The sequence below is a fragment of the Esox lucius genome, chromosome 12, assembly GCF_011004845.1.
Source record: "Esox lucius isolate fEsoLuc1 chromosome 12, fEsoLuc1.pri, whole genome shotgun sequence".
Taxonomy (NCBI): domain Eukaryota; kingdom Metazoa; phylum Chordata; class Actinopteri; order Esociformes; family Esocidae; genus Esox; species Esox lucius.
This window is the reverse complement of record NC_047580.1, coordinates 16,005,359-16,264,648: the sequence shown is the minus strand read 5'-3', so window position 1 is coordinate 16,264,648 and position 259,290 is coordinate 16,005,359. Positions and strand designations below refer to the sequence as shown.

Sequence of the window (259,290 nt, the reverse complement as noted above, 5' to 3'; positions counted from 1 at the left end):
CAGTTGAGAGAATGTCCTGTAAAATCGAGAAACTGAGACTGAGGTGTGATTATCTGCTTAATGTGATTTACAGATCAGACCAAAATAATAAAAGGCAAATAGAAATTGCAGACTCACAGCTGGAGCAAGTACAAACATAGACTAACAAGCAGATGCAACAGCGAAAAATAAAGGAAACACCAGCACTGGTGTTCCTAACAGGTTGTTGAGCCACCACAAGCTGCCAGAACAGCTTCAATGTGCTTCTGCATAGATCTATGTTCGAAAGTCTATTCTGTAACAATCTGCCAATTAATAACATAGGTTTCTGTTTTGTTCGAGACAAAAAACACTGTCTACGGGCATGGCCTCAAGATCTCCAATGTGTTTAACACGGTTGAGATCTGGAGACTGAGACGGAAATTGCATAATTCATTCTACCCCTGTGTAGAAGCACCCAGATCACTCCATTTATTAGTTAGGTATCTGTACTACCATTTTCTGCACAATCCTTGCTTATCTATTATTAAAAACAATGCTCTGCTGTTTTTGAGTATTTTCCGTACTTTGATATTTGTAATGAGAAAAAGATTAATCAAATTCATTTTCAAATGAAACCCTTAAAACCCATAAAATTTATTTTCACCATATATTTGAACAGAATTTATGTCACTGATCAACACAAAAATCAAAAAAATGCAAAGTGAAAAATCTAAACCCGCAAATTCTTCCAATTTCTAAAAGTCTTCACTAGGGCTTTCACAATATCAGATTTTTGCTAAAGGATTATCATGGCCAAAATAATTCACGGTAACAATATTATCGTGGTAGCTATAGAAGATTTTGAAGGAAGAAAATTATGTCAGTCAAATGTATCTTCAACTTATGCTTTTCTCTTTTTTGGTAAATTAATAACACTCAAAATACGAGTGTATGGAGGTGGAAAGAGTCAGTAACCATACCAGTACAAAAAGTGTACTAAAAGAACAATTACACTCAGATGGATAGTGAATGGCTGATGAACTGATAAATTGAACTGATAAACAAAAGATCCACAAGGCCTAAAACCGAGAGTTTTTTTTGGAAAAATACAAAAACAATTGACCAGTGAATAGGCTTCGAAAAGGCGTTAACTGAAACACTACTGTATAGGTCCAATGTATACGTCCAATGTATATGGATTTGCTTGAACTTGTAGTTCCTTGCAAATCTACCATTTGTCCATGAATAACCTATGGAAAAGCAAAATAAATTTTGGGAAAATACTTCCTTTTAACCATGTGAATAGGCAAAAAGGATCTCTCCCAGGGGTTCTAGTGGGGCTAACGAGTTGATTTCAACGCCAGTGCATAGGTCCAGTCTCCTTGTTTAAGCACATGCATCATTTGTCTATAGGTGACATGAATTAGGTATTGAAAAACTGAGATGAGTTTTTGGGAAAATACAACTTTTGTTTCACCTAGTGAATACGATATTATCATGTGTATTATTAACATGATATCAATATTTCATTTTTTAAATATCACGGTTATCGTCAATACCGATATATCGCGATACCCCTACATCAGACCATTTAGCCCCTGTAGTCCACACTGAAGGATGCTCACGCTTTCCATTTAGTATTCTCAAAATACATTTCAAATTCTAACTGTTTCTTCTTTTACAAAATGGTTTACTTAAATATTTATTTTGGTGTAATAGAGATACTTGAAATAAGAGTTAAGCCTAGTTCTGGTGAAGTACAACCTTGTTTTAAAAAAAGTTTGGACGGTCCATAAAATGTAAATAAAAACAGAATTCAATGATGTGCAAATCATGTAAAACATAATGTATATTCAATAGAAAATAGTAGAAAGACAACATATCAAATGTTGAAACTGAGACATTTAATTGTTTCTTGAAAAAACCACTTTCAATTTAAAGCCAGCAACACATTTAGGAAAAGCTGGGTCATAGGCAACAAAAAACTGGAAGTGTAATGCTAAAAAATTTTTTAGGTCAACTGGCAACAGGTGAGTAACATGATTGGGTATTAAAAGATCATTCCACAGAGGATGGGTCTGTCAGAAATAAAGATGTGGAGGGGTTCACCACTCCATGAAATACAGCGTGGGCAAATAGTGCAACAATTTAAGAACAACATTTCTCAATGTGAAATTGCAGAGTTTGGGGATCTCATCATCAACGGTACATAATACCTTTAAAAGATTCAGAAAATCTGAAGAAATCTATGTATTTCTGATCTGTAATGTTTTAGTTTTTTTCTTAAAGAGCTCAAGCCATCTAAATCCATCATCTCAGAGTAGGAGTACTGACTTAGGATGTATTGCTTTCTAGATCACCAACAAAAAAAGACTACAAGGACAGGGATGACCCTAGACCCGCACTCCCACTCTGAGACTCTTCCAAGGACAGGGATGACCCTAGACCCGCACTCCCACTCAGAGACTCTTCCAAGGACAGGGATGACCCTAGACCCGCACTCGCACTCTGAGACTCTTCCAAGGACAGGGATGAGCCTAGATCAGCACTCCCACTCTGAGACTCTTCCAAGGACAGGGATGACCCTAGACCCGCACTCCCACTCTGAGACTCATCCAAGGACAGGGATGACCCTAGACCAGAACTCCCACTCTGAGACTCATCCAAGGACAGGGATGACCCTAGACCAGCACTCCCACTCTGAGACTCATCCAAGGACAGGGGTGTCCCTAGACCAGCACTCCCACTCTGAGACTATTCCAAGGACAGGGATGACCCTAGATCAGCACTCCCACTCTGAGACTCATCCAAGGAAAGGGATGACCCTAGATCAGCACTCCCACTCTGAGACTCATCCAAGGAAAGGGATGACCCTAGATCAGCACTCCCACTCTGAGACTCATCCAAGGACAGGGATGTCCCTAGATCAGCACTCCCACTCTGAGACTCTTCCAAGGACAGGGATGTCCCTAGACCAGCACTCCCACTCTGAGACTCATCCAAGGACAGGGATGACCCTAGACCAGCACTCCCACTCTGAGACTCTTCCAAGGACAGGGATGTCCCTAGATCAGCACTCCCACTCTGAGACTCTTCCAAGGACAGGGATGTCCCTAGACCAGCACTCCCACTCTGAGACTCTTCCAAGGACAGGGATGACCCTAGACCAGCACCCCCACTCTGAGACTCATCCAAGGACAGGGATGACCCTAGACCAGCACTCCCACTCTGAGACTCATCCAAGGACAGGGATGACCCTAGACCAGCACTCCCACTCTGAGACTATTCCAAGGACACTGATGATCCTAGACCAGCACTCTCACTCTGAGACTATTCCAAGGACACTGATGATCCTAGACCAGCACTCTCACTCTGAGACTATTCCAAGGACACTGATGATCCTAACCCAGCACTCTCACTCTGATATGCATACATTAATTGGTGCACTGTTACTTAGGAGCAGACAGTAGAGAAAAGGTGCATAAGGTCTGAAGTCAACGAAGAGGAAGCACACAGAAAGATCAATGTACATACCTGTAAAAACAGTGGGTTGTATTGAAAACATGTTTTTTTTTTTACTTAAAGTCTACTTTCAGAGAGTGTAGGATGGGGTTATGATGCTTTTGTGTCTGACTCTTTACTGGTGATATTTTTTGCGAGAAACAAAATTATTTTCCACAGAAAAACGTTAGACATTATAGACAATCAAAAAAAAAATTCTAAATGTTAATCAAATCAAATAGTTTAAAATATAAAATAACGTTGCATCAAACGCTTCTTTAAACACGTGTCAACAAGCAGTGAAATGCATACTTTTCCAAAACAAATTCTAGTTTAAGTAAATTTGAAAAAAGAAATAAAATGGAAATGAAAATTTATTAACTCAATGAATATATACAGTGATACAAGCAACAACAATAAATAATAGATGGAAAATATACTGTAGATATAACAGTAACTGGACTATTTACTATTTACAGGGAATTCCAGTACCAGATAGTTGAGTGGGGTTATAGTTCATTGAGCTCTATGTACTGTATGTAAATACAGGTAGGGGTAGCAGCAGATAGGAAATACATTTTAGCAACAGTGTGCATCAAGTTAATATTTTCATGTTATGTATGAACTACTGCATAGTGTGTGTGTGCATAAAGCTGTCAATAAAGGGAGATAATGCAAAGAGACATCTGATCATCTCCCATTTGGCAACCTTGTTTAACAGTCTTCTTGTGTTGGGGTAGAACCTATACTATTGACTGCCATACATCCCATTTGGTGGTATAGAGAAAAGTCTATAGCTTGGGTGGCTGGGGCCATTGACAGTTTTGACAAACACCTGCTCCAGAGATGTTGGATTAAAGCCTGCTTCAGAGGTCTTTGAACTTGGCCATTTACACCATCCTCTGAAGCACAATGAAATTGAGGGCAGGATAGTTGCCATACCAAGCGGTGATGCAACCTTTCAAGATGCTCTCATGGATGGAGCTGTAGAACATTTGGAGGATTTGAGGGACCATACCAAATCTTGAAAACCATCCTCGTTATTTCATGTCTGGACAGCTAGACCAATGTCACCTTACTCCTCTGCCAAATTCACTTGCTTCCAGTAGAAACGTACACAAGTCCAAGGTGTTTACAAATGGAGCAGCAAGAGTAAATGCCCCTTCAAACCTTCAAGCAATACTCAAAACCTAAATCCCTACCCAAGTTTGTTCTGTCAACTTTACCATCTTGGCCATCTCACATCTACCAGATGTTCTCTGGTTCTCTGGCTGTGCAGCCCTTCCAGGATGGTTGCACAGAAGAAACACCAGCCTGTGAGTTTGCTCTATTAATTTGCACTATAAAACAGATCAGCATAGCAAACCAAAATAAAACCTGAGTCAGTGATTTTGTTGTAGAATGAATTGGACTCATTGGACTAGAATTCTATTGACAGTGGCCCATTAAGTTTTTTCCTACCAGCGAGGTACTGTGATTTGCAAACCAGAGCTATAATCAGAGTTCAGTCAAATGTGTGGTGAAATATACTCCAAATGTCATATTGAAAGTAATTCATTTTTGTGAAGCATCCCGTTGCACAGGTCAGATGCTGTCAAGAGACTCACTCTAAGAGTCTCTGTTAAATAGGGTGAGCTAAGAATTTTTTTTTGGAGGATTCCTCTTGACTTTGAGCAATGTTTGTGTTAGTTATCACCTTGTGTACTCAAAATGCCTGTGCGATAATCTCATATGACAGATAACAATTTAAGGATTACAAATTTAGTGAAAGTACATTTTCTGAGGGGGTGTTGCGCGTTTGTTCTTACTGAAACGTGGCTGGCAAAAAACACACCACACAAGGTTCTTCAACTGGAAATTTTTTCCATCTACTATACCATTGCGACCAAATAGCTGTGTCTGGTAAGAGCCAAGGACGTGGGGTATGCTTCCTAATGTACCAATGTTCAGAACATTGTGAGGAACTGCTCACCAGTTCTGGAGTACCTGACACTAAAATGCTGTCTTCACTATTAAAATGTGTTTACGTTGAGTCTGTTAACTTTCCACCACAATGTCAAGGTGGCATTCAGTGAACTACAAAAAATAATCAGCCAGCACAAATCCTCTCAAGCATATGAAGATTTTATCGTTTTGGCAGATTCCATTAAGCAACCACTGGGAGTAAAATTACCCTGGACCATATGTATAACCAACTTAAGGGACACATACAAAGCCATCCCTAGCCCCCATTCAACCAATCGGATCACGTATCCATGTTGCTCCTCCCTGTCTACAAGCAGCAATTAAAGTGACTTCCACTAAGCCTGTGACGGCTGATGTGTATTCCTCCATGGGGGTGGTGTCCTGGGTGGATGAACCTCTGAACATCCCCGTCAGTATTCTGAAGCGGGTCAAACTACAACACTATACGAATACCTGGAACAAGTTAAGAGATTTATCTACCCAGGATTCAACCAACATTGAGGAATACTCATCAGCAGTCACAACCATCTTGAGGACGTGTGTGGTTGACGTTGCATTTGGATATCAACTATCTCCAAACCAAAAATATTGAATGAACTGAAAAAAAAAAAGATCCTGCTGAAAGTCCATACTGCAGCATTGAAAACGAATGTTGCTGTGTTGTTTGCATTGTGTACTCTATGAATATGACCACTGAAACTTTGAACTTGTTAGACTATCATCACATGCATAGTTCACGCTCAGTTCCTCCACTGAGCTTGAGTGATGAATATCGCAACAGGCTTCCTCTGTTTAACCATTCACTGCCTGAGGGAGAAAATCCCTGCCGACAATTCCTCCCCTACCAGCAATGTTGGCCAGTCTGCAAGGCCTATGGCACCATAAGTGGCACAAGACTTGAACCTAGACTGTGGTGGGTGCCTCTGCACTGCGGTCCCTTAGACTGCTGTGCCACCAGGGAGACAACCGTAATGCTTTGACTTAGTCCTCCTGCTTCTTCTCTCTGCCTCTCTGCTCCTTTCTCTCTATGCAGTTAACAAAGTGGATGAATACAGTGTCAGTCTCTGCAGCTGCAAAGGCCACTGTCTAAAAGGCTTAGTAATCCTTTGGCAAAGACCACGGACTGCGACGCTCACTGTGACGATAGACTGAGGACGAACAATGTGTACTTTGGGTCACCAGACACTGCTATTGCTCTCTTGAATAACACAGAACTGTATTTACAGTATACTCCATTAACAGTACCCTGTGAATGGGTGTAGGCACATATTATATAATTGTATAACTGAGAACTGTGACACAGTTCTCATAGTAAATGCTTTAAGTCTCAAATCGTTGTTATATCTGCCAATGTGTGATGTAGCTCAGTACATTGTATCTGCAGAAGGCATAGTGTTACATTATCAAACAAATATATACAATTTAAATGTGCCATTAGAGGAACAGTTTCATTTCAAATGTGTTGACTGTAGAGAAAGTAACATCAACAGTTAGCTGGCTGAAATATAGACCAAGAGTAATTTTGTATGTGTGAGTGTATGAATGGGTGTTTGTTTGTCTGTGCGTATGATGTTATAAAGATACAATCTTCTTTGAAAGATATGGTCTAGAACAACACAAAATAGCTAATAAAATATGTTATACAACTGTATTTAAAATATAATACATTGATATAGGCCTACAAAATAGTGCTAAGGAACAGTGCTGCTCTATCTATTCGCAGAATACTTGCTGCACACTGATCACTTTGCTCAACAAGCCAACAAACTTACTGAGTAGGATACATTAGGTGTAAATTATACATTTGGTAGTACATCAGCATTTTCAGTTGTTATATCAGACACTCAATTAGCCAATGTCCCCTAACACTTCTGTATGTATGGTTTGAAACAAGCTGGTTTGATATAATTAACAATAGCTTTCACTTAATTTAATATTGGTTTGAATACAGCCAGATAACTTGAATAAATACATCTAATCAATAATCAATCTTTCTGTCTAACCTATTCACCTATAATGATAATCATATTTTTACATCAGTATTTATATAACAGCCTTTGAACTTGTTGCGCTCTGTACAATAGTGGTATTCAGAGCCTAATTAACAGGGCCCCAATACTATTATCATTATTATTATTCCCCACCGCAGGTAGGGAGGGTGGGCCCCAACCAAAGTGTACTTAGCGGCCCCAAGAGCTAAAGCTGGACCTATACAGATAGAATTAGTTATGTCTACAACTACAGCAGCTATTCTATCTAATCTGTAGTTGCCTAAGGTTTGATATATGGACAGAAAAAAATATTATTATTTTTACTGTAATTTAAACAGGCATGTTGATTTAAAAAAAGCAACTGTTATTTTCAGCAACAACTAAGGGGGAACTGTCTTGATCAGGGACAGAATAACATCAGAAAAAAATATTGGAAACATGAACTTTAACAACATTAACTGCAGAAGTCTTGTATTTATGCTAGTAGTAAGCTACAGTAAAAATCTTACGATCTTACATTGCCACTGATATTAAAAGGTAAGTTAACTTAACGGTTATAGCCTATGATTGCTCAAGGTGCACCATATATGTTCCCTGCAATAGTGAATCGATTTTCCATACATAGGCTACAGAAGCGTTGTACGGACTTGTTCTTTGCACTAGGCTATACATCCCGTGGAACGCAGGGTGGTAGATCTGGCCTGTGGTTTGATCTGGTCAGCATGGGTACCTACATGGTGCTGTCAAGCGCAGTGACCGAATCGGGTTAGGGGGTATATGGTCCATAATTAACGTCCAGTATAGGCTAGTATAGTATACCACCCAAAACCCAGGATAATGCAAAACGTAATTGCTGAGATGAACATCATCAATATTCAATGTCAATTTCTGCCTGCTCAACGTAACATTCAATCACATGCTAACCTAGCGACGACAAAAGCGTCTAGACATTTCGCCTAATGGATCATGTACAGCATGCGCTTTCGTCACTGTATACCATCTTTGCGTGCAATCGTATAAAATATGGAACAATGAAGGACGAAATAAAATGCATTTGTGTAAATTATGCTATTCTATATGGCCTACAAATAATTTATAATCTGCACATTTAGGCTATTGCAAAATCATAATCTAGGCTATACGTGCGTAAAAGGCTCCAATATCACCCAGAAAACAGCATCTTTAGAGAGTGCGTCTGTTAGAGGGAAACTGGAGGAAAACGCCAAACGCTAAATGTATTTTCCCTCTTAATAGTGTGAGAATCTCCGTTTTATTTTACATACTGTCAAACTAAAGCATGGTATGCTTATTTTTCCGTTGTTCTCAATTTCTATTTACAGTTGGCTTTAAATGCTTTATTACCAAAACAATGATAAAATACCCAAATAAAACAGCCAGCCTAGACAATAAAAAACGTGTCTTACCTGTGCTGTGCACTAGATCAATGCCGGATTCGGTGAGTAGGTTTGGGTCACTTTGAGATCTGCCTCGTTGCAGAAGACAGCCGTCTATTCCATTTCCATCGGATGTAGCCATGGGGATAGAGCACAGGAATTCTAAATAAAATATTGAAAACCCTACCAGAGACGGGCAAGGTCAGAATTAAGCAGCAGTAGTGCAGATATAATTCGTTCTGACAACAGCCGCTTTGAGCATCTAATGGGGAGCCATGGGTGCTGAGCAGAAATTCCTAGTATGTTGGTGCGCGTGCGTGTGTGTTTGTGCGCGCGCGTGGACGTGGGAGGGGTGTGATACGGATATAGCGGTCTACAGTACATGTCACTGTTGCTTCCAACATTGAAGCCAGGCAGCGACATAAATTTAGGACTCAATCTTAATGTGGGTGCCTTTCATCAAATCAATGTAAACAAGGAATTTCTGATTTCTGGTGCTGGCTTGGCCTGTTCAAATGATACTAATAACCACATAATCTGAGGTCGAATATAGCAGAACATCAAGACGTGGTGTAATGGGTTAATTGAAACATTCTGAATTATTATGCAAGCATTATTTTGAATCATTACAACTTATCCCAATTACCTGTTGTTTCAATGTAATGCAATTATGAATGGCATTGGCAGGATTAAGAGAAAAACCGATGGATAGGCTATGTCTATTATTAGGTGAAGGGAGGTGGCCAATTGACATAATTGTAGAGAGCGGAATAGAAAATGACTATCAATAGTTTAACTGATTTTAAGGCCTTTAGAAGCTTACTGCTCCATGGATTGACTATGCTATGAGAAGCACTGATTATTTTTAGGACAAATATAAATGTCCAATTTAACAAACATTTTTAAATATTGTTGGTACACATATTTTAGATTTTAAAAAAAGTTTTGGGGGGTGAATAGGTATTCAGCTAAACTATTCACAGCAATTTGTCAGTCCATCACACAATTAATGATGTGGTACGCAAACAATGCAAAATGCATTCGACAGCTGATCAGGGTAACTCGACCATTATGCGCATCTGGTGCGCAGTAACGATTGTCTATAATAAACGAAGTCCTTTCATTCTATAGGTCAATTCTTCATATGACGTTAAAATCCGGAAGTAGTCTTTAACACAGCCGTTGGAAAAATGGCAGCTTTCAGGTCCAACATTTTTATGTTGGCGTTCTTTCTTTGTGGATTTTCAGTTTTTGTTACAGGAGATGTACAGACAAATCAGATGAACGTTGCTGAAACCGTATTCATAGATAATGTGCCGACGACAGAAACAGACGCTTCACCACCATCTGTAACCGAACAAAGCCAGACCGCGGAAGAGAAGCGGCTTTGGGAGGGTACCGAAGTCGGAACGAATCTAGCAGATGGTGCAAGTGACAACAAAGTTGACCATGTCCATGACACTATGCAAGCCACTGACGCGCCTCCATCACCCCCCGCAAAAGACCAAACACAAAGGTTCGCCTTCGATGAGAGGATATGGGAGGCTACCAATGTCGAAATAAATCTAGTGGAAGATGCTCCTCCAATTCGGGACAAAGAAGCTGATGAAGCTGACCATGTCCTTGACACCATGCAAACCCAAGACTTTCCTCCACCATCGACTGCAAAAGATCAGTTTCAGGAAGAGTTGGTGATCAAACCATTACATTCCGGGGATATCTACGCCAGCTTCCAGTTCCGCACCCAGTGGGATACAGACTTCTTGTTAGGAAGTAAAGGTAAATATTTGTATTTTAAATGTAGGCTAGTTCAAACTAAATCAAATTATCTTCTCGTCATCTACAGGAGCCGCACAGGTCAAAAGCATTTAGGTGGTTAAGTGAGTTAGTGTACCTTTGCAGTATGTGCTCCGAACGTAAATGTAAACACAGTCTCTAATATATGATTTTTACTTGACTGGGAGTACGGATGGATTGATGGATAGATATCTGTACTGACAGATGTCTTTGAAACATGCTCTCTGTGTGACAAGTCTGGTGAGTATGCAGGCCGTGAAAAATCTGGGACATTTTCAAGTTCCAGGAATTGCGTACAGATCCTTGTGACATGAGCCTGTGAATTATCCTGCTGACATGGCTTAATGCTGGTGGGAAAGGCCAAATGTGGATGTCCTGTGCTGGAGTGGTTATACCTGGTCTGCAGTGGTGAAGCCAGTGAAACGTACTGCCAAATTCTTTAAAAAAAACATTTGAGGTGGCTCATGGTAGAGAAATAAACAATTTCAGAGAACTAAGCTAAAAATGTTGTGCCTATGGAATATTTCTGGGCTCTTATTTCTGCGCTTGAAATATCAGACACTTTACACTTTGTGTTGATATTTTTCCTTTTCCCTATTACACCCCAATATTGCATGCTCTTTTATAATTTTCATAATCAATTACATTTTTAATTGTAATTGTTCAGAGAGAAAAACACAAGTGTGGCCGTAGAATATGAAAGTAAGGTTTGAAAATTGAAATTCAAAACTGAAAGTTGAAATTCAACACTACTGTTGTTTGCTCCTTGGGGTTTAAGGCCAGGTGTTATTGGAAAGGCACTTTGTGACAACTGCTTTTGTAAAAAGGGCTTTATAAATAAATTTGATTGATATTAGGTTAACGACAAAAACATTGCATTTGGAAGTTCCTTGCTTAACCAGGAAGTGTAAGGATATCACTGGAGCACATTCTATGATCAATGTAGGTGTTTTTTTTGTTGTGGCATACCCATTTTATTTCTTGCAATGCCTGTTTGAAATAGTCTAGATAACAACAATTTTGTGGTTATGTTAGCAGTCAAAGTGGTAGATTATTTTAGAGTTAAATCTGGTGCCAACACAGATGTGTTCTGTTCTCCTTCAGGTACATCGAGTGAGAATTGATTCCCTTTTTCAATTACGACCTTGGCAAAGATGACCGTACAAAGAACAACATAAATAAACATAAATACTGTAAAAAGAATACAACTCCACAAATAAGTACTACAAACACAATAAGGAATAGACAAACATAAAATTATTACATTACATGTAGTTGTGGGTATTTAGCAGGTGCAATTGATCTGGTTTATACATTTTTATATATAATATCTATATCGATGTCATTTGAATGAGTACATCTGTCAAAACTTGAATGGCACTGTGTTTTCAGTCTCCCACTACCGACTCTTCCCAAAGTCTCTGGGACAAGTGATTTCGAAGTTCTCTGTTCGCGAGCTCCACATCTCCTTCACTCAGGGCTACTGGAGGACCATGCAGTGGGGCCAGCCCTTCCTTCCATCTCCCCCTGGTGCTGAACTGTGGGTATGGTTCCAGGACACGGTCACTGAGTGAGTTGTACTGTACATTTATTCACACAGATTCACTTCCTTCACTAGAAAATGAGCCCCTTTGTATTAATAATGGTTAATTGGTTTTAGTCTTGAAGCAATTATTAATTATTTTGTAGTCTTGTTTATGAACTTTCACAGTTAGTGTCCCAATAATTTATTCCATTGAGTCTATAACAATTAACTTGCTAGAAAATTTGACAGGCAGACCTTTCTAATGACGGATACTGCTGTTTTACCCACCACCTTTTCTCCAACACTATATCAGCATTAAAAAGACAAAGTTGTCTAATAAAGTGAATGGCCACTGGAGGTAATAACAGTAATGTTTGTTTCATACTCTTGTAGTGTGGACCTTGCCTGGAAGGAGCTGACTAATGTCCTCTCAGGGATCTTCTGTGCCTCCCTCAATTTCATTGACTCTACTAACACGGTGCAACCCAGTGCCTCCTTCAAACCTCTAGGCGTGGGCAACGGTAGGACACCTGTCACTGTCTCTTTGGTAGCTAGCAGTGTTGGAAATACTCAGACCCAGACCCAGTGGTTGTCCAGGACTCAGACCCAAGTCCATATTTCCATGGCTTTTGTTTTAACCCTAAGTGACTCGGACTTGGATGCATTGTTTTCCTGTGACTTGTAGGATATTTACCATTGGACTGGATTATGTATCATAAGGAGAATTAATATTATTGGCGCCAGGTGCTTAAAGCAGTCATGTGGAGCCATGAGAGGTTTGCGCTGCAGACAAAACGCATCAGATGGTGTGAGCCCCTGCCTCTGATCATTGAAATCGTGCAGGTGACTCTTTTGCTTCCCCATTGCAATGATGTGCAAATTATTTATCCCTTTATTTAATTGAAAATAGTACAAAGACAACATAGGAAATGTTATTAGTTTTGGAAGAATACGTGCACAATCTGAATTTGATGCCAGCAACATGTTTCAAAAAAAGTTGGGACAGGGGCATATTTACTACTGTGTTGCACTCCCAATTCTTTTAACAATACTCTGTAAGCGTTTGGGACCTGAGGAGATCAGTTGCTGTAGTTTTGAAAGTGAAATGTTTTCCCATTCTTGTTTGATATAGAATTTCAGCTGCTCAACAGTTCGAGGTCTCCTTTGTCATATGTTTTGTTTCATAATGCACAAATTTCAATGGGTGACAGGTCTGGACTGTAGGCAGGTCAGTTTAGCAACTGGACTCATTGACTGTGGATCCATGCTGTTGTAATACGTGCAGAATGTGGTTTGCCATTGCTTGTTGAAATAAGCAAGGCCTTCCCTGAAAAAGACATCATCTGAATGGCAGCATATGTTGGTCCAAAACCTGTATATTGTTCAGCATTAATGGTGTCTTCACAGATGTGCAAGTCACCCATGTCATGTGCACTAATGCACCCCCCCACCATCACTTCCCTTTTCCTCTTTAGTCCGGAAGACGGAGCATCCATGATTCCCAAAAATAATATTTTTTGATTTGTCAGACAACAGGAACGTTTTCCACTTCGCCTCAGTCCATCTTAAATGAGCTGGGGCCCAGAGAAGGCAGTAGCGGTTCTGGATCTTGTTTATCTGGTTTCTTCTTTGTGTGGTAAAGTTTTTACTTGCATTTGTGGATGCAGCGACATTAATGTGTTCACAGACTGTGGTTTTCAGAAGTGTTCCTGAGCCCATGCAGTGATGTCTACTACAGATTCTTGTCTGTTTTTAATGCAGTGCCGCCTGATTTATAAAGCCCTTTTTACATCAGGTGTAGTCATAAGGTGCTTTTACAATACATCCAGCCTGAAACCCCAAGCAACAAAAGTGTTGAAGCACAGGAAAAACTCCATAAGAGGGGGACAACATTTAGGAAGAAACCTTGAGACCAACCAGGCTCGGAGGGGTGACCTGTCCTCTTCTGGCTGTGCCGGGGGAACAATTTTAGAGGACAAGTTGTAATAATTAATAAATGCATGGGGGCTGTGTCCTAAGTCTAAAACTTGATCCAGGTCAGGGGCAGCAATATGTTTTTAGAGCCTGGTACTTGGGAGGTGTGGGCCAAAACCTCATGTCCTCCTAAGTTTAAAGGGACCAGAAGACAAAGAACAATTTCAGTGCATTCCTTAGATTTACAAGGATTTACTGTGGAGAAGGAGAACTGACTGTACCCCCCGGGCACATTATTATAGCAGTATAAAACGTTGGTTCTGAGACAGGGGTCCAGTGACACTGTGGTCCCATTTGGGGGATGCCCCAGACAGGGCCCAACAGGCAGGAAGTCAATCCACCTACATTGCCAAGCATAATTCCAAATTATGTTACTGACCTGTTACCAATTGACCTAATTAGATGTGTGATATTCCACCAGGTTTCGTTTTTTAGCATTACAAAACTTTTGCAGTGTTCTTTTAGCCTTTACCTCCAACTTTTTTGAAATGTGTTGCTGTTTTTTTTTGGAAACAGCGTTGTAGGTAAGTCGGCTGTCTTTTTGTTTTTGTCCTTTCACTTGGCCCCTCCACTTTTCCCAATGCGTCTCAATGCCAGGTTCTGACAAGACACTTGTTTCCTCAGCGAAAATGGTTTGATTCTATGAAAAAATACACTTTGTCCCTGCTTCACACGTTTTCTTCTGTTGTGTGTTGGCAGGGTGCATTTTTTATTGATTAAGCATATTGGGTGGGCAGTTCTTAAACTATGCTAGGCTAGCATATCAAAGCACTTTGTGACTAAATGCCAAGAAAGTTAATGTGAGCGCAATCTTGGTTGTTGGTCAGGGAAGATGTAGTGTATGGATGTAAGCTGTTAACTGCAATTACAGTCCGGATAATACCATAGTTGTCTAAATAGTTGGGCAGTAGTTAGGTACTAGTGTCTTCTCCATTGAAGGTAGGGAGTGGGGTTAAATGGCAAAGATATATTGGGGAAAAAGGACAGAGCAAATATTTGGTAAGAAAAATTTGTTATAAAGCGAATTATGGTATAATCAAACTGTGCAGAAACTCTGCAATACTGGATGGATGTGTGAGACTTTATAATAGTGACATGTCCTGTGATGTGACTTCCAGGTTACTGTATGTGTCTATTCCATTTCCTCTGCTGTACAGTAACAGATCAGCGCTTTCTTCGATATGCTGTGTTGCCACGGGAGATCGTGTGTACTGAGAATCTGACGCCATGGAAGAAACTACTACCCTGTGGGTCCAAGGTACCTGACGGTCTTATTTTTTATGGTTTTATAGAAGTATTTGTCAAAATGCTGGAACAATAATGCCCACTCTGATTGAAAATATTTTTCTTTTTCTCGTATTTCCAACTGAACTTAAGCATAGTAACGAACCCATGGCAAATCAGAAAATGTGAGGGCATTTTGCGGGTCTTGCCTATTGTAGGTTTGGAATTGAGGTTATATTGAGAATGATTACCACTTGCAGGTCCCCAAAAGGAAAAAGGACATTTCCATCTCAGGGGTGAAAACTTAAGGTCAAACTTGATGATTGCGGTTAGTTTGTGAATTACGGTTACTTTTAGGTTTGAGCATCATGGGTTAGGGTTCAGCATAAATGCTGGGTTATAGATAGAGGTTAGATTGAAACCAGTGTGGGGGTATTAACCATTCGTTTCAACTGGCTCTTCCTTTCTTTAGGCTGGTCTGGCAGTCCTGATGAAGTCAGAGAAACTCTTCCACAGCAGCTTTCACTCCCAGGCCCTACACATCAGACCTGTGTGTAAGGTAACGTGTATGATTTTGAGGTACCCAATTTCTATGTTAGGCCTTGCTTTATCGGAGCAACTCCGTGTCAAGATACTGTATTTGCCTTCCAAAGCACATCCAATGCTCTTCTGGTTCTCATCACACCGCATGCTCAACCAGATGGTCTATACAGGAATCCTTATGTGTTGGAAGGAACGTACTCCTTGGACTTATACCATGATTGAGCTCCCAGGTGATAAAACCACTAGGAAGCTGTATATATAAAGCAAGAATATAGCAAAATTATAACAATGTAAACTAGCAGCAATTTTACATTTATTGTAGAGATTGAAAAGGGCTGAAATCCAGAATCAGAGGCCAATATTGTCTGGATATATCAGTCACTCTCTATTCTGTATATTTGATTCACAGTTCAAAGGGTTTTACTGGATGAAAAAGGGGCATGACTTTAATACTTTGTTTTTCGAAAGTCCTTCTAATATTCTTCTAAATTAAGTTTCTGAGGGAGAATTGCCAGAAACACTGAGAAAGACTCAAATCTTTTTTGTGCTGAAACGTCAACCCTATATTGTTTCAGGACTGGCAGTGCAAGTCCACATCATGGGAGCTGAGACAGACGCTGAATGTGGTGTTCGACCTGCACACCTCTGGCCAGGGCAAACGTGGTAAGAGAAGTCTCTTCATTCAGAATGATCCACCTCTCACGACTGTTACTGCACTGGCCTGATTCTGCTTCCATGATATACAATGTAAAAGGTAGATAATTGAGCCAGTACAATAAAGTTAGATCAAATTAATGTTACTTCTATCCTTTTTTATACTATTATCTCACTAATGCTAAAGTGAATGTCAACAGTATGCACAGTGTTAACATTTTGATCCCTTCCAATCAGTATTAAAAAACACATTACATTAAAAATAATTCTTACAGATCAATACAACCTTGAACCTACTCCAAATGTTTAAAGTTAAAGAAAGTTATAGAAAACATTCCAAATTATGATTTTCTGGACTACATTTTAATTAGTAGAATTGATCACTTAAATGTTCTAGTAATTTGTGGTGGCACATTTTTTTGATTAAAGTGCAGTTAGAGGAAAACCGGCCTCAGTGTTATGAACGTAAAACTGCAGTAGTAGTATTTATCCACATCTACACAAAATGTAACAGCCGTTTTCCAAATGTAAATTTTTTTTCCAGTGTATGTTGAGTTTGCGTGAATAGTCCAGTTGCATTCCTATCTTAAATCTGCTTGAGCAATTTTGAACAAAACAATAGATACCAAGTATGATGTTCAAGGTCAGTAGAATCCTGTTTTTTTCGGGTGCTATAGCTGATAACGGTGCCTCCAACAACCATTAAGTCTGGGGTGTGAAGAAATACATACTCAATACATCATTGATTTTTTTTATTTTTGTATAATTTGGAAAATTGTCTAACTGTGCTCATAAAATGTGGAGTAGGTTGGGTATATACAGTATCTCACAAAAGTGAGTGCACCCCTCACATTTTTGTAAATATTTGATAATATCTTTTCATGTGAAAACGCAGAGGAAATGACACTTTTCTACAATGTAATGTAGTACAGCTTGTATAACAGTGTAAATTTGCTGTCCCCGCTGATGAGCGGTTTAGACATTAATGGCTGTGTGTTGAGTTATTGTTAGGGGACAGCAAATTTACACTTATGCAAGCTGTACACTCATTACTTTACATTGTAGCAAAGTGTCATTTCTTCAGTGTTGTCACATGAAAAGATATAATCAAATATTTGCAAAAATGTGAGGGGTGTACTCACTTTTGTGAGCTACTGTATATGTAGGGGGGACAATCCTTTTTTAAATTGACTATGAAGGCAGCAACTTTCACTTCTACTAGTGTACTAAATACCTCTCCTCATATATTTTGAAAGTCAGTCTTTTTAGGGTGCATTAAAAGTTGTAACACACTTTTCATTAAAACAATAACGTGAACATAAAGAACAAATCATCTTGAAAAAGTCATTTATTTCTACTGTGGTTCCAAATATATTTTGTGTTATTGGGTTTTTCCACAGAATGGTCCCTGTTTAAGATGTTCTCTCGTACCCTGACTGAAGCCTGCCCCCTGGCCTCCTCCAGTAAAGTGTATGTGGACATTACAGATAACCCTCAGGTCAGCAATCATTATTTACTTGATATTATCACTTTTTACACATCCACCTTTACATGACAGCTAACATTACTTTGCTAGAATCACAGCTTTGTGGAGCAATGGTAACAGTTGTGTAACTTTGTGGTTGATTGTTGACTGTGTCGATATGTTTATGGGACTGCTGGTTCAATCCCATCTCTGTTTCGTTCCGAACAAATTAGAACAAAGTGGACCGGATCAGACACTTCAGATGGGGGAGGGGGTAGGGGATTTTATTATACAGCAATTATTTGCTCAATAAACGTCCTTGATCCTTGCAAAGATATATCTATATCTCATAGTCCCACAAAAAGTTTAATCCTACTGCATAACATCTATTTCTCTCTCTATTTCTCCCGATACAGTAGTTGATTCATGTTGTGTTTACTCTACAGGGGGAGCTGTTTGAGTTGAGCCCAGCCACTCCTCTGGTGAGCCAGGCTGTAGTGCTGGGAGATGGGAGGACCTACTCTGTCTATGACCTCACTGACCATGCCACGTTCGGACAGACTCACTCCCTCAACGTGCTTCTGCGCTGGAGAGCAGCTGAGAGTGGTGAGTGACACAGCACAAGAATACCGCTCCTTAAGTGGGCATTTCGTTTAAGAAAGACAGTCCCCCTTAATGTGTTTCTGTGGAGCCCCAGATCCATGTGCCTTTATAACCCTTTCCAATCCAATAGACATCTTCAGGAATGCATTTTTATTGTTCCTGTGTAAACCTACTTTAACACCTGAACCTAATTATCCCATTTATTGTGTTGAACTAAATAATGATTGCATGTTATACTACCTTGCACACCAAACAAAAGGAGTACTAAGTACTAAGCTCAGACTCCCATAGATTCTCTGTATACTAATACAACCACAATCCACTGCACTGTATATACCTTTGATTTGAATGCTTCCTCCTGTCCGGCCACCAGGGGAAATGCTGCGCCCCCTACTGCACGGAGAACGCTACGTGGCAGGCTACGGGCTGCAGACAGGGGAGATCCACACACTGGTATACAACAACCATCCGTACCGGGCCTTCCCCGTTCTCCTGCTGGACACCGTCCCCTGGTACCTGCGCCTCTACATCCACACGCTTACTGTCACCAGCAAGGGCCGTGATAACAAACCCAGTAAGTACTGAGGATGTTCATGTGCACAGGCTGTTCCACCTAGATCTGGGTTGTGCTAGTTCGGCACCAAACTGAAACGGTATTATAACTGAGATAGGACTGATGAGAGGAATGGGGTGGATTTACTGGCTTAATGTAAAAACATCAACGCTATTTGGTTTACACTTGTCTTGGTTTAGGTCAACATTGTAATGAACTTTGTAAGTACCAGGAAAAAAACCTTGCTAATGCTAGGAGTAGTAGTAACCCAGAGCATACATTGAAAATCACAGTTAATTTGCCATCTCAGCCTTTGGACAGGAACCCATTAAAAACCTGTGATATGTTTTCAAAAAGGCAGTTAATAAGCATGGACAAATCATTCCAAGGATCTGGATTTGTTTTTAAGAGGAAATGGTCTAGAATCCTTCCAAATGTGTATCTCTCTGAAAACATTTCAGAAGCCTGTGTCATTATCTCCCCAAAGAGAGGGTGTGGAAGTGTTGATAAAAACGTGTCAGTCATTTTCAAATCTGTCTTGTGCTCGATCTCTAGGCTACATCCACTACCAGCCGTCCAAAGACCGCCTTCAACCCCATCTGCTGGAGATGTTGATCCAGCTGCCCCCCAACTCTGTGACTGAGGTTACTGTGCAGTTTGAGAGGGCACTTCTGAAATGGACTGAATACACCCCTGACCCTAACCACGGCTTTTATGTTGGGTATGAACTTGACTTTAAATTTATTTTGGTTCAACACTGGTTACAGAAATGCTTATGCATTTGCCTGTTAAACGTTCAAGTTTAGTCTTTGTCTGAATGTACTGAATGATGCAATAATGACTTTGACAGTTAATGTAATTTGTTGTTGGCCTGTAATGGCTGTCATAGTCTTTAGATTTGTGCTTTGAACCCGGGTTCTAAATATGATTAGGAGTCTTTCAAATTATTTCTATTGCTTTCCTGTTTATTACATTTTTGTTGGTCCCATTGCCTCAGGAAAGCATATTTATATACTGTAGATGAGTTGTAGACTGAGGCTTCCAGTAGCAAAATATTTGACAGAATGTTGTACATATTTGCTTCAGGTCTTCTGTTATCAGCGCCCTTGTGCCCAGTGTTGTTGCCATGGATACCAATAACACCCAGGAACGCCCACTTTTCAGCAGCTTGTGAGTTATTTTAATGAAATACTTCTACTGTCGGAGCACTTGTCTTGTAGAGGTGTGTTCATTTGTCACCTGAGACAACACAATTTCAATACGCCTCTGGAAATCACGCCAAAAAAGTGCCCTCCCTTCCTAGACTCCATGGCTTTAGAATGGAATTTAAATCAAACCACCATAGGTTGCTATAAAAATAATGAACTAATGAGTAATTTTTCTATGAAAAGTTATCTCCCTAGTTCTACATTGGCCTCAGAAACATTACATTCTGAGGCATTTCTTTTTCATTTTTTTTAAATAACCAACAAAATACCTAATCTCCTTGTCTTTCTAGTTTCCCGTGTAAAGAGGAGTCCACTTACTTCATGCGGATCTACACAGAACCTTTACTTGTGAACCTGCCCACCCCTGACTTCAGCATGCCCTACAATGTCATCTGTCTCACCTGCACTGTGGTAGCCGTGGGCTATGGCTCTCTCTACAACCTCCTGACCCGTACCTTCCAGGTGGAGGAGCCCAGCCAGGGCCTAGCCAAACGGCTAGCAAACATCATTCGCAGGCTCAGGGGGGTTCCACTGCTCACATGAGCCAGGAGGCTGACTTGCAAGAGCTGACAACAACAGCTAACCCATTTTAGCTGTAGGATAATAAGGCCAGTGACTGTTCAAAAAGTGACCATACGTTTCAGGGAAATGCCACTATAAGCACTGGGATACATTTTGTGGAGTACAAATGAGTGACAATTACATCTTTTAGGAAGTGTCATGGATTCGTTGGATGTTCAAGGCATTTTGTCATGGTGAGGATTTTTTTTTTCATATCTCATCAGTGCACCTCAACTTTTCGTCCACTTGAACAGAGAGCACCATCTTTCATGTTTGTATTGCAGGAACCAAAGTTGATCTGCATGCCATGATGAAAACCTTGCAACTCAAATTTGGCCTGTTTTAATTGTTTAATTGTAAATTGAGAGCTTATACTCCCCTGAATGTAGTCTGACATTTGTATGACTCTAGGACATTGAAAATGTATTCAAAATAGCATCTGAAGGTTTATAATTGTACGTTAATTAATGGGAGAATATGTAACGTGCATTTCCCAAAACCCTATGCAAAAAAAAAATTTTCTAAGTAGGTAATTAGACTGTGTTGCGATATAGTAAGATTTAAAAAAGTCTGTACTGCTTTCTGATTCTCTCTCGATTCAAATATAACCTTAACAGTTAAATGATTCTGCTGATGACGGATCAGCTCCTAAAATATATTCTTGCCTATGGCTACTCTACTGAGGTGGATGATTCTACTACTCACTCAAAATGGAACTCAATTGAACGATACATTTTGAATGATTATGGAATTGATTTCAGTATTATTAAACTATACATTTTAATTCATAGCCTTACTGACATTGCAGCATAGGCCTATTCTGCAGTTCATATGTCAATTTAATTAAAACATCTCAGTTTTAATCTTATGAAATGTTTATGATTCTCTTGTAAAAATCGCAATGATAATGGAAACTTTGTACTTCACTGTGAAGTAATTACTGACAGTCATATATTACTGAAAAAACTCTAAAGTGCCACTCCAAGGTTTGCATTGCAGAATAATAGTGAAGATATTAAACTATGAAATAACATATATAGAATCATGTAAACCCCAAAACTGTTAAACAAATCAAAGTACATTTATATTTTGTATTCTTCAAAATAGACACCTGTTGCCGTGATGACAACACTTTAGTCACCTGGAATGCTTTTTCAACAGTCTTGAGTTCCTACTTTTGCTGAGCAGTTGTTGCTGCTTCACCTTGACTCTGTTGTTCAACTCATCCCAAACTCTCAATTTGGTTAAGGTTGAATGTGGAAACCAGATCATCTGATGCAGCACCATCATTCGTTGGTTCCACGTCACTCCTTGAAATTCCACAAATGAATTTTTAGTGAGGCACACCTGTTAATTGAAATGCATTCCAGTTGACTACCTCATGAAGCTGGTTGAGAGAATGCAAAGTGTGTGCAATGCAGTCAATAAGGCAAAGGGTGGCTACTTTGATGAACCTACAATATTAAATGTATTTTGATCTATTAAACACTTTACTACATGATTCCATGTTTTATTTCATTCTGAGCCTGCACTATTATTCTATATGTAGAAAATATTTAAAAAATATATAAATACCCTTGAGTGAGTAGGTGTCCAAATGTTTGACTGGTACTGAATATATTGTGTAGTGGCGAAGTATCTAATGAGGTACTTAACTGTTCTGTGTGCGGTCTGGGGCAGTCATTAAATAATGCATGCTTTCATGGGCAACTTTAGTGACAATGGTTTTGGTAAATAGCTTATAGATTTAATGGTGCTCTTATGAAGGTTCTGTCAATGGTCTTAAGCAGCCCCTGGTGGGTTATGAGTTTTTCGTTGCAACTAAGCTTAGTTCAGCCTACAGGTACATTTAATCTCCAGTAGGAAGTGATTTACGCAGTCCAGTGATAACCTGTAAAACCAGGTTCTGCCTGTTGATTTAAATAGCGGCACAATGTTTGCTCGCCAGAACCCATCAAGCTTGAATATATCTGTAACTGAAAAAAGTAATAAGGTTTGTGAATCCATTGTTTTGAAAATGTAATTAACCGCTTCAATTCTAACTGTTGTGGTATGCATGTTGAAAGTTAAATGCACTTTCATAACCAGTTGCCTTTTTTTATATGGATTAAAATAACATGATTTCTATAAACGTATGTTCAGTGTTCACAGAAACCAACTCTGTTGTACATGTTGAATACCCAACAATCTCTATTACAAAATTTTTAAACCAGCCATTGTCAAAATGGGTTTCTCATTGGCTTTATCTTTTCTAAATTTCAGTGACATTAGCACATACAGTATACCCACCACTCAACTTTAGAAATGAGTATTCCATTAATTATTTAAGACCTGATTATACCATTATAATCTTGTGTAAGATTGCTAATTATTTTTACACCAAAAGCTGCAATTGATAAATGTTAGTGAACAGCATGAGAATGTGTGAAAATGTATGGGGTTAACTGGAGGTATTTATTTGTCAACTGACAAGTGTTTGTCAGACTGTTTATTTCTCTGTGATAAACTGCAATTGATACATTGTATTGAAGTATGAAGATAAATGGGATAACCTGAAGTGTCTTTTCAATAAAATTGTGGCAGATAACTGTTTTAATCCTATGGTTTCATACAAGTAAAATGAACAGAAGCTCATTTAAAACGTTGATTACAACAATGAATTATGGGATTGAAACCTTGAACTGTGTACTCATCCTCATTGGGAATTTCACTTGGAATGATCCACTGTCATAATCCAGCAAACTAGTCTAGTGTCATCAGCTGTCCTAACAGGTGATGTAATTCTATAACAAGGTCCTGGAAGATGTGACAATCCAGAACATTATCAAACATTTTGAAATTCGTAAAAGTATGCAACTGTCCACTGTATCAGACTGTGTCTGCTCTCCATTATATTTGTACATGGAACAACTAGAGCATTACTGATCATTGATAAATACATCCCCAGGACTTCACTTTCAATCCATCTCACATGCTTCAGGTCTGGAAGTGTACACTGCTGTGTAAAAGTATTTTTTTCACATTTTGCCACCAAATCTTAAGACGTTCAACCAAAACAATATATTAGTGGAAAACTCAGTGAACAAATGACACTTAAATTGGGTATAGGTCCAAATAATTTGAAATTTGGATGGCAATTTACCATTTGGAGTTTTCATTAATTCTAATGTATATTGAAATGATTGACCCCATATCAACAGGCAAGCATGGTAATGTGATGTTTTATTTAATGCTTGCCATCATTAATGTAACCCGAATTCTCCTTTGTATGAGATAATTCTTAAGGGGAATGTTGGGTCATCTGTCCGTGAAATAAAGCACATGGGTCATGCATGATCATGATCCAAAATTGAATCCATAAATGTCAGTGAATTAAAGCAACACTGCATGAAAGCATGGGCCAAAGTTTCCCCGGAGATGTGACTGATCAACCACAGAAATGTGGTTGCTATCACTGCTTTCAAATGTTGTACAGTTATTGACCTTAAGGGGGGGGAATCTATTCTTTACAGGATAATGCAACTTTGTTAAATTTATGAAATCTGAATAAACATTTTATTTGTTCACTCAGGTTTCCTTTACTAAATATTAGGTTATGGATGAAGATCTGAAAACATTCTATATGCAAACTACAGAACCAATGGGAAAAATGCTTTTGAAGGCACTGTGTAAAGGCAATGGAAAGGAGTGGCTTACTTTCTCTATAAACCAGCTTGACCTCGCTCCTGCCAAGCCTCAAACAGAACACAGACAGACACAGAGGTCTCTTTCTTTGCCAGTCAGTAATGTTCTCTCTCGCACATGTTTGGCACTCTAGAGTGGAAAAAATTCTGCATTCCAAACTAATGATGGTCATGTCTTCTTAAATGGTTCTGCTGAACTAAGTCCATTCAGGCTGGGAAGCGGGTTTACCTTGGCAGGGATTTAGAAGCTTTGTGTGAAGTTGAAAGTTCGGGGAGTTATAGTAAACCACTAGAAACCTGAGAACTTCAGGCGAAATCTCTGGTCAAATAGAAAAAAAAAAAAAAGTTAATCTGGTGGACAGCCAGAGACGTGCACATACTTGAGCAATTCTTGGAGTGTACCATCATGTTACTGTAGCTCAGTGCCAGCATAAAAAGCCCCAAAAAGACAATTGCAAACTTAAAGGCAAAGTTCACCCATTTTTCTCATCCTTATGTTCACTTAGTGTTGTACTTGATCTTCCAAGCTGTTTTGGGATATTTAGTGTAACTATAGAGACAACTGGTTCTCACAGTTTGCTGAGGAATCACTTGCCATTCAAAATGTATACCTTGCAAACTTAAGAACTACACCAACAAGATCTTAAATGTACAGGACCACACTGACAGTTTTATTATTGAGAAAACAAGTACAAACCCATAATAATGTTCTTGAGGAGTCTACAAGTATCAGTGTTGTCACCAAACCTCGTGTCCTATACGCAAGGCTCACTACAGGCGTGGCCGCAGGTTGTCCGGCAACACTTCTGTTCTTCAGGACACTGACCATCATGGTAACAGTACTCAGCACACATGGGGGTCCCCTTGGGCAAGGCACAGCGACCAGGTTTCACTATGGTAACAGATAAAGCCAATTAATTAATAAGGAATGCTAGGGATAGGTGTATATATCACACTGTCTGGGACGATATCCTACCCGTGTAAGGTGCAATGCACTCATGCCCACATCCATTGTGGCAGCATTTTTCGTAATTGGGGCAGTCACTATCATTGGAACAGAACTCTGCACACATCCCTGAGCCCCATTTTCTGCGAGGGCACACTCCTGGCTTTGCTTTGGAAAGAAACAAAGTATGTTGACATGCAGTAAATAACTTTTGTGAAAGTAGAGCAATCTAAATTATTTTGGAAATATTTGGCCCCTATCAGCACCATGAAAATGCATTCATAGGCTTCAGATAAAAATATAAATAAACTATTCTTACAGAAGGCAGGTGGGACACACACTGCGCCACAGTCAAAGACGCAACATTTATCAATTCCAGGACAGTCCTCGTCGCAAACGCATCCTTTACGAGACGGCACCACATTCAGAAGCCGCGGGCAATGACCAGCCTTCGGCAGGGTCCGTACTGTGAGAGGAGCAGGAGAAATCGTTCAGAGTAAACGGGGGACGTCAACTCTAAGTCAACCATAGTGCAATTAGGGAGTAGGCTACAGCGACATTGTGGCAATTTATTACAAAACAATGACACATTGCCTAAATACATTTACGCGTTATGTGCGCATGGCCAAGTGTAGGACAGATTGTTTAAACCAGCATATTCATTTTAAAATGAAACCCCTTAAAATGTAGCCTATACAACTGGAAGCAAGAGTCGCATACTTACAAGACCTAAACAAAAGGGCTACTTCTAAAATCTCAAACATTTTCTTGTTTTTTTTCGTGACAATTAGTGTTTGTGAGCTAATTTGAACAACTCACCTGCAGAATTGCCTTCCGTTTCTAAAGCAAGGACTATTTTCACATCTACAAATGCAAACAGAACAATAGTTAAAGCACAAAGCGCTGACAATTTCATCTCCATGCTGAATTCAAGGCAACTTTTGGAGGTAATTATCTAAATCGATTTCACAAGAGGCAGAGAACAACTCACAGGGAATAACACGCAGGGTCCCTATGCCCCTCAAGTTACAATCCGAATTCAAAACAGAACGCTCAGCGGCCAAGCGGGGTGCTCGTAATCCAAATGAATTATTGTTTCAATTGACTTCAATCGTAATAATACACTGATTTTATCCTCCAAAACCAATGATTTGTTTGGAGGGTGGGATCCATATTTCAGATGGATAATCATGATTTTCTGGTTCCCAGAGGTGGAACCTCAATGGGTGCCATGAACCCATGGCAAAAAATCAGAGGGGCCTGACAAAATATGTCTCATTGTTGAAAAAAGATTTGCTGAATAACCTGAATCAAATTATATTATTAATTGAGTTGTTGCTGATTTGCTATATAAAATGTAGTTAAGAGAATACTTACGATGACATTGACATGATTCCATTATGAATATGACTAGCAGACGATTTCCCAGAAGATGGAAGCGGGGGTCTGCTCAGGGCCCGAAAGCCCTATGGGGCTCCACTCCAGTCGACCTGGAGTTAACATAACTCTGGTAACTATCATTCTATTTCATGGAGCTCCACGCATATGGGGAGCCATGCCTGAACGCTGTAACTGGCTACAAGCACTAACAGCAATTCACATGAATAGTTTCCCAAAACGATAGGAAAAAAACAAAATACCCTATTGAAGTAGCATACGTCACCTGTCTCACCTCTCAACACATTCCCTTGACAACACAAAACAGACTGGGTGAGAAAATCTGAGAACATGTCCACAAGGTATTATTGGATAAAAGGGGATAGTGTCGGCCATGACGCCGCCTCACAAATACGGTATCCTCTACCACTCATGCCTCCAAAAAGAGCAGCAGAAGCAGGCATGGGCTCTGACTCCAAAAGCCCCATCACCTCATAAGCCAATTAAATCGCTCCCTTAAGCCAATGAGCCCATCACTATTTAGACAGTGCTTTACCCAAGTGCCATAACATACAAACAGCTGAGGTGTCTCTCGACCGGCCACAAATCCACTTTTTGTGACTTGAATCAGCTCTTCACCATCTTTGGCAAGAAAGTTGGTTTGGGACATAACAAGGCCCTGCTCAAATCCCCAGAGATTGAAATACAGTCCTCACATGTCAACAGGGCATACCAATCACTTGCTTAGCTGACAACAGAGTGTATAGGAGAGCTGTTTTAAGCGACAACATTTTTGGCTGGATCTCATCAAGACTCAAAAGGTGATGCACACAGCACATCAAGCACTAAAGACAAATCCCATTGGAAGTTTTGGCACGAAAATTCCTGTGTTCTTCCACAGCCCTCGCCGTCGCTCTCCATTGTACATAAGGGAGTCCGATTTTTTTATGGACTGAACAGAACTCCACAGATCAGTTCCAAATGTGTTTTCATTCATACAACCAACAGTTCAAGACCAGATCTTACTCTGATTGTTTTCAAGAAGGATCTGCTCTCTCTGTGCTGGAGAGCTGGATGATCTGATGGACTGGGTGAAACTGTACATTTTAGAAACAAAGGTATTTAGCAACTCAGTGGCATCAGGGTCCATTACAGCAGAGATGCTTTATAAAAGGTTTCCCATCTCTTTTATGCTAGGTGTTAGATGATTTAGTTACAGAACAAGACACGCAATCCCTGAATCTTCTTATAACATCCCTGATCAATTCAGTGGCCTTGGTCTGAAACTCCTCAGTGAGTAACTTGTCCATACTGTGTTGACAGACTTATGCTTGATTCTATACCTTTGATACAGAGGTTAGCCTGTCCATGTTTTAGCTTTTCCTCAAAACTCTCCTGAGACACTAACAATTTTATATTGTCAGAAACAACACATAACAAAACGGTTTTCAGAGGGTTGTCCTTCTCAATCAATCAAATGTATTTATAAAGCCCTTTTACATCAGCAGGTTACACAAAGTGCTTTTACAGAACACCTGGCCTTAAACCCCAAGAAGCAAACAACAATAGTGTTGAATTTCAGTGGCTAGGAAAAACTCCCTAAGAGTTCTCCCCCTCCTTGTCGCTGCAGATCGAAGCAGTTTGACAAAGGGCTGTCATAAGCTGTCCTGTTAAATGTGATATATCTGCTTCAACATCATCAACTTTAAAAACAATGTTCTGCTCCCCTAAGCTCTGTCCATTATTGAACATCTGAAGACATCATTTCCTCAACCACCCTGGTATTGGAGACACCACAACTGGCAAAAATAACAGGGCTCTTTTGCCCAGTAGACCTGGGAGTTTGGTTGGTGACAGAGATTATGCAGTTGATTTTCTTGGACACAACACCAACAATAACTCAGAGTAGAGTTTGTGTGTCTAGATGGACTTCTCTTTAAATGCCAAGAAAATTGCTTAGCAACTCTCTGAAGGAATCCTTAACACCAATAAGGAGACTGTCCGAATTGATTCCAAAAAGGTCACTGAGTGGCTCAGATGATTTAAACTCACGGTCTCCCCGAGTCCTTGGTAACCCTGTCTGAGACATACAATAAAACAATCGCATAAGTCACATGAATTCATCATTCAGTAATCAATCAGTAAAATGTGTAATTATATATTATCCTACATGAAAATATTTCCCCACATTGGCTTCAGAATAGTAAGGTGAAACATACTCTTCGAGTTAAGTAATTAATGAACTTACCCATTAGAAGAGGAGCTTGACGAGGGTGTTATTTTTGCCCCTCCGGCTTGGATTTTGCTGCTCCCCCTCTTGGTGGATACTGGGTGCACAGGCCCGTATATTCTAATAACATGGTAAATGGCAGGCATATTGACCTCCAGGATGGCCTTGGACACTCTCCGTAATCATCCTTGCAAGTAGTGTCATCATTGCCTATGGGACAGAGATGATGTAGGTAACCATAAGCTGTGTTTAGCAACCAAGCTCCTCAAAGATAAAGCAATCTAACAATCTCATGTGAATTTGGCATACTGCTACATGAAAATCATTAGGCTGCATAAAAGCTGCTGATGAAACAAGTTTGTTTCTTTGCTATTAATGTAATAATTTCTACTCTTATTTTACCAGGCAAGTATGACTGAACAATCTTTCATTTTTTAGCAATTACTTTGGAATTTATTGCTTTGGCTTAGGGCAGAACAACACATTTTTCACCTACTCAATCAGCTCTGGGATTCATAAAGCAAAGCTTTTAGTTACTGGTCAGGTAGACCTTGCCATCCTAATGATAATATGGATGATTTGTAAATCAAGGGCTTGTATCTAATTTGATTGAAAAATTTATTCATTTACAATATATTAATCATGTTTTACAAATGAGGTTAAAAAACATACAGGGTCCATACTGCCAAATCTTAACTGCCTGCAGAAGATAAAAGATGTAACACAAACATGAACACAAAAACACAAACATGCAGACCATGCATACAACTAAATGTTACAAAAGAAGCTTGGAGTTACTTCTCTACTTGTTTTACAAGAAACCAGATGATAATCGAGTTGAAAGATTCTGGATCGAATGCTGGGAGGTCACGACCCCCGGTGGTCTGACTGTTATCGGTGGTCTGACTGGTCCCGGTGGTCTGACTGTTATCGGTGGTCTGACTGGTCCCGGTGTTCTGACTGTTATCGGCGGTCTGACTGGTCCCGGTGTTCTGACTGTTATCGGCGGTCTGACTTGTCCCGGTGGTCTGACTGTTATCGGTGGTCTGACTGGTCCCGGTGGTCTGACTGTTATCGCTGGTCTGACTGGTCCCGGTGGTCTGACTATTATCGGTGGTCTGACTGGTCCTGGTGGTCTGACTGGTCCCGGTGGTCTGACTATTATCGGTGGTCAGACTGGTCCCAGTGGTCTGACTATTATCGGTGGTCTGACTGGTCCCAGTGGTCTGACTGGTCCCGGTGGTCTGACTATTATCGGTGGTCTGACTGGTCCCAGTGGTCTGACTGGTCCCAGTGGTCTGACTGTTATCGGTGGTCTGACTGGTCCCAGTGGTCTGACTGGTCCCAGTGGTCTGACTATTATCGGTGGTCTGACTGGTCCCAGTGGTCTGACTGGTGCTGGTGTTCTGACTGGTCCCGGTGTTCTGACTGTTATCGGTGGTCTGACTGGTCCCGGTGGTCTGACTGTTATCGGTGGTCTGACTGGTCCCGGTGGTCTGACTGTTATCGCTGGTCTGACTGGTCCCGGTGGTCTGACTGTTATCGGTGGTCTGACTGGTCCTGGTGGTCTGACTGTTATCGGTGGTCTGACTGGTCCCGGTGTTCTGACTGTTAACGGTGGTCTGACTGGTCCCCGGTGACTGGTGCTGGTGGTCTGACTGGTCCTGGTGGTCTGACTGGTCCCGGTGGTCTGACTATTATCGGTGGTCTGACTGGTCCCAGTGGTCTGACTATTATCGGTGGTCTGACTGGTCCCAGTGGTCTGACTGGTCCCAGTGGTCTGACTATTATCGGTGGTCTGACTGGTCCCAGTGGTCTGACTGGTCCCGGTGGTCTGACTATTATCGGTGGTCTGACTGGTCCCAGTGGTCTGACTGGTCCCAGTGGTCTGACTGTTATCGGTGGTCTGACTGGTCCCAGTGGTCTGACTGGTCCCAGTGGTCTGACTATTATCGGTGGTCTGACTGGTCCCAGTGGTCTGACTGGTGCTGGTGTTCTGACTGTTATCGGTGGTCTGACTGGTCCCAGTGGTCTGACTGGTGCTGGTGTTCTGACTGTTATCGGTGGTCTGACTGACCACCAATTACATATTGCTAAGACATATAAAGCCCTTTTAGTAGAGCAGTAAGATACAGCTTCAGATTCTTTTTTCTTTACTTTCCAAAAAAGTTGAAAAGGAAGGATTTGAGTGAGGAACAGAAGGGTTAAAATTAAGAGACCACTGCAAATTGAATGCTTAATCATTTAATATTAGGAAAAAACATATATAGTATGGACAATTTACTGTCCTGAGAACAACTTGTAGAGACTGAAAAGACAAAGTATCCACATCACTCCCAATCAATTTTCTCAACTTGACTTTCTTTCATCAGACTCCTGTTCAATCCTTATTCGCTTTGCTTTGACAATGAGTGCCCCCTCCTGGTCCTCCCACACTACTGCCAACAGCATGGTCTCCCATCCTTGGGCTAAACAACACCAACCAGGCTTAGTAGCATCAGCAGCCAGACAGCAGGATGCAGGGTGCTACGCTGAAGTACAGTGAATGACATGGATCATTCAGAATGAAGGCATTCCATATATGTAATAGAAGGAAAAGGGAGCTTGGGAAGCAAACTCAACCAGGAAATAAAAGAAAAAGTTAGAGGGAAGGTGCCTCTGGATTTCTCAAACAATGTTTTGGGAAAGATAGGAGGACAGGAGAGATGCAATTAGATTATCCCCTAGGTTACTTATTGAGACGGCATGCACAGACCCCTGCATTCCCAGAACTACCGCAGCATTCAACTTCTTCTGTACGAAATACGCACAAAAAAAGTTTTAAAATCTTTTTCACAAGTTTGCAAAAGCTGTTTTACCTTCAGACACTCGCCTTTGCGACTACTAGTTTCTTATCATTTGGTTGAGCATTATAGCCATGATCTATGTATTTGTGCTCATTAGAGTTACACCCCAAGACACAACCACTTATGGGCATTTTATTTGTTATCTGACCACTTCAATTACAGCACTGAAAGACCCCAAAATATAATGACTGTCTATGGGACGAAGTGTAGAGATTCCCCCAAACGATGGGGCTGGCTTCGTCTTTTCCAACCGGTTGTAACGTATGAGGCAACGCCGACTCTGACTATCCCTGTGAAAAGTTCCCATACCATAAAAAATGAAAAGTTCCCTATGAGAAGTTCCCATTACCATTAAAAATGAAAAATTCCCTATGAGAAGTTCGCATTACCATACATTTTTTTTAAAGTTCCCATACCATAAAAAATGAAAAATTCCCTATGAGAAGTTCTCATTACCATACAATCTTTCCAACAACCCACATGCAGGAAAAAATCATCATTGCGGTATCTGTATTTCCAGAGCTGTACAATGCCTCCCTGTTCAGTTCCAGGGACACATAGTCTATGTAAAAAAATGTATGTGTAAAGGTGTCCGAAGCTTTTGGTGTACCAGGTGGGGTTTATGAAGACGATCAATGCATATTTATCTAATACGTTGTCATCAAATGCACAAACACTACACTGGCTACTGTACTGATATTACTACATTAGCTACTATGTCTTGCACTCATTTATACACTGACGGATGCTGTGACATCCCCTAAGCTGTGTGCTGTTTTGTCCACAAGAGGGCAATAGACCACAGGGCTTGACTGAACCGTTTGGGCAACGCTCTAGGTCAGGGCTGCCCAACCTGTTCCTGGAGATATACTATCCTGTAGGTTTTCTCTTCAACCCCATTTGTAACTAACTCAGTTAAGCTTGTCATCCTGCTAATTCTTAGAATCAGGTGTGCTAAATTAAAGATTATGCAGTAGTGACCTACAGCCCTGCTGTAGGTCATTGAATTAACACAAACGTTTAAATGTACTCCAATCATGTTCAGCAACCAAGGTTACATTCTCATAAAGAAAAGCAATTATTATCAGACTACAAGCAATACATGCTTTTTAAAGCCACAATAACCAGGAAGGAAACTCAGGTCTATGGACAACATCTTGAATGAACTTTCACATAGAGAAACAGTCAGTATATATTAGTCATCACCACATTCTGCTGCCAGAAAGTGCCTCATTCAAACCACACTGCAATAGCAGACTTCATGTTACCTGCTCATTGCCAAAGTGCTGCACAATATTGCTCAGGCCAGTTTCATTTAATGTCAGTTGTAACTTATCAACAGCTTTCCCAATGGAGCAGCTGGTTGGAAAATGGTTAAGAGAGTTGTGTCAGTTACTGAAAGATTGCAAGATCAAATCCTTATGTCGACAAGGTGAAAAGTCTGCCTCAGCTCATTGTCATGCTATAAATCACACAAGGTGATCCCACCATTTTCCTTTAGATGGCTGTCTTTGCTTGAAGCTGGTGCTACACTGTGGTTGTTTGATTACTTCTGGTTTTACTGTAGCTAATAAAAACCTATTCTGACCTTTCTCAGCTTGTGTCAGTATGGGAAAATAAATAATTAAAACACTTTTCTACAAAAATGCAAAAGATAGGATTGATACCATTTGTAAAAAATGAATGCTGCAGTCTGTTATACTGATTGACAGAAACTGGATATCAAGAACCCTCACACATGGACATGCTCTAGTGTTACTGTACAGGGCCTAGTAAGGAGTACTGCATCTCCAGAAAAGGGGCAACCCAAGCAATTTATAAAAGGCTAAGAAAGGGCAGAACTGTATTGTTAGAGTAACCAACTGAATTCTCATTAGTCTTATTAAGTGTTATTGGTGCAGTGATCACTGTCAAGAGCAAAACCTTAATCACATACCACAACAGAACCCTTTATTATGTATACACCTCAGCTTTCAATATCGCAGCTTTAATCCTTGTCTTCTTTGCAGCAAAATAGTATTCATATTAGCATTCAACAGAATATTTGTTGAATTCTAATCATAAATATGTCCAAATAATCCATCACTGGTCACAACTTACATTATATACATTTTCATTCCCCATTATGTGGCAATACTGTATACATGTTGACACTCAGAAATACCCGCTGTGTGCTAACTTTAAGTTGTCAATGTTTTGAAACACCAGCAAGCTGTTTTGAAAATGGTGTTATCAATTCAAAAGGGGTCATTTTACATACTAAGTCAACCAATTTTTTACTGTATGTCACATAGTAAAATGTACTATAACACAATCTATATAGTGTGATAGACCATTACCAATTAAATAAATTGTGTAATGCCATAAAATATTAGCAATTTTTGTCCTATATAACACATTGAAATAAGCTATGACCTTGTTACTGACCTTTAAACCCCCCCCCCCCACCACAATATACTCCATTATTCTGTGATGTATGGTACTGTACATGCCCTGGATTTGACCCCCATGCTAAACCAAATTGCCACATTATCTGGACTCTAATGTTTTTCTCATACCAGTCACTTTCAGAGAGGAAATCAGATTTAGTGCCTAGATTGCCCTGAGGCATCTTCAAATGACTGTTAGACACTTGAGGGGAAGAGGGCTTGTCATATCAATCTCCAGGAATTGGGAATTCATGAATATACGGTATGCAGGGGATGTACAGGATTCGCTGTGATTGGTTGGGAAGGAAACATGATTCCCATTATTGGGTGGTAAGAGATACAGCTTGTTGAGAGATAAAAGTAGCCTTATACCGTATTTGTTGTTTACACTCTGTTACTGTCATATTGCTTTCAGGACACCTTGTCAGTGAAAAATTGCTTGAACAGTACTATTACAGTACTACCACTGTTACTACTCCTGCGTTTTCTTGTGCTGCTGCTACTACTACTATTATCACTCCAAAGAATGTCTACACAACTTGATATCTCTTTAATGATAAGAAAAATAAATGTTCCCAATACTTAGCAGTCATCTGTAGAAGGACCTGGATCTTTGCACGTGCAAATAAGTTAATAGTTATTGTCTTCTTATTCCTCAAATTGGAATATTGGTCCCCCATCTTGTCACCAGTCTTCCTCCAGAAACCATTGAAAGAGAACTCTGACTTTCTCATCTGGTCCCAAGACACTGTGTGTGTGAATCCACCTGCTAACACATGGCTTGTAGCATGGTAAGTTATAATTATTTAATTATAATTTAATAAAGACACAAGCATTTTGCTGAAGCCATTAGAGCAAAATCTGAAAAAAAAGAAAATTGAGATTAATAGGGATTATCTAAAAGTATGTGATTCATTATTATTCATTATTTCAGTTGTTTAGCAGCACTAAAAAATATGTAAATAGTTAAAAAATAAGTGAGCAAAACTGAAGCAATATAGGCTACTTTGGTAGACAGTCATGTAAAATGTTCAGGTAGCTTCTTTCAGTATTTGCCGTAACTCTTCTTTTGACTTCTTTTCATTCTTTCCCTGTCAAAATGATCCAACACATCTTTGGTTATGTTGAAGTTGGGGCATTTAGGTGGCCAGTCTTATAAACGTTACATGATTGGTGCTTTTGAAGAATCCTGTTCTGGATTTGCCTTGAGTTTTCCTTTGTCTTCATGATGTAGTTATTGTTGGGAATTGTTCTAACCAACTGTGGGACCTGCCAGAGACACACCAAAGAAGTAAGCTGGGCTAAATGCTGTGTTTCTAGAGAGACCCAGCAACATGTCCTCATTAAATCCATTATGATTTAATTTTAACAATAGTATAGAAAAAAGTCCAAGAGGGGGTGAATACTTTTGGAGAACCACTGCACTTTCTCTTCTGACTCTCTTCACACCTGTTTCTCAAGACTTTGCTTTGACTCTGCAAGGCATTTATCCAAAACAATGTCTGACAAAGGCTCAAAGCATTTTTAAGGACCCCAAATCCCAGTTCCAAGCTAACCATCCACTTACCTTTGGACAGATGAGTCTACGTCAGTGCTTGAGATCCTGTGCCAGCAGACTCAAAAACAGCTTCAATTTGATAGACATTAGACTCTCAAACACTTTAACTGGACTGACTGTACACATGCACTAGGGGTGTTGCGATGATAGATTTTTTTTTAATTCACATTTTCTAAAGATACCACAATAATGTCATTACTGTGAATTCTTCTGGCCATTATCGTGTAGAGAAAATCGTATATCGTGACATACCTAACATGCACACACAAAAACACAGTTTCTAACTGCTGCTACTAGACTTCTGGACTACTATGTTTGCAAGTCTTTGATATTATTATCACACTACTGTGTAGTTATACTATTCTATTATTGCTTTGATTTACTTCAGTGGTGTTAGGATAACTAGGACCATGAAACAGTGTACTACTCTTATTATACTATGACTACTACTATAAATAACTACTGCCATTATATGAAACACTACGAATGATAATAAATATTCAATAGGAAAACTGACCATAATAATGAGGGGCTGATAAACCTTTGTAGACATTTTCATTATTGTCTACTATATTTATTTATGAGGACCTCAGGATCCCTTGGGAAATCTCTAATGTATTCAGCCCAAGCCTTGGGAGTACAATGAAAACAAATGTGCTGTAATAAAGCAGAGAAGATGAAACTATTCTATGATGATGCTCTCCACCTGCCCTATAAATCAAAATAAAAGGAGAGCAAGTCATATCGGCCTTCTACGTCTCCTCCAAGCCTAAAGATATTGTATGGGGTGCCTATAAGACTAAAGGGGCTTGGACGCTACAACCTCACTTGACATGTTCTCTGCGGATAGGGTCAGAGAGAAAGAGAGAGTGAAAAAGAGAAAGACTCCTTGTTCTAAAAGAAAAAGGAGCAGCCTTTTGTTTGAACATTGCAGTCTGTTGTGTAATTACATTTGATTTACAATTCCTGAATGAGAAGCAGGATATGTGAGTTAGTGGTTGGAAAAGCAGTATTGAAGAAAAGCATAATGACTTGGCCTAGATGTCTATGAGGAAAATTCGCAATCTTCATCCATCCTAAATCTGCGATGAGACCGTGCCGAAAATACTATTGGGAACTGAACTATTTAAATTCTGGAACAAAACAAAAGTAATTACAGAATCAAATCCAGCCCCCACCCCACCACTATTTTCACTACTTTTGTTCAAACATGGAATTTGCTATAATTGTACAACCCTGTTTCCCAAAAAGTTGGGACGCTGCGTACATTGCAAATCTAAACAGAATGCAATGATGTGCAAATCATTTATCCCTACAGTATAATTTAATTGAAAATAGTACTTAGACAAAATATAAAATGTTGAAACTGAGAATTTGTTTTGTTTTTGTAAAAAATACATACCCATTTTGAATTTGATGCCAGCAACAAGTTTAAAAAAAAGTTGGGACAGGGGCATGTTTACCACTGTGTTGCATCACCTCTTCTTTTAACAATACTCTGTAAGCATTTTCTGAACTGAAGAGACCATTTGCTGTTGTTTTGAAAGTGAAATGTATTCCCATTCTTGTTTGATAAAGGATTTCAGCTGCTCAACAGTTCAGGGTCTCCTTTGTCATGTGGGTGACAGGTCTGGACTGCAGGCAGGCCAGTTTAGCACCCGTACACTTTTACTATTAAGCCATGCAGTTGTAATACATGCAGAATGTGGTTGGCATTGACTTGTTGAAATAAACAGGGCCTTCCCTGAAAAAGACGTTGTCTGAATGGCAGCATACTGTATGTTACTCCAAAACCTGTATATATTGTTCAGCCTTAATGATGCCTTCACAGATGTGCAAGTCACCATACCTTTTGCACTAATGCACCCCCATACCATCATGGATGCTGGTTTTTGAACTATGCCCTGAAGCTGGATGGTCCTTCTCCTCTTTAATCTGGAGAATGTGGCATACATGTTTCCCAAAAACAATTTCAAATTTGGATTCGTCAGACTACAGGACAGTTTTCCACTTCGCCTCAGTCCATATGCTCGGGCCCCTGAGGATCAGGGTCATCCAATATTGGTTTTTGGACTTGTCCCTTGCACAAAGAGATTTCTCTGGATTCTCTGAATCTTTTAATTATATTATGTACCGTACATGATGAGATCCCCAAACTCTTTGCAATTTTACGTTGAGAAACATTATTCTTAAATCGTTGCACTATTTGCCCGCATAGTCTTTCACAGAGTGGTGAACCCTTCTCCATCTTTACTTCTGAAATACTCTCTGTGATGCTCTTATATTCAATCATGTTACTGACCTGTTCCCAACTGACCTAATTAGATGTGTAATATTCCACCTGGTTTAGTTTTTTAGCATTACCCAATGTTTCCAGTCTTTTGTTGCCTCTGTCCCAACTTTTTTTATTTATTGTTGCTGGCATCAAATGCCAAATGGGCATATGTTTTTCAAGAAAACCTAATGTGATTTCTTTCATGGAAAAGGAAAAGGTTGTGTTAAGGATGTTAGGTGTGAGACAGGCCTGACGAGGCCTGACAAGGCCTGAGAAACCAGTTCTCCTTAGTCACAGTGGTGTCCACAATGTGTCCTAAACAGGAACCCATTACTAGTCATTTTAACTAAGTATTTTTGATTACTATCTGAATATTATTGATTACCATGAGTGAATGGCTAATACATATTCAATTGACAAATCATGATCTTGTGAAACTGCACTAATAGGTATTTGGTCAGGTAAGAGACATTGAGTATGGTTACATGAAAACAATAATATGCCAGATGGTGTAAGAGGAAGGCCTGAACATTTTTAAATGACAGTCTATTTTCTATAATACCTCATGGCTGGTATAGCAAGCAGTACCAATGCATCCAGTCTGTAACAACTTCTACCACCAAGCCATAAGACTGTTAAACTGGACTGACAAATTAATATGAAATTACAATGAAAGAGCAACATTTCAGTTAATGGCCAAATGCTTTAATGTGACGACTATGTTATGTGGATCGTAAGATATTCCGCTGAACAGTTTAGGTAATAGTAGCAGGGATTCTGCACCATGGACAGAACTGCTGATACATTTCTTGATTCACTTAATGTTGACTAAATATGAGTTTGCAGCTTGTGATGACTGGTTTAATGTAGTTGAATTTGCCTATTTTGAGTCTTTGCATCTCTGCTAATTTTTCCTCTCTGAATTTCCTTCATTTTATACATGGTATTGACATTTGTGCAAATGGGGGGACACTTAAATGTATACTGTTTTAATATTAATGAAGTTGAATCTAATATAATATAATAAACAGGCTACAGAAATGGTTATACAGGGTATTCAGCCTCTGTAGTTGGACTATCGACTTTCTGAAAATAAAATGCTACTAAAAGACAAAAGACATGGTGATGAAATGCTGCTACAGACTTTGTTAAACATTTGTAGATGAAGGCACTTTCTTGCTAAAAGTCAATGGACATGCAGCTGATGTCTGTAGATAGCTTACAGATGGACTTTCCAAATATATTACATCAAAAGACCAATCACACTAAATACACTAGTTGGCTTTGCAAGTCTTCCTCTTGATTAACTCAGCAATTCGGCATATAAGCTATAATTGAACAGACACATTATAAAAGGTTACATTATTGCAGTGTCAATTAGTTGAGTATCATCTTTGTCCCGTGGGCTCTGACAACCTGATCTGTTTTTAAATGGATTCGTATTACAGAGTGAACTGAGACAAGGGAGAGGGGACATTTTCAATTACATGTTGCTGTGTTGACTGACAGTCAGGTTCTGTTTTATGGGGCTTTTATCTTAATTGCTTCTATTTAATTAAGGGTATATGTTATCAAGGAAAATAATCTGTTCTGATTCAGCAATGTGCTACATCATTAGTTCAAGTAAGGCGATCAGTCATTAGAATACATTAAATTATGGTATGAGAAGTCAGTTCGAACATTATGTTTCAAGAGACCAAGGAATATACAGTATGTTCCATTTATTAGTTACCAAAGTGTGAACTAATGAGAGTGCAAGACAGAGAATGCAGGGGGAGGGCGAGGAGAAGAGTATCAGTAGGTAGGAGAATATCAAGTCCACTGTCACAGTGGAAAACCCTCATTATCCAGATTATTTCCAAAGCACCTGATTATCAGCTGATTTAATAGATCATAACCATATGTGGACTCTATCATCACAAGACTTGTGTGCTAAAAGCAGAGCTGTGATGAATGCTGATTTATATTACTACAGGATTTGAAAACCAGCAGCTTGCATGCTTCTGATTTTACAATAAGGCAAACACTGATGAGAGACTGCTTGCATTCAATTATGTCAATCTGCAGAAAAGTTGAAGAAATGCAGAGGGAAAAAACAGAATGGTTTTGAGAGTATTTCCTATATCCAGTGGATCTCAAAAGTATTCACCCCCTTGGCATTCACGCCCTTGGACGCTACATTTTTTGTGTTTCAACATGAAATCAAGATGAATTTGAAATTTTACACAAATCAACACAAGAATGTCCATAATGCAAAGTGAAAAATAAAATGTGCAAATTGTTTTAAATGAACTAAAAACACAAAACACAAAGAACAATTCCATAGCAGTGAATACCCTCAATTATTAAGTCCATTACTAAGAAATGAAAATAATTGGTCAAAACTGTGAATATGTCTTATGTTACTAAAACATAATTTTAGATGTTTAATAGTTGACTGGTGTGTTTTTTTAACCCCCCCTAAAAATAATGCATTTTATTCTCAAACCTACCACGGTCAGATTGAATCAGCCTTAGTTTGCCACCCCTGAGCAGGATGTTTTTTGTGGTGTTGGTATTTTCCTCAAATGTCACATTGACAAGGTACATACAATGTAGTGTTGCTGCATATTCAAGACTTCCAAGAAAAAAAAGCTGGGGAATATAAACGCAGGACAAATTCATAAATAACACTATTAACATGACTATTAACATCACTATATAAATGGAACCAGTGGGAAAAGTTTGATGATTTGATTGAACATTTGACAAATGGGATAATATATGTTAACTGCGAAGCCTGCATCGCTACAGCAACCACAACCAGAACAGAACAAAATCAGGTTGCACGTTGATCAATGAGCATGTACTTCTGTGACTAGGGGAGAGAGACGCTCTACTACTTATCAAAGTAAACGAGAATTAAGTTGTGTTCAAGACAACTGGGAACTCGGCAAAAGGAGATCAAACGTCAATTTTGTTCATGCAGGAATGTTTAAAGTCATACAATAGGATGTTCCCTATGATTTCTTTGTGGAATTCCTAGGTGGATGACTGCTCAGCATTTTGTTTCCCCTTGTTACCAGTAGTAGTGAAAGCAATGGAGTCTCAGTGAAAAGGATGTACTGACAGGTCAAGCGTAGTTTTTGACATACATTTTGGATATATATATGACACATCCAATTATTTCAGATTTCAGAAAGGCAAATAATCAAGGGAGACCACAGTACCAAGACTTATCTTGACTCCTAAGGCACTGGATTAACAAACTACACTTAAATGTAATTTACAGCTGACAGTCTTATCCAGTGACCTAAAGTAGTGTTTCCCCACGAGAGTCAACCCACAACCCTGGTGTTGCACCCCCTGACCCACGTGATGGGAGAGAACTGTGTGTTGATGTCCCTTTGAGATGGTTGGAGTCCCTTGGGTGCTCCCTGACCTCCCCATGGTCTAAGTTTGTAACAGTGCCAACATTTTCTATCAACTATACAAATTAAAGGTAGCAAAGGCAACTCGATAATGTCGTTTTAAAATGAGAATTCTAACCTATTATATTGTTATTAAATAATTCATATTTTAAAATTTAAGATAGGTGGTTTGGAAATGGTTCACAATGCATTTCTTAAATGGCAAGCAATATCTTACATATAGCCTACATTCATCTAGACGACATGCAGGCTTTCTGGTGAAGACAAGCCCTATAAATCTTGGCCTTTGGTAGCATGCATTATTTGTAATCCCTCATCTATCATTTGTCCGCTTCTTTAGTCATTTTTTTTATTTTGAACATATGCGTTTTTCAGACAAACACTCCATACTGCTGAACACCATCCATATCGAAATTCCTCATTCAGAATTTCAAACAAACTCAGATGGAAAAAAAATGGATGGTTATGGTTTCTTCTGAAACATTGTTTTGTGGGTCTATGTCACTGGACAGCGAATAGTCTATCCATGTTGGAGAAAAACAACAGGAACAAAGAGCATATGAGAGGCATGCATAAGAAAACTCTTGAGTGTTGTTCTCTTACATTGTTTGTGCTGCATGTTGAGCAAATGATGAGGTGGCACTATTCCTCCATTCAGAGCTCCATGTGGGAGTGTGCAAACAGATGGGCAACCTGATCTATATTATAATCTGGTTATCCAATTAAAAGAGGCACAGTTCTGAAATGACAGGCATGAAATTTACATTAAAATATGTATAAACAATGCTGAACATCCCATTGCAGACATATGCCTTCACTCCAGTCTACATCACAAAGGAACCAAAAGATGTGGGACAATATTCAGACAGAAATGAGCAAACCACCTGCATTTATGAAAATGTGATAGAGATCAATGTTTTGCAATAAAATCTTAGTGTTGTTGATCACTTTGTATTTTATCAATAACAGTTATTCCTGAGAATTAGCTGCACTATGTGTAAGTCATATTTTAATGGTTGTCACACTTATGTAGAAACCATGTAATGTGTTGTGTTTCAGCTGGTATATAACATGGATTGTCACTATTCTACCCACAAAACACAATTCTATAAGAACACACTGTGGACACTGTAGGTCAGAGTAGTCTGTAAAACTCTGAATTACAGGGAGTGGTGTAAGAATATTCTTAGAATGGTTAAAGTAACTTCCCATACTCTTCCCATAGTTGGCCATCTGACCAAACGGAGCAACCAGACAAAAAAAATGTTTTGTTCAGGAATGTGACCAATAACATTATGAACACAGACAGAATTCGTTGGCTGAGTTATGGGAGAGGCCACAGGAAAGACACGTCTCTACACATTTCATCTTAGGTTTACCTCCATATATACAGTGAAAATATATTTGACCCCGTTGAGGTCTCGGAAAACAAATGACAAACATGATTAAAATATATTGTGTTTGTATTTAAAATATTGACAATTTTGTATGATAATAGCATTATTTCCAGTGTACTCTCCAATATCTGTGGGAATGTGATACCTTTCTGTAGCTCAGAAAACAGGGGGTGGAAGTAATGTTTTCTGTAATCCCAGAATTCCTCACATCAAATCATGCAAATGTGGTGCACTTTGAATCGAATCCAGCTCCTACCATATGCATAGTGAAAACAACAATCTATTATGCATGCATTGCACCAAGCCAATATAAAGGGATGCATACATATCTTAATTACCTTAATAACGCTATTTTGTATGTGATAGGTGTGTTGTGCATTCCTGTATAAAGTAATGTATTGATAGAAAGCAGATGCTTATTGTTTTCACATTTTTGCAAATCCTAAATTGAACAATCATGCTTTATTTTATAGCTTTGTTTCAGCTGCACAGAATTTACCTGGCAATATGTACAGGAGTACTATGAAATAACATTACAAGTATAAATAGTGTTATTAAAGCAATTAAGATATGTATGCATCAAAGATTTCAGTTTGTTTTTCTGTTGAATTGTTCACATTATCGGTCACATTAAAAGTGGGAAAAGTTCTGACATGATTTATCTTTGTCTCATTCTTTTACATTACATAAACCTGGTATTTTAACAGGGGTTGTGTAGACTTTTTATATCCACTGTATTTACAATGGCTATATTACAGTAGGCTATTGAATTGGAAGCCAGTGGTCGGGGTAGAACCCTGCTGGCAGACGTTCAAATGAACGAAACAACCTTTCAATTGAACAATAAAACTGTTGGAGACTATGAATGACCCAGTCCCTGAAGCTGAACTCGTTCCAAGATGTGTGGTCGATCATTCGGATTTCGCCCCCCTCTCCTAGGGTGCTGGAGACATAATTTTTTTGTATTCCAAAAATTAACTGGACAATAGTTATAGGCAATTGGCCGGAGAATCAGAGCAGCGGGGGCAGTATTGCATTTGTTTTACCGCACCGTTGTGACGAAAAGACGGAAGGCAAAGCTCTCGATATACCGGTACATTTTCATTCCTACCCTCACCTATGGTCATGAAGGCTGGGTCATGACCGAAAGAACAAGATCGCGAGTACAAGCGGCTGAAATGGGTTTTCTCAGAAGGGTGGCTGGCTTCTCCCTTAGGGATAGGGTGAGAAGCTCAGTCATCCGTGAGGAACTCAGTGTAGAGCCACTGCTCCTTTGCATCGAAAGGAGCCAGTTGAGGTGGTTCGGGCATCTGGTAAGGATGCCCCCAGGAAGTCTCCCTAGGGAGGTGTTCCAGGCACGTCCAGCTGGGAGGAGACCTCGGGGTTGGCCCAGGACTAGGTGGAGAGATTATATTTCGACACTGGCCTGGGAACGCCTCGGGATCCCCCAGTCAGAGCTGGCAAATGTGGCTCGGGAAAGGGAAGTTTGGGGTCCCCTGCTGGAGCTGCTGCCCCAGCGACCCCGATACCGGATAAGCGGATGAAGATGAGATGTTTCTAGGTTTATAACGTGATTGCACATCCATAATGCACTGTTTAGGCCTGTTGTAAATCAGACATATGGGGTTTTGTGTGCAATTATGTCCAATTACCTTTTTTTCCTTCTTTTTTTTGTTTTGTTCCAATACACACAAAGGGAATAAACATGTGTATAGCAAAACATGTGTTAATGCAATAGTTTTCTGTGAGAAATACTTGATTTTCTGGAATTATTTCCGGGGTGCCAACACCATGACTGTATACTGAACAAAATTATAAACGTTTTTGTTTTTGCCCCCATTTATCATGAGCTGAACGCAAAGATCTAAGACTTTCTCTATGTACACAAAAGGCCTATTTCTCTCAAATATTGTTCACAAATCTGTCTAAATCTGTGTTAGTGAGCACTTCTCCATTGCCGAGATAATCCATCCACCTCACAGGGGTGGCATATCAAGATGCTGATTAGATAGCATGATTATTGCACAGTTGTGCCTTAGGCTGGCCACAATAAAAGGCCAGTCTAAAATTTGCAGTTCCACCATTTGCCTCACGCAGTGCAACACATCTCCTTCGCATAGAGTTGATCAGGTTGTTGATTGTGGCCTGTGGAATCTTGGTCCACTCCTCTTCAATGGCTGTGCGAAGTTGCTGGATATTGTCAGGACCTGGAACACGCTGTCGTATACGCCAATCCAGAGCATCCCAAACATGCTCAATGGGTGACATGTGCGGTGAGAATGCTGGCCATGCAAGAACTGGGATGTTTTCAGCTTCCAGGAATTGTGTACAGATCCTTGCAATATGGGGCCGTGTATTATCATGCTACAACATGAGGTGATGGTCGTAGATGAATGGCACAACAATGGGCCTCAGGATCTCGTCATGATATCTCTGTGCATTCAAAATGCCATCAATAAAATGCACCTGTGGTCGGTGTCCATTACACACACCTGCCCATACCATAACCCCACCGCCACCATGGGCCACTCGATCCACAACGTTGGCATCAGCAAACTGTTCACCCACACGATTGAACTGCCGTCAGGTCGAGACCTGGATGAGGACGACGAGCATGCAGATTAGCTTCCCAGAGATGGTTTCTGACAATTTGTGCAGAAAATCTTTGGTTCTGCAAACCGATTGTTGCAGCAGCTGTCTGGGTGGCTGGTCTCAGACGATCTTGGAGGTGAAGATGCTGGATGTGGAGGTCCTGGGCTGCTGTGGTTACACTTGGTCTGTGGTTGTGGGACACAGGCGCAGAGTCAAAGTAATGGAAATAATCCATGTTTAATGAAAAGAAGGAGACAAGATAAAACAAAACAAAAGCAGCAACCAGTGACATGGGGCATCCAGTGGAAACACAAAATCAAAATGAACCACACCGGGGGTGGCCACACATGGAACATAAATAGGGTCCCCAATCGGGGAGATGCAGAGATGGCTAGGGGCATAGCCAGGATGTGACAGTAAATCATGCATTTTTGGATGATTAAAAATAGATTGCTGATTTTAGTATCCTCCTTTTTAAACAAAGTAATGCAGAGCTGGCTACAGTTCCAGTGTTATCCTGCCAAGGCAAAAGAATGGACCATGGTCAGTCAGTTGGAAAACATCTTGTGGACTGTAAGTGCTGTTAAATGTGCTGTTTATGATGCATAATTAATGCAAAATTCATAGTAAATGTATACCTCATATTCATACTCTCATACAGTAAATACATAGGAAATGTTTTTAATGTAAAGGTTCAAATGAATGTAATGTAATAGTTAAAGATGTTAGTTCTCTGTTGTGGTTTCCACTGCTGCGGAATTTGTTAATGGACCAAGGGAAACCTAAAGTGAGCACGTTACGGCGCTCTGCTAATTAAGTTGGAGTTACACTGTTGTTGAAGGCCAATGTGAACAGTAAAGGATTTTCAATGGATTTAAGAACCTCTTTTCAGGACAAGCAGCCAACAAGGTATTTTATCTTACATGTGAAGCTTTATTTATATTTGCGCTAAGCGCAATCTGTATTTTTATTTTCTTGAGCAATGTATATAATTTATTTGAGGTGTTTACAATGTTCATTCACATATAGTTCTCACGGTGTGACATGGATGCATTAAGGACAGAAAAGCAAAGCAATAAACGTTGTTTCAAAGAACCAACCTGTGTCTGCGTTGTCGTGAAGAGAGCTACATGGACATCGGATAGTGGGAGTTGAGATCAATTTGATGAACTACAATTAATGGATGACTGGACATCTATGTATACTTTTTCTTACCTGTAATTTTTCAGTATTTTCTACAGTTATGTAGGGTGTGTGAAAAAATATTTGTAAATATCTTTAACTGGGAAGGGTCTTATTCTTATACAGGAGAAATATTATTTCTTTAATATAGTTGCTGATCATCATTTCATTGATGGCAGAATCTAGACCAGTGAATCTAGACCAGCTGTCAAGTAGTATAATCATTTGACAATGAAAGATCAAGTTGTCAGATGGTTTATCCTTGTGGGTTTTTCATTGCAATCCGCTTAATGTTGGCAACAGGTGCATTTAATCTCCTGTTAGTAGTGGTTTAATACTAAGTCCAGTAGTAACCTGCAGGAGCATGTTAAGTTCTGCATGTTGCCTGCAATCAAGTCAACATTTTAGGAGAATAGTCAACCGAACTACATGTCGTTCATTTGGAAGATAAATATTGTCATATATATAACATCGGTATTAACATTTAATATTGCATAAATTAGATGTGTAGTTAGAGCATTGCCACAGAAAAACCAAGGAAAATATGTTAGGATGGCAAGATTGTACCACTGTCCTATTACCAAATGACACTAAAGCTAAATACCAAATCTCAGAGAGAACAGAAAAAATCAACTTCACTTTCAAAAAATCCCATAAACCCCCGGATGAAAGGAAGTATTTTCTGATTCACAAGCTACCTCCCATCTGGACCTTGTCAGGGCAGGGATTTAAGAGCTCTTACAGAAAAAGACAGGAGAAAGACAATAAGGTGATGAAGGGTGGAGAGGCTGCCAAAGCTACGGCTGTCAGCGCCCATTTCTCTCACCAGGAGACTGCCTCAGAGACAATGCTGTTTGTGTATTGTTTTTGATTACTCCTTCGCCTCCCCCGCCACCACTTCTACAAGTGGATCTCAAAGATTCGTAGAATATCGTGGAAGTACCGTCATATATTCTAGATTCATTACACAAAGTGAAATATTTCAAACCTTTTTTGTTTCAATCTTAATGATTACAGCTAACAGCTCATGGAAATCTAAAATCCAGTAGCTCAAAATATTAGAATAAAAATTATATATAATACAGAAATGTCATCCTGAGAGGAGCTTTAATCAGCTAATTAACTCAAAATACCTGCAAAGGTTGCCTGAGCCTTCAATCTCTGTCTGGTTCAGTACACACTACCACAATCATGGGGAAGACAGGTGACTTGACAGTTGTCCAGAAGACACTCATTGACACCCTCGACGAGGAGGGTAAGCCACTGAGGGTCTTACCTGAAAGGGCTACCTGTTCGCAGAGTGCTGTATCAAAGCATATTCATGGAAAGTTGACCGGAAAGGAAAAGTGTGGTATGAAAAGGTGAACAAGCAACAGGGATGACCGCAGCCTTGAGAGGATTGTCAAGCAAAAGCGATTCAAGAACTTGGGGAAGCTTCACAAGGAGTAGACTGAGGCTGGAAGTCCTGTATGACGTTTCCACAGTCAGTGATGATTTGTGTTGGTCCACTGTTTTATCAAGTCCAGAGTCAATGGAGCTATCTTCCAGGAGATTTTAGAGCACTTCATGCTTCCATCTGCTGACAAGCTTTATGGATATGTTGATTTCCTTTTCCAGCAGGACTTGGCACCTGCCCACAGGGCCAAAACGACTGGTAACTGGTTTGCTGCCCATGGTATTAATGTGCTTGATTGGCCAGCGAATTCGCCTGACCTGAACTCCATAGAGAATCTATGGGGTATTGGCAAGAGGAAAATGAGATACACCAGACCCAACAACACAGATGAGCTGAAGGCCACTATCAAAGCAATCTGGGCTTCCATAACAACTCAGCAGTGCCACAGGCTGATTGCCTCCATGCCACGCTACATTGATGGAGTAATTCATGCAAAAGGAGCCCTGACCAAGTATTGAGTGCATAAATTGACAAACTTTTCAGAAGGTGGACATTTCTGTATTATACATTTTTTATTCTAATATTTTGAGATACTGGATTTTTGATTTCCATGAGCTATAAGCCGTAATCATCAAGATTGAAACAAAAAAGGATTGAAATATATCACTTTATGTGTAATGAATCTAGAATATATATTTTTAATTGAATTATGGAAAAAGGAACAATTAACTTTTCCATGATATAATTTTTTTTTTAGATGCACTTGTATGCTCTTTAATAAAACTCCCTCAAGGGCCCTAAAAACTAACAAATGTGTCCGTACTCAGTGTCGTCCCCCAATACTGTTTGTCAGATCATAGACTGGTTTTGATATATCAAGGATCTTTCCCCAACTGACTATAATTTCAACCAGGAAACTTCAAAGGGAAGTTGCATGATGGTCTTAGGTAAATTTGGTCTGGGAGACATTTTTGTATTTCCCTGCAAGTTCTCAGGATGACACTGCAATGTTCTCAAACTTTTTGACTTGAAATTAAACTGGGACATTTAATAGTTTAAATGAGTTACTTTTGTCTTGTTTTTTGATAATAACATTGTACAATGCATACCTTTCCATAGACACTTGTTTATAGCCAGTATGAAATAATTTATCAAAAGAAAATTGGTCTTGTATTAATACAGAGTTTTGCTGTTATTTGTTGTACACTGAACAAAATGATGAATGCAAAATAGTATTATTCCCATTCTTCTTGAGCTGACATAAGTTTTTTTCATGTGCACAAAAAGCTTACTTCCATTGACAGTGTTGGGCACAAATATGTTTACATCCCTGTTTGTCATAATTTTTCAATTGATTGATGTGGTATATCAAGAACCAGATTAAACTGCATGATCATTTGGTGCATTTTGTGCTGGGGACAATAAAAAGACACTCTTAAGTACAGTAAAATGTTTAGTTCTGTCAGAACATATAACCAAAGATGTTTCAAGTTTTAAAGAAACATGAAATTGTCATGCTAAAAGATTATCTATATTATGTTAAAGGGATAGTTTGGCCCAGATTCATATTTGGGTAAAAGTCCACTTACCCTGAATTTTTCCTAAAGGCACACTGTCAATTTTCTAAACAATCCATAATTCAAATGTGTCCCAGTCTGTAATTAGCATTATTAGCATTGTACAAGTCCATGAATGGAAACAGTGTCCCGCTTTTCAAGTGGAAAACTACTCCAAAACACTTTAAACTACATTGGGTAATCTGTCGCGCAAGCATTGATTTAAATAAAAACTGGATACTGACGAAAAAGTCGCCGGAATTTGGTGACATCAAACTGGCGCTAGCGAACTATTTCCTATAGCCACCATACACAGCTTCTGTTCTTCAGCAATGATGTCATCGAGGTGGGTGTGAACTTTAACCTCAACAAGTTATGTGAATATAGGTAACCTTCGCTAGTTGGTCCATTTCCGAAGGTGGACTTCAGCATTGTATTTATCATAAAGGAAAATGCTGCGGTCATGTTTTGTTTGGGGTCGTGGGAGAGATTTGAGGTTTCACTTGTTTTCATATCATTATCCGATAAAATGCCTGCCCGATTGGCTGTGTTCAGCAAAATAGCAATTTTGCTTGTTGCGTGAATCAAAGCAGAAATATAGCGCTCTTGACTGAGCAGATTGTCTCATCATGACATTGGGTATAAATTCGACAATATAAGAAACCTGCAGTGGTCATGAGACATTCTAACATTTCCTCACATCAAATTAATTTGAACTGGGTTTGCTAATAACTAGTCTTTTATCTTGATAATTTGGACATACACTTTATGTTAAATTTAGTTTTTAGTATGCCTGATTGTTTTTTCTTTCTATGCCTAATAATATAAAGTAGGCTACTTTGAATTGCCCCTGTGTATGAAATCTGCTATAAACAAATTTGACTTATCATACCCACTTGTTTGCAAATCTTAGGCAGCTACTTACTCTTTTGAGAGCCATTGGGCCTTTGGGCCTAGAACGTCTTTTCCAGTTTATTTTTTGAATGTAAAAAAAGTCTCCAGCACCCCAGGAGTGATGAGGGTGGCAAAATTTGAATGATCAACCACACATCTTGGAACAAGTTTCGCTTCAGGGACTGGGCCATTCATGTTCTCCAACATTGGCATCAATAGTTCCCACTCGTTGCAACAAAAGCATTCCGTTTTGTTTGGCATCAGATTGCACGATCCACAACAACACAATCCAATATCTTCTGGGCAAGGGTTGGTGATTAGCTGGTTTACCATTGCCCCCCCCCCTCAGCTGCTGTCCGTGCCTCTAATTTGGTCAATTCATCTTCTGTGTATTCTGGTTTGAACAAACAAGGCTCTGTCCACAAAAACAGTATTATTCCTGGTCATATTAAGAGTCAGACATGATACATATCAGTGCTCACCGTTATTTATTTTTTAAACTTACTGGCCCCAAAAACGTACTGTCCCTCCTTCCAAATGTTGTAATTTATCAGCATTATAACATATAACCAAACACATTTGTTACTTAACATTTTTTATCCTTTATGAAATGCATTCTGGATAAATAAAACAAAAGTATTTAAATTTTTCTTTCATCATATTTCAAATTTTAACAAAACATTTGACTTTTAAACAAAACACTAACTCATCAATGGGGGAACAGGGTGAACGGCTGGTCCATTGTAGTTACAAGCTATGCGGTTGTTATAAGTCGTGCAATCACCCAATGGGCATCTGCATTTAAATTCCAGACCAGTACGGTCAAGGGCCCTGAAGACGGATTGTCAGCCACCCGTTTGGCTGTCATGCAGACCAGATGCTGCTTGCTCTTGGCATGGCTGGTCAGGGACTGTTTGCTAAAGTTGTCTGTGCCTTTGTAAAAAGACCCACATTTGTCCGCTCGAGCCAGGAACTTACGACAGGTGACACTGCAACTGAGTTCCATTGAAGTTAAAACAGGTAAATATTTTTTTGTAATGAGGTAAAAATGTGCGCTATCGTTTGAACTCGTAGTTATTCTTTGCTGCCTTCTTCACTTGAGTGACTCGTGCAAGTGTTTAAATGTTTTATTGATAAAACAATACCAGACTGTTATGTGTCACATCACAGCTCAACTCTTGACTACATGTGCCAGATCACGAAAAAACTGGAGGATGTCGAGTTTATAACAGTAGTGTTGAAATTCAACACTACTGTTGTTTGCTCCTTGGGGATTAAGGCCGGGTGTCTCTGTAAAAGCACTTTGTGACAACTGCTGTTGTAAAAAGGGCTTTATAAATAAAATGTATTGATTTATAATGCGATTATTTATTTATTTCAATCACATGTATTTTTTCAGTGGCGCAATCAGGACAGTGACTTGCTAGTTTTATTAGTCCCAATTAGACTTTTTGCTGGATCAGGGCCTTCGGGCCATTGTTATTGTCGAGCCAAGCGTATGTATTTTCTTTTCTCAAGCAAATTAAGGTTCACTGTTCAAGGTGAATATACAGTGGGGAGAACAAGTATTTGATACACTGCCAATTTTGCAGGTTTTCCTTCTTACAAAGGATGTAGAGGTCTGTAATTATCATATTATATCATTATTATATACTGCACCTGTTTGAACTTGTTACCTGTATAAAAGACACCTGTCCACACACTCAGACTCCAACCTCTCCACAATGGCCAAGACCAGAGAGCTGTGCAAGGACATCAGGGATAAAATTGTAGACCTGCAAAAGGCTGGGATGGGCTATAGGACAATAGGCAAGCAGCTTGGTGAGAAGGCAACAACTGTTGGCGCAATTATTAGAAAAGTTCAAGATGACGGTCAATCTCCCTCTGTCTGGGGCTCCATGCAAGATCTCACCTTGTGGGGAATCATTGATCATGAGGAAGGTGAGGGATCAGCCCAGAACTACACGGCAGGACCTGGTCAATGACCTGAAGAGAGCTGGGACCACAGTCTCAAAGAAAACCATTAGTAACACACTATGCCAGTCTGGGTTTAAAGTCCTGCAGTGCACACAATGTCCCCCTGCTCAAGACAGCGCATGTCCAGGCCTGTCTGAAGTTTGCCAATGACCATCTGGATGATCCAGAGGAGGAATGGGAGAAGGTCATGTGGTCTGATGAGACAAAAATAGAGCTTTTTGGTCTAAACTCCACTCGCTGTGTTTGGAGGAAGAAGAAGGATGAGTACAACCCCAAGAACACCATCCCAACGTGAAGCATGAAGGTGGAAACATCATTCTTTGGGGATGCTTTTCTGCAAAGGGGACAGGACGACTGCACCGTATTGAGGAGAGGCTGGATGGGGCCATTTATCGCGAGATCTTGGTCAACAACCTCCTTCCCTCAGTAAGAGCATTGAAGATGGGTCGTGGCTGGGTCTTCCAGCATGACAACGACCCGAAACACACAGCCAGGGCAACTAAGGAGTGGCTCCGTAAGAAGCATCTCAAGGTCCTGAAGTGGCATTGCCAGTCTCCAGACCTGAACCCAATAGAAAATCTTTGGAGGGTGCTGAAAGTCCATATTGCCCAGCGACAGCCCCGAAACCTGAAAGATCTGGAGAAGGTCTGTATGGAGGAGTGGGCCAAAATCCCTGATGCAGTGTGTGCAAACCTGGTCAAGAACTACAGGAAACGTATGAGCTCTGAAATTGCAAACAAATTTTTCTGTACCAAATATTAAGTTCTGCTTTTCTGATGTATCAAATACTTATGTTGTGCAATAAAATGGAAATTAATTACTTAGAAATCATACAATGTGATTTTCTGGGTTTTTGTTTTAGATTCCGTCACTCACAGTTGAAGAGTACCTATTATAAAAATGTACAGACTTCTATATGCTTTGTAAGTGAGAAAACCTTAAAAATCGGCAGTTTATCCAATATTCAATTGTGAACAAAACTGGCCTGTGAACACAGGAAGTACCAGTATTTTTGAAAATTAGATTTATGTTTCAAAAATTGTAAACTGTTTCTTCGAGGAATACAACATTGTCAGCTTCTTTGAGGTAAACAACACCACAAGTCTTAGTTTGAAGTGTTTTGGAGTAGTTTTCTGCTTGCAATGCAGCTCTTGTTTCCACTCATGAATTTGAACAATGCTAATAATGCTAATCAAGGACTTGGATAGAGCTGATAATGGATTGTTTTGAGAAATTACTCCATGTGCCTTCAGGTACAACTCAGGGTATACAGACTTTTACACAAATATGAATCTTGGCTGAACTATCCCTTTAATTTCTCTACCAACGGCCAACGTCGTTTTACAGAATTTGGCATTACATCCAATCGGTCTCACAATTACAAACCACATTTGAGCACACCAGCACAGGACTTCCACATCTGGCTTCTTTTCAAACCGCAAAATGTAAGCTCAAACTTTCAGAAATTCTTAAAACGTTAATCTGGTTGCTAATAGCTCATAGGAGAATCTTGACTTGTCTGTATTTTGGTGCTGTAAACCATTTCAGTGGACAAATGGAAGATTCGTCATGGAATTTCGGGCAGTAACTGATTAAATTCTTTGAAATTGTTGAATGTTGTGTTTATATATGTTTCTTCTCTGTAGCATCTGTTCTACCTCTTCGAATGAATGCTTTGGAATTGTAAGCAACTGTGTTTTTATTTAGAAATCTATTAGAATCTAAATAAAATGCTTAAATCTGCATAAAGACAGAGTGATTTAATTAAACAGTGGATGTACCTTTGTTAGTAACCTGCAAGAAAATCAGTTAGGATTTACATATAATTTAAATATTTAGTTTATAGGAATATTATAGAATATTTTAATTGAGTCCTTCAAAGCTTTTTAATTTAAATTGTACATCTTCAGGTTCGTAGTTGTTTTATAAATATTTTTTGTTCATTTGGTTTTCCATTCAGGTGTATATATATTTGTTTTTATTTTTTTGCATTACCTAATGTGATCCTGGAGTAAATATTGTCATATGACTGTAGTACTACCATGTGTGTTTTTTATGATGGAGAAGCAATCTAGAATTTTTCAAGGTTTATCAAGTAAAGTTTGAATGCCAGTCCCAGTTTCAACAACAGTAAAAATGGAAAACATTGGTGAAATCAACCATTGTATAGAGAGCTCAATACTCCCATACAAACCATCTCTGCTTTCGGTTCAAAGAGGTCCTATGATCTCCATGACAACAGTCGTAATGGTAACATCGCAATGTATTAATGTAAAACCATGGCAACGTTCTCCAATTGAATTAAGCAGCACCTGTGCACATTACACAAGAAGATAAAGGACAAAAGAAGTTGTCTTGTGCTTGCAAAGCAGCTGTCGCTTTCAGACCTGAAATCCATATATATAGTTTGTGCAGAGGAATATAATGTACTGCACATGGGAATCTTTTTTTATATACTCTGTTCTTTCAGCTTGACAAACAAAATCATGCACAGTTAGACTATATAAACAATATGCATTATTCTTTAACAAAATATATACATAAATAAAAACTACAAGGATACCATATTTTTGATGTAGAAGTTAAAGACATACAGTAACATGCAAGTCTTAAGCCAACTAAGAAAAAAAAGTTATTGAAATGGTCAGTAAGTGTTTATTTATGAATATAAATATTGTTCTAATAATGCAAATAAATAATCACTAAATAAAAATGAACAATAATATCTTGTGTTGTCCAAATGTATTGTGATATGGCTTAAATAAACAATATAAACAGTGGTTAAATTGGGATTTGGGAAGTGCCACATGCATCTATCAAGGCATTATGTAATGGCATAGACATACAGTGGGTTTTGAAAGTCAACACCCCCTTTCAAAATGTTCACCTTTTGTTGCCTTACAGCCTGAAATAAAAACACTTTTTCCAGCTTTATAACACACAGTAACCCACAATATGCAAATTAAAATACATTTCTAAATTAGTCTGAAAATGTATGAACATTAAAACAGTAACATAGCCTATTTGGATAAGTGAATTACTAAGTGAGCATGTTTTTGCTATTACAGTCTGACAGTCTAAACCAGTAAATAATTGCACAATGTTGGCTGATGGCACAGGCAACAAGCAATTTTCTATGTTACAACAAAGCGATTGGTGCTTGGTTTTAGTCAACATAAAGTATTTGTTGACTAAAACTGCATTTAGATTACACATGAAAAACTGAATAGCATCGCCTAGAGTTGCTTGCTTGTACAGTGCCTCTCAAAAGTATTCACACCCCTTGGACTTTTCCACAGTGTATGGTGTTACAAATTGATTTAATTATGATTTCTGCCTGTGGTCATCACAGAGAAGTCCATAATATCAATATGAAAAATGTAATCTACAAATTGTTCCAAATAAAACAGAAAGTGATTGATTGCATAAGGATTTGCCCCTTTAGTCAATATTTTATTGAAGCACCTTTGTCAGTAATTACAGCCATGAGTCTATTTAGACTCTAACAGTTTGCACATCTAGACAAAGCAATTCTTGCCCATTGTTCTTTGAAAATTGCTCAAAGTCTGTCAAGTTGAATGGGGACCTTTGGTGAACAACAGTTTTCAACTGTTTCCAGATATTCTCAATTGGATTGAGATCCAGGCTTAGACTGGGCCACTTCACGACATTGACCTTTCTGTTTTTAAGCCGACCCTGTGTGGCTTTGGCTGTATGTTTCGTCTCATTGTCTCTTTGGAAGATGAATCTCACCCAAATCCGAGGTCTCTTGCAAACTTGCAAATGTTTTTTTTTCTAGGATTTCTCTGTACTTTGCTGAATCCATTTTGCCCTCTGTTCACAAGCTGTACGGGCCCTGATCCTGAGAAGCATCCCCATAGCCTGATTGCCACCACCATGCTTTACAGTTGGGATGGTGTTCTTCGGAAGATGTGCTGTGTTAGTCTTGCACCAAACATAACATTTAGTGTTGAGGCCAGAAAGCTCTATTTTTGTCTCATCAAAACAGATTTTTTTCCACTTGGTCTCAGATTTGTCTACATGCCTTCTGGCAAAATCTAACTGAGATTTGATGTGAGTTGTTTTCATTTTGCCACTCTCCTGTATAGGACACTTTAGTGAAGCACCCGGGTTAATGTTGATGTATGCACAGTGTCTCCCAGCTCAGCTGTGGAAGGTTGTAACTGCTGTTGATTTGCCTTCTCAGTACTCAGTTTTTCAGGACGGTCTGTTCTACACAGTTCAGCCATATTCTTTCCATTTCTTAGTAATGGACTTTACTCTATTGGAATTCCAATTCCTTGGAAGGGTATTTATATCCTACGCATGATTGATGCTTATGAAGAACCTTATTCTGGACTTGCTTTGAATGCTTAAACAGTTGTCTAGTTGTGCATTTCAAGAAAACAGACAGCCTTGGTACATTCATTGTTGTTCCCCTCATTGACAAAATGGAGTAGGCAGGTCATCTCTTGCTCATCAGCATGAACTGCGTGGCTATACAGTGCATATTGATAATACAGATTGACCAGTGTAACACTAGGACGTGACGTCAACACTGTACCAACCTCAAGAACCAGGCTCCGTCGAATTTTGAAGGTGTATGTGACTACGTGAGGCTAGCAGTGCACAGTGTAATTAGTTCTGATAAACTGATGAAGCAGGAAGTAAACGCAGTTTGAGTGATGCACAATTTATGGTAACTGTATTATCATGAATAGTATGTATTAATTTTGCATCTCTCTTAACTAATCTCCCTTCAGCAGCCCTATAACACTCAACAAACAATGGATCACACGTTTTAGATTTGTGGCTCCTTGGCTGTGGAAAGCATTTCCAGTTAATATTAATGTTAACACATGTACAGTGGGTATAGAAAGTCAGCACCCCCTTTCAAAACATTAATCTTTTGTTGCCTTTGAGCCTGAAATGAAAACACATAAAATCTGATGTTTTCCATTATGTACACCGAGTAACCCACAATATCTAAGTACCTTTTTTTATTTTTTATTAAAACAGTTACTGACCCCCTGCCACTTTCAGATGGATTAGCGCTTACAATGTTCCTAGTTTAAAGAGAGCAGAAATTAGACTGTGAAAGGTTTTTCTTTTCCTGTCACTGCTCAAGAGTAACAAAAATAATTATCAATGAATTATTGGGCTAGTGAAGAGAAGCCTAGTCAGTGCCACAAACCAAACCCCAAACGTCTACAGATGAAGGAAATTCAATTGTCTTATTGATTGGACCTGACCGGCTCAATGGAACTGATTCCACATTTGAGAGACTATTCCACATTTGTTACACACTTCTTCCTAAGGACACCAGAAGACGTGCAACTCTATTTGACTCTTTCTGGACCAAGGGTGGTCTTGGGCGAGTGGCATCCATCTGCACTTATGAAATGTGATGCCCAATATTATATCAAGTAGACCATAAAATATGTATAAAATATAGGGCACCTTATTGTTAAAATTATGTATTTGTTAACATAAGTTTCTCTGCAGTATATTGCCATGGGTTTCAGTGGTCTTGTGTGTTATCTGATAGATAAAAAAGTAAAATAATGTAAATAGGTGTAAGTAATTTGTATTAACTATACACCCAATATGAATGTCTAAAACAGAGCTCTCCTGATTAAATTAACTCGATAGGGTTTTAGATTTTAAATAACACAGGTTATTGTATACTGTGTTCATTGCAAAGACAATTGTGAACATCAGTGATGTGTTCTCTTTTCTCTAAGCTGCATTGGGAGAAAACATGATCTACATCACCGAGCCATCAAATCTGAAGGATTTATCCCTCCCAACCCCCAACCCATCTTGTATTTAGAGGTAATGGCATTGTGTGCATGTGTTTACTGTATGTGTGTGAAAGAGAGAACGAGAGAGTGAGAGAGTAAAACATATAGCTGGACAGAAGGAGGAAAAAAGAGGGACGTTATGTGAAATTATTCAAAAATGCATAATGTTCCCAGAGTCTTCTTATGTCCACCATGTTATTTTCTATGATACCCTGTATTGCATATCCTTACAGGGCAGACTGAACTGAACTGTGTGCTGTACTTAGATTGATCCTCCACTCTCCATGCTCATACCTCTAACTGTAGTGAATTCCTGATTACTTACATAAAATATTTTCTACTCTCATTTTTATAATGTTTACACTTCTCTGGTCAATGGCAATTTCCCCTCCTATTCCTATGAAACAAAGTACCATGACAATTTCAAATCACAGTCAAATTACGTTCTCTCTGAGACTCTTGGACATTGAGGTCAATGAGAGTGTATATTGTACATTATTAAAGAAAAAAACTGAATCACACTGTATAAAAAAAATCTAGAAACAAGAGAAGGAGATCTAAGGACAGTTTCCTGATAGTTTGTAGATTAAGGGATCCAATGCAGAACCATATTCTCATAAAAATGTCCTCAAAATACTCTCCTATGGCAATTCACCATGGGAGGATATTAGGTGCTTTGTATCATGTTTGAGAGATTTCTAGGGCAGTAAGATATGTTTCACACATAATTGGCCAGAAAGAGCGCAAGGATGTTTATTTTCAAGCCAAACAGCACACACTAGTATGTCACAGTGTGTATTGAAGGGCAAACAAGTTCTGAAAAATAAATGTAGTCATGTTTTCTTTCATTTCACATCCATTTTATACCAATTGCGCTAGAAGTTGTTTTGTGTGTAGTTGTGCTTGTTTGATAGAGCCATTGGATGTCAAAAAAGGACCAGAACACTGCAGGGGCAGAGCATCCTGGTCTGGCCCAATCCCTCCCCTACCACTATCGCGGCATGGATTGTGGGGATGGAGCTCTGAAAGTGTTGTTATTCTAAGTTGTTACAACATATGCATTAAAATAGACAGAAATCAAAGGTGACAGTCAGTACTTTTGTCTCATATTCATCTTCTAATCATATTTTTATATGCCTTGTGTACAACAAAAATTGACATTTTTACTGTACCAATACTTATGGAGGAAACTCCAGCCACTCTTTTTAAATATAGCCGCTATTAAAGCCGAATTTAAAAAATGTTAAGAAAGAATGAATTCTTGTGTCCATTTGTAATTCTTCATGTTTTTGACAACTGAATTGACATCTGGGATATAACACAAAACTATAGCCTAATCTATTTAGATAGGAATAGTTAAAACGCCAATTGATTTGTGTTTTGCTTATTGAAAATCATGTCTGTGGGAATTAACTCTTGAGATATTTCTTTACCGTAGACATTGATAGCCTACTCTTTTCAGATACAGTTGTGCTTATAAGTTTGCATACCCTGGCAGAAATTGTTACATCTTGGCATTCATTTTGAAAATATTTTATTTATTTTTTATTTAAGGATAGTGATCATATGAAGTCAATTATTATCACATACAGTGGGGCAAAAAAATATTTAGTCAGCCACCAATTGTGCAAGTTCTCCCACTTAAAAAGATGAGAGAGGCCTGTAATTTTCATCATAGGAACACTTCAACTATGAGAGATAAAATTAGAAGAAAGAAAATCCAGAAAATCACATTGTAGGATTTTGAATGAATTTATTGGTATATTCCTCTGTAAAATAAGTATTTGGTCACCTACAAACAAGCAAGATTTCTGTCTCTCACAGACCTGTAACTTCTTTAAGAGGCTCCTCTGTCCTCCACTCGTTTCCTGTATTAATGGCACCTGTTTGAACTTGTTATCAGTATAAAAGACACCTGTCCACAAGCTCAGTCACACTCCAAACTCCACTATGGCCAAGACCAAAGAGCTGTCAAAGGACACCAGAAACAAAATTGTAGATCTGCACCAGGCTGGGAAGACTGAATCTGCAATAGGTAATCAGCTTAGTGTGAAGAAATCTACTGTGGGAGCAATTATAAGAAAATGGAAGACATACAAGACCACTGATAATCTCCCTCGATTCGGGGCTCCACGCAAGATCTCACCCTTGGGGTCAAAATTATCACAAGGTGAGCAAAAATCCCAGAACCACACAGGGGGACCTACTGAATGACCTGCAGAGAGCTGGGACCAAAGTAACAAAGCTACCATCAGTAACACACTACGCCGCCAGGGACTCAAATCCTGCAGTGCCAGACGTGTCCCCCTGCTTAAGCCAGTACATGTCCAGGCCCGTCTGAGGTTTGCTAGAGAGCATTTGGATGGTCCAGAAGAGGATTGGGAGAATGTCATATGGTCAGATGAAACCGAAATAGAACATTTTGGTAAAAACTCAACTCGTCGTGTTTGGAGGAGAAAGAATGCTGAGTTGCATCCAAAGAACACCATACCTACTGTGAAGTATGGGGGTGGAAACATCATGCTTTGGGGCTGTTTTTCTGCAAAGGGACCAGGACGACTGTTCCGTGTAAAGGAAAGAAGTAATGGGGCCATGTATCGTGAGATTTTTCCATCAGCAAGGGCATTGAAGATGAAACGTGGCTGGGTCTTTCAGCAGGACAATGACCCAAACACACCGCCCGGACAATGAAGGAGTGGAATTTCAAGGTCCTGGAGTGGCCTAGCCAGTCACCAGATCTCAACCCCATAGAAAATCTTTGGAGGGAGTTGAAAGTCCGTGTTGCCCAGTGACAGCCCCAAAACATCACTGCTCTAGAGGAGATCTGCATGGAGGAATGGGCCAAAATACCAGCAACAGTGTGTGAAAACCTTGTGAAGACTTACAGAAAACGTTTGACCTCTGTTATTGCCAAGAAAGGGTATATAACAAAGTACTGACATGAACTTTTGGTATTGACCAAATACTTATTTCCTACCATAATTTACCAATAAATTCATTACAAATCCTACAATGTGATCTTCTGGATTCTTTTTTTTCATTTTGTCTCTCATAGTTGAAGTGTACCTATGATGGAAATTACAGGCCTCTCTCATTATTTTAAGAACTTGCAGAATTGGTGGCTGACTAAATACCTATTTGCCCCACTGTAGTTGTTTGGCTCCTTATTCAATCATAATGATAACAGAAATCACCAATTGGCCCTGATAAAAATGTTATATACCCTTGAATGTTTGGCCTTGTTACAGACACACAAGGTGACACACACAGGTGAAAATGGCAATTAAAGGTGATTTTCCCACACCTGTGGCTTTTTAAACTGCAATTAGTGTCTGTGTATGAATAGTCAATGAGTTTGGTAACTATCATGTAGATGCACAGAGCAGGCTAGATACTGGGCCATGGGGTGCAGAAAAGAACTGTCAAAAGACCTGCGTAACAAGGTAATGGAACTTTATAAAAAGATATCCAAAGCCTTGCAAATGCCAGTTAGTACTGTTCAATCACTTATTAAGAAGTGGAAAATTCAGGGATCTCTTGATACCAAGCCAAAGTCAGGTAGACAAAGAAAGATTTCAGCTAGAACTGCCAGATTAATTGTTCAGGATACAAAGAAAAACCCACAGGTAAATACAGGCCGCTCTGGAAAAAGACAGTGTGGTTTCAAGGAGTACAATACGACGATACTTGAACAAAAATGAGTTGCACGGTCGAATTGCCAGAAAGAAGCCTTTACTGCATCAGTGCCACAAAAAAAATAAACAGTTACAATATGCCCGATAACACCTTGACATGCCTCACAGCTTCTGGTGCACTGTAATTTGGTGTGATGTGACCAAAGAAAACCTCCATGAACTGCCACCTTAACGTGGTGGAGGGGTTTGAGTACCCGAGTGACCCTAGGAGCTATGTTGTCTGGGGCTATATGCCCCTGGTAGGGTCTCCCAAGGCAAACAGGTCCTAGGCCACGGGTCAGACTAAGAGCGGTTCAAAACCCTTTAATGATGAGAAAAATCTTGAGGTCCGTGACGTCGCCTCAAGTCTCTGGATGTTGTGGGGCTGTCTTGGTTGACACGCCTGTGCAACATCGCGTGGCGGCCGGGGACAGTGCCTCTGGGATGGCAGACCGGGGTGGTGGTCCCTCTTTTTAAGATGGGGGACCGGAGGGTGTGTTCCAACTATAGGGGGATCACACTTCTCAGCCTCCCCGGGAAAGTCTATGCCAGGGTACTGGAGAGGAGAATACGGCCGATAGTAGAACCTCGGATTCAGGAGGAACAGTGTGGTTTTCGTCTGGGCCGTGGAACACTGGACCAGCTCTATACCCTCTACGGGGTGCTGGAGGGTTCATGGGAGTTTGCCCAACCAATCCACATGTGTTTTGTGGATTTGGAGAAGGCATTCGACTGTGTCCATCACGGCATCCTGTGGAGAGTGCTTTGGGAATATGGGGTCCTGGGTCCTTTGCTAAGGGCTGTCAGGTCCCTGTACGACTGAAGCAGGAGCTTGGTCCGCATTGCCGGCAGTAAGTCAGACTTGTTCCCAGTGCATGTTGGACTCCGGCAGGGCTGCCCTTTGTCGTCAGTTCTGTTCGTAATTTTTATGGACAGAATTTCTAGGCGCAGCCAGGGGACGGAGGGTGTCAGGATTGGGGACCACACGATTTCATCTCTACTCTTTGCGGATGATGTTGTCGTGTTGGCCCCTTCAAGCCAGGACCTTCAGCATGCACTAGGACGGTTTGCAGCCGAGTGTGAAGCGGTGGGGATGAGAATCAGTACCTCCAAATCCGAGGCCATGGTCCTCAGTCGGAAAAGGGTGGCTTGCCCACTTCAGGTTGGTGGAGAGTGCCTGCCTCTAGTGGAGGAGTTTAAGTATCTAGGGGTCTTGTTCACGAGTGAGGGAAGGATGGAACGGGAGATTGACAGACGGATCGGTGCAGCTTTTGCAGTAATGCGGTCGATGTATCGGTCTGTCGTGTTGAAGAAAGAGCTGATCCGCAAGGCGAAGCTCTCGATTTACCGGTCAATCTACGTTCCTACTCTCACCTATGGTCATGAGCTTTGGGTCATGACCGAAAGGACAGATCCCGGATACAGGCGGCCGAAATGAGCTTTCTCCGCAGGGTGGCTGGGCGATCCCTTAGAGATAGGGTGAGAAGCTCGGTCACCCGGGAGGAGCTCAGAGTAGAGCCACTGCTCCTCCACATCGAGAGGGGTCAGCTGAGGTGGCTTGGGTATCTGTTTCGGATGCCTCCGGAACGCCTTCCTGGGAAGTTGTTCCGGGCCCGTCCCACCGGGAGGAGACCCCGGGGAAGACCTAGGACATGCTGGAGGGACTATGTCTCCCGGCTGGCCTGGGAACGCCTCGGTGTCCCCCCGGAAGAGCTGGAGGAAGTGTCTAGGGAGAGGGATGTCTGGGCATTTCTGCTTAGACTGCTGCCCCCGCAACCCGGCCCCGGATAAGCGGAAGAAAATGATGATGATGATGATGTGACCAAAATAGAGCTTTGTGGTCACAACCATAAGCACAATGTTTGGAGAGGGGTCAACAAGGCCTATAGTGAACAGAATACCATCCCCACTGGGAAGCATGGTGGGGGCTCACTGATCTTTTGGGGGTGGGGGGGGGGGTGAGCTCTAAAGGCACGGGGAATCTTGTGAAAATCGATGGCAAGATGAATTCAGCATGTTATCAGAAAATACTGGCAGAAAATTTGCATTCATCTGCATGAAAGCTGCACATGGGACGCTCTTGGACTTTCCAGCACAACAATGACCTTAAGCACAAAGCCAATTTCACCCTCCAGGGGTTACAACAGAAAAAGGTGAAGGTTCTGGAGTGGCCATCACAGTCTCCTGACCTTAATATCATTTTGTTTTTGCAAAGTGATTTAAAGAGCACTTTCAAAGAGCACTTCATAAAGAGCCAGGCACAGAACACCACATGCGAATGATCAACGTTGATGTCGATGTTCGAAACTATTGTTTAAAAATATTTTTTTTTTCTGTCTTTAAATCATTATCATATTCTCAGATCACTTAGAATTCTGATACTTCTGATTATTAACAGACCAACACAAAGGAAGGAGATTGTATTACAACATATTAATGTGTTGTTGTGTATTGTGTTGAAGAGATCTAATTTTTTTGCCCCAAATGTATCATGGCTAACATTAGTAATTGGTGCATTAAGTAGTTGTTCTATAGTGAAATTCCCCTTTACATCATCAAAGGTCATTTGGTGTTAGGAATGTTGATAAGATAAACATTATTTCAGCTAGTGCTGGTCCAGTGCAGACATGTGAAATGTGAAGGAGAGAAGTGGGGGTGAAAATGTCCCTTTTGGCAGGGCTCATTCAGTTAACTCCCACACCTTCTCATCTCTGACTTGTTAGAACGTAAGCCCAGAAATCAGAAGTGCAGAGAGGATTTCGTGGGATCTCTCTCTTTACGAAATTGGTCAAGACAAGCTTGGAAAATTCCTACAAGAAAAGTGACAAAGGAACAGCCTCCATGTCCTTTTTCACCAGTAGCTACCATTAAGAACTGAGACCCAACATGTTTCATGTCCCATTTGGGAAATGGGAATAGCCACAATGGTCCTTCCTGAGATACCTGCCACAGAAAAGACTATACTGCTCCAAAAAATTAAGGGAACACTTAAATCACACATCGGGTCTTGATGAATGAAATTAAGAGACCACTGCACCTTCTCTTTCCTTACCGAAAAAGTAGAAAAGGAAGGTTTTGAGTAAGGAACAGAAGGGTAAAAATTAAGAGACCACTGCAAATTGAACGCTTCTGTTCCTCTCTCAAAACTCTCCTTTTCAACTTTTTTGGAAAGGAAAGAAAAAGGTGCAGTGGTCTCTTAATTTTTAAAGGAGCTGTATATTAAAGCTCAACATTTTTACTGTACATTGTGTAATTCCTTGAGAAGAAAATTACGTATCATTGTTTAGTAGAAACCAAAATCACCAACCTATTGAGGGCTGGATTCAAACTCACACCAAAAATCTAAGTAAACAACTGAAATCACAGGCTGTTCCAACTTGAATGAATTTCATCAAGGCAACTCATAATGTGACTCAGTAGTGTGTAGGACCCCCACATGCCTGTATGCACTCCCGACAACGTCTGGGCATGCTCCTGATGAGATGGAGGATCTCCACCCAGACCTGGATCAGTGCATCAGTGAGCTCCCGGACAGTCTGTGGCGCTACTTGGCGGTGTCGGATGCACCAATACATAATGTCTCAGAGGTCCTCAATTGAATTCAGGTCTGGGAAACGAGGGCCAGTAAATGGCATCAATGCCTTTGTCATCCAGGAACTGCCTACACACTCTGGCCACATGAGACCAGGCATTGTCCTGCACCAGGAGCAACCTAGGGCCCACTGAACCAGAATAAGGTCCGATTTCATCCCGGTACCAGCAGTCAGGGTATCGTTGGTCTGTGCCACAGTCAGGGTATCGTTGGTCTGTGGTCACTGACCCACCGCCAAACCGGTCCTGCTGGATGATGTTGCAGGCAGAATAACGTTCACCACGGCGTCTGTCACATATGCTCAGTGTGAACCTACCCTCATCTGTGAAGAGAACAGAGCGCCAATGGCATAGCTGCCAATTCTGGTAATCTCTGACAAATGCCAATTGAGCTGTAGAGTTCTTCCTTGCATAAAGGAGCAGATACCAGTCCTGCTGCTGGGTCGATGTCCTTCTACGGCCCTGTCCAGCTCTCATCGTGTAACAGCCTGTCTCCTGGTATCTCCTCCATGCTCTTGAGACTGTACTGGGAGAGACAGCAAACCTTTTTGCGACGGCACATACAGATCTGTCGTCCTGGAGGAGCTGGACTGCCTGTGCAAACTGGGTTGCAACCAGGTACCGCCTCATGCTACCAGTAGTGTCAAGGACACTAGCAAAATGCAAAACATGAATAGAATCAGTCAGGAAGGATAAAAAGAGAGCAACTGTCTGTGGCCACCACCTGCAAAACCATTCCCTATTTGGGAGTTGTCTTGCTGTTGCATCTCCAGTGCACCGGTTGTCTCTTCCTAAATCATAATTCAGAGATGGATGATTGTGTAGATGTTGTGTTCAATATAAGCCAGCGAATCGATCAAAAGGTTTCTGTCTAATAGAGTACTGGCTTCCATAATTAGTTCCCTGGGCGTAGAGTCAATGTGACCCCCTTGGTATAATGTGACCAATTGTTTGTCTTAGTATTTTTTGGATACTGTGTTTTTGTGAGACCCAAACTGAAGTCTGGTGTCTTGAATGGTGGATGGGTGGATTAGAAAGATCTGGGGTAAACATTATTTTCTGTGTAGAAATAATCATGTGTATCTTGTGCAAAATTGAATATTACATTTTCTTACACAATCAATTAATTCTCATAATTATTAATCATGTCTGTGCATTTATTGACATTCCTTGTGAAGCAGATGGGTGATTGATTAATTCTGAAAAGTTATGGTTAAGCAGTAAAACATAATTCAATTGACAGAAGTTACAAGATAATCAGTGCTTACAAATATTGGTAATTGGTGCCTCAAGGTTAATTTGTGTTAAGAAATATATCAGTTAATAAAAAATAATTAGCAGTCAACATAATTAAGAGACATATTTCCAACTGCAGAAACATCCCTTCCTTTACAACTGGAACATTTGGCACTTAGAGCTTATCGGAAGTGCTTTTTTATAGCATTCCAAGCATTCACAAATAAATTCAAAGTAAAGCTAAAGTAATGGAACTGGAAAGAAAGATTAAATTACTAGATAAGGCAAAAGCTTATCATCTGGTCCTGCTGAAACATGAAAAAATGATCGCTTTGAGATACGATTACAATCGCATTCTCTCCAATGAAATTGGTCAATCTTTTCTATACACCAAACATATTATTTAGAGTTTGTCACTCAACCACACAAACTTTTGTTCAGGCAACTGTGTAAAGTCAAGAGCAATGATAATGTGAAATGTGTTAATAGGGAACTACTCCCTTCTCCAAAGGAAATTAATGACAGATTATGTCAGGGTTATGATTACCTGCAAAGCATACCCTTGTCCATTAAACATGTAAAACTTCCTAAAAATATGTTTTCTTTCTCGTCCTGGACCAAGAGAATTCTAATTTCCAAAATACAGAATCTCTCTGGTGGAAATACAAAAAATCTCAACATAAAAATGTGGCAATACGTTCAGCCCAGATGTGTTCATGTGGGTCATTTAAAATATGAAATGTATTTACTTTTTTCTGCCCTGCTTACATAGTTTGTTTGCATACTACTGATGAGGGGGCTCCTCCACAAACTCCGGATGAGCTGATTATTGCACTTATCTATATAAGGGTGAGCTCCGGGAATGGTAGGGACACACAAACATCTATAAAAAGCCAGAAGCCTTGGCATCAAAGGTCAGCAACTCGTGTTTTTCCAAGACATTATCAAGGTCATGGGGAGATCTGAGAAAGTGAGATGTGTTGTACTATTTCCTGGCACCATGCACCCCAAGTACCACAGGTTGGCCAAATACGGCCTGCAAAATCAATCCTAAACTGCAATTTAAGTAGAAGTTATAATGGACCTATGCAATTTCCAATAATTGTACTTTTGCAGGCCTGAAACCTTTACTTTTTTACTCCTGATGTGGCCCTAGAGTCAAAATTATTCTCCACCATGCCCAATGCAACATCCTCATAGCACTTAGCATTTGTTGGCCAGGTATATTAGCTAATACATTCTCAAGAGGGTTTGATTCAAAATTCAATCCACCAAAAAGTGTCTCACACAATCAAATGGTTAAACACAATGGTTTACAGCTTTATATTGATTGTATGATAAGAGCTTATGGTAACTGTCTTTTGGAATTCTACCTACATTTTTTCAAATAATGTGTTCGATAGATTAGAAACAGGAGACAGAGAACTTGAGAAAGTGGTTTATGAGGAATAGGATATTCTATCCAAGAATTCTGGGATAGCAGTTGGGACACGCATTTAATTGGAAATGTGCATATACAACCACAATGTATGTGGTGAAATGAAATGTACTCAATATATAAATTAAAGTTGTTTAATTGATTTATTAGTTTAATGTTGCCAATTTTACAATAAACCAACTTCATAGGTTGCTCAAAATAAGTATGTTTTCTTAGGATAACCAAAGACAAAATTAGTCTGATGGTGGAATTCTCTTACATAATGTCATAATCATGTTTAAAGAAAATCCTTCTATGTTAGAATTAAGTAGCTTGTTGTGCCATAAGGTGTAATGCACCATGATAACCTGATATCGAAACTGTCAGGCAAAGAGTTTGTTCAATGTCATGACACCAGATTCTCACATTTCCCTCTTTTAACGGTAGAGGGAAATACAATATTCCACTATGCTTATTGTAGCACTGCTAGTTTCTGCTGGTAGTTTGCACACTGTGCTCAACAAAGGCTGCACAATATGGTTAATCTTGATAAATGATCACATACATAAATCAATGTTTAACATTGGTTAAATCAAGTCATCCCAAAAAGTTATTTTTGGATTACTTGATTTAAAAGTTTTCAATCTTATCAGGCAGTGCACTCAGTTACTAATTAAGTGAACAAAAGAACATGGAATGTTTCAAAATATTTCAGTATAATGTTTTAATACACCACCAAATATCACATTTAGCTTCCATTAATTTGGTAGCAGCTCAGTTTTCATTAGTTATGGCGTCAAAGCACTTTGTTTGACCAATATCCACCACCACCACCACCATCTTCTTCCGCTTATCCGGGGCCGGGTCGCGGGGGCAGCAGTCTAAGCAGGGATGCCCAGACTTCCCTCTCCCCAGACACTTCCTCTAGCTCTTCCGGGGGGACACCGAGGCGTTCCCAGGCCAGCCGGGAGACATAGTCTTAACAGGGAAATGTTACATAGTCATGTTACATAGTCACATCTAGACTATGATCACGTGGGCGTGATGGAACTTGGTCATATTATAATGTTTTGCCTGATTCTGTAATTCACCATTGTTCTTTTACTGTGTTCAGCGGTATCTTTCGAACCAGGCGATATAAGCTATTATGGTAAATGCATTATCGAATGCGTCATTTTCTGTCTTTTTGCGGAGGTGGGGTGCCCTAACGAGACATCAGCAAAATGTATATAAATATTTAACCTTTGTGACCACTGTGCTAGTCATCGTGATTTTCCGTTCAGACACACAGAGCCTTGGATATAGCCAAATCTGTCCGGAGTCATCAGTGGCGGTTGTCGTGTCACACAGACAATCGCCATTCCCAAATGGTTGGAGCTACAAACACATAGCTAACTCCATTCCAATCAGCAGAGTCTCTGGAAAACATGGATATGTTTTGTTTTTTCTGTCAGATGCCCACAAGGCTTGCTATCAACCAAAAGATAAGCTAAGGAGTCAGTGGAATATTACCCTCATCAGGTGCACTTACAAATAAATTCCTCAAAGTTTACCAGTTGGAGATAAAAAGTAGTACAAATATGATCTATATTCAACAGAGTCTCTGGAACAAGGAAGTGTTTTTTCATCTAGGACACCCACAGGCTGATCTACAATGGTAATGGTAAGCACAGTACGCTGAGGGAAAATAGACAGTAAGAGTTAAAAAAACAAGAAGGAACCAGGCAAGCCTTGATCGGCCAACCCGTGATTAGAAGGGATGAATTGCCCTCACTGGATTCAAACCGGGGTCTTTAACCACATCCGCGAAGTACATACTACAAGTATGTACTTTGCGGATGATGGTGAAGTACTGTTTTTTATGTAGTAAGGAAATATTGTGGAAATATTCATAAGAATATAGCAATTGCTTTTGAAGATTAACTTTTTTATGCCATGCCACTAAATACGTTAAATATGTTAACTTTGCACTCACAGAATTTAGTGCCTTGGACCTGTATGTATCAAACCACCACATTAAAAACAATAATATCCTATATGAATTTGTTTGTATATTAACTGTATGTATTATATAAGGGTAACAAAGGGTAACAAAAAAACAAAAAAAATGGCAGAACAGGAGTGCCGCAGTTTGGAAAATACAGTAATACAGTATGCATATTCAATAAATGTACTAGCTACAAAATAATTACACAGAAAGATAGTGTTATGAGACAATGAGACCTATTATTGTAACATATCTCAGTAAAGACTCAAGACTGCAATGATTTTTGCATTTTACAGATTACATTATCCATAGATTACATTATCCTGCATGTATTTATTTAACCCCCCCCCCACACATTACATTATATTTAGGATTAAAGTAGCTAGGTTTTGTTTCATAAACTGCCATAGAGCATTCAAAAATTAATAGACGACAAAGCTTTAGCAGTAATTAGTTGCTCTTGTTTGGTTGCTAGCCCATCAATTGTGCTTCAATAATACTAATCATTAGCATTCAGTGGGCAGTGAAGGCTGCTGTGAAGGGGAGCCCTACGCATACAACACTCCACATTCCATTCCCATGAAGCTATGGCACTGTGCCATGGAGTTAACCCTGTGTGTGCTAACAGTGCTCAGGAACCGTGACATAAAGTATAAAATATCTATTTTTCTCACTACCACACAGGATGCGTTATCACACTTAATGCAACCCAGCCCGTGAGCTAGTAATGCATATATGACTCCCTAAGAAATTCTTGTTAGAAAGTCACACCAGCAAAAAAGTTTTGATTGGATGGACTATCAGGATGTCTTGCCACGTTGCACTCTAGTGACTCCTTATGGTAGGCCTGTCAACTTCAAGCTCAATTGGAATGGAAAATGCTCTCTATTCCAAGTGACTATGTCATGGCGAATACTTCCTGGATGAGTGAGCAGTCTGAAAAGAACAGCTTTGAGAGATGTGCATCAGAGGATATGTGAAGAGTCTCCATCCCAGAACATTTGACTAATGTAAATGTTTATTAAATTATATATTTAGAGCAGAAGTCTTTAAATGCATCTTTAAGTATTTCAGCTGTGTGTAGGAAGAAACATTTTGCATGTCAGGTGACTTTACAGGTGTACCCTATTAGTTACTCAAGCCACAACATAATTATCAAGTATATATATTTTTTTCAGGTTAAAAACCCTACCATCCTTAAAATGTGGTATATACACTCACCTAAAGGATTATTAGGAACACCTGTTCAATTTCTCATTAATGCAATTATCTAATCAACCAATCACATGGCAGTTGCTTCAATGCATTTAGGGGTGTGGTCCTGGTCAAGACAATCTCCTGAACACCAAACTGAATGTCAGAATGGGAAAGAAAGGTGATTTAAGCAATTTTGAGCGTGGCATGGTTTTTGGTGCCAGACGGGCCGGTCTGAGTATTTCACAATCTGCTCAGTTACTGGGATTTTCATGCACAACCATTTCTAGGGTTTACAAAGAATGGTGTGGAAAGGGAAAAACATCCAGTATGCGACAGTCCTGTGGGCGAAAATGCCTTGTTGATGCTAGAGGTCAGAGGAGAATGGGCCGACTGATTCAAGCTGATAGAAGAGCAACATTGACTGAAATAACCACTCATTACAACCGAGGTATGCAGCAAAGCATTTGTGAAGCCACAACACGCACAACCTTGAGGCGGATGGGCTACAACAGCAGAAGACCCCACCGGGTACCACTCATCTCCACTACAAATAGGAAAAAGAGGCTACAATTTGCACGAGCTCACCAAAATTGGACAGTTGAAGACTGGAAGAATGTTGACTGGTCTGATGAGTCTCGATTTCTGTTGAGACATTCAGATGGTAGAGTCAGAATTTGGCGTAAACAGAATGAGAACATGGATCCATCATGCCTTGTTACCACTGTGCAGGCTGGTGGTGGTGGTGTAATGGTGTGGGGGATGTTTTCTTGGCACACTTTAGGCCCCTTAGTGCCAATTGGGCATCATTTAAATGCCACGGCCTACCTGAGCATTGTTTCTGACCATGTCCATCCCTTTATGACCACCATGTACCCATCCTCTGATGTCTACTTCCAGCAGGATAATGCACCATGTCACAAAGCTCGAATCATTTCAAATTGGTTTCTTGAACATGACAATGAGTTCACTGTACTGAAATGGCCCCCACAGTCACCAGATCTCAACCCAATAGAGCATCTTTGGGATGTGGTGGAACGGGAGCTTTGTGCCCTGGATGTGCATCCCACAAATCTCCATCAACTGCAAGATGCTATCCTATCAATATGGGCCAACATTTCTAAAGAATGCTTTCAGCACCTTGTTGAATCAATGCCACGTAGAATTAAGGCAGTTCTGAAGGCGAAAGGGGGTCAAACACAGTATTAGTATGGTGTTCCTAATAATCCTTTAGGTGAGTGTATTTCCTAACAAGCTAGATTATATAAATATGCCTTGAATATTGTGTAATGTTTCTTGTTCCATTGTCAGATTATTTCACTTATTTCAAACAAATATCTCCTCAAATATAGTTAAATTGTCTTGTTCCATTAGCAAACATTTTTGTAGTGCAATTGTTGCTATGTATTTTGTTTTTCACACTTTTGAGACTGGGTAGGACACATTTTTCAGTGTTGTTCCATATGCTAGTGTTTAGCATTGGGGAAAGTGGAAGAAAACTATAAAAAAATATATATTATTATGCTCTCTACAAAACATCTAGATACTTTGAAATGTTTTGATGAGGTTTAACTCTTCAATTTCCTAGCCATTGTTTCGCATTGTTCAACAAACTGTACTATACTAATCTAGTCAGAACAATTGGAGTTCCGCCCTAGAAAGGCTTTTGATCAGTTTGATGATTTACCACTGATTCTCAGCCCTGTTGGGTTATTGGTTACTCTATATGGCAACATTGTTCAGAAATAAAATACATTGTTGTAGGCCTTTCCAATCAATTCAACATTATTACATCCTACTAACCTGCTACAACAACAAACAAAACCATTCTGAGCCATACCATCTGTTTTTCCTGTTAGTAAATTCAAGGGTTTGTGCGAGTTTTCTATGAAGGAAATGTGTCCTCTATTTTTGAAGACTCCAAACAACCGTGTACAGCATGAGGCAAATTGGGCACTTGACATATTGACTTAATTTAAACAAACATAGAAGCCATTTTGTGTATGGCATATGTTTCAGACTAGTAGGCATATGTTTCAGACTAGTAGGCATATGTTTCAGACTAGTAGGCATATGTTTCAGACTAGTAGGCATATGTTTCAGACTAGTAGTATGATGATAAAACAGCACTGCACTGAAGATTATTCTGTACTTTGCCTTGACATGATTGAAAAAAAATTAATGCTTCCATGGATAAGCCATTTCAACATCCAATGTGCATGCACATCACAAAGCAAGGGAGCACTATCCATCATTCAGTGAGCTGTCAAAGTAAGCTATCTCTGACCCATTCCCTATACATTTGCCCACATGTCCATATAACATCATACTGTGAATATTTTGCAGTGTATGTATCACAGTTCATGGCAGTAATCAGTGACAACACTGAATAATCTCTATGGTATTTATCTTAAGAAATACAAGTCATTAAACCAATGGCTCTGATATTGTTTTGATAATTGGTGCTAATTGCTATGCTATGACATCATCTGTTTAGATGGTGACTGAATTAGCAAAAACATTATACAAAAATGGCTTTGATGAAGCATAATGATGTCCATTTGTATTAGCTTATGCTTTTATAACACACAGCCTTTTCTGAAATAATTACATTTGATGTTTTGAAACAATGTCAATATCTCACCCATCTTTTTGCTCTAACATTAATGCCACGGTAAACCAATATATTACTGCAGGTTTCTTTACAAATATTTTGTGCCTTTGGAAGTATAGGTTTATGTGTGGGTCTGCTTGAAATTTTAGAATTCTAAAATGCTATAGGTTCTTGGTATTGAATAATGAGATGCTTTATACAAGGTGTGTGTGTGTGGGGGTGGGTGTGTGTGCCTGTGTAGTTTACATGAATGGAAAGAGAAATCATGAAGAAACACTGCATTGTTTGCAGACTAGGTCCTTTGGCAACCTAAAACCAACTGGAACCTTTGGCAAGCAATATAGAAGCAGTCAATGCTTTATAATGCACAGCCGTGCACACTACTACATTTTCAGCTAATCAGAATCGCGCAGTTGCAAAATTGAGAGCGGTTGCCAAGGCAGCCACCAATATCCCCTCCCCCTTCTCCCTCTATTCCTCTTTCTCGTTTATTATCGGCAGAGGTCGCATGGCATAGGGAAGAACAGTAAAACCACTTCTCTGTCCTGGAACCCATGCATGAATATGCATCTCTAAAGCCAATGGAGTATGATAACAGCGGTGGAAAAATAAGCACTGTAGTTCATGGGCTCTTATGTTTTTTGTTTTGTGAAATAAGGTGGATATTTGTATTGCATTTGAACTGGAATACGAAATGATATAACCAATCTGCATATTTGGAGTTATATTTGCTCTTCGGTTTAGTGATAGTTTTCCAAAGTGGACGCGTAGACTAGCGAAAAACAGGACAGTGCATCACCGGGACGATTGTTGGTGCAGAAGTTCTACCGCGAACGGATGTGAGGGAAGAGTGCACTGAAAAACTCTACCCCCTCTTCTTTCTCTTCTTTCTTTTTGTTAGGCTAAACAATAGAGTGAGTGAAAGACACTGAAACTGATTTCATGCAGTCAGACTTGCAGACCCTGATATGGACGTGAGATTTTATCCAGCGCACCCGTCAAGTGTGGGTTCTGATCCAAGTTGTCTTAGCTCGTTGGAATATTACCACGCGAACAAGGTAAATACAAAGCGCGCAGTCCTCATCGTGCGTTGTAGTGCGTAGAGACTGAAGTCTACACTTTTTCTCACTTGAATATGTTTCTTGTTCATGTCTGCAACGTTTCCGCAATGCACGTGGATTTAATTTAGTGCTAATTGAAACTGTTTTTATCTACAAAAATAACACTTTCTCAGACGTGGGTTCCCTGACAACCCACAACACATACTAAACTACGTCTGCTCTTGTACATCTGTTGTACATCTCTTATTCAGCCAACAGATTGGGCATATAATACAACTAGTCTCGGTTAGAAAATACTACTATTTTGCTTTAGGCTATACTGTAACGCAGTTGGGAGCTGTAACAGTAGGCCGAGTATTCATGATTATTGTTAACCTAACATGAACCAGTCCAGGCTATTTGATTAACAATCTTGCAGTTGACTTAATGCATTGTTTTGTATATTAGTGCACTTACGCTTTTCCATACATTGTATAACTTTATTTAGTCCTGGGATGTTTTCATTCCGTTTGTGGAGTAGTTTGTATACTGCTGTTTTTCAAGCTTTCCCGAATTTATTTATTTTATTTTTTGAGGTGTTGAGATGAAAATTCTTTTTTTTTTCGATCCACATCTGTAGAAGCCCACCTGTTAAGTTTACAAACAGACCTTTTAATTACTCAATCACAGTCATGTGCAGGTGGCAGCTCATGAATTTGCATATTTTGGCAAAAATAATAAATAGCAGTTTCAAATTTAGTACTAGATAGCCTTGATAGTTATTTATAGTTGATGATTTTTGCATATAGTTCTGCCAGCATCAAACCACTGACCTATACCTCTTTTTATATTCACACTACCAACCTACTATATCTTCCAATTAAATAATACAATTAACAGTTTATGTTTGGTCTTAGAGGGTGATAATGCTGGGCAAAGATATCATTTGTCTGATTTTCATCACCTCCACAGTGATGTAGTGGTTGACTATTACTTTCTAACATGGTTGATGGAAACAATAGCTACATATGATTCCAAAATAAAGTATTTATTTGTCAGCTTGGATTATATGTGACCCTAAAATGGCCCATTGAATCTCAGCAGTATTCCTGCAAATGACTGGATGAAGAAATGTAATCAGTCCAAGGTCTTGATTGAGTCATCATATCCATTAAATGAAATATTCTCACACCGCTGACAAGCAGTCCCATTAGTAAATGTTGCATCAGCCTCTTCCGATATTGGCTATATTGTGTCTTTATGGAAAAGTCATTCCATGGTTAGCGTCTATAAAAACACAAACAATTCAACACATTCTATTAATGATTGGACATTATGTCTCTTAACTTGGTTTTGGTTAGTTGTGATGAGATTTTAGGATTGGTTGTGTTAAATCTGTGACCTGTACTTCTGAACAAAACTCAACAAACATATGTTTTTGTGAAAATATTCAACCTAAAAACTAAGTATTAGCATACTATGTAGTTTAAATGTTTTGTTGTACATTCTTGTACCATTTCTTTTTACTGGAAACAGAGCTGTATGCATTCTCAAAACGAATGTGAGCAGTTTTCATATCCTAGGTTTCTGCCTGATATCTGCTTTGATATCAGGCAAGGTTTAACTGAACACAAGATAAGAGCTATGGGCAGTTCCACAACAGACTGACACTAGTTTTACACCATGTTTACCTTATGTATGACTATTGATTGTAAAGCTACAACAAACCATACATCTCTGTAAATTTCTTAGTGTGGCTTCAGTAGCTAGTGTTTCTCTCTTTGGCTGAAATTACCTCATGTAGCTGTTTCTTGTGACGTTTCTTGTCTATTGGCCACTTACGTTGACTGAGAGGAATGTTTGCAAGCTCTGCTTTACAGTTCGGCTTCAACTGGGTCATGTTCGAGGGCTTCAATAGGATTGAGATGTGGGGTCTGACTTGGCCCATCCATAATCCTCCATTTCTTATTTTTTAGCCATTCTGTTGTAGCTTTGCTTGTGTGTTTTGGATTATTGTACTGTTGCAAGATCCATGTTCAGTTCAGCTTCGGCTTTTTGACAGTTTGCCTTACAAGAATACTTTGGTACAATATGCAATTCATTGTTGACTCAATGATGGCAAGTTGGCCTGACCGTTAGGCAGCAAATTAACCACAAACCATAATGCCTCCATGCTTTGCGGTTGGTATAAGGTTCTTCTGTTCCAATGTCAGTCTTATCTTGATATTCGTTTTTGAGAACAGTCTTCCTCCTCCCTGACCTCCATGTAGGCCGTGTTTGTCAAGTCTATTGGAGACTTTACTCATGCACTTTGATGCTGATTATGAAAGGAGAGGCCTGTAGATCTCTTGATGCATGAGTCAACTGTCAAAAAGACTAGTTCTTGGAGACATCGCTGAGCATCTTTCAATCAGCTCTTGGCCTGAAATTTGGTAGGATGACCTGTTCTATGTAGGTTGCCAATGGTTTGGAATTTTCTGAATTCGTAAATCTGTCAGCGATTGTAATTATGTCCAACAAATTGCAAGAAAATGGTATTTCCTCTCAGAGGTATTCTAATCTTTATGAAAGGCTGGAACCTCCCGAGTTACTCTCTAACCATTTTGTAATTATTTGCACCAATTTTCAAGCACCTGATTGTAATTTTAGCCTTGTTATGTGAATGGTTAAGCTAGGCGTGTACTATATTATATCACATAAGGGAAATAAGGTCTGTCTTCCATTTAGGCATGCCCAGTTTGGTGTTTTGATAACCATGTACATCTTTTTAGGACAAGGTAATGTAGGTCAAAATATTGTAATCAGTTTATTCTACAAATAAATTAGTTACATTTATTAGCTAAATGTTGGCAAATATATTGATAAAAGTCCTTGTCCTGTAGATATTTTCACAGTTATCAAAACTCTGAGGTGGTGAAAGCCTACACAAAACCCAGACCTTATTGACATTGATTTAAAAATCCTCTAAGGAAGAAATGTATGATTTAATAACACAAATAAAGGCTTTTCAAGGTTTGCCACTAGGTTTTATGGGGGTTATGACTTATACTATTTCACTCAATTGCATTTCACTTTCATTGCATAAATGGCTTATTTGTGATTTGGTTACCAATGAATGTGGTTGGACTTAAATATCTATCTGTCGAAGTATGTAAAAGACAACTTTCCTTGGGGTGTACTTTTCACATTATTGTAACAATGTAGATTTAGTTTTGTTGCTCATTAGTATGTGTATAGTTGTAATTGAATAGTTGTCTATAGTAAGTGTGTGCATTTTCATACTTTTTTGTGGAAATCAAACCAAGAACCCTGGTGCTGTAAACATCATGCTCTACCAAGTGTGTAAACTATACAGTACTTTTTCTGGTTCTAGTGATGGGAGGCTTGAGCATGTGCAAGAAATAAAGAAATTGCTAAATTATCAGTCTGTTGTTTAGTCCCGTATCCAAACACTCAGTCTCCATTGAAGGATGTGGGTCTTCCAGCAGAAAAACAACCCTAAATGCACACCCAAAAGTACCCATTAATGGTTAAGAAAATATGTTGGACTGTTCTAAAGTAGACAACAAAGTCTTTGATCTGTCACATCCATTAACTATGGTGAGCACTGAAAACAGCATACCTGTGTTTCAGAGTTTATGCTAGACTTTTATTTTTGATGGCCAATATGGCCGTTAAATTAGAGAATTCCGGCCATATTAGAACAGCTACTGGACATTTGTGTTAAATAGCCATATAATAGCCTACATTTAAACAGCAATACAACACAAATTCTGTGATTAAACAAATGTTTTTTATTTAAATTAGTCAGCAAAATGAACTCTTCACCGTCTTTGCAAACTGAGCATAAAGGCTACACCTAGAGTTGTTGCAATTATTGCATACTTGCCTGATTGAAATAATTTGAGTCTGATCGCAATTCTTTTTATAGACAACAATCTTTTTGCACAATATTTTTATTCCAAAATCCAAAATCATGTTTCCAATCTGAATAAGGGATTTTGAAGCCAATATTAGAAACATCTCATCAAAAGCATACCTTGCAAATTAAGTCAGTTTTCATAGGATGCCAGAGAGTTTGACTGCTCAAGTTATAGGCGCAGATCATTTACTGAAACTTGTTTGCTTATAAATTTCAGTATGTTTAAATCTAGTTAAGAACTGTTTTGCAATGCACCACAGTAGTCAAATTTTGCTAAATTATTATTTAATAGACAAACGCGTTTCAGTCGCTTATTTGTTGCATCAACTCTGATCAACCAAAGGAAAAACCACTCAAGCGTGTGTAAAGTATTTTGAGTCGGATTTTGTAATTTCCAACCATATTTCCTAATGCACATTAAAATGTATGTATATAAATATGTTGTCCATTGCATATTAAACGTTGAAACACTATTTCAAATATCTAGACTTCTGTGGCCTTGCTGGCCTCAGTTGCACCATCGCTTTTTCTTTTTTTTTTTTTCCAAACCGGCCCGGGGATGTCTGCTTCGCACAGGGTATTTCGGAGTTGTATGCTGGAGCTGCTGGCGCCACGCTTAGTCACATGATCAAACATTCAGTTAACGTCTTAAGCCCAAATCACACTACAGGCCAACGTCAACGGCGTCATTTTTAAGTGGTCAATTCACATCAGGCGCGCCACTACTGCAAACGTTCTTATTTGTTTATTTTGCTATATTTACACCTTGCTAGGAACTTCGAAGAATTCGAAGTAAAAAGTATTTATCATGATTAAGCAGTGGTTGACTTGGGCCTTCTAATTTTGGGCAAACAGCATTCCGGTTCCTTTTTTTAGGGCATGCACATACATTTTCATTAACATAGTCCAATGTGCGATTTGTACCGTTCCTACACTTGTTTTATCCGAGGTCAAGCGCTGTGTGTTTGACTATTTGTAATACAAATATAATTTAGATTAGTTCGCTTTCAACTTGGGTAATGCTAACTAAATTGTCCTCAATGTATTAATATAACAGTTCAACTACTGCCTATATTGTACTGAATGGATTCATACATTTATACATTCTACTTGAAATGGCTACTAATATCAAGCTAGCTGATACATGCACACAAGCTAGCTCAAATTGTGTGCAACCAAAAGTAAATACTCACGAGATGACCCAGATAGAGAGTCTTGAAAAAAATGCAAGCCAAGCAATTTACTTACTTGGTAGGACACACTGAGTATGTTCTGGGTTATATATCAGCTCATTGAGCACAGACACCGTTGAGGTCTTTGCGCTCGCGACCCGTCTGTACTCTAATTTATTCTACGTACCACGATGAACAGAAGCTTGTTATTAGGCAACAATAAAACGTTCTGCAGTTACAAAACTTCGCTGCTAGCTGCTTTTGGACCAGGATCATAACTGTAATCACCTTTCGCTGTAAACCGCGACACTGCTCCTCTTTTTGTAAAGTCAGATCTATCCATTTCCTCTTGCTGCTCAACAACTTTAATAAAGACGTTTCTCAAGGTCACGAATCATTATATTTAATGTTTATAATTTATTGCTTTTCTTTCCTCTGAGTGGCAGACATACCTACCTTCCATTTTTGTGTTTTGTTACTTAATTTTCCACTGTTCAGATCCTTAGGAAACGAGTCGACAAAATCCGAATTTATACCCCAGGTTGCCAGATTCACCGGCAGTATAGGCCCAATCACCCGCAGATTCCACATAAAAACGTCACACTGTCATGCAAAATAGCCAAACGAACCGGGAAAGGGTCCCATCTGGCAACGCTGGCTATACTCCCACCGTCACAGATGGATGAAAGCAGCTATAGATTTCCCCAAAAAACGTCTTTGAAAATAAGTCTTATAAAATAAGAACTTTTTAGCAGTTAGGAGTTGAGTGTTCATTCAGTCTGACTCCATCAAAGTGGACGAATGACCAAGCCCAGCCGGAAGTGTCATATCCGGATAGGCTATATACAGCTACCTTATTGAATGTCCAGGTAATGTATTTGACATCTGTCACTTTATTTTGCTGTTTTAGTAGTCTGTCCAATGTGACGTTACTGTAAACTATTTAAATGCTAACTTGTTTTGCAAGCTAACGAGCACCCTGCAACTATAAGGTGGGCTAGAAACGAATGATGTGTATTGCTACAGTAGTTTACAATGAACAATTACATCTGTATCTGAGCTGCAGGAAACATTTCTCCTTATAGCTCCAGAATTAAGGAGTGTCATGCCTCTCACTGAAGCTTAATTGGAAAACACAATGAAATGTTGCTGGTATAGTTAAGCTTTTTATAACCAAAGTATGGCTGTATTTCAGCATGTTAATTTTATGCATTTTAGCATGTTAATTTTAGTGTATTTTGTAGTACAAATGAATGTGAAATTATCACAGAAGGACAGAAACTATGAAATTGGTAAAGGGTTGAGCTACTGTACAAAGAGATTGAGTTCCTCAACCAACACATGTTCCTGAATAACTTACACATCTCTGTATTACTGTGTGGCGCTTCTGCAGCAAGAAGAAATTTCAATCGTAATATCAAAAGTACTGGAATCTTTGTGCTACTGTGGAAATATGAAAAAAAAACAAATTTTTTGCCAAGATAATTTACTTGCCTCATAAGTTATCTGTAAACATAGAACACATTGAACTGTTTATAATTATTATATTTTTCTTAATGTTCTGCCACTTCTAGATGTGTGATAAAGCTGTTCTCATGTGTGGACTAGTATTGTCATACAGTGTGTTATCAGCTTTTTTGTCTTAGACTACCCTAAGACAAAAATATTGTATATCTATAGATTCAGGTTACATTTTTTCCTTTACGAGCATAATGCTATCTTTATAATAACTTGACATAGCAATTATAAAACAAAAATAGAAGAACAAAAAGATTGATGATGTGCATATGGCAGTAGCTGTTTTTACATTGTTCTCAGAATACAAAGCTGAAATGTGTTTTCATAAATAATATAGAAAACACACTGAACTCCAATTAATTAGTACAGTCAGCGTGTTTACTTCCTTGTTAATTTGCTACTTAAATATGCCAAAATCATAATGTTGGAATTCATCCAAAATTGCACAGGGTGCTTAATGACTGTACAATACACTATAGAGCAAAACAAGCTGGAATATGGAACAGTAAGACATTGCAAAGGATCTTATACCAAGCAGTTTTAAAAATAGCAGATGTAGAGCTTGAAGTGCATAGACAGCATCATTATTTCAATAAATCGAAGTTGTGTGGGGATGCATTTTGCTTGAAGTTATAGGATTTACCAACTTTGGCTGTCATGGCACGATCCTTCAGTAACATGGGCTGCCAGACTGTAAAGAAAGACCACATGCACAAGTATCCCACCAGATTGGCAATGCCAACTCGGGAGGAACCATTCTTTTTCTGTCCGATTCCGATTGCCAATCATTTTTCTGCTATATTGGCAGATCACAGGCCAATACATATCTATATTGGTTTATTAGTAACCTAAAGAATTAGGAACTAATGGGGAAAACAAAGTTGAACCTGAACCAATACAGTATTGTTTAATGATGTGGGTGCAGGACAACAGTCGTGCAGGCCCGTTTGGTTAACAATAATAAAAAAAAAACATGAACTGTCAGCTGTCAACAATTGTTTCGCTGATTGATCGGTGCGTTATGTTAATGCACAAACCAACCAAGCATTTCGAGATGTGTGATTTTTTTTTTTTTCCTTCAAAACACCAAACTAAAACAGAGCAGTGTAGAAAACAATAAAATGTTTTAGGTTAACTTGCTGTTGTTATCAGGAATGCAGTGCCCCACCTGATGTTCAATCATGCCAAGTTCTCCCATGCCACCCCTCTCCTCTACTCAATCCAATAGTTTCCAGTTGAAGCTTGCATCCACTACAAAACCATTCTGCTTGCCTATAGAGCAAGGGGAATATCCCCTCCATACCTTCAGGAAATGATCGAACCCTACATCACTAGCCAATTCTTTGTTCTGTCGCCTCTGGTCTTTCCGTCCCACCCCTATGGAAGGATAGCTCCTGGCCTGGCCAGCCAATACTCTTCTCTTATGATTGTTCCTGAAACCTACAGTAGTCAGGGAGTCACTGCCCATCCTCAGAAAACTGGGGCCCCCTCCCCAATGCTTCTAGCACTGATTTTGCAAACTAAGGTGTTCTGAGTTGAGTGGTTGTAACACATAACTGTAAATCACTCTGGATAATAGTCTGCTAATTACAAGAAAGGAAAATGTTCCCTGTAGCTTCTGCCATTTTTCCATGTTTTTTCCATCTGCATTCCACATAGTTCATTTTTTATCATCAATGTTGGTATTAGTTGTTACCTATCATTCAAACAAAGCAAGTGGCCTGTTCTATGATGTTGACTGCTTCAACTGGAGCGGCCTGGCATCTGTGGCTACTCCCGGTCCTATATTTTCAGATCCTCGGGCCATGTAATGAGCTGTTTATTTTATAACTGTATACATACACTTTTTACTGTAGACTGTACAAGTCCATCATATATATGCAATACACCAATGCAAAACTAGTTGATCAGAAGCATTTGCAATTATTGTCAGTCCCATTTGATGTCAGTCCTTTAAGGGAATCCATGAAATAAAACCACTATTCTAGGCCATCAAAGTAATGTAGCTATTAGGTAATGTCAAGCGATATTGTATGGGGTGTTGAATAGGTTGAAATAATCGGTGTTGCACAGCACAAAACAGTGTATGCATCCCAAATGGCACATTTCCCTATGTAGTGGGGTGCTGTTTGTCCATGGTCCATAATGGGGCATTATGTAAGGAATAGGGTGACATTTGAGAAACAGATGAGTAGGGAGAAAAGAGTGAGAGATCTGAACATGATTTGTATTTTCCTTCAAAATGTAGTGAGATACAGCCCATATTTTTTGCAGCTGAGGGATATAGAACTGACTTGCCACAGGAGGTGCATTTGGATGTGGTGCACTAAAAATGTCATGCCATCAAACTATCTACCGTTTTGGTTAATTATTAGTGAATTTGACTCAAAACTGAAGGAATATAGGTGGATTGAATAAAATATTGTAAATATATATTAGGGGGCAATAATGTGACATGCACCTTTTGGTGTCCAAAATAAATATTTTCAACAAATGTATATACATGTTATGTTCTACTTTTGCACTTCATGAAATAAAGTATTTGGGTGCAACTGTTTGAAGATATATATAGTGTTTATAAATGTTAGTAAAATATCTTCAATTCCAATAAAATTGTCAAACGCTTATACTGGTATGATTTTGCAGGTGTCTATTTCACTAAACTGCTATATTGGCAAGATATTTTATGCAGAAAAGTTTTGAATAATTTTATATTTTTGTCTAGGAAAATATTTCATTATTATCATTTGTTGCAACCAACATTTAGTCACTATTTTGTATTAAATCAACTAATTATTGCCATTTGAAAGGATGTGACATCATGGAGATGGAAGTTATATCCTTATATTGGACCCCCTTATATCTTTTACACCCTCAATTAAATGTTAACTTAAAAGTAGCCTGTACATACAGTAACCTACCTAGAAGAATGATATCATGATCATCAATCTGCTGGTGGTAAATTAAGCAAAATCTCCAATCACATTTCACCGAAATACATTTGGTGCATGTGAAGACTTACTGTAAGAAATTGTAAACAGTACGTTTACAATTTCGTTTCTCTCGGACTTCAACAGTTGTCTGCTGTTGATGTAGTTAAGGTAATGTTGTTGACTTATAACATCAACTGTTGTATTTTTTCGATTAGAAAGTGTGCTATTAAGAGTGAAACAAAAACAGATAAATCTGAACAACTTATTAGCCAGTAATAGGCTTACGAGTATCTACTTACTTACTAACTTACTACTTGGAATAGTCATAAAAATTGAGCAATTGCTAGTGAGACTGAAGATGAACTTTACACTGCCAAAGCTATTTCATTTCATGTCAAGGCAACGGATACGTACTTCAAAAATCCACCAGAAATAGTTGCAATATAATCGTAAAGAGTTTTATTTTAGGCTTACTATAATGTAGCTACTGATGGTTGTATCCAACAACGTTTGTTCTTCTTTCAATCATGAATGACATTGATAAAATAACAATCAATATAGGTGACGATAACTGACTTTTCAGTCAAGTCTCTAACCACCACGCTATTTAACAAGGGGTAGTCGCTCACTCAGTTAGAGACATTAGCTCTTTTTGGCCGGCTCTGCTTCCTTGGTCTGGCAAAAACCCAATGCCTCTTTGTGAAAAATTCTTTGCCCCCCTACACTCAGCAAGAGTTTGTGTCAGTTAGTGGTTTATCAGTCTCCCACATCAATGTGGAAAATGTTATTCCATTTTTCCATGCAGAGCTACTTTAACTCAATGACATTTGTGGGTTATTAATATTAACTGCTGTTTACTGGTCATGCAACAATATCTCAACTGATGTTAGGTCTTAACATTCACTGTGTCATTCCAAAATGTACTTTTCTTGTGCTTTGGTCCTGGAGGGCCAGAACAGCTCTGGTTTATGCATCTACTTAATAGTTAATTATATTGAAGTGGGTGAAAACCAGATGTTTTGGTGCTATTCAGAACCAAAGTTTAATAGCATTTCTGTACATAACTTATTATATGACATTTGAAATGCCACCATCTTTCAAAAGATGTATAATGTTTAGTTAGATATTTTTGTTTTCTTATTATATTTTTTCTTATTTTTGAAACAAATGTTTCCCATGCCAATAAAGCCCTTAAAATTGAAGTCGAAAGAGTAGCCAGTTCCTTTCGAACGGCTGTTGGAATAATCAAGGCCAGTTGACCTGTTCCAGTAATAGTGCGTCAGTCAGAATGAGCCTCCCATTGGGCAATTCCACTGCACTCTAATTCTACCTGCAGAAAATAAAGAAATGCTGTACCTGTGCCTGTTGTGGAGTAGGCCCCTGGGTTTCCTATTAGGCATTGATTAAGTTTGGGGATAGTTCCTACTGTAGCACAGACATGTCAAATCTGTAATTCTACATTTTATGATATGCTTTTGTAAAAACTATTTCTGGTGAATCTTTTTTAAACTGGCATTCTATCGTGATGGAAAATATGTTATTGAATATTATGCATACTGCCCCTTTAACCATGTTTTGGCTAAACCCAGCCAATGTTTTCAAAAGGTTTGCTGCAGATTAACAACTTGCTGTGATCAATGAGACATGCTTAACCGCAAACAAAAGTGTTGCATTTGGTTGAAGCCGCATAGTTTTATGCTTCCAGTGAATTTTCCTGGTCTGCTGAGATGATGCACAGAATGCGGATCGACAAAAATAAGTACATCATTAAATATTAATTCACAAACAATCTCAATAAAACAAATATAAAATGTGTGGATATAGTTCAAGTGGCAGAATATTTTGGTCATTATTGACCTGTTTTGCCCTTCACCCGCCCAATAAGAAATTCTGGGTCCGGGGGTAATCGGGGTGAGGAGGAAATCTTGACAGCACACTTGTTTGTCCAGGAGATATGTTTGACCTTAATGTAGTGCAGTTCGCAGTTGATGATTTCTGCAGATTTTCCATTGCTTTGCTGTTAATCCCCTTAGCGTACAGATGCATATCCATGACCTGACAGTGGTGAAGGAGGTAAGGGTGAATTGTACAATTAATGCAAAAGACTCAATTAGAATAAATTGCTGTTTTTTTTATTACATTTTTATTGTTGGAGGTACAGTCATTGGTTTAGACTGAGTCGATGAGAGTTGAGAGCGCTCATACAGTACATGAACCTCTACAGTCATTTCTAGCTCTCTAGATAATAAACCCTTTTTGTATTTGTGACCTTGGCTAGGGCAGAGCTTTGGTGTATTCGGAAAGTATTCAGACCCCTTACCTTACTCTGCTTCATATCATTATTTTTGTGTTATACACTTTACTTATAATTGATTAAATAAGTATTCAGACCCTTTATTCAGTACTTTCTAGAAGTGCCTTTGGTAGTGATGATAGCTTTAAGTCTTCTTAGTTATTCCTGTTAGCTTTGCACATCTGGATTTGGGTAGTTTCTCCAATTCATCCTAGTAGGTCCTCTGAAGTGCTATCAGTTGGTGTAGGGAGAGTTGGTGAACAAGCTGTGTGCTTGGTGACAATGTGTGCTGAACGATGAATTTTCACCCAATTCTTAGGTCATTTGTGCCCTGGATTTTCTTCCAGGACTTGCATTGTTCTGAGTTCATCCTTCCCATAAACTTGACCAATCTCCCAGTCCCTGCCACTCAGAAGCATCCCCATAGCTTGATGCTTTCACTAGCATGCTTCACCATAGCTTTTGTATTAGCCAGGGGATAAGTGGTACCTTGTCTTTGCCAGACATAAGGCTTGGCACTAAGGCCTAATATTACAGTTTTGGTTTCATCAGGCCAGATACTTTTTTTGGTTATGCTCTATGTCCTGTCATATGCCTTTTTAACCGCCAGTTTTAGGAAGAGAGAGTTTTGCTGGTTTCAAACATCTTCCATTTCATAATGATTGAGGTCACTGTGCTCCTATGAACTTTCAGTGCTTTAGCAATGTTTACCAGATTTAAGATTTCCTTGGTTTTCATGACTTAACATATTTAATCAATTATACATTAAGTCTATAACAGTGTATATAATATAAGTTAGGTCTAGAAAGTGAATGGGTCTGAAAATATATTGTATATGGGTAGCTTACTAGACCATATTTAATATTATCTCTAATACTGTGAACTAAAATAGCCAATTTGGTTGCTCTCAATTTGCATAACTTCTCAGAGATTCGAGTATATTTAAACAACATTATGTTTCAACAATATGAAATCCTCTTTGTTCTATTAATACCCCTTTTTTTCTACTGTTTAAGAAACTGTACTATCTATAATATTGTCTGAATATTCTGTGTGCTGTTTGGTCATGTATAACAATGAAGCACTAGAGCTCATATCCGTCTAGTAGTCAACAGGAGCAAATATTTGTTGTCCGACAGATCATGTGACACGAACTGAAACAGAACAAAGCTGACAGAGGGATTGTCGTCATGTTTTATTAAACAATATATGTAGTCTAATCTCTGGCTCAGGTTACCCAGTTCTAGAGATCATGCTGGCCTGGCTAGCTGAAAAATGATACTCCTCCCCTTTTTAATTCCTCTCACCATTCTCCCTTTCCCCTCCCTTTTTGTTGCTTTGAAATGTATGTAATAATCATGATGCTAAAATTATAATTTCTTGCAGGCTGTTTGATGTGTGTTTTAGCCAATAAACATGCTCAGTGATTTAAAAACCGATACAACAATCTATTGTGCATGTATTACAGCGAACAACGGACATGTCTTCTACTCTGTTCTCAACTCCCTCAGACAGCAAACCACCCAGATAGAGTTGGGACCACCACAGTGTCAAGCTAAAGTGCAGGATTTAATGGGTTAAGGGCCTTTCTTATGGGCCTAATGGTGGATGTCAAACCAGCTGCCATTCAGATCAGTGGTGCCTTTTTCCCATCTCTGGGCTAGGGCTACCTACGACCTCCAGTCCATGTGCAGTGTTACTGGTAACATTTTGGTGCTTGACTTGTGTTTGAGTTGATTCGTTTTCATTCATGGACATATTTGAACACAGTCTAAAATTCAGATTAATCATGATTAACTACAGACGTTTATCTGATAATTTGCAATTATATTAGTCGTTTGACAGCACTAAAAAGTCCATTAACAGAATCTGGATCAGCGACTTTTACCAGGTTGACATTGGACAGAGAGAGTTAGCAGTCATCAGGCCAGGAAGTCTTGAGGTATTGTCCTATGGCTCACATCCTTATAAGATCCAACAGGACACAGAGGAATTAGAGGGAAGTATACTTTAGATCCAATAAGATACCAGATAAGACAGGATCAATTACACCAGGCAGTATCAACTGACCCTAGCCCCCTAGCACAAAGACTATTGCAGTATACTGTAGATACAGAAGAATGAGTCTGGGTGAATTGAATATTCAGGGTTGGCAGGTATTCACAGTGTAACCCGGTAAAGTGTCACTGGCAGGATTGCAGTAAATTACCTTTGATTATGCAGCTCTGCCAATTATTGTTAGTGTGACCCAGAGCAATAGGTGCAATTTAACTTTTAGTGTGACCCAACATGGTGATGTTGACACTGTAATTAATTTCAGATCCTGGTGCACAAGTACTCACAAAGCCAACACAAATCTATTGCATATTATCCTGAGGTTTAATTAGAACTGGAATTAGAACCACAAGGAACAGAACTTAACTAAGATCGTGTGTGCCTTTGGTTTGTATTTTACCGGTTTTCATGTCTGTTAAACTGACCCAGAGCTTACGATAAACTCTTTCCGTATTAGCAGTAATTGGTGTTCAGTAACTTTTATTCCAGTATCAGTGATTGATTAATAATAATTGAGTTCATTTCAGTGTAATCCACTTCAGTTGTTTCAAGGCTAATTTCTTATCTCTCAGTTTTTTGACTTTTTGACTATGCTTTGTTTTGCTACAATAGTTAAAACTACGGTGTGAGGGAGATGGGCCCATCCCAACTTAATAAGTGAATGGTAGAGGAAGCACAGAAGTCTGGGTAGTTTTGCCTCTGGCATTTAAATGTTTGCCATTGAAACACTGCATGTAGACAGTAGTAGCATTGAATGTGTTTACATGGCCTTGGGAGTGTTTGTCTAATGATTTAGATTCCAGGCATTTTGACATGGGAACAAATCTGTTTTGCTTGAGCAAATAAACCTACAATAAGTCAAGTAACAGAAATATACTTGTTGGCTTTCTGCTATGTTTTTACACGTTTGTGTATTCATTTTCATTAAGCGTTGAATTGTTTGTTAATACTTTCAGTAAGATGATGTAGCACATTTAGTATTTTGTTTATTCCTAATTGAAATTGTTCATAGTGCAAAACCATTCAATAATTATGTTCTCTGCCATTTAATTGAAAGGACTGACTCAGCCTATACTGTGTGATTAAATTTTTCACGAAGTGTAACAAAATCTAAATCCACTACCGATACTTCTGGCCCAGCAAATTAATTATACCACAAAGACTGTAGTGTACTGTTGTTTACTGTGCATTCTTGAGTCAAGTTTGCTTTTGCAACTGGCTCAAGGCCCTTCCTCTTATTGTTTCAATATGTCAGAGGCATTGCTTGAATGAGGTCATCCATTACCGATTTGGCCCAAGGCCGGGTTGACTTTAGCTGATTTAATTGAATCTACAACATGAATCAAACTCAAACAAGCAGAGATTGCTTTGCTATGACAGCCTCATTATTCCATATTAAGGACTCATTTTGGAATGTATTGTGACTCGGCTACTTGAACGATCAGTGCAAAGAGACAAAACAAGTGCAGTATGCTCATTTTGGAGAAAAACATACTGAAAATATAGTTCTTATAAATGGGCATTATAAAAAAGGGGCTTGGAATCATGCTTTTGTCAAATAATTTGAAGTCCATAGTTATTAGTCTGTACATTTGAACTAGTGTAGTTCATCAGCTTGGTGTTGACACTGTGTTAGGAATACTGCATTGGCGGTTCAGATACGTTAAAACTTTTCATAATCAAGCCTAAGGTACAGATGAGACCTATGTCTTTGCTACACCATACTGTCTCCGTAACATGAACCAAATATAATGTACTTGCAGGGATCCATGAAACCCCCATTTGAAGTAAAAATGTCATGTCTACAAAGCGAGGCTCACTTAATAAAGCAAGTCTATTTTTCTCATCATCAAGAGTATTGCTGAGAAGAACCTGAACATTCTAATAAAATGAGAGAATGAACTACAAAAGTTATCGTTATAAACTCTGGGGCTTTTTAAGCCAGAATTTGAGATTGGCTTGGATGCACGTTTTATGTGGTTAAAATAAGCTTTTATGACACAGATAATGATGACACCTTTATAGAAGATCCTTAATCACTGCTCACATCTCTAAACACTGTTTATTTGAATATGCTGGTGGAAAGAAATCATATTTCTACACTCCTATTACCAAATCAGAATTTACATTTGATCTGTGATTGTACAGCTATAATTGATTGACAAATATCATGACTAGAGCATACTGTCATAGCACCTTTGAGAGACCTTTCTGCATAGATGCGGCATATCAAGCATACCAAGATCAGTCATTTGATAGCATATGTGTAGTGCTCAGCTTCAACTTTGTGGACCTTATTGGTCCCTCAGGCAAATGCATTCCTTGTGATTTAGGGATATGTACCAAATTTCATGACTTTAAATAAAACATGGTGTGTGGAGTGACTATAGTCATAGTCTAGTTAATCATTCGAATTTAGTAAATGACTGATCTTTATGGCAAAATGCTTAATTTAATCAGGTTTTGGCAGAATCTAGTCTGTGGTCTCCAATTATAGCATGGTGGTTTTCATTTTGGGGAACAAAAAGCGTGGGGCATTTCAACACCTTTCAGCATCGATATTGCATACCTTAATCTACTCTGGCATTCCATATAAACCCCAAACAACAGTTCACATTTACTTTGCAAGGCAATACATTGAGGAGCATTTCAGTGATTGCCCGCCTTGACATACATAGCAATTGCGTTTTGTATTTCAGGTGTCTAAGAGCAGTGGCAGTGCCATTGAGGCTATTTTAGTATTGAGTTAGTTCTCTTCTACTGCTATGAATGGGTGAACGAGTGTCTAGGGTGTATATGTGCAATTTAGAATGTGTTGCTTTAACTGAAAACAAAGCCAATGTCTGTGATCTGCAGGTGTTAAACATTTAGAAACTACTTCAATTCAACGTCAGATCCCTGTGCATCTCCTGATGATCTGGATGTAACCAATAAGTCTTCCATGTTGACTACTTCAATATTCTGTTTGTCCTCAAATGTGTAAAACTGGGTTTTGTGCAGTGGTTGTCTATGGCCTCGACACATTTCTCAATTTACCACCCGTTCTTAGAAAGGTCTTGTCTCTTCTTGGCTAGAAACTCTCATGGAAACATGCGGTTGGCACCAAACCGCCAGTGCCTCACAATAGGAAAGGAAATGTTGAGACTGCAAGGGCTGCAGAGAGGAGATAGAGCAGTGTTTGCTCAGGGCTAGGTATCGGGCACAAAAATAAACATGGCCGCACTTAATGAGCTTCTTTGCCTGCCAAAGGTAAAGACAGCTGTTCTCTCTCTCTTATGCTCTATCTTTTGCTCTGTTGCTCTCTCTTGTGCTCTCTCTCCTGTCACAATGGAACAGGCACTATACTGTGCCCCAGAGCAGTGGAACACTCCACATCCCCATAGTAACATTCACCTTCTCTCTAGACCTGAGGGACTCAACAGAGATGGATATAGTGACATACTAGAAATGGTTAAGCTACCACTACAGGCCACAAAAGTCCTTACACATTTACTAGTTTTGGTTTAGCTAAATGTACTATAATATACAGTATTTAAACCAAAAGTGAAAACATGCTTATAGGAATTTTTTTTTTTGGAGATAGAAGCTCGTTTTAGTCACATGTACTGTTTGTGTAATGACTATTGGTCACACAGTGGAGTTGAGAAAATTTTGTTTTTTTCACAAACCTGTAGTGGCTTCTGAAAATGCCATTAATGCATAGGTTATAAGTAAAGTGTGGGGTATTGTAACGTTAAATAGCAGTTTCCTGGCTTACGAGAAAATCTATAGACTTTTCCTGTACCTGTCTGGCTGAATGAGTAAGTTGCAGCTCTCTGAGGCTATATTTAGCTTAGTTTTCAGGGTTGCATTTGAGAGGACTGCACCACCACTCTGGGGACAGCAAAAGAAGCGACCACAGTGTATAGTCAATGAAAGAGGATTTCTTCACAATTGTTTCCTTTTCCTTATGTTGTTTAATGCAAATGTTCATAATTTCTGTTGAGACTGAGTTTGAATTAATTAAGTTGTTGATGTTACATGTTAAAACCATATTTGTTTTAGTGCAAGCTCTATAAAACTGGCCATATGGAAAATATTACTTACCCTATCAAATGTCTGTTTGACTTTCCATTAGTGCAAAATCTTTTTTTTACAAATACATAACACAATGGAGTTCTTGGTCCTGTGTTGGTTTACTTTTACTTTTAAGGACTCATGGTTCTGTCTGTGGAAACTGTAATGGAAAAATATTTGCCCTTAAAAGTTGTATATGGTAATTTGTTTTGTAATTTGGCAGGCCATACCTACAGGCCATTTGTAATTTGTCCTCAACAAATGATACTGATTGGTCCATATGTGGCACTGTAATAAGCACATATTTTTTAACGTGTGTCCCGACTACCCTGTTTGGCATATTGTACAGGCCTAGATACAGTGGGGAGAACAAGTATTTGATACACTGCCGATTTTGCAGGTTTTCCTACTTACAAAGCATGTAGAGGTCTGTAATTTTTATCATAGGTACACAAAAATCCAGAAAATCACATTGTATGATTTTTTAATAATTAATTAGCATTTTGTCATAAATACTTAATAGTTCAATTTGGCTGTGTTTCTAGGGGATTGTGGGTAATTGTTGTTACTTTCAAATATTACTAAAGAAGAATGTATATTAAAAAAGTATTACAAACCAGTCTGTATTGCTCTGGGGTTTAATTGGTATTGAAGAATGGAAATCAAAACCTTTCGGAAAATGTATGTTCTATAATAAGTCAAGTGATTACCACCATTAAAAAAGTAATCTGCAGCAAAGGCATTCTGTAATCCTAAGAGCTACAGTGGATATAAAAAGTCTACACACAAATGCCAGGTTTTTGTGATGTAAAAGAATGAAACAAACGATAAATCATGTCAGAACTTTTTCCACATTTAATGTGACCTAGAATGTGTACAAACTGAAATCTTTTGAGGGGAAAAATGAAAAATAAAAACCTTACAATAACCTGGTTGCATAAGTGTGCACACCCTCTTATAACTGGGGATGTAACTGTTCAGAATTAAACAATCACATTCAAACTCATGTTAAATAAAAGTCATTACAAACCTGCCATCATTTTAAGTGACTCTGATTAGTCTCAAATAAAGTTCAGCTGTTCTCATTTTCCTAGTTGCATCTCAGAGCATTTTGGGAAAATGCGTTATGGTCTGATGAAACCAAGGTTGAACATTTTGGTCATAATTCCAAAAGGTATGTTTGGCGCAAAAACAACACTGCACATCACCCAAAAACCACCATACCCACAGTCAAGCATGGTGGTGGCAGCATCATGCTTTGGGGCTGTTTTTCTTCAGCTGGAACCTTGGTCAGGGTGGAGGGAATTATGAACAGTTCCAAATACCAGGCAATGTTGGCACATAACCTTCAGGTGTCCAATAGAAAGCTGAAGATGAAGAGGAAGTTCACCTTTCAGCCTGACAACGACACAAAGCACACATCTAAATCCACAAAAGCATGGCTTCACCAGAAGAAGATTAATGTTTTGGAATGGCCCAGCCAGAGCCCATACCTGAATCCAATTGAACATATGTGGGGTGATCTGAAGAGGGCTGTGCACAGGAGATGTCCTCGCAATCTGACAGATTTGGAGCAATTTTGCAAAGAAGAGTGTGCAAATATTGCCACGTCAAGATGTGCCATGCTAATAGGCTCCTACCAAAAAAGACTGAGTGCTGTAATAAAATCAAAAGGTGCTTCAACAAAGTATTAGTTTAAGGGTGTGCACACTTATGCAACCAGGTTATTGTGAGTTTTTTATTTTTCCCCCTCAAAAACTGTTCATGTTATAGGTCACATTAAAGGTGGAAAAATTCTGACATGATTTATCTTTGTCTCATTCTTTTATATCACAAGAACCTGGCATTTTAACAGGGGTGTGTAGACTTCTTATATCCACTGTACTTCCAGTTGCTGCTAGTCGAATGTACGTGCTCAATAATGCCTGCTACGATGGTTAAAACATTTGTCAGACGCATTGCTACCAACAGGTGCTGACTGAAATTGTAATGCTTGCTAACCTAAAAAAGGAAGAAATAGAGAATGCATCAAACAATGCAAATCAATTACTGACCAGAACTACTTACAATAATTGGAAGGGATCCTGTACTTGTATGTTCACTGCAAACAAATAGTTAGAAATGTTTTAATTCAGAAGACTTTCATTTAGTGTTAAAAATATCAAAAAATGCTAAAGATTTATTTAAGCTTTGGTATGCTTAGGTGATTTTACTTTGTATATCTCTCAACATGTAGATTTCATGTACTGTGTCATAGGAGGGTTACTGTAATAGGAGGTATGTTTAGGTCTAGGCTGTGATTATTAGACAGCAAATGGACAAACAGCGATGAACACACATTTTCTGCTGCATTTTAAGCATTTCCTTTTCATTCGGATATTCAAATTTACACAACTACTCGTCCAACTTTCCTTGTAAAATGATCCCAAGTCACTGATGTTTACGATGGTTCCAGCATGCTTAGTTTATAGTCTCCGCTGGTTGTTGATTGAGAAATAAACCATAATAAAGCGGGGCCAATTAGCCTAATAGGCTAGGGAATGTAATGGCAGAATTAAACAACTGTGACCAACAGACAAAAGGCTGCTCAGTCACTGCCACACACTGACTCACTTATTACTATTTATACGGCCTACTTAAAAATGCAAATGGATTAAAGTCATTGACGAGTTTACATGTTTTATAACGTTAAAGTGATTTAATTACACAGTAAATGAAACGTCGATGTGGGATTACATTTTTCTCCCGCCAATTGCCACACTCATTAATATTTATTTCCTCTTACCAGAAAGACAAGGTAATTAGATTATTCATCTCGAGGAAAGTGTTGGGATTTATCACTGGTTTTATAGATACTAAGAAGGGTGACATTTTTAGAGAGCTTTACTTGCATATTTGGGCAGTGGCTGCATTTATTTTGGGCAGTGGCTACATTTCTGATCTTTTTTGAGTCTTTAGTCATAGTTTAGACCAAACAATCCACAGTTTCCTGAAGAATCTGAGCATGGGTGGAACAATACACAGTTTGCCATACTTCTGGAGAACAGCATATCCTGGCAAGTTTGATACATTTTGATCAACTAACCAGTGTCTGCAAGATCTCACTGAACACAGCCCAAACAGAACCAATATAGTATTATTCTATAGTTTAATATTACTGTAAGATCTAAACAGCCACACGCAATCAATCCCAGAATAAATGAAAATGTGTTTTACTGGTGCAGCATTACAGTGCATATCTATTAGATCTTGTCCCGTTTTCATTCATGTGGATATGCATTTCAATCTTGAATAAAAAGAACTACGTTGGAACCCCTGATTTAGTGGATTCTTATTCCAAACTTCAGGTAGTGAGTGAATATATTTTCATGTGTTACTCGAGCTGGAATTGAAATGTGCGCGTCAAATGAACCAAGGACGATAACACATATTAATGTTGAATTTCTCATGTTGAATTGATTTTTTATGTTTCATTTCTCAGTTGAAACACTGTCGGTTCCGTATATACCTTCCAGCTGCTGTGGCCATTGAGAATACTAGAATGAGGTGGTCATCATGTCAGGACAGATATAAGTATTTGATCACCTACCAACCAGTAAGAATTTTTCTTTAAGAAGCCTCATTACCTGTATTAACCGCACCTGTTTGAACTCGTTACCTGTATAAAAGACGCCTGTCCACACACTCAATCAAACAGACTCCAACTTCTCCACAAAAGACCAGAGAGCTGTGTAAGGACATCAGGGATAAAATTGTAGACCTGCAAAAGGCTGGAATGGGCTACAGGACAATAGGCAAGCAGCTTGGTGAGAAGGCAACAACTGTTGGCGCAATTATCAGAAAATGGAAGAAGTTCCAGATGACGGTCAATTTCCCTCGGTCTGGGGCTCCATGCAAGATCTCACCTCGTGGGTCATCAATGATCATGAGGAAGGTGAGGGACCAGCCCAGAAATACACGGCAGGACCTGGTCTATGACCTGAAGAGAGCTGGGACCACAGTCTCAAAGAAAACCATTAGTAACACACTACGCCATCATGGATTAAAATCCTGCAGCGCACGCAAGGTCCCCCTGCTCAAGCCAGCACATGTCCAGGCCCGTCTGATGTTTGCCAATGACCATTTGGATGATCCAGAGGAGTAATGGGAGAAGGTCATACAATGTGATTTTTTTGGATTTCTGTTTTAGATTCCGTCACTCACAGTTGAAGAGTACCTATACTTCTACATGCTTTGTAAGTGGGAAACACTGCCGATTTTGCAGGTTATCAAATACTTGTTCTCCCCACTGTATGTAGCAGTCTATTTTACTAAAATGGTAGCTTTGACAGGTTTATCTACGAGAATACGGTACAATTCTGTACACAGAATTTTACTCACAAACCATTAAGCAGATTTCAGAGGTGGCCAGATATACAGAAGTTCCTACTAAAAGTAATTGTAGTTAAACATACAAATCTAAGTTTGGTGATTGCCCTTTAATAATGCAAGCCCCTGGATCTGAAGGACATAATGTTGCTACGAGTCTTCAGTGCATACATCAGTTATGTTGTTTCTCCTTTCACATTTTCACACCAGAGAAACAATGATGTGTTGTGCAGTTTATTCAATTATGGACATTTCAGGCTAAGACAAGAGGCACTGTTTTGGTGGCATTTTTCCTCTATAATGTTTGGACTGTAGGCCATCAGAGGAAAATGGTTTGAATTTAGATATTAAAGAAACCAAACTTTTGCACACTTGCAGATCAGACAGCGTTGGAAAGGACCAAGTGTCAACTCAGGTAGAACAAAAAACTCTCGCACATAGTCTGCGTCGCTTGAAATCTAAAAAAGATTTAACAGCAACAACATTTTGGTATAGAACATTCATCAACCTGACAAAGGTCCTTGTAGTGAAACGTTGCTATTAAATGTTTTTTTATATTGCAAGTGACACAGACTGTGTGTGGGAGTTATTTGTTCTACTTGAATTTAGATATTGAAAAATGATTTGATTTGTTCATCTTGTTGTTTTTTTGGGAATGATGATATGCAGTAGATATTGTGAAGCAATTTCGCCGTAATAGAGCTACACTGAGAATCTGTAACCGTGGAATTACCCTGTCTCTCAACATGTTTGGATCTTTGTAAGAATTGTTATCTGGTAGGCAAGTGTGTGAATGCTATTTTGCATCAGCCGAGAAACTCAGACTCTTTAATCCACAATGTGTTGTAATGAAACAGGCCTGGAACGGGGCACAAACCCTTGACTCCGCCCATTAGCGTGTTTTTGTGGTATGGTTGTTTTCTGTACACAATCACCATGGTCGTCACAATATGTTGCTCATGACTACAGTTGGGGGCATTGAAAAGAAGGCTTTGAAACGTCTTTGAAAGTACATGTAACTTGGTGGATATAATTGCACCTTCAGAGAAAACTTCAGAAATGCATTTCATTACATAGGTTATTGTTAGATGGTAATAATAATGACTTTGCTTTAGGTACAATAAAGTGAAAATTGAGATTTAAATGTTTGATCAGAGAGAGACCGCTTGAGCATCTATTGAATTGTGAGCCAACAGCCATATGACAAACATGTTGGTGACAAGGAAACCCCTGTCGGAAGTACACAGTAGAGCAGAAAGTAAAAATAGGCATTTGGTAAGGGGTGCAGGAAGGCAGTGGACAGTGGCTTCCATTAGGGACTTTCTGTCTGTAAATACAAGAACATTAACCCTTTGTTGTCTTTTTAGCATTTCAGTTCATTTCTTTCATCTGCATTTAATGAATACAAATATGAAGACATCATGTAAAGTGTTGGTCGCATGTTTCATAAGCTCAAATTCCAGAAATGTTTAATACACAATAGTCACAACAGATACTGACTCGTTTTGCCGGACAGCGTAAGCACAGATTGCCAAGAAGAGCGAATGTCTCTTACTGAGTGAGTGAGTGAATGCCTGACTGACCGACTGACTGAATACCCGTTGTTAAATAGTGTAGTGGTTAGAGACGTAGACTGCCATGTAATTGACCGGGGTTCGATCCTTGCCGCGAACTGAAAAAAGTAGGCATTAGGATTTGTTCAGGATAGGCTTCGCTGGTTACAAGCTTCAGTAGCTGTGTTGTAGTAAGCCTGAAGTAAAACTGTTTACAGTTATATTGTGATGGACGAACTGCACCGACAAGGAACATTTTGATTTACATAGCGTAGTGGTTGGCTATTCAACTGTCACTGTTTTTTAATGAAATATTTTCACATTTCTACACATGTATAATGTGCAACAACACCCAAATTAATGGGGCAACAGCTGAAAGGTCTTTTGGTCTAAACTCCACTCGCAATAAAATGCAAATTAATTATTTAAAAATCATACAATATGATTTTTTTTGGAATTTTGTTTTAGACTCTGTCACTCACAGTTGAAGAGTACCTATACTTCTACATGCTTTGTAAGTGGGAAAACCTGCAAAATCGGCAGTGTATCAAATACTTCTTCTCCCCACTGTATGTAGCAGTCTATTTTACTAAAATGGTAGCTTTGACAGGTTTATCTACGAGAATACGGTACAATTCTGTACACAGAATTTCACTTACAAACCATTAAGCAGATTCAGAGGTGGCCAGATATATAGAAGTGCCTAAAAAGTAATTGTAGTTAAACATACAAATCTAAGATTGGTGATTGCCCTTTACTAATAATGCAAGCCCCTGGATCTGAAGGACAAAATGTCGCTACGAATCTTCAGTGCATACATCAGTTATGTTGTTTCTCCTTTCACATTTTCACACCAGAGAAACAATGATGTGTTGTGCAGTTTATTCAATTATGGACATTTCAGGCTAAGACGAGGCACTGTTTTTGGTGGCATTTTTCCTCTATAATGTTTGGACTGTAGGCCATCAGAGGAAAATGGTTAAAATTAAGAGACCACTGCAAATAGAACGCTTCTGTTCCTCACTCAAAACCTCCATTTTCAACTTTTCTGGAAAGGAAAGAAAAAGGTGCAGTGGTCTCTTCATTCAAGCTGTATACTTGAACCAGAACACGTTATTGGCAGTCCATACTGTCGTATATACAATGGATATAAAAAGTCTACACACCCCTGTTAAAATACCAGGTTCTTGTTATATAAAAGAATGAGACCTTTAATGTGACCCATAACGTGAACCATTCAATTGCAAAACAAAGTGACATTTTTGAGGGGGAAACATTTTAATAAAAAACTCACAATAACCTGGTTGCATAAGTATGCACACCCTTAAACTAATACTTTGTTGAAGCACCTTTTGATTTTATTACAGCATTTTTGGGAAGGAGTCTATTAGCACGGCACATCTCGAAGTGGCAATATTTGCCCACTCTTCTTTGCAAAAGCGCTCAAAATCTGTCAGATTGCGAGGACTTCTCCTATGCACAGCCCTCCTCAGCTCACCCCACATATGTTCAATTGGATTCAGGTGTGGGCTCTGGCTGGGCCATTCCAAAATCTTCTTTCTGGTGAAGCCATGCTTTTTTGGATTTGGATGTGTGCTTTGGGTTGTTGTCGTGCTGAAAGGTGAACTTCCTCTTCATCTTCAGCTTTCTAACAGACGCCTGAATGTTCTGTGCAAAAATTGCCTGGTATTTGGAACTGTTCATAATTCCCTCCATCCTGACTAAGGCCCCGGTTCCAGCTGAAGAAAAACAGCCCCAAAGCATGATGCTGCCACCACCATGCTTGACTGTGGGTATGGTGTTCTTTGGGTGATGTGCCGTGTTGTTTTTGCGCCAAACATACCTTTTGGAATTATGGCCAAAAAGTTCAACTTTGGTTTCATCAGACCGTAACACATTTTCCCACAAGTTTTTGGGTGCTTGCCAGATATTCCTGCAGTTCCTTTAATGTTGCTGTAGGCCTATTGGAAGCCTCCCTGGCCAGTTTTCTTCTCATCTTTTCATGCATTTTGGAGGGATGTCCAGTTCTTTGTAATGTCTCTGTTGTACCACATTTTCTCCACTTGATGATGACTCTCTTCACTGTGTTCCATGGTATATCTAATGCTTTGGAAATTTTGTACCCTTCTCCTGACTGATATCTTTCAACAATGAGATCCCTCTGATGCTTTGGAAGCTCTCTGCGGACAGCTGAACTTTATTTGTGATTAATCAGAGTCACTTTAAATGATGACAGGTGTGTACAACTTCTATTTAACATTTTTTGTGTGATTGTGTGATTCTGAACACTGCCACATCCCCAGTTATAAGAGGGTGTGCACACTTATGCAACCAGGTTATTGTAAGGTTTTTATTTTTCATTTTCCCCCTGCGAAGATTTCAGTTTGTTTTTCAATTGAATTGTTCACATTATAGGTCACAGTAAAAGTGGAAATATTTCTGACATGATTTACCTTTGTCTCATTCTTTTACATCACAAAAGCCTGGCATTTTTACAGGGGTGTGTAGACTTTCTATATCCACTGTGGGTGCACGTTCATATTTAGGAGATTTTGTTGACACACAGCATTGTTTGGAAGTAGTTCATGTTGTTCAGTGTAAAATGAAGATTGAGTCCACAAGTCGGCAGTCCTGTTTTGTCCTTGAGCAACACTGTTAACCCTAATTGCTCCCTGGACACCAATGTGGCAACCTCCACCCAATTTGAAGTAGAAATTTCGGTTGCCCCTTTGTGTTCAATATAAGTATAAGTACAAATATAAGTTAGAAATGTAAGAATAAAAAAAATCTCTATGGGAAAACAAAAATCCAACTGGTACTGTACATATTCTATGTGATCTCAGCATCAGATTTGTGGATTTATAAAAGGGTTTTTCAAAATGTTTTTAATCCTATTTTAAAGTAAGGTAGACATGTCAATCATTACCATATAAAATCCAGCTTTTCTTATACTAAATTATAAGGTTGTACATCTTTTTTTGTTGTTGATATTTTCATCATCATAATGACAGAGAATTAGAAGTAATTTCCATATCAAAATTGTATTTATATTTAATGCATAATAATTGTCCTGTCACTCTGGAAGATGTAAATAATAGATGTAAATAAAAAAAAAAACTTTAATATCACCTATCACATACTAATTTAAATGTATTATTAACATATCCATATGACATACAGCACAAACTGGTCTAGAACTAAGCTCTGAATCCTCAGTTTACTAAAGTAATGTTTCACAAAGATGTTTCACACACTCTGGTCATGGTCTCGTCATTACTGAATGTGAAATAATGGTCAAACTGCTAGGCCACAGGTAAACGGAGCACTTAACTCAGAAGTAATGACAATGATATGTCATCCTCCACGGGTCTTCCCATTCATCTGGGCTCCTCATTATTCGGTAATTACCTGTAATTAGTTAATCATGTCATCTTAATGAGGATGTTAAGAGTTGCCAGATGGACCAAGTTCAGAATGATGTGCAAGATGTGCAAAATAAAGCCTGAGTAGGGCACTCGTTTTGCATGCACATCAAGGGGCGTACAGTATATCTCAAATGTCTCAGAGTAGGATTAATTATCTAAGACCAGGTCTCCTGGCCATGTAATAATCGAAATGTTGATGTGATTTGCAAGTTAATGCCAAATCAGCACTCTGTCATCTTGTGAACAAATGATGTATGCTGATATGCAGTTGTGCTCAAAAGTCTGCATACCCTGGCAGAAATTCTGTGATTTTGACATTGATTTTGAATATATGACTGATCATGCAAAAAACATAGTTGTTTGGCTCCTTTTTAATCATAATGATAACAGAAATCACCAAAATGGCCCTGATCAAACTTTTACATACCTTGTTTGTCCTTGTTACAGACACACAAGGTGACACACACAAGGTGACACACAGGTGAAAATAGCAATTAAATGTGAATTTCCCACACCTGTGGCTTTTTAAATTGCAGTAAGTGTCTTTGTATAAATAGTCAATGAGTTTGTTAGCTCTCATGTGGATGCACTGAGCAGGCTAGACTAGCAGAAAATTACTGTCAAAAGGCCTGCATAACAAGGTAATGGAACTTTATAAAGATGGAAAAGGATATGAAAAGATATCCAAAGCCTTGCAAATGCCAGTCAGTACTGTTCAATCACTTATTAAGAAGTGGAACATTCGGGGATCTCTTGATACCAAACCAAGGTCAGTTAGACCAAGAAAGATTTCAGCCAAAACTGCCAGAATTATTTTGGGTTCAAAGAAAAACCCACAGGTAACCTCAGGAGAAATACAGGCTGTTCTTGAAAAAGATGGTGTGGTTTCAAGGAGTACAATACGACGATACTTGAACAAAAGTGAGCTGCATGGTTGAGTTGCCAGAAAGAAGCCTTTACTGCACCAATGCCACAAAAAGCCTGGTTACAATATGACCGACAACACCTTGACACGCCTCACACCTTCTGGCACACTGTAATTTGTATTAACGAGACCAAAATAGAGCTTTATGGTCACATCTATGAGCGCTATGTTTGGAGATGTGACCATATATTTGGACTTTCCAGCACGACAGTGACTCCACGCACAAGGCCAAGTTGACCCTCCAGTGGTTACAGCAGAAAAAGGTGAAGGTTCTGGAGTGGTCATCACAGTCGCCTGACCTTAAAGCCACTCTGGGGAGATCTTAAACGTGCGGTTCATGCAAGACGACCAAAGACTTTGCATGACCTGGAGGCATTTTGCCAAGACAAATGGGCAACTATATCACCTGCAAGAATTCTGGGCCTCATAGACAACTATTACAAAAGACTGCACGCTGTCATTGATGCTAAAGGGACAATGCACAGTATTAAGAACTAAGGCTATGCAGACTTCAACAGGGGTCAGTCAATTTTTTTCTGTGTTCCCATATTTTGTTTTATGACTGCTATTCTGTTATGACCTACAGTTGAATGTGAATCCCATAAGAAATAAACGATGTGTTTTAACTGCTCACTCATATATTACCAATTTTCCAAGGGTATGCAAACTTTTGAACGCAACTGTAGGTCAAAGATACCTATAGACCTGGGGTAAGTGGTTATGTTGATTAGAGGGCCATATCAAGATTTTCTTTCTTCAGTGGAGGGCTGCATCAATTTATTTTTCACAAGACCAATTTTATCAAAAGCCAGGAAAAGAGAAATTGATGGCCAAAAAAGATGGGCTATAATTTGGAAATACATAGGCAGAGATCTATTCTAATTTGGACATACTTTCCATAGCTATTTATAGAGTGGCTTTAAGGGTTTATTCTAACCTGAAAATATTTATAGTAAATTGTCCAAAACCAATACTAAAGCCTCCTGTGGGCCACTGTAGACATTCAGTACACTAAATTAAACTCTCGGTAGCCGGCTTTCTTAGTGTGCAGGTTTTCCATGTGATGTAAGGCTCAGCAGTCAGTACTGTCAATGTCATGCCAGCCTTATCCTACCGTAACTCTAGTGACATCACCCTTTCATTACTCTGGTGTGAATATTTGCGCGTGTGTGTGTGTTGGGGGGGAGGGGTGTGTGTTAGGGGGGAGGGGGGGTACTTAATCTGTCCCAGTGGTGTGCCGTTGGCCCAGCTAATCATAGTCTGTCTGTGGGAGTGCAGTAAGCCAGGGGAGCGTGCCGTCGCTAACAGTGCCTGACAGACTCATTAGAGAGGCCTGGCACTGAGCTAGCAGACTCCCTGACATACATACACATCCTCCACGTGTGAGAACAACGCAGCCGGTGACCCCTCACAGTCGCAGTCCAAACACACACTATGCCGGGAGAGCATTTTGGGGAAAGGGAGGGAAGGGGAATAGAGCAGAGATGTGGAACAGAGGAAAGGAGGGAGGGAAGGATCAAGTAAGGCTGACGCAGCTACTTTCTTTTTAATTCAAATCATTATTTAGACAGTCAAATGACGGTGGACAGTAATGGACTCCTGGGGCTTATTGCCTAGTTTGCCAAGGAGGCCATCCATGTCATATGTATAGCTGTGTTGAATGTCTTTATACCAGTAGAGTGGGTGAATGAGTAGCTGAACAATTCTAAGTTTATGATTGATTTGTTAGTCATATTAGTGTGTGCTGTGTGAATATTGGAACAATTGTTTCAGAGCCACCTCCCACATGGGTTGCTTAGAACTCCTTTGGTGAAAATAATCTACCTGAAACCAAAAGGCATCCTTTAACTGCTGTATTTCTGTGTGTGTCTGTGCCTGTGCCTGTCTAATGTGTGGTTCATTGTAGAGGAAGACTGAGGGGTTAAATTTTGCACCTGACATGCCCGTGGGCATATTCACCTGCTTGCCTCGCACAGGGGTTAAGTGCCGGACAGATGTTATACATGCAGCCAGTAAACAATGTTTGTTTGACTCACTTAGAGGTAGATGCAGGAAGAGGTTAATAATGTAGTCATGTATGGGTGAGGCAGCTCTTTGCTACCTTGTTTTGCTTCCCCCCACACACAAATTAAAATGCACACATACACGCGCATGCAACACTCCTGTTTCAGGCAAACCTTTTCATTGCCACTTGCAGAGCAACCTTCCTGTCAGTGACTTCCATCTTGCCCACTAGCTTAAGAGGCCTCTGACAACCTTGCTTCACCAACAGCTTTTATTTTTCTCTCTCACTGTACCGAGACTACATTTATGTGATGCAATATTTTGTGGTGAATTATGTATTTTGCTAGGTTTGTGCAGAACAAGAGGAGCAGATGGCTGCAGGTTGGTGTGTGTGTGTGTGTGTTTGGGGGGGTCTTGTTGGGGGAGAGGTTAGAGAGGATGGAAGGGTTGGCATTTCAGTTTCCTTTGTGAAGATAAAACATGCAAATGGTGGATTATTTTCATGATTTCTTTTTGAAGATCCGAATCCCTAATCCCTAAAGCAGTTTGAAATTAAAATAGTATATGTTTTCTTTCCTTGTAAGTCCCTCCCCATTTTCTCTGATAGGAATTTACAACTGCCAGCTGTCTAGGAATGTGATCCTTTGCACTTTAATTCCACTGTAGCACAGTTATACTACAAACGAACGGTTACATCACTGTAACACGTAATGGACCTTGTTGGATCAAAAGCAGGCATGTTGCATTGCACTGACAAAATGTATGCAGTAATGATATTTGTTATAGTAATGTGGAAATGTTTCTCATCTCTCATCTTCATCCGCTTATCCGGTATCGGGTCGTGGGGGCAGCAGCTCCAGCAGGGGACCCCAAACTTCCCTTTCCCGAGCCACATTTGCCAGCTCTGATTGGGGGATCCCGAGGCATTCCCAGGCCAGTGTCGAAATATAATCTCTCCACCTAGTCCTGGGCCTTCCCCGAGGTCTCCTCCCAGCTGGACGTGCCTGGAACACCTCCCTAGGGAGACGTCCTGGGGGCATCCTTACCAGATGCCCGAACCACCTCAACTTGCTACTTTCAATACAAAGGGCGAGTTCCTCACGGATGACTGAGCTTCTCAACCTATCTCTAAGGGAGAAGCCAGCCACCCTTCTGAGAAAACCCATTTCAGCCGCTTGTACCGCTCCCTCTGCGCCGATTCTCCGGCCAATCTCCCGCTGCATTGTCCCCTCACTCGCAAACAAGACCCAGAGATACTTGAACTCCTTTACTTGGGGTAACGCCTCATTTCCTACCCGGAGGAGGCACTCCATCGGTTTCCTGCTGAGAACCATGGCCTCAGATAAAGAGGTGCTAATCCTCATCCCAACCTCTTGGCACTCGGCTGCGAACTGGTCCAGTGAGTGCTGAAGGTCACAGACCGATGATGCCATCAGGACCACATCATCCGCAAAAAGCAGTGATGAGATCCCCAGCCCACCGAACTAAAACCCCTCCCCACCCTGACTACGCTTCGATATCCTGTCCATGAAAGTTACAAACAGGATTGGTGACAAAGCGCAGCCCTGGTGGAGGCCAACCCCCACCTGGAACGAATCTGACTTACTACCGAGAACCTGAACACAGCTCTCACTTTGGACGTACAGATATTGGATAGCCCTCAGATGGGACCTCCTCACCTCATACTCCCGCAACACCTCCCACAGTATCCCCGGGGGACCCGGTCATATGCCTTCTCCAGATCAACAAAACACATGTAGACTGGATGGACATATTCCCAGGCCCCCTCCAGGATCCTTGCAAGAGTAAAGAGCTGGTCGGTTGTTCCGCGACCTGGACGGAATACACATTGTTCCTCTTCAATCTGAGGTTCGACTATCTGCCGAACCCTCCTTTCCAGTACCTTTGAGTAGACTTTCCCAGGGAGGCTGAGAAGTGTGATACCCCTGTAATTGGCACACACCCTCTGGTCTCCCTTTTTGAACAGGGGAACCACCACCCCGGTCTGCCACTCCTTAGGCACTGTCCCTGACTCCCACGCAATGTTGAAGAGGGGTGTCATCCAAGACGTCCCCTGCACATCCAAAGCTTTCAACATTTCTTGACGGATCTCATCAATCCCCGGAGCTTTGCCACTGTGGAGTTGTTTGACTACCTCAGTGACTTCTGCCTTGGAGATTGACGAGGCTTCCACGTCAGCCTCCAGCTCTGCCTCCGCTATAGAGGGCGTGTTAGTGGGATTTAAGAGTTCCTCAAAGTGCATTGCCCAAACCGGGCTCCGTGGCAAACCGGGCCACCAGGCACTCGCTGGCTGCCTTCCCTCTGGGCCTGGCTCCAGGCGGGGGCCCCGGGCTCCCTCCAGGCAGGGTAATTCCTCCTCTTCCTTGTATGTGCAGAGGTTTATTTTATTTATTTTTACCATTCATAGTCTGGCTCCTCCCCTGAGACCACTTTGCCATGGGAAACCCTACCAGGAGCACTAAGGCTCAGGCAACACAGCCCTCAGGTTCATAGAAACACACAAACCTCTCCACCACGATAAGGTGATGACTCCCGAAGGGGAAATGTTTCTGGATCCAGATATTTACTATAATTAAAAATTGGATGCCCACACATAAGTCACTTGATTCTGGTATCCTCTATAGACTCCAACGTAACAGATGGGAAAACCTCTTTGCACTCATAATGTAATATACTGTTGACTTATACACAAGTGAACTCTACATGGACCGGAACTTTGACATAAGCCCTGGTTTTCAATTAACATGTACTTACTGATCCATTTCTTTCAATCCATTTCTGTTTATGAAAGAATATAGAAAACATATGAGGGTACAGCCCTGCTCACGGTGGATACATTATATGGGGTTATTATTTGAACATGTACATATTAATATAGTTTTTTTTTGTACAGAATTGTTCAGAGTTCCTGGGTTATTCCCCATTTACACATTCTCACCGATCCACCAATCAGTTGGCATTGACTTGTAGCCTTTTCATACTCGCAGTACTATCCCCCCACCCTAAACTAGCTAGTACTATTCTGGTCATTTGGCAAGGGAATGGGAGGAGTAGACAAGTTGTGTCAGTGTTTAAAATTCGGTCTTGTAAATGTTAGAGGTAGGATTCTACACACTCAATGATTGTAGTATGCTACACATGGGTGTAGAATTAGGGGCGGACGGGGGTGGGTCATGACCTCTTACCCTAACCCTGACCCCCTAATAAACAATACAAACCTACACCGTGGATGCTACATGTCACCAGCAATGGCATTCTTTTATGTCACTTGTTATTATGTTTTAGTTATAAAGTATGTCATTTTGCAGATGTATAATAATAATGATGAAATGCATTAGTGACGAGAGAGGCAGGGTCTGCAAAAAGTTGCTTTTAAGATATTGCAATATACTTTCCTTCATTAGTCCACAGAAAGCTGGAAGTCTCTGATGTTATGGTAATTTGGATTTTTCTGTTAGTCTATTAAGCCAGACAGGTACAGGAAGTGTTTAAAATTATTTCACATAATATTTGTATCTTGTATGGAAAAGAGAGCAAGTAATAAACATCTTGTGTGAGTCATATTTGCTGCAGTGAGTATAATTGAACCAGTGTGCTTAAGCATTTTACAGAGATGATTCATTGTCTCAGAGGACTCTTTCATATAGGAAAAAAAAAAATGTAACGAAAGGCAGTATTCATTAACTGTTAATTATTGAGCAGCTTCGATAGTGTAGCAACAATGTAAAATTAGCCTCATGTATTTGGAAAAGTTTGTTACGAGGGCTTTGCAGTTAAGGTAAATAAAATGTACAACCCTATGACAAATTACTGAAAAATTTGCTATGGGCATAACTAATCATTAAACTTCACATTGATAAAAGTTTCTTCCTCTTTATTGTATTGGATAGAGCCTCCATCCACTTCAAGATTTTACCCTTTGCGTTTAGAGATGCCCTTCTGCAAGCCAAAGAGTAGCTATTTGACTGTTTATGGTCTTTCTGTTAGCTTGAAAGAGTTTGGCCATCATACTCTGACCTCATTACCAATGTCTTTATACCCACGGAACTGCCACTCACTAGATGTTTTTTGTTTATTGCAGCATTCTCTCTAAACCCAAGAGACTGTAGTGAATGAAAATCCCAGATCAGTTGTTTCTGAGATGCAGGAACCACCATATCTGGCACCAACAATCATACCACGGTCATTGTCGCGGGTCTTTCCCATTCTATTGTTTGGTTGAACAACAAACCTCTCGACCATGTCTGCATGCTTTGTTTATTGGATTGCAGCCACGTAATGTGCTGTTTGGCTATTTGCATTAACAAGCAGTTACACCTAATACAGTGGCCGGTGAGTGTATGTGTATGTACACTGATGAGCCGGGATATTGTCATCACTCAAACTGCTGGTGAAAGTAACCACGAGTTTAATGTGGAGTGGTTTTTTAACAAAAAGTGGCTAACGATTAGCATATAAAAGAAGGCACTCTTCTGTTTTCCATGTCTGTTATTTGGTGGAGATGGTCGAGGACGGGTTAAAAAGATTTGAAACATCTTTCTGAGAGGATTGCAAAACATGAGAGCAGCGGGAGTCATATGGACAATGTTGTGGAATTGGGCTGACTTGGAAGGGTAAATGTCACAGCCCAAGTTCACAGTGCATACAGGCGTTCAATTGAGCAGCATAACAAACAGGTGGAGGGAAACAGGTAAGTTCTCAGTCAGATCAGAACATGTATTAAACTGTGTGGAAAATGTGAAACCGCACTGTGAGGGCACGACGAGTCGGTGGACTCCCTGAATCCTGGAATATTCAGATGCATTTTCGAGACTGTGAGGCCGATTCGAGACACTATGACGCTCAGCCCATCTTCAAAGGGACAACCCAGCACTGTACAAAACAAACTATTAGACTGTATGTATGAAGTGTACAGGGAGGAGATAGCCAAGCAAGTGGAAGAGACATCATTTGTTGCCATACAGGCAGATGAGACAACTGATGTCTCCTGTAAATCACAAATGGTTGTTGCCTGACAATACAGTGACAGAGAGGTTTTTGGAGTTTGTGGAAGTCAAATATAAAACTGGACTCATCCTCTCTAATAGCATCAAGGGTGTGCTGGAACCACTGAAGCTGGGAGAAAAGCTGATCGCTCAGAAGTATGATGGTGTGGCTGTAATGAGTGGAAACGTCCGAGGGGTACAGACACTAATGAAAGAGACATACCTGCTATGCTTACCAGCTGAACCTGACCTTGCAGCAAACCTTTTCAGCAAGGATGAGCATCCTGAAGGTGTTTTTTGCAGATTTAACTGCTTTTGCCACCTTTTTCTCTGGCGCTTCAAAACGTGTTGCAGCACTTGCTGAGGTAACACAGAGACGCATTCTAAGGCCACCCGCTGTACAATTAAACTTTAAAAGTAGAACTGTCAATGCAGTTTGGGAAAACCGCACTGCACTGCTCTTGTGTATGGAGTACATACGCACAGAACCAGGATGGGATGAGGTCACCATAAGTGAGGCATGCGGCCTGTCAAAAAAACTCCGGGACCGAGCCTTTCTGCAGCTGCTGGATTATGCCAGAAGTTGATGTTTTATACAACACTGTGAAAACCAAGCATCGATGCATCTGGGATTAGCAGTGCGCTCACCCGTTTCAAGGAGAATGTCCAGAATATGTGGAAGCAAACTGATGAAGGGGCTGCCACCGTTCACGATGGAACAGACGAGCTAGGCCGACGAGTAACCAACACAGCGACGGTGATGAAGGAGGCATGCGACAGTCATCTCCCAGGTGGAGCAGAGGTTTTCACAAAGTGACCACCTGATTGCTGCCAAGCTGGTTGACAGCTTGCTCTTCCCACATGCCCTATATCTGAGCTTGACTGTGCGGTGAAACCATGGCCCCAAGGAAAAGTTGATGTCTGAGCTGACCACTCTGTACCGCCACACTGAGCTTCACACTGGTGAGACGGCCCTGTCTCTATTAAGATCCATCCATGAGAACAACCTAGAGTAGGCTTTAGCTGTTGAAAATTATCATAACAACACCTATGATGACATCTGTGTCAGAGAGGAACTTTTCCACCTTGAAGAGGTTCAAAATCTTCACTCGCAATACCATGGGACAGCCGCGACTCAACGCATTGGCCATGTTGTCCATCGAAAGCCAGCTGATTCAGTAGCTACATGACTTAATTCCCAAAGTAATCGAAAAGTTTGCCCAGCTGATGAACCTCTGTGCCACCTTTCTCTTCAAGTGAGCCCTCAGCCTTGGTGAGTGAAAGCATATTTTATCATCCTGCCTTTGTGGTGCTGGTCCGTGCATTGGTCATATTTTTGTGCTGGTTCGATTGATATAGATGGTGACTAGTTTCAGTGTGTCCATGCTTATCTATTAAGGCTGTTGTCCGAATTGATCTGTATCCCTAAAAAGTTGTCTTTCCGCTTCGTTGTGGGCTTCAGTGGTGTTGAGCTCATTGCTGTTTGCGTATGGCCCTGTAGGCACATTGGTTCTGAGCTTGATTACATTCCTAATTTAGGTTTGTAAATGTGGCAGTGGTAATTTTACATGTGTATGAGAGAGAAGGAGAGCAATTACGCAAGAATGTCTCTCTCTCTCTCTATCTCTCTCTCTCTCTATCTCTCTCTCTCTCTCTCTCTCTCTCTCTCTCTCTTATTGTAATAATTATTACTTTATTGTAATACTTATAGTGTTTCCCACTGCCTGGAGGGAAATGCCAACAAGCAAAATCAGGAACATAAGGGACACCTGGGGAAACGGCAGGAGGGGAAAAACACAAACGCACATACAGGGTACCTGCATGCGTAACATTATCCATAGCAAGCTACATCAACATTGTTCAATGCCCCTTTACTAGCTAGCTATCAGGACAAGCATTGCATGGCAATGGTGGCAAGCTACTTTTGCTAACTCTTGAACTTTACCATTTGCCTAATAATGATGATTGGATTACATAGATATAGATGATATCAGACATCTTAACTTAAATGGCTGCTGCTAATGCATCATAATAAGATTACATTTAGTATTGTATATTTAGTAAACACGCAGCAGTACCTTCTTTCTTTACTGCTAAGCTAGTCTAGTGCAATCCTGACTGGTCCATTGCATAAAGTATCATGGACCAACGCCCAGCGTTTTCACTGGAAGGGAGAGGGAGCAGCACTGTGATGGGAGCAGGCAGACACCTGGACTCAACCATTTAACGGGGAAGTGGGGACTCAGATATTGGAAAGTGTTACCATAGAGATTAACAAAGAAAGTAAATATGAATATATTATAGCAGACACTCCTAACATTTGGGATGGCGAGTGGGGTGGCGAGACATTTTTGTATGGTGCCAGCTGGTAGTGCATGTTAGTCAGATGGTCAAAATGTTTTGGTGCATTTGTGTGTGTTTTTGTATTTCCCCTATGAGTTTATGGACTAAAGCTACCTTTCTTTTCAAGGCAGTTATTTTGTTACCACCGACCGAAAAGTCATTGTTTATTCCAAAGTTCTTTTTAACTGAGCATAATCAAACAGTTGTTTATCCACATTATCGTCTGAGTCATGGATCACAATTAAATTGGATTGACTACAGATTTTGCCATTCTCTGCTCTTTAATTCTTCTGAGTATAGATCAGTTCTGTGCATACATTTATATTTTATACCTAGACCACAGTCCTCGGTCCCTGCAGCAATGATCTGTGTGGCTTAGTCTCGTTTTTGTCATACAACAATTCCAAGTGCCATCTATTTCAACTGGTAACAGTTGTCAAGGCAAAATAGATAATCAATTTAGGCAGCATATTAAATACATGCAAAAGACAGACAGCATTGCACTATTTCTTCGTTGTCAAGGCAAAACTGACTGGCAGTCAGACCAGGCAGTGCAAAACTTGCCCACTGTCAACGACTGGTTACTGCAGTAAGGAGTGCCCGGACGGGGGACTTCTGACGAATTTCAGTGTACAGTCATGATGTGGTAGCCTATATGCGGTAGCCTATATGCATGATGGTTTTATTAACTCTTGCTACAATATGGCAGTATAATTACAAAGTGCAGCTTCATGAGGGGTTAAAATACAACTTGTTTTGCCCATGTGCGTGTATGTTGAACAATGTAAATCATTTTGGTACCTCTACTTTTTTTAACCAGAGAATTTTCATAATCAATAAAAAAAAATTAAAATGTATATCTTGTTTGGGGGTAGTATGTATTAGTTATAGTAGTTATAATATAATTGTGTATACAGTACTGTATCCATTAAGATGTGGAAAGGTGCATGTCTCTATCCCAAAAGTTATCCATGAGCTATATTACATGAGCTTCTGACCACATTTTGGAGAAAACAATACATCAGTGTCAACGACACTGGTCCCCAAATGTTTTCCCTATTCTTAGCATAAATCTCCAAGCTATAGCTTGGCCAGCAGGCAAATTGTTTGCATGCTAGCTACTGTAGCTACACTGGCAGTTGTTAGAGCTGTATTTGTGGGTGTTTTTTCCCTCCACATGGAAATTAGCATAATGTTCCTTCTTATCCCAAACAAGTAGCCTGTGTCATTCTGCTCAGGTGGAACCAGCAATGCAGTAGAAACTTGGGAGATCCCATCCTTTTTTCTCTTTGACTTATTAACTACGCAGACCCGGCTATCATATTGTCTGTTTGAGACCCAACCTGTTAAACAGACTGAAATATAATGGTTTAGTTTTTTCCAGTGTGAAATGGCTTGAGTAGGCAATCTTAATAAATATCCTCCTGCTTTGGTGGAAGGTGAACAAATATTTTTTCATTGTAAGAATTTAAATAGAAAATAGGTGTGTCTTTTCCTTCCGTTTTGCAGACTTAGCAACATTGTTGCAAATTTTTCTATGGTTTTCACACCCTGCCAGCAAATGTTATTGGTAAAAGAGGTTACTGACGAATACATTACTTTTCAAGCTGTCTCTGGCATGTTTTGCCACAGAGTTCATATGGTTTTGATTGTATTTAGCGACTACGTCCACAGAATTCTGCTGCAAATGTGTTTAAGCTGTTTATGCAACTGCCCCCACACAGGTAAAGAGAAGGGTTGTGCTATGAGAGTAAACATACTATTTCTGAGATTGTAGCAGTTCTGCCGCAAGGCAAGTTGGTATTGTACTGACAAATCAAGGGGCGTAGTTGGTAACATTAATTTCCCTCTGGTGGCCGCTTTAAACTCTAGTTAACAGTTATAGTTTTAGATAATTTGCCATGACGTTGACATTGCCAATAGATCAAAAACGACTTGCCATGTGATCATTGTGTACAGTAACATCCCCTTGAGAAATATTAACAAGGGTGCCCCCCTCATTCCCAATTAAGTAGATATTGTGGTTGTGATCACCCAGACAGGTAAATCACCATATTAGTGGTCTTCTCCCAATAGGAGATAATGGAGGGCCTTGCTGAGCTTAGATTGTTGACCGGAAACTTTGCAGCTCTCCGGGCTCACTGGATTTATTTCATTTTTTTACTTAATGGAGGCTCTTGCAAATACTTTGTTAACATTAGCTTGCATCAAGCTAACTTCCTACCAGCATTCTAACTCATATCAAATGTGACTGCTTAACCTTGCTCTGTCTTTTTCTTGTCTTTTGCATTCTCTCTCTTTCTGTCACCACAGGTCTTTTTGCAGTCTTCATATTCCTCATGTGGGAATATTCAAGGGTTTCTGGTGTTACAATGTGAAGTGCAGATGGTTTTCACCCACAAACCATGTGACAAACAAGAAATTGGGTAGTCTGTGCTCTATTAGGTCATTTTGCGATGTCCTGTAAGGTGATAAACCACAGCTACACCACCATGCTTTGAGGTCCGGGTATTTGGTGAGTGTAGATGTGCTCGGAAGGGTACAAACATTCTGGAACTATTTGTTTGTGAGAATATGTGTATGTTTGTGGGTGTGGTTAAATGTATACATCTGTGGTGTGTGTATTATGTGTTTGGGTGTGTGAATTTGTGGTTCTCTGATAGTGTGTTAATGCTTGTGTTGGCGCTTGTGTGCATAAAGTGTGGTTATGTGTCTGTTTCATTCGGTGTTTGGGTGTGTATGTATGTTTGATTCTGTATCCTCTCAAGTTCGTCATTTGTCCTGATCTGCATTGAGCAGTGACCTGTTGTAGTTTGGTCAGGTAGCCACTGAGGCCTGAGCGCTTCATGGCTCTTCTCTAGCCCTCCAGAACCATGACTCTGTGCCAATGTTCGACGCTAAACTCTGTTGGGATTTTGAGGGGCACGGGATGTTGGTGGTTAGGGGTGGATGAAGATGTTAGGTCATTAAGCTCCATTCTTCCCTATTCAGCATTTCACTTGCATAGAACCACTTTTTTTGGACCACATGCCATTACCACTTGGCTCGCCTGGCATGTGTGGGGAGAGGATTTTGCCGTCCCGTGTTTGCTGTTCCCGCCTCTGTCCCGTCTCCCCCTGCACAAGCCTGGTACAGTGCGGTGGAATGAGATGTTTGCCTAATCCACTGTACCTCACCCCCAGGCTCCAGCGCAGCTGGGAAAAGAATGCCCACTGCTGTGGTGAGATATGGCTAATGCCCCCCCAACCTGCTTCATCTATGCTAAAGCTTCAGAGGGTGTTTCCCCAGGGCTTGGTGTTGAGCAGATTCAGAAGGTTGAGGTCCATGAATTTACACTCCCTAGACTCTGGAGTTAGCACATTAGCAATCCTCCAAAATGTCGACAAGGAAACTAAGAGGAAGTTGTATTGCAAGGGCAAATACACAGTATGTATATCTATTTACCATAGAGAATCAGTAGCAGGGTTAGCTAGGCCTATAACTTGCTTGTGGGTATATTTTGCACTTATATGACCTGTTATATTTTTAAATGGATATCACGGTCATAATCAAATTTAGGGATTTCTCAAAACCATCTTTAGGATCTTTGTAACATTACATACAGCTATTTATTTCCTGCAGTATGTCTCACTGGAAGTCTCACTGAGAGAATGTTTATGTGTTGTTCTGGGGCTCAAAATATTTCAGTTTCTCTGTGGTTCCCATGGGAAATATACAAATTGTTTTTACAACAAATACACACCCACAGGTTGTTCTCCTTACATTCAATCCCACATAATACACATTCACAATGTTGCACACTTCAGTACGTCACAGAAGGTGGCAAGAAAACTTTCTTTTGACAAGTAACTATGCAGGGAGAAAAGAACAGCCCCAGATGGAAACAAACTGATATGTTTCCCTTGCTTGTAATGATATATTTTTGTCACTGACAGAACAGTCAAAACTTCAGCTGCACTTTTTTACCTCGTTTCTTCATATTCCTTTTCTATTTCATACGAGAGGCGAGAGATTGCATTAAGATAACCAATTATATGCTAGAGGAAACCAGAAGTCTCTTTTCCACTTCCATTATCTGATGTTGTGGTGAGCAGAGGCAAAAGGCTAGGGTAATGTGACATTCACTCTAACCTTTATCTCACCATTGCTGTTTACCAGACTCAGTTAAAAGTGTGTTCTGCTCTACATCCTTTCACCTGCCAGAGAAACCTCACAAACACACATGTACACACATAAACGTGCCGACCTTCCTTTTCTTATCCACTACTACACCTTACCGTTAAATGTCTGTTTGTTTGTTTATTGTATACTATTCTCTTTGGTGTAATTTGTTGATGGATGGCTGCTTTAGATATAACTTTTTTTTGCCTATGGGTTGCCTCTCTCTGTCTTTGTTTGTGTGTGGATGTGTGTGCGTGTGTGTGTGTACCTATTCACTGGTTTGCCGGTTTGCTTCAGTTTAGAATTGGGGCACAGAACAGGCTTGCAATACAGTATCGGAACTAGAATCGGAGGATGTCCTATTGTTCCCTGTTAATGCCATATTTGTTTTCCCCTTACAAAAAGTACTAGGACGTTTTTACCCCAAAGCAGGTGTAGAGGTTAGAGAACATTCGGACTGGCTGGGGAAGACTGTTTGGGTGGAGCTCATTATCCAGGACACACAGGAAGATGTCTCAGTGACTCACATGTTCATAGCTTTTCTCTCATGTCCTACTTCCCACTATCAGAGCAACACACACTCATAAAATGCTCATAAACAAAAATGCTTGCGCACACATGAAGTATGTGAACATAAACATCTGGAGCATGAAGTCTCTCTGCATATAAACAGTTTATTATGGAGCTAATTTACATTTCACATTCCCTATTGTGGGCTGGTGTCACTTTTGTTACATTATGTTTCCAGTAACTTGAATATGGACAGAGATCAAATCCTTAAGAAAAAAACCAAACATATTTCTTTCAACTGTTGACCTGTGAATGTTGCTTGAGTAAGAGATTGTGTGATTGTGTGTTCCCTCGTCATCAAGAAATATTTTCCTATTGTACTTTCTCATAGTAAAAACAAGACTGTACTCAGCACCACCCCGGCCAAACCAATTCCACACCGCCTTTCTCTTCTATCTTTGTCTGCATCTCTCTGTTGTTCAACCTCAGCTGTGTTGTGGTCGTATAACTGCAAAATGCAAGTGGACAAATGACAACCGTCTCAACCTTTTTCTTTAACTCCCCGTTCATTGAAAACATGCCTTTATAATTTGTCAAAAGTTGAATCCATTTAGTCATGAAAATCTTTATTATTTGAGAAGGATGATGGCACTCTTTCATGACGTGACACTGCACTGAACCTTTGACCAAATAACGATACCAATGGAATATTTTCTGACTGTATTTATTTTTATTGTGTTAAACCTTGTTGTTTTCAAGTCAGTTTTCTAACCTACTATAACCTTATGAATTCTTTACTGCTAGTTGTTTGGCCCTAAAATGAGCTTATAAGGCTGCTAAATATTGGGATTCAGGTGTGAAGCTATAGTTTTGACCCTACTAAGCTGTATACATTGCTAATTTTATAGACAATCCAATCTGAAGTATATATCTTTATGGCTACTAGACATAGACATATTTGCATGTCCAAATTATTTGTGTGATTTTGAAAAGAAAAGGGTTAGTCAGTGCTGGTGCTTTCTCTGTGTAGTCAAGCTAAAGCAACCAGGAAGAGGCCCTGTTCCCCCTTATCTTATGTCAACAGAGCTTGTGTCACCATGGCCATGCTCGTCGCTCTTTATGGGCTTACACACGCGTGTGCTTGTGTGTGCACGTGCAAGCGCGCACACCGTGGCCATTGTTTGCTCCGGGTGTGGTATATCGGCTCAATTGTCAATGTAGTAGTAACCCTGACCTTGTCTCCAATGTAGCTCTTAGAGTGATTTTTCATTTTTCTTTGTGATAATTTGGTCCCTTAGATTTGTTTCAAGAATTGTTTCAGTTTGAGATTGGCAAGGACCTTTTTCAGTTAATTGAACAGAAAAAGAAAAGGAGAAGGGGAAGGAGGATTAGGGTGCTCAAACAGACATGCATATTGCATGAGTCCCTCTATCGCACTCCTTTCTACACAGAATAGCTGAGCGGTGCTTGTTAATTCCACTCGGTGAAAGAATAATTTTTCAAAGAGTTAGTGTACTGTACTGGCAAAAGCTTTTAAAGTCAAAAGTATCATGCACTCACTCATAGATCTTATATAAAAAAAAAAGAAAAAAATATTTTTCTTCTGCCTTGGTACACTGGTGATGCACTGTATCCACCAATGATAATGGTTACGAGACTAGCCTGTGATTGAGATTGTCATAAAACGTTAGTGTGAGTAATCCACCCGAAACCCTTTGATTTACATTGTTGAATAACACATACAGTGGGGAGAACAAGTATTTGATACACTGCTGATTTTGCAGGTTTTCCCACTTACAAAGCATGCAGAACTGTAGCATGTAGGTACTCTTCAACTGTGAGTGACGGAATCTAAAACAAAAATCCAGAAAATCACATTGTATGATTTTTAAGTAATGAATTTGCATTTTATTGCCATTACTGACATAAGTATTTGATACATCAGAAAAGCAGAACTTCATATTTGGTACAGAAACCTTTGTTTGCAATTACAGAGATCATATGTTTCCTGTAGTTCTTGACCAGGATTGCACACACTGCAGCAGGGATTTTGGCCCAGTCCTCCATACAGACCGTCTCCAGATCCTTCAGGTTTCGGGGCTGTCGCTGGGCAATACGGACTTTCAGCTCCCTCCAAAGATTTTCTATTGGGTTCAGGTCTGGAGACTGGCTAGGCCACTCCAGGACCTTGAGATGCTTCTTACGGAGCCACACCTTAGTTGCCCTGGCTGTGTGTTTCGGGTCGTTGTCATGCTGGAAGACCCAGCCACGACCCATTTTCAAAGCTCCTACTAAGGGAAGGAGGTTGTTGGCCAAGATCTCGCAATACATGGCCCCATCCATCCTCCTGTCCCCTTTGCAGAAAAGCCTCCCCAAAGAATTATGTTTCCACCTCCATGCTTCACGGTTGGGATTGTGTTCTTGGGGTTGTACTCATCCTTCTTCTTCCTCCAAACACGGCGAGTGGAGTTTAGACCAAAAAGCTCTTTTTGTCTCATCAGACCACATGACCAGACCATCATCCAGATGGTCATTGGCAAACATCAGATGGGCCCGGACATGCACTGGCTTGAGCAGGGTGACCTTGCATGCGCTGCAGGATTTTAATCCATGACGGCGTAGTGTGTTACTAATGGTTTTCTTTCAGACTGTTGTCCCAGCTCTCTTCAGGTCATTGACCAGGTCCTGCCCTGTAGTTCTGGGCTGATCCCTCAACTTCCTCATGATCATTGATGCCCCACGAGGTGAGATCTTGCATGGAGCCCCAGACCGAGGGAGACGTCAAATCTTAAATTTATTCCATTTTCTAATAATTGTGCTAACAGTTGATGCCTTCTCACCAAGCTGCTTGCCTATTGTCCTGTAGCCCATCCCAGCCTTCTGCACGTCTACAATTGTATCCCTGATGTTCTTACACAGCTCTCTGGTCTTGGCCACTGTGGATAGGTTGGAGTCTGTTTGATTGAGTGTGTGGACAGGTGTCTTTTATACAGGTAACGTGTTTAAACAGGTGCAGTTAATACAGGTAATGAGTGGAGAACAGGAGGGCTTCTTAAATAAAAACTAACAGTTCTGTGAGAGCCGGAATTCCTACTGGTTTTTAAATATTTTGACAGAACCCACAATACAAGGCTTTCCGAACTCTGCTTCTTTGGCTAGATTGATACAACATGTAAATACCGAATATCAAAGTCATTATCAACATGTGAACTAGTTAGTTATGAAATTCAAACCTTTTTAAACTCGGTTGAGTTGGCCGATTGGCCGATTCTCATACTGTGCATGTAAATATTTGCTGTAGCTTGACTAGAGTACCAAAGGTTAGCTCTCTCAGCAACTACTGTAACTAATCCTCCATTATTTAAAATAATTAAACATTTTCCTTAATGCTCATTTGGTGAGGTAGTTGTGTTGGTTTGCAAAAGGAAATAAGGCCACATAACCCACATATATTCCATATACTGTAGCGTAGTATACATTATATTACCCCATCCATCAAATATTTTCTTCAGTGCAGCCTGTAATTTTAAATCTAGCTTTGAATAGTCTCAAAACCCAAGATGAAAAGATTCTACCATTAGCAATCTGTAAATATTACATGTATTCCCTGGATATGCTAGTTAGATTTACTTCCACCTTGTGGGTTCATTATTTTTGAAGCGCCTTGCTCGTCGATGATGGCAAGGCCTGACCTAGTTCTGGGCCGCCATCTCTATCTATCTGTCTATCCATCTATCTGTCTCTCTGCCTCTTTCTGTCTATCTTTGTCTCTCACTTGCTCCGTCTTTCTCTCTCGTTCTTTCTTTTTTTCTACTTTCTTTATCTTTATTCTTCTTTCTTTTACTCTCGCATTCTCTTTCTTTGTCCTTCTTTCTTCTCCTTCTGTCTCTCTCCATTCTCTATCTCAGTTCAATTCAAATGGGGCTTTATTGGCATTGGAAACTTTCGTTTACACTGCCGAAGTATATGGAAAATAATAAATGGTTTAACAATGAAGGTATTTAAATGAACAGTCAGTAATCAAAATAAACATTACACATTCAAAAGTTCCAAATGGTTAAAGACATAAATTTTTTATATATTTGCTATGTACAGTGTTATAGAGGGCAGTGCACAATACATAGCTGAAGCCAGATTGGGATATCTAGTCAGATTTCTTTCTATTGTCTGTCAGATCATTCACAGCCTATTTGTAGTTACCTGAAGTTGACTCACTTTCACACGCACACACAGGCACACACACAGAGTTATGTACAGCTGTCCTTGTGGGGACCGGAAAACAAAAAATCTATGTTTCCTAACCTTAACTTTAATAACCCAACATTTATGCCAAAACGTAACCTTATCATAATGCCTAACCCTGAACCTAAACGGTAATGCCTCAACCTTTAAAATAACCTAAATTCAAATATTAACCCTAGTTGTGACTTTGACTCTAAACCTAATCCCTAAGCTGCGTTGTCCTCTCAGGGAATGGCAAAATGGCCTAATAAGGGCAGAGCATGTTTTGCTATCCTTGTGAGGATTCCTGGTCTTAATTCGATCTGTCAACCCCCCCCCCCAATCCCCCCACATATACACACACTCTCTCTCTCTCACACTCTCTCTCTCTCTCTTAATGGCTCTCTCTATGTTTTTCACTCTCTTTCTGTCTACCACGTGTCACATTGGGAAACATAGCCAGTTGTGGTCCCTGCTGAACAATTATCATGCAAAGCAATCCAAATAGAGATGTTTGCCGAAAACAATGTGTGTAATTACTGCTTAATGAGCCCCTTGTCTGGGCGGAATGCACAATTAGACCGACAATGGAGATGCACTGCCAGTACCCACTGGAGGGATAGACAGGAGAGACAGATACAGAAGAAAGACAGAGAAACAGAAGAGAGAGAGACAGGTATAAAGCAGTGCCAGAGAGCGAGAGATGGATGGAATCAGAAAGGGCAGAGATGGAGGCAGAGGGATTGAGAAGATCACTAGAGAGTGTGGGGCTAAGAGGCAGAACGAGGGAGAGGTATGGAAATAGTCAACAACTGAGATAGGGAAAGAGGCAGGGATGGAGGATGGTCTTTGCAGGGAAAGTGCAGTAATAGCTGCACTGGTACTCTAGCATTGAGCTGAGGATAAATTGTCATTTTTAATGGCAGAAAGGCAGTGCAAGGAAAGCTTGCAGAGCAGAGGAAAAGCCTTGTTGGAAAGTATGTGCAGCCATGTTAAACCACAAAATGGCTGACCTTTCTCTGGTGTCTTGGGGCCTTCTGGTGGTTTATTGGTAGTTGGTTGGTCTGTTTACTTAAAACATCAGGTGTCACTAGGACTGTCACGATTATGACATTGTAGTTGTTGAGTAATTGTCGCACAAATAATTACGATGAACGATTTGTCTATATTGTAAATGTTATGCCACCATTATAGTGTAAGCCTAATAATATTGTAAAAATACACATGGTGGATCCAGAGAAGATTCTTCAGATTTGGGATTTTCGCGCTTCTGAGTGAAATTTTGAAGAAAACTAATTTTAGTAAAATATCTGCACCCAGGGACATCACTAGAAATTCATGGATTAGCCTCGGTTTGGGGGGTCTGGGCCTACTACCCTAAACATATTTTCATAATGTATTGTGAGCGTAACTACGGGTGTAAAATCTAAATAAAGGTATTTTTGTTCAAGTTTGGCAAAAAGTTTGTGTTAGTCACTGATCTAATTACTTAAATATATCCATGTAAAGAAATTAAAGTCCACTCCATCCAACACCAACAAAAGGCACAGAAATGGTCAAAATACTTTGTCAACTCGGCCTTGAAATTGAATAATTGATAATAACTAATCTTGTAGAACCCCCTATTATCAGCATATCCAACAGCAATTTTTTAAAAGATCTTATACAGAGTAATAATTTGATCAAGTCATCAATGAACAAATTTGTAGCTAGCTTTCTTGCCTTCCGGTAAAGATAAAAAGGCTGATAACTTTGATTCTACATGACATCTGGTCTGTCGTGCAAGTCGAATTTTACAAACTGAAACAATTTCCATTCATTATATTTTTTAAATATATTCCATAGATGTATTCCATATATTTCTATGAAAATTGGTAGTGGGCTAGCTGAAAGGGTATACTGATTAGTTAAACATACCGTTGCTTTCCAGTGCATTTTCATTTTGAATTTAAGAGGATTTACTTTGATGGTCGATGGTAGAGAGATGTTTGCTACCATTTACAGAAGAGAGGGTGCTTCAGATGAGCGAGTTACGTTCAAAGTATCACACTCTAACGAACATGCTGCCAAATGAACGCAATTTTATAAAATATCTTTACAATTTGTAAGAAGTTTAAGATGCAATGGAATGTGTGATGAAAAAATCACTGAGAAAAAATATTGAATGATATATTGATTTATTTAGGGGGGGCAAATTATTTATTTAGGTGGCGATGTCCCTGTCTGCACCTATAACTTTCCGCAGAGCTGTCAAACGCTCTTCTGCTCCCATGCGCTAGACATCCTGACTGATGGAAAGGGACATCTTTCTGTGGTATTTGTGGAGACATGTCTAACATTGGCCTAAAAACCGCTTATTCAGATTGGAAACATATGATTTTGGAATCAAAATATTGTGCAAAAAGATTGTCTCTAAAATAATTGTGATCTAGCTCAACTAGGCCTAATCGCGATTCTGTAATAATTGTGACAGCCCTAGGTTGTTTTTATCTTTATTCAATATTAAAAAGACAATACCAGTGTAACTCCGCAGATAGGCTTTAATTCAACATTCCTAAAGATCTAAAATGGGCATATTTGTCTCACTGTACTGTGAGACCAGTCATGAGATCCAACTGTTTCTTCCAGCCTTACCACTTAACCTCACTGACAGTTCACATATTACATTAAAACACTGGTAAATAATATGTCCGTGTGCTGTAGAGGCTTTTCTGAGAACAACAAAATCACCCTGTAGAATTGAGTGTTTTCGTTTCGTGCTCAAACATGTTGAATTTATTCTGACGCAAAACTGAGATGTCATTGAGAACCTTTATTTGTGTGTCTGTGAGACTAATCTAAAGGAACAAATATTAATGTATTCATTATAATAAGCAAGTGGATCAATATAAGGTTTCCTTGAAATTTGTCATTAACCAACCATTGCCCTGGGCCACTACTCATTGCCCCATTTCTAGCAAAATCTGTGTACATCGGTTTTTCTCTTCCTTTCTCTCTCTCTGTATCTTTCTTTCACCCTGGGCATGTCTGTATAACTGATTGATAAAATAATAAGTACATATTGATATCTTATATTGTAGATTCATTTTTTGTAATTTTTAGTTGTTTTATCCATTAGTCCTTGCAAGTCATAATTTTTCAGCTCATCACAGCAGCCCAATTGTGTTCCCTAGCCATGTATGTGTTTAACTAGCAAACCAAACAAGATCTCACATTCCCACATTAGTATTTGACTCTTGCCCAGGGGAGAAAAAGCTATTGTTTGTAAGTGAAGTTCAAACTCAAGAAGTTTTCATGATGAAATTGTGCATCATTATGTAATTTATTTTATCAAGACAAATAACTGGTCATGTTTGAATCATGCCAAAGAGTGCCTACTGTCTGATCTGACATATCAAGACAAATATCTGGTCATGTTTGATTCATGCCAAAGAGTGCCTACTGTCTGATCTGACTTATCAAGACAAATATCTGGTCATGTTTGATTCATGCCAGAGAGTGTCTACCGTTTGATCTGACATATCAAGACAAATATCTGGTCATGTTTGATTCATGCCTACTGTTTGATCTAAATTTGAACTGTTGTTCAGTAACACTTATATTTGTGTTTATGAAATGCTATGAAAGCCTATAAAAGGCATGGTTAACATCAACACTATAAATCTGGAGACACTGGACCCATTCCAATTTGTATACCGCCCCTAGAGATTTGTATACAGCCGTTCACACTGCTCTCACACCTGGACAGGGGATATTCCTATGTGTTAATGCTGTTCACTGACTAAAGCCCAGCATTTACCACCTTAACAACCTCCAAGCTCATCACTGTGCTCAAGACCTCCTTTCGCAGCTGGATCTTAGACTTGTTCATGGGTACTGCTGGTGGTGAGGGTGGGCAGCAACACATCCACCATACTCAACCTCAACAAGCCAAGCCCTGGATTTAAAATGACAGGCTACACTGAACAAAACATTTTATGGATGGGGTAATATAATATCTGCTACGCTAAAAACAAACAAACTAACATGGTCCACACACACCCAGAATGTTGAGAAGAAATGGAAACCTCTCCACCTTTGAAGCGATTTGGCGTTGGGATCATCAGTCGGTTCTATAGCTGAACCAGTCAGACAATCCTGACACTGCTTGATATGGTAACTGCACCAGCTTCGATCACTTCAGTACACCAGGGGGCAAGCTCTCTGTCACCCCAGACCTCTAGACCAGGCCTTAATAGCCAACCACTGCCCCCAGCCAACTAAGCTACAGAGCCTCTGTTCTACTGTGTGGTGGGCTTCTACCAGGGGCCTCAAATGTCTACCTGACAGGGCCCTGCATAAATTCTATCCCAGAGGCCATAAGACTGTTGAACAAGGCAGCCAAATGAATGATTATCAAATGTCTCCCGTTTTGTACAGTCCCTTCAGTATTTATTATATGGATACACATTGGACCCTGCCCACACACACGCGCGCGCACGCACACACACACACACACACACACACCTATCTGCTGCTTGACCTCACTTTATGTGGCTACATAAACCTACTTAAGTGACCTATACGCCCACACCCTGTGTATTTATAGGCCGTGTAAATATCTACTTTATTGTTATTTATATCATTTTGCATTCATTCTTTGTTGTTGACTGTATATATTCATATTTGCCATCATAATAAAAGTAAAACTGAAAATCTGAAAATGTTTACATGGGCATGTTTGAAAATATTGTTAAGAAAGTATCTGACAAATACTGTACTATTATGTTTCTTTTTGTAACATAATTATACAAACCCGATTCCAAAAAAGTTGGGACACTGTACAAATTGTGAGTAAAAAAGGAATGGAATAATTAGCAAATCTCATAAACTTATATTTAATTCACAATAGAATATAGATAACATATCGAATGTTGAAAGTGAGACATGTCATGCCAAATATTGGCTCATTTTGGATTTCATGAGAGCTACACATTCCAAAAAAGTTGGGACAGGTAGCAATAAGAGGCCGGAAAAGTTAAATGTACAAATAAGGAACAGCTGGAGGACCAATTTGCAACTTATTATGTCAATTGACAACATGATTGGGTATAAAAAGAGCCTCTAAGAGTGGCAGTGTCTCTCAGAAGTCAAGATGGGCAGAGGATCACCAAATTCCCCCAATGCTGTGGCGAAAAATTATGGAGCAATATCAGAAAGGAATTTCTCAGAGAAAAATTGCAAAGAGTTAGAAGTTATCATCATCTACAGTGCATAATATCATCCAAAGATTCAGAGATTCTGGAACAATCTCTGTGCGTAAGGGTCAAGGCCGGAAAACTATACTGGATGCCTGTGATCTTCGGGCCCTCAGACGACACTGCATCACATACAGGAATGATACTGTAATGGAAATCACAACATGGGCTCAGGAATACTTCCAGAAAACATTGTCAGTGAACACAATCCACCGTGCCATTCGCCATTGCCGGCTAAAACTCTATAGGTCAAAAAAGAAGCCGTATATAAACAGGATCCAGAAGCGCAGGCGTTTTCTCTTGGCCAAGGATCATTTAAAATGGACTGTGGCAAAGTGGAAAAGTGTTCTGTGGTCAGATGAATACAAATTTGAAGTTCATTTTGGAAAACTGGGACGCCATGTCATCTGGACTAAAGAGGACAAGGACAACCCAAGTTGTTATCAGTGCTCAGTTCAGAAGCCTGAATCTCTGATGGTATGGGGTTGCATGAGTGCGTGTGGCATGGGCAGCCTACACATCTGGAAAGGCACCATCAATGCTGACAGTTATATCCAAGTTCTAGAACAACATCTAGACGTCGTCTCTTTCAGGGAAGACCTTGCATTTTCCAACATGACAATGCCAGACCACATACTGCATCAATTACAATGTCATGGCTGCATAGAAGAAGGATCCGGGTACTGAAATGGCTAGCCTGCTGTCCAGATCTTTCACCCATAGAAAACATTTGGCGCAACATAAAGAGGAAGGTGCGACTAAGAAGACCTAAGACAGTTGAGCCTGTATTAGACAATAATGGGACAACATTCCTATTCATTAACTTGAGCAACTTGTCTCCTCAGTCCCCAGACGTTTGCAGTCTGTTATAAAAAGAAGAGGGGATGCCACACAGTGGTAAACATGGCCTTGTCCCAACTTTTTTGAGATGTGTTGATGCCATGAAATTTAAAATCAACTTATTTTTCCCTTAAAGTGATATATTTTCTTAGTTTAAACATTTGATATGTCATCTATGTTGTATTCTGAATAAAATATTGAAATTTGAAACTTCCACATCATTGCATTCTGTTTTTATTCACAATTGTACAGTGTCCCAACTTTTTTTGAATCGGGTTTGTACATTATATTCCAAAAGTGGGATTTCATAACTAAATCAGCATGACACAAGTTGAGTGAAATGTTAAAGATATTCTCAGTGCTCCTTTGACATTTCACATAGGTGTGCTTGTTTATGTGAGAATTATTCTAACCATGAAGGAAATTAAAAGGAACATGAAGTATAAACTATGATATGAAAGGTAAGATAAATATGTCATATATTTCTTACCTTTATATACAACCCTGTTTCAAAAAAAATTGGGACACTGTGTAAAATGCAAATAAAAACCGAATGCAATGATGTGCAAATCATTTATCCCCATATTTAGTTGAAAATAGTACAAAGACAAAATATAAAATGTTGAAACTGACATATTTTATTGTTTCAGAAAAAAATATCTGCCGATTTTGAATGATGCCAGCATCACATTTCAAAATAGTTTGGACATGGGCATTTTTACCACTGTGTTGCATTACCTCTTCTTTTAACAATACTCTATAGGTGTTTGGGAATTGAGGAGACCAATTGCTGTAGTTTTGAAAGAGAAACATATTCCCATTCTTATTTTATACAGGATTTCAGATGGTCAACATTTTGGGGTCTCCTTGTCATATGTTCTTTTCTATAATTTGACAAATGTTTTCATTGGCAGGCCACTTGCAGGCAGGCCACTTAAGCACCCAGACCTTTTTACTACGAAGCCATGCTGTTGCAATACATTCAGAATGTGGTTTGGCATGGTCTTACTGAAATAAGCAAGGCCTTCCCTGAAAAAGTTGTCTGTATGGCAGCATATGTTGCTTCAAAACATGTATATACTGTTTTGTTCAGCATTAATGGTGCCTTCACAGATGTGCAAGTCATTAATTCCATGTGCACTAATGCACCCCCATACCATCATGGATGTTGGCTTTTGAACTGTGTGCTGATAAGAAGCCGGATGGTCCTTCTCTTTTTTAATCCCGATGACGTGGCGTCCATGATACCCAAAAATTATTTACAATTTTGATTTGTCAGACCAGGACAGTTATCCAATTCGCCTCAGTCAATTTTAAATGAGCTCAGGCCCAGTGAAGTCGGCAGCGGTTCTGGATGTTGTTTATATATGGTTTCTTCTTTGCATTGTAGAGTTTTAACTTGCATTTGTGGATGCAGCGCCATACTGTGTTCACAGACCACGGTTTTCGGAAGTGTTCCTGAGCCCTTGGAGTGATTTCCACTACAGAATTGTGTCTTTTTAATGCTTTGCTACCCAAGGGCCCGAAGAGCATAGCCATCCAATATTGGTTTTCCCCAAACTAAATTTTACTTTGAGAAACATTATTCTTAAGTTGTTGCACTATTTGCCCACGCAGTTTTTCATAGACTGAGGAATCCCCCCCATCCTCACTTCTGACAGACCCATCCTCTCTGGGATGATCTTTTAATACCCAATCATGTTACTGAAGAAGCCTGTGCAAATTGTGAGCTGTTCAGCCTATTTTCGACGGTATGGACAGGTTTGATAGTTGCGCTAATATAGCATTCCAGGTATAAAGTTAGTCGTCCATCAGTATAATGCAGTACAAGTTTGAATTTCAAGTTCATGTTTTGAATGATGGTGTTTGTAGAATACTCTAGACATCAATGTTTCTTAGCAGGTTTCTGCTTGACAGAACAAAGACATGTAATAGGAATCATACATTACTTATAAATTATGTTATCTATGCTTCTTAGTACCAGTTTCTGTCCAACCGACTGTGGGAAAGTGAACTGCATGTGGATGGGAAGTGAAGGGTCATTGATAATGCTGCAGGCTTTTGTCACGATGGTCTGCCTGTCAGAACGTCTAGTGTCCAGTTACACTTGGTGGTATAGTAGTGTTGACAGTGTTGATAGTAGTAGTGTTGATAGTAGTGTTCCTCTTCTCCAGCTGTGTTGAAGCTGTGAATAGGGAATTGGCATCCTCAGTAGATCTGTGGTGGCAGTCGGAAAATTGTAGTAAGCCCAGTGATCTGCCTTTGATGTAGGCCATGACAAGCCTTTCAGTGCATGTCTTGATGACAGGGGTGATGGCTATCAGAACAAGCTGTTGTGGTGTTCTTGGGCACTGGGATTATGGTGGTTTCCTGGATTCAGGTCTACAGCCTGTGACAGGGACATGCGGAAGTTGCTCCATGAAGACACTCGCCAGGTTGACACTCAGAATAAAGACGTGAAAGTAGTGTAGAGGTCATCTGGGCTTGTGTTTTTTTGACCTGGCTCATTGTTGTCTGCCTCAAATCGAGTGTTGAATGTGTGTAGCTTGTCAGGTTTAGGGAGCAGTTGTGATCATTTTAATTACCTTTTTTTCTCTGGCCTCCATTGATTTAGTTAACCAATTTCTGGGTTAGAATATAGAGGCATGAGGGGACACCCTCACAGGTGAATTAAGTGTTTGAAGGCCTAAGGCAGCAGACAATCTCTAGTGGATGCATGTTTTTAAATTTTCATACTACTGTTATTATAAATATTTTGAATTATTACAAGTTCATGTGGCCCCTTATGGTGTAAGGACCTGATGGTATTGCTTTTTCTTCCCTATGCTACTGTAAGTCCTGGATACCCTGAGATTACTCAAAAAGGTTTAGGAATAAGGTTAGGTATTAGGTATTCATTTAAATACCTAATTTTAAGGGAAAGCTTAGAACTATAAGGGTGGCAGCACAGGCGATGAAGTTCAGAACTATGGCACGGTGAAATCTTTTTAGCTCTGTAGTTCAGCACTTCGGATTTAAAAGGATTCAAAGACTGTATCTTTTGTAATATTTCAAATCCAATACAGAGACAATAAGTATCCAAATGTGTAACTGTCGAAGCCCTTTTGGAGTTCACTGTATACTTACATGGTTTGTCTTGGAAAGGTCTTGAAGATGTAGCTTTGACAGCCTAACCAACCATCAATCATTGCAACCGTTTATGCCTTAGGAATTTGAAATGGAATGCCATCGAGTTTGATCATGTTATCATTGCTGTCTCTTTCCTTTCCTACACACTCAGAGCCGGGTGATGTGTCCTGTGCTATGCAAAGAATTACTTTTGTCAACAAACAAGAAAACATTGGCTCTTCTTTCTGGCTTTCGATACTTGCACAGCGGTTTGAGTGCTGGCATTGATGTGTGCCTATGTATGTCTGTATAACTCAATGAAGTTAAGTGCACGGTCAATGGTTATCCCGAGCTTACGGGGTGCTATGGAGTGTCCAAGATTGCGTGGTGTATTGGCAATATATTTCTTTCTGTTGGGCCATAACATTTTCTTTCACCATCACAATTGTTACAATGTTTTTGTCTTGTAGATAACGGCATTGGGCTTTGTGAACAATCCTCATTCATGAAATGGAGTGGTTAGAGTACTACAGTGGATATAAAAAGTCTACTTTTAATGTGACCTATAATGTGAACAATTCAATTGAAAAACAAACTGAAATCCTTCAGGGGGAAAAATGAAAAATAAAAACCTTACAATAACCTGATTGCATAAGTGTGCACACCCTCTTATAACTGGGGATGTGGCTGTGTTCAGAATTAACCAATCGCATTCAACCAATCACATTCAAACTCAAATAGAAGTCATTACACAATTGTCATCATTTAAAGTGACTCTGATTAATCACAAATAAAGTTCAGCTGTTCTAGTAGTATTTTCCTGACGTTTTCTTAGTTGCATCTCAGAGCAAAAGCTATGGTCCGCAGAGAGCTTCCAAAGCATCAGAGGGATCTCATTGTTGAAAGACATCAGTCAGGAGAAGGGTACAAAATAATTTCCAAAGCATTAGATATACCATGGAACACAGTGAAGACATGTACTGGCTGTGTGCTACATGTGATAACAATCTCCCATATTGTTCATATGAATGGGCTATGGGATAGGGTGGCAAGATGGAAGCCTTTTCTTACAAAGAATAACATCCAAGCCTGGCTGAAGTTTGCTAAAACAAAAATCAAGTCCCCCAAAAGCATGTGGGAAAATGTGTTATGGTCTGATGAAACCAAGGTTGAACTTTTTGGCCATAATTCCTAAAGGTATGTTTGGCACAAAAACAACACTGCACATCACGCAAAGAACACCATACCCACAGGAAAGCATATGGTGGCAGCATCATGCTTTGGGGCTGTTTTTCTGGAACCGGTTCCAAATACCAGCCAATTTTGGCACTAAACCTTCAGGCATCCGTTAGAAAGCTGAAGATGAAGTTTACCTTTCAGCACGACAATGACCCAAAGCACACATCGAAATCCACAAAAGCATGGCTTCACCAGAAGAAGATTAATGTTTTGGAATGGCCCAGCCAGAGACCAGGCCTGAATCCAATTGAACATATGTGGTGATATGTGAAGAGTGCTGTGCACAGGAGAAGTCCTCGCAATCTGACAGATTTGGAGTGTTTTTGCAAAGAAGAGTGGGCAAATATTACCACGTCAAGATGTGCCATGCTAATAGGCACCTACCCAAAAAGAGGGCTGGAATAAAATCAAAAGGTGCTTCAACAAAGTATTAGCTTAAGGGTGTGCACACTTATGCAACCAGGTTATTGTGAGTTTTTATTTTTTATTTTTTCCCCTCAAAGATTTCAGTGTGTTTTTCAATTGAATTGTTCACGTTAAAGGTCACATTAAAGGTGGAAAAAGTTCTGACATGATTTGTCTTTGTCTCATTCTTTTACATCACAAGAACCTGGCATTTTTACAGGGGTGTGTAGACATTTTATATCCACTGTATAACAATTGCGCATAATACTTCCAATCTTCCTAAACTGGGGGATTTTTTATTTAAGTGAAACCAGTCATGAAATATTTTGTTGTTTCACACCGTATTCATGACGCTGATAGTGTTAATTTTGCCATCTGTTAATGTTATCTTATTCATTATGTTCAAAACAACAAAACTGATCCAAAAGCAGCACTCTTTATATGATTGATGCTCTCTGAGGGAAGGCATCATTACCAGGTGTTTTTCACTAGTGGCTAGTTATTCAAGCTAACCAAGTGTTGATACCTGAAACAGTGTTTTGGCTCTGGTGGCAAGTATTGTTTTTCTCCATGCCTGGCTAGAACCTTGTTGGCTACCCCAAGAGAAATGGCATATCTTTCCTTCACCTGCACACATGCATTTACACACATGCTTGGCCCTACAGGGAAAGGCCAGTTGCTCGTTACTAAGCTCAACTAGCCGAATTACTCCTCTGCTGATGAACAGTAATTACCAACACCATCGTAACAAGGTCTAGCAAACATGACAAAATCACTTAGTCTCATGTTTCAGGCCACTGGTCGAGCCATCCCTACTCTCTCGCTCTCTTTATGCTTATTCACGGAAATCTTTACTTACAGAATGTTTGTTTTTCTATTCACAGTTTGATGCGGACAACATGTACATGAATGACAATAACCAAGACTTTCGAACACCAGGCCAGGTGAGTAGTTGGTCTTGAATTTCCAGGCGGCACTTCCAGGGCCTATTTTATTGGCTGTTAAGTATTCCCAAAATCGGCCATTGTGACCAGTGTACCCCAATGTTTTTTCTTCGTCATTTTTGTTTTGGGTGTTGTGATGCATAAACAAAGGGATTTAATAAATGTTATAATAAGAATGTAACTTAACAGAGTGAAGGGATCTTAATACTTTCTGAATGTACTACACACACACACAGCTTGACTGACCTCAGTAACAATCCAATTGGATTTGATTGACATTTTCTTTCCCATTGGATGCTTGTTGAAGTTCAAAAACATTTAATATCATTTATTCACCTGTGTCTCCTCAGGCACATGAAATCTTAAAAAATAAAGCATTGACTGGCTGAAAAGAGTATCTAGGCAACCCCCTTACACAAATAATCCCCCTTACTCAGAGTATAATTTTGCCCTGATAGTGTGGACATATTACACCCACACACATAAAACAGAGATATCACATTTTTGATTGCACTGGGCATTTAATTCAATTGTGCACCAGCAACACTTTTTGTAGTGTTTTTTTATTGTTCATGTATTTGTAGAGTTTGCGAAACAAGCGGTCAATGGATTGTGGCAAATAATCATGATATAATTTTACCAGACAGATTGGGTATCATTTGGAGTTAATTGAAAAGGTTTTGGGTTTTCAACAGCGTCATCGATGGTACACAAAGTATTGATATCCCTACGCAGTGTGCACACGCACGCATACACAAAGATTTGTTTTAAGTTGCACAAAAAAAGGAATCACTGATGTATTCTGTTCACATCTTATGATTTACTTGGGTAAGTGAATTCCTTTTCCTAATATGTTCAGTACATTAAGCTTGATTTCCTATTACAGCTCTAAAACTCTAAATGCTTATGACATGAATTCGACATTCTGTGACATCTAGTATTTTCCACAACATAGATTTTATAGGCGACTAAAAGGTTGCTGCAAACAGAGAAGAGGTGTGGGGTTGATGCCCTTCTGGGTTAGAGAAATCAAACTGGTCTACTGAGTCCAAGTTTATTGTCAAGCATTTTGTTCTGTATATATTTTTCTGCTTAAACTCTCATGCCTCGAGCCCAAATCTCTGCATGGAAGAAGTCTTGGTAATTATAGGTGTGTGTGTTTTAACAAGTTTCACTGACATCATAGGTCATCTCCAGACTTACTCCAGGGGACGACTTGATTTTGAGGTTTTACCATACTAGAAGGTGTGGTTAGATTTGTGTCTACCCTGATGGGAGCTTAGGGCCTATATTCACTGTGTTTGATCTAGGATCACAAATCCCTTCCTTATTCATTATAATCTGGGAGGTAATGCTGATGTTAAATCAGCTCCCCTACTCTGACACTTGTAAACACTGCCACAGCAGTGTGTGAGGATGTCCAGAATTTGTTAATACAGCAGTAAGCCTTGATGTTTCACAAAAATACTGTAGATTCAAACTCCTCATTAATTTGAGCATGCCCTTATACACACAGACTGAGGGGGAGTCCTAAAGATGGAGGAAGAAACAGAGAAAGGGTTGCAGACACAAAGAAATGGTCAGTGACACAGAGAAAGGGTCAATGAGTGAGCGAGTCAGTCACCCTCAGACGTCGGGAGGCTGTGTTACGAAGGAAGAAGCCTCCGCTTTCATAATGCAATATACACTCACCTAAAGGATTATTAGGAACACCTGTTCAATTTCTCATTAATGCAATTATATAATCAACCAATCACATGGCAGTTGCTTCAATGCATTTAGGTGTGTGGTCCTGGTCAAGACAATCTCCTGAACTCCAAACTGAATGTCAGAATGGGAAAGAAAGGTGATTTAAGCAATTTTGAGCGTGGCATGGTTGTTGGTGCCAGACGGGCCGGTCTGAGCATTTCACAATCTGCTCAGTTACTGGGATTTTCACGCACAACCATTTCTAGGGTTTACAAAGAATGGTGTGAAAAGGGAAAACCATCCAGTATGCGGCAGTCCTGTGGGCGAAAATGCCTTGTTGATGCTAGAGGTCAGAGGAGAATGGGCCGACTGATTCAAGCTGATAGAAGAGCAACTTTGACTGAAATAACCACTTGTTACAACCAAGGTATGCAGCAAAGCATTTGTGACGCCACAACACGCACAACCTTGAGGCGGATGGGCTACAACAGCAGAAGACCTCACCGGGTACCACTCATCTCCACTACAAATAGGAAAAAGAGGCTACAATTTGCACAAGCTCACCAAAATTGGACAGTTGAAGACTGGAAGAATGTTGCCTGGTCTGATGAGTCTCGATTTCTGTTGAGACAATCAGATGGTAGAGTCTGAATTTGGCGTAAACAGAATGAGAACATGGATCCATCATGCCTTGTTACCACTGTGCAGGTTGGTGGTGGTGGTGTAATGGTGTGGGGGATGTTTACACTTTAGGCCCCTTAGTGCCAATTGGGCATCGTTTTAATGCCACGGCCTACCTGAGCATTGTTTCTGACCATTTCCATCCCTTTATGACCACCATGTACCCATCGTCTGATGGCTACTTCCAGCAGGATAATGCACCATGTCACAAAGCTCGAATCATTTCAAATTGGTTTCTTGAACATGACAATGAGTTCACTGTACTGAAATGCCCCCCACAGTCAGCAGATCTCAACCCAATAGAGCATCTTTGGGATGTGGTGGAACGGGAGCTTCGTGCCCTGGATGTGCATCCCACAAATCTCCATCAACTCCAAGATGCTATCCTATCAATATGGGCCAACATTTCTAAGGAATGCTTTCAGCACCTTGTTGAATCAATGCCACGTAGAATTAAGGCAGTTCTGAAGGCGAAAGGGGGTCAAACACAGTATTAGTATGGTGTTCCTAATAATCCTTTAGGTGAGTGTACGTTCCTGATACAAAGTTTGCCAGACAAACACAATGGTAAAGAATTAGACTAGTGGAATAATGTGCTCTGGACTTACAGCATGTGTCAATGATGGAGGGAGCCGTGGATAGCCAAGTGCTCAGGAGCTCTGGGCTAGTAACTATATGGTTGCAGGTTCAACTCTCAGAGCCAACAAAGTCAACTAAATATGTTGGTGGGCCCATCATCAAGGCACTCAATCCTTATTGGTCCTGTAAAATACTCTGGATTAGTGTCTGCTAAATGATGTGTATATTTTAGCCACAAAGCCATCTTCTCATGTTTGGTGAAAATAAAACGTTGCTGATATACAGCAGAATCCCATACCAAATGTAAGGCAAATGGTGACATTAATCCACAACAGAAGAGCTAAAAAAGAAGAAAGCTATAGAATGGCAGAGTCAAAGCCCAGCTCTTACTCCTATAGAAATGCAGAGGGGGGACGTGAAGCGGGCGTGCATGCCCTCAAACATCACAGACTACGCAGTTCTGAAAGGAAGAGTGGGCTGCAAGAGACTGATAGACAGTTACAAGAAACACCTACATGAAGTTATTTCTGTCAAAGGGGGCACCATCAGTTGTTGAATCTTGTGGTGTACTTACTTTTCTCGCTCATGAAAATTGCATGTTGATTACTGTTAAAAGTAGTATTCGAAGCATGGATTTTAGTGCATATGGTAATTTAGTTTACTTAATAGTTTTCAAAATGAAGATTAAATATCCAAATAAATACTTACTTTCTAATTGCACTTTGCATGCTTTCCTCAGACAACATGAGTGGACTCACTTGTATTGTGTTAATTAAATGTTTTCATGCAATCTTGTACGGAATCATTCTAAACTTAGGTGTTGTCAGTTTTTAGTATCTAGTTAATGGATTTATAATTAGCTGGCAGCCTTGTTGGGACTCTGCCTATTACCAATGTCATTACGAGTATACTGTCTACTTTTTGCCTCAGAAAATGTCACTGGCTTTTATTCATATTTAACATTTTTATGAGTGTCACATTAAAATTTTCTCTCCACAGCATACCACTCTTTTCAGATACTGAGTATGTGTGTTTGTGGAAAATTAGTTCATGCTTAATATGCTTAGAATATCTGATTTTGCACAATAGATTAGCATTTTCTGTATGTAATCATATTTGAAGACAAATCAGATAAACTGGGCATTATTGTACTGAATCTTTTGCATTTCATTTTTTAAATGGTTTATGTGTGTTTTCTTATTTATGATTTCAGGAATTGTTGCTTTAACTTATATCCATTGTTAATGTTATGCAGAAATTATTATGCATTTCTTTTGGGTTGGCTATTATGGTACGGGACGTCTACACCACAGGTTGACCCATGCAGTCGTCTGTTGTCATTGGGACAATCGAAGGGGTGCATTTTGTTCAGGTGCATCAGTGCAGTGATAAAGAGACACGCCTCTGAGCAGCCGTCTCTCGCCGACTTCCTGCAGGTCAATGGTCTGGCCTGGTAGACCTGGGGGAGGAGAGCCAAGGGGGCAGTATGGCGGCTTCAGTTCTGCATCCTGTCATGTGGTATAATATAGGAATGATTGATCCGGGTATGTGTTGCCTGACCTCTCTGTCAAGCTGTTTTCTGTGCTGCTCCGACACACTGACTGACCCATAGCCCTGTTAGCGGAGAGACGCCTCAGAACACACTGGCAACGCAAACCACTGCAGCTGAGCTATGGGGAACAGAGGGCACAGCTACTTAATGTACTTTCAGCACAACTGTCGCACACACATACATATACATGTGCTGGAAATGGACACGCATAGACACACAAACACATAAATCGCTGTCCTCCTTCAATAGATGTGCACAGTACATAGGTCTACTCTCTTCAGTTTGCATTTGAGTAGGATGAAAAGTTGCCAAAATAGATCACTAATGTAAATGGAAAGCGTGACTGATATAGCTGAAATACAATACGATCTAACCAATATATCGGCAGGCAGTGCTTCTTTTCCAGGGTTGAGATTAAAATTGACTAATCTAGTTCTAGCTGATGAAGATGTACGGTATAAATAATTGTTTTTAAATCCAATGAATAACGCATATTCAGCAGACATTAAGACAACATTTAAACAACATTGAGGAGCCTTGCTGAAAGGATCTGTTTGTGATGCCTGTGTCAGTCATTCTGTCTCACTCAATAAATACAATGTTCATCTGTTCCAGAAAGAGTGGAAAATCAAGTTGATGAATCAAAAAGGTCTTCTGGAATGGCTTGTTAACTCAAACAGTTTTCACAGTACGTGTTTAACTTTCTCATTTGATAGTATTATGCAAATCATCAACATACAGCTCCGGGAAAAATTAAGAGACCACTGCACCTTTTTCTTTCCTTTCCAAAAAAGTTGAAGGAAAGAAAAAGGTGCAGTGGTCTCTTAATTTTTTCCGGAGATGTAGTACTATTCTTCTATTTATGTAGCTACCCCGAACGCCATGCTCAGAATAAGTTACTTTTTCAAGCAACCTGGATCTGGGTACTTTATACGTTGCAAAAATAATCTGATCTGATTCGCCCCAGAATCTGATGGGTTCCCTCTGATTGGTCCCATACTATACTGGTGAGTTGGGCTATAGTCAGAACACATAGTTCTGTGTGGCTCACTTTGTAAGAGCATGGTGCTTGCATCTCTGAGGTCCAATTCCTACAAAGGAGCCAATACTAAAAATCTCTCAGGAAAATTGGGTCAGCTAAGTTATTATTTCTAAGAAAAAGATAGAAAATCTGTAATTCTCTTTGATTCTGTGAATTGTTAGAGATGGTTCATTTGCTGATGTTTCGTACAACAATAATTTAGAGGTCATCTGAATAGCTAATATGAAGAGAGTTTTGGACTGTAATTGGTTGGGTTAGGTCTCCAAGTTCCCCTTACACATTGAGGTATGTTATTCACCTAATTGGATAGGCTAATATGAGAATAGCACATGGGCAATTGTACTACACTCACTAAACAATCTCTCTGGTACTAATCACCTTAACCAATTAGCATAAATCAAGTTACATATTAACACACCTACGTTTCTCAAACATACTGTTTTTCAGCAACTTTTTTTTCCTCTTGGCCACCTCTGAATTAAGCCCTGTAATCGGACTCCCTTTTCCCAGCTGTGCTTTTGATGCCAATTACTCTCCACAGAGCTGGCTACCCACCATTATTTAATCTGTCTCCCAGGGTTGCAGCTCTGAGATGAGACTTTCCCCCAAAAACTGTTTATACAATTTTATGTTGCACGTTGTATTTGTTATTTGTACAGTTAGCCTGTCAATAGTTTCAAGGTTTATTTGTCAAATGTACCGAACAACACCGCGTCATCTTGTACAATTAAATTCTTATGACATGGCACCTGACAAACTACGTAGTTAGAGTTAAGAAGAAGTGTATAAAAGCAAAAATATATCTAGACAGAAAATAATAATAAAATAAAGCGACAATATACATAAGACTGTAAACTTGCAGCAATTTAAAAAAAGAGTAATGTAAACTAGCAGCAATCTAGGTAGTATTTTGATAGGGCAGCAAGCTGGATAGTAATACTGAACATTTAGATATGGCAAGTATGGCAGTAATATACATAACAGTGTGACCTAGCAGCAACTGATGTTGAGTTATTGAAATATAAGATACGTATGAGTGCAATAAGCTTATGAGTGGTGGCATAGCACACTGGAACTACATAGTGAGAATTAAGAGGAAGAAAATGTACACACAGCTTAAAATATATCAAGAGGATAATGCAATCATATACATAACACTGTACATAGCAGTTGTTTAAAAAGAGTATTGTAGATTAGCAGCAATATTGGTAGTAGTATTGAATATTGTAGAAATGAAACATACACTGAAAAAGAAAATGTAAACTAGCATTGATTTTAAATATTCTAATGTCCATAACAGTACCTGAAAGGGCATCAGAGCATCTGGAATGTTTGTGTGTGATCATTTTGATCATGGATCAGTGTTACTGATTGAGGAGCCTTATGTCCTGAGGGAAAGTGAGTCTGGAAGTGCGTGCTCCGATGCTCCGGTAGCTTCTACCAGACGGCAGCAGTGTGAACAGACCATAGCCTGGGTGGCTATGATCTGTGATGGTGTTTTGTGCTTTCCTCAGGCATTGTGTATGGTAGATGCCTTGCACGGAGGGGAGATGGCAGCCGATGATGCGCTCCGCAGACATTACCACTCTCTGGAGGGACTTGCAGTCTGCAGCAGAGCAGCTGTAGTACCAGGCGGTAATGTAGCCTGAGAGGATGCTTTCAATGGTACACCTGTAGAAGTTGGTGTGAGTTTTTACAGACACGCCAAACTTTTGAGTCTCCTCAGGAAGTTTGGTCGTTTTTTGGGCAATCCATGATTGAAATAAAATTCTAGTAGCTCATGGTCCCCACAAATCCCTATGAATGTGTTGCAGGTGTAGCAGAAATGTCCCTTTATGTTTCATGTTGTTCAATACTGGACAAGATGATGAATACAATACTATCTCAGAGAATCTCCTCTTTTTTTACCCAGAATATACCAGCACGCTGGTAGTCCCATTAACAGAAGATTTATAATGTAAATACATAATCCACTGTAAACTAGAAATGTAACTACCAGTTGTTGATGTATTTGTTGCAATGCAATCACCTCCATGTTCTCCGAAAGTCACTACACTATTTAAATAAAAGGGCCTTTCACCCTTGGGGACTCTTTGTTTTGTGGTACTTGACTTGTAGCATGAGAGATTTTTAGGTCTTTGAAATAGCTAACTAACTTTACATGAGGCAACACAATGGCTTGTCATTACGATTTCCAGAATTCATTTTTGGAAGTGATGTAACATGGTGATATTGAACCGTACGTATACATATAAAACATAGTAGGCTCGTGTACAATGGATGATGGAGAAATTTCCACAACAATGACGGTAGCCAGATTGTCATAGTTTGCAATGTTATTATATATTATCCTGGTTAAAAACCACTCAATTATTCACACTTGGACCATACATTCTTATCAGGACCAATACACCAAATTACTAAGTTCATTCTATTAATTTGTGCCTTGCTTGTTGCTTAACAACCAGTAACTGTTGGTAAAATATGACTGATCATGCAAGAAAACTGTCTTTTATTTAAGGATAGTGATCATATGAAGCCATTTATTATCACATTGTTGTTTGGCTCCTTTTTAAATCATAATGATAACAGAAATCACCCAAATGGCCCTGATCAAAGGTTTACATACTCTTGGCCTTGTTACTGGCACACAAGGTGACACGCATAGGGGAAAATGGCAATTAGTGTTTGTGTATAAATAGTCAATGAGTTTGTTAGCTATCACGTGGCGGCACTGAGCAGGCGAGATACTGAGCCATGTGGAGCAGAAAAGACCTGTGTAACAAGGTAATGTAACTTTATAAAGATGGAAAAGGTTAAAAAAAGATATCCAAAGCCAGTCAGTACTGTTCAATCACTTATTAAGAAGTGGAAAATTCAGGGATCTCTTGATACCAAGCCAAGGTCAGGTAGACCAAGAAAGATTTCACCCAAAACTGCCAGATGAACTGTTCGGGATACCCACAAGTAACCTCAGGAAAAATACAGGCTGCTCTGGAAAAAGACGGTGTGGTTGTTTCAAGAAGCACAATACGATGATACTGGAACAGAAATGTGCTGCATGGTCGAGTTGCCAGAAAAAAGCCTTTACTGTGCCAGTGCCACAAAAAAGCCTGGTTACAATATGCCCGACAACACCTTGACACACCTAACAGCTTCTGGCACACTGTAATTTTATTGGCGAGACCAAAATAGAGCTTTATGGTCATAACCATAAGTGCTATGTTTGGAGAGGAGTCAACAAGGCCTTTAGTGAACAGAATACCATACCCACTGTGAAGCATTGTGGTGTTTAGGGTATGTGTGAGCTTTAAAGTCATGGGGAATTTTGTGAAAATTGATGGCAAGATGAATGCAGCATGTTATCAGAAAATACTGGCAGACAATATGCATTCTTCTGCACGAAAGCTGCGCATGGGACGCTCTTGGACTTTCCAGCACAACAATGACACTAAGCACAAGGCCAAGTTGACACTCCAGTGGTTACAGCAGAAAAAGGTGAAGGTTCTGGAGTGGCCATCACAGTCTCATGACCTTAATATCAGGGGGGGGAATCTCAAACGTGCGAGTAATGCAAGACGACCAAAGACTTTGTATGACATGGAGGCATTTTGCAGAGACGAATGGGCAGCTATACCACTTGCAAGAATTCAGGGCTTCATAGACAACTATTACAAAAAACTGCACGCTGTCATTTATGCACAGTATTAAGAACTAAGGGTATGCAGACTTTTGAACACAGGTCAGTTCATTTTGTTCTTTGTTGCCATGTTTTGTTTTATGATTGTGCCATTCTGTTATGACCTAAAGTGGAATGTGAATCCCAAAAGATATAAACGAGATGTTTTGCCTGCTCACAAATTTTCTTTACAAATGGTACATATATTACCAATTCTCCAAGGGTATGCAAACTTTTGACTACAGCTGTATACTGCTTTTACATAGTCAAACATATGTTATTTTTTGCCTTGCTTATTGAAACCAGTGCCTGTGGTAATTAACAATTGAGACCTGTGGCTAGCAATCAGTGGCCAGAGCATAGGCGATAATGAGCATAGGCAGAACCAAAGGTGGGAGGAAATGGCATGGTAAGACAACCCAGCACACAGTATTTGGAATTCATGGCGACTTTGTGTAAGTAAATACAGTAGGGTACAATAATACACACACACACACAAAAACGAATGCTGATGATTGATCATGCAGATAACACTGCAGAGAAGGGCGTAGAGAAGACGACAGATTTAGACATTGCATATAATTGAATTGTTTCATTTCATGTCACACTGTTCTAATATATTATAATTTGCTGGTTTCTCAACAGTATTTATCTCTGGGAAAGAGGATGGGTTTGGTTGGGATATCTGTTAAATCTCTGTAATCTGGTTCCTGCTATTAAACCCAAATATTCAAACAAAAATTCATGATTATGGTACAGTGCCTTCATAAACGCGTTACAGCCCTCTGGCTCAATGAATTTAATCCCTTTGACCTGTTACACATTTCATTACATTACAAAATAAAATTGAAAGGTATTTCGGTGTCTTTTTTTCCCATGAGTCTACGCAAAATACAGCTCCAGAAAAATTAAGAGACCACTGCAAATTGAATGCCTCTGTTCCTCACTCAAAACCTTCCTTTTCAACTTTTCTGGAAAAGAAAGGAAAAGGTGTAGTGGTCTCTTAATTTTTTCCAGAGCTGTATATATCCAATTAACAGTAAAAGTGAACTTATTTTTGAAGTGTGTTAATTCATTACACACATTCTTTACACATAAAATGGAACATTTCAAGCCTTTTGTTGTGTCACTCTAGATTATTACATTTTACAGCGCATGGAAATCAAAAATCCAGTATCTCAAAATATTTGAATAAAAAAAGGTATAATACGGAAATGTTGACCTCTAATCAGCTAATTAAGAGGAGGGGGTTGAGTACTTACAGGTGCATCTGAGCATGGTAATGCTATTAATTACGGTTTGCAGATTGTATCAATAAACCCAACTCAGTTGTTGGGTGTAAAAACAGCTGTGTTTTTTGGTAATACTGGATTTTAGATTCCCGTGAGCTGTAAGCCGTAATCATAAAGATTTCAGGCCTTTTTTGTTTCAATGTTTCACTTTATGTGTAATGAATCTAGAATTTTTGAAAGTGTCACTTTTTGATTTGAATTTATGGAAACAAATGATATATATTTTTTTTTTGATGCACCTGTAAGTAATCAACCCCCAGTTGTCAAAACAGCTGTGTTTTGGGTATATCTCTATGAGTTTTGGATTTGTCCTTTCATTCTTTTTTTATGTCGAATAGTTTGTTGATCATTTTTAGATTTTAATTTAGTGTCTTGTCATAGGTCTTCAAGTCAATTAAAGGGACAACTAGAAGTAGGCCACTCAGAAACATGGTACAATTCCTGAGGGGTGTCCTTCCTCTGAAACAACTGAGTTGGATGTATTGATACACTGCAAACCGTAATTAATAGCTTTACCATGCTCAGAGAAGTATTCAGTGTCTGCTTTATTATTAGTATCTATATGTGTAGCCATTCAAAAACTAAGTTAACCACTGTTATTCAGTGAGTCCATGCAACTGATGTGATTTTTTTAAAGATATTTCATATTTCGTGGATTCGGGACATCCATGTCCCGATAGTCCATGAAGGGTTAAACAAGTGTTTACTCCTGAACTTTCGGCTTGTTTTATTAAGTGTTTTTCTTTAATTTATTGAACACAAAAAAATATATTTACAGACAGAATCATACAGAAATTTGCGTTTAAATTAAAATTTTTAGAAAAGTTAACGCCCCCCCAATTAAAAAGGGAAAGAAAGAAAAAAATGAAACCGGGAGGGAATAGGGATGGAAAAAGTAAACAGCCCCTACCAAAGAATATCCGGTAATGGCCCCCCTTTGACTGTTCCCAGGTTGGTCCTCCTTATCTAAATGTACATCATGCTAAAACCTTAAAACCATCCCAAAGCAGAAGTTAGTAGGGAGAGTAAACTGAATGATTCATACACTCTTTTAAGAGAACTTGAAACCATGGATCTATTTTGGGCTCTGTTCTATATGCAGCACCGCTGCAGAGGGATTTACAGAGGACTAAGTAGTTTGATATTTCTATTGCACCCCCCCCCCCCCCCCCCCCACCCTCATCATATGGAGACCAAGGTCATGCCTGATTGAAATATAATAGAAGTGTAGACATCTGGTCTAATACTGTGGGAAGTTAAATCTATTTTAATGGCCTTGGCGCAGTGGATTCTCTCTGATGCACTCCTCGCGGTTCAGTGACAGTAAATCACAATGTTCTCTTATTACCATGACTGGAATGAGGGCATGGAGAGCGAACAATGAGGGATCCGCATCATTTGTTTTTCTCTCCCTCCTCCCCCTCCGTTTGCCATGGCTTAAAGAGAATGACATCATGAAAATAAAAATAAAGGGGGATTATGGGTAGGTTATGGTGCCATATGCGATTACTGGGGTTTCCACATTCCTTTGCAGGGATGAGTGACTGCAGGCTAACATATTTTATTTATTTATGTGATTTCACCCAACCCAGAATCAATGAATGAAATAAGGAGATGTGGCAGCGCAATAGTAGGAACGTGAATACCTTTGTTTTAGACAACTGTCAAGGTTAATGTTTTTCTGGACTGTCAACCCATTTCAGGAATATGTCAGAGATGTATTTCTTTAAACTTTAACCTCTTTTAGCTGGCAAGGTGTTTTTAGTCACTTTCTTGTTCTGTCCTAAGTATTCCTCATATTCAGACCTCATCGTTTTTTTTTATCAGACTTCAATCTACTGTAAGCTGAAATAGGCCACACACAGCTGGAAATTAAGGATGGGAGGGGGACTTTTAAATCAGATATATTTTGATGTGACATTTGAGGGAATTACCAGTGGGGGTAGAAGGATTGAGGTTGTCTCCCTTCCCCCATACCCACCTGTCTTTTTCTGACAGACAACACCTTGTGACCCCCCATGCATTTCCCTTTTGTACTTATCCCAGTACTAAGCACCTGTATAGAACTAGCTGTCTGTCAGCCAGCTCTGAAATCCATCTTCAGCCCCTTTTCAATCAATGGCCATTCATTGCCATCTATTGTTTTAGTCTACTGGTTCTGCTAATGTATCACCTCAACCAAGTTTGTGGTCAATTCAAGGCTTGTTGGCTAGGTCAAGGTCCTTAACGCTCTGTCTTTCTAATGCTCCTTTCACCCTTCATCCACTTGTCCATATTGGTTCATGGCTGTCATTTTTGTCCTCTCTGTTCGAGAGGCTCTTCTTGGAAGTTGGCACTCCTAGAATCCAGTGTTTTGTTGCGTTGTTTTTGAGTAGTCTATCCCTACCCAATTGTTATCATCCTGTCTCTTTATCTTATTTTATGTAGAGAGATGGCATCACCAGCTGCTCCACATCCCTACAACGAGGCCAATCTGTTATTTTCTCTGTGTAGCATAGGGCTTCTGGAAAGGCTTAATAGATATTTTTTGTTATGGTAGATTGTGTTTAAGCAAATGCAATGCAATGCATTAAACAATCAATCAAATGTGTTCAATTTATATCTATTGTCAGTGTGTTATCCAATAATACATATACAAAGTTCTCTGCCTTTTGTTTTTTAATTGATAAAATATATATTTGCCATCAATGTACACCCAATTCATAATACATCATAATACATTAGTGTTCAGACACTTTGACATGACATTCCCAAATGTGCTCAGATGCATCCTGTGTCCTTCAATTATTATTGAGATGTCTGTAGAACTTCATTAAATTGAACCTGGGGTAAATTCAATTGATTGGACTTGATATAAGGCACACACCTGTCTGTAAGGTCCACACACTGCATGTCACTGCTTAAACCAAGCCAATGAAGTACAAGGAAATACCTGTAGACTTCCAGTATTTATTTCGAGGCATAGATTTGGGGAAGGTTATTGTAATGAGGCAGAATCTACTAAATTTGATATTTAGGTTTGAACCCCCACTGTTATACCCACACCTGAAAGACAGTAGATGTATGTATTATGTTTCTGCATTTAAAGATAGTAAACTTGTACTGGCCTTGTCCAACATTTCATCTTCAAGGGCATCAAACAGAACTGTTAAAATTATGGAAGGCTGGGCTGATAAATCGCCCTTACAGTATGTAGCTTTCAAATCTTTGGACATGCATCTTACATCAGTTCACTTTCATCTTGGGGAATTAATTGTCTTAAATTCATGTTGTGGTACTGTAGCTTAGATTATAACTAGATGACAACTAGCCATGCTAAATTCATGAAAGCAAATAAGCTATTTCTTAGAATTGTACTGTCCTTTAAACTGATAGGGCTAATCCAACGGCCAAAGTCCAATGGCCAAAATAATATTTGGTTGATAGTAACTGTGTGCAAGCTTTGACTGACGTTGAATAGTAATAATAGTGTTGTGTTATTAGCCCATACACATCAAGCTAATCTTCATGTGTATGCTATGAAACAAATTTAGAAAAAATCTACCCTTTTAACACAGCTTGACTTGAAAGAAAATATATAATCGTTTAGCCTAGAGTTTTTTTTTGTTAACAATTATATTTTGAGTTTTATTGTGGTTCCCATACATCAACAGTCAGTTTGAGCATGCTTGATTTTCTTCTGTATTTCTTGCCATTTGTTTGCTAAAAGAATTTGTTTGCAAGATAAATGGCTGTTCTGGCAGGCGAGGTGACAGCCTACACGAAGATGATATTGAATTGATTTCTGAAATGTTGCAGAACGGACTGCTTGATGTGTACCCAGAGACATGAATCATAAAAATTCTATTAAAAAGCTCTTGAATGGCTGACACTGGAATATTATTTGTGATGATTAATTTTCCCCAGTCATTATAAAGGGAGTCAGCATCAGATTGCCTCTGACAAAATTGCTTTTCATTCCCTGGTGAATACCCAGTGTGCTTTTGAGAGTGCAAAACCATATTTCTCAGTACAATATTATGTCAAGATGGCCATTGAAGATATCACAGTGAGGCTTCCTTCCTGTAGCAGCTAATTTGCATTTGCAGAATCATAAAGTATTTCACCTTATTCTTTATTTATTTTCCTACTTCAGATACAGGTTATAATGTCAAGACTGCTAATGTCTTATAATGTCAAGAAGTGTTAATTATTTTAAATGTATGAGTTAAGTGGAGTTGACCCCAACTCTGATGTTTTGGTTCTTCAGTAAAATATTTTTCAATGAGTTTATAACCCATCATACAACCTGATATTATCAATTTATATCTGGTAGATGGTGCTGTTCATGCTGTTAGGGTCAAAAGTGACAGAATCACCTCTTTCAAAGTTAATTTATATGTAGGATTTATGTAGGATTTTTGCATTGTAATACAGTCCATAATATACAGCATAATATAGTTCATAATATAGAATGCCCGCCAGAAGTAATTGGACATTAAAGTCAAAATTGCTATTTGTGTTGTACACACAAGGCATATCCAAATACGTTTAAAAGATAAATATGAGGCAAAAGTACAAAACGTCACATTTTATTTCTGTCTGTTTCAACACTTGTTTTACCAAATAGGAATAACAGCACTGTTTGAGTTCCATCATTCCAGTTTATGTGAGCAAAAGCATTGGTAACAGTTGTGTCCTGTTGCATTGATTATTCACACATAAAAGAGCTGTGAATTTGTGGTCTCAGTTCCAAACTTTGCTTTTGCCTTTGGAGTATGCGGAAATCACCAACAACCTCTGGAGGGCTGGGATGAAAGTGTCACAAACTATTGTCTTCAGCAGAAGAATTAATTGTATTTTCATATGCCTTGAGTGTACAGAAAAATAGCTATTTTGACTTTACTGTCCCAATTCTTATAGAGGTCAAAATGTTTGCATTAATAGTGCAGTGATGGTGTTTCACATTTCCTGATGAATTTCTGTTGGACAAGAGAAGGTGCAGCAACCTATTTTGGAAAATTGAAGTGGCAACCTCCCTCTCTTCCAGCCGCTTCACAAAGTTCCACTATCATCTCTCCTCAAATAAGCAATGGCTTAAGGTGCAAGTGAAATCCTTTTGTTAATTCCTGATTGCTAAAATTCAATTTCTGTTGAGAATAAAAGCACGGAATAGTGTAGGGAATGAATATGCAACTAGGTGAAAGGAAATTAGGGATATCACCTTTAACACTCGAAGATGTATAAAGTGATGTAAAGGTAAAGGTGCAGCAATTCATTTGAAAAAATACATCTCAAAGAAGAATCTTGTGGAAACATAAAACAGAATGGATGACTACTTGTTCTTCTTGTTATTATTGCACTTTTTTCTGACTACAGAGCATTTTCTAACCAGATGCAGTTATGTCACTGAAAACTCTTTGAATCTGTAAGTCACAGGAAATAATTTGTATGTAAGTGCATTTGGTGTGTGCATGGAACAAATAAAGTGATCAAAGCTGTTTCTGTGATCTTGTGTCATTGAAAGACCAGAGGCTCTTTTCTGGAAAATCCCTTTCATGAAGGCAAATATTATTGGCGTTTATTTGAAGACTTGTAATTATAATTTAAAAGCATTCGTAATTATTAAGTTCCACATTCATCTTGACAATCCGTAACCATGACTTTCTATGGTATATTCCAAAGGATTCAGCCTTGTTCTTTATTCTTGGTGTAATTATGGCCATGCCAATTGAAGTCACACTACTGTCCAGTGGGGTATGTAATGTCTGGCAAAGCAAAGTTTGCTAGCTAGTGAGCATATTGACTTTGAGATGGTGTGCTACCTATGTACCGCTACTAGTTAGCGAGCTAGCTGCGTGTTTGGAGTCCAGGTAATATTCAACATTGTGTAAACAGGTTTGATATAAAACCCCATACTTATTAATATTATACTTATGATTTTCTCAATACTGTCAATTCCAGCATATTCCACTCCAACTGTCATGGAGAATTTCAGCATGAATTTTTTTTTTTGCTGTTATTTCAATTAAGTTATGCCCTCTCACTTCATACAGTAGGCTATAACTGTTGCAGAACAGACATTGTGGTAGTCATCATCACTAAACCCACAGATTATCAGATGATGCTGATTGGTTTGGCCATATGGTGAATGGAGAGAGACGGTCTCAACATGTTTGAGTCTTCTTGTGTACAGTGCCTGCGTAGTAATACAGAATGGGAACTTGCAAAATGGTGCAACAAGACTGTTGAAAAAATCTTCCTTCTTGTGCTTTTTAAGATGGGACTACCCATGGGAGGGCAAACTCTCAAAACTGCTGCATGACAACTTGCTTTAGGTTTCATTTCAAGAGCTGAGAGCTTTAGTACTGGTGATTACAGGGTGGTTATTGGGGCAGCAGGTAGCCCAGCAGTAACAGCAGTGAACGAAAAGTTAGCGAGCTGGCACAGTGATATTTCAGTCTGCCCTTGAGCAAGGTCCTGATGACTTCAATATTGCTGTCAATAATTTCGGAATGCCCATAACCCCACCGTCTTTCTAAAGGGGGAGTTGGAACATGCAAAAATGTGTACAACACATGTAGACACCCTGTGTTTGAATGTTACTGTTTTGCTAAAGGTAGTCTTAGTTCAATTGATTATATTTTCATTTGGTTATTATAGGTACTTCTTTGAAATGTATAATGGCATTTGCTGATATTCAGTTTTTATAATTTGAACTAACTTTTTAAATATGCTATACACACTCACCATCTAACTAAAGGCTGGAATTAGTTCGATTTTCTCTGCATTCATCACAAATGGCTAATAAAGAGAATATGTGAATTCTGAACTTGAAACTCATCCATACCCTTGTCTCTCCTCTCAGAACTACTCTGGTCAGGGCAGAGGAAGCGCCAGTGGAGGAGGAGGGGATGAAGACTATGAGATCCCCCCCATTACACCCCCCAACCACGCTGACCCCTCTCTGCTGCACCTCATGGATGCTGAGTCGGGGTACACCTTTCACTCACTTCCCCACAACGGACTGCTCAACCCATACTCCTATTCTGAGCTGCCAGCAGCCCTCATGATGTCCAACATGCTGGGCCAAGATAGCCATCTTCTCTCGGGGCATAATATGCACTCGGTAAGATCAGTCAGTTAGAATACTACTCCTCTTTCTCATCCAGACGGTGGGTTTATGTATTGGGAAGGAAATTTAAAGCCTGCTGATATACAAGTAAACTAAACTGGGCATGTTATGTTTGTGAGCAGTGCAAAATTAAACATGTTGTTTAATCATTTTATTTAAACAGCTTTTACAAGTCAATGAGTGTCTGTGTTTCCAGGCGTTACAATTTAACTTGTTCTGCAATTCCCACTTCTCCCTTGTACTCATTTGTTTTCCCAAGCATTCAAACCCACGTGGGTCATTGAAAGATTTATAAGGGGAGATTATTCATAGATGATTTACGATAAGCAATCTTAGTTTGCTCTTTTATCTGTCTATTGAAGAAAGTTGAGACACATGCACATTGTTGGCATTATGCAAAGATCCATCACAAAAAAGAACTATAGTCATAAAGAACATATACCCTGTGTTCATCTCCAGGTCAAATTTGTGCACAACAGTAAGCAGAATGTCTATGAAAGTCGCATGCATGTTTTGTCCTAAAAATAATATTGTTGGTTCATAATAGACTTTGATAGTGGGCCTTTTTGTAATGATAGTGGCTGCTGGGGAAAACCACAGTATCAAGTGTTATGAGCATGTAGTACAAATTAGTGTTTTTAACTGATGTCAGGTTAGGTTTTAATGTTTTGTTATTTACCATGTATTTTCAGAGGGATCTCCAAAGGGAAATACTGTAGTCTTACAACACATTAAGCAGACATATTACACAGTGTGAAACAAAACGACACATTCAACATTTTGCTTTTTACAAAATGTTTTTTACTCTCAGACCATTGTGGGAAAAAAACATCACCACCAGCCACAGTATTTGATAATCTTGAAGTGAGCTCAGCAAGAGAGTAAGGAGCTCTGCGTCACTTTTTCATCCCAACTCTGATCGACCAAGTAAAGGTGGGGGGTCTTGAAGAAGAAAAGAAGGATCTTCCTTATCAGCTACTTTTCTCTTCTGAAAGGATCTCCATTCCTTCCACAGCAAATTACAATTTCATGTGTTGAATATGGTTAACATTGAACATACAAACACCCTGTGTACAAAAAAAAATCCTTTAATCATGGAATTGAACCAGATAAATTATAGATTGCCCACGTGTGAATAATTCAGCAATATATACTTTCATCTGACATAAATATACAGTAACTTTCGGGTCATAAATATTCATACTTTAATGTGAGCCTTCGTGGCATTTATCCTTTGTAAATCAGGTTTTATCAAAGTCCATATGCTTTCATTTCATGGGTGTGGCAGAAAAGGTTGCTGACTGGGCTTGAAGGGCCAAAGCAACTATTTTTATTTTAATATCAAATCATTTCTGGGTAAGAATTAAAAACTGTGCTGTCTATTCTTTTAAATAACATTTTTCAAAAAGAAACAAAGAATAGTTTCTTACCAAAGGAAACTCTCTTACTTATTGCTATATTAACTAATTTACTGCCTGGTAACACCAATCCACCAAATTAGGCTGGCATTTCTGGTGGTCTTTTCAAATGGCTGTTACACAAAATGGGCAATTTCACCAAAATAATATGTATACATACATATATATACATATATAATGTACCTATTATTTACATAGATATAACTGCAAATAAATCTAGCGTTTTACTGCACCGGGATTTTAAGTCATCCTTTTGAACATAAAATTTAGTTGAATATGGTAGACCATAATAGACTACTAAAATGTTTTCCAGTTTTATGTTTTAAGTAATATTATTTGTTGGTTGACAGATAATTTATCTGCTAAAGTTTTGCTAATAAAGACAGCTTCAGATTGATACAATTAAATGCATGCATGTTTATGTGTGTGCTTATGTGTATATAATGCATGCCTGTACAGTACATTTACATAATAGGAGGAAGCCACTTCTTTGTGTATTATGCCTTCTTGGTGTAATAGGCAAATAACATTTCTATGAGAAAGAGTGTACTGGTTTTTAAACAGCTTTTGTTTCACCTTTGCAATTACTTATTTTCAAATAGTCCTTCAGGGTAATGTTCCATTTTCTTATTTCACACCCCCTTTTCTCATAAATGAACCGTCATCGCCATAAATCACTGAACAAACAGAGACTTGCACACACCGTAAAAGGTCCAAAGATTTATGTAACACATTCATGTTTTCCACTTCCTCATTTTAGTACTACTCTACTGGAGCCTGGCTAATAATAGTGACTATTAATATTTCCTGTTGCCTAGCAACCTGGGTAAGTAATAGCTTACTCTGGAAAAATAGATGACCGATAAGGAAAAAAATGAAATTCATTTATTATCTCTGGGGACAAGATGAGCTTATTTCTCAAGCAGAGGCATAGAAAAGTAGGCTCAAATATCTTAAAGAAATTGAAGATGAGGTTATTTTCAATTTAATTCCATTAAAGCTCCCCATGCAGTCTTTGTAATTTTATTTTAAATTCATTGCTGTATGTCTAATAAATCACTGTGCAGGCTTATTTAATGAAAAAAATCTCCAACAAATATGTTTCTCTTATTTTATTTACCAGAACTAAGGGCCAGGTGTAAAAATTATAATTTGAATTCAATAACGATAGAAATACGTGTTATCACAATTCAATTCGTTTTGCGCCTGTCTGGAGGGATTTTGTGTAGCCGGTAGCGATTATGCTAATGTGATTACAGTGTTCTGGTAGATAAAAAGGCTTTCACAAAAACCTTTTTAACTACATTTTAACTACAAAGCAACCTATGCTTACCTGGTAGAAGATAGCATGATCATCAAAGCAATGGCAATGTATTTAAAAAACTGCAATCATTACAGTAAAACAGCTAACCAACTCTCTTGCCGGTGCAAATTTGAATTAAAAAGCTCTTTGTGGTTTTAGGCTGTTTTTAAATGTAACCTGGTTGGTTAATTGAGAACCAGTTCTTATTTTCTATGATAAACTAGCCAAAGGCATTCAACTGAAAGAGAAGACAACAGTACAACATAAATATAGTGAGGAAACATAAAAGAAAAACAAATTAGGAAAAAAGGGTTTATACATATACTTTTTTTATTTTATACTTGCAAATATTGTTTCGGGGGTTTCTGCTTGGATGAGTTTCTACCTGACCACAAAAATGTTTTCCTGATTAAGACATTGTTGTGGACACAGAAATTCACATTTATGTTTTTCAGAGGAAATACTCCCTGGGGTATAAATATCAGAGGACACACCAACTAAACCCCCATTGGGAGACCAGGTTAATGAGACAAAAATATTATTGAATTTCACGGGATTGCTATATGTCATTGGTACTTTGATTGGAACTAGCTACAATGGACTGATGATTTTGTTGGATCTTCCAGCAGGACAACAATCCAAAGCATACCTTCTAAAATGGTCATCACAGTCCCCTGATCTAAATCCCATTGAAAACCTGTGGGGTGAGCTGAAGTGGTGTAGAGTCCCCAAGCGAGGACCAAAGTTCAAACTGATGAACAACTCTTATCGATTTACCTAGTGTGACTCAAGTGCCCAAATTTGCTGATTGAGTCTACCTAATTACCTAGATGAACAGTCTATTATAATCAGATCAGCAGGGAAATCACTTTCAGAAAAAGTTTAATTTGAAATATTTACTTTGAAGTCATTAACCTTGATTTCATGCGAATGAAAACAAACTCACACAATTCATAATTGTGTCAAATGCTAAGCATTGTTTGGGAAATGTCAAGTTCAGTTGAAGCAATGTTGAGTAATGCAAAACAGAAGTTTCCTTAGAATTTCTTGAAGCTAGAAGTGGATAATTATAATTGTATATTGAATTTCTGTGTCAGTGTTTGTCATTGTAGCTGTACTGTGACCGTTGATGAATTTAGTTGAATTAACAGCAATGCATCAAGCATTCATGATAACTATCCTATCTTACAGTCGATCTAAACTCCCTTACAAATACAAAACTACAAGCTTAGCTGGAGAAATAGAGATTACTCATCTCTTGGGATGATGTTGCTGGACTGAGTACAATATTTTGCCTAAGGCAAAAACATTTTCCTCTGCCTTTAGATCCACTTTCGGTCATGCATCTCAAGGTCAAATTGTTTTGGAGGGGTAGTGACAGCAAACCCATTTATTTTGTTTTACTAGCCACTAGAATAGTGAGTAGAATAACAAAAGTTATCAAAATATTGTTATTGTGATCTACTTCATAATATTGTTTTGAGTGTTTGTTTGCGTGCTGATATCCAAATTAACATTTTACGCAATGTGTCTTCAATGAGCCCTGATGAAGATTTGGTCTGAACAAGGCACATAACTAGTAGCTAAACACCTTGTCATTATTTCGTTGTTACTAGCTAGCCAAGATTGGGGTGAGTCTACCAAAATTGAGCTAGCTTACATTACCACTGGTAACAATGTTTTACGGACTTTGCCGGAATTGCTGAAATCAACATTGATGATGGAAATATTGGTTGACAACATTGGTTTTTCCAACGTGTGCTGCTGTAGGCAGCTTCATGTTTGACACGCCCCAGATCCCCAAAACTAGATAGTTTTGCTTATGTTTGTTAGAGGGGGATGGGAGTGAGACTTCACTCTTTGGAAAAGAATAACAAGAGGGAATTCTCCATCTGGCAGTAATGATGGATGGGGGGGGCAAGCACGTTGCTGGGACATTGGCTTGTTTAAATGTTGAAACAGAACGCCAGCCCATGTCTCAATACAAGGGTAATGAGGGTCGTTTGGGAAAACCCCTGCCAAAAATGCTCAGCAAAATCTGCAAGTTCATGTACTGTAGCACTCTGTCACATCCCCAGATTTGGGGGATTTGTTCAATCTTGTTAAACATGTGGCGCTACATAGCTATTTTTGGCAGGGTGCATCTGTTATAAGACTACATGCTGCGCATATTTAGAGCTGTCTCTGTTAAAGACAGTGCCAATTAGAGTTATTGTTAGACTATAAGTAGCGTCTGGTTGGCATTACTGTTTTGATTTAAAGCCAATGTTATTTTCAGACTGTTTAAGTCCATACTTGCTTGGTCAATATAAAACAATTGTTGACTATGCTGCTACTTAACACAAATATTAGGATGGTTCCCCTTTATTAGAAAACATTTGTTTCAATGGAACTCAATGTACTCGATGTGACATTGAAATAGTGTCTCTGTTTGTCTATGGACTTATAGTGTAAGGAACAACTGGACAGATATTACATTTGGACATGACTATACTATTTGATTTATTACTGTAGTATCTAAATATTATTTATGTTTACCATCTGTTTTAAACTGTTTATAGTTCAGTTTTAGCATATATGTTTTTCTGACTAGTTGATCAATACAATTCTTTGTAAACTTAATTGAAAGTGATTTGCATATATTTTGCATCACTTGGCATTTATAACATAGAAACAGACTGGTATGTGGATGGGGACAAATTATCCAGTTATTGACTTGAGTTATTTACCCTTTCAAAGTATGCTTTGTCTTTTTATTTTTATCTTATGTATGTCATATTTACCGTTATGAACCCCAGAAAGAGTAGCTGAATCTTCTGTCAGTTGCTCATGGGGATCCTAAGAAAATCCTATAAATAGGAGTTGACAGAATCACAGAAGTCGGTAAATTAAGGGTTAATTTTCCAGACTTTCCCAATCACATTTTATTCAGATTTTGATCTTAAAAAAAGAAACATTTCATATTCAAACAGGTTAACCACAAGATTGATATTATCGGGTAAGATCAATGAATTCTGCTTTACGAAATGTAAAATGAACTAGAATTCCCAACAGTCTACTGTAGGTAGTTCTGCAACATCTCTTGGGATCTGCACTGTTGTCTTCAACTGAAATAGATGAGACATATTGTTAAGTCTCTATATAAATCAATATCTTTGCTACAGATGGAAAGACTTCTGTGTTGGTTGTTTTATTTGACAGAAAGATAGATGTCCATCAATGGTATTCTGTTGATAACAGGGTTTGAGAATTGGGTTTTCGTCTAACAGGTGTTGTCCTAAATATGTAATAATATTAATAATAAAATAAAAGGCATTATGGTTAAAAAAATAGTGAAGTTAAAGAACGTGTTTGTTAAATTTAAGTTTTGCTTTGGATGCCTACTCTATGCATGTAAGAGAGTGAAGTAAAGAAAAAGTGTATTAAAGAACATTCAAAACAATTGAGCATTCAGTGTTGGTAATTCAGAGTACCTTTAACAATGCATCGGCATGGTGAAAATACTTTTGTATGTATTAGTTCCAGTAAATTACTATTAATGAAACGAATGCTGCTAGCTTTTTCAAAGGACTAACATAAACCTATGTTTCCAATACCACTTTCCGGTTAGCAAGGCCAGAGGAGCAGAGGCAATTTACCATATTATGCACGAAAGAGAGTAAGTAAAGGAGACTGAGAGAACTGATGGAACATGTTGCTTTTCCACGAAAGTTTCGAAGAGGGGACCCTTCTTACAGTAGGGCAGCATTTCCTTTGAAGCATCAGATTGGCAAGCCCATCCTCAATCGCCGCGGCAACGCTAATTAAGCTTAGCACACAGCCAGCCTGTGGGGATAATGTCCTATTATTAGAGTAATTTGTTTCAATTAAACGCTCTGTAATTCTACAATAAGAGCTGAGGCCTAGTGCACGAGGAAATCATTAGTCTCACCCGGTAAGCCACTGCGGTTTGTATTGGAGAGTTAGTTTGAGAAAGAATAGGTCCTACTAGTAGCGCCGGCTCAGCAGAATACAGGAATACTATTACACTGTAGTATTTTCTGTAGTATTTGGGAGAGGGGAAACTTATCATTCTTCTCATGGTTTTTTTTATTTCAGAAAAGGTTATACAGAAGCAAAAGGGTCTGCTGTTATAATCCACTTACTGACAAAAATTTCACAAAATGGGATGAACACTCTGCAATTCAGAACTTTAGATGCTTCCCATGAGTATAATGCAAAATCCTAAATAATGCATGCTGACCAAAATAAAGGCATATACTATCACAATCTAAAGGTCTGTGAAATTTGACATCTACCTAATGGAAAGTGATTGTCAAACATTCAATTAAGATCATGAGACATAACCTACTAAACAAACTCCTAAGCCAGCTAATCGTGGGGGAGGGGGGCTGCTGTTTGCACCATTTTCACCAGAATTCAATATTTATTCAGCAGAACAATGGCAGACGTAACATACTTTATACAATTTGTAACATATGTTTAGCTAATTCTGATTCAATGGCATGTTATGTAACATGCTGTATCATACTAAACTATGTCAGGTCCCCGGGATCAGGTCCCACTGTGGCAGGCGGAATCCCTTGGCCATATCCTGGTTGCTAAAGTTCTATACTGTTCACCACATTTCAGTTCAAGTGAGAAAACAAGAATTAAATAGTGTAGGGAATCATTAGGCCATCTAAATCACTTTGAATATTTTTTTTATATATTGTTATAGTTTTTACAATGTTTTTGTAAGCTGTTTGAAGAAAAGTGAAATTAAAACTTATGTCTTAAGTGCCTAAATGATGACATGCCCTGTAGTAGCGATATTGTTGCCTGTAGTGTAATAAAAATAACAGTTTTGTATTCAATGATATGTAGGCTTTTAGCTATGTGTCTGTGTGTGATTGTGTGCTAGCTACTGAATATAAATTCCACAAAATCCCTGTAATGACTCTCCAGCAACATGTCCACTCTGGCTGAGTAGTCAGTTAGGGCTGAATTGTAAGGTTGATTAAACCTTTGCATACAGTTGATGATACTTCATCCTGAACGGATACCACAAAGATCATGCTTCCATTTAGATCCAAGTTCAAAGAATCCCATTTCCAATACAAAGTCATGGCCGGTCCAGTGCAGTTCTGTAGTAAGAACTGCATGGTCCCAATATACCATGAGACATAATTCTAAAATAAGCACTACCTATATTGGAAGGGAACTACATTTACACAGACATTTTAGTTATTTATCAGACGCTCTCATGTAGAGTTAACTGTATTGCTCTAGGACAGGTTTTAGGAATGAGGGGCTGAATGAGTCGTACTGGCAGAGCATGTTGCATAAGCTATGCACAATGAGATGGTAATGGTTGAGACTAAACAACCTTGCTGATGCTCTTCAGAGAAGCTGTAAGAGTGGGAAAATCACTCATTTAAGAGGTTAGGTCTCTATCTTTCACCAATGAAGCAAAAATAACCAAATATATAATATGTATATATAAATATAGTGCCTTTAAACTGGTAAGGCAGAGGTATTCAGTCATCTATACAGAGATCCCAGCCATTCCATGTGCTTGATCTATTCCATAACTAGCACACCTGATTATACTTGTCACCTAATCACCAAGCCCTTGGTTAGGTGTGCCTGTTCAGGGCTACAACAAAATTGTGAAATGTCTGTGGGTCTCTGAAGAGATGGCTGAAGACCTTGACACTCTCTAGCCATTTGTAAATGAGGCAGAATGCTGCTCTGGCGTGTTTTTCCAATAGAAAATAAAAGTGATGGAGGTTGGGGCCCGGTGATGCCTCTGTTGCCTGATTTTCTGTCACCAGCCATGTCTCCTGCTGGTCTGATGTTTACAGAGAAACATAGCAAACAACCATTAAAGGGTCCGAATTGTTCCCTCAGGCTGTTGCTATGGAAATAACCCAGCAGTGGTAGCCCATTCATGTTTGATTAATTTTCTCTTCATGTATTGCCTCTTCTCCGCAAAGCTGCATTTACAGGGCCATGTCACATGGGGAAAAAAATGATTGGGTATTGGTAGATTTAATGTCTGGTGTGCAAGTTTAGTCTCAATATCATTCCATAAATTCGACTGAATGTCTGTTTCTGGTAGAACGGCTGCTTCTTTCTAATCAATGATTCCTGGTTCATTATTGTTGACAAAACGTCTCAAGCTCATGTTTTCCTGACCTAGAGTTTCCGATGCCAAAATGCCAAACCCCACCTTTTGCTGTGGGATTTCACACATTTTGTCATCACTCCAGCGTATCCTGGGGACCCCCAGCCATTCCACGTGTCAGATACTATTCCAAGGCTGGCACACCAGAATCAACTTGTCTACTAATTGTCAAGTGCTTGACTACTTGAACCCCAAGAGAAGTTTGAGAACCACTGCGTTTGACCACGTGTACAAACAGCCGTGACCCCCACCTCCCATTCGGCCATTCTGACCACATGTCTGGTACAAGCTCAAGGGTTATCCACCAACCGAAAATGATGACGAGCTGAACAGAGGTAGACTTAATGCTGTAGTACTGAAGAAGGAATCATTCATCAATATGTAGGAATATGCAAATGCTGTTACAAGCTGCTTCAAATGACCAGGTGTTATCACTCTTGAAAGAGCGAATACTCACAAAGACAATAGCCCAATGATCTGTCATCTTTAAGTGATTCACTCAATTCAATTTGTCCACAGACCCATAGGAGAAGACATTTACTTTGCTATTTGTATCGCCTGAATCACACCCAGGGAACAGGAAAATCTTTGTGAAACTGCTGATAATTTCCTACAATTCAGCATTTAACTATACTGTCCTCTTTAAACTTGTATCCAAGCACAGAGCTCTGGGTCTGGACACCACTCTCTTACTGGATCCTGGAATCCCTGACAGCAGACCAGATGCAACAACCCACTGAATCGTGACATTGGCGTCCCCCAGGGGTGTGTTAGCAGCCCTCTGCTAGACTTTCTGTTCATCATGTTCACCCCCGACTCCATAGGTTTTTTTACTACATCAACTCCATCTTCAAGATTGCTGCAGGTAGGAACTGCTCCGCCCAAGACCTTCCATTGGGCAGTGAAGACAGCCCAGCACCTTACTAGAGCTGTGTTCCCTCCAATCCCAGACATCTACTTGAAACGGTGGCAAAGCAAGGCCTGCGGCATCATGATGTACCCCGGTTCTAAATATTTAAACAAGAATGGTCCTATCCTGGAACACTAAATGTCAGGCTATTTCCCGTTTCTGTTCTTCAGAAAATGCTGTTATTTTCGTATCTGTTCAGTACCTGTCTTATTGGCTGCAAAACATACCTCACTGACTTCACTCGTTCCAATGAACAATAGATTATGCTCTGTAGACTGCCCATAGTGTGTATACATTCCCAACCGTTTCATATCATTATGCAACATACTTGGGCAGTGTTTTAGAAATAACTACCTTCTGTGGGTTCCATTTTGCGTGTACTTAACATGCATGTGCCAAGGTGTTTAATAAAACAACTAATTCAGATTTAAAGCAATCTCCCTTCCTTTCCTCGCATCCCCGTTTCCCCCACCAACATCACTTTATCCCCCTCTCCACTTTTCTGACAACAGCAATGCTTCTTGTATAGGACTAGGCCTGAAACGTTCAAATCCAGTTACATTACCTGCAAACGAAAAGAAATATTTATCTACGAACCATCTTGTATGTTCTTTCTGTGACTTAGTCATCTATCTATGACCCTGTGGTGTAGTGGTTAGCGTCCATTTCTATTTGTATCCGTAAATAAAACTATATAACTGCCGGTTGTGTTAATTTAAATGAAAGGTTTCCTTGTGCTTTCAGTAAGGTACATTTACTGTACACTTCAATTATATAGCTACCCAGATTCACAAATTATATTCATCCTTTCCATTCCATCAGTATTGTATTTTATCTAACTTCATGTTCTTCTCTATTGTAGCCAACTAGTGAGAAAATAATGCAATTGGAGATTTTTCAATTTTTTCTTTTGGGTGTTGTATAGATATAAATGATTTCTCCTTGAGATTATTTAGCTTTTCAGTTGGTCATTCCATTAGCTGTCATCCAATTTATTCAGCCTTCACATCAAAGGCAGAGGGGAACAGATGTCATTTCAAACGTTTTTTTCCCCCACATTGCATAAAAGTGTGAGATGATTATGTTTTAATGAAACCACACACTCATGGAGAAAATAATAAATACTATCCAAATCAGTGTGTGGAACGGAGCAAGAGACAGAATTAGAGGAAGAGAAAGAGACGGTGTGAGGCAGAGAACTGGCAACAGAACAGTTTTTGTTAGACTAAGAATAGGGAAATCTTTACTCATTTGATTTCCACATAACATCCAAAGTTATATTGAAGTGACCCCTTTTCTTACCCAAACCTCCATTTCTGATTAGCTAATTTCATGCTTTGTGGAAGATGATGTTTTGCCATCAAATGGTGTCAGCAATGTAATTTCAAATGCAATAATGTCTATGTAGATAAGTTAAAAGCAAGACAGCACCAGCTCTTGATCACATAATGATTGTATAAAATGGGAACACTTTCAAACATCCTAGTTGTTGTTTGGTAGTTGCTAGTCAAATGATCATTCAGAAATAATTTACATTGTTTGTGTACTTGATTGCCTGTAAAGACTTGCTAAAGCATTATGGCTCATTTTGGTTATATTTTTTGTCAAATAAAACACATTGGCAACAAGAACATAGAATTTGAAGAAGAAATAGGTAGGGCTGTCAAACAAAAAAACTGAACACATGTAAGGCCAATTCTTCAATAAAATAATATGATTTAAATTGTATCATTTTAAATAAGGCTATCATTTTCAATGCTATGTTACTATAGAAATATGAAATATATAGCTTCAATTTTGAGAGCTGTTTGGCTGTTGTCTGATATAATATTCAAATGAAAATATGATTTCATAAGATGCAGTCCAATCATGTTGTTTCTCTAGCAGAAACTAGACACAGATTGATTTCTATCTTAAAAGTCTCACATGTTTATGCCCAACTTTTTGTGGTTTGTACTGCGTTGACATTCACAATTATTTCATAATTTGATGTAAAATGAATAAACGTGACTGTATTTTTTAGATTGTGAGAGAACTAGCTTTGATACTTGGTACCATCACCTTTGGCTGTGACATTAAAGTCACCTGAAGAAAAAAAGCCCTAGAAATTGTTTTATTTTTTATTTAAGGGCTTCAGCTATGCATTCTGAATGCATACATTTTCCAGTTCCTGCAATCATCTATTGTATACTTCAACATTATATATTTGATCATGATGTACGTTATCAAATGTGATAATTGATCCTTTATGGTTACCAGTACTGGGGCTGCAGTGATCTTAATGGCATGCACTTCTCTTTTCCATCCTCCATTAGCTGTAGCCTCTCTGCCTCTCTCTCGTCTCTGTAATGGGTTCTACTTGTATCAGAAGGAATGCTATTTTCATAAAGAATCACAGAGACTAGGTTGAACCTGATTTGACTTCTTCTAGGCTTTATGTGCCAATGAATAATGTATTCATATGCATTTTACTCCAGTCAGTGTCTAATATAGGGGAACGCTGTATTTTACTGTGGATAATATAGTATGATTGCTTTGTATCATCCTTGCCAAGCAGTTTGTCCTTGCAAAGACATTTCATGTTTTTATTTATAACACATATCTAGTTAATGCCGCGGTTTGGAATTTCTCTACTCAAATCCTTTGATATTAATGATAGTTTGAATATTAACAATAATAATATTTTTCTTTCTATTGCCTGTCTCTCATGGCTTTCATGGCCAAATAATCATTGCAAGCATCAAATTGCTTTATTTGCCACCCAAAAAAGTGGAAAATAGAAAAACAGATGGTCAAAATAAAAACATTTGGTCATACCAAATCTCTTCGTCAGATCATGCTCTTCGTCAGATCATGCTTCGCTGGCTCTCAACCTCAGAGAATGTCCTAATATTTAACTGTTCTCTGGAGAGTTGAAGAGACTGGGCAGAGAAGAGGGTGTCCTAAAATGCGTATGGTACCAGAGGATGCTTGCTGTCTGTCAGCCACCTTTCACCCGCTTCCTCTGCCTAATTGATTTGTTTTCTTTCTCTTCTCAGAAAAAAGCAGCTGGTTTTTTTTCAGCTTTTTTCAGAACCTTCCTTTTCTCATCTACTCTTTATGTAAGCAGTCCTGTTACACTGGTGATGAATGTATTATTATAAATGGCCATTATAAACTGGTTTGTTCAAAAACCTGAATGCTGATTGGCTCAAAGCTATGGTAAATCTATAATCTATAATGCAGGTATGACAAAAAAATATTTTCTGTAATATGTTTATAATATGAGGACACCAGTAAGGCACCTACGGGGATTCTGGACTCAGATTTTGCAGCATTGCTCTCCTGTTTAGGGTGTTCCTTAATAGGGACTGACCTGTCTGTCCGCAGTCTTGGTGGGGTTAGTGTTGATACTGTATGTGAAAATGTTGGTTCCAGTTCAGTTTCTTATGGTACAGCATAGGACTTTTAAAGGGACTGCCCCCTTTCCTTCTATTTACAGTCAACTCAAGATGTATTGGCACCCATGAATAAGAGCAATAGTGAAAGTAAAAAAATACACAAAGAATTTGTCATATTTAGCGATCAAATATAAGGGGGAGCTTTATACTTTCATTAAAACAGAATAATTACTCATACACAAAACATTTTACTGAGTAGGACAATTTCTTCTGCAAAAGTGTTCTCTTCTCGCCTTTCCTGGGCTTTCCTCAAAGTCTGACATGCTTGGCACTCACTTTTGGAGAGATCTTGTACAACTCAATAAGGTACATTGCAAGATCCTTGATAGTTTTAGGTTTGCGCTTCTGGACTGCACTTTTCAATTCAGGCCACATGTTTTTAATTGGATTCAAGTTTGGTCATTGTAAAACATTTGGTGGTCCCACAGCCATTTCTGTTTTTGCATTCACTTTTGCTAAATTTAATGAAGGGTGGCAATACTTCTAGACATGACTGTACAAAGATGACATATTTGTTACCAGCTATATCTCAGCTTCCAGACTTATTGTTCTGGATGACAAACTATGGATGTACAATAGGCAGAACCCCCAACAGCCATTTGCATTGAGATCAGAATTTGTTGGGATTTTAATGTCAATTGTCACTTAAATTCCTCTCTCTTCCTTTTTCCTCCCTCTCTCTGACACTTTCCTTCTACCTGCTCCCATTCTCTCATGCTTCCAGATAGGGGAGAAGCGGTCTTCCTCAGAGATGACGAAGCCCAAACCCAAACCGCAGAAGAAGAAGAAGAAAAAGGACCCCAATGAGCCATCAAAGCCTGTGTCGGCCTACGCACTCTTCTTCAGGGACACCCAGGCAGCCATCAAGGGCTCCAACCCCAATGCTACCTTTGGGGATGTGTCCAAAATTGTGGCCTCTATGTGGGACAGCCTGGGAGAGGAGCAGAAACAGGTACACACAATGCTTAGTTGCCAGCAGATGGAGCAAATGCACTAGTTGACAATTCAAGCTGTTGTCTGCACAGTAATTAACAGAGCAGAGAGATATAACTCACCTTAATGAGGCAGCTTTGCTCTCCGCTGTTTATCCCTGGTCCCTTGGCTCTCGTTAAAATTATCTTCATTTTCTACATTTAATTTGAGCCAAAGAAGAAACAAGAAGATCCTAAATGTGAAGCAGAAACAGTAAGAAATATAATTGTAATACTCAAATGAAGTTAGATGTTTGACAGTAAATCCTGGCTAATGTTGAAAAACACCCACTTTTTCATTCCAGTGGAGTACCTTCCCCCATCGGTCTTGACTGCAGCAGATACAGAGCACAGTCAATCATTTGATTCCTAATCTAAAATGGAATATCATGATTCTCCTATATTGTATTTTAAGACAGGGCACTAAGTCCCCTGAAGCATAACCACTGCACTTGTCACCTGAATTTTCAATTGAAAGCAGTTTAAACTTTTATTATGTAGGATACAAAGAGGAGATATTGGGATAGTTGCATAATGCTTGGGAAAGGTGAAATCAATGGCATTGATTAACTACTTTGTTTGTTCTACAAGAGTGTTGAGTGACTGTGGCCCACCACAGAACTGTAATACTACATGGGAGCGAGTTAAAGGGGCTAAGATAATAATTATTCTGGCAATATTCTTCCACCAACACTAACGTTCAAACGTTAGGGGTCACTTAAAAAATTCCCTGTTTTTGAAAGAAAAGCTGTTTTTTGTCCAACATGACAAAGAACAAGTAAGGGGCCTCAAACTTTTTAATGGTTGTGTACATTTAAATGAATTATGCTTGTGAATTGACAATAATAAATTATAATGGCGTAGAGTACCAGTATGTTTCCAAACCAATAAAACTTTTGCTAAAATCGCTGGTTTAGACAATTAGTCACTAGCTTGAACATGAAAATCAGGCAGTGGGGGAGATAATTATATTTGGTTACAAAATAAAGGAAATGATAGTAGACACAAAATCCATGGTCATTTTACACTATCCAATATAATTTGTGATAAAGTTCAACATGGCCACCAAAGAGAGATTGGTAAAAATCCTATTGCCTGTTTTAATTTTAAAGTCATGGTCTAATGTACATGTGGGAAGTTTTTATTTTTTCTATGCAGAGGATACCTGACACATTCCACGCAACAAAATAGATTATCTTGCATTATGTCATTAATACAGGATTTTTTGAAAGTTTCTGCTCCAATTGATGTTAATTTGAAATGTTCACATGGCATAGCAATCTATCAGTTCCATAAACACTCCTAGATTCTCTGATGTATCAGTTTTGTAACCTTCCACTAATTGCCAGCAAAAATGCACCACAGATTTTGACACGGTCAGTTAGATTCGACTAGATGTGCCAATACATATCAATTTCCAGGTTGTGTTTGGACATACTAGCATGGTAGCATTCATGTAGCCGTGTTGCCTAGAGTTATTCAACATATTGGCTTGCTTCTGTTTTAATTATCAAGGGTGTTTAGAATGGCATCCCTGACAATCTCTGGCGTTATGCCTGTTTTTGTCCAAAACAGGAAACCCTGTCCACTAGATGAACCGAATACAGTGGAAACAGAATTGGCCAGCCAGGCAATCATGCTTTTTTCCCCAAATCAGATCCTCTACAAGTTAAGAGAATGATGCTGCAGCTAGTTTGATGCAGATGTCCTGTTTGTTGAGTCATTATTAATAAATTACAACTTGCTCTTTAGGTCCATCTGTTAGAGACCTGGATGTTAATTCCAACACCCCATTGTATGAGACCTTATGCTTTGATACAGTCCCCTAAATTGGGTGTGAAGGGTCATAGATAATGCTGCAGGCTTTCTTCAGGCATCATCATCAAACATACACTGATGAGCCGAAAAACATTATGATCACCTGCCTAATATGTTGTTGCTCCTCTGCGTGTCGCCAAAAGAGTGCCGACCCACTGAGGCATGGACTCTGTTATGACCCCTGAAGGTGTCTTGTGGTATCTGGCACCAAGACATTTGCAACAGATCCTTCAAGTCCTGTAAGTTGGACTTGTTGTTCCAGCACATCCCAAAGATGCTCAATCGGATTGAGATCTGGGGAATTATGAGGCCATGGCAACACCCTGAACTCTTCATCTTGTTCATCAAACCATACCCGAACAATGTACGCAGTGTGGCAGGGTGCATTATCCTGCTGAAAGAGGCCAATGACATCAGGGAATACTGTTGTCATGAAAGGGTGCACATGGTCTGCAACAATGCTCAGGTAGGTGGTAAGTGTCAAAGTAACATTACATGAATGGCAGGACCCAAGGTTTCCCAGCAGAACATTGCCAAAAGCATCACACTGCTTCTGCCCGCTTGCCTCCTTCCCATAGTGCATCCTGGTGCCCCGGCCAACCATGTGATTTAAAAGGTAACGTGATCCATCAGACCAGGCCACCTTCCATTGCTCTGTGGTCCAGTTCTGATGGTCACCAGCATATTGTAGGCACTTTCAAGCAGTGGACAGGGGTCAGCAGGTTATGCAGCCCTGTACGCATCAAACTGTGATGCACTGTGTGTTCTGACATCTTTCTATCAGTACCAGCATTAACTTTGTCAGCAATTTGATTTACAATACCTTGCCTGTTGAATCGGACTACACGGGCTAGCCTTTGCTCCCCACGTGCATCAATGAGCTTTGGTCGCCCATGACCCTGTTGCTGGTTCATCGCTTTTCCTTCCTTGGACCACTTTTGATAGGTACTGACCACTGCAGACCGGGAACACCCCAAAAGGGCTGCAGTATTGGAGATGCTCTGACCCAGTTGTCTAGCCATCACAATTTGGACCTTGTCACAGTTGCTCAGATCCTTACACTTGCCAATTTTTCCTGCTTCTAACACATCAACATTGAGAACAGAATGTTCACTTGCCACCTAATATATCCCACCTACTGACAGGTGCCATGATAACGAGATTATCAGTGTTATTCACTTCACCTGTCAGTGGTCAGAATATTATGGCTGATCGGTGTATATCCGTGATTGACGGAGTGCCTTGCAGTTGTGTGCGGAGCAGTTCTCATACCAGGCAGTTCTCATACCAGGCAGTTCTCATACCAGGCAGTTCTCATACCAGGCAGTTCTCATACCAGGCAGTTCTCATACCAGGCAGTTCTCATACCAGGTGGTCGAGATTCTCTCCATGATTCTGCACTAGTATTTAGAGAGTATCCAGGCTGACATGCCAAATGTCTGTATTGGTCTTAGGGAATAGAGCAGCTGATTAAAGCAATCGTCATGACAACATTGTTGCTGTTCATGGTCCATGAAAAGTCCATAGTTGGGTTAACCCAAAGACTCTGTCTACTGCAGTTGATGTGGGTCAGAGAGTGTTCCCTCCTGTGCTTTGTAAAGTCATCAGTTATTTGGTTTGTTGGTGTTGAGGAAGAGGATTTTGTCCTAGCACCACAATGCCAGTTTGCTTACCTCCTCCCTGTAGGCTGACTCATTTTGCTACCAGGTCTACAACCGTGGTGTCGTTAAAAAAGTTAAAGATTGAGTGGGTGTTGTGCAGAACTTGTCTGGTGGTGTCGTTATTCACCATAGCATTGAGTTGCTAGGCTGCAGGCAGACGAGTCATCCTCTGTTATGGCATGGCATTAGAAAAATGAAAGTTTTTCTAATGCTGGTCTTGCGTAACAAAGTAAACTAGAAGCTAGCTTATATATAAACTCATATAAAGACTCATAGACATAATCAGCATGTAGCCTTGGCGCACACTCCCATGAATCCTCATAATAGTGTTGCTAATGAGGGAGCTGGAAAGGAACCCAGGTATTCTGTGGGAAGGCAAACTTTACCAGTCACCAAATTGTTACAACACGCAAGGGTCACAACGGACAAAGTTCACTGTAATTATTTCTGTTCTGGTGAGTGGTAACTTCAAAATTGTGAGGATTCTTTTTAACAATTTATTTTTTTAACTGACATAATAATTGGATAAGTCTCCACCCTGCTGACTTAATACTTGGTGGAAGCAGTAATTACAACCTGTTGGGATGGGTGTTTACCAGATATGGGATTTGGGATGGGTCTTTACCAGATTACAACCTGTTGGGATGGGTCTTTACCAGATATGGGATTTGGGATGAGTCTTTACCAGATTACAATCTGTTGGGATGGGTCTTTACCATATATGGGATTTGGGATGGGTCTTTACTAAATATGGGATTTGGGATGGGTCTTTACTAGATATGGGATTTGGGATGGCTCTTCACCAGATTTGGGATTGGTCTTTACCAGATTATAACCTGTTGGGATGGGTCTTTACCAGATATGGGATTTGTGGTGGGTCTTTGCCAGATATGGGATTTGGGTTGGCTCTTCACCAGATATGGGATTTGGGATGGGTCTTTACCAGATTTCCACACCAAGAATTGGCTGTATTGGAACATTCACCTTTACAAAACTGTTTAAGCTCTGTCAAGTTCCTTGGGGAGCCCCAATAAGATAGAAATCTTGAAGATATGCCATACATTTTTGATTTAATTTAGGTTGGGCCTCTGTCTGGGCCACTCAAGGACATGTAATATTTTATTCCTTAAAATGCACTCCAGATGAACCCCAGAGCTGTAGGTTTTTTTAAGGACTTTTCTGTAGATTGCTTGATTTATTTTCCCTTCTGTAAATGGCAATGAGAAACAATCCTATAACAGGATGCTGCTACCACCATGCCTCATAGTAGGTATGGTGATGTTCCCTTACTAACCATCCCCTGTTCTGTGTGTTTCCAAAACTTTGTCACTTAGTTCCTTTGGTTAATCAGATGGTTGAACGTTCAATCATTAAAGGTTGAAAGTGCTTACATGGCAGTTAGAAAATGGTCTACTGTTTGTACGTGTTCACTTTTGTGGGTTAGAAAGTGTCACAGCTTATCCACATATCTTGCTCATACTTGAGGCCTGGATTCAAACTCACAGCGAAACTCTAAGTAAACAACTGAAATCACTGTTCCAACTTGCATGAATTTCATCTTGACCACTCATAATGTGACTCAGTAGTGTGTAGGACCCCCACATGCCTGTATGCACTCCCGACAACGTCTGGGCATGCTCCTGATGAGATGGTGTCTTGGGGGATCTCCTCCCAGACCTGGATCAGGGCATAAAAAGGGAAACATTCCCGTTTTGGGGGTTGACTTGCTTTTGCCTCAGCACTTGTTGTCGCTTTAATTTACACCAAGACAGGTGACATTGATTCACAATCGCTTATGCTTCCTAACTGGACAGATTGACATCCCTGAAGTTTAACTGACTTGGTGTTATACTGTGATGATTACGTGTTCCCTTAATTTTTTGGAGCTGTGTATTTCCATATTAAGAAGTAAATGCACTGGTTAATTCTGCAACAATATTTTGATGTGAAATTTTGGTACAAAAGATGTTTACATAGTATTTCATATTACACTTGATAACATCAAAAATTATCTATGTGGAAACAAATCATGATAAACGTTTGCAAAAGATTGTCAGTCATTTAGGAGTTACAAATAATTAGTTATATGTCCCACCAAAATGTTTGGTTTCCATAGACTTTGCCTCTCAAAATGTCCATAAAAAATAATCTTACTCCAGTATGCAGCTGTTATATTAATTAGATCGTTATTATTATTATTTTAGGATTACTGATAGAGGAAGAAATAAAGCCTTTATTTTCAAACATGACTTGTGTATAGCACAGGACAGTGGTGTTGTGTACAGAACAGTTTAAGGCAGTCTTCTTCTTCTCTGCTTTGTTTTACTTTGACCTCTATAAGGCCGGGTGTTTTGTAAAAGCACTTTGTGACAGCTGCTGATGTAAAAAGGGCTTTATAAATAAATTTGATTGATTAAATTTGATTGATATATGATGTCAGCTCTGCTGCAATTAATCTTCATTGTCCTCTTGACAGCTGAAAATGTGACACATTAATTTCCTTTTTTGTTTATATATGTTGTTTGGAATTTCAATCCTGGCCAGAGTATTGAGTTATGTTGTTTTCCCCTCCCTCATCTTTGGATTTGCCCTTAAGGTCATCTATCTGTACCAATCTGGAAAGTACACTCCACCCAAAAGTCACACTGAGGTTGAGAACAGAGCAGAAGACTTCCGCTTGCTGTTGTATGGAGTAGTTGTATTATGAAAGGTTGTTTGTGGGCAGTACAAAAACACAGTTGTGTTAACCCTATAAAACATGCAATCAAACCCTGTTAACCCTGTAACATGTTGCAATCAGACCCTGTTAACCCTGTAACATGTTGCAATCAGACCCTGTTAACCCTGTAACATGTTGCTATCAGACCCTGTTAACCCTATAAAACATGCAATCAGACCCTGTTAACCCTGTAACATGTTGCAATCAGACCCTGTTAACCTTGTAACATGTTGCAATCAGACCCTGTTAACCTTGTAACATGTTGCAATCAGACCCTGTTAACCTTGTAACATGTTGCAATCAGACCCTGTTAACCCTGTAACATGTTGCAATCAGACCCTGTTAACCCTGTAACATGTTGCAATCAGACCCTGTTAACCTTGTAACATGTTGCAATCAGACCCTGTTAACCCTGTAACATGTTGCAATCAGACCCTGTTAACCCTATAAAACATGCAATCAGACCCTGTTAACCCTGTAACATGTTGCAATCAGACCCTGTTAACCTTGTAACATGTTGCAATCAGACCCTGTTAACCTTGTAACATGTTGCAATCAGACCCTGTTAACCCTGTAACATGTTGCAATCAGACCCTGTTAACCCTGTAACATGTTGCAATCAGACCCTGTTAACCCTGTAACATGTTGCAATCAGACCCTGTTAACCCTGTAACATGTTGCAATCAGACCCTGTTAACCCTGTAACATGTTGCAATCAGACCCTGTTAACCCTGTAACATGCTGCAATCAGACCCTTCTCAAATAAGTTCATGTTATAATTTGGCTCCCTCTTATCTGCCCCAAAAAAACCTAATTTCAGCTCAAGTTGTAAATCAAAACACGCATTCTGTCCATCTGGAATTTGAATCCATTATGATGTACTCAGTGTAAGCGTCCAATGGTGCATCAGGGCTTAAATGCTTTCTACACCACAACTCTGGTCTTATGCATACATACCAACAATCGCACGTGAACAAACACACAGGCACACGTGCACACTGCTAAGGAACAGACTAGAAAGTCTTCTAGAAACACAGTCAAGGGCACATGACTAATGGTTATGTAGCCTGAAGGAATGTGCCTGAAGTAGTAAGCATATGTGAGCAGGTGTTGAATGCCTCCAAGGGTCCAGGGCCAACTCTGTCATGACCTCCTGGTCGGCCAATTCAAGTGGATGGTGTTATTCTCCAATGTAGACACAAATAAATGTATGAGAAAAAGAAACTACAAACAGGTATGGCCAAACTACAAAAGGCCTCATGGCCATCAAACAAACCAGAAGTCTCACAACTCTGCAAGCTGGCAGAATCTAATGTGCTTTCAAAGGTTTCCTGGCTGAGCACAGACCTTGACCCGGTCGGTGCTGCCACCTAGAGCATGGAGTGTGGAAGTGTATCCAGAGCGGTGTGTTGAATAACCGTGGCCTACCTTACCCGCCTACAATAGTTAACATTAACGTACGCGCAAGAGTGAAGTTGGGCTACGATAATAAGGTTTCTCTAGGCAGTTTTTCTCACCTAAATGTGAATGAATAAACATTAAAATAATTGAAATAATGCACTCAGTTGGAGAGTAAAAGCATTGTCCACATTCTGAGAATAGCGTCAATATTCTGAGTATTTTTGGGGGGGTTGTAATATTCAATTTGAAGCACTGTGTAAAATTTAAAGAAAAACAGAATGCAACAATGTGCAAATCATTTAAACCCTACATTCAGTAGAACATAGTGCAAACACAATTGTTGAAACTGAGAAAGATATATGCCCACTTGAATTGAATGCTAGCGACATGTTTAAATAAGCTGGGACAGGGGCAACAAAAGACCATAAAAATTGTGTAATAAAAAAATAATAACCTGGTGGAACATCTCACAACTTATTTGGGTAATTAGCAACTGGTCAGTAACATGATTGGGTATAAAAAGAGTTTCAACATTTGATCTGTTGTCTTTGAACCATTTTCAGTAAAATATAAGGATAAGTGATGTGCACATCACTGCATTCTGGTTTTATTTGCATTTTACGCAGGGTCCCACATTTTTTGGAAGCTGGTTTGTATATACGTGGCAACTATCTTGTTGTATGTGTGTGCAACATCTTGGTGTATGTGTGTGTGCAATAAGATTTTTTTTATCGTAAAGATTGACATCTTTATGCAGTGGAGGTAGGTCCGTAAAAATTATCAAGTATCAGTAAGTGGGATGTTAATGGAATTGATGAGTGTTTTAGAAACAATTGTGTGTGTGCATGTTTTTATGTTTTTAACGTGTGTGCGGGCCTCTTATCACTCGCTTCCTTTTATTTCCAGGCATACAAGAGGAAAACCGAAGCAGCCAAGAAAGAGTACCTGAAAGCTCTCGCCACATACAGAGCCAGTCTGGTTTCCAAGGTAACTATGACACGCCAGGCTTGCTTAAGGTGATATTGCCATGTATGGAAAATCCTTGTGGGGGAGGGGCTAAAGGACAGTGGCGGTGGTGGGTTGCAACAAAACAGTATACCATTGGGAAAACACCTTATTTCCACAGGTTGGGGGTTGGGCCCGTATTTCCGTACGTCGTTCTATACTCTAGTCCAAAGAGCTAGGAAGCTTGCATGTAAATCCTACATATTTACGTATGAATTTATGTATGTATGCATGATTGTATGTTTTATGTTCAAATGAAGAAAAGTGTCCCGGGGGGGGGGGGTTGGTCAACAAGATGATATGAATTTAACTGGATGCACACTCTCATACAAATAATCAAACAATGGATTAATCGAAAACAAGAATAAGCCACTTTCAAAAGCCATTTCCATTCAGGTCTTGTATGAAGAGGCATGGCCCAGTTGTGGAAAAACTACGTCTGGACAGACCGCAGGGAACACTAGGTCGTATACGTTCCAGTGAATACAGATATTGGTCTAATAAAACACTGCTCACGCAGGCCTGTTCAAGACACTTATATGGAAAGAGGTTTATTTTTGTTATTGATCCGTGCTCCGTGTCTTCTGTTGGAACGCTCATCCGAGAGTGTCCATCCAGTTTAACGCTGCAGATAGTTCCCATGGTTGGGTTCTTCTTGCTCCTCCCCCGATGACAGCTAGCTGCTAATATAGATGTATGGCGTTCTCATTCCTGCCAATGAGGGATGACACCTTACGCAGCGACATGGAGAGGAAGGAAGGAAGGAGGGGTGGAATTGCATTGTTAGTGCCGGGTCGTGTTAACAGCACCCAATGTAGCACTGGGGAGATTCCTTTTGTCATTCCATTTGTTCCCCTGGCAAAACAGCCTCATTTCCCTCTTCTGTATGTGTGTGTGTGTGTGTATGTTCCTGCCTGCTCGCGAGGGCCCTGTCCTATCCATTCCCATCCGTCTGTCAAAGTGTCCATTACTCATTACACGGCAGCCCAGTGTAATTCATACAAATGGGCTCCATTACCCCTGTAATCAACACATATAGGTTGCAGATAAACAACCTGACAGCTCATCATTGCACCTGGGTTGGGGGGCGGGGACAAGGCGAGGGCTGAACCTGCTTTGAATGATGCAGACTGGATTTACGTAAGTCACATTATACATGGCCTGTATGGCGGGACACCGAAACGAATGTGCTTGAAATAGGGAGGTTTGAAAAACATTTGTTTACATTTCACTGTGCTGTGCCTAAATGAATAGTTTGACCCTGAATAACATTGACTAAAGACTAGCTACTTAATGATCCTGAACAACGACTAAAGTCTATTTACAATGTCGTAATCTTTGTATTCCAGTCAACGTGAGAGTTGGAATTAAAGAGACCAGGCAATTTTATAAATGAGAGATGATGTTTCAGATGAGAGTCCACAATCCAACAGTATATAAAATCAATTTGACCAACTTTGTGCAACATGACAGCTTTTGAACTTTTCCTCAATATCCTACCCCTTCATGCTTTCTCTAACCCTTCCTACTTTATTTTTGTTCTGTGTTTATGCCCTCCAGACCTACAACGACCCAGTCGAACCAAAAAGTGCCCAAAGCAGCCAGGCGTCCCACATGATGCCCCCTAAGCAGCCCCTGTACAGTGTTCCCCTGCAGCCCTCCTCCTCCTACGGTCTAGGTCCCGGCTCCTTCCCTCTGTCGGACCTGCAGAGCTTCGCGGGTCCACCACGCCACACCCTGGCCCGGACCCTCAGCCAATCCCAAATGCTGCCGCCCAGCATGAGTGCCTCTCCCCCTTCCCCCTTCCAGATCAGCCCACCCCTCCACCCCTCCCAGCTTGCCCTGCACCAAAGCTCCCTGCGCATGCAGCAGGTCCAGTCACACTCCATGGGGCTCCAGGGGTCTCTACACTCACCTCCTCTCAGCCAACAGGTTAGTCCTGATATTCATTAGAGTTGTAATGATTTACACATTGACCCCCTAGTTCAGGAAGAAATTGGAGTGGATAGATTTTCTATGGCCCATCTGATTGAAATCTAACATGAAGCGTTCCTTTAATCAAAGCAATAAAAAATAATATATATACTTTAATGGATGCCTGCTAGTGCTCTGTAGCCTAACTAAGCATGTTAGGATTGTCATTCCAGATTCAATACATTTTGGCTCATTCTATTTCCTCCTACTTTTCATTTCAATAAGGAGTACAACCCACTATTTTGAACTAAAATAACTAGATATTGGCAAGCGTTGCTCGAATTTAATTGTCTACCTTGGGAATTACATCTTAAGGTGTTCTGAGCCTAGTTTTTTATTGAAAGGAGACAATATGACAGTGGTTCAGCAGAGCACAGATCTTATGCTTGCTGAACTGACTGCCCCTGAATGGCTGTTTTTATCGTTCTGGTTAGCGTAGATCGCCTGCCTGTTATGCAGGAACACATTACATCTCAGCTGCCACGCCACTGGGTTTGTCAACTGTCAGTCAAGGCATAATTGTGTAATGTGTTCAGTGAATGAAGGTGTGCAAGTGTTGACCCATTAGTGTCAGACCTCATTCTCTTCCTCCGGTTGTGGAAAGTCTTACTGCTTTTCAATCACAAGATTCACAGGCGTAAATAGATTTGTTTCACTTTGACTTTTTTACATGAACAGGTTGAGGTTGTCATATCAAGGGCAGTAATCCCTTCAGTGAGTTTCACTATGGTTTATCTATTATTGTCATGTAGTAATATGATATCTTGTTGCAGAGTGGAAGAAAGTGTCACTCTATCTTCCATCAAGTTACAAAAAATTAGTAGCTGTTTTACAACCTCATTTCCAAAAAGTTGGGCCACTGTAAATTGGAAAAAGAACTGATTGTAATTATGTGCAAATTGTTTAAACCCTATATTCAAATGTAAATAGTACAAAGATGACATATAAAATGCTGATAGTAAAAATGTTTATTGTTTCTTGGAAAATATATTCCCACTTTGAATTTGATGCCAGCAACACGTTTCAAAAAAGCAGGGACAGAGGCAACAAAAGATTGGAAAAGTTGTGTAATGCTACATTGTGGAATATCTCACAACTAATTAGGTCAATTGGCAACAGGTCAGTAACATGATTGGGTATTAAAAGATCATTCCAGAGATGATGGGTCTGTCAGTGGTAAAGAGGGGCAGGGGTTACAACTGTGAAAGACTGCACAGGCAAATAGTGCAACAATAAAGAATAAGGTTTCTCTATGTAAAATTGCCATGAGTTTGGGGATCTCATCATCTACAGTACAAAATATCATTAAAAGATTCAGAGAATGCGGAAAAATCTCTGTACACAAGGGACAAGGCCGAAAACCAATATTGGGTGGCATGATCTATTTTAAAACAGACACAATTCTATAGTGGACATCACTGCATGGGATCAGGAACACTTCCAAAAACCATTGTGAACACAGTATGTCCCTGCATCCACAAATGCAGGTTTCAACTGTACCATGCAAAGAAGAAATCATATATAAACAAGATCCAGAAAAGCTGTCACCTTCTTTGGGCCCGAGCCTTGAGCAGCTGCTATCCTATATCAAGCAAGAATGGGAATACATTTCTCTTTTAAAACTTCAGCAATTGGTCTCCTCAGTTCGCAAACGCTTACAGAGTATTGTTAAAAGAAGAGGTGATGCTACACAGTGGTAAACATACTCCTTTCCTCACTTTTTTGAAATGTGTTGCTGGCATCAAATTCAAAATGGCCATTTATTTTCCCCAATACAGTAACATTTCTCAGTTTCAACATTTGATCTGTTATCTATGTACCATTTACAAATTAAATATATGGATAAATGGTTTGCACATCATTGCATTCTCTTTGTTTTTTTTTTGCATTTTACGTAGCGTCCCATCTTTTTGGAAATGTTGGGTTGTATAATTGGTTAGATAATAGTTTACTTCCATATATATATCAGATAGTATTAGCTCAAAAATATCAGCTAAAATAACAAAGTATTCAGTGGTTGATGGTGAAAAACATTTGTGGTATACAAAAGTGTTCAGAATACCATATATCTTTCTGTTTCTCTGTCTCTCACACACATATGCTAATACACACACACAGATATGCATGAAGTCGACTCCGCTCAAAAATGTCAGGTCTCAGATAGTCCCAGCTCACAGATCCATCATAGATAGTCCCAGCTCACAGATCCATCATAGATAGTCCCAGCTCACAGATCCATCATAGATAGTCCCAGCTCACAGATCCATCATAGATAGTCCCAGCTCACAGATCCATCATAGATAGTCTCAGCTCACAGATCCATCATATATAGTCCCTGCTCACAGATCCATCATAGATAGTCCCAGCTCACAGATCCATCATAGATAGTCCCAGCTCACAGATCCATCATTGATAGTCCCAGCTCACAGATCCATCATAGATAGTCTCAGCTCACAGATCCATCATAGATAGTCTCAGCTCACAGATCCATCATAGATAGTCTCAGCTCACAGATCCATCATATATAGTCCCAGCTCACAGATCCATCATAGATAGTCCCAGCTCCTGATCCATCACAGATAGTCCCAGCTCCTGATCCATCTCAGATAGTCCCAGCTCACAGATCCATCTCTGATAGTCCCAGCTCACAGATCCATCTCAGGAAGTCCCAGCTCACAAATCCATCTCAGAAAGTCCCAGCTCACAGATCCATCTCATATAGTCCCAGGTCCTGATCTATCACATATAGTCCCAGGTCCAGATCTATCACATATAGTCCCAGGTCCTGATCTATCTCATATAGTCCCAGCTCCTGATCCATCTCAGATAGTCCCAGCTCACAGATCCATCTCATATAGTCCAAGCTCTTGATCTATCTCAGATAGTCCCAGCTCACAGATCCGTCTCAGACAGTCCCAGCTCCTGACCTCCATCGGTAACACGTTCATGTGAAACTGAAAATAAATGTGTTAATGCCACAAATGTTAAAGCATCCAATCAAACCAAATCAAATTGTTCCGTTACACCAGTCAAACCAGTCAAAATGAACAGTATCTTGTGTTCCTGTATTGTATCAGAGCTTATGTATAGAGATGTAGTTCAAGTCATGATTGAAAGGAGAGATGCAAACCCCTGGTATTCAACTCTGTTAGGCCATAATCGGGGGAAACATTTGGATTAGTTAATAGAGCTGGGATATTACGTCAGTGTTATTTATCTAATGTCACTGATAATTAGACTATTTTTAATAAAAAACATGAAATAAAAAAAAGGTGAAACCATACAGACCATGTATTCCTGAGGGTGATATATTACACTGGACGTGAACCTCATTCTGTTGGGCAGAACTCCAACCACATTGGTGCATTTGAAGTCATAGTGCTATTTAAAAGAGAACTCTGTTTCCTCTTCTGCTCCAGGGGTTCTCTCACATTCAGGACTACCAGAACAGTGTGGGTGGGTCCCAGTCTCCGGGAGCGCACAACCCAGGGCATGGACAGAACCCTGACTGGGATGGCGAGTACTGCAACCGGGACTGTGGGCCCAACCACTGCAGGTGAGCATAGCCTGTTTACCTTACTGGGGCCAGAAACACTCAGTGATTTGAGGCTTCACCCTGACAAAATGGACAGTGTCCTAAAATGAACATTGTACTATTTATTCTAAAATGGCATTAGTGAAATGAACAGTTATCTACACTATGAGAGTGGGGGAATTTCACTTAAGTATGCCTTTCTTGAATGCAGTGAACATTGTTATTCTTATAATGCTGGCATTTCAGCAAGAATTCATTCTTCCTGCATCATTGGTGTTGTTTGTTCTTAATTTTAAAAAGTCGCAGATGCTATTCTGATTAAATGCTAATGATTATTATTTTTAAAAGTAGGTATTTAACAATTTACTGATGACAACAGTTTCTTCAGCTGAAGAGCCACTGGTCAGGATGTGCTGCTGACTGTGTTTTGTCCAATCTCCTTCATTCAATACCATGGTTTTGTCCAATCCCCTTCATGCAATACCATGGTTTTGTCCAATCCCCTTCATGCTATACCATGGTTTTGTCCAATCCCCTTCATGCAATACCATGGTTTTGTCCAATCCCCTTCATGCAATACCATGGTTTTGTTCAATCCCCCTCATGCAATACCATGGTTTTGTCCAATCCTCCTCATGCAATATCATGGTTTTGTCCAATCCCCTTCACGCAATACCATGGTTTTGTCCAATCCCCTTCACGCAATATCATGGTTTTGTCCAATCCACTTCACGCAATACCATGGTTTTGTCCAATCCCCTTCACGCAATACCATGGTTTTGTCCAATCCCCATAATGCAATTCCATGGTTTTGTCCAATCCCCATCATGCAATACCATGGTTCCATGAACACAATAATGGGGTCGTAGTGGATATTGAGATACATATAGAAAGTCTTCACTGACTTAAAATTATCTTATCATTTATTTTTGGTCAGTGCCTCAGTGTTTCATGCATTTAAGTTTTTTTTCTCCTACATATCTACTCCACACCTTTAAAGGGATTTGTTTTATGGTGAAATTAAACTATGTGCTAAAAATACGAAACTGAAATATCATATTACTCATAGTACTTGGTGGAAGCACATTTAGTTGAAATTGCTGCTGTGAGTCCGTTGAGATGGATCTCTACCAATTTAGAGGCAAAATTTGACCATTCCTCTTTAGAAACTGTACAAGCTCAGTCAAGTTTCTTGGGAAGCAACAATGGACAGCAATCTTTAAGTCATGCCACAGCTTTTTGATTGGATTTGCATCAGAATTTCTACTGTAACATGTACTATATGACATCTACATTTAAATGTGTCATTCAACTGTTTTTATGACAAAAATGTCCCAGTATTGATGCCATCTTCTCTGTGTTCTCATAACCAGCGGTGGCATGGGAGCTGGGGACAAGCCTCTCTACCTCACTTGAACCTGATGGACCTCCAAAAGTCAAGAGTCCATGCAGTTTCCCAACATCCATCAACAACAACATCAATGTTTCTTTTTCCTCCATCTTGTTTTTTCTGAAGGATTATTAAATCCTTAAGACAGCTAATACTTCACGTATTTGCCAAGCACGTAGACTGGACAGGGGCCTTGCTTGCTTCTTTTTTCCATGAACGTTTCATTTTGTGGGCAACATGGACCCTTTTATGCTCGAATGTGTGTATCTAGCCACAGTCCCATTCTTTTGTTTGGTTATGTAATTTTTGTGCGGGATGGATGTAGTGATGGAATACACACACTAAATCTTATATTATTGCTCTGTTTAATGGTCTTGCTTCTAGCCTGATATCAGAACTGGGTGTGCTGTCTTTGCATCTCCTATCTTTACAAAGACCTTATTCATAAGTTGGCAAGATGATGCAAACAGATCTGGTACCAGGTTAGCTCCTCTCAAATGAAGAGAAAAACAAAGACTGTAATTTATTCAGTTTCCCAGTGGTTATTTGGGGCTCTCTGAGAGAGAGTGTGTCTGCGTCTGAAATAGTACTCTATTCCCAATCTAGGAGACAACTGTTGTCAAAGGAAGTATGCTAGATATGGAATAAAAAGCAATTTTGGACACTGAGCCATTTTGGACTGGTCTCAGGATGTGACTGAACAGATGATGTCATAGGTGAAACTTCTCCCTTAATTTAAACCTCTCCTGGTCCAGTGGACCCCCTCCCCACTCCCAAACACCACTTGTACAGGTGAATAAAAAATAGCTAAATGTGAAATGTTACTTAAGATAAAAGTGGGTTTTAAAGTTTTTGAATAGTTTTATTAGGTGTTTTAGAATTGTGTTGGATTCAACTTTATTATTTTTGTGAAGAAAAATATTAATACATTTAATTTTAAAACATTTGAGTTTTTCACTGTAGCACAATTTAGATTTCTAAGGAATTGTCGCCAGGTAGATATTTAATTTGAGTACCAACCTGCCAGATGCATTTCTTTTGTTCATAAAGCCAGCAATGAGGGAACCCATTTTTTGTGGTTAAATGATGTTTTGCAGTATGCTTATTCTATTTAATTTGGTTTACAAATTTTGCATCTATTTATAAACGACATGAACTGACATTTAAGCTGGTTTTCATCAGGATGCATAATTATTATTATTATGATTATTATTACATGATTGTCATTATCATTTTAATTATTATTATTTGTTCATCAATTGTTGCTGGTTTTATTGGCATTTTGCCAGCACTGGTAATTTTTTTTTGTCACAATGATTCCTTTGTTTTCTTTTGTCTCAAATAAAATGTTTTAACTGGGAAAAAAGGTGTGACTCAGCTTTTTTTAATAATTTGGGTCTTGCATTTTTATATGGCAGGTCTAGCTCATGGAAGGCTAGTTCTAACCATTGTATTACTCACACACACTATGCCTGTAGACATGAAACATGATAATATAGTGCCATCTAGTGTTAGCTTGGATGTAGTAATAGAAAAAGATACATTATATCACTGTTAATGTCAATGGTCTTTATTCTTAAAAGGCGTGATTGAATTGTGTTGCTTTGTTTAAACAAATCAAAATGTTGGTTAAATGAATTCACTGTGCTTATAAGGTACATGGTATATGAAGTGATCTGTAGAATCTCTGAAGTATCCCTTTAATCGTCTCTGTCTGTATGAGAAATAGTGATGAAAGAAACCATAATTCATCTGTTCATTTTACAAAAGGAAATAATGAATTTATGTAATAATACATGATTTAGAATGTGCAATAAATGCGTATTTCCAGAAATTCACATTCTCCAAAAAAATATGTGTACTTTTGCTTCAAGCCATGTCTTCTGGGTGTTGACAAACATAAAGCAAGACTATCTGTATCTTGCACTGCCTGTGGAACATGACCTAATGCTCTGTCTCTGCCTACCCAGCATCTGTTAGAAGGAAATAAAAGCAGGCAGTGTGCCACTACTCAAATACCCTCATCACACCTATGTTACAAAGCTAGCCGGCACAGACCTCTATTTAGAACCGTTTTCAATTCAAATGCTGCTCACTGGACAGCCGTGACAGAGCCTTTTAACAGTCTTCCTGAGATCACATTTATGGTAAATGCTGCAAATTCAGTTCAGTTCAAGTTTAAATAACCCCGAAAAAGGTAATTTCTGTCTCTTCAGTACGATTCTGCCCTATTACCGGTGGTGTAGTCAAAGATAAACAGACAAATACAGGTTTGGTTGTTTTCATTATTGTTGTTAATTAACATATACAAAATATTGTCAGGCTTGTGCTATGCAAACAGGAAGAACACTGACAAGAAAATCCCTTGTTGTCAAGCAATAAGGAGAATGAGATCTAAAAACACCCTCCATTAAATGCAAGACCCCACTAAATGTGCGCCAAAAATGGTCAACCAAAATATAACTATACAAATTTAGGATATGGAATAAATGTCCACAAACAGTGAAAAATAAACGTTTCAAGCTTATATGAACTGAGTAAATGGGAGAAAAGAGTGGTGTGTTTTTCATTGAGAAAGTAATTCTCAGTGAATCATTGTGCTAGATGCTCTTACTTTCCTAAGCAAGGTGAAAGACACCCAGGTTAACGATTGCCTGTTTGAACCTGGGACAGTAATGTTAGTTGCAGCAGAGTTTACAGGAAAGATGCGATAAGGTTTCTTTTTACAGTGCAATTTTCCTTGTTTATTTAATGATAATCAAATTCATAAAATATAAATAAAATAGGAAATATGTGGAACATGAAAAATCATTTATCATTACATTTAAAAAATATATATTTTACAACAATTAGTTGTAAAAAAAAATAGTTTAATGGTATAGCCAATAAGAAAAACATATCTTACCATAATACATAATACAATCAATGGTTTCCCAATACATAATAAAATATACTTTGTACACACCTGAACAATGTTGTGCAATAACTGTTGGGCCATAATAATATTAAAGTGCCCAAAAAACGTTGCCTTCATGCCAGAAATCATATATATATATATACTCTTACAAGATTTAACTATTTATTTAAACATCATATTTCCTATAACTTTAATGATATTTTTCCTCCATATTCTGTGTTATTCCTGTACACTCTTTTCCTTCTGGCTTTCTCAAGCAAGTTAACTGTTTTTGCTTTCTGTAAATTATTGTGCTGTTAACCTACAGTCTGCTTTCTATTCACTTAATAATTTAATTGGTGAAATTATGATATACAATGCCAATAAAAGGTCTACACCCCTTGAATTTTTTCAAATTTCTTCCATACTTATATACATACAATGCCGGCCCTAGCCTTTTGATTTGGGGGCCCCCTCTCCCCTAGTGGCCCGGGGTTCACGAGCAGTCCAGGGCCCCCTAGCAGTCGGGGGCCCTAAGCAACCGCTTATATAGCTTATGCCTAGGGCCGGCCCTGTATCCGGGTCTGTATACATACCATACTCCACAGTTTTATTGGGATGGTTTTTAATTGTAAAATAAAATGTAGGTCTCTGCCAACTTTGCACAGCATAATATATGTTCAAACTTCCAACTTCCTTGGGGAACATCAATGGACAGCAATATTCAAGTCTACATACTGTAGACATTCTTGATTGTATTTAACCAATCTTGAACCAAAGTGGAAAAAGCATAGATGCCCTTGAGTGACTCATCACAGGTTCAGCTTTCTGGCAAAATTATTTGTGTCATTCCATTTTCATACAATACAAACAATTGCCCCAATTGTCCCTGTCAATGAGAAACATCCCTCTAACCTAATGCTACCACCACCATGCTTCACAGTAGACATGATGTTCTTTAGGTAAGGTATAGTGTTGGGTTTGCTCCAAACATAATCCTTTGCATGTACTGTACTGTAGGCCATAAAGCATTTTTTATTCTTTTGTCAGACCACAACTTTTCCCCAGAAATCTTCAGAGTTGTTTTTGACATACTACAAATGGCATTTATGGTGGATTGTAAAGGTTTCCTTCTTGCCCCCCAACCAAACATGCCAGAGTTGTGTGGTGCATAGGACATTACAGAACACCTGAGGAGGTTACACCTAAGTTAATTTAGGATTGCAAGGGGGGGGGGGGGGGGGGGGGGGGGGGGGGGGGGGGGGTGAAGAATAGTCCAATTGTGATATTTACGTGTTTTTACTTTCAGTAAAATTTCATTTCACAATAATAAGAATTTCCCATTAAGTGTGGAATATAGTGTGTAGATATGTGTGTGGGGGGAAATCATTTAAATACTTAAAACACTGTTGTACTAACGCAACAAAATGTGAAAAGTTTCAAGGGAGTTTATAATTTCATTCAGAACTCTAATGATACACCATTCTATACTTCATTTTGTCCTTAATTCAACATTTACATGTTTCTGCTAATATTTTGTGCTTAAAGCCCTCCAGAATCTCATTGATATTTCATTTTGAACTGGTCTGGCTTGGGGTGGGAGAAGGACTGAGTCTTTGGACTAGGGTATGGAAATTTGATCTTAGATCTTTACAGTAATCGCTCCTGCAAAACAGAAAATACCTTTCAATTTCATCTTATGATGCTCACTACATTAATTTGGGACTAATACAACCAAATTATACACCAGTAGCAAAACGGTAGTACTGTCTGAATGGCAACATTACACTTCATGGTATCTGATGAGCGCAAATAAATACAAACATTAATACAAAGGTATTTGCTGAATACAATGGAATGAATAGGATAATTGGTAACAAGTTGAGACCGCAAATGGGTATACCTGCTTTATGACATTATTTTGACTGATGGTATTGAACAACACAACAATTAAGGCATGGTTTGACATGGAATTCAGTACAAGAAACTGACCTGTGTAAAAATAATTTTAAGGCAACACATCAGAAAACTACACAATAGAAATCAATTTTGCACAAATGTGCTTCAAAACAGTATTTTCAAATCAATCGATGATTGAGAATGGGAAATTACTGTTCTAAACAAAATAGTTAGAAAATGTTTGTAACATACATCGTACACATCCAGATATTGAAATGGAAAACAGATTTCTTTCACAAGAGACACTCCAAATCAAGAGAAAATGTTTTGAGACAAAAAGCAGGCCACAATCTACTGCACAAAATTGCATTGTAAACAACAGATAGTTCTACACTGAATTACAGAACTTTAGTTAAATTGGAGGTTTACAATAATAGAAAATTCTCTAGTAACACTATAATAATGGACAAGTAAACAATCTATTAATAAGTTATTAAGCACTGCTCCCACATTTATAACTAATAGTAAGATTAATGTACTATTTTATAAATTGATAGGCACAGTTATAACTGATTTATTCAAGATTAATAAAAACTATTAATAGGTCATACATTTTCATACTTTATTTATATCAGATGTAATTTAGTTATAATAGCAATTACATTCTTAGAAAGCATTAATTAATGGTTGGCTTTATGCTCAAGTGAATCTGTGGCCATTATGTAAATGATTTACACATTCCATATACATGTACAGTTGTGCTCATAAGTTTGCATTCATTGGCAGATATTGGGACATTTTGGCATTGATTTTGAAAATATGACTGATCATGCAAAAAAACTCAATTTTCTTTAAGGATAGTGATCATTTGAAGCCATTTATTACAACCTATTTGTTTGGCTCCTTTTTAAATCATAATGATAACAGAACACCCAAATGGCCCTGATCAAAAATGTACATACCCTTGAATGTTTGGCCTTGTTACAGACACATAAGGTGACACACACAGGTTAAAATTACAATTAAAGGTACATTTTCTACATCTGTGGCTTTTTAAATTGCAATTAGTGTCTGTGTATAAATAGTCAATGAGTTTGTTAGCTCTCACTTGGATGCACTGAGCAGGCGAGATACTGTGCCATGGGGAGCAGAAAAGAACTGTCAAAAGACCTGCGTAACAAGGTAATGGAACTTATTATCACTTACAAAATGTGGGGATCTCTTGATACCAAGCCAAGGTCAAGTAGACCAAGAAAGATTTCAGCTAGAACTGCCAGAAGAAATGTTCGGGATACAAAGAAAAATCCACAGGTAACCTCAGGAGAAATACAGGCTGCTCTGGAATAATACAGTGTGGTTGTTTCAAGGAGCACAATACGACGATACATGAACAAAAATGAGCTGCATGGTGGAGTTTCCTGAAAGAAGCCTTTACTGCGCCAATGCCACAAAAAAGCTTGGTTGCAATATGCCCGACAACACCTTGACACACCTGGCACACTGTAATTTGGAGTGATGAGACCAAAATAGAGCTTTATGGTCACAACCATGTTTGTAAAGGGGTTAACAAGGCCTATAGCAAACAGATTACCCTTCCCCACTGTGAAGCATGGTGGTGGCTCATTGATGTTTTGGGGGGGGGGGGGGGGGGGGGGGGGGGGTGAGCTCTAAAGGCTCTGGGAATCTTATGAAAATTGATGAAAGATGAATGCAGCATGTTATCAGAAAATACTGGCAGACAATTTGCATTCTTCTGCACAAATGCTGCGCATGGGACGCTCTTGGACTTTCCAATACCACAATGACCCTAAGCACAAGGCCAAGTCGACCCTCCAGTAGTTGCAGCAGAAAAAGGTGAGGGTTCTGGAGTGGCCATCACAGTCTTCTAGCCTTAATATCATCAAGCCACTCTGGGAAGATCTCAAACATGCAGTTCATGCAAGACGACCAAAGAATTTGCATGACCTGGAGGCATTTTGCAAAGATGAATGGGCAGCTATACCACCTGCAAGAATTTGGGTCTTCATAGACAACTATTACAAAAGACTGCACGCTGTCATTGATGCCAAAGGGGACAATACACAGTATTAAGAACTAAGGGTATGCAGACTTTTGGACAGAGGTCATTTAATTTTTTTATTTGTTGCCATGATTATGCCATTCTGTTATGACCTACAGTTCAATATGAATCCCATAAGAAATGCCTGCTCACTCATGTTTTCTTTAAAAATGGTCAATTTTTAAGCAATTCTCCAAGGGTATGCAAACTATTGAGCACAACTGTATGTATTATGTTATATATATATATAATTATAATTATTTTAATTTTTTTTCTAGGAACCATCTAACTTTTTCAGTGAGAAGTTTCATGTTATTTTGAGCCCTTGGTGGAAAATTAGGTAATGCTGTAATGGCTACTTATGGCATTTGGTAATAACAGTTTTACAAAGGATAGTCCACATTTAATAGGAGGCTGTGAAAACTAACAATTAGTAAATGCTTTGTAAGTATCACATTTAATCATCAATAGCAGTATTAGTAAGTGAGAACGATAATACTTATCAATACACTCATTAACCTTTTACTTATGAACTACAATTATTAATGTACGAACAATGCCTACTAAAATAATAACAGAATTAACTTTTCACTAATCCATTTTAGATACTTAATTGTGTGTAGTTATTACAAAGTGCTACTTAATTATCTATAGCTATATTAGGAGGTTGGTTAATGACCAAACAGATATGAAAGATTGTTTGAAGAACATATCAAAACTTGATGAAATTTAACTTGAAAAAATATATATACCTGTTTGCAAATTACTATTTGTGATTCATTAAGGTCATTTGAATAGTGAAGAGCAAAATAGGTGAATATATATACATATATATATAAATGGTGAGGTGGCTTATAGCATACTACAGGACTAGAAAGGGGAAAAGATTAAATTGAATTAATGGAGAGTACAAAGGGACAATACAGTAAAATTAAATATATATCCACTGACTGAATGAATCCTTCATTTACAAATTGTGTTTCTCATTATGCATACTAACAGGCTAAGAGCACAAAATTGGATAATGTAGTGGTCATGAGTATAAGCCCATAACAAAGTCTGCAAAACGGAGTACGTAGTGCAGTTCCCAGACTTGTACTTTGTTCGTACAGATTTCAAGCCACACATTAATGCAAGCTTCAACAGAAATATTCCCAGCATTGTTGACATCATTTGACACAACCCCTATAAATATTACGCAATATTTCTTGAAAATAATAGTGGCTGGTTTTGTGCTGAATTAAGGCAAAGTTATCTACAAAAGTTGCCCATTTATATCTGTGTTGCCTGACTACCATTTATTTTGATACGTTAACAAAAACATTTGGTTATACGTTTTATAAAGTACAACCTTGAATACCCATTGTCACACAATTGAAAGCTAAGTAGCTAGGAAAGCTAAAATTACAAACAATACATAAATAACACTGTCCATCATGACAAAATGTATATTTTTTTTAACTAGCTGGATACCATTCAGCTCCTGTGCTTTGTCATTCCCAGAAGTACCCAGCTTCAGTAAATGGGCATATGAAGCATAATGTTGTACTTTCATATCAAAAATCTACTCAAACAAATGTTTTCAGATAATTAACTTTCAGCATGAGAGTGTGGAGCATAACAATATGCATACTGAAAAACTCTGCACAAGTTACAGAACACTAGAAAAACAATTAATGTAAACGTAAAGAACTAAAAAAAGAACTCAGTTGTCCTTTGTTGTTTCACTTTCTTCAGCAACTTCAGTTGTTGCCTTCTCTTCACGCTCTTCGGGAACAGACATAAATATTTTCTGGCAGAAGAGAGTAAATATCTCTGAAAAAAGAAAGCAGCCATTTTACATTAATATTTTTCTGGTAGTATGAATCCTCTGAAGTCCATATTTAATTTGGACCAATTGATGTTTTGCAAGATGTATACAAGCAAATGGAAGTCACAAATGTAGTCTTGACAAAAATAGTTTACAGTGGGGAGAACAAGTATCTGATACACTGCCGATTTTGCAGGTTTTCCCACTTACAAAGCATTTAGAAGTCTGTAATTTTTATCAAGAGGTACTCTTCAACTGTGAGTGATGGAATCTAAAACAAAAATACAGAAAATCAAATTTTGAAGTAATTTATTTGCATTTTATTGCATGACATATGTATTTGATACACCAGGAAAGCAGAACTTAATATTTGGTACAGAAACCTTTGTTTGCAATTACAGAGATCATACGTTTCCTGGAGTTCTTGACCAGGTTTGCACACACTGCAGCAGGGATTTTGGCCCACTCCTCTATACAGACCTTCTCCAGATCCTTCAGTTTTCTGGGCTGTCGCTGGGGCAATACGGACTTTCAGCTCCCTCCAAAGATTCAGGTCTGGAGACTGGCTAGGCCACTCCAGGAACTTGAGATGCTTCTTACGGAGCCACTCCTTAGTTGCCCTGGCTGTGTGTTTCGGGTCATTGTCATGCTGGAAGACCCAGCCACGACCCATCTTCAATGCTCTTACTGAGGGAAGGTTGTTTGCCAAGATCTCGCGATACATGGCCCCATCCATCCTCCCCTCAATATGGTGCAGTCGTCCTGTCCCCTTTGCAGAAAAGCATCCCCAAAGAATGATGTTTCCACCTCCATGCTTCACGGTTGGGATGGTGTTCTTGGGGTTGTACTCATCCTTCTTCTTCCTCCAAACACGGTGAGTGGAGTTTTGACCAAAAAGCTCTATTTTTGTCTCATCAGACCACATGACCTTCTCCCATTCCTCCTCTAGATCATCCAGATGGTCATTGGCAAACTTCAGACGGGCCTGGACATGCGCTGGCTTGAGCAGGGGGACCTTGCGTGCGCTGCAGGATTTAATCATGACGGCGTAGTGTGCTACTAATGAGACTGTGGTCCCAGCTCTCTTCAGGTCATTGACCAGGTCCTGCCCTGTAGTTCTGGGCTGATCCCTCACTTTCCTCATGATCATTGATGCCCCACGAGGTGAGATCTTGCATGGAGCCCCAGACCAAGGGAGATTGACCGTCATCTTGAACTTCTTCCATTTTCTAATAATTGTGCCAACAGTTGTTGCCTTCTCACCAATCTGCTAGCCTATTGTCCTGTAGCCCATCCCAGCCTTGTGCAGGTCTACAATTTTATCCCTGATGTCCTTACACAGCTCTTTGGTCTTGGCCATTGTGGAGAGGTTGGAGTCTGTTTGATTGAGTGTGTGGACAGGTGTCATTTATACAGGTAACAAGTTCAAACAGGTGCAGTTAATACAGGTAATGAGTGGAGAACAGGAGGGCTTCTTAAAGAAAAAGGAACAGGTCTGTGAGAGCCAGAATTCTTACTGGTTGGTAGGTGATCAAATACTTATGTCATGCAATAAAATGCAAATTCATAATTTAAAAATCATACAATGTGATTTTCAGGATTTCTGTTTTAGATTCCGTCTCTCACAGTAGAAGTTTACCTATGATAAAAATTACAGACCTCTACATGCTTTGTAAGTAGAAAAACCTGCAAAATCAGCAGTGTATCAAATATTTGTTCCCCCACTGTACATACTGTAGGCCTACACTCAGGCAGTTAGTAGACTGTGGTGGATTTTTTTCTAACTTTAACTGGGCTTTGCTCCTTTGATATTTAGTTTGATCCAGACACAATGTACAGTCAATATTGGTGACTATCATACCAATAACATTATGCTGCCATCTAATGTAAACTACGGATGGAAATTAGCCCTTGGCTATAATCCGGCATGTTTACATGCATGTACTCCATGTCTTGTTTATTAACATGCACTGTCCCAATCAAATAAACAAAAAAAATTAATTAACCAAACTAGTTGTTTTTAATTCATGCCACAAGATATTATGGTAGCAACATTATGTTATGGGTTTGTTTGGGGTTGGTTTGAGTAGTTAAAATCTGTACTTAAGTAAAATAAAATATGATAATTTAAGTAATGTATCCCACAAGAAAATCTGCTCAACTATTCTTACAAAAAATCTTACACTGGCAAAATTGGGAATAATGAAATAAGTATCAGGGATAACATGTCTTGTTGTTGACAAGCACACTTATACCTCTACATTTTAGCCCATTGCCAAGAAGTACAATTGTTCCACTAAGTGTAGATTAAATAGGCAGAATATTGCAATTGTACGTGGAGGAACAGCATTTTGTTGAGAAAACGGCACAAGAAAACAGCAACATTGTTTTCATTTTTTTACAGAGAAATTACATGATCTCTCTCCCTTTTCTGCCGTCAATCTGTTTCCCTTGAATAATTGAGGGGCATTTCTTTGAAACATGCTTCCAATCATCAGTGTAAAAGCATGCCTCAAAAAATCTCTCACACAACATTTGAGTAAAAAAAAAATGTACACTGAAATATTACTTATAAAACAAGATGTGATGCAGTCATTCTGAAGGTGAATGCATGTTGTTATTTGGTCTGTACATTTATCTGTTTTGAGCTAACTGCAGTCTTGTAGCACAAGTCAATATTACTGTACAGTAGTCAAGATGGGACAAAAGCCTGAATTACATGTATATTATTTCTTTGCATCAAAATGCAGAAACTTTTTTATTACAGACACACTTCTCCATTTTCAAAAAACTTTACCCTCCCAAGTTCAAACTAAGCAAGTAAAACAAACGGAGATATCATTAACTCACCTAGAATCTTCTTTACAATATGGGGCTTCTTCCATTTGTATCCCAGGAGATAGGCTGGGATCCCAGTGAGGATTATCCCACTGCCTATCAGGCACTCAAAGGGAGCAGCCCAGAAGGATACCACGATCATGAAGACACATCCCAGTACAAACACCACGGGCACCACCAACCAAATCTAACAGGGAAACAGATACAACAATATCACCATACAGTAGCATATAAAACTACAGGCCATTTACACTGAAAAACAGAACGAATCAAAATATCACTTCAAGCATCTTTCGGCTGAGGTAGAACTACAACTTTGTTGTATCACCATCTCCAGGCAGGTGTAACTGAGTATGTCCCTATATCTTTTAATAAAATAAATGTTTCTGAGGGGTCCATAGTTTGCTCCGGTGACCTTTAGGTGGCCTAGCAGTTAAATTATCTGACTATTAAGCAACAGACAGCTAGATTAAATCCTCTGAGCAATAGAAAAGCTTCAAATAATAACATTTTACAGATATTTTCAGATATAGATGGGTAGGCGATTCATTGATTATTTGGTTTCTGTGCCAGCGTTACTGGGAACATTTTCATAACATCTTTGAAGTATTCGTGTTGTGTTCATGGTATCTTGTGAGTATGTTTATAAATGCTTCACATGCTTTATTATTGGGAAACCGTCCATTACTGCATATTAATGATAATATACAGAAAGTTTCAAAGTTGATGGTGTACAACCGAAAAACATTTCCAAAAAAGTTGTGTATAAATGCAAAATAAAAAACAGAATGTAGTGATGTGAAAATCATTTATCCCTATATTTAATTGACAATAGTACAAAGACAACAAATTCAAATTTTGAACCAGAGAAATGTTATTGTTTTTGTAAAAATTTGATGCCAGCAACACATTTAAAAAAAGGGACAGAGGAAACAAAAAGACTGGAAAAGTTGTGTAATGTAAACTCACAACAAATTAGGTTAATTGGTAACAGGTCGGTAACATTATTGGGTTTAAAAAGAGTATCCCAGAGAGGATGAGTCTTTCAGAAGTAAAGATGGGGAGGGGTTCACTGCTCTGTGAAAGACTGCGCTGCATTTTTTTGGAAACAGGGTTGTAAATCAGTGGCAAACTGCTATGATACATACTATGATAGCCTTATGCAGGGCCATCATCAGGGATCCTGAGGTCCCCAAAAATATTTATGACTGGCCCCTTCACTTACAGACAACATTGACATTATAACGATCTAGCTACGGCCCTGGGCATATGTATGTTCTTCTAGCTACGGCCCTGGCCATATATACGTTCTTCTAGCTACGGCCCTGGCCATATATACGTTCTTCTAGCTACGGCCCTGGCCATATATACGTTCTTCTAGCTACAGCCCTGGCCATATATACGTTCTTCTAGCTACAGCCCTGGCCATATATACGTTCTTCTAGCTACGGCCCTGGCCATATGCTTTACATATAGGAAAATACAATCAAACTTCACTTTGAATGAAAGTCTTTACTTTGAATGAATGTATGAATGAATGAATGACTAGCAAACATAACAAATAATGTTGCATCAATCAATAGAGATGGCAGTACTTTTGGTGTTGCAGTGCACACCACATGCAGTTGATATCAACCAGTATAATTAATACATAAACTAATATTAATTTTGAAGTGGTCATGGTTTGTTGGATGGCGGAAGTAAATGCAGACAGGGCTGTACATCAAGAGCCAAAATGCAGATTTATTGCACCAGTAAAACAAAAGAAAGAGCACACTGAGTCCTATGGACAAACATTAACCAACAACATCATGACAAAAATGAGCAACTTAAATAAGGTCCGCAATCAGAGGCAACGCAGGCCAGCAGCTTCTGATTGGGGACAACTGAAACAAAAACCTGGAGATGCCTAGAGGCATCTATATCCTGCCAGGTCCGGACTATGCCCCCCAGCCAGTGTAGAGATGTGGTAACGACAGAAGAGTTATGATAAAAAGGCTCTTTACTGTCTAGGGTCTATACTGATTAGTGTGGTACATAAGGCTGCCATATACCAGCAAGTTCATTTTCCAAACCATATTTTGTCCTTTTGGCATATTCACAAAGAGCACTTGGAGAAGCGAGTACAGCCAAACTGAAGACACTTTGCTGTCATTGTAATGATGCATATATTAACCTACCTAAACATGAGCTCTTTCATGTTTTAATAATCAATATAAAATCTAACCTTTTCTAAAGAAATTACAAATTTGCATATTTTCTTAGAAAGTGTATCCAAACCTGAACAGTGGGTTAGAGTGTAAGTACCTTGATGGGTCTATGGAGCTCTGGCTTGGTCCAGCGTAGCCACAGCATGCCCATGATGGCCATGCCCACACACAGCCAGGTGAAGAAGCTGAACAGGTTGATGACTGAGAAGATGTCCTTGGACAGGGCATACAGCATGGACAGGAAACACTGCAGGTAGAAGAATCATGGGGGAAAGGATTCATCATGCCTATACAGTTATTTAAAACGATCAGCTGGCTGACACTATCAGTTTAGACTGATTCAAGTAGTAAGGGCAGTACTCACTGTGAAAATAAGGGAAGGTACAGGGGTGAAGAGATCTGTGTGGACCAATCCCAGTGCAGCGGGGAGCTGACCTTCACGGGCACCAGCATAAAACAGACTACAATGTGAGCAGAAAAGGGAAAAACAAAATCTAATGTTGTGTTGCTGAGCAGCATTTTGATACAAACTCCAGGCTTTAAATGCACTACACATGGGCTGTCTTCCATATGGAAGAAGAAATAAATAAATCACAAGATATTATGCTTATGTTTGGAAAGAAAATCTCCACATAAAATACACTGCCCAAAATAATTAAGGGAACACGTAAATCACACATTGGGTCACGATGAACGAAATATATTACAGATCAAAATCTTTACTGTACATTGTGTAATTCCTTGGGAACTAAATGATGTAACAACGGTCAATGGAAACCAAAATCACCAACCGACTGAGGGCTAGATTCAAACTCCCAACAGATATCAAAGTAAACAACGGAAATCACAGGTTGTTCCAACTCATATAACTCTCAATATGGCCACCACATGCCTGTATGCAGTCCCAAAACATCTGGGCATTTTACTAATGAGATGGAAGATGGTGTTGTGGGGGATCTCCTCCCAGACCTGGATCAGTGCATCATGAGTTCCTGGATAGACTGTGGTGTTACTTGGCGGCGTCGGCTGCACCTATACATAACGTCCCAGAGGTTTTCAGTTGGATTCAGGTCTGGGGAACGTGAGGGCCAGTCAATGACATCAATGCTTTTGTCATCCAGGAACTGCCTATACACTCTGGCCACATGAAGCCAGGCATTGTCCTGCACCAGGAGGAACCCAGGGCCCACTGCACCAGCGTAAGGTCTGACGATGGGTCTGAGGACCCAGTATGGTGTAATACTCCAATGATTACGTGTTCGCTTCATTGGAGCAATGAAATTCAGATTAATGCTTGACTCTACTTTCTGTTCCGTAGATTTTTAGGGGAAAAAAATCTAGATTGGCAGCTTGACTAGCCACAAAGTCAACAAAGCATTCTCATTTTGACAACAATTACAGCCAGTAACAACTCTGGCAGGTGAGTAATACTGTAAAACACAATCCTTTCGGCAGATATACAGTGTAATGGACTTTTTCGTAAAAGGGCAATATGTAAAATGTTTGTATTGTAATATCTGAAAATGTTCATAATATATCTGCAGTAATATCTCCAGTAATAGAATAACAGTGTTTCATAACATTTATTTACTAGATAACACAAATTATAGAGATTTTTCCTGAAAGAAAGATCCTGCACAGTTCACAAAATTTATTTTGGAAATATAAAACAAGAACCAAAGACTGTAATAAAAATCACTATTCCATATAACAGCCTATGAAAGATCTTTAAAAAACACAAATGTAATTTTTAAAAAGCTGGTAAATTTGTGAAACTAGCAGCAATAATGCAAGTTAATTTTATTAGGGACATTTGGTGGATATTCAGTTTTGTTAATGTCTATATATAGAGAAACAAACAATACAAACTATTATATTATAACTTTACCTTGTTGGGTTTTGATGTGAACTGTTGCTGCAGCTATATGGAGAATACATTCTACTTACTGACCCTATATTTAATGCGTAAAACAAAATCCAATGAGAACACCTGTACTAAAAGTTTCAAATTATTACGCTTAGATACAGACCGTGCAGAGGTGAACAGGCTTCCGTTGACAGCTCCAAAACAGGAAAGGCCCACAAAGACAGGGATGAGCCAGGACATCACACCAAGATGGTACTCCCCAAAGATCTGCAGTGGACAAAGCATTACCATTCAATACTCCCATTTCAAATAAACCTCTCGTTTGTCATCAAATGACAAGACTTTGTGAATGAAATCGAGAATATACCTTCAATATTTATATATAAAATGTTCTGCTATCACAAATAATCTTTGAAGAAAGCCATCATTACCACAGCTACGGCTTCAGACTCAACCATCACACTTGGTGGGATAGTGGTAAAGTAGGCCAAGTTGGTCAGTACATACACCACCGTCACAATGGGCATGGAGATAATGATGGACAGGGGCAGATTTCTGAAACACAGAAAAGGGATACACACCAACATTCTGCTCATTACTTTGGAAAGGATGGACCTTGTGTGTAATGATGAGCCTTATGTTGTAGTGCTGTATTAAGTTAATCTCGCATTTGCCAACAACAACATTAGAAAACATACACTAGTAGAACATTATAAGATTTTTTCTTAGTTCCCCTTACATCACTGAGAAGCAATCATAGGCTGGTTATCCATGCTCATCAGAAATAACAACTGTGATTGTGTTCAGGTGCTTTTGGAACAATTCTTCAAGCATTGGCCTTAGCTAGCTTGATATGTTTGATAGCATTGCTAAAACGAGCTTGCTCATGTTGATGTAGTACCTGTTATATTTGACAATTCACACTGTATAGTGTGATGTTTACTGTGCTTTACTAGAGCCTAAATTGAGTGCTGTGCTCATGTTGTGTGACAATCTTATTTATACATGCTACTACCCCTATAACTTAAGGACTGTGAGAACAATACTGCTACTGTTTGACTCCTGTATTAGGCAAGCAATTTTGACCAAACCCATGAATATGCTTAGAGTTGTACAGAGCCCCTTAGGTTTCATGGTTAAAAAAAAGCCTGGCTAATTCATTCCCTAAACTTTTTAATCCATTCTTTCAACTTTTTAATACATTACCTCAAAAGTTTTCATCCACTCTCTCCATGTTTTAATCCACTCCCTCATTTATTTTAATATCCGTTTGCTCAGATGTTTAATCCATTCCTTCAATTTTTTTTATTCCTTTATCTAACCTACAGATTAAACCACACGTCCTAATCTTAACACAATCTGAGTTTTACTTCCATTTTGAGATTGAACTACAAAGATTAAATGATGTAATGACTAGAAGGTACTCTGGTATTTTTGGGGGGGGGGTTGAATCTAGGGAATGTTTCTTCAATTTGACTTTTACTTTGACTCTTACGGGTATGTTGTGTAGACCTGTGAGGAAAGTGTCAAATGTCATCCCTTTTTAGATCAGATTTCAAAGTAGTGAAATGTGAAAGCAACGCATAGACTTTCACTAGCAACTGTATGTACAGGGTGGTAACACTATACAGTCCCCAATAAAACCTTCATTAAAAGTTAGTCACCTCTCAGGATTGATCATTTCCTCTGTCACATAATTTAGGTAATTCCTAAAGGAGAGGAAACAGAAAGTGTATATATATATATATATATATATATATATATATATATAACAAAAAGCGTTATATTATATTAAAACGTATCTTAGACAACATATATATGCAAATACAATTCTGGTGTAAACATGACAAAAATGTGTTGCAAAGGCCTTACCAGCCACCAAAAGCAAAGAGTCCACTGTACAGAGCCAACACAATATTGTCCACTCCCCATTTGCTTCCTTCAAATGCCAGTTCGGGAGTGAGGTATGGCACATCACCTGGTTAAGCACAGACAAGTGAGCATCACTGATTTCACTAATTGTCAAAAGGGGCTGACACAAATGAACAACAACCTGAGAATATGAGCAATAAATTACCCAAAGAATGTAAATGTTTCCATATGAGGTGAAATAAAATTTGATTTGCTGTAATGATTTGGCCTGATATAATTTCGTGAGCCACACCTGCAATGTGTGACAATGATTGAATGATATACGTGACATTTTCCAAAAGAAATGGCCCAGCCTGCACACTCCAAACACCTCAGTTGATTGGGTTAGTCTGAGCACATAGTATTGTTTAATTAAATTATTCACACAATATACAGTCTAAAGATAAGCTATGGATTTTTTGTCTACATGTCCATTTTTGGTAAAATTACCATCTGGCCATTGCAAGAATTCAAGAATATTGCCTTACACATTTCAATGATGGCTTTTTTTGTGATAAAGAAAATCTGAGTGCTGCCAGCATAATATCCTGCTGCTAAAATAACGCTAATGAAGCCTCGAATGGCCATCACTAACAACAAGGAATCTATGGTGCAGGTCAAAGTGCAGCAGTTAGTTTAACAGTCTAACAACGTAGGGGTAGAAGCCTTTTGTATTTCTGGTTCTGATTCTTCTGTACCTTCTCTGTCTGCTAGATGATAGCAGCACCAGATAGCACATGGTTTGTGTGGCTGAGCTTCATGGCCGTTCTGCGGCACCGTGTGGAGGAAAATGCTTCTGTTCAGTATGTTTTGCCTTCAGCTGGTTCAATAGCATTTAATATAAGATTCTAAGTATTTTCCTCTCTTTCTCTCTTCATCATTTTAATCTACATCAGAGTTTCTGGTGAGAATAAACTGAAAAAGCAGACACCTCTTAGTTTCAGGTGGCAGCAGTTTCAAGTTTCCCCTCAGTCATTCTCTCTACATCTCAGAATCTAAAGAGCACGGCATGGTCCCTGTCGACAAGCTCAATGCCTAGTTGCCATGGCAACCCTATGAGCAGCACCATGGTAGCTGAGTTGGGCTTGTATTGTGACTAGGATAGAAGAGTATGTTTTACACTTTCCTGCTATGAATTCATTAGGTGGGTCCAGATGGTGTAGCTATATCACAGATAAGCCTTCAGTATACTATACAAATATACAAAAAGGGTTTCATGTGCCTGAGACCTTCCCAGTTTCCTTGCCAGATATCAGCTGACTGCCCGCTGTCTCCTCAACAAAATGATAAATGCCAGAAATGAACTTAGTATCTGTATTAACTTAGTAACTGTGGTCTTCAACAGATTTGACACAAACACTGTTTTTAAAAAGAATGGGCCAAGTAAGCCCATCCAAACAATCATTCTGACATATTAGGGCTACAGTAGATGGTAGCTGAGGTAATTTGATACTGGGTAAAATCATTGCCAACATGAATCAACTTCACCCCTGGACCAAACAATATGCCACAGAATTTGCCTGTGAGTTGAGTCAACCCATGTGACATCCTCAATACATAACTCCAACAAACTGAATTCCCCTCACAGTGGAAAGACCTCATATCATGCCCTTCCCAAGACCCACCCTCTATCAGTCGACCAGTTGCAGACAATAATTTGCAGACACCCCAAATATCCAAACTTGCAGAATTTGCTGCTACCTGGACGAAGGGACAGAACACCCAACATCAACCCCAAACAATTCAGAAGCAGATCAGAAAGATCTGGAAGCCTCCTGGACCGTATACAAGAAAACAGTCATCTTTTCTCCAGAACTGTACCATAACAAACCTTACCATCCCCACTGACTTCAAGACCTTTTACCATATTGACCAAGCTATCAGCAGACAACTCGTAATCCAACTTGGTGTTAGAGTTGCCTGCGCCGCATGGCTATGAACTAGCAGAACAGGTGTGGCTCAAGAAATTCTTCAGGGCCATTTCATCTCCTGCAATTTTAACACTCAGTCGATATGAAATGGATGATCCTAATCTGGTCTGCACATGTACAGTTAGAAACAGTTTGGAAGCAGATCACAGCTCAACCTAAAAATCTCTGACGCGTAGGTACAGGCAAGCACAATGTCACTTAAAACCCTTTCAAGTGCAGTGTCCTATCCTTCAGTGTTTCCAGTGGAGTTTTCTGTTTCCACTACCATAGACTAGGTCTGGTGTTGCACTGGACCATAGTCCGGTCACACGGCTCTCACCTGGTTCCAGACATGAGACCAAAGTGGGTACACTTGCAATCTGATTACTTCACAAACCTATTTATAACTAAACCAAGAAGCTGTTGTTTCCAATGGGAGGCTATTGAAACCGAGTGGGCAGAACCTAGAAAAGGAGATGGGCTGAGCTAAGCATGAGCTTGGGAGATCCTATTGGGCAACATTGACATTTCTGTTGGGAAACGCCTACTCTGTGAAGTGCGTGTGTAGAATAACTTTCACCATCGCTGCACTCTTTCCCAACACTATATTTTCTTTGGCAAATAATAGTCTAAAAACCACTCTAACATATCCAACTTTTGGGAGCAGAAAATGCTTTGAGATCAGATTTTATCAGAGCTGACTGTTTCTGGTTAAAGCTCACAGGTCCAGTCTGATGACCTGCAGCATATTCAGAAGAGAGCATTCCACACCATCCTTGCCCTGTCCTATACTGAAGCCCATCTGGCCCTGTCCTATACTGAAGCCCATCCTGGTCCTGTCCCATACTGAAGCCCATCCTGGTCCTGTCCCATACTGAAGCCCGCCTGGCTCTGTCCCTTACTGAAGCCAGCCTGGCTCTGTCCCTATCCCAGCTTCATGAAAGGACACAGCTCTGCACAGACTTTGATATCAGCCGCCTCAACTTTCCATTCAGAGTATTGAATAAAAAGACCATTCAGGCCAAATTCCAGGGCTATTCAGCTCTGATCCCATAGGACCGAAACAATTATGCTTTTCATCCTCTCCTTTTAATCAGGGGCTTATCCATCGGAGGACACCAGGTAAGTGCAACTAATGTAAGCAGTGGCAAAAACAGAACTGATTTGACCCTCCAAGATCCTGGTTAAAAAGCGTCCCATATAATAAGCTATTTCAATAATTCAAATGTATTTAAAAGCCCTTTTTACATCAGCAGTTGTCACAAAGTGCTTTTACAAAACAACCTGTCTTAAACCCCAAGGAACAAACAACAGTGGTGTTGAATTTCAGTGGCTAGGAAAAATTCTCTAAGAAGGCCAAAATTCCAAAATTTTGGAAGAAACATAGAAAGGAACCAGGCTCAGCGGGGTGACCAGTTCTCTATTTGTGTCAACACACTCTAGTCACTTTAAGATTACTGGACCCTTTGAAAATATCTTTTTTTTTTCATCTTATCCATCTATTCTGTATATGTTGTATGCTTATGGATTTCAGTCTGTATCAACTGATATGTACCTGTAACAAGAACATTCTAAAAACACCAAAATATGAATTACATGCACTAGGAAGAGATTGTGTATAAAACATAACATGTCTACCATTGATACTGTTTATGTCTCTACTGGGCTTAACCTACCTGTTCCAATCTGAATAAAGCCGAAGACAATAATGATGATCAGTGCCAGGAGTTTGGATGCCGTGAACAAGTCCTGGACCTTCGTGGCGGCCCGTACACTGATGCAGTTCACAAAGGTCAACAACGCTAAGAGGAAAACACATGGGAGAACATTTCTATAGATGCCACTTTTCATTTTAGAAAGATAGAGACTAAAGTTCACTGGAGGAAATTAAAATACTAAAAGCAGACTAAAAGGAGACCTGCGTATTACAGACATAATCATTTACTGAATACTGATGAAGCAATACAGACATAATCATTTACTGAATACTGATGAAGCAATAACAAATATTTTCTCACACAGCTGACTGAGAAAACATGATGTCTTATGAATTCAGTATTTGTACATTTCACAAAAAATAGACCAGTTGTACTGTATTTTCTGTTGGAAGTGTTCAGGCCAACCCATTCTGGTTGTATTGTTGGTTATACATACTGAGGCAGAGGCAAGCGATGAGCTTTGCAGCACTGTCAGGTACACTGCAGTTCGGGTAGAGGGGCTTGAGCAGGTAGGTGGCAAACACCAGCGACACCACATACTGGGAGGACGGCCTGATAATGAGCATTTCCACCCAGAGCTTGAGGAAGGCTGCCAGCTCTCCATACACCTAGAACACAATGGAAAACGTTAACAGTCCATTAAGCTTCTGTACGTCCCCTCCCCCAGATACCACACACAGGCAAACACGCACGGACGTGCACCTCCAGGATGTAGGTATAGTCTCCGCCCGACTTGGTGATGGTGGTTCCCAGCTCGGCGTAGCACAGCGCGCCCATGGTGGACACCACGCCGCACACGGCCCACACCACCAGCGACAGGCCGGCAGAGCCCGCTTCCTTGACCACCCCGGTGGGTGTGATGAAGATGCCGGAGCCGATGATGGTGCCGATGATCATGCCCACGCCGTTGAACAATGTGATGCTGCGCTTGAGCTCAATCTTACTGCCCGCTGCCTTGGCTGGGGTGGGGGCCTCGGGGGTGGGGGTGAGGGTTGCCGCGGTGTCGGCGGCAGTAGGGGTGAGGGTTGCCGCGGTGTCGTCGGCCGTAGGGGTGGGGGTTGCCGCTGCATCGGCAGCATTAGGGGTGATGGTTTCTGTGGCATTGGCAGCATTAGGGGTGATGGTTTCTGTGGCATTGGCAGCATTAGGGGTGATGGTTTCTGTGGCATTGGCAGCATTAGGGGTGATGGTTTCTGTGGCATTGGCAGCATTAGGGGTGATGGTTTCTGTGGCATTGGCAGCATTAGGAGTGATGGTTTCTGTGGCATTGGCAGCATTAGGGGTGATGGTTTCTGTGGCATTGGCAGCATTAGGGGTGATGGTTTCTGTGGCATTGGCAGCATTAGGAGTGATGGTTTCTGTGGCATTGGCAGCAGGAGGGGTGAGGGATAAAGTGGATGCAGGGTTGGATGGAGGCTTGCTGGGGTCATCTGGAACCATCTCAGCTGCTGGTGGGACGTGACATGAAGTGGGCAAGGTGGTAGAGGAGTGGGGAAACAGTGGGGATGTGGGGAAGAGGAGAAAGAAGAGTGTGATGAGTTATCTCAGAAGTTAGCTCTTGGACAGACACTGAAAATATATGGTTCATAACTGCCCTCTCAGGGCATATTCCAACCTGCCTACTTTGAAAGACTTGATCGTTAACCTTTATAATACAAGAACATATCTGTTGAGTAGATTGTAATTGGGTGTGTGTGATTCTTGGTTTGCTTTACATGCGGGGAGCAAAGTCTGCACAAAGACGGTAAAACCAGACAATTTGTTCCCCAGAACGTTTTTTGTCAGTCCCCACAAGGAAAAAGGTCATTTCCGGCATAGTAGTAACTGTAGGTTTAGACTAAACCTTACAATTGGGGTTTGTGTTAGAAGTCAGGTTAGTTTTAGGCATTACAAGCTTAGGTTTCATAGTTAAGGTTAGGATTAGGCATGAATTTTTTATTATTTGGGTTTTGGTAAGGCTTCCTTTCACAGGGTTCTTCAGAGAACTTATAGGGTTCCTAAATAGTTTTATTTGAAGAACCCCTATTTTTTAGGGTGTATCTAATCCCCATACCGCCTGTAATAGCCTGATAACTGTGCATGAAAAAACACGTATACAGTCTTTAATAAACACTCGAATACATTGCAGCACGAGACCATGCAGCAGTCTATAGGCGACTGATGCAACTCTGCACCATGTGTTGTCTGGGCTAGGCTACAGAATGCATGGATGTATCAGTGTGACATGCTTTTGCGGTGCACCTACCCTCCATCTTCTCCTGGCCATCGGTATCCTTTTTTAAGCTCTCCCGGCTGCTCCGTGATTTCAGCTCCTGATCTGCCATTATGCCGTTCGTTCAGCCCCTTTTCTCCCTCTCCGTCCCTTACTATGGTACTCTCTTCTTCTTCCCAAGGCTTCCCTCACACACGCCCTCTCCCCCTCTGTCGTTCTCACACTGACCCTCTGTCTCCACTGACTGCCTTTTCCCCTGCACACACTCGCTTCTCTCTCTTTTTGTCTCAATCACACGCTCTCTTGTCTCTCTGTCTCCCTTTATTACTGCCCTCTCTTTAGTTCCCTCTCTCCAGTGTGCTTGTGAGTAGGAGAGGAGCGGAGCGGTGTGTGGTGCCTGAGGTGGTAGTGATGCTGCTACCTAGCCTACTACAGCCGCTTCTGATGACTTACGGGAGCGATAGAGAGCTCAGCTGGAACTAGGTCATCACCGGCTTTTGGAGAGGCTGCCTCCATGAGGCAATGTCATTTTTTCTATCCTGTGTGTGAGGCAGTAATGCGTGTGTTTGTTTGTGTTTATGGGTGTGTGGTTGGTGCAATCGTGACACAAAGACAAAGGATGCAAAACTGACACTCCACCTAGTGGCCATAGCCCTGACATCCATTGTCTTTGTTCTCTCTCCCATGATGACGGATGACTGGAAGAAATGGAATTAGCCAATGTAGACTGAATGTAATCGGGTAGAGTATGAAGAGCATGATCTTGAAAATCCCCACATATAAACCGAGTACCTTATTGTATTTCCCTGAAGGCAGGACACATTTTTCTTCCATCTCTTTGACCAGCATTCAGCCAATTGAATGCCTGCAAGGTTGAATACTAACGAATAACGATTCCATGGAGGTACTGTATACAGTAACCAAAATCAATGTTGCACTAATATCTCCTCTACCTGAGATTTGAGTATAAAGTTGAAACTCTGGATGTCAAATTCTGAGTTACCAGCAAATATTCAAGTTGTCTAATTGAACGCCACTGGATGGTGCCATTACTTATTCAGACAGATTATGGCTTTGATTATGGCTCAACCTTCCTTTCATTTTTTGTGTAATCAGTCAAATCTAATTGGTGTTCCAGTTCAACTTTGAGCAAGGGTAGTGACTGTTCAGTCTTCTGGTTGGCCATGTAAACTAAGCAAATTAAAATTCAGACTTTCTTTCTATAACCTAAGTGGTTATCAAAACTGTCATGATGATCTGCAACAACAAGTCATTTGTAGAAAGACATTTATCTGGATGATTCTGAAATGTTGAATTTGGATGATTCTGAAATGCCTGCAATATTTTCACTAAACAAATTAAAATGTTTTTTTATTGATTAAAAAACAGAATACATATTTAACACATGGGTTATTCATGGATTAAAAATGTAGTCACAATACCATTTTGAACGTTCGTTTTGGAGCTAATGGCAAATCGAGCATTCTCCTCAGTGCATCTACAATGACAGCTGATGACAATTTGGTCTCAAGTGCATTATTAAAACTTGACAGCAAATGCCAGATCTAAAGAAGTCAAATACATAGTATTTGATATAATTTTGATGATGAACGATTTTAGATGCAGTATATCGTTAACTACCTAGTTAATATTGAGGGGAAAATGTCAGATACGGGAGATCAAATATGCCCGACAACTAATACAAAGTCAGTGGAGCAGGGTAAAATTGTCTAGTGTCAGTCGAACCTGAGGTTGTCGGGAAAAATCCCATCAGATCTTCACATCTGGTCCCATTCAAAGCTAAATGCAGACTAAAACTTCCATAATCCAGAAGCATGGTGCCTAGTCCAGTAATTGCCATATATTCAAGTTGGAGCTTTGTCACATTGCAGATTTTCAAACAGTCTTCCAAGGCTGAGGCTGCTAATACTATAAACATATATATATATATATATATATATATATATATATACATATACATATACATATACATATACATATATATATATATATATATATATATATATATTAATATATATATAGCAACACATTTCAAAGGACCAACAACTTTAACTGACAAGAAAATCATATTTCGAGGGGCCCACTGAATGTTTTCATTTTTTTAAGTTACTATAAATAGGGTTCTAAGACAGCTGACGACAAAACTGACATTTCAAAGCATCTCAATAGTTAAAGAAATATATGGTCTGTTGTTGTGGAAAATTGGTGTGTATAGGGTTTAATGCATTTAGTTTTCATAATTATGACTGCAATATCAATTTGGTTCAATCTGTATTGCAAATTCATGCTTATAAAAATACAATAGAAATGTGTATTCTTACAAACAATATAGCGCTGGGATCAGCAACACCAAATGAATCAGTAAGCACACCATGAAAGCCATCAGTGTGTACAAAACCAGGTCAGTGACATCAAACAGGATGGTTAGCCTTCTATTGTTATTATGTCATAAAGACACATTACACAATTCAGTTACAGTTGTATGTGGATTGCACCATAAAGCTTACAGAAATACACATACCCTTTTCTGCAGGGGTATTCAACTATGGACCTAAAAGCCAGTTTCACAGTAGTCGGGGACTTATCTAGACCTGGGAAACAAGGTGGGTGCAATTTATGATGATGAGGTAAAACAGAAAACCAGCAGGCTTGGGACCTCGTAGTGAATAAGTTAATTATCCCTGCTTTACTGTTAATGAAAATCAAAATGATGGAAAACAGTTAATTCATTAACTTTATTTCATGCCAAAAATAAACAAAGCATCTGCATAAATATGGAACATTGGTTTTAAATGTTAATGGTATGACTGGAGGACAGAAGAACAATACAGTACAGAGTAGATTGGATATTTATTCATCCCCATTTAGCATGAGCAACACTCTGCTACCAGATGACAAACGGTATCTAGTAATAATCATTAACAACATGTGAAGTAGTTTCAGTTTCATTAAGACATTCTACCCATAAAGCATTACTATTATCCAAACACAGAGAAACTTTTCAAAATGTAATGCAGGGATTTTTCCCCCACACATAATGTTGGTTGTGTTGTTGTTTCATTATGACAGAAAAAAAATACCACCACAAACAATAACTCATGTGCGCACACTAAAATGTAAAGAACATGTTTTGAGCGATAATGCATATTTTAGACATGGAGAAGTGCAAACTTCATGGAGAAAGCCATTCAAGGTGTGTGTGATGGGTCTCTCTGAGGATGTCGGCCTCCCCACAGTGTATCTGGCAGGCTGGATTTGAAACATGCAGTAATAAATGACACAACTTGTGCAATACAAGGACACAGCTGTGTCGTTTTCTTAGGGGTGGGGTGATAGGTTAGACTTCATCAAGAATATTTACATGTAGTGTCAAATGTCCACAATGCAGAAATACATATTGTAGAAACTGGTTTACAGCTTTTTCTCTATAATGCCATATCTACAGTTGTAAGCAAAATGATTGGCACCATTGCACTTTAATAATATGTATTATTAAGCATTTGGTCTTCAAAATCCTTTACTTCATTGTTAGTCTTTCAGAACATGTTTTTGATTCAGAACCTAGTATATTTAACTATAAAAAAAAGTATAAATATATTATATATATGGCAGTTAGAAACAATGATACCCTAGGCTCATTATTTGGTAGAACAACCTTTGACTAAAATAACTGAAATCAAATCTATATCTATTGCCATGGATGAGCTACCAGGACCTCTGTACTGACAGTTTGGCCCACTCTTCTTGTTCAGGCGGCTCCAATGATCCAAGATTTGAAGGACTCCTGCGACCTTGTGTTTTCAGATCTCTTTACAGGTTTTGAATATGATTTAGACCTATAGTCATTGCTAGTCACTTCAGAACACTCCAGTGTTTTGTCTTGAAACATTCCTGGGGGGTTTCAAAAGTGAGTCTGGCTTTCTAATGTCTCTCTCTCAGCAGTGAGCTCCTCCTGGGTCTTGCGCTGGCGACAGTGTGGTTCGAAACTGTCCTGACTTGTGTCTAAAGGTCAGCTTGAATCTGTGTGGCAGTTGATTGATGTCCTTTTCCGACCATTCCAAAAATGATTCGTTTTCTTTTGTGCCACATCCACAAAGGAAGTATTCAAACTGGTTAAATCAATTATTTTTATATTGCAGACAACTGCAACTCACCACAGTTCAATTAAAGACTTAACTGCTTGAAATCTATTTATTTCTAACTGCTTCTAGGGGTCAGTAATATTATCTGGGGAATTTGGTGGCATTTACTTGTGGGATAAGTTACACTAAATTATTCACAATTGTTAGTTTAGTTCACCTGCAAACCAAAGAAATATACACTATCATTCTATCTACTACACGGTTTCATGAAGCTGCCAGTTGAGGAACTGTGAGGCATCTGTCTCTCAAACAAATCACTAATGTATTTGTCCTCTTGCTCAGTTGGGCACTGGGGCCTCCCACTCTTCTTTCTATTCCGGTTAGAGCCAGTTTGAGCTTTTTTTTTGTGATCTTTAGTTTCTTGGCAATTTCTCGCATGGAATAGCCTTCATTTCTCAGTACAAGAATAGACTGATGAATTTCAGAAGAACATTCCTTGTTTCTAGCCATTTTGAGCCGGTAATCAAACTAAATTTCAGATGCTGAAGATATTCAACTAGTCTAAAGTAGGCCAGGTTTCTGGCTTTTTTAATCAGCATAGCAGTTGTCAGCAGAGCTAACATAATTGTAACACATAATTGATCATTAAGGGTTTTCCAATGATCAATTAGCCTTAAAATGATAAAATTGGATTAGCAAACAAAATGAGCCATTGGGATACCGGACTGATGGTTGTTGATAATGGGCCTCTGTACGCCTACGTAGATATTCCATAAAAAATCTGCTGTTTCCAGCCAGAATAGTCATTTACAACATTTTATGTAGAAACAAATGGAGCATTATTTGAATAAAGTGCAAGGGTGACAATATTATTGCCCATGTTTGTACATCAGATTGCATATGAAACATTCATAGGAGTGGTACATTTCAGTGTTTCTGATATAATTATTTTGTGTTGTTTCCTATTAATTACCAATTCATTTTAATTCAAGAACATGTAGGTCAGGCTACCTAAGGTTTACTATTAATAAAGATCCTAATATGTCACTAGTATCTTTCTTTTTTTGTTATTAATGTGTAATATTACATAGATATTTGATGAAGTGACTAAAGATCTACATTGTATCCCTCCCCTACATCGTATCCCTTAATCGAAGATAAATACAGATCCATTATTTCATTTCATCGAAGAGGCCCAATGTTCCGAACTAATGTCCTGGAGTGCAAATAACTGTTTTAAAAAATAACACTGTACAAAAAAATAAAAACTAGTTATTGCAAATCATTGGAGTAGTATTTTGTTATTTTACCTTCTTAATGAGCTAGGGTTAACATTGCTCAATACATCTGGTAGATGAATTGGACACATGAATTGGTAAACTCAACCTCTATATTATATGATTTATTATTTAGTTGTAGTTTGTAGTGTTGTATTGCCATAGACCACAGTCGATGTATATGTTTTATATGTAATTAACATGTTACATAGCAGGATGTTAAAGTAACTCACAACATATTTTAACGTAATGTTCATTACGAAGGTACCAAAGAACCATTGGAAATGGTAAAAATATGTATGCAATGTTTCTTTCTTGTATGTCTATTTCTACTTCTATATATAAAGTCTTACAAGACATGCAAATGAACGGATACATCCACAGCAAAAAACATTTCTTATAATGATATGGATTTCAATAAAAATATTTCACAACATTCTCACTTCCTCTTTCTCTCAAACGGAATTCTGTTTTAGGACTGATTTAAACCTGGAGTCCTAATGTTTGTACCCTTCTCTGACATCAAGAAATAGAACACCAGAATATGTATTGCACTATTTTTTGTTAGTTTTTTTTAAACCTCCCCTATGTTTTGTCAAAAGAAAACACAACAATAACAAAGGTGCTTGGGCGGACAGTCATGCTGATTCATAGTTAAAGGAACAATATGTAGAATTTTTGTATTGTACTGTAGTATCACAAAATGTCCATAATATAGCTTCAGCAACAGTGGAACGATACCGTTTCTCCACATTAATTCACCTGAAATAATATATTGGGTAGATGCAAAACTGCATCCTTAAATGCAGAATGTCTATTTTATCTAATTTCTCTTTTGCTCAAGCCCATCGGAACAATGCCAGAAGTAACAACATACTGTACATGTTGGCAAATATGTAATGGATCATATTTTGCAATTTCTAATTAACAAGAGAAACCAAATATCCACCAAATGTCCATTATTATTAATTTACGTTGCTAGATTGGTGAGAGTTGGTTTGAATGCAAACAGGTTTTGCTGCAATTCAGCTAACTTCCACACAGAAAACCAATTCTACATACTGTTCCTATAAGGTGTGCATAAAAATATAAAATATATAGTAAACACAGCATATTATCCATGAAATAGTCCTTAGTATGCTGGGGTAAACATGGAAGAAACGCATTGCAAAAGTCAAAATAAGAGATAGAAACACTCCTCTTGATATTGTTTGAATTTCATTGTTTCAATGGGAACTTCACTCCTGTCAGTTGTTATTCATAATCCACCAAGATGCTGAAAAAAACAACATCAGTTTACTGATCATTTGGACATTTGGCCATCATTAGAGTCATGTCAATAACTTACAGTATTCATTTAATTTATGACCACCAAAAAACTGCCTGCATGACCACATCATGTCTAGTAGATGCAAGGCTCTTTCTCGCTGAGCTCCCAGCTCTATCCTTGAGCAATATTTGCTCCTATAAGTTGCACTGTATAAGAGCGCCTGCTAAATGACTAAGATGCCAAAACAATGCACATAGCGTCTTGGAATGAAACACTTCAAACTCTTCATTTATGGATTTCCTCGGGATCAGTGGCGGAATCATTCCCCAAAACCCATCCCCTGTATGGAACTAACCTGGAAGGAGCATGGTTGAGACCATTTCAGGGTCCTCCAACACATCAATTACGCAGCTCTGGAATGTCTTGCTGATGGGGCTCTGCAGGTGACTGTAGGACAAAGTGATGGAGAGTTAATGGATGGACCTGGACTGTCACTGCTTGGTTGGACCATCATTAAGGCCTTGGAGTACTTCAAATCATAGTCAAGAACGAGAGCATTGCAATATCAAAATTATAGTACTTAGCTTGAAATGGCTGGGACTACAGAATATTTTATGTACCTCATCCAGGAGAGACGGTCTTGCCAGAACTCATACATGATGAAGCAGGATCTCTCTGGAAGAGTCTGGACAGACACACTGGAACAAAGAAGTCACATTTGGATGACACCTGTAATTCCCTATATTAGTGTTTTTAGTCCATACCACAAAGGCAGAACTATTGTCACCCATGTTATTATTCCAAAACAATTGTTATAAGACCCTTTCCACTATTGAGAGTAGCAATATGTTTCAGCCATATGTAGCTATATGTTTTAGGGTGATTTCAATTAGTCACAATAGCTAACATCCACAATGAAAACAATAGGCCATTAATTCAATGTAGAAGGAGAGACACACTGCAGATTGTTGGCCTGGAATGCTGTGGCATCGGTATAGATCTTCAGGGCATGCTGGAATTCCTCATTGTCTTTTTCCTTCACAGACATCTGTCTCTGCACCAGCAATATGTTCTGTTGAGTGGGAAGAGAAGAAAATGTTTCAGGCCAGTTGCATCATGGGGCATGTTCATAAGGCAACAAATAGGAGGAAAATGGGCTGAAAAGGGGAAGGACTACTACCTTGTCCGGACGTTGCCAACGTTACCTTTTGGGCCTAGCCTGTTTTTTAATTGCTTCACAATCCAATAAATCACAAATCTCAAGCTGTGAGTTTAGGTAATCTACTTATAGGGACAACAGAAAGGGAACTGAATTGGTCTTACCGAGTTATATGTGCCGGCCAATGTGTCCTCTTTGAGTGGTTCCAGATGTGGACTCTGCCAATGAAGGCATTAACATTTCAATCAATCATGAAAAAACAAGCTTGACAACAGAACAAACCAGACCAAATAAAAAATCTGGTATGGTAGCCTAGTTAGTCAGTCATAGGCAGCTGCCTATGAGGTTGAGTTGACAAACAGTTTATCTGATTCAAGCAGCCATAGAACATTACAGTTTTAGCTAGATGTCATTGTTTATTGAGCATTTCTTAATAACACATTATCCAGCAGGAGGGGTAATAACGTGACTTAACTGGAGTTGACTAAGCATCACCAAGTCCGTGAGACAGTCGTGTTTGAATAGAGACTCATAGAGTCTCAATAGAGACTTGTCTTGAACAAGTTTTTTTGATTTGTATTCCAATGCACAGTCAACTTTATTTGAGCATAATGCAGACCCTACCAACATTACCAATAGAGCAAATACTGGCATGGCACATCTTTATGACCACACGGAAAGACCTATCATATGCACACAATCTCTAGACCTGCTGTATGTAATCACATGTCCGCCTAACAACCACTGGAGCACATACCTCAATTATCATTGCCCCTGACATTAGCTAACAACAGTGAACCTCGTTCCCCATACTCTAGCTAACAACCTTGTAAAGTTTTACCTCATTCTCCAGCTTGTCTATGAGCTGATGCAGGCGATTGACCTGGGAACTCCAGTGCTGGTTGTCTGGCTCCACACTCACACCTTATCCAAGGAAACAAGAATGTCAGGTCATCGTTTCATACATGACTGTACCGTATGAATTGACATGTCGAATGTCGATTATTGTGTGATGGGCCCCTATTCGTCTGGGTGAAACCATAAATGACATTACACACTATTCATCCCATAGGTCAAGCATGGTGGTGTTAGGATGTCTTGCTGTCAAAGATTTTACAATGTGGTAATGTAGTAGATATCAAGACTTACAGACAGTGTATACATTTTAATATAGCAAGTTAGAACAACCATAGAACTCAGTAGAAGTAAGTATATCCTACTCAATGATGTAACCATCAGCTAGAAGAAGGGGAACAAAGCTTGCAGGAACCACTGAAGAAACCATTCATTTTGGTTATGTTAACAGACCCTTGAACAATGCTAAAGTATGTGGCGCCCGTTTTGTAATGGAGACTTCAACCGCTACGGGGCCTTATGATTCCATTCCGTTTGAAATGAAGTCCACCCGAACGCATAACTTAAATGTAAATGAGGCTTAAGGGGACAATTGCTTTTTCTCACAGGGGAGTGTTGCATAACTTTGTTTCTTAAGTACATTTATTCACAGATCCTTAATTTGATATAAGTTGTGGTTAAAAGCTAATAACATTCAATGTGGAAAAATAGAGAATATCTGAAAAACATATTGCTATAATTCGAATTCAAACAGATAATTTCATTGGAGGCCAAATAAATGTGTGCATCAGCGTCTACCTGTAGTAAGCATGCCAGAGTAGGGGTCTTTGGGAGATAGACAAAGGTTCTTTAGGAGGCGACGACCCGGGCGTTTGGTAAGTCTCTGGAGAGAAAGATCCTCTGGTGTTTTGATCATATTCCTGCAGTAAACATAGATCGGCCACATCAACATCAGTTTTACGGTTATCAAATACAGTGATGGTCGTCAACAGCCTAACACTGTCCTTATAACTGTCACTGTCAAACTGCTTGATCATTATTCTGCATACAGACACAGGCATATTCTTAACACAGAATCGTAATGAAATAACAATGAATGGTCAGCTACACTGTTAAAAGCAAATTACTTTGTAACACACAAGCTAGAGGCAACTGGCACTAACATAAATGAGAGGAAACAAATTTGACAAGATATTGGAAAATCAACCAAGTTTTGAAACATTAAATGTGTAAAGATTAAAAATCGTTCCAGGTACTCGAAGCACAAACGGAAAATATGTTGCTCAACCATATGTACAATCTTAATACCCCATTAATATTAAGACCATTCTGTCATAGCACATGTTCCGTGCAAAACACCCCATCTTAAGTTCGGTAAACTACTTTTCATGGTTTTATTAAACAATCATGTTTTTTGGAGACTTGGTATTTTTCCACTTGGAGCTGTAGGGGGACAACTGGTAAACACAGAGTACCTGCTAGTGCAGCTTTGCTCATCCACAGCCTCCATAGCACAGTCTAGTGATGACTGCAGGGACTGAAGCTGGGTGTTTGTCTCCCTCAGAAGGAAACGGGTCACAAACTGCCCCAACACAGATGAGCCCTGGTACTCCTGTACAAGGAGGGGTGAGGGACGCAGGAAGAGTAAGACCACAAAGTTGATCATTTCAACAATAATAATAATTATTATTATTATTATATAAGATTAATGACAACAATAATAGTACATCCTTTGGAAGTGGTATAAAAATTAGTTAATCGTACTGATTATTTTCTATTGCAATAAAGTGTAGTAATATATATATATATATATATATATATATATATATACACACACACACACATAAAATATAACAATAATAGCCCTTTCTGTTGAAGGGTGGCTCTACCTAGCTCCTAAACCTATTTTTTAAATATAGGAATTAATGTTATGTTGATATTGTAATCTTAGACATACAATTCTACATTCTAATTCAATTTGTAAGCAGTTGCCATGAGTCCATGAATTGTTTTCAAGTTAGGAAATCTGCATTGGCCACAAACCTCTTTTGTTTTGTCCATTGCATTCAAGATGGCAACATTCAGCTTCTCTAGAGCTGACAGGACATTCAGATATTCCCCCAGGTGAGGAGAGAAATATTCTGGAAATACAAAGAGCAGTCATGTATAATGTTGAATACTTCTACAGTGAGGGAAAAAATTATTTGTTCCCCTGCTGATTTTGCACATTTGCCCACTGACAAAGCAATTATCAGTCTATAATTCTAATGGTAGGTTTATTTGAACAGTGAGAGACAGAATTAAAACTATACAATCCAGAGAAATGCATGTCCGAAATGTTAAATATTTATTAGCATTTTAATGAGTGAAATAAGTATTCGACCCCTCTCAATCAGAAAGATTTCTGGCTCCCAGGTGTCTTTTACACAGGTAATGAAAAAGGGAGTGCTCCTAATCTCAGCTTGTTACCTGTATAAAAGACACCTGTCCACAGAAGCAATCAATCAGATTGCAACCTCTCCACCATGGCCAAGACCAAATAGCTGTCCAAGGATGTCAGGGACAAGATTGTAGACCTACAAAAGGCTGGAATGGGCTACAAGACTATCACCAAGCAGCTTGGTGAGAAGGTGACAACAGTTTGTGAGATTATTCGCAAATGCAAGAAACACAAAATAACGAAATCTCCCTCGGTCTGGGGCTCCATGCATGATCTCACCTTGTGGAGTTGCAATGATCATGAGAACTATGAGGAATCAGCCCAGAACTACACAGGAAGATCTTGTAAATGATCTCAAGGCAGCTGGGACCATATAGTCACAAAGACAAAAATTGGTAACACACTATGCCGTGAAGGACTGAAATCCTGCAGCGCCCACAAAGCCCCACTGCTCAACAAAGCACATGTACAGGCCCATCTGAAGTTTTCGAATGAACATCTGAATGATTTAGAGAAGAACTGGGTGAAAGTGTTGTGGTCAGATGAGACCAAAATCATGCTCTTTGGTATCAACTCAACTCGCCGCGTTTGGAGGAGGAATACTGCCTGTGACCCCAAGAACACCATCCCCACCGTCAAACATGGAGGTGGAAACATTATGCTTTGGGGGTGTTTTTCTGCTAAGGGGACAGGACAACTTCACCGCATCAAAGGGACGATGGACAGGACCATGTTCCGTCAAATCTTGGGTGAGAACCTCCTTCCCTCAGCCAGGGCATTGAAAATGGGTCGTGGATGGGTATTCCAGCATGACAATGCCCCAAAACACACGCCCAAGGCAACAAAGGAGCGGCCCAAGAAGAAGCACATTAAGGTCCTGGAGTGGCCTAACCAGTCTCCAGACCTTAATCCCATAGAAGACCTGTGGAGAGAGCTGAAGGTTCAAGTTGCCAAATGTCAGCCTCAAAAACTAAATTACTTGGAAAGAGGTGTGGGACAAAATCCCTCCTGAGATGTGAGCAAACCTGGTGGCCAACTACAAGAAATGTCTGACCTCAGATTGCCAACAAGGGTTTTGCCATACTCGAATACTTATTTCACTCATTAAAATGTAAATCAATTTATAATAATTTTTGCATGCATTCTTCTGGATTTTTTTGTGGTTCTTCTGTCTCTCACTGTTCAAATAAACCTGCCATAAAAGTTATAGACAGATCATTTCTTGGTCAGTAAGCAAACCTACAAAATCAGTAGGGGATCAAATAAGTTTCCCCTCACTGTACGCTAAATGGCAAAAAACATGTAGGCGTTGCATGATTCAAAATTCTATACAATGCTGTATAAAAAGCAGTTAAGAATTTAAGAGACCAATTCAACAAAAGCGTTAAAAAGTCCAAAGGAATTACCTGACAGTTTGTCTGTGTCCAAGTTGCTGCAATGGCAGGAAATGAGCAGAACAAGACAAAAAAAATGGGATCAGGGAGGATAACACCGCTTTAAACTGCCCAGTGCTTACAGATACAGTGCTACTTTATCTAAAATTATGACACTTATGGTAAGGATTAGCAAAAAAGGCTATGAAAAAAAAAGTTATTGTATGAGTATCTTATTATATTTTTCTTCTTGTTTAACTAGGGTATAAAAATGAGGTGATAGATGATTAAAGGACTTTGGCATGTCTATCAACAGATAGACATGCCAAAGAACTCACACCACTCAATCAAGCATTTGCTTCAGTCCCCTGACCTAAACTCCATTGAAAACATGTGGGATGCACTGACGAGGAGAGTCCACAAGCAAGAACCAAGGCGGACCTGGAGAGATTCTGCATGGACAAAAGGTCTCAGATACCTTGCTGTGTTATCCCAACTATTCAAACATTACCGAAAAATCGGTGCTGATTTTATTGAAAGCCTGGAAAACTGTGTTCCAGGCCAATTTCATCACTCTCCACCGGAACCCTGGACTAATCCAAAAGCAGGATTCAAAACATGGTCTTGCAATGACAGCTAACTGAGGCAGTGACTTTATCGCTGTGCCATTGAAGGGCCTGCAATGCTTTGGCAACAAATACAAGGACAGGATGGCTCAGCAACAATATTTGTGAGTGATTTAATAGAGTATTACCTTTATTTGCTTTTAAAAAGGCAAAAGTAAATCCATTCTGAGTTCATTGGAAAACCGATCCATTCTACTTACTTTTTGCCTCTAGCTGTTCAGCTTTGCCATTCAAATTTGTGAGAGCCATTTCATGGGAAATGTTCAGGCAACAATAAGATAGTGGTACTGTTGCTTCTCCTTCTGGCATTAATTAATGTGAGTTCCTGTAGCATATTTGACCCACCCTGAAAATGAATATTTCCTCCCACAAATGTTCACCTAAATGTATATATTTATATGAGGGGCCAGGGGCAAAGACTGAAATTGAGTTCACTGGGCAGTTACATGACAATTGATTTACAGCATGAACTTTGTCTGTCCTCTTTCTGTATATTATTTACCTATGTGGACAGTAGACATTTTAGGACTCCCTCAGCTTCAAGCATCATCCATCCTGGAGTCCTTATTAAGATACTCTGCATAGTTACAGACGATTACTGAGGAGCATTCCCACAGGAGGGTGAGATGCACTTACTCTGTCTGCTGCCTGTCAATGGAGTAGTAAAGCTCCTGCATCTGCTCCAGGGTCAGAATGCCATCTGCAAAGTAAGACTGGAACTCGTCCAGGGATAGTTTGCCATCATCTGAAAGAGGAAAAACAGAGGACACTTAGGAGAGGCTGGGGCAGTTGTACTGTAAGTCCATGATTCTCTCCAAAGATAAACATGCTAGAGCAATAAAATGAACTGGGGGAGGAGTTAAAGTTGTTTTTTCCACCCGCTCTGTAAGTATATTCTTGCCTCAATCTATTGTTGTCTTGTACTGTAACCTGCTAGTTAGTCCATCTACTTTAAGCACACAATAGACAGGTTTGATTTGAAACTGACAGATTGTTGAACAATAAACAAAGTTTAAGACGTAATGTTTAAATGTTTCGCTATTTATTGCCAGGATTGGGGAGAGGCGGTTTCACCTCTGCTAGCCGGTCATCAAATAGAATGCTCCAGTGGTACTGTACATATGAAAAGGGTAGCAGCTTAAACCGCTGAAGCAACCTACATTTACATTTAGTAATTTAGCAGACACTCTTAATCAGAAAAACATACAATATTGAGTGCATATATCCACCTCCCATAGGAATCAAACCCAAAGTGGTGGCGTTGCAAGCGAGCTGAGCTATATAGGGGCCCATTATGACTTACTCAACAAAACCTAACAGACTAATAAAATAAAATGTTGGTTGCGTTTGTGAAGGTCTTAGTTATCATCATAATACAAATAATTTGTTTTGTGTGATCTTTATAACAGCAAAAATTGCACTCACCATTCTTGTCTGCACGGCGAAATATCTGGAAGTGCAAAAGAACAACTAGATCAACTATACACGAAATGTATGTTTAAAATGTCAAGTAACATAATTTAACATTCAATAAAGGGGCCACCACTCTGGAAAAAAAAAGTATTCCTAATCATTTGAACAAAGATGATCATTTGAAACTCGAATTACTCTGGGTCATTTTCCAAGCATAACGGTAACCATGTTGTTCTAGGAAGGTTGCCTCATCAATGGACTAGAGGTCTTATACGGGATTTTGCGCTGATGCACAAGAGTTTCAATAAACATGGAGGTGAATTAATTAGTTAAGATTTCACTAAAAAACACTTGAAGGTTCATGTGTTAACAAAAAAATTCCGTCCTAATTTGTTTTATTTTTTAAAGCTGAAGTGAGTAAGTAAAACAATGTCCCTGCAACAACGCTGTACAACGAGTGCTGTGGCATTTTGTTGTTAAATCGGGGGGAAACTAATTAAAAGGGAAAACAACCTGTAAGCACCAACAGTTAATGTATGAGATTTTAATGAGGCAATGCCAGCATGTGTCATTCAACTGAACTATTGCTTCGTCAAATTGTGAATAGGGAACAAGATCGCACAAATATGTAAAGGAGTTGTACACAAGTCAATTTCAAGCAATCTTCTAAAAAAAGATAGGTGAACTGCCATGCAACACCGAAGGTGGTAAACTGATGAGCCCCTATATTTGCCTGAGTGGTATTTTTACACGGTAATAACCTTTAAACAGCATTCACCTTGTTGGATGTTCACCAATAATGATAATTGAACATCATCACTCTATTGTTCGAAACAATGTCCGAATATCTTTTTGGTTGGTTTAACAGGCCTCGATTAAAACAGACTCGACAATGTCGACCTACAGCATATTTAAACGCTTCACAGCTGCCTGGCTATCGAATGTATAGGATTATACTATTACCCACATGATGACAAATTACGTGAAATGATGACTACAAAGAAACGGGCCTTCTCAATTAGCCTTAATGCTTCATTTAATGTAAAATATTGACGATGAATGCAGACTAGGCTACTTACATCTTGGAAGATAGAGATTCCTTGATTTTGATTCTTCTGCAGAAGCTGCTGCTGTTTTCTGTGGTGGTCATGCTTGGCAGACTGGAGACACCTGGTAATCATTTCTGTGCATGACAGCATTTTGAAAATCTATTTGGGTACAATTTCTAAATTGATTTTCTTGATTCGGGTTAAGATGACCGTGGTATTTGACTTTGCTTCCCTTTAAAGCTGAGAATGCCGATTTGCTTCCCTTCCCGTTCGAGGGGGGTGGCTTGCCAGTTTCCGCAGCAATTTCATTTGACGACTTAAGAAACTCCGCCTTCATACAGTCACGACAGATGCTGTGGTTGAAAGTATATGAGCAATAGGATATAAGAAATACATGCACCATCTGCCGGCGAGCAATATAGCCTATAGCCCACATGTTTGGCTATGGACCCCCATGTCTAATTGCACTTTGAGTATGTGAACAATGTAGGACAATTGCTTGGAGTAAAAAGTGATAGACGAGTGCGCAACCAGCCTAAGGCAATTATATATTATACGTTGTTATCTGGATGTTTTGAATCTTTAATTCTGATTGGTACATGAGACCACTGGTATGACGTCACAGACCCTTTTCTGCTGTAATGGCATTGGTAACCGGTTTATAATCGCAATATGGTATGGTCAGGGGTTGGGGTATATTGCAATACACCACAGCTATAAGCGCCAGGCACTCCTTTGCTAATATTATTAACTGAGTAAAATATACTGTAGGCCTATATTACTGGTTTGTGTTGTTGTCCACCTACCCATTTTAAGTTTATTGCAATAAAGTCGATAGCATAAGAGCGTATGCTAAATGATTAATGTCTAAATATATTAAATAAATTTTTGCATGTGTGAAATATAGTAACTGTATTTAAGACTATTTAAAATTGTATTTATTATTTACAGTATAGTTCCTACATCGCAAACAAAAAATGACCAAAACCTTAACAATTTGGCTACTCCCAGTTCTCCCCCCCTGACCCCCAGTATGGGTGTGAATCATTTTCGAAGGAGATTGCACAAGTCTGATAACGTCACTGCCCAAACGTTTAAGGACACATGCAATTCTTTGTCTATTGCTGTTTTGAAGTTCGTCCTCAGTGCAGGTCAACAGGTAGGATCTTCTGAATTATTCTATTTCATAGGCACCAACAATTTGTAAAGATGATTCCACAATTGCAGTAATTGGCAAAATAAACTAATTTGTGGGCCTGTTTTCTGGCTGTGGGAGCATTGACATGTGTATATCCAATTAAGGAATTAATAGACTGAGAAGAGTTTTGACTGTCATCTGATTAATTGATTATATATATATATATATATATATATATATATATATATATATGTGTGTGTGTGTATGTGTATAATATATATATGTGTGTATGTGTATAATAGGACCAAAAAAATATGAAGAAAGCTAACGTGTTACCATAAATTCCAACCCAAAAAGTGTATTTGAGGACGTGAAATCAATGTGGATTTTTAAAGAGCAGGCAATACAGGGACATTTTCACCAAAATCTAATGACATGAATAAAAAAAAAAACAACATAGGCCTGAATTCCAACTCACCTCTGTACTCAGTACAATCAAACTAGGCTTATATCTATCAACATTCACAGAACACACACACCATGTGAATATATTCACTTAGTGTGTTCTGTGAGTGTTGATAAATGTAAGTATTGCTTGATTACATTAGGATCAATGATTACTTCCAAAGCATGGTTGACATAGCCTATAATTGTTTAAAAGAGCCACAAGTTGATCCTGAGAATTGTCTTATTTCCAAAACACAGACCAGCTGAGAATAGGGTGTCCTGTTTTTTTTACATTAATTTATTATAAATATTAGACATTACAACCAACAACTATTTATTTAACCAATAAATGCAGAGACCTTCCTTTTGCATTCACCCATAATACGAATGGCTGGCTTTGAGGTTTTATTAATTTGGCAATGGCTTTAAGAAGTTTTGTCAGTGTGAACAAAATACTATAGATAATATCTGGGAATTGACGTCAAAATCTAAAAGACATCTGCGTCGTTTTCCAGTTCATCACTAATAATGGACCACAGTCCCATGTACAGCGACAACTTTTGTGCTGGAATCTTGATTCAGCACCTTGCAGAGAACGCACACGGCTGCACGCCTAAGATAAGCCGCGCCCGCAGGCGCGCCTATTCAACTCGTTCTGCATCGTCCTTAAACACAAACATATAAATTAGTCACACTTTTTACACATTTGAAACGTTTTCCTGTTCTCTCTTGAACATAGGCTAGGCCTACATAAACATTTGATTTCATATTTAATTTTTAAATTCAAGATATTGGAAGACTCAAAAACATTCTGAAAAAATGGGGCAACTGTAGGATTTTACATTACTTTGGCACTTCTGTAAATGAACGAAATGCCAAAATGTTTGACCCACGTTTTTAAGTAGGCCTTATTTGAATGAATCGATCTGAATATAATTTCGGAACAGTCTTTGACTTTGCTCTAATTTAAAGCTGCATATGACGATTGACAAGGGCCTCGCTTCCCGTTGCTGCTGACGATTTGCGCAGCAATTTTATTTGACAACATGAAACACTGTCACCACTATTGGTGAAAACATTACTGAGCTGTATTAGAATGACATGCACCATCTGCCGGAGAGAACTAGAATATCCTACATGTATGGCTTTGACAAGCCAGCTGGTGTGAAATTGAGTGACGAAATTATATATATAATAAATGTGAATGCCACTATAGGGCTGGATTTGAACATGTATTTTGATGATATATAATTCTTTCTAGCACTGACTTTGCTGATATCTGTATAAGACACATGATGTTGTGTTGATATATTTACATAAGTGTCAGAATGTGTTAAAAGTCTATTTCCACTTTGTCATGTGTTCATCCAGTGTCAAAACAGCTTCAAGAGCCATGGCTGCGTTCCTCCATCACTGCCCCTTCCTGAAATCGGTCCCGAAGCCTGCTTTAAGGACCACCGGTGCTGCCCTTCTTTCCATGGCTGATCAATGTCCTATGATTGTCCGGCACATGACAGTTTGTCCCTCAGTTTTCAAGGAGAGAAAAACAACTATCCATTCTACCCAATCAGTAGGTCCTATGACTCTGAGGGTGGACTCAAAGCGCCATTTTGCCCAGTCAGCAACTCAGGTGGTTGTCTCGATGTCCAGAGAATGTCCCTTTGTCTCCAAAGAGATTGGCATGGTAAAAGCAAGCCCTGAGGTTCAAGAGGATGTACCAACAGAGTATAATACAGGTAAACATCATACAAAATAAGAATCATGTCTCAGATATAACCAAAGCTGTGTTCAGTATGTTGTCACATTCTTTAACTTTCAGAAGCGTTTCAATATTAAATGTGGATCAGGCATGCCTCTCTGGCATATTAGAATTAGGACACACGTATGAACTATTCATAGAATTTATATTTGCAACATTCAAGAAAGTTTTGCACCTGAACTTGACTCTAAACACTAACAGAAACTTTACCAAAACCACAACAAACACTGTACATTAGAAACATTGTAAAAAAACATGACTCAATCATGTTAGAAGATGCACAAAATAAAACTATATCTGAACTTTAAAAAGTAATGTTACAGTGAGTTGCTTTAATGCTTTCAAAATAAATTGTCGGTGATAGTTAAGAGAATTCAAGAGAATAGCAGATGAGTAGAAGAAACAAAAAAGGGTATTGTCTCTAGCTTGAATGTTTTAAATTATACTGAGAGGGTAATTCATGCTAATTATGCAAATGTTATTATAGTTGATAAATGTTTAACCGTTTTAAGTTATAATAGCCCAATTATGTTAAACAAAGTTAGTTTGTTCTGTCTAGCATTTACTGTAAGTATTGCATTAAAGTCCTTTTGAAGAAATCTAATTTAAGTCAATAGAAGTTTAGAAAGTTTAATAAAAGTTATCAAAAGGTTGAGTTAAATCCACTTGATCCTGAATGCATTGAATGTTTTAAAGTTTAAATGGTGTTGCTAACTTAAACACTGTGGGAGAAGTAGAGTACCAAGTAATAATAATAATAAGAAATTATTTGAAGATTGAAAGTGGGGACTCTTCCTTCAGCCAGAAAAACGTTACATAACTATGACCAATCCCGATGTAAAGGACTGGTCATGTCATGACATTTCTTTCACTCAACGTTATGGCAACATTATCTGGACAATATAATGACCAAGCATTTTTTCCACTTCATCAAAGCTACTTAATTTCATGACTTTACATACTGTAACATTATGTATCCAGAGAATGTATACCATGGGACACTAAGTAATCTAAGTAATCTAATGCAGTCAACAACTCCTGGTCTGGATGTTAGATTTACCCAAAACATGATTAGACTACATCAAGTCAATATGAATGAATCCAACAACCCACTTCCCAACAATACTTAAAATGCAGCAGCACATTCACTGTGTATGAATGCATATAATGAATGTGCAAACTGCGAGTATGTGCATAAGTAGAAAAGTAAAATACAAATGAAGAGACTGATCAACCTTGCTCTCTGTCACAGGCATAAGATCTCTTTTGAAGGAATACAAGGAGTCCATCTCGCCAAAGGTCCAAAACCCCATTGCGTCCCTCCTCAAGGACAACATGGGTGAGGGTACATCTAGATAAATTATTTTAACATAACAAAATATATGCACAGGAACTGTTTCCATCACAGGTCATTTCAAATGATTATTTGACAGAAATGTGATAATAATTGCATTTGTCAGTACTGTTTAAATACATTAAAATAATTTGTACTAGTATTGTCTTCCACGTTTTATAAAGTAACAGATTATCTATAGACCTACTTACAGTGGAATGCTATAGTGCAATTATTATGCTTGGCAAAATTTGATTTAAACACAAAAATAAATGCATAGTTCACAGATCCAAGGTAGGAAGTTTCTACCGGTATGTAAAGTTGGGCTTAGTTTATTTTAATTTAATGGGTTTTTAGCTTTTCATCATATACCAAGTTATTGAAAACGCATTATATGAGAAACTATATGTATTGAGTAATTCTAAATATTAGTTTTTCACAAAATAATTGTATACATTCAATCTCCAGTGGGACCCAGTTTTGACTATGATGGGTTCTTTGATCAGAAGATCTTTGAGAAAAAGAATGACCACACCTACCGCGTCTTTAAGACCGTGAATCGGCGTGCTGACATCTTTCCCTTTGCTGAAGACTACTCCATCACCGGGCGGAAAGGCTCCCAAGTGTCTGTCTGGTGCAGTAACGACTATCTGGGCATGAGTACTCACCCCCAGGTCCTCAAGGGGATTCAGTAAGTCATTTCAAATGAATCTTCACTCACCTTTTATCCAAGGGGAGGGAGCTTGTACTTTCTCTTTAAATACGGTCGCAATGGAAGCAAGGGGACACACTGAGAGGAATCACAGAAGACTGAAGATTGATTTCAACTGACTCAAGCCATTTGATATTTTACTTTTTCTGAGTATGGCTACTGATAATAGGTAATATTACTTGGCCGATCTCTAGGAAAAAAGTTTAGTCTAGATACCAAACATGGTCAAAACAATAAACTGAAAGCTGTATCGCAGAGGTAAATGTTCAGTTTGTATGAAATATTTGTTCAAAGTGTAAAAACTGAAAGTGTCTGAATGATCTCTACTAACACTGTGCTGAATCTGAATCAAGTTAGACCCACACATTATCACACTAAGGTAAATTATGAGAACTACTTTGATTTCACACTATAACATTGTTGGAATGGGAGCTTCGAAACCATGCTTTATTTAAATTCTCTTCAGATTTTAAACAATAGTACCAAACCTAGTTTGAAAGTAACAATACCATGTGTCTAGTGTTGTTTTATGGTTTGTTTGATCACATGCTTTTTCAAACTGTGTTGCAAAATGCAGTTTGAAGCTCCACTTTAATGTCAATTTGATTTCAAACTTAAGCTCCTCTATTGGATTCCTTATTTATCAATTTAGGTCCAATAATTTTACAAATGTCACCAGTTCCAATCCTGTCAAGAGTGTGGACTATCTTTGTTGTTGTAAAAAACTCCACTACTTGTTCCTTTACCCCACTTTACCCCACATTATCCTAACCATAATCACAAAGACACAGTTAAAAATGTATTAATCATAAGGTAATAATTATGTAGGATGGAAACCCCTCATTATAATTACATTCATATTACCAAAGCACCCACATACCCGTTGAGCCACAAAAAATTATTTTTATATTTTAAAATACTGCTATAAACAACAAACTTGCAAAAAAGAGCTGATTAAACGAAAAGAACAGTCAATAAAAACGACACCTGGGTAGATCTAGCTAGGAAAACGAGTTTAGTAGGAGACAACAGCAGGTTAAATGGAGGGACCCAGTGGAACGGCCATTCATTTATTGACAGGTCAATACAAGAGCCATTGTGACAAAAACTCGAGTTAAACGTCAAGAAAGCACAGAAACATAAAAATCTGGAGATTAGGTCAGGTAAACTTTCCTGATGTTTGACCGTGTTTCTTCTTGTGTTCTCTTAGGGATGCCCTCAATAGGCATGGTGCCGGTGCTGGAGGTACCAGAAACATCTCTGGCACCAGCAACTACCATGTGCTTTTGGAGCAAGAACTTGCAGAGCACCACCAGAAAGATGCAGCGTTGGTGTTCTCATCTTGCTTTGTAGCCAATGACTCCACCCTCTTCACCTTGGCTAAAATGCTGCCCGGTAGGCCTTAACCCAGTGGTCTCATACAAAATGTCAAACATTGAAAGAGGACATAAGTTAGCCTGGTTCCAGATCAGTTTCTTGTAACTCGTGAGAGGATCATAGGCTAGTTGGGAGGTATCAATCAAAGGAAAAGTGGATACTTTCATTCTGATCATAACTTCAGCATTGCTTTTATGGCTCTGTTGTCTTATCACTGATCTGACCAGTTGATAGTTACAGGGGTGTTGGCTTGACGTTGATGTAGGACAGTGTGCCTCTGTGTTCACGGCCAGTTGGTAGTTACAGGGGTGTTGGCCTGACGTTCATGTGGGACAGGGTGTCTCCGTGTTCACGGCCAGTTGGTAGTTACAGGGGTGTTGGCCTGACGTTGATATAGGACAGTGTGCCTCTGTGTTCACGGCCAGTTGGTAGTTACAGGGGTGTTGGCCTGACGTTCATGTGGGACAGGGTGTCTCCGTGTTCATGGCCAGTTGGTAGTTACAGGGGTGTTGGCCTGACGATGATGTAGGACAGAGTGCCTCCGTGCAACAAGTTTCTGAAAGACATTTAGCATGGAAGTTAATTATGCCGCTCTGATTTGACGTACAGGCTGTGAGATCTACTCTGACATGGGAAACCATGCTTCAATGATCCAAGGCATAAGGAACAGTGGTGCCAAGCGTTTCATCTTCCGTCATAATGACAGTCAACATCTGGAGGAACTACTGAGTCGCTCTGACCCCAAGACCCCCAAAATTGTTGCCTTTGAGACTGTGCACTCTATGAACGGTAAGTGTCATGAAATGGGATACATAGTAAAGTTATGTGCTGGTTTACTTTTTTATTTTGCTAGGGGTTTGGAATGGTTTGACGAAGACCTCATATTAACAAATAATATAATGTGTAAGTCAGTGTTCTTACACATTTCATAATGCTGTATTGCTCATGGCTTCACAATGACGATATTTTTGTCTGAAAAGGTGCTATATTCTATTTGATTTAACTTGCCCTCAGGTGCTATATGTCCCCTGGAAAGGCTGTGTGATGTGGCCCATCGTTATGGAGCCTTAACGTTTGTTGATGAGGTCCATGCTGTGGGCCTGTATGGAGCCCATGGGGCTGGTGTGGGGGAGAGAGACCACATCATGCATAAGATTGACATTGTCTCTGGGACCTTAGGTAAGCAATAAACAGGTTTGTATGGGTGTTTAGGTTTCGTGGATTTTGTTGTTGTGTTGCTTTAGTTTTGTTTTGTACTGGCTCCATTAAAACAGATGTCAGTGTGATTCTGACTGAATTAAATATAAATGAAAGGAATAGATGTGTGATTGAACAAGTACAACTCTTTACTATATTCTAAAAATGCCAGTTTTGATTCTGAGGGACCCACTATGATCTCAAGGATCTTGAAACCCAATTTTTTGAATTTTCTGCTGATTCCTTCTCATTTTGATGCCAACATGACTAGTGTTGTGCTTGGTCATAGACAAACGTAAACATGTGGAGTTTGAAAACAGCATTGTCATTTAAATTGGAACCAGTGTTTTGGTCAGATTGCATAAAAATAGAGATCTCTAGCTAAACACACCAGTAGCCAGTTGGTTTTCAAATAAATAATACAATAGCAGAAAAGTGTCCCAAACAAGTGATCACAAAATCAACACATTGCAGTGATCAACTCAGTCTCTGGACTTGATTCCCATTGAAAACATAAAGTTTGAATTAAAGAGGGCAGTCCATAAGGTCAGACTGAAGGATATCAAGGATATGTACAAATTCTGTATGGGATAATGTTCTAAGATCTTGTTCTTCTGTCTCATTTCAATATATATGAACATGCTTAATCCCATTATCCCTTCAAGGGGTGGGTGCACAAAGTGTTGAAAACAAAGGTAGCAATAATTTTACCATCTTATCAGGGGTGAAATCATGACATTAAAATCACATCCAAAATTGGAAATGAAATACTTTTACCTTTCAATAATGAGTTATAGTAAATGTAGATATTTTTTGGAAATGGAGTTGTGCAACGATGCAATGTTTATCCAAGTCTATGGGGTCTACAGCCATGAATGAATTAACGGTTGTTTTGACCAGCACACTTGTCAACAGACATTTTGTTAGACTAAGTATGGCTTGTCTGATAGAAATGCACTGAACAGAGATAGATTTGATTGAGCCAAGTGACTCCTTAGAAGTGATCCTAAATAACCAATGAATACTAGTTGTCATGTACTAACTGACATATTTATATTGCTGCCAGTGCAGTAACAACTTTCACCGTGCTACAATGCCAATTAAACAAGATCCTGGTGGAGCAATCAGGATATACATTATCAGCTGTGGAAGTGCTCCCACACCCCAAGTCATTTCATACTGATAAGGAGAAGTATCTGTAAATAGCTCATAGAAAGACGTCTTTATGCACAGATATAGTGTCAGCGTAGTCCTAACCTTCACCTTTTCAGTATGGAACTCAATATTGTCTTGGATTAGCACTCATATCTTTATACTCAACAGCCAGTTAATTTGACAGACCATCTAGTTCATTAAATGTCTTCACTCCTACAGTGAGTTACTTGAGGCATTCAGTTGCCGTGTGACTAAACATTACAATAGGCATAACATGTGGCCATGGTGACTTAGTATGATGGTCGGTGCCAGGATATCTTAAGGCCAGGCAGCACAGTTAAAAATTGCTATTCTGTCCATTTCTGGATTTTGGGATATTTTGCAACAATAACTTCCATTCAGTCATAAAATGTATATAAAATGTATATGATTTTATACCAAATTCGTCAACTACAAGTGTCATAAATTATTGTAAGCATGTTTCATGTAGACATTTAATCACAATTTTGGAAACTTTCCACATTGAATCATATATAATTTAAAAGCTTGTTATTCAGGGGATATTATTAGGTAGTCCATACATGCCTATATCCTTTGTAGATGTGGTGTTTTGTGATGAAAGAGTCATTCTTATTTCTGTATAGTAGGGTAACTTCGGGGAAAACGCCCCCCTTAAGGGAAATCTGTATTTTCTGACTCAAAAAAGCTATGGTTGGTCTGATTTTTATATGCATATTGCATATTGTCAGACAAATACATTCAGATATTTATTTTTTTATATTTTATTGCAAATTAATCAAATGCCAAATTCCCTGGGGTTTTTTTTTACCCCCAATTAATATTTATTCCACACTTAGGTGTCAAAATCATTCTATCAATGTAATAAATACCATTGAAAATAATTCAATCTTGATAGCAGTATTTAAGTGAGTTATTTTAACCGTGATATTGCACATTCCAATATCCAAAGACAAAAAGCTATGTACAGTATAACATCTATTACAATTTCAAATAACTTTCGATGACTAAAAAAAATATATATATATTAACCCTGTGCAATTATTAAGTTAAAAATATTAAATCAATAATCTTGAGTTATTCATTCAATATCAGTGTCAGGCCTATTATATTAGATGTTAATATATGCTCAATAAACTAACTGTTAAACTAAAATCTACTAATATTAGGCTATATCAAATTTTTTTATATTTTACCAATATATTCTCAGGAGTAAAATACCCCCAGGGCATTTTGCCCCAAAGGAGAGGGGGGCGTTAAGCCCCAAACATGATCACCAAAAAAACAGGATTGCTATAAAAAAGTATTATTTTTTCTGAATCAACAGATTGCAGATGAACAAGAATAGCGACAACCAAGGATTGTATAGAAATAAAATTTGCCATCATTTGATGGTTTGGTGGAGAATTACAGGGTGGGGGGGCGTCAAATCTTTATAAGACATTTTCTCAAAATGACCTTTCCACGTGGCAATAATTATTTCTTTAAAGGAGGTACATTCACAATAGAGGCTTCTTTTATACCCCGTGTCATTTAGATTTTAAGTGTAATTTTATCTGTAAAATAGGCAAAATATGCACCCTTCATACATATTCATATTGTTTTATAAATGTCATGAAATAAGAATATTTTGTTAAACTGTCTTATCCCAGTAGAACAACACAAAACATTCTGCCTTGAAGTAATGTATTTTCGTAATATGCAAACTGGCAGATATTTAAGGATGTTTTAACACATTTGCATATTTTCATAGTTAAATAAATAAAATATATTGTATTTATGAATACTTTCCACTGGTAAAGTTTCACTCTGATAAGAGCAAACAGAGATAATAAAAATTAGAAGAGGGTGGTGCCTGATCTTATTGTTGCTGACCAGTGTCATCCCTTCATGGCTACAGTTTACCCTTTGTCCCAACGATACTTCCTTTCAAATAATCTGCAATGTTAAGAAGCACATACTGTCACTCTGGTTCCAGGACCAAATAAAACATCTTTGGGATGAGATGGAACAGGCAGTAGCAGCACCAACATGATGGCAATTGACCCAGGTTCTTAAGGATTATGGGCAAGTTCACTTGCTTGAGACAACAAAATTTGCTAAATTGAGCTAATCCTGTGAAGATTTTTACCTCATGCAATCCATCAGTTGACAACTACTGCTTTTGTTGTAGTGGTCCAGTGCTTTAGGCCAGTAACCAAAAATTTAAATAAGTTGCTCTGGATAAGAGCAAATGCTAAATGTCTGAAATGTAAATGTATACAAAGTATTCCACTTAGTTATTATTTTCCTATTTTTCTGTGTTTTTGCCACTGCTGCAGGTAAAGCCTTTGGCTGCGTAGGGGGCTACATTGCCAGTAGCGCCGCCTTAGTGGACACAGTACGCTCCTACGCTGCAGGCTTTATCTTCACTACTTCGCTGCCCCCAATGGTCCTGGCTGGGGCCCTGGAGTCATTGAGGGTCCTGAGGAACTCTGAAGGCCAGGCGCTGCGCAGGGCCCATCAAAGGAATGTCAAATACATGAGACAGCTGCTCCTGGACAAAGGACTACCAGTGGTCAACTGTCCTAGCCACATCATCCCAATAAAGGTACGATATACACTCACCTAAAGGATTATTAGGAACACCTGTTCAATTTCTCATTGATGCAATTATCTAATCAACCAATCACATGGCAGTTGCTTCAATGCATAGGGGTGTGGTCCTGGTCAAGACAATCTCCTGAACTCCAAACTGAATGTCAGAATGGGAATGCATGGTCGACGTCCGCGATCCCGCGGACAGTGCTAATTTGCATAAATATTTCGAAAAATAGATTCGCCATAATCGTCCGATTCCAATGGTATATTATTTGTAGCCACTTTCCTGAAGCGTTCCGTGTATAATTGGGGTTTTATAGTTGTATAGTTTGGGTTGCTATGAGAACCTTTCACCAGGCAACGACATTGCCAATGCATCTTAGAAAGGCTCACTTGTACACTACTATGAATAGTACATGCATGTACATCACTATATATGATGTTTTGAACCATAATACATCGTTTGTATTATATATAAGATATAAAAATTCATATTTAGTCAAAACAGTATGGGGATGTTCTTGAGTGTTTGGGAAGAAGTTGGTAATTTTTCTGAGTTTATAAAATATATAAGTCCAAACGTAACTAGCGATCTAGTGCCATCTGCTGGCCGTTTTGAGTCATTACACCCATTACATGGGTTTTTTACATTCACTCTTATTTATTTCATAATGTTTTATTTCTAGGTAGAAGAATCAAATTTTTTGGGGGTGCCTATATTTTTTACCTTCTATTATATAATTATTTCATTATTTTCAACCCAATTACAGTGTAATTTGATAGTAAAGGCATGAAAGTATGAGGAAATACCATTGACACAAAATCTCATAATGCTTTAAAAAAAAAATCTTGATGCTGAATGGCAGAAATGTTTTCCGAAAACATTTTTTTTGCCTTTCAAACAGATGAGTTTTATAAATAGTGACCCAGAAGTCTGTTTTTATGTGTTTTTATTGTAGCCAGAGGGGTTGCTATTAAAAGGATACATCATAATAGGTTGTATCTGTTACAGAAATGAATCTAGGACCCAAAATGTCCCACTAGTGAAATCCGGCCGAAAGCCCCATAGGCTACCAAAAGCAATTTTGAGCGTGGCATGGTTGTTGGTGCCAGACGGGCCGGTCTGAGTATTTCACAATCTGCTCAGTTACTGGGATTTTCACGCACAACCATTTCTAGTAGTTTACAAAGAATGGTGTGAAAAGGGAAAAACATCCAGTATGTGGCAGTCCTGTGGGCAAAAATGCCTTGTTGATGCTAGAGGTCAGAGGAGAATGGGCCGACTGATTCAAGCTGATAGAAGAGCAACTTTGACTGAAATAACCACTTGTTACAACCGAGGTATGCAGCAAAGCATTTGTGAAGCCACAACACGCACAACCTTGAGGCGGATGGGCTACAACAGCAGAAGACCCCACCGGGTACCACTCATCTCCACTACAAATAGGAAAAAGAGGCTACAATTTGAAGACTGGAAGAATGTTGCCTGGTCTGATGGGTCTCGATTTCTGTTGAGACATTCAGATGGTAGAGTCAGAATTTGGCATAAACAGAATGAGAACATGGATCCATCATGCCATGTTACCACTGTGCAGGCTGCTGGTGGTGGTGTAATGGTGTGGGGGATGTTTTCTTGGCACACTTTAGGCCCCTTAGTGCCAATTGGGCATCGTTTAAATGCCACGGCCTACCTGAGCATTGTTTCTGACCATGTCCATCCCTTTATGACCACCATGTACCCATCCTCTGATGGCTACTTCCAGCAGGATAATGCACCATGTCACAAAGCTCGAATCATTTCAAATTGGTTTCTTGAACATGACAATGAGTTCACTGTACTGAAATGGCCCTCACAGTCACCAGATCTCAACCCAATAGAGCATCTTTGGGATGTGGTGGAACGGGAGCTTCGTGCCTTGGATATGCATCCCACAAATCTCCATCAACTGCAAGATGCTATCCTATCAATATGGGCCAACATTTCTAAAGAATGCTTTCAGCACCTTGTTGAATCAATGCCACATAGAATTAAGGCAGTTCTGAAGGCGAAAGGGGGTCAAACACAGTATTAGTATGGTGTTCCTAATAATCCTTTAGGTGAGTGTACATATATATATGCTGCGTAAAATGCAAATAAAAACAAAGTGCCTTGATGTGCAAATCATTTAAACCTTATATTCATTAGAAAATAGTACAAAGACAACATATCAAATGTTCAAGCTGAGACATTTTATTGTTACTTGAAAAATATATTACCACTTTGAATTTGATACCAGCAACGCATTTCAAAAAACTAAAGACTGCAAGTGTAATGCTGCGTAATGCAAAGAAATTTAACCGGTTGGAATATGACACAACTAATTAGGTCAACTGGCAACAGGTCAGTAAGATGATTGGGAATAAAAAGATCATTCCAGAGAGGACGGGTCTGTCATAAGTGAGGATGGGGTGGGATTCACCACTCTATGAAAGACTGCACAGATAAGTAGTGCAACAATTTACGAATAACATTTCTCAATGTAAAATTGCAAAGAGTTTGGGGATCTCATCATTTACGGTACATACTATCATTAAAAGATTCAGAGAATCTGGAGAAATCTCTGTGTGCAAGGGACAAGACCAAATATCAATATTGGATGGTCGTGATTTTCAGGCCCCCAGGCGGCACTACATTAAAAAACACAATTCTATAACGGACATCACTGCATGTGCTCAGGAACACTTCTGAAAACCATTGTCTGTGAACACATTATGTCGCTGCATCCATAAATGCAAGTTAAAACTCATGCAAAAAAAGAAACCAAATATAAACAAGGTCCAGAAACACCGCTGCCTTCTCTGGGCCCGAGCTCATTTTAGATGGACTGAGGCAAAGTGGAAAACAGTCCTGTGGTCTGACAAACCGAAATTTGATATAAGTTTTGGGACTTTTGGCTTCTAATCGGCACTCAGTTCAAAAGCCAGCATCTGTGATGATATGGGGGTGCATTAGTGCACATGGTATGGGTGACTTGCCATCTGTGAAGGCACCATTAATGTTGAAAAATATATACACGTTTTGGAGCAACATAAGCTGCCATCCAGACAACGTCTTTTTCAGGGAAGGCCTTTGCTTATTTCAGCAAGACTATGCCAAACCACATTCTGCACGTATTACAACGGCATGGCTTCATAGTAAAAGAGTCTGGGTGCTAAACTGGCCTGCTTGCAGTACAGACCTGTCACCCATTGAAAACATTTGGCGCATTAGGAAATGAAAAATACGACAAAGGAAGCCCTGAACCGTTGAACAGCTGAAATCCTATATCAAGCAAGAATGGGAATACATTTCACTTTCAAAACTACAGCAATTGATCTCCTCAGTTCCCAAATGCTTACATGGTATTGTTAAAAGAAGAGGTGATGCAAAACGAAATCTTTGAAACATGTTACTGGCATCAAATTCAAAATTGGCATGTATTTTTCCAAAAACAATACAATTTCTTTGTATTGTACTTGTCTTTGTACTATTTTCAATTAGATATAGGGATAAATGATTTTCACATGATTGCATTCTGTATTTATATGCTTTTTACATAGCGTCCAAACTTTTGTGGAAACAGAGTTGTACTACCTGCAATGACATATAGTACAGATGTTATAGTGGTGGGAAAGGCTGGTGGTGGGAAACAAATATATGCAAGAGCTACTTTATAATCCAGTCATTTATCCCAGGTATAAAACTGGAATAACTAACCAAAAAACATGTAATCTAGTATCAGAGGTTTTGACCTTCAAGGTTATGCCTCTATATTCTGAGTGCCAATCTGTTTACTATATGCTCTACTGCCACTCTGGTTCTCATGTCGATCATCCTGTATATTACTGTGATATGAGGATGTACTTTGAACTCTTAAGGCCATTATCGAGCTGATAGACTCACTGTATTTGTGTGTGTTGTTATTTCTCAGGTTGGTAACGCAGAGCTCAACTCCAAGGTGTGTGACCTCTTGCTAAAGAAACATAACATCTACGTCCAGGCGATCAACTACCCAACAGTAGCCCGTGGTGAGGAGCTGCTGCGCCTGGCACCCTCCCCTCACCACAACCCAGCAATGATGGAGTACTTTGTGGGTGAGTGATCAAGCCAGCTACTGATACAGGTCTTCCTGGTGTTCAACCCTTTGATGGTCAGTGGTCAAATGCTAGCAGCATAGAGCCCTGGAATGCACTACTGGCTTGCCTCTGAAACTAAAGTTGGTCCTGGTTGGTCCCTGGATGAGAGACCAGATGCTGCTGGAAATGGTGTTGAAGGGTCAGTAGCGGGCTCATTTACCTCTGGTCTGATCGCAGTGCTCAAGGGCAGTGAACCAGACATTGTTAGCTGGTTAAGCCCATGCACAATCAATAAGTGGAAGTCGCTCTAAATCTGGGGAGGGCTAACTTTTTGGCTCGGGAGCCACATCAGGATTTTGAAATTAAAAGCAGGGCCACATTTATTTTGCAATTTGTTAATCATAAATGATTAGCAGGCCAGAAAAGGGCAATAATTAAAACATGTATACAGTAGGTCCATTATGTCTAAATAATTTAAATGAATATGTATAAGAATGGGCTGGTGAGTTATGTTTTACTTCCTCTCAGAACTAAGGTTCACAGGCCTTAGTTTGCCCACCCCTGCTCTACATGAATAACATTTTCTTTTTTCTTTTTTGTCAATATGACTCTTTCCTCATGAATGTGATCCCAGACCAATCTGAAAAATGTAAGATACATCAGGGAATAATTCTGTAGAAAATACTAGTAGATGTGTTAGTCACCATTTCTTTGTGTTGACAGAGCGGCTCTTAGAGGTGTGGCAAGAAACAGGGCTCCTTCTGAACGGGCCAGCGACTGTCTCCTGTACGTTCTGTGACCGCCCACTGCACTTTGACCTGATGAGTGAGTGGGAAAAGTCCTACTTTGGCAACATGGAGCCTCAATACATCACTGTGTCCACACTGCACAAAACCAGAGAAAGGTGTCCATAAACATACATCCTTCTCTGTGTTTATGTAAAGATAATTCATTACACATTATCATCACTGTTAGTTTATAACATGGTTCATTCAAACATCATGCATGTTATGCAGACTACACATTCTAATCTTGTTATTTCATTCAGTATTTATCTTCAGTGTTTAGTGTTTCTAAAGTTACTCACTATCAACTAAAATATATATGAATACAGCATAATTGGTAAATAAAATGTGTGGCCCTATCCCCCTTTGATATAGTGACTTAAAACATAAATCCTGCACATGGGCACTTTCTAAAATAATTTATAATCTCAGGGTGATATTTTAGATTGTATAGACTTATGTATACATTTTCATGTGCTTTGGTCTAATATTAAAATCCCCAATCATCAGTTCTCTCATAACATAATTGAAGCTGAAAAAAACTGAAGAGAATTTATATTCAACATTTAACAAATTAAATGTGAAAAATGGAATGAAGTAAAATCAACATTGTGGTGTGTAAATTGCATCTTTAAAAGAATCTGTCTCACTAGTTACAGTATGTAATAAAATAAGTACATTTGATTGTGTAACTTGTTTCTTTTTTCAAATTGTACCAGGTATTCATATTGTGTTGATGTATTGTTCTTTGAAGTACAAAGCACCAAGGAATAATCATTGTTTTCTTGGCTTTTTCAGATGATTGAAAACTGTCAGTGTTTATAACACACCCCCTTGTGCCTAAAATATAGAACTGAATATTTCCCTCGGGTAGTGTTTTGTAGACATTCTTATTTGTAGCTGTAGAAAAGTATATTAATTTGTAATACAGTGGGGAGAACAAGTATTTGATAACCTGCCGATTTTGCAGGTTTTCCTACTTACAAAGCATTTAAAGGTCTGTAATTTTTATCATAGGTACACTTCAACTGTGAGAGACGGAATCTAAAACAAAAATCCAGAAAATTACATTGTATGATTTTTTAATAATTAATTTGAATTTATTTGCATGACATATGTATTCGATCACCTACCAACCAGTAAGAATTCCAGCTCTCACAGACCTGTTAGTTTTTCTTTAAGAAGTCCTCCTGTTCTCCACTCATTACCTGTATTAACTGCACCTGTTTGAACTCATTATCTGTATAAAAGACACCTGTCCACACACTCAATCAAACAGACTCCAACCTCTCCACAATGGCCAAGACCAGAGAGCTGTGTAGGGACATCAGGGATAAAATTGTACACCTGCACAAGGCTGGGATGGGCTACAGGACAATAGGCAAGCAGCTTGGTGAGAACGCAACAACTGTTGGCGCAATTATTAGAAAATGGAAGAAGTTCAAGCTCCCTCGGTCTGGGGCTCCATGCAAGATCTCACCTTGTGGGGCATCAATGATCATGAGGAAGGTGAGAGATCAGCCCAGAACTACACGGCAGGACCTGGACAATGACCTGAAGAGGGCTGGGACCACAGTCTCAAAGAAAACCATTAGTAACACACTACGCCGTCATGGATTCAAATCCTGCAGTGCACGCAGTGTCCCCCTGCTCAAGCCAGCGCATGTCCAGGCCCGTCTGAAGTTTGCCAATGACCATCTGGATGAGGAGGAATGGGAGAAGGCTATGTGGTCTGATGAGACAGAAATAGAGTTTTTTGGTCTAAACTCCACTCGCCTTGTTTGGAGAAAGAAGAAGGATGAGTACAACCCTAAGAACAACATCTCAGCCGTGAAGCATGGAGGTGTAAACATCATTCTTTGGGGATGCTTTTCTGCAAAGGGGACAGGACAACTGCACTGTATTGAGGGGAGGATGGATGGGGCCATGTATCGCGAGATCTTGGCCAACAACCTCCTTCCCGTGGGTAAGAGCATTGAAGATGGGTCGTGGCTGGGTCTTCCAGCATGACAACGACCCGAAACACACAGCCAGGGCAACTAAGGAGTGGCTCCGTAAGAAGCATCTCAAGGTCCTGGAGTGGCCTAGCTAGTGTCTGGATTTTTTTTTAGATTCCGTCCATCACAGTTGAAGAGTACTTATAATAAGAATTACAGACTTCTACATGCTTTGTAAGTGGGAAAACGTGCAAAATCGGCAGTGTATCAAATACTTGTTCTGTAGCTACTATAGCACAGCTAAGCACAATGTTTCACGGAGCACCCTGACACAGCCCTTAGCTGGGGTATATTGGCAATATGCCACAAACCCCCAAGACGCTTTAATGTGATTATGAACTGGTTACCAATGTGCTTAGAGCAGTAAAAACTGCTGTGGTTTCATACCCATGGTACAGTGGATATAAAAAGTCTAAACACCCCTGTTAAAATGACATGTTCTTGTGATGTAAAAGAATGAGACAAAGATTAATCGTGTCAGAACTTTTTCCACCTTTAATGTGACCTATAGCATGAACAATTCAATTGAAAAACACACTGAAATCTTTGAGGGGGGAAAATGAAAAATAAAAAACTCACAATAACCTGGTTGCATAAGTGTGCACACCCTTAAACGAAAACTTTGTTGAAGCACCTTTTGATTTAATTACAGCACTCATCCTTTTTGGGTAGGAGTCTATCAGCATAGCACATCTTGACGAGAAAATATTTGCCCCCTCTTCTTTGCAAAAGCGCTCCAAATCCGTCAGATTGCAAGGATATCGCCTGTGCACAGCCCTCTTCAGATCACCTCACAGATGTTCAATTGGATTCAGGTTTAGGCTCTGCCTGGGCCATCCCAAAACGTTAATCTTCTTCTGGTGAAGCCATGCTTTTGTGGATTTTGATGTGTGCTTTGGGTCGTTGTTGTGCTGAAATGTGAACTTCATCTTCATCTTTCTAACGGACGCCTGAAGGTTTTGTGCAAAAAATTGCCTGGTATTTGGAACTGTTCATAATTCCTTCCACCCTGACTAAGGCCCCGGTTCTAGCTGAAGAAAAACAGTCCCAAAGCATGATGCTGCCACCACCATGCTTCACTATGGGTATGGTGTTCTTTGGGTGATTGGCAGTGTTGTTTTTGCGCCAAACATACCTTTTGGAATTATGGCCATAACACATTTTCCCATGTGCTTTTTGGTGACCTGATGTTTGTTTTTGCAAACTTCAGCCAGACTTGGATGTTTTTCTTTGCAAGAAAAGGCTTGCCACCCTACCCCATAGCCAATTCATATGAAGAATACGGGAGATTGTTGTCACATGTAGCACACAGCCAGTACTTGCTAGAAATTCCTGCAGTTCCTTTAATGTTGCTGTAGGCCTCTTGGAAGCCTCCATGACCAGTTTTCTTCTCGTCAATGTTGGAGGGACATCAAGTTCTTGGTAATGTCTTTGTTGTGCCATATTTTCTCAACTTGATGATGACTGTCTTCAATGTGTTCCATGGTATAGCTAATGCTTTGGAAATTCTTTTGTACCCTTCTCCTGACTGGCTTTTTGCTTTGAGAACTAAGAAAATCCTACTAGAACAGCTGAACTCTGTGATCAGTCACTTTAAATTATGGCAGGTGTGTAATGACTTCTTTGAATGTGATTGGTTAATTCTGAACACAGCCACATCCTCAGTTATAAGAGAGTGTGCACACTTATGCAACCAGGTTATTGTAAGGTTTTTATTTTTCATTTTTGCCCCTTGAAGATTTCAGTTTGTTTTTCCATTGAATTATTCACATTATAGGTCACATTAAAAGTGGAAAAAGTTCTGACATGATTTATCTTTGTCTCATTCTTTCACATCACAACAACCTAGCATTTTAACAGGGGTGTGTAGACTTTTTATATCCACTGTATATGTTTTAATGAAGCCTGTCAGCCAATCAGCATTCAGGATTCAAACCACAGAGTTTATAACTCAGAAAACAAATCTAGTTAATCCAGTTATCCTACTATCAACATCCTGACACATTCAAACTCACTGCTGGTTAGCAACTAGAAATTAACCAAAATTACTCCTAAATCATACATGAACTTTAGGTAATCTCCTTCAGAAAGCCTTTCTTTGAGTTAGTCATCCTTTTGAAGGATTTCCTACACTACAATGATCTCTCAAGACAGACTACAATGGTACACCAGTCTAATGGATTATGCAGGGACCACACTGCTCCCGCTTAAGCCTAGCCCTGAGCCGGCGCAGCTCTGCATGCTCGCTGTCCACTACCAGGCCACTCTCGGTCAGACTCCAGACCTTATGGAGTTGCTGTTCTCCGTAGTTATGCAGGGCCATCCGCAAGAAGCAATCAGCCAGACATGACCGCCCCAGCCCAGCCTCCACACACCGTAGAGTCTTGAACCTGTGGAGCTGCAGGGCCCGGGTGAAGTCCTCCAGGGCAGGCCCCTCGCGGGAGCACAGCACCAGGCTGCGACCTCGCTGACACAGGTCCTCCGCCCAGACTTGGGGCTCCTCTGGGGCTCCACTGGCAGCATCATAGGGGCTGCTGTGGCTTTGGATGACCTGATCCAGGTCAGCAATGGCCCGTTCATGCAGGTCCAACTGGGCGAGACAAGCAGCCCGCTGGCGCAAGTATTGAGGTCGAAGCTCTCCTGCTGCTTGCACGGCCACCGTCAGGAGGGCCAAGGCCTGCTCCCTGCTGCTGCTCACTGATGCCCTGTCTGCTTCCTGGGCTGCCATCTGATGTGACAGGCAGAATGGTGTGAGACTTATTAAGATGGAAGCTCTCTTGTGTGTTTTGCACTTTATTGTTTTGTCTTGTGGAGTTGAAACACAGGCATGTGTTTGGTCTTACTTGCGCCATGCTTATTCGGTGGGTCTGGGGAATGAGGCTCAGCAGGAAGTCCAGAGTGGGAGGTTGTTTTTCAGCCAGTCTGCTCAGCCTAACAGCTGCCCTGCAGTACTTCTGCTGCCAGGCCTCTACAACACCCATTCTGGCCTGAGCTTCAACCTCCCGTGGCTCCTGGCCAAACACGCGTGTCAGGTGAGCTCCGGCTGCTTCTACCTCACCTGGATAATGCAGGCACACATCCAAAACAACTGGGCTAAATGAGGGCACATAAAAGTCTCCCTTGACAGAGGTAAAATTCTATTTTATCGAAATATAGTAGCATATGGATTTTAACACCCCAAAAAAGGCTTGACACACATACATTAGATACACAGCAAGTATTTAAAGGAGTTAAAATGGCCAATTACCTTCGGCCAGTAGTATATCCACATAGAGGTGATGCCATTTGGATTCCCTGGAGTCTGCCCTCATCAGGGCTCCTCCAATGAGAAAAAGCTCACAGACCTCCTCTTTCTGGCAGGGGATGGCCTTAGATGCAAGGATCTCCAAGAGACTGGACCGGCAGTACTGCTGCAGCCAATCGAAGACCAGTTTCCTTGCCTTATCTTTGAGCGAAATTATGTCTTTGATGACAGCCTCTATGTTTATTTGAAGCCCTGCCAGAATATCCTGAGTACATTCCTGAAAAACCAAAGACATGTTTACAATTGGGAGAAAACATCTTTCCATCTGGTTATTAAAGTACAACACTGTATCCAAAAAATATGGGACACTGCATAAAATGTAAATAAAAACAGATTGCAATAATGTGCAAATCACTGTAATCCTATATTCAATAGAAAAAAGTACAAGGACAAAATATCAAATGTTGAAACAAAAATATCAGCAACACATTTCAAAAACATTGGGACAGAGGCAAAAAAAGACTGCAAAAGTTGTGTAATGCAAAAAAACTATACCTGGTGGAATATCACACAACTAATTGGGTCAATTGGAGAGAGGATGGGTCTGTCAGAAGTGAGGATGGAGATGGGTGAAAGACTGCACGGACAAATAACGTTTTATTAAAAAATTATTCTTAAATTGTGCATTAGTGCACATGGCATGGGTGACTTGCACACCTGTGAAGGCACCATTAATGCTGAATAGTATATAAAGGTTTTGGAGCAACATATGCTGCCATACAGATGTCTTTTTCAGGGAAGGCCTTTCTTATTTCAGCAAGACAATACCAAACTACATTCTGCACATATTACGACAGGATGGCTTTGTAGCAAGAGACTGGGTGCTAAACTGGCCTGTCTGCAGTGCACACCTGTCACCCATTGAAAGCATTTGGCGCATTAGGAAATGATAGATCCACAAAGGAGACCCCGAAAAGGATTTTCAGCTTTTGACCAGCTGAAATCCTATATCAAGCAAGAATGGGAAAACATATTTCACTTTCAAAACCACAGCAAGTGGTCTCCTTAGTTCCCAAATGCATATTGTTAAAAGAAGAGGTGATGCAACAGTGGTAAACATGGCCCTGTCCCAACTTTTTTTAAACAAGTTGCTGGCATGGATTTCAAAATGGCCATGTATTTCTCCAAAAACAATAAAATTTTCAGCATTTTCAGCATTTTATATGTTGTCTTGGTACTATTTTCAATTAAACATTAGCATTTATGATTCACACATACAGTGGGGAGAACAAGTATTTGATACACTGCCAATTTTTAAGGTTTTCCCACTTACAAAGCATGTAGAAGTCTGTCATTTTTATCATAGGTACTCTTCAACTGTGAGTGACGGAATCTAAAACAAAAATCCAGAAAATCACATTGTATGATTTTTAAGTAATGAATTTTCATTTTATTGCATGACATAAGTATTTGATACATCAGAAAAGCAGAATTTAATATTTGGTACAGAAACCTTTGTTTGAAATTACAGAGATCATACGTTTCCTGTAGTTCTTGACCAGGTTTGCACACACTGCAGCAGGGATTTTGGCCCATTCCTCCATAAAGACCTCCAGATCCTTCAGGTTTCGGGGCTGTCGCTGGGCAATACAGACTTGAGTGTGTGGACAGGTGTCTTTTATACAGGTAACGAGTTCAAACAGTTGCAGTTAATACAGGTAATGAGTGGAGAAAAGGGGGGCTTCTTAAATAAAAACTAACAGGTCTGTGAGAGCCGGAATTCTTACTGGTTGGTAGGTGATCAAATACTAATGTCATGCAATAAAATGCAAATTAATTATTAAAAAATCATACAATGTGATTTTCTGGATTTTTGTTGAAGTGAAGTGTACCTATGATAAAAATGACAGACCTCTATGTGCTTTGTAAGTAGGAAAACCTGCAAAATCGGCAGTGTATCAAATACTTGTTCTCCCCACTGTATATATATCCTTACATAAAACCAATGGCACCTTGTAATACAACGCTGTTTCCAAAAACGTTGGGACAATCCATAAAATGCAAATAAAAACAGAATGTGATGTTTAAAAGTGATGTGTATAATTCTCTTAATAGAAATAGATTAACAGACTTCTGGAATCGTGCCGTTCCGTACTCCTACCGCCAACATTTCAGTGATTTTGGGCAGACAAAAGTGGCACTTCATGCGATAAGAGAGTCCTGAATTTGTGCTACCAAAGCACCAACACTGGACTTGTCATCTTCTCAACCTCTACAGTTGCTGTGAATGCAACTGCCAACAATGCATACAAGAAAGTGCATCAATCAACGTTCAGTAAGCGTCGCATGGTCTGGAATTGCATCCTGTTTTTATTTGCAGTTTACACAGTGTCCTAACATATTTGGAAACAGGGTTGTAATATAGAGACCTTAAAACAACTTATTTAAAACGGATGCAGATATTAGCACTGCATGTGTAGTAGCTTTTAATGGGGTCCTAGTACTTTCTGCTGGTTTAGCATGAGGTAGGTGAAGGCCCTTCCACAGAGAGCCTGAACATGGTCAGGGCGCTCCTTCAAGATGGTGCTGAAATCAAATATAGCGGTCTTGCGTTGGCCCAACAAGGCGTAGCACATCGCCCTCTCCAGCAGAGAGTCAATGGCTCCACCACCTGCAGGGTGAAGACTTTGCATTAGCTGGATTTTGTATGACACTAGAAATCTTTTTGGACATGAACACTTAAATCAAATGTCAGGTCTCGATGAAGGAAATGTATTAAACATCTAGATCTTTACTGTACATTGTGTAATGCGTTGAGAACAAAATGATGTAACAACAGTCAATGGAAACCAAAATCACCATCCTATTGAGGGCTGGATTCAAACACACACTGAAAATCAAAGTAAACAATTGAAATTGAGTTCATTTAAATTTTTTGGAATATCAGAAAATCTGGAAATGTTCCATTACATATGCTTCAAGGATAAGCAGGAACTACCATACCTTGTACCTACATAAAAAGCATCACTTTATATTTTCATGAAATATGCCAACAGCCAATCACCAGAAGCCATGATGGCAATGGACAGATAGGCCACGGCCTCCCTCAGGGTGCTCTCCTCCCGTGGGCCCTGGAGGATGCGTTTGGAGGCCGAGTGGCAGTGGCACTGTAGCAGCAGCCGGTCCTTGGGAGATGACACGGCCAGCAGAGGGTACAAGCAGCTTGTATCACCACAGTGGATCAGCTTCTTCAGCAGCTGCAGGGAGAACAGATTAGATCAGGCATAAGCACTGAACAGAATTGATACTGGTTTACGAAATAGTTTATCAGGACACATTTCTGAGAAAAAGTCAAAGATTTCAAGGTTTTATTCTGTTAGGCTCTAGTAACACTTGTCAGGTGTGAAATGTTAAATATTTAAAGTGTATAACATTTTACAAAGGTATCAACATTTATTTAATTTAGCAGACTCTTATCCTCAGCGAATGGCAGCTAGTGAATGCACTGTATTCCAACTAACCTTTTACTCCGTTCGGTTTATATATTTAATTGTGTTTAAATAATTGAGAACACAAATGTCTTAGTACAGTAGTTTCTTGCAGGGATATTCAACTCATACCCTACGAGGTCCGAAGCCTGCAGGTTTTCTGTTTTACCTCATCATTAATTGCACCCGCCTGGTGTACAAGGTAAATAAGCCCTCATTAGAGGGTTAAAAATGGAAAAACGGAGTGGAACTGGCTTCACATTCCAGAGTGAAGTTTGACGGTTCCAGAGCACTGTAAAGGACACATGTATCTTGATTTGGTGTCTGTTATTGTTACCGGAGTTGCTGCACTGGCCATAGGTATTACTTGGTATACTGTAGCACACAGTAGATTACTGGTGGTAGGCTATTCATATCAAGGAAGTGTGACCAATGTGTAAGCTGAGTTTTTTTTCTCCATTTTAAGTCATGTTGGAACTGTAAGGGTTAGTCCACCACAGTACACTTTAGGTTGTATTTCCAATCATCCAACATTTAAAATAAAAACAATGATTATCAACATCAAGGTCTTAATTGTACATAATGTTAATATGTCCATACTGTAAATTCTCACATAATGCAGTGTATATATTTACCTGGTTGGCATCATAGAGGAAACCACGGTGCAGTTGTAGCAGGGCAAGGCGGACCAGGATGGGTGCTCGTGGGGTGGTGGTCCCGATGGCCAATAGCAGGCGATAGGCCTCCTCCACCCGGCCCAGCAGATACAGAGCATCAGTCACCAGGATACAAGGGGCATCAGCACTGGGCTGCAACTCCATCAGAACTACAGCTAGAGAGTGGACTCCCACTGGGGTCCTGACAGGTGGGAGACATGCAATCATGCTTCATTCAGCATCTCAACTGATAATGAAATTACATTAATGAGTTTAGAAATCCTCACAGAAAGTTACAGTATAAAATCAATAAAGTGTCACTGAAAATCGGAATCAGCTTGATACAAAACTTTGTTCAAGAGTGATAAGGAATATGTTCAAGAGTGTTTGGGACAGGAATTCATCATGTGATAGCCATTTTGTAGGTTATAGCTAATTCCCAATTCAGCATATTTTATGAGATTGTATTTGTTCTCTGTGCGTATGTGACATGTCAACAAAGAAAATCCTAGCTACCCCTCTCTGTAGCCATCTTTTCTCTGTGTGGGCTGTAGCTGCTGACTCTTCCGGTGTTCTCGTGGTTTGGAGCGGCTGGGGTTGTGATCACCACACCACTCCTCCAGCATTACCCTGGCCTGCTCCAACAGCACGGTAATCAGCAGCCCGCGGCTGTTCCAGGGAACCAGGCAGCGTACGGCCAGGGCCGTTTCCTGGGGATGCAGTCGGCTGGCTGTCACATAGTCCAGGGCAGTGAGGTAGTCCAGGCTCTTCATCATGCGTATGAGGCCTCTTCCGCATAAAGCCCGCACGCAGCTGGACGGGTGGGGAGAGTTGTGCTCAATAACTGCCTGAAAGTCCTCCAGGGCCCCCTCGTGATCGTCAGACAGAAGACGAGTGTAGCCGCGCAGCACCTGTACTGTGTTTTGGTAGCTTTGCTGTACGGGAGCTTTGGCGTTGACCGCCAGCTGGCTACAAATGGACAGGGCCTCTCGGAACTCACCCCGAAGAAGGAGGCACTCGGCCAGCCGCACCCGCAGCTCTCTGCCGCCCCCATCGGGCTCCACGTGGCACAGCGCCCGGAGCTGGGCGATGACAGGGTCCAGCAGATCAATGCCCTCGGTGGAGCGCAGGTCTGGGCGGACCAGGACAGCCTCCCTGTACCTTGACAGGCCTCTCTCTGCCTCCTGACGTAGATGGAGACGTGCTGCTGTTCCCGTCCCATGGTCCACAAAGAGTCTCTGGAACTGAAGTCGTGCTTTGGCGGGATGGACTCCAAAAGCCTCACCCAGGTCCCGGCTCGCCTCCGAGGCTCGGCCTCCTGCAGAAAGATGGGCAGCTGCTCTGCTGGTCAGAAAAGTGGCTCTTCTTTCTGCTGACATCCCCTGGGTCACCTCACCTGTACTTGACTTTGGCTGTGATTGCGAATGATCCTGCAGGGCTGCAGAATACACATCTGCACTCTCTTCAAACCTGCAGAGTGGAAATAAGTGTTTGGCTTGCAGTTCTTGCACTTCTGTGTCCCCAGGCAAAACAGCTAATAAAAACTCAAGTTCCGAGGCAGCCGCTGGTACGTCGTCGCCAATCTCATTCGCTCCCTTCCCGGAATTCATTCCAGCAGTGTGTGACGCGTGTTTTTTTAACATCTGCTCAGAGAATGTTTTCAATATCTTGGGCAGGTGCTGAGCTTGCCTGCTCCTGATCAGTCGTACAGTCTCTGATTGATTGTTTTGGAAAGCCTCGAGATAAAGCCTAGGACCTTTGGAACTATGGGGGTCTGACAGCAAGAACGCAAGGGCCCTGTTCAGCTCCAGAACCACTCGATTGGAACCCCCTGGGCAGGGTTTTTGCTCACCCTCAAGTAGAGCTGAACAGCTTGAAATTATTTCTTCACAGTCCCGATCAGAGCTCTGAAGAGAGGTCTCCAATTTGAAAAGAGAGGCAGACATATTGTTGGGGCTTAGCGTTGAAAGGAAAATAGCTGCCAGGGCTTTGTTTAGGCCCTCCATGGAGGCATGTTTCTGCCCATGACCATCAAGTAAGGTCTCCAGAGTAGAGACCACCCTAGCCACTTTGAAGCCCCCTAGGCCTCGCATGTGACACACAGTGGATGCAGCATGGCTCCTGAAGGCGGAGGTGTACAGAGCAGTGGCCCTCTCCACTTCTCCAGCCTCTAGGAGCCCGTCACCTTCTCGGCACAGATCTGCCACTACAGTCGCAGCAGGTCCAACAGCTTTCATGATCACACCCCTCTGCTATCCAGACACAGAAAAATCCAAGAGAATAACAAACAGAAATCCATCAGAATAACCCATGTAAAGTAAGCTCAAAGGAGTAACATCTTTGTGTTGAGGTTCATATTGTAATGCTCCTCCTGGAGAGTGTGATATATTTCATTATGGGGACTTTCAGCAGGGGTTCAACGAGTTATTGATTGTAAAGGGGTTATCAGTTTTTTACAGGGGGGAATTGGGTGCTGCATAACTTTGTTCATTAAATAAATAAGTATAACAATAGTGTGTTATTTATTTACTCAAGTTCCCCTTTTATTTAAAGGTGCACAGTATAGAATCCTGTGAACGTTTCTAAGACATGATTAGTCTCCTCCTCTTCCCTTACTAAACGAGCCCATAATAGAACTAGCTAGTCCAGGATGGTTTAGGGTGGGAAGGACGGTACTGCCAGTGTCTAAAGCGTGTATAAAGAGACTACAAGTTAATGCAAACGGATAGACGGAGCAACCAGAAAACGTTCAATTGAGAACATCTCTTTCTGAACCATCAGCGGTACATTACAAATCTTACATATGGCACCTCTAATACAATGGTTTTGGTAAAGATCTGACAACATTAACTGTCGGTAGGCACACAAACAAAATCAGAAGGGACCAAATATACAGTACATTGTACTGTGATTTATCTTTCTTTTTCGGGCACTATCAAACAACACTGCAGACTGTCAGCTTTAATTTAACTGTATTTTCATCCATATCGATTTAACGCAAATTAGAGATTACAGCACGTTTTTTACAAACAGTAGTTAGGTTACCAAATTAATTTGAACAACTGCCTTTACAGTTATTTGTCATTAGGTAGGTGTGTTTGGTTCATTGGAAGTACACACTCGAGAGGTGACAATGTCTAATGTAGATTCTAGGCTTTGGATTTGGAGACTGTTGCTGGTCTCTAACAACAAAGAAGTGTCAATCCAAGTCAAGCTGGCTGGCATGAGGCAGATTCATCATTTCTAATTATTTTCTTTGAACACCTTCAAGATATTTCTCTCATATTTTGTGTGTAAATCAAGCTATTAAATAACAGCTCCATATTTGTTATATACATTTTTCCTAAAAAATGTCCAAGGCAGAGGACTAATTATTTAGGGCACCGTAACTGTACTAAACTAAATGTAAATACTAGCAACTCTGACAAAACCAACTACAGTACAACCCAAATGTATGAGTGTGCTAAGCAAACTGTTGGCTATACTTCAATAGTACTCTACCTGCTGTGCAGACAGTTAGCAGCCTACTCTACTACAGGTGAGAATACAACTGCGTACGGCCTGGCTGCAGACTGTCATCAGCGAACGTTACGTCATTAGTTATCGTCTGTGTGGTGTATATAAATGAATTTACCCTTTAACGTCAAGTTTTGAGGAAGTCCATCCGATTCGCTGCTACGGGACACATGCATGTCCTATATAGCAGGTAAACAATATAAGCCTAGTGTGTGGATGTTAATGTAGCTACCTCTTGTTCGTGTGAGTGCGTGTCCGGTCGGGTCGTTACTACGGAAACCAAACACTCTGCGGGATCCATTTCCAGCCTGCATTGTTCTAGACCGGGAAACACCCCCTGTAATTCCCAACCACGAACACTAATGTGATTTTGGTGTTCACACCGGTTTGCAATTCGCACATTAGACTAACCAAACAAATGAGTTAGCCGTCTTATAAATCTAGCACTGATGTCATGGCTAATTTAATTGATACACTTTTCAGTTGGGCAAATAGTCCCTTTGTCCATCAGTGGTTTCTAACTAAATTCACATGGAAAAACGGTGGAAAACAATACTGACACGGACTCCGTAGCGATGGTAAATCTAACAAAACACTAACGTGTGGCTGCGTATAGCAATCTTTTATAGCAAACTTAAAAACGGTAACTCAACTATGCTCATCTACATCAAGTTATCAAACTAATCAAATTCAAAATAAAAAAGAACCCGTGGTCATGTGCCTTTTATCTGCTCGGTGATTGGATACTATGGACCACAATCTTTCCAGCCTTGAAGGTGCAAGGTGCCTTTGTTTTTCAATATATCGCTTTTTACAAAAGGTATTTCTAATCTTTCAATTGAATCATTCACTTAATAGGTTTGGATAAATATGCATAATTCCGAATGACCATTGGTGGGAGTTTTTTTGAAAGGTGGATGCCAAGGCTATCGTTTGAGACACTTAATAATGGACTTAAATGGATATAAGTATATTTGTGTATGCATTTATTAGTATACAGTATCAGTATTTAATATAGTCAACATGCATTTGTTTTAGTCAGGATGACCTCAACAAAACAAAATAGTTAATTAAATACACTCATTTGTACAAACGTGTTAATACATACTTTGCTGGAGAAAACAATTTCTATCTATGGTCTAGTTAACATTAGAAATACACTTTCAAAATGCCTTTACATATTAATTATCTTACACATTATCAAAATATTTTTTAATTTTAAATTAATAATAAAAAACATTGCACACTTTGGGACCAAAAAGACTGACTGTGTGTTGATGAAGGGACTGAAAAAAGTAGTATGTCCTCTACCTGAAAGTACATTTTTGTATTTTTGTAAACATCATGACAAAACAAATAAAATGAACACAGCACAACTACAGAAGGTCTTAAAGTTATACATTATTTTACTCTGTCTCTGGACAGGGGCCACCACTGTGAAGCCCTCTTTATCGACCTATCAAAAGTTTTTGATACTGTCGATCATGAAATGACGAAGCAAAGACTCTTGGATACAGGACTATTTATCAAATACAGGTGCTGGTCATAAAATTTGAATATCATCAAAAAGTGAAACTTGTTTAATTTATACATTCATTCCAAACAGACTGATATATTTCAAGTGTTTATTTCATTTAATTTTGATGATTATAACTGACAACTAATGAAAACCCCAAATTCAGTATCTCAGAAAATTTGAATATTGTGAAAAGGTTCAGTATTGAAGACACCTGGTGCCACGCTCTAATCAGCTAATTAACCCAAAACACCTGCAAAAGCCTTTAAATGGTCTCTCAGTCTAGTTCTGTAGGCAACACAATCATGGGGAAGACTGCTTACTTGACAACTGTCCAAAAGATGACCATTGACACCTTGAACAAGGAAGGCAAGACATAAAAGGTCATAGCTAAAGAGGCTGGCTGTTCACAGAGCTCTGTGTCCAAGCACATTAATAGGGAGGCGAAGGGAAGGAAAAGATGTGGTAGAAAAAAGTGTACAGGCAATAGGGATAACCGCACCCTGGAGAGGATTGTCAAACAAAACCCATTCAAAAATGTGGGGGAGATTCACAAAGAGTGGACTGCAGCTGGAATCAGCGATTCAAGAACCACCACACTCAGACATATGCAAGACATGGGTTTCAGCTGTCGCATTCCTTGTGTCAAGCCACTCTTGAACAAGACACAGCGTCAGAAGCGTCTCGCCTGGGCTAAAGACAAAAAGGACTGGACTGCTGCTGAGTTATGTTCTCTGATTAAAGTAAATTTAGCATTTCCTTTGGAAATCAAGGTCCCAGAGTCTGGAGGAAGAGAGGAGAGGCACAGAATCCATGTTGCATGAAGTCCAGTGTAAAGTTTCCACAGTCAGTGATGGTGCCATGTCATCTGCTGGTGTTGGTCCACTGTGTTTTCTGAGGTCCAAGGTCAACGTAGCCGTCTACCAGGAAGTTTTAGAGCACTTCATGCTTCTTGCTGCTGACCAACTTTATGGAGATGCAGATTTCATTTTCCAACAGGACTTGGCACCTGCACACAGTGCCAAAGCTACCAGTACCTGTTTTAAGGACCATGGTATCCCTGTTCTTAATTGGCCAGCAAACTCGCCTGACCTTAACTCTATAGAAAATCTATGGGGTATTGTGAAGCGATACGCCAGACCCAACAATACAGAAGAGCTGAAGGCCACTATCAGAGCAACCATGGGCTCTCATAACACCTGAGCAGTGCCACAGACAGTAATTCAGGCAAAAGGAGCCCCAACTAAGTATTGAGTGCTGTACATGCTCATACTTTTCATGTTCATACTTTTCAGTTGGCCAATATTTCAAAAAATATTTTTTTGTATTGGTCTTAAGTAATATTCTAATTTTCAGAGATACTGAATTTGGGATTTTCATTAGTTGTCAGTTATAATCATCACAATTCAAATTTTATGACCAGCACCTGTAGATCCTAATGTGTGCAGTTAAGAGGTCTCACCTCCAAGCCCGTTGATGTGTTTAAGGTTGTGCCTCAGGGACCACTTCTCTTTACAATTTACATAAATAGCATGGGTATAGATGTACCCCAAGCTACCCAATCAACTGCAGGCCCTTTCTCAGTTACAGCTTGTTTTCAACATTGTTCAACAAAGATTTAATCAGCTGAAACATATCCCACATACTGATAAAACAAAATGTTGTTTTCATACTCAAAGGGAAAATCAAGAGATCTTCCATCACTTTATGTGTAGCAGTATAAAGTGATGACACTTTCTCCTTTAAGACACATTCTACACTTGGTAATAAAAAAAAACAAGGTTAAAGTTATTTTATTTTAATGTTATTTTAGAAATAAGTCTTGTTTTTTTTTATAGCTAGAACGAAATGTGTACTTGCAACTTTTATGCCTGTTTTAGATTACAGTGATGTCATTTATATGCATGCTTCTTATCAGTCCTTACATTCTCTGGACACTATTTACCATGATGCGTTAAGGTTCATTACAAATTGTGGAGCGCTTACTCATCACTGTGTTCTGTACAATAGAGTGTTCTGGTACTTTTCCAAATTTACAAAGCTATTCTTGTTTTGACACCATCTTATTTTTGTGAACTTATCTAAAATCTACTGCTGATGGTCACAGTATCTCTAATCACTGTCAGTTCCCATAGTCAGCACAGAGATGAGCAGAAAAGCTTTTATAGTTGCTGCTCCTACTGCATTGAAAGGTCTTCAATCTTACCTAAAAATGCAGAAGCTTGTAGCACTGGGTGTGTTTAAAGATAAATTCTAAACATTTTCAATAATCTTTTTTTATTTGTTCCTGTATTTATTTGGATGTTTATTGGCGCTGGATGGTATGGTTACTATATTTTTATTTCCTTATGTTGTGTTGTGTGTTTTACATTTGTTTTGTTTGTTGATGCCCATCTTGGCCAGGAAACCCCTCTAAAAAATATTTAATCTCACTGTGTCCTTTTCCTGTCAAATTAAAAAAAGAAAGAGAAAAAAAAGACACTCAAAATCAGTTATTGTTAGAGGGCAATGGTGCAATAGGATTTGGTAAAGCCACTTTTTGCTACAATAAGACCTTTTGGTATGTATCAGACGTTGTCTGAGTGATTGTGTCCCATATTTGCTCCAGTTTGTTCAGGTTAGTTGGACAACACGTGTAGAGCATACATTTTTAAATAGTGTGAGAAATTCTCAATGGGACTGAGATCAGGACTTTGACATATGGCTTTCAGTTTTCATCAGCCACTCCAATGTTCCAAAGATTGTTAATCAATCAATCAATCAATCAATCAAATTTATTTATAAAGCCCTTTTTACAACAGCAGTTGTCACAAAGGGCTTTACAGAGACACCCGGCCTTAAACCCCAAGCAGCAAACAACAGTAGTGTTGAATTTCAGTGGCTAGGAAAAACTCCCTACGGTCGAATTTTAGGAAGACACCTAGAGAGGACCCAGGCTCAGAGGGGTGACCAGTCCTCTTCTGGCTGTGCCGGGTGAGATATTAAGAATCCAATTGGAATAATAAATACATTTCTCTGGGCTAAATCCAGAGTCTATTTAAATTTAGACTAGGTCAGAAGTATGTTAGCCTGTTGAGAGGTGGATTTCTTGGACATTTTTGTTTTTAAAAAGACTGAAGCAAGTTTTTTCTTGCAGTATTTCCTTGTGTTTTGCTCCATCTAATAATCCTTACATTTTTAGTAGATGCCTAGTCAATGCTCATGCATTGTATCCCCATGACATGATGTTGCTACCATTCAGTTTCACTGTAGGGATTGTGTGTGTGTTGAAACATGCTCTATAAGGTTTGCACCACACGTAGCACTTGGTCTCAATCTTGGTCTCATCTGACAAGCAGCTGGCTCACTTTCATGCTTTCAGTGCTTTCATTGTAAAACTTTAATGGTTCACAAGTGGAGGCCAATGGTATTAAAACGTATGCAAACAAAATGTTTCTAAAGTTTAAAACAGTTCTTAGAAAAAACTATTTCAAAATAATACTTTACTACTTTTCCAATGCACTGTAAGTAAATACATAAGACAAAAAATAAATAAATAATAAGGTATAATAGGTATAACAGCCATTGTTCTTCATTTCAATGTAGCTAAACACTTGACTACAAGCTATAGCTCCAAATGGACACTAGACACAGGTTGCACAGACAGTTAACTTACCACATACAGTATCTCACAAAGGTGAGTACACCCCTCACATTTTTAGTGAGGGGTGTACTCACTTTTGTTGCCAGCGTTTTAGTGTGTTGTGTTATTTTGAGGGGACAGCAAATTTACACTGTTATACAAGCTGTACACTCACTACTTTACATTGTAGCAAAGTGTCATTTCTTCAGTGTTGTCACATGAAAAGATATAATCAAATATTTACAAAAATGTGATGGGTGTACTCACTTTTGTGAGATACTGTACGTATCAAAAGAAACAGGTAAATAAATAAATAAAAAACCCAGATAAATTATTGATTGATATGATTAAAATATACAAAAATATATTAAAAGATACCATGCAGCTGACCTCATAGTTTCCATCAAACTAAGGTCTGTAAGTTATTACACATTTCAATTGCTCTGTGGGCCTTGGTGGTCCTGTGATTCTATAATGTTGTGTCCTACTAACCTGCAGTAGGCAACAATGAAAAATGCTGTTATACCAAACAGTCTATGCTATCCCTGATGCATTGAAAATCCTAAAACATATACAAAATTAAGTGAGCTTCATTCTGAGATCAGATCTGTAAAATGATCTATAAAATGTTTGCTAATCTAAATTTAATGATTGTACATAGCAAAAATGTAAAGGAGAGTGTAATGGACCTCTTTTGATCAGTTTCCTTTTGCTGCAATGATGCCATACACTAGCTTAATGTGCTTGTTGGAAATAGGTAACTGGGAAGTTGGAATAAGTTAGTCTGACAGCACCCTGCATCCCACTGCTGGCTTGCTTTGCGTTTGGCCCCTTCATGGAAACTAAATGCTGCTCAAAGTGGTTTGCAGGACCAATTAGGGCCTTTCTTCCTTCTGGTCTAACGATCACATCTCAGTGCTCAGGGCAGTGAAGTGATATTAGATTTGCAATCTGAACTATTCTGATGTATTTGCTAAAAGTAAATGGTGATGCTAGCAAGCTTGCTTAGAACTCAAAAAACGATATAAGACTAGGTACTACGTTAATATGGTTGTAATAGTCAAAAACAGATGATGGTAATTATTTCGTTGAAAATGTCAATGGTATAAGTTCATGAATAGGAAAGCTAGTTAACACTTTCTTCCAGAATTTGCCACCTGTAATTCCAACTTACATTCAAGTAAAATAAAACATTGGGAACAAGGAGCTTTCCTTAAACTAAGATAGGATACTGACAATAAAAGAAAGGAGACAGGACTGTCACCAATCTCTGAAGGGGTAGTTGAACAGGAAGACTAAAGTCCAAGTGTTGATGTACTATATACAGTTAAATGTGTGTGATCACTCAGGCTCTTGTGACCGGTGTAGTGATCTCTGTCTCTTTCATCATCTCATTCATGACTTTCATTAAATATATATATTTAAAAAAAATAAAATAAAAGAAAGACGTTGGTCCTTTGAACCTGTCATGATGCCATTTACATCTGGGTACAGCTCCATACCTCTGAGGTATAGTCATAATATAATGCCCCAGCAACCTCCACCAAATCTAGTGGTGTTGGTGATGTCCCAACGAGCCAGTGGGCCTGTAACACTAAGGCAGCGTCATCTGTTGCGGTTCCTGGCTGCGATGCTGCAGCTGCACCAGGCTCTCCTGCAGCTGTTGGGCACAGCCTCCTAGGTCCATGTAACGCAGGGCAGAGTAGACGTCCTCCATCCGTGCAGCCGGGCCCTGGCTCCACAGACGTAGCATTTGGTACTGCCTCTCCATGGAGCTCAGGCCCGGCTCCAGCTCCACGCGCTCCAGCTGCCGGTCTGACATGGAGAGCAGGCGCAGGAACTCCTTCCAGCGGCGCAGGGGCACCTCCTTCATGATGGCGTACAGCACCGTCGCAGGCCAGAGCTCCCCATACGTTTCCTGGCGATGTACTTGGAAAGAGAGGGATCAGGGATTATGTTCACAGTGTCCCTGAGTAGGGTGATGGTCGGGGATCGTGCTCTGAGGTCCGTCTTGTTGTAATCTTTTCAACTGTGATCTAAATGGAAGAATGAATCCTAGAAGAGAGGCTTCGTGAATACGGGGCCAGCGATGTTACAACTGAGATATTCTAATTAAGTGCTCAAATAAGCAATAAAGTGCGGGTGAGATTTAATCCACAGGTAATAGCATAGCTCCTAACACAATGTACTCATACAGCTCTTTTCTTAGTCGGCCTGTTTGTTTTCTCTCTCTCTCTCTCTCTCTCTCTCTCTCTAAAACAAAAAGAAACTCTCTTGGATGGATGGATCAAATTGTGCAGTAAGAGAGGAGAAATGAATACTCCCTCTTTGAATGGAGTCGCACATAGCTAGATGCGTAACATTTAGTAATGGGGTTGGTTTAGAGAAAAAGGTGTTTATATTTATCAACTGAAATTGCTATATCTGTGTAGCCTTTGTGAATTATAATGCCCCACAAAAGTTATACTAATATAATGAAAATTTAAATATTCATTTTTTTTGGCTTAATTGTTATTTGCAATCTACAAATATTATCAGGCTAGTAGATAAATGTATGGGGATACCCCAGTCTGGAGCCTGGTTTACTCATTTAGAGAAAATTGAAAGCTTAAGTATACAACCAATATATAACAACAACCAAGTATACAACACTTAAATGCACCATAACCTCACAACAAGGCCACAGGGGAATTCTAAAGTAAAAAAACATGAACAATCTGTATGTTAACAAGACCTGTCATAGTATTTACTATCAATTTGAGCAATTACATCAATAAAAGGATGTAAACTTCCTTTACTCATATTGTATTTTCCCCTGAAACTATACACTAACATGACATTTCTTACATTTGCAAGAAGGATGAGGTCACATGCTCAAATGGTAATTATTTTTGTTATCTGATTAGTCATTTCCTCTAAAGCTTTACATCTTTATGATTAAAATCAACAAAGTTTCCCAGTTTCCACCTACATACGTGCATACACCTCCACATGGCTTAACAGAGATCACTTTATGCAGAAATTCTGATGGGTTATTGGAAAGGTGGTTGTTTTGATTCTGAGCACACACCACACCAAAGCAACAGGAAAGACAAGTTCTATGCTCTACACCCTAAAAGAGTACAGAGATTATTCCTTCAGGTTTTTAAACATTAGTCATTACACACAGCCTACACTGATTACAAGTCCAAACATATGAAGTGCTACTGTTTATAAGCTGAAATGCAATGTTGTCAAACTTCATTTTCGGTTTCTTTGATCTGGAACAGAGTGAGGTGGTGCTTGGGATGAAACCCTAACTGGCTCTTGGTGGTGTTTGGCACGTTTTGGGGAATCATTTGGCTGGTGGATGGGTTTGGTGTGATGTCACAACCGCTGATCTTTTCCCCTATTTCGTCACTGCTGGATCCTGACAAAACTGCAGTTTTTTAATGGTGTTTTCCACTTGCGCTGTAATGTGCCATGGGCTGGGTTGAGGCTGTTTCTGTTTTAAAGCGATACTTTAAGGCGATACAATATTGAATACTTACTTCTGGGCTCTCTGTTTGGAAGCAGGGGTGTGACAAGGTGTTCAGTCTTGGTAGGACTGTAAAAGAGTGGCATTACAGGAATCCCTTCCATTTTGTTGATCATCTTAGAAGAGACAGCAGACAAACATAAATCATTATAGTCCCTCTACTCAGCATATAACGTATCTAAGTTGCACTGCAAAGTGCTAATTCACACGTGCGGACTGGGACAATAATCTTACCCTGATGTTATCTGCAACCCACAGCCTGCTGTAGTAATTAGTGAGCCTCACTTTCCATCCCCATTAACTCATAAAAGCATTCTTAACATAAAACATTTAAAAATGCAATTGCAGGGAAAAGAGTAACAATGTAGAAACTATGACCACTTATCCCTGTCAAAAAGAGGATGCACTCAGCTGCCCATATGAATCTGTTTAAATTTTTCCATCTTTCAGTATTTAGCTCAATAGCAACTATTTTAGAATGAAGGTATTAGATACCCGTTGAGATAATGAGTGGTATTTTTGCAAAATACACACCTGCCATTGCCAAAGCACCATCGGTAGCTAGTCTACAAAGGCAATATAATTTTTTAGAACATTACATTTACCTTTGGATTAATACATGGTTACTTGTATTGAGTTATGTGTTATGTATGAGTTTAGAGCAGACGGGGAACAAAAAAAGCACAATGACAGCATGCCCATAAGGTTTGTTATTTGTTATGTTGGCAGGAAGGTGGAAATTGCACTTATTAAAACCCAGTCTAATTACCTAAAGAGCTGACATTTTTAAATATTGCGTTATGTGTACCATGTACTTTTTCTGATGTATGTATACACAGTCATCTCAAAAATTACTGTGTATACAGTTACCCCATACATAGGCGCCGATTTATGTTTTCCTCTGTGGGTGCTCATAGGCGCACGCCATTTATATATTTATATATATATATATATTTATATATATATATATATATATATATATATGTATATATATATATATATATATATATATATATATATATATATATATATACACACACACCTATATACCTATATATACACACCTATATATACCTATATATACACCTATATATACATATATAAACGCACTACGCACACCTATTCATTTACTTATTAATAAAGCCGTAAAGTAGATCTTTCAAAATGTACCACTTATCACAAATACAGGATTGGAGATGAAAAGTTTAACTGACACGTAGGCCTAACCGCGATCAGTTCGTGGGAAATTAATGTTTTGCGCTATTATCTAAATATCGATTAAAAAAAAACTACACATATCGTTTCTGGGAGTTTCTCCCTAATTTCTGCTACGAGTTTTTGATAGTGGCATTTTTTCATCTGAGAAACGCTGTGATTGGTGGATAGGGAGCACCCGGAGCAGGCGACTGGTTATGTCGCTGTCACTAACATCGACATAA

At 39.3% G+C, this 259,290-nt stretch overlaps 8 protein-coding genes across 10 annotated transcripts in view; 3 read left to right on the top strand and 5 right to left on the bottom strand.

The window, feature by feature from the left end:
• Nucleotides 1-9,970: 9,970 nt before the first annotated feature.
• On the top strand, nt 9,971-22,334 carry pigt (phosphatidylinositol glycan anchor biosynthesis, class T). The gene is made up of 12 exons (XM_029124186.2): nt 9,971-10,591; nt 12,002-12,179; nt 12,528-12,655; nt 15,266-15,366; nt 15,805-15,891; nt 16,451-16,538; nt 17,930-18,027; nt 18,441-18,600; nt 18,971-19,171; nt 19,706-19,871; nt 20,237-20,320; nt 20,649-22,334. Exons 1-12 carry the CDS (start codon nt 10,003-10,005, stop codon nt 20,899-20,901), a joined length of 2,133 nt encoding a protein of 710 aa, XP_028980019.1. The 5' UTR covers nt 9,971-10,002; the 3' UTR covers nt 20,902-22,334.
• A 2,911-nt stretch (nt 22,335-25,245) lies between these two features.
• wfdc2 (WAP four-disulfide core domain 2) lies at nt 25,246-26,508 on the bottom strand. Its single transcript, XM_010875585.4, has 4 exons — nt 26,368-26,508; nt 25,868-26,014; nt 25,579-25,716; nt 25,246-25,494 (listed from the first exon to the last, which is right to left on the bottom strand). Exons 1-4 carry the CDS (start codon nt 26,468-26,470, stop codon nt 25,358-25,360), a joined length of 525 nt encoding a protein of 174 aa, XP_010873887.1. The 5' UTR covers nt 26,471-26,508; the 3' UTR covers nt 25,246-25,357.
• Nucleotides 26,509-74,686: 48,178 nt separating this feature from the next.
• Nucleotides 74,687-182,261, top strand: LOC105013801 (TOX high mobility group box family member 2). The gene is made up of 8 exons (XM_010875586.3): nt 74,687-75,242; nt 133,403-133,462; nt 150,824-151,084; nt 165,055-165,282; nt 173,807-173,887; nt 175,466-175,837; nt 179,299-179,435; nt 180,788-182,261. The coding sequence occupies exons 1-8, from the start codon at nt 75,153-75,155 to the stop codon at nt 180,828-180,830; spliced, it is 1,272 nt and encodes a 423-aa protein (XP_010873888.1). The 5' UTR covers nt 74,687-75,152; the 3' UTR covers nt 180,831-182,261.
• Nucleotides 182,262-187,875: 5,614 nt separating this feature from the next.
• LOC105013861 (large neutral amino acids transporter small subunit 1) lies at nt 187,876-204,695 on the bottom strand. 2 transcript variants are annotated; one of them, XM_029124318.2, is made up of 12 exons: nt 204,168-204,695; nt 202,625-203,367; nt 202,359-202,530; nt 201,881-202,006; nt 198,256-198,361; nt 198,048-198,092; nt 196,815-196,938; nt 196,547-196,650; nt 194,881-194,977; nt 194,614-194,763; nt 192,319-192,493; nt 187,876-189,473 (listed from the first exon to the last, which is right to left on the bottom strand). In XM_029124318.2, exons 1-12 carry the CDS (start codon nt 204,244-204,246, stop codon nt 189,364-189,366), a joined length of 2,031 nt encoding a protein of 676 aa, XP_028980151.2. In that variant the 5' UTR covers nt 204,247-204,695; the 3' UTR covers nt 187,876-189,363. The 2 variants fall into 2 exon arrangements, with proteins under 2 accessions (XP_028980151.2, XP_028980150.2); XM_029124317.2 differs by having other exon boundaries at nt 202,625-203,370; nt 204,168-204,694.
• Nucleotides 204,696-206,871: 2,176 nt separating this feature from the next.
• On the bottom strand, nt 206,872-220,010 carry LOC105013862 (N-terminal EF-hand calcium-binding protein 1). The gene is made up of 13 exons (XM_010875700.3): nt 219,730-220,010; nt 218,663-218,687; nt 217,874-217,982; nt 216,645-216,670; nt 214,842-214,939; nt 214,274-214,410; nt 213,597-213,718; nt 212,785-212,867; nt 212,108-212,161; nt 211,744-211,856; nt 211,405-211,482; nt 211,140-211,231; nt 206,872-210,790 (listed from the first exon to the last, which is right to left on the bottom strand). Exons 1-13 carry the CDS (start codon nt 219,847-219,849, stop codon nt 210,762-210,764), a joined length of 1,086 nt encoding a protein of 361 aa, XP_010874002.2. The 5' UTR covers nt 219,850-220,010; the 3' UTR covers nt 206,872-210,761.
• Nucleotides 220,011-220,762: 752 nt separating this feature from the next.
• alas2 (aminolevulinate, delta-, synthase 2) lies at nt 220,763-236,979 on the top strand. Of its 2 annotated transcripts, XM_010875588.2 has the most exons (10): nt 220,763-220,858; nt 222,656-223,020; nt 224,296-224,382; nt 224,845-225,067; nt 226,299-226,483; nt 227,075-227,254; nt 227,480-227,644; nt 231,157-231,425; nt 235,366-235,528; nt 236,234-236,979. In XM_010875588.2, the coding sequence occupies exons 2-10, from the start codon at nt 222,678-222,680 to the stop codon at nt 236,422-236,424; spliced, it is 1,806 nt and encodes a 601-aa protein (XP_010873890.2). In that variant the 5' UTR covers nt 220,763-220,858; nt 222,656-222,677; the 3' UTR covers nt 236,425-236,979. The 2 variants fall into 2 exon arrangements, with proteins under 2 accessions (XP_010873890.2, XP_010873891.2); XM_010875589.2 differs by lacking the exon at nt 224,296-224,382.
• A 3,178-nt stretch (nt 236,980-240,157) lies between these two features.
• On the bottom strand, nt 240,158-249,967 carry ttc34 (tetratricopeptide repeat domain 34). Its single transcript, XM_034295835.1, has 8 exons — nt 249,429-249,967; nt 246,197-247,932; nt 245,660-245,882; nt 244,601-244,793; nt 244,041-244,207; nt 241,540-241,813; nt 241,136-241,350; nt 240,158-241,020 (listed from the first exon to the last, which is right to left on the bottom strand). The coding sequence occupies exons 1-8, from the start codon at nt 249,495-249,497 to the stop codon at nt 240,466-240,468; spliced, it is 3,432 nt and encodes a 1,143-aa protein (XP_034151726.1). The 5' UTR covers nt 249,498-249,967; the 3' UTR covers nt 240,158-240,465.
• A 4,629-nt stretch (nt 249,968-254,596) lies between these two features.
• Nucleotides 254,597-259,290, bottom strand: part of si:ch211-112c15.8 (tumor necrosis factor receptor superfamily member 1A) — an 18,265-nt gene continuing 13,571 nt past the window's right edge. The window contains exons 9-10 of the mRNA XM_010875590.3: nt 257,865-257,967; nt 254,597-256,263 (exon numbers count right to left, since the gene is read on the bottom strand). Coding sequence (XP_010873892.2) covers nt 255,929-256,263; nt 257,865-257,967 — 438 coding nt within the window. The 3' untranslated portion in view covers nt 254,597-255,928. The remainder of the gene's footprint in view (nt 256,264-257,864; nt 257,968-259,290) is intronic.

Excerpts from the sequence above, each read along its gene's own strand:
- wfdc2 (XM_010875585.4), bottom strand. The coding sequence starts at position 26,470 with ATGGAGATGAAATTGTCAGCGCTTTGTGCTTTAACTATTGTTCTGTTT. Across the intron at positions 26,015-26,367 it reads AACGGAAGGCAATTCTGCAG|TACGGACCCTGCCGAAGGCT; the intron begins GTGAGTTGTTCA and ends CTCCTCTCACAG. Across the intron at positions 25,717-25,867 it reads GTGTGTCCCACCTGCCTTCT|CAAAGCCAGGAGTGTGCCCT; the intron begins GTAAGAATAGTT and ends TTCTTTCCAAAG.
- LOC105013862 (XM_010875700.3), bottom strand. The coding sequence starts at position 219,849 with ATGCTGTCATGCACAGAAATGATTACCAGGTGTCTCCAGTCTGCCAAG. Across the intron at positions 217,983-218,662 it reads TCGCCGTGCAGACAAGAATG|ATGATGGCAAACTATCCCTG; the intron begins GTGAGTGCAATT and ends TTCCTCTTTCAG. Across the intron at positions 211,857-212,107 it reads TGGCCGGCACATATAACTCG|AACATATTGCTGGTGCAGAG; the intron begins GTAAGACCAATT and ends CCCACTCAACAG.
- LOC105013801 (XM_010875586.3), top strand. The coding sequence starts at position 75,153 with ATGGACGTGAGATTTTATCCAGCGCACCCGTCAAGTGTGGGTTCTGAT. Across the intron at positions 133,463-150,823 it reads ACTTTCGAACACCAGGCCAG|AACTACTCTGGTCAGGGCAG; the intron begins GTGAGTAGTTGG and ends CTCTCCTCTCAG. Across the intron at positions 175,838-179,298 it reads CACCTCCTCTCAGCCAACAG|GGGTTCTCTCACATTCAGGA; the intron begins GTTAGTCCTGAT and ends CTTCTGCTCCAG.
- alas2 (XM_010875588.2), top strand. The coding sequence starts at position 222,678 with ATGGCTGCGTTCCTCCATCACTGCCCCTTCCTGAAATCGGTCCCGAAG. Across the intron at positions 231,426-235,365 it reads GCCACATCATCCCAATAAAG|GTTGGTAACGCAGAGCTCAA; the intron begins GTACGATATACA and ends GTTATTTCTCAG. Across the intron at positions 235,529-236,233 it reads AATGATGGAGTACTTTGTGG|AGCGGCTCTTAGAGGTGTGG; the intron begins GTGAGTGATCAA and ends TTGTGTTGACAG.
- pigt (XM_029124186.2), top strand. The coding sequence starts at position 10,003 with ATGGCAGCTTTCAGGTCCAACATTTTTATGTTGGCGTTCTTTCTTTGT. Across the intron at positions 16,539-17,929 it reads CTCTGGCCAGGGCAAACGTG|AATGGTCCCTGTTTAAGATG; the intron begins GTAAGAGAAGTC and ends GTTTTTCCACAG. Across the intron at positions 18,601-18,970 it reads CTGGAGAGCAGCTGAGAGTG|GGGAAATGCTGCGCCCCCTA; the intron begins GTGAGTGACACA and ends TCCGGCCACCAG.
- ttc34 (XM_034295835.1), bottom strand. The coding sequence starts at position 249,497 with ATGGATCCCGCAGAGTGTTTGGTTTCCGTAGTAACGACCCGACCGGAC. Across the intron at positions 241,351-241,539 it reads GGATATACTACTGGCCGAAG|GTGAGGTAGAAGCAGCCGGA; the intron begins GTAATTGGCCAT and ends TGCATTATCCAG. Across the intron at positions 241,021-241,135 it reads ACCGAATAAGCATGGCGCAA|ATGGCAGCCCAGGAAGCAGA; the intron begins GTAAGACCAAAC and ends CTGTCACATCAG.
- LOC105013861 (XM_029124317.2), bottom strand. The coding sequence starts at position 204,246 with ATGGCAGATCAGGAGCTGAAATCACGGAGCAGCCGGGAGAGCTTAAAA. Across the intron at positions 192,494-194,613 it reads AGCTCCATAGACCCATCAAG|ATTTGGTTGGTGGTGCCCGT; the intron begins GTACTTACACTC and ends TTTCCCTGTTAG. Across the intron at positions 189,474-192,318 it reads TATTGTAAAGAAGATTCTAG|AGATATTTACTCTCTTCTGC; the intron begins GTGAGTTAATGA and ends TTCTTTTTTCAG.